Below are 288358 nucleotides of genomic sequence, written 5' to 3'. Positions count from 1 at the left end.
GCATTGTCACATGCTTTCACATCTTGGCATGCCTTAACACTTGGCACATCTTAGCTTGTTTGACATGCCTTTATACTATTTGGCACATGTTAGCATGCCCTAGCATTCCCTAACACACCTTGGCAGTCATGCCCTCACATATAGCATTACATTGTTCCATGACATGGGAACCGTACATTCCCTAGAATGCCTTGGCACTCCCTAGTTGTCATGCCCTCATAGATAGCCTTACCTTTTTTGCGACTTGGGAACCTAGCCAATTCATTAGAAAAACAATATTGTGCCCAACCCAAAGTCTCCCTTTCTCTGAAATTGCTTTGTCCATGCCTTATCACAACCATAGGCTTGCCTCCTGCAAGTCATATTTTGAACTTCTCCTAAAACACTTCATCCTTGGGACACTTGGAATTCACTGACACTCCTTGGAACACACTCTTATTCGTTCATTTCCAAGCATTTTGACCTAGTTCTCCCTTGTGTTCCCCTGACACTCCCTAACACTCCTCAACATCCATTGACATTGTCTACCATGTGTTAGCACACCTTTCCATTCCTTGGCATGCCCTGTCACTCCTTAACTATCATGCCCTCACAACTACCCTTACTTTTTTTAGACTTGGGAACCCAACCAAGTCCTGCCTTGACTACAACAACTTAACCAAGTTATAGTTACTACAACTAGACTATGCCTTGTTCACCTAAGAACTACCTATAACACATCTTAGGCTACTCATTTCCAATCTCAACTCATCCCACTTAACAAGTTACCAAGTCAAGGCTCACATCCAACCATGACCATAAAACAACTAAGCAACATCGTTTACATCTTGACATGCCATAGCACCTGTCACATCTAACAATCTCGTAGCCCTATGTCACACATGTTAACATCCCCTACATTTCTTGGCATGCTTTGCACTCCCTAGCACACCCTAACACTCCCTAGCACACCCTAGCACTCCCTAACATGCCCTGGCACTCTAGCATGCCTTAGCACTGCCTAGCATATAACCTTGTCACTCCCTCCTTAGAACACTTGGAACTCATTGACACTCCCTATCACACACTCTTATCTATTCATTTCCATGCATTTTGAACTAGTTCTCCCTTGTGTTTATGTGGCACTCCCTAAAATTTGTTGGCACGCATTGGCACAGCCTGGCACCTGACACATCTTGGCATGTTGCCTTGGCACTACCTAACATATCTTGTCACTCCCTCCTTACCACACCTAGAACTCACTAACACTCCCTGTCACACACTCTTATTCATTCATTTCCATGTATTTGAAACTAGTGATCCCTTTTGTTTCCTTGGCACTCCATAACACTCCCTGGCATGCATTGGCACACCCTAGCACCTGGCACATCTTGGTATGTTTCCCTAGCCTCTAACATGCCTTAGCACTACCTACCATACCTTGTTACTCCCTCAGCACACTTGTATCTCACTGACACTTCTTGTCACAAACTCTTATTTGTTCATTTGCATGCATTAATTTGACCTAGTGCTCCCTTGTGTTTCCCTGGCACTCCCTAACACTTCCTAGCACATGTTGACACACCCTGGCACCTGGCACATCTTGGTTGCATGTCACCCTAGCAATCTAGCATGACTAACCACAACTTAGAATACCATGTCACTCTCTCCTTAGCACACTTGGAACTCGCTGACACTCCTTGTCACACACTCTTATTCATTCATTTCCATGCATTTTGACCTTAGTCTCCCTTATGTTTCCCTGGCACTCCCTAACACTCCTTAGCATGTATTGGCACACCTTGGTGCTTGCAGGCACATCTTGGTATGCTTCCCTAGCACTCTAGCATGCCTTGGAACTGCATAACATACCTTGCCACTCCCTCCTTAGCACACCTAGAACTCGCTGCCACTTCATTTCCATGCATTTGAAACTAGTGTTCCCTTATGTTTCCTTGGCACTTGGCCCTAACACTCCCTAGCATGCATTCATGCCACACCTTGGCACCTGGCACATCTTGGCATGCCTTAGCAGTTGGCTTGTCTTAGCATGCCTAACATGCCTTGGAATTTTCTAGCATGTGTTAGTACTTCCTAGCATTCCCTGGCACACCTTGATACTCCCTAATTGTCATGCCATCATAGATAACTTTACTATTTTTGTGATTTGGGAACCCAACCAAGTCATTGGAAAAATAGTGTTGTGCCCAACCCAAAGTCTCCCTTTGTCTAAAACTACTTTGACCAACCCCTTATAATTGTAACTGATGAGTCCCGAATCGGGTAACTTATTGGGCTCATTTTGCCTAATTGTCCTTGATCAATCCACCATTTTTCATAGATTATGCATGTTTTTTGAGTATGTTTATGTTATTTGAACGAATAAGGGTGGTCACTTTACCAAGGAGGCTAATACGATGTTATTTCAAGTTTATGGAAAAATTTTGGAGCAAAGCCAAGAAATTATGAGCCAGGTGACAGCCAAGCTTGAGGAAGAAAGGGTGAGGATTTGTAGGGAGGTTGTATCTTGCATTAAATGGCCCTTCCTTGAAATCTCCACCCTCAACTCGGAGCTCAACAGGCCACCAAAACGAATCCTAAAGGCAGTCGAGCAGCTTTGGGAAGAGTGACTGTTTACTGGCAGTTTGAATAGCCGAGTCCCTTGAATTAAAGAGGGTTGCTAGGCCCCTCGTAGTGTATAAATAGGAAGGCCTCAGCCTTCGTATTTTTTTTTGGAACTGTTGAGTTTTACACTATAGTGCTCTCATTGTCTTAGCTCGTTTTTGTAGCTATTGCTGTATAACTTTCTTATGACATGATTATTTGGATAAAGAAAAGTAGCTCTATTTGGCATCAGCTTTGAGTTCTTTATAGGAGCCTGTAGCTCTTGGGGTTGGGCCCAACCCAAGTGCCAAGGCTTCCTTATGTACTGTTATTTGCTTTTTATGTCTTTGCAAAATAATTTCTATTAAGTAGATTAAAATCTTTCTGTTTATCTAGGTTACTGTTGATGATTAGAAATATTTTTGATGTTCAGATTGAGTTGATAGGTTATTAACAGGGACAAGCTTAAGAAAAAGGCCATCAAGCACCTCTGATTTCACCTCTCCCTCAGTGGGATCAGGAGCTGGGATCAAGGTGACCTTGCTGCCACCAAAAACACTATCTTTGCTTCGCCATGCAACCATTAGTGTTCGATTTTTATTTGCAGAAGTTGGTTACATGTTTAGATTCTTGATTGGTTCATTGCATAGTTAGTATATATGGTTTCAGTGCAAATAAACTTAGTTCATTCTCTTTGTCGTTAGCTAGATCAGATTAGGTCAATGTAACTAGGTCTCTGATTTTACAGATCTTCGTTGGTTCAGTTGGAAAAACAACTTGCAGAGCACCCGTACCACTTCTCTATCTGCCCATACTCCATCAATCCCATCTGCTCCATCCCCTAACTCATATTCTTGCCTCACGTTTGACACATTTGCTCACATAAACCTAATTTTTGTGCAACATTGCTTCACCCTCCTTGAACAAATCTAGCCATCTTCATCTTTCCTCAGCTCCATCCACCAAGTCCTGGACCTCCTCACACCCTTATCCTACCTCCATACTCATTTCTCTACCTTTCTCCCTCCATCCACCCTCCAAAATCCCATTTCTGAACATCCTGTAGAAAATACAGAACATCTTGTAGAACCCCTGCAGACTTCTTGTAGAAGCTCACGAACGCGGTTTCTTGATAGCCACACTTTGTGAAACTCTCTAGAATGGTGCTAGGTACCCCTTAGGCCCTCTTTGAACCTTCCCAACTGCCTGCAAGCATTTCCTCTCTCCAATCCACCTCTGCACAGTCAAAGCACATGCATGATAATTCTGACAACTTATTCAAAAATACAAAAAGATGTTTTCTTTTCAGGTGTTACTGTAGAAGTAGCTTAAACACATGCATTTTACCTTCCTAGAAGTCAATGGCATCTCTTTCAGTAGCTTTCATCCTCTTTCTTGCATCAGTAGGGCTAGCTGGTAAAATTAGGGTTTTCTAGTGTTTGCATTTCCTTTCAGCTTTCCAGTTTCTTTCTGCAAGTAGATTAGCCTTTTTTGAGTTAGCTTTCGTCCATCAGTTAAAAAGCTTTTTCTAAGAGCTCATAAAAGTTGGCTTAAGCTCCTAGCGGACTTGTGCCAGCTGACCAAGTGACAGCCGCGGCAAGAGCTAGTACTTGTGCATACAGCACCGTCGCTTCCAAGTTTGTTACAAACTACCGGGTTGAGAAGAGTAAAGAAGGGAGTCCCAGGAGTTGCAGCATTATTGCTGCAATACTGGAGCCCACCATCTTTTTGGCGCCGTTTCCGGGGAAGCGTCATAGTATTTTGGATTGCTGCTTTTCTTCTATTTTCATACTCTAACCTTCTGCTAAGTAGTTTATTTCAGATTCCATTCTGCAATTTCATTTCTGCAAAAGTAAATTAGACATTTCCTGCTTTCATAGATTAGCCTTTCAATTCTGCAATTTCAATTCTGCAAGCTTAGAATAGAATTTCAATTCTACAAGTGTAGTCTAGCATTTCATTCTTGCAATTTGATTTCAGCAAAATAGATTAGTCCTTTCCTGCGTTCATTTCAATTCCGAATTTTCATTTCCACAAGATAGATTTCAGTTGGTTGCAATTCCATCTGTTTCAATTTTGCAGGTACAAGCAGAGAAAAAAAGCAAAAGCAACCAAAAATCTTTTCATGCCTCGTAGGAACAGAGATAATATCGGAAAATTCCTACCCAACACCCCCACCACTTCACTGAGTCACCCTTCTCTCTTATTTGGTGGCAGTGACCCAGAAGAACCTATAGATGAACCTCCTGAGATATACGAAGATCCTATAACAGAAGAAAAGCAAGAAAACATTCCTTTTGAGACCATGGCTGAAAACAGAAACGGTAGAGAGGATGATGAGAGAATTGAAGGTACCTTCCCCATCCGAGAGACCAATGGGGACATGAAGATGAAGAACATAAGTCCCTCAGCCTTACGTCATTTCCATGGATTGACCACTGAAGACCCTGATACCTTCCTGTTTGAGTTTGCTGTCCTTTGTCAAACTCATGACTATGCAGAAGACGAGCAAAAGTTGAAACTCTTTCCCTCTACCCTCAAGGATGCAGCATTACGCTGGTTCATGGGGTTACCTGGAAACAATATCACCACTTGGACTCAGATGCAACAAGCCTTTAACAACAAATACCGGGACTACTGTAGGTCCAAGGAAACAAAGGGAGAGATCTTCCGAATGACCATGGGAAATGACGAATCTTTAGAAGACTACAAGGAAAGGCTCCAACTCAGTTATAAACGGGCCAGGTTCACACTTGACCCTGAATCTCTAAAGTTGGTTCTGCTCCGAGGAGTCCCTGAAGACCATCTAGATACCCTTCACATGCTAGCTGGAGGAGACATCTACCAACTACCTTATGAGGACATAAAGACTGTGTTTAGAAACCACTCTAGGGAAGCCCAGAAAAGAGGTAGGGGGAATCCACTTTCAGCTAGTACCACCTTCTCCAAGCATGAGTTTTCCAATCAGATGGAAGACCTCAAAAGTGAGATGAGACAGACCATTTCCATGCAACTTGATACTTTCCGAATCCAACAAAAGAAAGAGGAAGCTGAGAGGGCTTTGGCCATTTTTTGTCCTAGATGTACGAGGAAGCACCCTAAGAATGAGTGTCCATTGCACTCAGTAGAGGTATGTTTCGTTTGTGAGGAAAACCACCCCACAAACCAATGCCCAACCTTACCCGGATTTAAAGCCATGTAACAAGGGACTAAGGAAACCACTGAACCTCTCTACTTCCTCAACCAAAGGAGGCCGCATGGGCCCAGACCTTACCAGTAGGGGATGCAAGGGACATCCCAAGCTTATTATAGCCCCAACCAATCTGCTCACATACCTTCTTGGGGTCCCCCTACTCATCCTTCCTGGTCCGCACCTCCTCCGTGGTCTTATCCACCTCAATACCATACTCAACCCACTGCTCATTCGTTTCACTCACATGTCCAGCCACAACCTCAGTGGAATGCACCTCAACCGGGGTGGAGGCCCCAATACAACTCTCCTCCCACCATTCTGCCTCCACCACCGGCTCAGCCACAACCATTACCTCCTACTCCCCCAAGACAATCCCAGATGCCTGCCCAACCGAACCTGAACCCCAACAACTGACAGGCCTGCAGGTATATACTAGGGAGCCAACATGCCCTACCTATGCTGTGGAGATCCAGGAGATCAACCTGCGATCTGGGAAGACCCTTCCAGATCGCCAACCTCCTCCCCCAGAGGACGAGGAAGAGAAACAGGAAAGTGAACCTAAAGCCATTCCACCCTTTCCTGAGTGACTAACAGTAACCATGCAACCAAACCCAGAGGAAACTGAACTTCTGGGAGAACTTAAACAGTTGTGTGTGAAAATACCACTTCTCCAGGCCATAAAAGATGTACCAATATACAACAAATTGATTAAGGAGAAGTGTTTCAGACACCCAGGCAGACGAAAGAGAGATGCCCCAACTATCAATGTCATAGGACAACTGTCCGATGTAATGTTGGGGCAAGTAATTTGTCCAAAGTATTTGGACCCTGGGAGTCCTGTAGTCGATGTCCACATCAATGGGACTATAATCCCTCATACCTTGATTGATTTAGGGGCTGCCATTAATGTGATGACCAGAGACACCATGCTTAAACTCAACCTTCAAAGTTCCTTAAGGAAGACCTCGACAGTCCTACAGTTAGCAGATCGCTCCACTGTGACTCCTGAAGGGATTGTGGAAGATGTCTTGGTCTCTGTTGACTCTTGGGAGTACCTTGCAGACTTCTTGGTCCTTCAGCCAAAGGCAAAGCTCACTGGATACCCCCTCATTTTGGGAAGGCCTTGGTTAGCCACTGCGGATGCTTACGTCAGTTGTCAAGCTGGAAGCATGACCATCAAGAATGGGCCTATGTCCAAGCAGCTAGTCCTATACCCTCCTGCCCAACCTCTGCTAGAACATGAATTACCGCTCTGGTTGGAAGAGGGAGATGAGGATGAGGTCTACTCTGCACCATTGTGCATAGTAGAAACCACTAAGGGAGGCTGTTATATATCTAACCCATAAATATATGATAATATAAATAAACCCAAGAATAACAAGATCTGAATATAGATATGCTTCTTTATTAATCTCAAAACCCTTAAGGTAGGGCAACACCATACATTCACTCCTTAAGGAATGAGAACACTCCACAAGCCATATGCCTATTCATACAATAATCCTTCACTATTCCTTCATGTGGAGTCTCTAGCCTCTATATAGGCCTCATACATACAATACCATGGATCATTACCATAGTTTCCTCATACTATTAAACTAATACCATGGGCCTATTACATTATTATTAACTACTTGTGGTCCCTTACATGATATGGGTTAACCACCTTATTTATTACTATGGCCCATCCCATTATTACATTATTACCTTGGGTACCTCCCTTGGTACCCCATAATATCCCCCCTAGGTATATAACATTCCACCCCCCTAAGCATGTTTCGTCCTCAAAACATGGGAAGAACACAAATAATAAGATCTACTCAAAAGAGTAGTCCACTAGTACCATGCACGTGCATCTAGCCATCCAAGAGAAAGGTGAACCCTTGATATTGTTGGTGCCTCGCTCGCTTGAGATGGAAGTTGATCGTGGCAGCTCTTCTGTGTTGATGTGTAGTAGGTGGATCTAGGCTCCTTGCTATCCATCATACGGGGGTTGTTGTCCTTGTGGCTAGTTGGTTGCCATCTTGTTGGTTGTTTTCTTGCGGGGTGATGTGGGTGATGATATGTTGAAGTTTTAACCCACGGTGTCTTTTTCTTTAATTCACCCTGCTGTGGTGCCTGTTGTCGTGTCTTCTTTTCCAATATGACTTCAACCACTGAGCCCTCCTCTGATGTATCAGCACCTGTAACCTTTTCTGCTTCAGCCTCTGTTTGTGTTTGATTATCTATCATTACTAGCTCATCATCTAATATGTCAGACTCTGGAACATCTTCTGCTTCAGCCTCCTTGGACTCTACCTGTTTATTAATGGAAATATCCTGTAATGTAATTTTCTTCTTTTTATACCAGAGCTTCAGGAATTTCTTCTACACATTAATATTTATAGTACCCACTGATTCCATCCAAGGGTATCCCAAAACAACATCCATGCTATCCATATCTAAAGCATAAAAATCACCATGAAACACATACTTCTCCATAGAAAGCTCAAATCCTTATAAATTTGAACATCCTTATCATCAACCTATGTATTTTCAATTTGTTTTGCTGGGACTTGCAATTTTTTTGCCAAGTTGACATTTATGAAATTTTGCTTGCAACTCGGATTTATAGACACAATGATTTTCTCCTTCTGAATCAATCCATGAACCTGTAGTAAGGAGACACCCATAGCAATTAACCCCTTATGTGTCTCATTCTCCTTTTTTCTAGCCCGAGACTATTTGTCCAAAAAGACTTTTTCAAATTCTGCATCTGGAAGATTGGTCAACTGCTTGTAGTCAAGTGATAAATTCCATTTTTGAGCCTCATCTCTCATATTAAGCACCACTGGAATCTTCCAATGTGTCCCATGTGTGGACTTGTATCTTTGTATTAATTCTTCAATAATAGGACCATCATCTTTTCCTGTAAAATATAGAATCGCCATGAAGAGGGTTTGAGAAAAAATTCGCTTACTTGGCGAAAATTTGGAAGGGCCACAATTCCGTCAATATTGCTCAGAATCCCTATTATGACATATTGTTTGAAATGGAACAACCATTCTACAGCTGCCCATGTGATAGAAATCTTGATACAAGCACTAGAATTTCAGATCTGCGCTGCAACTCTCCCGCCGTCACCAAAATTTCTGCAAAAAGAGCTGATTTTAAATCAACGATATCTCCCTCATCCGGACTTCGATTCGACTGATTTTTTTTTTGAAATTAGGTATTTTTTCACAAAGATTCCAGATCTACAATTATATTTTGCAGATCTTGCACTAGGACGTCTAGATTTGCGCCGCAAACTCGCTGCCTTGAAAAATTGTCTGCAACCCCACTAATTTTTAGATCAGCGATATCTCCTTCATCCAAACTCTGATTCAACTGATTTTTTTTTGAAATCGGCTATTTTTTCAAAAAGAATCCAGATTTGCAATTATATTTTTCATATCTTGCACCAAAATGTACAGATCTGATCTGCAACTCGCTGCCCCCGAAATCCTACAAAAATAAAAAAATAAAAATTCTCCACTTTTGTGCCCAAGAAAGTGCTATGATACCACTTGTTATAGCTCTAACCCAAAAATATATGATAATAGAAAATAACCCAAGAATAATAAGATCAAAATATATAGAAATGATTCGCTTTATTGATCAAACCCTTAAGGTAGGGCAACACCATACATTCACTCCTTAAGGAAGGAGAACATTCCACAAGCCATATGCTTGTTCATACAATAATCATTCAGGAAACAGGAAAGTGAACCCAAGGCCATTCCACCATTTCCTGAGTGACTAACAGTAACCACGCAACCAAAACCAGAGGAAATTGAACTTCTGGGAGAACTTAAACAGTTGTGTGTGAAAATACCACTTCTCCAGGCCATAAAAGATGTACCAATATACAACAAATTGATTAAGGAGAAGTGTTTCAGACACCTAGGTAGGCGAAAGAGAGATGCCCCAACTATCAATGTCATAGGACAACTGTCCTATCTAATGTTGGGGCAAGTAATCTGTCCAAAGTATTTGGACCTTGGGAGTCCTGTAGTCGATGTCCACATCAATGGCACTATAATCCCTCATACCTTGATTGATTTAGGGGCTGCCATTAATGTGATGACCAGAGACACCATGCTTAAACTCAACCTTCAGAGTTCCTTAAGGAAGACCTCGACAGTACTGCAGTTAGCAGATCGCTCCACTGTGACTCCCAAAGGGATTATGGAAGATGTCTTGGTCTCTGTTGACTCTTGGGAGTACCTTGCAGACTTCTTGGTCCTTCAGCCAAAGGTAAAGCTCACTGGATACCCCCTCATTTTGGGAAGGCCATGGTTAGCCACTACGGATGCTTATGTCAGTTGTCAAGATGGAAGCATGACTATCAAGAATGGGCCTATGTCCAAGCAACTAGTCTTATACCCTCTTGCCCAACCTCTGCTAGAACATGAATTACCGCTCTGGTTGGAAGAGGGAGATGAGGATGAGGTCTACTCTGCACCATTGTGCACAGTAGAAACCACTAAGGGAGGCCCTCAAACTGAGGATGATTTGATTGAGACTTTGATTCAAAATCCACCTCCCAGTGCACTGTCCTTAGAGGAATTGGTGGGAGATACCCAAGTCAGCACTTTAGTGGACCTCTGTGTGACTGGTCTGACCTCTCCTAGAGTTAAGAATGTGGAGTTTGGCCCCGAAAGGACTTTAAAGATCAGCTCCTCCCTATCTCCCTCCCAGGAGAAGGAGCTGTGTAGCTTACTGAACAATCACCTAGATGCTTTCGCTTGCAGCTATAAGGAGATGAAAGGAGTCCACCCTTCAGTCTGTACCCATCACATTTACATTAAAGAAGATTGTAAACTAGTCAGGCAGCCTCAGAGGAGAATGAATCCAGCCCTTAAAGACATTGTCAAAGAAGAATTGCAAAAATTGTTGGATGCAAGATTCATCTACCCTATCTCCGATAGTGAGTGGGTCTCACCTCTAGTGCTTGTGCCAAAGAAGAAAGGGAAGTGGAGAATCTGTGTAGATTATCAAGAATTTAACAAAGCCACCAAGAAAGACCATTTCCCTTTGCCTTTCATAGATCAAGTGTTGGATGGACTGGTAGGGAAGAAGTTCTTCTCTTTCCTAGATGGGTTCAGCAGGTATAATTAGATCCAAATAATCCTGGAAGACCAAGATAAAACCACCTTCACTTTTCCATGGGGTACCTTTGCCTACCGAGTCCTTCCCTTTGGGCTATGCAATACTCCTGCCACTTTCCAAAGAGCAGTATTGAGCATATTTTCTGAATTGGTCCATGATTCGATAGAAATCTATATGGATGACTTTACTCCTTATGGGTCCAACTTCCAAGAAGCATTGACTAATCTGGGAAAAGTTATAACTAAGTGCATTGAGATGAACCTGTCCCTCAGTCCCGAAAAGTGTGAATTCCTGATGACTGAAGGGACCGTGCTAGGTCATACCATTTCTCGACAAGGATTACAGGTGGACCCTAACAAGATTGCTATCATCCAGAAGGTCCCACCTCCTCAAAAGGTGATAGATGTTCAGAGTTTCCTAGGCTTAGCAGGATATTATAGAAGATTCATTAAATATTTCAGTAAGCTAGCCTCGCCATTGTTTGGCCTCTTAGGGAAAGATGTTGAATTTAAATAGACTGATGACTGTCAAGGGGCTCTGGATGAGTTGAAAGATAAGTTGGTGTCCGCCCCGATCTTAAGAGGTCCAAACTGGGCCCTACCTTTCCACATCCACACTGATGCATCGAACAAAGCCATAGGGGCAGCCTTAGGACAAGTTGAGGAGAAACTACCATATGCCATATACTTCGTCACCAAAAACCTGTCCAAGGTAGAAATGAACTATACTGTAACCGAGAAAGAGTTCCTGGATGTAGTCCATGCCCTAAACAAGTTCAGACACTACATCACTGGTTATCAAACATTTGTACACACTGATCATGCTGCGATTAGATATTTAATGAATAAGCCTGATGTAAATGCGCGTATCATTATATGGTTACTTTTGTTGCAGCAATTTGATTTGACTATTGTCGAAAAACCAGGTAAGGAAAATGTTTTTGCTGACTTCTTGTCTAGATTGGATTTGCCTGCAGGTGAAGAAGGGACAGTGGATGACCAGATGCCAGATGAACACCTGTTTGCTATTTCAGTACTCTCTCCATGGTTTGCTGATATAGAAAAATACTTGGTCTCAGCTGTCTAGTCAATTTAACGTCTCAAATTTCTCTACATAAATTATCAATCCGGGTATCGTAAACTGATGAAGTGTGGTGCACCATATGTGCTTAGTTAACTTTTTTCTTACTTCGTTGTTTTATAGATTTTATTTTGTTTTGGGGTTTTGTTTTTGTTGGTTTCCTAAAGTGTCTAATGCAGATGGAAATCTTATTCTAAGGTCTTAAGAATACTTTTAAAGGACCAGTATGGATAGAGATTTCAAGACAAGGCCTATGTCCCTAATGGTAACTTCCAAAACTTAGCACTTCAAAAGATCTCAAAACATGTTATTGATGGAATTAGTACTTAAACAAAAGTGTAAATATGCAACTACTTCAATCAAAATGGAATGCAAAACCAATGAGCTAGTGACTATGAAACCCAGTATCCTTGGTGCTGTATAAAAAGAAAATTGAACTTAAAGCAATTCAAAAATTGTAAGCAAAGTAAACTAAATCATATTACATCAACTCATATTCTGACTCCTCACCTTTCGACTCGCTCTGGCTATAGGAGACAATCATAAATAAATTGAGTAATCTGATATCTAAATTGCATAAAATGAAACTAAGATCAAACTACGCATTCATACTTCAATCCCTCACCATTCGACTCGCTCTGGCTATAGGAGGTAACCAAAAATGACATGAGTAATCTAATCACTAACTTTCAGAAAAGTAAACTAATCATATTACATCAAATAATATTCTGATTCCTCGCTATTTGAGTCGCTTGGCTATAGGAAGGTAATCATAAACAAATGGAGTAATATGATATCTAAATTGCATGAAATGAAACTAAATCATACTACATCAAATAATATTCTGATTCCTCACTATTTGAGTCACTTGGCTATAGGAAGGTAATCATAAACAAATGGAGTAATATGATATCTAAATTTGCATGAAAGTAAATGAGCAAAACAAAACTGAAAGAAATAACAATGTTGGAATTAGAACTCAGAAAATAAATCAGCAGAAGGACAAGATGATTCCATCATGTCATTAGTCATTAAAAAGCTATGTGCATTACTAATCTACAATCAACTGGTTGAACACACTTACATGAATTAAAATTGCATGAATGAAGAATCTAATTTATCAAACTTGAAAGCAATCAAATGACATAATGAAATCAAAACAAAATTTACAAAATGAAATCTACTCTATCTTATATTCTAATATGCTTCATGACATCTACTTCACATCTCTTTCCATGTTAAGGACATCAAAGCTTTATTCAAATTCTTCAAAATTACAAAGTACAACAAATTTCTCCAAAGCTTTCGAAAGCCATCAAGGAAGAACTACAAACTCCAAGCTAAAGAACTCACAAGCTAAAAGACTAACAAGCTAACAAATGAAGGAGAGAGATATCCTATTTATACAAAAAGATGATAAGCCATCTCATTAATGAGAGTCTATGAATCTCTCCCTCTACCTCTAGAGTCCTAATCAAAATAGGAACTGATAAGACACATGTCTTCTTAGAGTTACAATACAATTAGGAGATGTGACACATATCCTCATGATCCCATGATTCTTTCCACTCAAATTCGAATTTGGCCTTAGAGTGCCACATAAGGGTCTTCTAGAAGCCTCATTTCAACCTACACATGTCAACAATCTCAACCCATTTGTTAGGTATAAGCATATGCACATTATTTTCTAATTTTTAACCACAAATTCACTTAAAAGGCTTAGAATTAATAAATATTGGAAAAACATAAATGTGGCCCAATGATAATGAAAGTGGGATGAATGTGGTGACATAGTAGTGAAATGGAGGTGAAATGAGGTGATATAATGGACATAATAGTGAAAGTGTAATGGAAATGAATGACATTTTCAAGACTCAACATACCCCCCAACTGAAGCTATTTCATGTCCTCATGCAATATATATTACATTAACTCTTTTGATCCTTGAGCTTTGGCTTAACTTTGCATGATATCATTTGATAACTTCATATTTCTGCAAAGTGTTTTACTTGAATTGCAACATGGTTGGTTCTTATGTTACAACCATTTTTTTTGTTGTTGCCTTCTATTTTGATCTTTGAACTTTGCATAATGATATTTTGATTATTTTTGCAAAGTATATCTTTATTGGATTGCATGATGGTTGGTTCTTGTGTGACAACCATGATTTTGTTTGTATCCAATTTATCCTTTAAGCAATTTTTTGAAAAGCCATTGTATGCTCATAATAACAATGTAATAGTTAATATATGTTGGAAGTATGTGGGCTCCTGAATATGATATGGACACGGAAAAATATGAAGATGAATGTATTCCCCCCCCAACTGATGGTATTGGCAATTTTATGAAATGAGGAAGAGAAATGTTTTTCCAACAATTATCATTCTAGCTTTTTATGGAATTCTATGGTCAAAGGTTAGAAAATGACGTACCTTCACTTACCCTTTGGAATGGATGAGTTGTATGTGTAGTGGCTGAAAATTTCTAATCATATTCTTCTTCAAGTGGCTGAACAAGAGGAGTCATGGATAGAGAGATAAGATGACTTTTTATTGCTTCTACTAAAACTTGCTGAATCTGCTCCAAAATGCTGAAAGTAATAGTCTTCATGTCTTCAAAACTCGTTGGCACAATTCCTACTATGTGAAAAGATGTTCTGATGTCGAACATAGTAGGAAATTGTTGGCTTAGTGGCCATTAATGGATGCCACTAGTCAACACGAGAACTCTCACCATTGATGACAATGAGAGCCAAGATGCCCAAACACATCTTGCTAGGTACGAATGAATTTACCGAAGTCGAGTCACCTAGAAGATCTGACGAACAAAGGACATTAATGTATTCCCATTGTTTGTCAATATGAGGACTTGCCATTAAGGCATGCAAGCCTCAAGGTGTTTTTACAAAGAACTTAGACTCAAAGGACTATGGACTCAATAATTTGCATTGAAGCAGGGCTTATTTGCGAAATGAAAATAACAGGAAATGGAAGATGGAAATGGAGAGTAGAAATGGCAATGGGCACTAAGCATATGAATGAGCCTCTTGCTTTTATTTGCGGGTTATGAATGGACAAAAAGAGATGGAAAGTGTATGTGAATGTAAATGGAAAATATGGAGTGAAATGAAGTGAATGGTTTATTATGAAGTATGGATGTGATGGAGACAATAGTATCTGAAAGTTTTTCAAGTGTTTGGATCTGATTTTGCATCAGCATATTTCCTCTTTGTTGTTGATCATCCTTTTATAAAACAAATTGGTCTCTTAGAGAGACACCATTCTCTTGTAGTCATTTGTCCTTCCTCCTGGAACCTGCAAAAAAATTAATACTTTTTTTGCAATGGAATGTAAGATTATCAAAGGAGAGAGGTGATCAATCTCTCTAGTTATGATATTTACACACAAAATAAAGAATTTGTATTAATGAAACAAGTTCTCAAAGGAAAAATCAAAATAATTTATACCTGATTTGGAATTAGTGCCTCAAATTGATGTTGCTTCTTTTCAGCAATTTATTTCATTATTTGCCATTTCAAACTCTAATGATGGATTTCTCATTGTGTAGATATTGTTGAGATCTTTCCAATGGTACTTAAATCATCAAAATCTGATTTTGTATGAAAAACTTAGGCTGATTTGAACAATGAGGTTTTTCTGGCTGCGGAATTAGAGAACAGCTGCAGAATTGGACTTTAGCTGCAGAATGTGCACGGTTCTATAGCTAAAAATCTTGGATACAAAGTTAGCCATTCATTTTTCATCATCAGTCCAAAATTAATCAATACCTTCATAAAAGTGAGCAAATAACTTATTCATTTCATTGATTCAAATTTTTTTTTTTTTTTGTTGACATGCAGCGACTTAGTGTGGCGACTCAGTGATAACACTCAACTTGACTTCCTTTTGACCGGGGCCTTTTTCATCGAATTGGATCAAGTGAATAGGACACCATCCATGTACTAACATTTCCCCAGCTACCCATGTGGCTTGTTTTTCTTGATGACACTTGCAACCTAGAGTTTAACAAAATAGCTGCGGAAAGTTGAACCAGCTGCGGAAAGTGGCTGAAACAGTCAACCATCAGTTTTGAAATTTTTTTTTTTTTTTTGTTACAAAAACTGTGTAATGATATGCTGCCTTGGAATTATTAAGGTCCGTTCTGTCTCTTACAACGTAGATAGCCAGAAATTACTTTCAAGTGTAAAAACATGCTGCCTTGGAATTGTAACGTTTCTTTTCTAGTCACAAACAAGATAACTGGCAATAGCCATTACAGCGTTTTCCAGTAACTTGCCGTCTTTTCCAGATGGTTATATACTAACAAGTTTAAAGCATAGTACAACATGAAGAATACTCGAAATTGTACAAGATAAAATTTTATGAAGCAAAACAATTTGCTCCTTGACTATGAACATGGTTATCAAAATGGTTATAACAATCAAATGCTTCAAGTCTACTTCAAAATTCACGAGTATCCGAACCCCCACAATGTTCAAAGGCAGTCCTTATAATCAGAGGTATAGTTTTGGGACAATTTTTCCTTGGGTAACAGTCAATTTTTTTTATTTTTTTTGGTCTAAGCTTTTAAAAGCAAACCAAAGTGATCACTTGGCAACACAGGAAGAGTCAAAGTTTGAGACCGTCCTCTGGTTTTCTTCTCCTTTTTATGGGAGAGACCAGGAATGGGATTTGTCCCTATCATATCAATACTCTCGACCTCAAAATCTTGAAAAGGGCAAAACATTCTATCCAAGCGCTTTTGCAAGAGACGATTTCCAGTTAGCATTTGATTAGCTTTAGTATCATATGTCCAGCCATCCTGACCAGATCTCAGCTTCACCCAAGCATCGTACCATCCATAAGGAAGAGGAGGAGCATCGTCCAGCTTATCATCCTAATTCATATCTCCTCCAAAACAACATTTGGTAGATTATTCAACAGATTCAAAGATTCCTCTGCCTAAAAGACACGCTCTGCACTGTACATTTGATCCTTGTGCAAAGCTTGGTTCACGTAAGGGAGTTAAAACAGAGCCGTCTTCAATTGGATTGCTGTTAATAGGTGTTATGTTTATCAGCAAAGAGCTGATCCAATTAGAACTGTTATTAATCGAGAAGTGGCAGAGCAAGTGTTAGACGGGTGGCAAAATCAACAAAGGTTTTTAATGACAGAGAGTCGTATTTCAACTACAGCGTGCCGTGTTCAAACTATTTCTTGTTCATTTAATAGAAATCATTTTTCATGCATTCAGAGACACAGTGGATGACCTGGCAGCCAAGAAAATCGGATCTGGGCGGATTTCTCAAAGAAATCAGAATATGGCCGCAACTGTTAAAAAAAACATTGTTTTTTTTCACACGCGACAAGCAAAAAGAGGCTCCAAAGAACCGAGGATTTCTCCCATACTGCCACAAATATCCTAAATGGTTTTTGGGTTATCTAATTGACCCAACTGGCGAAAAAACCCATGTTTTCGTTTCTTCAAATTCACCTCCGTTTGGCCAAATCGTGCTCTCAAAGTTTGACGTTTTTTTGTTATTTACGTTTTTCTGAGTTTTACTGTTCTGCATTCGGCCTGTAAAATTTTCGAATTAGTGGTTGGATGATATGACTTTGTGACTAAGTATCAGGCTTCTCAAATCACTGCCTCATGATCATGAATAAAGAAATGTTTTATATGCTATAGATACCTTTTAAAATCAGAAGCAAGATCCCACTATAGCTGATACTTCTTTTGTAAGCTCGTAAAATAAAATTTTGTCGCAGACTGGACAGTTTTCAAAGAACATGTATTGTTAAATGGATCTAATGTTTTGGAAATGCTTTTGGATGTGTCCTCACATATCACATATTCATTTTCAGTCGTTTGGGAACTACCAAACCATCCTTCATACCTCGATGCAGTCCCATCATGCAAGGATCCCAGAGGATATATTTTTATCTTTTTTTTTAGAACTTTTTTCAACCTTTTATATTTGACATTTGTACATTTGTCCAGGAAATGTTCATCCTCTCCATGTAGATACTCACACATTCTCTGCCTTTACCATACATGTTAAAAAGTCCTTGCTTCAATCCAATTTTCTTTTAATGCAGCCGTGGAGAGTTTTTCCTTCTCTGTCCTCTCTAGAACCAGATCGATTTTTTTTCATTCAACTACCAGTTCAAGTGAAATCAAAGTCATTCAGGTTTGAATTGCATGTGTTAAGCATCAGACTCGCGTGCAGTTCTTTCTAGCTGGCTCGGCTCGAGAGATCAAGGTCTGGAGATTTTGATGCTTTACTTCAAGAAATGCAGAGATTGTTTCAGGCCAAAGCTTGAACAAGGAGGTAGATTTTCTTGTTGAAGCCATAGTGAAAGCTAGGATTCAAGATAGCCATAGATTATTTTTCTTTTTTTTCTCTGTAATTGTAAATTTTTATAATAAGGATTAATGATTTTCAATTTCAGACAGCAAAGACTCCAAGAAAAACATGCTAAAATCAGGACTTTGACTGAGGTCTTAGGCTGGTTTTTCATCGATCTGAGCTGGGTGACTAGGATAGGATCCATGTCGGGACAATTCTGGAGATGCCCATGTGGTCAGTTTTTTCATTGGACATTTGTAACCTGCTAAACCTTGAAACAGCTGCGGAATTCTCAACTAGCTACGGAATCAGGGCACTTTCCGTAGCTAAGTTGCAAAACCTTATTAAAAAAAGATACAGTGTTTTAAGGATCACTATAGACCATAACCAGTCAATCTTGGACAACTGAACCCATCAAAGCAGTTGGGTTTCATTTTTTCATTTTTATTTTTTTTATTGAATCAATTGAAATGATGAAGTTTATTTTGTCTCCTTTTTTTCTTTTTTTTACATAACAATCCTTTTTCTGATCCTCGAGATCACACAAAGTGCAGGAGGAGAGCATACTCAAGAATTATTAAATTTTTTTTTTTACTTAACAATCCTTTTTCTCATCCTCCAGATCACACGAAGTGCAGGAGGAGAGCATACTCAAGAATTATTAAATTTATTTTTTATTTATTTATTTTTTTTTTTTTTTTTTCAGATGTAAGAAATAAGGTCTCCTAATTACACTTCCCCGGCAACGGCGCCAAAATGTCTAGTCAATTTAACGTCTTAAATTGCTCTACATAAATTATCAATCTGGGTATCGTAAACTGATGAAGTATGGTGCACCATATGTGCTTAGTTAACCTTTTTCTTACTTCGTTGTTTTATAGATTTTATTTTGTTTTGGGGTTTTGTTTTTGTTGGTTTCCTAAAGTGTCTAATGCAAATGGAAATCCTATTCTAAGGTCTTAAGAATACTTTTAAAGGACCAGTATGGATAGAGATTTCAATACAAGGCCTATGTCCCTAATGGTAACTTCCAAAACTTAGAACTTCAAAAGATCTCAAAAAATGTTATTGATGGAATTAGTACTTAAACAAAAGTGTAAATATACAGCTACTTCAATCAAAATGGAATGCAACAACCAATCAATGAGCTAGTGACTATGAAACCCAGTATCCTTGCTACTGTATAAAAAGAAAACTGAACTTAAAGCAATTCAAAAACTGTAAGCGAAGTAAACTAAATCATATTACATCAACTCATATTCTGACCCCTCACCTTTCGACTCGCTCTGGCTATAGGAGACAATCATAAACAAATTGAGTAATCTGATATCTAAATTGCATAAAATGAAACTGAGATCAAACTACGCATTCATACTTCAATCCCTCACCATTCGACTCGCTCTGGCTATAGGAGGTAACCGAAAATGACATGGGTAATCTAATCACTAACTTGCAGAAAAGTAAACTAAATCATATTACATCAAATAATATCCTGATTCCTCACTATTTGAGTCGCTTGGCTATAGGAAGGTAATCATAAACAAATGGAGTAATATGATATCTAAATTGCATGAAATGAAATTGCATGAAATGAAACTAAATCATACTACATCAAATAATATTCTGATTCCTCACTATTTGAGTCGCTTGGCTATAGGAAGGTAATCATAAACAAATGGAGTAATATGGTATCTAAATTTGCATGAAAGTAAATGAGCAAAACAAAACTGAAAGAAATAACAATGTTGGAATTAGAACTCAGAAAATAAATCAGCAGAAGGACAAGATGATTCCATCATGTCATAAAAAGCTATGTGCATTACTAATCTACAATCAACCGGTTGAACACACTTGCATAAATTAAAATTGCATGAATGAAAAATCTAATCTATCAAACTTGAAAGCAATCAAATGACATAATGAAATCAAAGCAAAATTTACGAAATGAAATCTACTCTACCTTACATTCTAATATGCTCCATGACATCTATTTCACATCTCCTTCCATGTTGAGAACATCAAAGCTTTATTCAAATTCTTCAAAATTACAAAGTACAACAAAGTTCTCCAAAGCTTTCAAAAGCCATCAAGGAAGAACTACAAACTCCAAGCTAAAGAACTCACAAGCTAAAAGACTAACAAGCTAACGAATGAAGGAGAGAGATCTCCTATTTATACAAAAAGATGAGAAGCCATCTCATTAATGAGAGTCCATGAATCTCTCCCTCTACCTCTAGAGTCCTAATCAAAATAGGAACTGATAAGACACATGTCTTTTTAGAGTTACAATACAATTAGGAGATGTGACACATATCCTCATGATCCCATGATTCTTTCCACTCAAATTCAAATTTGGCCTTAGAGTGCCACATAAGGGTCTTCTACAAACCTCCTTTCAACCTACACATGTCAACAATCTCAACCCATTTGTTAGGTATAAGCATATGCACATTATTTTCTAATTTTTAACCACAAATTCACTTAAAAGGCTTAGAATTAATAAAGATTGGAAAAACATAAATGTGGCCCAATGATAATGAAAGTGGGATGAATGTGGTGACATAGTAGTGAAATGGAGGTGAAATGGAGGTGATATAATGGACATAATAGTGAAAGTGTAATGGAAATGAATGAAATTTTCAAGACTCAACATCAGCACAGTTCCCTCCGCATCTATCCTCAAAGGAGAAGAGCAAAATTGTAAGGAAGAGTGCCCCATTCACTTGGATCGGGGGCAACCTATTCAAACTTGGCCCATATCAGATCTTGAGGCGTTGTGTTAGGGAGGAGGAAGTCTTTGACATCCTCCTGACCTGTCATGACGGACCCTGTGGAGGCCACTTTGCAGCAAAAAGGACTGCCTTCAAAATTATACAAGTAGGCTACTATTGCCCTACTCTTCACCAAGATGTCAAAAGATACATCAGCCAGTGTGACCGATGTCAGAGGATGAGGAAACCAACTCCAAGGGATGAAATGCCTCTCCAACCTCAAGTGACCTTCGAGCCATTTGAGAAGTTGGGCATGGATTTTGTGGGTCCTATCAACCCTCCTTCAAAGCAAAGGTCTTACATCATTGTGTGCACCGACTATCTGACAAAGTGGGCAGAAACAAAGGAAATCAAAGCAGTGACAGAAGAAAAGGTGGCTGAGTTTTTAAGGGAAAATATCTTCTACAAGTTTGGCTACCCAAGAGAGTTAGTCATCGATCAAGGAAGCCAGTTCACCTCCAATCTGATTGAAGACTTGCTCGCTCATCACAAGATCAAGCACAGGACTTCCACCCCATATCATCCTTAAGCAAATGGGTAGGTGGAAGTCACTAATAGAGCATTGGAAGGGATTTTGACTAAGGTGGTGAGCAGCAGTAGAAAAGATTGGGCAGATCGCCTGGTTGAGGCCACTTAGGCCTACAACACCACTTGGAAGACTACAACAGGTTTCACACCTTATGAGCTAGTCTACGGGAAGAAATATTTGTTGTTCATAGAGTTCAAGTACAATACACTGAGGGTGGCAGCTCAACTGGACTTAGATCTCAGCCATGCTCATTGTGAAAGATTACTGCGGCTGAATGGATTAGATGAACAGCGAATGCAGGCCCTCCTCCACTCAGAAGTAGTTCAACTCCAGAGGAAGATATGGCATGACCAGCACCTTAATGAAAAGCAATTCCAGCCGGGAGATTGGGCGCTACTATATGACTCAAGATACAAGGATTTCAAAGGGAAGATGAGGACAAGATGGTTAGGACCATATACAGTGGAGAAATGCAATGACAATGGTTCAGTCCTTATCAGGACCATTGATGAAGAAGCCATCCCCATGCTTGTCAATGGGCATCGATTGAAAATCTATAGGAAACCCCTTTCGAGGCAAGAGTTCATTGAAACTTTGGAAAAATAAGTGCTGGTAGTGGAGCAAAGTTCTGCCTCTATTCCGCCCACACCTTGATCATCATCAAAAAAAAAAAAAGAGGCATAAAAAAGATCCCTGGGTGAAAACCTCTCTGAGGCGCCCAGGGCAGACAGTGAGGGTGAAAACCTCATGGAGGCGCCCAGGGAAGATAGTGGGCGTGAAAACCTCATGGAGGCGCCAATGCTGTCTCTCAAAAAACAAAAAAAATAAAAAACAAAAAAAAAAGAAAAAAGAGAAAAATAAAAAGAAATTGGTCTAATCTCTCGAATTATTGCAGGTTTCAGGGAATACAATGCAGATAAAGAAGGTCGCGCAAAACGAGGACAGGGGTATGTACCAAGCTACAAGACATCCTTACAGACACTCCCTCCATAGCCACTCACTTTTTCCAGGATTTTAACACATTCGGGTCGAGATTCAACCTCCTACATGAAGTTCTGAGTTTTCTACAAGAAGTTTTGGGGCTTTCTACAGGAAATTTTTCATTTCTATAGGAAAAATCCTATAGAGCCTTCGTGCAGGCCAGATTCGATTTTGGAAAGGGATTTATAGCTTGAATTCTGTTGATTAGGCCTGCAGCCACCCCTCTCTTCCATCCATCATCAGTTTCATCTCTTTCCACCGCCATTGCAACAATCTAGTTATGTATTCCTGCACAGTCATACAAAGAGTCCTGTTTTCCTCAGATTGAAATTTTTTTTCCAAGTGAAAAATCAAGAACACAAAGGTTCACACACTCTACCTGTCAAAGCTCCATCAGGACCCTTCATCCGCGAATACAACCTTGCTCGTTTCGGCATGCATCCCAGGAGGAGAAGCAACTACAGGATGTCCTACAGGAATCCTGTAGCAGCTGATCCGTCTGGAGCACATACTCTGGAGTTAGTAGCAGCTGAAATCGACATAGGGGACATGAAAAAACTCCGCTTGGACGTGAACACCTCCTCGACAGCTGAAATCAGATAAAGCCCATGCATGCAGCGTTTACAACCAGAGGATCGGGTCCCAAAGCTGTGCACACAGCATCAACCAATGAAAGAAGGAGTCCAGCACCTGTGCACGAAGCAGCAGTGAGCAAAGCCATCGTTCCAAGTCCCGAAGCCTACAGAACACGTCCACGGCCACACAGGTAAGTGTCTAACCTTATTCGTCAAATTGCATAGACCATATTCTGAAAACTGCATATCTGTGAAATTGTTAGGATTGAACAAATTCGATGGCCAGTCAACTGCCACCCACAGTCAGTCGAATGGCCTCATGGGATCCGAACAAGCTCGGTTATGTTCAAATTCGCCAAAGAAACGTGCAGCCAACACGTGGGAAGTGTCCAGTCGGGGAGAATCGGTGGGATTGGCAGGGTGGCGGCGGTTAATGGCAGAGGAAAGGTAATGGCGGTCAGAGACACGCAAAGGAATGATGGTCGTGACGTTGGCTAACGGATCGGCCTGGACACCTCATCCCCTCACCATGAATTGCACTGTAATTCAAAAATGCTCGGCCGAAGGACTCACGTTAACTGCTGTCATTTACACTTGCAACCTTTCTCAGTGAAGTACGCGTCCTCCTCCTCCGCAGTCTGTTAGCTCGAGCTTCTCGGCCTGTTTCAAAATCCTCCCACGTACCAAGCTCATTCAGAAGTTTAGTGGCATCCTCCAGAAGCCGGCAAAGCTTTCTATAGGAATAGGCTCTACAGGAAACACAACATAGCCTTCCGGAGCAGAGCAACTGGATTTTTCTTTGACAAATTCAGAGTCCCAAAAGAGGTAGGCTCGAAAACCACTCTTCCCTGCACGGTATATATTGAAAGGTGGTGAATTGAACTGTCTGGAATAGGAGAATTAGAGGCAAGTCTGCCTGTGGGTCCAGAATAGTAGTTTGCCTGTGTGTTACACGGAATGTTTCAGTTGGTTCTACGTCAAATTCTCTTCCACAGTTCCTGTTAAGAAATTCCTCCACTAGAAACGATAAACCACTGTGAGGGTTAACCTGTGCATGAAGAATGTGAATTTTATGTGATTGTATGCATGGTGGGGATGAAAATTAAGCTCTGCACTTTGTCTTTGGGAGCCTAGTTCCCTTTTGACAGTCGAGCTTGGGCAGCAAAAGCATTATAACCAGGGAATTGGTGCAAAGTTGAAATACAAACACCTGAGAAATCCTGTCCTGAGGATCAAAAGAGGAAAACATAAAACAACAGTCCCTTTCTGCTCAAAGCATTGAAACAGGGCACTCTCACCATGCCAAGAGGGTTTATCATGAAGGAACCCTCGGATTCCAAAAAGTTGCGTGAAACTCCTGAGGTGGTGGACCTATTCACCCGTGCCAATTGGATGACCTTTTGTGACAGAATTCAAGGTCATGACGATGAGGTAACAGAAGAGTTCTTAATGTCCCTGCAGCCTAAATCAAAGACACTGGCCACTGTGAATTTCAGAGGGTTGACCCTAAAGCTTACCCCACAACTCATTAGTCGGGTTACTGATCTGCCATTAGGGATACCCTGGAGCAAAGAGGAGAGGGCATTGGGCCAAAAAGCCAAGAAAGAATTCTTCCTACCAAAGGAACAATTTTCAAAAGATAAGAATGGGGTCCGGAGAGCTAGCCTACATCCTTTTTGGAGCGAGGTCAGCCTTCAGATCATGAAATACATTACCTGTGAGGGGCGGTTCAGTATTGTCTACGGTTATCGCTTCCAGTTGCTAAGTGAACTCAGACATAGAATGGATTTACCCCCAGAACAAAAGTTAAGCATCCCCTATTTCCTCTTACAATCATTAATTGAGTGTGGCACAAAATTGAAGGAAGGGACATCGGATCAACTAGCCCATCATGGGCTTATCAAGCTTCTTGTGGAAGATTCCCTCCATACCTACACTGTCCCTCTCTCCTGGGAGATTTTCCGCAACATGTCTAAGGATGATGATATTCAAATTCTGGTCGAGGAACTCACTTCATCCAATAGTGAAGAAAGGGAGCACATTGAGGCAGAAGAGAAAGCCAGGGGTAAGGAAACACAGGACAGACCACCACAGAAAGAACAAGAAGAGAAACGAGGGAAAGGCCAAGCTGCTGAGCCCAAAACTGTGGGTGGAACAAAGGCACAAACACCAAGGGAGAAACAATTGCAGAGCAAGGCAGAGAGGACTGAAAAGTCCAAGAAAGTGAGGACACAACCAAGACAACCACAACAAAATTAAAAGGGAAGAAACCCCCAGCTAATCAAACCAAAACAGTGAAAACAGCTTCTACAGGAAGCCAAAAAACAGTCAACACAGGACTTTCTACAGGAAGTCTGGAAACAAGGCAACAGAAGGAAAAATCGCCTGAGATTCTAGCCAGAGAGACAGCAGCTGTGTTGGCTACCCTGAGCACATCTCCAAAGCAAAAAGGGAAGCGAAAGAGGGAGCCTTCCATGTATTTTAAGGCAAGAAGGAGCATGAGGATAAAGACTGGCAGACCCCAACCACCGTCAAAAGGGCCAATCACGATTGTAGACACCCTAGCTACACAAAAGGAGAGGTCTCCCTCCAAGGCATCCATCACTTATGAACGGGGAAGCCCGAAGACATCCACCTGGAGAGAAAGAATGAAAATGTTGGACACAAAGGCCTCTCTACAGGATGTTGAGACTGTTCTACAGGAAACACTGGCTAGGCTAAAGGAGACCAAAGAAATGGAAGGAGAGGCAGCTAAATCACCACAGGAGGAAGAAAAGGTGGAGAAAATTGTGGAACCTAGCCCCCAGCCCAGCTTGGGCTCCTACTATAACTTCTTAGAGGCCGGAAATATCATTCCCCAAAAATTCATGGTTCCACTTTTCCTTGCACTAGAAGAAGAGAGAGTGAGGACCCACACTTGGACGAAGATCGCTAAGTCCAAGGGTGTGGCAGATATAGGTCCTCTAGAGGAACAACTCAAAGAGGCAAGAAGGGAATTGGCTATGGTATGACATGTGGAGAGCAGCCAACGGGCCAAGCTACAGGAAGAAAATGAGCTGCTTAAACAACAGCTATAGTTACAAGGACAGAAGAAGGAAGACAGGCCTCACATCTTGGGAGAACAACAGCAACAGGAGGAGCCCACAACAGACAAAGAAACCCCTGATGAATAGCAGAAGAGAGATGGGTTGCAGGCTGAAATTGAGACATTGAATAGACAGCTACAGGAGAAGGAATTGCAAGCAGGCCAAGAGATACAGTCTCTGAAATAGCAGGTACAAGAAAAGGAGGCCCAACTGGCTTGCATGGCCAGTTGGGCGATAGAATCTCTACAGTGTAGGCAGCTTGCCAAATCATACACCCTATACCTTAAGGATCAGTGGTTACAGTTTCAGATCAACACCTTGGCCCAAAGGGGCATCACTCCATTCCAAAATTATCATCAATTTGCAGCTCTATGTGGCAGTAGTTCATCAAAGGACAGGACCAAATTATCAGAGTTTTACTTGCACAACTTACCCCTTCCAAACATGAATGCATGGGATCCCAACACTGTGATAAGAGATGTCCAACTTATGACCATGGCCTCTTGGATGAATCATGAGGAAAAGAGAGCAGCAGAGGTCCACAGTATCATAGGCAGAGAACTCAGTGAGCCACTAATGATTAGAGTAGAGTCGGATGACCCCTCAGCAATGATAAGCGCCCACCAGCCCTTGGCCAACAGCCCTTAGGATTTACTGGAATACATTGAGCAACAGGCTCAAGCTATTGCCCACTTTGACGACATGGAGAGACTGTTGGGAGAAAACTGCCTGCATGCCTGCACAAGGCGGTGGAACACACTGCCTCACAGCTTGAAGATAAGGGAATACCACTCTCCCACCAAGATGAGGGAGGCCTTGGCAAGGGTACCTCTCTACAAATAGTTGATGCAAAATCTGAAGGCCAATTAGATTGGCCTGAAATTCAGCCCTCCTTTGCTTTTAGGATTGCTAGAAGGAGTTAAGGAAGAGGAGGAAGACAGACAGTGGGAGGAAGTGGAAAGGAAAGCAGGATTCCACAACCGGGAAGAAGATATCACCATGGAGGCCTAGGACATGAGGGAGGCGGTCAAAGCTATAAAGGATGATGAGCTGGACTAGTTGCTCAGAGGATGAGCAACCCATTTAGCAGGGGGGTGATGATGAGCCCGAATTGGGTAACTTATTGGGCTCATTTTTCCTAATTGTCCTTGATCAATCCACCATTTTTCATAGATTATGCATGTTTTGTGAGTATGTTTATGTTATTTGAATGAATAAGGGTGGTCACTTTACCAAGGAGGCTAATACGTGGTTATTTCAGGTTTTTTGGACAAATTTTGGAGCAAATCCAAGCAATTATGAGCCAGGTGACAACCAAGATTGAGGAAGCAAGGGTGAGGATTTGTAGGGAGGTTGTCTCTTTCATTAAATGGCCCTTCCTCGAAATCTCCACCCTCAACTCGGAGCTCAACAGGCCACCAAAACGAATCCTAAAGGAAGCTGAGCAGCTTTGGGAAGAGTGACTGTTTACTGGCAGTTTGAACAGCCGAGTCCCTTGAATTAAGGAGGGATGCTAGGCCCCTCGTAGTGTATAAATAGTGTTAGCGCTTGAAATTTCACCTCAGGCTGAGAAAGGTAAACCTCAAGGCAACATCAAACCACTTAGCCTCGTAGCTAGCCCTACGGGGCAGGAGAGGGCTCTCTCCGGTCTATCTCGATAAAGATCTTCAATGGGCGAGATAACCAATAGGGTAACACTGATTTTAGGCTAGTAAACTGATCAAAAGGGTTGATTTGGGATTTTTAGGGTTTTTGGTGGAAAATTGGGGAAATGGCAATTTTAGGTGCGGGGATTAGACACAGTTTCTGCAGGGGGTTCTTTGGGGCGAGGTAGGATACAGTATTGATGCCTTAGATTGAGGTGAATGGATGAGAAAGACAGGTGAGGAGTTAAGGAGAGAAAACAATAACTTTGAATTCTCCTTAAACAACAGAAAACATTGAAATTAAACAAACTTAAAAGCAGAGCATGACAGTCATGAATTCTACTTTAACACTTCATTTGTTTAATGTGTAGAAGGAAAAGAAAGGAAATGATTCACATAACACACTTACAAGTACATAGATAAACACACCATCAATACATGTAACCACAAGAATCCCAAAAAGGACTGCAAAACCCTGGTCTTCCTTAGCCAAAAATTGCAGAGATACAGTGAATAATACAATGATAGCTTCTCCCTCAAGAGTCCAACCATGAAAATGAGCAAGAAAGTACATAATATAGATCATCTAACCTCTTTCCCTGCCTCCATGGGTCGAGCTCACTATCCTAGGAGCTGTTTCAACCACTTCTAAACTAAGTACTGAAAACTAAGCAGTCAAAACAACTTGCCTCTATAAGCTAGGAAACCAATTCATTCATTTAATTTTCACCTTTTTCATGAATGAATCTTCTAGAAGAGGTACATAAGTGTAAAATTTTCATAAAAGTACATTAATTACATCAAAGAGCATAATAATCCACCCCAAAAAGTCAAACAGCGTCAAACTGCGTTTTTCTGAGCTGTACACTGAAATTTGGAGAAATTTGCGTGACGGGTCGCGCGCCTCTGCCTGACGGGTCGCGCGCCTTTGGGACCACATTTGGGGCACTTCCAGGTGTCCAAATTGAGCAAGAGTAGGCTTGTTGGAAAGCTCTGTGAGTCTACTTTCCAACCCAACTAGAATTTTTGAATTTGGTGGTCATTTGCCCCTCCAAAATTGCAATCTCCCAAGACTGCTTTCTGTGTCTCAAAAATGTGGTAGAAAGTCATTTTTTGCTTGTTTTTTGACTTTCTGTAGGCCCAAAACTTCATAAAATCTCTTGTCCATGGATGAGCATATGTAACTTCTCATGAAAAATCTAGAAATGCTGAGTTTTTGCAAAATGGAGTTGCCAGGATGAAGGGTCGCGCGGGGGGTGAGACCCATTAATGGAGAACCTGTAAATTGCCTGAAAAAACCAAAATTTACCCAAAATGCTCAAAATTTCTTGGGATTTGTGCTGTGGCTAGGCTATTTAGTGCCTTGGTCCTTCAGTGAAGCCTCGGCCAAGATATGGAGGGGATCAGGCCTCTTTCTCCTTTTTTTGTGCCTTGGCCAACCGCCTTTGGAACATCTTCATCTTTGCCTTGCACACGTGCATTCTCGCCCAATAATGGTTCTTCATGTTTCTCAACAATTTTTTATCTTGGTTGGCCTTAGCCAATAGCCTCTCCAAGTGAGCATTGAGCTGGATAAGCATAGACTCTCGCTCAGCGGGCAATAGATCACCGGGTCTTCTTCGATTCAAGTTGCGGTCACTACGAATCCTCCACAACTCATCAAGAGCTTGCTCATCCTCCAACTGTTTGTTGCGCTGCTCCAGATATGAGATTGTCCATTGTGCCCCCTCTAATCTCCTCTGGAATGCATCATTTTCAGCTCTAAGGTGCTGAATGATCTCCTTTGACTCTCGGTTAGGAGAACTGACATCAAGATCAATAAGCTCTATATCTGGAACACCTGATGGTCCCTCATCAATCCTGGGCTGCTTGCCCCTCTCTGATACTTGTGCTGCTGAAGAAAGCGAGGCCCCTTCCACCTGATGTGGAGATAACACTCGCTGAGCTGATGCAAATAAGGCCCTCTGGCCTCTCTGATAAGTAACCAATGGTGAGGAGCTGACATGTCTAGTGACGGGGATGTCATGCTGCTGTGATGGTCCTCCCTCCTTGTGAATAACCTTAGGATGTGGCGGTGGTGGTGCTGTGAAAAGCTCACGAGAGATGAACTCCTCCCATGAGATGCCCTGCTGAGCCAACTGATGTAATACTACAAGCTGAATCAAACCATAATGGTAAAGGCTCCTATACTGCTGTGCTGGGCTCTTCCTCTGCATCATGGACACCATCCTCTCAATGTTCTGATAGAAGAAAACAGGGATGTTCATCATCCGTACCCGTGTGAAGTGCATCAATAGGCGAATATGGTACGAATATACCTGTGAAAATCCGCCCTCACAAGTAAAATAGAGCATGATGAGCCTCATCATGGGAGAATGCTCACTCCTGAGAAATCTGAAGGGAAACACTCCTGTCAAGTGTCTCATGAGTGCTGGTCTAACGAAAGGCTCAAAATGAACACTGTCCAACACCTTGCGCTTATTCCATACCTCTCCGACATTAGGTATCCCTGTGGCCTGTGCAATCATCTCGGGTGTCAATGTAAAGTCCACCCCGGCAAGGTTGACATGTCCATCATGCAAATGTAAAACAAATAGGTGAGCCAACTCTCTGTGGTGCTAAATCCGAGAGATCCTCTCGCAAAACTCATAGCAAGACATGTACTGGAAACATGAGACTGCCATAGGACAAGCTTGTAAATCTGTCAAAGAGGCAGGCTCCTCTCTCTTATGATGACCACCCTTTCCACCCTTATGAGGCCTCCTCTGTACCTCAATCTCTGAAGCTGATGCCTGGTCATCACTCTGCTCATAGGTTTCGGTTTCTGACATTGTTTAAGGAGCAGAGTGACCAAAATGTATTGTTGTTTCTACCTTGTAAAATGCTGATTTATATGCTGTTTCAAGGGGGACAAAGAGCATGAGGGGAATGTTAGGGGAGGGACACTTTAAAAGGAAAATGGGAATAAATATATAAAACAGAGATTTGAGGGAAAAACATTGCAAAAATCATTGCATATGCACCATTATATACATTGTTTACATGGGTATAATGAGAGGTAGGGTTAGGGCTTGATTTTTCATTTTTTAGGGAAAAGGGGTAGGGTTTAGGTTTTCTTTACAAATTTAAAAGGGAAATTTATATAGAAAGACAAGGAAAATGACATGGGAAATGGGAAAAATTATTTACAAGGGAAAAACCTTAAAACAACATAAGACCCTAGGCATATTTTACAATTTTAAACCACAGCCATATAGAGCTTTTTCTCTTGCACAATGAGATCTTTAAAACATGTATTCATGATGTCTTTAACCATAACAAGCAGAAATTTGTAAGTTGGAGGGCCTACCTTAGGCAATTTAGCAATTTTGTTGGCTCCTTGGATGATTTGCAGGTGATTTGGTAAAGAGGGCACTGACGGGTCGCGCGCCTCACCCAACGGGTCACGCGCCACTGACGGGTCGCGCCCGTTATAAAATAACACTGCTGGAATGCGCTCGACAGGTCGCGCGCCTCTGACGGGTCGCGCACCTGGTCTGATGGGTCGCATGCCTGTCAAGCTCACAATTTCGCTCAAAACCTCGCCCAATCTCTCTTGCAAGTGAGTTAGATGCACAATGAGGGTAAATGGAGGGAGATTGGGCTTTTATAACTTTGATTTGAAATAATTTCATGCCCAACCCACTTTATAATGTTTTTCTTTGACACTTTATAAAATTGACCATTTTGCTTTCCTTTGTCCTGAAATTGACTCAGTTAATGCTTTTTCTCGATACTTTTTGCAGGGATATTATCTGAGGGATCTTGGCAAGGGAGCCAGGGTTACATGCTGTCCTTGGAAGCTTTTTTGAAATTTCATCACTTTTTAAAAAAAATTGAAAAATGACCCTGGCTTTAAAAAACAGGGTTTTTAAATCCAAGGTGAAAATTAACTGTACAAGATAGAAATTTGCAAAGAAACACCTTTAAAATCATCCCTCTGGCTTGCTGAGCACTTATTGACCTTCAGAGACATGACCTTGTAAACAAACTTGACCAAAACCCTAGACTTAGGAATTTGACCTCAAGACAAGACAAGACAAGCTTGAAAGAGGTTAAGGACTGAAATGACTTTGATCCAGCAATGCCAAGAGGGGGAGAAAGACACCAGCTCCTCCATCAGGGTTATGGCATGCCTAATGGGATGCAAAAATTGACACTGATGAGACACCTACTTATGCAAATGCAAAGAGCTTTGATCACTGATGGAGGGCTATAAGACCGACTCTAACAAATAGGAAGGCCTCAGCCTTTGTAGTTTTCTTTTGGAACTATTGGGTTTTGCACTATAGTGCTCTCATTGTCTCAACTCGTTTTTGTAGCTACTGCTATATAACTTTCTTGTGGCATGATTATTTTTGGATAAAGAAAAGCAGCTCTATTTGGAATCAGCTCTGAGTTCTTTATAGGAGCTTGTAGCTCTTGGGGTTGGGGCCAACCCAAGTGCCAAGGCTTCCTTATGTACTGTTAATTGCTTTTTATGTCTTTGCAAAATAATTTCTGTTAAGTAGATTAAAATCTTGTTGTTTATCTAGGTCAATGTTGATGATTAGAAATATTTTTGATGTCCAGATTGAGTTGATAGGTTATTAACAGGGACAAGCTTCAGAAAAAGGCCATCAAGCACCTCTAATTTCACCTCTCCCTGAGTGGGATCAGGAGCTGGGATCAAGGTGACCTTGCTGCCACCAAAAACACTATCTTTGCTTCACCATGCAACCATTAGTGTTCGATTTTTATTTGCAAAAGTTGGTTACATGTTTAGATTCTTGATTGCTTCGTTGCATATTTAGTATACATGGTTTCAGTGCAAATAAACTTCTGTTCATTCTATTTACTGTTAGCTAGATCAGATTAGGTCAATGTAACTAGGTCTCTGATTTTACAGATCTTCGTTGGTTTAGTTGGAAAAACAACTTGCAGAGCACCCGTACCACTTCTCTATCTGCCCATACTCCATCAATCCCATCTGCTCCATCCCCTAACTCAGATTCTTGCCTCACGTTTGCCACATTTTCTCACATAACCCTAATTTTTGTGCAACATTGCTTCACTCCTCCTTGAACAAATCCAGCCATCCTCATCTCTCCTCAGCTCCATCCACCAAGTCCTGGACCTCCTCACACCCTTATCCTACCTTCATACTCATTTCTCTACCTTTCACCCTCCATCCACCCTCCAAAATCCCATTTCTGAACATCCTGTAGAAAATACAGAACATCCTGTAGAACCCTTGCAGACTTCCTGTAGAAGCTCACGAACACGGTTTCTTGATAGCCAAACTTTGTGAAACTCTCTAGAAGGGTTTTAGGGACCCCTTAGGCCCTCTTTGAACCTTCCAAACCATCTTCAAACATTTCCTCTCGCCAATCCACCTCTGCACAGTCAAAACAATCAAAGCACATGCATGATAATTCTGACAACTTATTCAAAAATACAAAAAAGATGTTTTCTTTTTAGATGTTACTGTAGAAGTAGCTTAAACACATGCATTTTACCTTCCTAGAAGTCAATGGCATCTCTTTTAGTAGCTTGCATCCTCTTTCTTGCATCAGTAGGGCTAGCTGGTAAAATTAGGGTTTGCTAGTGTTTGTGTTTCCTTTCAGCTTTCCAGTTTCTTTCTGCAAGTAGATTAGCCTTCTTTGAGTTAGCTTTCATCCATCAGTTAAAAAGCTTCTTCTAAGAGCTCATAAAAGTTGGCTTAAGCTCCTAGCAGACTTGTGCCAGCTGACCAAGTGATAGCCGCGACAAGAGCTAGTACTTGTGCATACAGCACCGTCGCTTCCAAGTTTGTTACGAACTACCGGGTTGATAAGAGTAAAGAAGGGAATCCCAGGAGTTGCAGCATTATTGCTGCAATACTGGAGCCCACCAGTAACCATAGGCTTGCCTCGTACAATTCCTATTCTGACCTTCTCCTAACACACTTTGTCCTTGAGACACCTGGAATTCATTAACGCTCCTTAACACACACACTTATTTGTTCATTTCCATGTATTTTGACCTAGTTCTCCCTTGTGATTCCCTAACACTCCCTAACATTCCTCAACATGCATTGGAAATTCTTGACATGTGTTACATGCCTTTTCATTCCTTGGCATTCCCTTGCACTCCTTAGCTATAATGCGTTCACAACTACTCTTACTTTTTTTGGGTCTTGGGAACCCAACCAAGTCTTGCCTCGACTACAACATCATGACCAAGTTATAGTTACTACAACTAGACTATGCCTTGTTCACCTAAGAACTGTTTATAACTCATCTTAGGCTACTCATGTATAATTTCAACTTATCCAACTTAACAAGTTACAATTACCATGTCAAGGCTGATGTCCAACTGTGGCCATAATACAACTGAGCAACATAGTTTACATCCTGACATGCCATAGCACTTGGCACATCTAACAATCCCTTGGCACTATGTGGCATGTGTTAGCACCCCTACATTCCTTAGCATGCCTTGGCACTACCTAGCATATAACCTTGTCAATTCCTCCTTAACACACCTGAAACTCACTAACACTCCTTATCACACCATCTTATTCATTTATTTCCATGCATTTTGAGCTAGTTCCCCCTTGTGTTTCCATGGCACTCCCTAACACTCCCTGACACCTACGACAAATGCCAATTTTATTATTCTTAGGTATGGTGTTCTTCTTTTATACATGTGACCCTTGACTATGACATGAAATCCTCCAAAATATTCTTAAAGGATGGGAGCTCCTCTTCATGCATGAAGCTAGTGGAATGTGACAAGTTATCCAAAATTCATCCAAATATGTAATTTGTGCCTTGGGAAATGTGAAAGGTACCCTTGGTGGAAAAACATGCATCAAGATTTATGACCAAGTGCCCTAAATGTGAGATGTTTTCCACTTGTCAATTGTTCTTCTTGTTGATGATGAAACTGACACCCTAGTTGTGCAAGGCTCACAAAGTGTCACTGTGCGTCAACTCAAGGTTGTTGCCATTGTCACCTCAGCAATGAATCCTCTCATTTTGGATTAAATTGAATCCTAGGGGTGTCCCAAAGCACAAATTTATGGGGTATTTTATGTGACTAGATCACTAGCATTGAAAACCATATTTACATTGGATCATTTAACATCTTGATGATCCCTGTCCTATTGACCACAACTTTTGTATTCATTATTGCTTTCATCACAACACCTCCAGTAGATATTGATGGTGTTCATGAGCCTATTTCTAGTTGCGATAAGGGGATTAGGGGCTCCCTTATCACAACCCATAACCCTTAATGTGTTTAATCCCTTAGCCAAGGGGGGCCAAGGGTGTAGTTGTAGGGCCATTGGGACCAAATTTGGGGGTTCATAACATTAGGAAAAGTGGAATGGCATGACCAAAAAGGTTGTGGGGGGGTATGTTATGGTGTATTGAGTAGAGCAAGGGGACACAAGGGTAGCGTGGATACTAGAAATCAAAGGTAAAAGCATGGTTTACTAAGATCTATAATCCTAACATTAGAGAATGAGAAGGGGGCTTAGGACTTAATTTCATAGGGTCTAGGGGCCTAGAGGGAAGGTAGCAAGATCAATTGATAGGGAAACCCCCAATAGTGGGGATAAGGGGATTAGGAGTCCAATTATCACAAACCACAAGCCCTTAATCCATAACCACCAAATTCCCTATCCCCTTAACCCCTAATCCATAATCCCTTAACCCATACACTCACAACTCATAACCCGTAAACCCCTTGACTCATTAAATCTTAAGACACTATCCCCTAACTTATAATCCATGAACCAACTCCTAAGCCATAATTCCTTATCCTCTTAACCTATGACCCTTTTAACCCCTAACCCTTCACTGCCTAAACACCTTAACTACTAACCCCTTAACCATGAACACCTAAATCCCCTAAATCTTAAGTCCTTAACCTCTAAACTCAATTGTGTCAATATAGAATAATATACACGTAGGGCTTGAAAACCTACCCTCTTATCACTGCAATGACATTTGCATTTGCTGATCTAGAGCATGCCATTAATCAACTTTCTTGACTGCTATTTTGGCTTCTTCAAATATCAATCCTTAGGGCTTCCAAAAACTCCCACTTACAGTCCTCTTTTGACTGATCTAGGGCATCCATGACACTGTTGTTCATTACCCATGAACATACCTCGAAACTTCTCCACTAATCTTCCTTCTCTAGCCTTCCTTCCTCCATGCCAACAATTGCCCTCACTTCTGTCCACTCACTTATACTTCTGTGCACAAGGTAGAGTACTCACAACCCTCTTTAGGTTTTGTTGACACCTAGAAACCCCTGTACAAATACACTCAGGTCTGCGGCCTTCATTACAGGGATAACCCAACTGTGTCATCACCATCTTAGGGTCACGACCCTCCCATCCATTGGCAGATCTTGAACGAGAAATTTAGACTCCCGGATAGATCAAAATAGTGGTAGTGTATACTTAGGAGGAAGCCCTAGCAAGGGCTCAAACTGTTGTCCTAAATACTTTAGGAACAACCCTTACCAATTTCACCAAACCTATACTCTTTCTTCTTGAAAGCATTCTACTAGGCCTCCAAACAACTTTGGATTTGAGCACATTATACTATGAGGATTTCGACCCTCTTCTAGTGCTTCTATTACAACTATAGAGAAGCCCTAAATTTGGCCTCCAACCATACCTCTTCAACCAGGCGTAATCCTCCTTTTCTGCCACCAAAACTCTACGTTGGTCCTCCAATGTACATCGCCTTGTTCCAACTTGGTGACACGCCTTTCAGCCTTCCAAAATAGTTGCCCTTTGGGACTCGACCTACCTCTCAAGAACCAAATCTTCTACGCCCTATGACACTATGGTATTTTGCCCAAACTTGTGCCGAAAACATGCCTTTCAAACTTGGCCAACCCTCTTCCTTGTACTCGAACCAGAACTTGAGACACAAAGAAAAATCACTCACCTTCTTGATACCCCTTATCCATCTTGGCTACTTGAGGAATTCAACCTCCTAAGCTCTGTTTTCACTTGAGAAGAGATGCCATGTTGGTTGACCAAATGAGTCTCACAACTTCCCTTCTTATAGTATTCTCATGAGGGTAGATGTTGCCCCCAAAAGTGTCTTTTCAAGCCTAGGCCAACTTGAAGTTTCTAGACAAACCCCTACTAACTCAAAGAAAATTAATTTCTTCATTTGATTAAGACCTTTCATCATAGCCTTAGGTCACCCTTGCTCCTTTAAGGGTTCTCCACTTGCAACAATGAATAAATAATAATTTTTCCTCTTGATTTTGTGCTCAGTCCCACACCTTGGGTGCAAAACCCCATTGCTTGGGTTCTTTGCCCACAAAACCCTTTTGTGGTCAAACCTCTCACAAACCCAACACCTAGGGTTGTGGAGTGCCTCCCAAGCCACACAAATCAACACTCCCTCTTAGCAAGGGAGGTACTTCCATTGCATGAAAGTAACCATCATTGTCGCCGACGACACTAGCCCATCTGGAATCCATCACTGCAGCATACCCTATAGAATGGACCACGCTATCTCGTTAGTGTATCTGCCTCATCTCATATGAACTTGAAGATCTCAAACTTCCATAGGGTTTCTCCCTCTGAAGCTAGGCTCTCTCTGAGTCTACATGATCTCCACTAGTTGACACTGCTTCCACTGCACACACTATGATCCATTGGCCATTCAAGGTAGCTCTGATACCATGTTGATTTTACACGGCACTAAATAATTTGGTCTATGTCTAAAATCATGATCATAAATACACTCAAACGTCTCAACACTTCTAATTTTCATAATGAAATAACAACCATCGGTGAATCAACTAGTGCACATGACAATTTTAAACTTTTTAAATTCACTACTTGTTTTATTACAGACTATAATACAACAGTCTTAGGGCTTCCATACTAGGGATCATGGCCCATACATACATCCCTGATACAAGTACACAACTAGGGCTTGGTGTCAACTACTATGACCACCAATCTACCCTAAACAAGATACACTTGACCTACTTGTTGATGTGGTGCCCCACAACCCTTTTAGTCTACATACCTTGAACACATATGGTGGGTCCTCTTGCCTCCCAATCTCCTAATCACTGCAACTATATCTTCAGCTATCCAACCTACCACTATGAATGGTCATATCTTCTTTTGTGTTACTAAACTTTGGCTCACTAATTTGCCCACTAGCAGCCCTCTTGCTCCATTAAGATGTATACTCATGACTCTTCTGGAACTGAGCCCTTATCAACCATATGGCTTCTTTCATCAACTGAACTAGGGATCCCATAAATCTGCCTCCCAAAATTCCATTGGTTCCTTTCATGAACACTTTACTTGAGGTCTTCAAGCTACCCACTAGCTGCTCTTTCATCCTTCATAGATACCAACACTTAGCACTTGACAACCTACCCTCTTATCACCGCAATGCCATTTGCATTTTCTGATCTAGGGCACAACATTAATCAACTATGTTGATTGCTATTTTTGCTTCTCCAAATATCAGTCTTTAGGGCTTCCAAAACTACCCACTTACAATCCTTTCTTGTCTGATCTAGGAAATCCATGACTCTGTTGTTCATTACCCATGAACAAACCTCAAAAATTGTACAATAATCTGCCTTCCCTAGCCTTCCTCCTTCCATGCCAAAAACTTCCCTCACTTCTATCCACTCACCCATACTTCTTTTCACAAGGTAGATTGCTCACAACCCTCTTTAGCTTCTGTTGACACCTAGAAGCCCCTATACAACAATAATTTAAGGGAACAATAATAACAACATGGGGGATGCATGGGCACAACAATAACATTAGGGAGGTATACAAACAATAACAATAAGGGGGATACACTAGTATTATAGGGACATAACATGGACATAACAATAACGCTTGAGTAGTTATGGATGCTTCTGTATAAAATTATGTATAAAAAAAATTCAATTATTCATGCCTAACTTGACTTCTAATGTTAGCTACAACATAAGAAAGGCACGATAATTTCTTCACTCACTAATCCTCATTGGAAAAACATTTGGATTTTCATTTGTCTCTAGGTTCGCAGGTCCTTGCTGAAAGGCTTAATTAATGCCCGATGATGCAAAATACTCAACTTGGACAAGCATCACAAGGCAATTCCTCACCCCACAATCCTATGGGGAATTTTTATATTTCTCTAACATTAGATGTTGCACATATTAGAATATCATGTTATAAATGTGAAGCAAATTTAGTATATGTTAGGTTATGTAAATTACATCTTTTCACTAATATTAACACAAAAATGATGTTTTTTTCTTATTGGAAAAAATTATGGAAGAGGTTTTATGACACCTCGCCTTGGCCATCTAGGACACTACGTGTAAGAAGAGGTTTATTTAGCTACCACATTTAGCTTAGTATGTATGATCCATGTGTATATGATATTTCCAATGTGTATTATTTTTATTGTGATCATTTAAGCACTCTATTCTAAGTCTTAATCCTTTGGCTATAAATTCTAATTTGAGTTGTTCCATGGTATTTCATAATTTTACTCAAAGAAGTGATGTCATGTTGATGGCTTAGGTATATACTTGGTGATTTAAGTAGATGCTACACATCGATGTTATTGTGCCCTTATTTCCCACAAAAAAATTTCCACTCTAGTTTGAATTTTTGGGCAGAATGAAGTTTTATTTACTAAGTTCGACAGAGTTAAAAGGTGGTGGGAATAAAGTCTTATTTATTAATTTTCAGAGTTAAAAGATACATGGTAATGAAGTCTAAATTTATTTTTATTTTAAATTTATGATAATTTCTTTTAATTTCTAGCTTACGACTAAAATATCGCTAGGTCAAAAACCTTTAAATAATTAGGGAAATATACTTTGATGCCAACTTTAGATACATAAACATAAGTGTCTAAAAATAGCGATGGTTTTTTGTTTAATTTGACTCTTATCATTAACCAAACCCTTATTTTGAATGTATCTATTGCGGCTGCCTTACCCATAGATTCCATGAATTTTGACTCGCGATGGGTTTTTTTATTATTATTTGGTTCTCATCATTAACCAAACCTCTTTTTTGAATGGATCCATTATGGTTGCCTTATGCACATATTCTATGGATTTTGACTAGTGTTTAATAAATTATAAAACCCAACAGATTACTTTAAAAAGGTCCTAACTAGACAGGACTATGTCTTGGAATAATAAATCTCACAATGCAAGTTCACGCATCTCCTGACATGTCTCCAATCACAATTTCTACCACCAATAATAGATTTTATGAAGGTGAAAGTTGTTGTATGCTATCTATCCTACAAGACCTCTTTTACATCGTGTTGCTTTTGGCATTCTTCTTGCCTTTTTTTAATTCATTTTCACTGCCATGATTACTCTGGATGATTTTGAGGACTACACTTCGCTTGGTAAGAACATAGAACATATGGGTTTCGATTCATTCCCGCGAAAATTGATTTAAGATTCTTTTAATTTTTGGGTTTATTTTGGATGTGCAAATCCTCTTTTAATAGGCTCGATGTGGAATGTTCAGTAAACTTTGAGGAGAAGAATGTTTAGTTAAAATTATTTGGTGTTAGTTGTGTAACAAACAATTATTTGTATTTGGGTTATTTTTATGCAGATTTTTTAGGGAAATTGGGACCAAGGCTTTTGAGGAGGGAAAATACTTCACCTGTAATTCAAGCCTCAAGCCACCTCTTCCATTCATTGATCATTAAGGAAAAACATAGGTCTCCAGTTCATAAATACATGACTATTATGTTTGAAATCTTATGCCTAATATGGTTCTCTTATTTTTATTCCTGTTACTAGCTTTGGCTTGACTTGTATTCTTTTTAGTTGGGGTTTAGATTCTAGAGTGGTTCCTTGTGTTTGTTCATCCTTCAAGCTTAGGGTTTAGTATAGTTAGCTTCACTGGCTTCACTGGCTTTCGGTTTTTTATCTTTCAATATAACCCTAGGAATTTAATGTCATGTCATACATGAAAACATGACATTATAACTATTGAAGTTTCTCTCCTAGCTAACGATATAACAATTCAAATTCCATCAAAACTCCTTCCAAAAATCATATTGGGTTTCGATTAATAAGTTACCTGATTTTTTCTTAATTTAGGTTACCTTCTTTTCTTGAGTGTCTATTTCCTGACCTTTTAATGGGCTGAGTTATTGATGAAGTTTGTGCTCAACCGAGTTGTTAGGTCGAGTCTCGCATTTGAGTTTCCTAATGTACATACAGAGTTGTTGGTGAGTCAAACTCATGTGATATTGTTTTCACATTATAGTTATGGTTATGTAGAAGGGAATAATTGAATATGTTTGCCCATTATGTAATGGCTTTTGCTACTGATTCAAATTCTCAATTCATTGACATTTGAAGATGGCACATGTATGGTGCAGAGAATGGCCAAAGAGATTTTTGGTGTCCTCCTTCAAGAAAACAATAAAACACTACTAGAGGGAATGGTAGTTCTAGAGTCTTTCAATGATCTAGTTTCTAAAATAAGAGCTTATCATTATGATCCCATGACATTTGCATTAGAGTTGAAGGCCATGGCATGTTTTTGTCAAATTCATTCATGGAATTTCCCACTAGTATTTCATATGCTATTTTCTGTTGTTGTTTCTTGTTATGACTCCCGAGAGAAAATCTAATTTGGATGGTTACTACAATGGATGATTTTGGAGTTTCACACATAAAACTTAAGGTGATCCATTTTTTTGGAACATAGTTTTATGGCTTGTTATTTGTATGCTTTAGTTTATTATATATTTGTGTTTGTGTAAACAACCTGCTTTTGAGCCCTTTTGTCTAAAGAGTTTGAACTTTGTTACTGTACTATGAATGTTAGGATGTAATTGATTTTTGTAAGGATGTTGGACTGCAATCTAGTACCGCAGCTACAAAAATTTCAATGATCAAGCTTATTGCAATTTTACATGTGTTTGTTGCTCCAGGTACCGTGTTCATGAGATTTTATTTTGAGAAGGTGTGTCATCATCTTGTGTTAAAAGATAAGTTTAGATATTTCAAAAAAAGTAGATCTTTGCATTGATGAATATTAAGGGATTTCTGGTAGATGTAAACCCAACACTCATAAGTACCCTTGATACAAAGTATGAGAAAAATCTATTTGAGGTGGGTTGATTCTAGCTTATAATATTTACTCTATTTGATTCTAACCTGTTGATTTTTAAAAAGTGGTGTTCATTTTTTCATCTTTTCAATGTTACTTTCAACAGGTTCAGTGGAAACTCCTAAGAAGACCATAAAATGTTTAGATTTTTCTTTAGTTTTAAGTGGATCTGGTTCTAAATTTTTTCCATGCAAAGATATAAGTGGAAATATTACACCAAATTTAATGAAAAATTTAGGTAGTTTTGATTGGAAGGTGTGGAAAACATTTTCTATAATCATGTGGAAAATTTCACAAGTTCCTTCAAATTTAAAAAGAGACAATCCAAAGATATATTTTATTAGTTTATTAGGTACGACTTGAATCAATAGAGTTTGTTAACAAAATTCTTGAATAAGAAAATAAACACATTCAGCCTACAGGAAAAAGTAGGAGATCCACTTTAATTTGTGGGCTTAAAAGTCCTGCAAATTGGTTCAAATTTTGTAATTTTATAGTTAACTTTCAATATTTCTTGCAATATATCATGTCTTTTATCCTGCATGTTAATAGAATGAAAATAATTTTGTTAATGATCAACAAATGACCATTAAATTAGGTGAATTAGTCTAAGATAGACAGTCCAATATTGGTACAGTGGGATTGCAAAAATATATTGTCATAATTTAATGTTATTTGTTGCATCACTATTTATGACAATGGATCTATTTTGATCATTGAGAGCTCACTTATTTGACAAAAACAAAAACTTGGTTACTACAACTCTAACTACTATTGGAAACATTACATTTGCAATGGGCCCAGTTGTGGACAAGAGTGACAAGGTGTGTGCTTGCTTATTTATATGTTGATACTCAATGGTTAATGACATCATGGTGGTAGATTATTCTTCTCTGAATTTGATGGTTAATGTCAGCATGGTGTTAACTTATTCTTCTTCGACTTTTATCGTTTATCATTTTGTAATTTCTAGGGTATTCTCTCAGATATTCTTAAGTCTTGGTAACAACAAGCAACTGATGCGGGAAATCACTATTAAGGCATTGGATTCATAGGTTATAGTTGTTCAACTTGATAAAACAATATGTTTATGTTGATAAGTGTTCTATTAAGAGGTTTTTCCTTAGGACATTGTTGAGATTCATCATCCTCAATAAGTTTCTTGAATCTCAATAGTGTCTTGATATAAGTGGCACACTCAACAAGTGGCTTGATCGTATTCACAAGAATCAATGTGGAGTTTCCCAAGTCTTGTGGAAATAATCAATACAAAGTGGGAAATAGGTACGTGAAGGCTTATGAATTGTACCAAAAATTGTGGCTTCTTCATAATTTTAGCTTACATGAGCCTCTTCTCCAAGTGTCACCGTGAATTTGTGTTGCTCAAATCCCCAAATTGTCCTTCCATAAGCCACAAGAATAATGGATGGCTTCTTCAGGATTTTGGATACCATGATCCTCTTCAATAAGTGCTGCCATGATTTGGTGTTGCTCAACTCCCTAAATTGTCCTTCCACAAGCCACAACAATAATTGATGCAAGGCAAGGTTTCTAGCTTGATACCTGATGTTGGTGCTTTGTGGATTGGATTTGAATATCTGGTCACCGTCCCTTATTGGAGCATGACCATTCACCAACTAGAACCCCAATAAACCCCCTCCCCTTATGTTGTGCCAAATGAACCACCACATTTTCCTACTGAAAATGCATGAGACTCATCGGCTTTTGGTGCCTCCATAGTCATCTCGAAGCCATGCAGATTTTTTGAGAGGCTGACTAGCTGGTTTACTTCTAAAAAATTTAGGGATTCGATGACAAGGTTTCCATGGAGTTTGAAAGGTCCTTTTGGAATTCCTTAGCTTTGGGGGAACACATTCCTGTTTAAGAAACCATTATTGCGAGGGTGAATGGGTTGCCTATATATGGCAAGAGATGGTTTCAAGTGGTGAACCATGGTAAATAATGCACGATTGGATTTTTTGGCAGCTGATGAAACTTTTGTTTACTCAGGGAAAGGAGTTAGGAGGATGTCCCTATCCTATTGACCACAAATTTTGTATTTATTATTGCTTTCATTGCAACATCTCCCGTAGATATTGATGATATTCATGAGCCTATTTTTGGTTCTCTTCTTTATGGAAACAATATTATCTACAACGCCATTATTCCTACATTTGAAACTATTAGTTTTTACTTCTATCCCATGGGGGAAGTAGCTTTCATTGATGAATGGCTACACAAAAGGGACCCTATGAGCCAATCATTCATGTTGTTTATGTAGTGTCCACACACCATGGATATTTTATGGTTTATCATAGCAAGACACTCTATGATGGGTTTCATAGATATCCAGCCTATGCCAGCAAGCTGCATTCTATTTTCAAAGCTTGTAAGTAGTCGAAGAATAATATTCAAGCCTATTGTGACATGTTGCACTCACATGCTTACCTGAGTGTTGAGAAGCATACTTTCTTCACACTTTGTTTGACCCTCTCCTTAAATTATCACCTCAAAGGAAGGCTTCAACCGTGTTTGTGAGGTGTGAGATTGATATCCTTTTACCAAAGATGAAAGGCATCTTTTATATCCTGGTTATATTTATCTTTTCCCTCATTTCGCTCATTTCCTTTTGTTATATGTATGTGTGGAGATGTAAATACCTTTGTTATCCTTTATAGGAGGATTATGACATTGTACGTGAGTAAGGAAGCCTAACCCCTCTTGATTTGTCTACATATTATTTTATCTTTTTTTCACATATTCTAATAACATTACTTATCATATATTTCACATAATCATGGCCTCTTGTGCTCCTAAGAGATCAATCATCTTTCATTCTACTACGTTAACTTGAACACTAAACACAATTGGAAATAACATTTAAATGCTTGACAATTAAACACAATTTGCAATATAAAAATCAAAAATACTTTTACGTTGAAAACATAATCAAGAATGTTTTTTAATTGATTGAATATTTTTATTTTTAAAATAAAAAGGTGGATTAACTATTGAAAATCCAAAAGATATCTAAAAAGGTGAAATGGATTTCTTTATAAATCACAACTAATATTTTTTGGTTTGCTAAGTTGTGTGAGTCTTTATATGACTACACACTTAACTTTTTGCCTGATTAAGTGAGACCTAGGGGCACCTAAACCCTTAAAATCATGAGGGGATCACACTTGAGTTGGGCCACAATAACCCTTAACATGACTAGATTTTTGTGTACATAATTTCTAATTAGTGACCTTAACACCACTAAGTGTTTTAACAATACACAATGTCATAAAATTTATTCTATGCACATGAACATAAATTACCACTAATTATTTTAAATAATTTACTTTTATTTATCTTATTTATAAATTTTAATTAAAAATTATTAGTTCAATACTATAATCTCCACTCCTTACTTTAATCTTATTTTAATCAATATTTTATGAAAAATATTAATTTAAATTAAAAATAACAGTCCAATTTTACCACTTTCCCTAGACCGACCCTCCAACCCATTTGATGTGGAATGGAGAAAATTTTTAGGGCTTACACAATCTACCCACAAAAACCAAAACCAACTCAAAAAACCAAAACCAAACTGAAACCAAGAAAATGAAAACAAATCCAAATCCAACCCAAAACAAAGAAAATGAAAATTAAAGCGGTTGGATTAAAAGGTTAAATAGATTTAAGCGGGAACTTAACATATAGATTTAAGACTGTAGTAGACATTTATAAAAACCCTCTTCTTCTATGTTTAGTGTTGATAATGCACCTCATGAGCCCGGAAAATGAGCAGAGAGGCCAAGCCGAAGTTTTGTTGAACATTTGCAAGGAGAAGTACCTGGATGAAGCTCGTTCATGTCCATCAATCGTGCTTGCTTTTCGAAATCCGGGCTATGGCTGTGATTCTCATGAGGTAGAAAATCACACGGTATGGGACATACATATGGCCACCATTGGCAATGCCCTAGCGACCATGACCAATTTTGAATCGCTACCCTTGCGACCATGCCCAAATTCTTCTAGATGATCAAGACACCGCAAGAAAATGAGAGATTCAACGACGGCCTAATCCCTCCCATGACTCTCAGGAATTCAATAGGGAACAAGGACGCCATGACCCAAGAGGCTTTCCAGATGTTTATCGAGTTGGTGGGCATTGAGCCACTGTTCCTTCACCGACAGATCGTTAAAGTGGGAGGAAGCATGCTACATATTGCTAAGGTGGAGACTCTAGAAGAGGGAACTCAAAATCTTGTCATGGAGTTCATTATTACCCTCGCAGAGGCCTGGGAGCGCACCCCCTAAATAATGCCCAAGTTCCCTCAGTTCATTAGCAAGCCTTTTGCCATTCTTATGAAAATGCTTCTTAATATCCAAGATGATCTTGCCTGGCATGCTGTCAATATTGAAGACGAGGATTCTGGTGAATCAAGTAATTAAAGTGTTGGCTAAGAGTTCTTGGATCGCTTTGGCTATTTCTCTAGGAGGAAATAGCATTTTTCCCATTGCCTCTGAGATGTTTCTTGCGTATTTGGCTAAACTTGATCGATGAAAAAATCATGATTCCTCTCACCTAGATCGCAGAAGGCTATGCCAAGGTATGCCCACACTGAATCTGCATTTTTCATCTTTTCTTATGTAGAAAGTTGACTCTAGAAACACACATCAGGATCAGCAGATGTGTCATATAACGCACAACTCCTTTAGCTCAGGTGGCAGGCCCCGAAATTTATTTATTGCATAAAATGTTGAATATTTGTACCTAGCCTCATCAATCCTAATATGCCAATCCATGCCGAATGCAGGGAGTATGGAAGTGGTAGAGAGTGCGACTGGGAAGTTGAGTCAAGGCTGAGCGACCCAACCAAATACTAAAATATTACCTAGAGTGAAAGAAAAGCACTGATAAAGCGAGAAAGAAGCTCCAATAAATCAAGGTGGAAGTGCCCTGCAACGAGAAAGAGGGGGAGGAATTAGATTCATCAAACCTTGGTACATAAAATGGTAATTAGATGACAGAGACGATTGGCAGTTCACCTAGGTATCTTTCTTGCCCAACCACTTCATCACTATTGAGCTGGATATTCTTCTATCACTAGGCTCACCAACCAACCTGAATGGGTGAAAAATCCCACCCATCTATTGCAATTACAAAATTGTTAGTACCAACAAAGTAGACTAATCCAATCATACTTTCAATTCAAAAGAAAGCCAATTCTAATTTCAGCAAGAACATAAGGAACATATCTCCTATTTCTTGTTTTGTCATTAGACTGCTGATATAAAAATATGAATATTTCGATTCCACAACAACAACAACCCAACAAAGAAATTTATTGCCTGACAATATCCAATAGATGGATTGTGGCGTGCATATGCAAAGAGAAATTTCCGCAAGGCATTTTGGCCATCTTCACCCAGTTTTGGATGACCTGGAAATGTTCGAGGCAAATCCTTCTCTATCTGGTTGGTCCATTTATCGATCATGATTGTTTTAGGAAGACTACAATTCTTGGCATTGTTGGGAATCCCATTGCTCTCCTCCTTTAAATCTCTTCCTTGTTCAAGCAATGCACTGTAATTTCCATCTTCTCTACATCAAGCTTTTGTTCCCACAAAAGCTTGCCAAAGCTCTCCTATCATAGCCACAGGAACACCTTCTTGTACCAGGCATTCCAATTCTTCTCTCCAAGTATATGAGTCTCTTCCAAGTCTGAATGAATTCGTAGCAGAATCACTATTTGAACCATAGTTACCAAATTCGGCCGAATTGGGCTGAAGAATTGGGAAATTCAGTGGTTCGGTTCGATTCAGTCAATAATACGCTAAAATTCAATTCGGTACGGTCATTGAATAAATATGTTATATTTTTTTGCAAGTGGTAATTTTCACGACCATTTATCCTCCATCGCAATCAAATCGAGATCCAGAGCCTGTTCCTGTTCGAGTGCGAGACCTTCTTGGTTGGGATCATAATGCTAGAAGAATGGTCTATGGGAGCCTTCTCATCTCAAAATATTTACAATCCTCCATCACGACCAGTCATAGATTCATCCGAAAATTGAAAATCCGACGATTTGAAAATTGTGAGTCCGAACGGTCGGTAAAATTTCCCTCTCACCCGTGTTTAATTGATTAGAGGAAATGCAATATTTGATAACAACTGTCGTTGTGGCTTTTGATTAGCGTTTAAGGATATCCCATTGTCTAAACATAATTTCGACTGGTAACCAATGTATGGAGCTTGACAATATGGAAGAAGGAAAGAACAAAGGAGTTTAGAAAAGAAGTCACTATCAAAGTGAAAGGATGAGTATTTAAATAAAAAAAATTGGAAAACATAAGGTAAAAAATGAAATAGAGTAGTTTGGTAATTAAAATTTAATGTGAGAGTGAAATATTTAAAAATTTTGTGGAAATTATTTTATAAATTAGAGTATTTTTTTTTAATATATATTGTTTATATAGCATTATTGAGTAGGGAAGTATGATGAATAGTAATCAATTATTTTTTTGTAATAAGATTTGTTGGAATCCAATTTCTTGCCTCTCAGAATTTTTGTAGGGAAATAATTTATATATATTTTAGATTTTTTGGACAGATCACTCTTGATCTATTTGTTATTGTTAGTTATTAGGAAATCCTTCATAACCTATCATTAGGAAACAATCTATTTAACTACTATTTATTGATTGATTAACAAAAAAAACTCTAATGGTTTGAGACATGTTATTTTTTTCTTGTTCATGTAGAAAGAATTCCCAATTCCATCTCATTCAATTTTAATGAGAATGAATTATTTCTACTAATCTCAATATATGATTTTATTTGCAACTTCCATAATATGATTGAAAACAATTTTTGAGGAGTATGAGTTTTTGAATAATAAGATTTTTAATTTTGATTTTTGAAAATTTATTTAAAAGATTTTTTTTAATATTGGTAAGATACATACTCCCGAATTTTTTTTGTATTGAATTTTACATAGTCGATTTTTTTCCATATCGAATCGAATCTGAATTCGAACTTGGTAACTATGATTTGAACTATTAACTAAGAATGCATCAAAGATAGAATCTGACTGCTCCACATCATAAAATCCTTCATCTGAATCATCTTATGAAATACCAGATTTGGGTTTGTTTGGACTGTCAAGTTTAATGGATGAACGATCAATGATCTCATGGTCAACATCCTTATGTGCTATCAAGTTTGTTACTCTACTCTTTTCAAAACTCAAACGTCGTTCTAAAGCTACAAGAGAATGCTTTATTTGGGACTAGTAGCCTTGCCATGTTGTTCATTTGCTACCGTATCTGAGGGAGGTTCTTGGGTGGAATTAATGCAAGTCTCTAAGAAATTCTTCCATCTTTCTGACCTCTCCTCTTCCCCTTCCTCGTAAATTTCCATGTACTCTCTGTATCTATACAAGTGCTAAGGACGAATTGTGAATCCATATATATCCCTGTTGAGCTCTGATTTGGGAAATGTAAGGCCCTCCCTTCCCTTCCCATGCATACTCGCTGTGTTTTCTACTTCATGGACTCAGTTGCATGTTCCTTTTAGTGAAGTTTGAACTTTTGTCGATTTTAAAAATACATACAATGAAGTCGATATATGTAGCCATTGTGGGAGGTTAGTTGGTCATCTAGAAAGGACCACCATGGCAACCAATATCCAATAAATCTCTATCACACTTTAAATCCTGAGTGAGTGAATGTGGGGACCTAGTGGCTGGTCACATGGGAGTGGAGAAATAAGAAAGAAAGAAATGCTTCTTCATTTTAATCAATTTTGTGAAAGCTACTTCATTCTTCTTTTTCTCCCGAAGGTCACAATCATTAATAGATGCCAAAGAGCGCATTTGATTAACTCACGAATATTGATTATGTTCATTCGCCACTTTATTGAATTCTTTAGTTGGTCCAGGGATACCCAATTCAACTTGATATTAAAGTGTTTCCTTCAACTTTGTAACCCAAACCTTGAAACATATGACCCGCTCCTTTTTTACCATGAGCCAAGTGCATCCTGGAGGTTTTCCAGCCCCTCCTTCCAACTTGACACATGCCGCTAGTATGAGCCAAGTGTATCATAGGACCATGTTCCCTTCCTCAAGACAAGTGAACATGAACTTTCAATGTGTCTTATGCAAGTGCACATGCAACATGACCCTGCATGTGAGACATCTGATCAACTCATTTCCCGCATTGAGGCTTATTTTGAAGACCTAAGACATGAATTTTTAGGAACCTTATAACCCTCTTGGGAGATTCTTATAACCTCCCTCAGAATGTTTCATAGCCTCTTACCTCCCAATCCAATAAGAAAGAGCTTGCTCCCGCACCTTACGTGGCTCCTCAAAGAATAAATGTGTGGGTCTTCGCCTTGTCTGAGGCTTGGCTGATCTCAAAGGTTGTCACCTCAACAAGTTATCATGTAACAGTTAACACTAATGATTGATCCACTTCTCCCAAGCGAGAAGAGTGATACGTGTACTATAAACTTGAGACTCACATAACAAGGGTTGGAATTTGATGGGCATTTTTCCCGTCCTATGGCATTTTACGATTAAATTTTTTAATCAACCGTTTTTCGTGATGTCTGCTGAAACCTGCCAAATGTATTTTTGACGCTCTATTTTTTCTTCTAAAAACTTATTATGACTTGTTAAAGGATGCCAATTTTTGGTTACTTTTGTCAAGGCCTGGATTTTTTGCATGTGGAATGTAAGGATTCCAATTTCTGGTTCCTTCGGTCAAGGCTTGAATTTTTTGCATGTGAAGTGTAATTGAGGGTGAGGAAATTTTTTGAAACGTTACTCTTAAACAAAATTTTAAACAAAAAAATGTGATGGGTAAGTATTTAGTTGCCCTAGTGAGATTTAGAGGGGTTAATTTAGACAATTTATTTAATTTCACTAATTTTTTTCACTATAGTTTGGTGGATGTCCAAATATGAGATTTTTATGAGGAAGATTGGAACAGTAGAATTTTGTAATTTAAGACAGTTGGCATAAAAAAATTTGGTGTTATATTTAGAAAATTATTTTTCTAAGTATAACTATTTTCTAAGTCTCTCTTACAAATCAAGAAATTATATAAAATTAAAGGAAAATAAATAACCATCATAAAATTTCCACTAGATAGATCAAATCAATTTAAAATTAAAAATCTATTTCGATCTTTTTCGAAAAAAAGATCACAGGTGGAATCTGCCTCCCTTCCCTTCCAAGATACTAACCCACCACCTCCCAAATTTTTTCAAGCTATCTGTTACCAACCAAAAAAGGCTTTCGAGGCCTCCTCAAGTGTATTCTCATCACGACTATGTTTCCAGCAACATATTATGTGAAAATCTCATTAAATCTAAAGTGAAAATCTCATTAAATCTAAAGTGAATCTCATTTGACAGCTTTGTCCATAATAGATCCCAAGTTTAAAACCCCTAAAGCTCCAAACACATACTAGAGCAACCTCATACACACTGTGAGCAGTCTTTTTTTAAAAGAACATACACAAATGAAGCCTAACAAGTACAAAGTCATTCAAGGAAAAGAGCTATGATCGATAACTCATCAATATCTCGAGATTGTTAATGTTAGGAGTTTTTTTTTTTTCAATTTTTTTTAAAGAATGATTGGTGAAGGGTTAATTTATTACTGAAACATCATTCATGAAGGGTAAAATTTTAGGCATAATTTTCTTCGACTGAAAGTTTAAAGACCCAAAACGTCAAAAAAAATTGTTGACGGGTAAAAAGGAATCCAAATTCCAACCTTGCACATAACTACCAAGTGTCATGCTCTTCGAAAGGAGGATGTCAAGAAATCATCCCAACATGATTCTTCTTCCCCCAGACAAAAATTCTAGGCCCCAACTTATGACATTGATCCCAAGCTGTAGTGTTATTATCGTAAGGTTGACACCCACCATGAAGATGATTGTCGGATCCTAGACAAGAAGGACATTGCTAAGTCCACTCCAAAGGACACACAACACTCTCCCCTAAAACAATTTTATCTTCCTCTCCTGTTGGTCAAGACGACTTAATGCTTCCTTTCCTTTCCTTAAGGCTTGTAAAGTAATACCATCTAACCTAGAAGAAACTCTCACTTATAGAGGCGCTTAATAAGTCTACATAACCCTATGAAGAACTAGGGACTTAAAATGTCCAAGTATAGAGCCTTAATTATAGGTAATTAAGAAGGGGCTACCCTATCCTATGTTAGGGATATATATATATATATATATATATATATATATATATATATATATATATATATATGAGTATGTTAGTGAGTCTGCAAACACTCCTCAGTTCAGTTAGGGCTATCCTTTATACTATGTTAGTAAGTTTGCCCTTTACCCATACCTCCCGGGACCCCTTGAATCACTCATTAATAATACCAATAGGATAGGAGGAATATAAATAGGAGAAGGCGCTCGGTCTGCAAGAAGGGAATCCATGAATAAAGGTCCCTACCTCTAGGAATAACCCTTCGCAATTGGAGACACTACCTAGAGGTATCATCTTGTTATATTATCTAAGAAGTAGAAAATAGAGGAGGTAATGGCTGACCTCCCTTTCCTATATATATATATATATATATATATATATATATATATATATATATATATATATAGAGAGAGAGAGAGAGAGAGAGAGAGAGAGAGAGAGAGAGAGAGAAAGTGTAGTGACCTCGAAGGCCTAGCCTTTCTATTTCAATATGCATCTATATATATTTAGGAAAGAGGGTCACCTCATAACTAATCCCCAGGATTCTCCAACTTAGTTAATAAGGATGGGTTGAGATCTCTAAGGTGTTTTTAGATCTAGAAGTAATTCTTATTATATGTGTATTCTCTACCTTTCAATATTTTATTTAAGTGAGTGCTTTCCTAGGAAAGAATGAAAATAGTAATATCCCAAGTCCATAGTGAATCAAGAAAATCTACCTTCTAATCTATCTAAAGGATTGGAAAGATACGGGTCATTATGCCTTAATGTTTTCTATGTGTTCCTTAATATAGATAGGAGCAAGTATATGGATGATGAATTTACGGAAAAGAACTTCTATCACGACATCTCACCCCATGACACACCCCTGAATACTATAATGTCTTTGATTTTGGCTTGTCCAAGGTGTTATTCTCGCAAGGCTTATATACCTTAGATAGTTAATGAATATAATTTACCTTAGTTCATCTCGTTCTTGTGCACACATATGGTATGTGCTTACCGAGTATAAATTTGCCCCTAATGGAATGTGAAAGCCCCTAATGCTCAAAGAAATAATCGCCTAGGCCCACCTGACCCTACCTTGGCAAACACATTACCTAGAAGCCTTCCCTTAGTATCTTCCTACCCTGTTGCAGGAAGGACCTATGGAGGAAATAAACTGAACACTATCGAGTAAATCTCTGAACTTTACTTGGATTACGTAGAATGATTACCTCTAAACAATCTAATTTCTTCCAAGCCCCTACGTACCTTCCAATAAGTATAAACAGTTGCATTTACGATGATTCACTACATAAAAAAATCCAATATGTAGGTTTCTTGATACATTCCTCATCTATGTTTCTGAGTGGAAAAAATATTGACTAAAACCCCCTTGTGTTGACTACTTGCTTGTATTCCCTTAATACACTTGAGTAAAACTAAGTGCTTCCTTTCCTGTTGTGATTTGGAATAGAGCTAATGAATTATGTAGCAGAGTAATGAAACTGATAGAAAGAGTAAGCCCATATGAGCTAACTCTCTACTAGAATACTATACTATAGTAGAAATAGAAGAGCCAAATACTGCAAGCCTTTAGCTCTACCCTAGCTAAGGAGAGTATCTAATCTGTAGGGTTCCTCCAAGAATGTGTTTTGTTGTCTTAAGGAAAAAGTGCTCATGAGTAAATAGATGGATATCACAATAAGGCTCATCTTAATAGTAGGTGAATAAAAGGATTTAATAGAAATACTAGCCTATAAAAGTAGTGTAGGCATAGAAGATCCCAATAGGGTAACTAGTCTCCTTCCTATAGTAGGCTATAGAATATTCCAATAATCTATACTTGTAAACCAAGCTATACTTAGCAATATAATCTATAAAACCCTTTCGCAATACAACATTTTCACAAATATTCTCACATGCCTAAAAACATAGTGATCCTACAAATGAAATTAATATAATAAAACATATTTTCCAAAACATGGTAATGCTACTAATGAATCCAATAGAATGTTAAAAAAATGGATCCTTTGATTGGTAATTTACATTATTGTAGACACTCTAATATGTTCAACATGGTTTCAATAAATGTGCCCAACAATTTTGTTTCAAAAGAAAGAATTTGTAGGAAAAGGGAGATCCTTCCATTGTTTGTCATAACTTTATTTATTTGTTTATGTATAAATTAGATATTGAAATATTCTGATTTCTAAAAGCACAGTAATCATGTGAATGAAATTAATATAGTAAAATAAATTTCCCAAAACATGGTAATGCTTCAAACGAATTTGATATAATATGAGAAAAAGGGATCCTTGTGTAGTATTCCTTTCTTGGTATTGCACTTGGTATGTAATCCTAAGTTAGGGTTTCAATAAAAGACATGGTAAATTTAATTTCATAACAATGTTGAAATATTCATTGATTTATGAAATAATAATTCCCCTTATTTAAATTCACAAATAGGATAATATGATGATTCAAACGACTATTGATTCTTCAAACAACCACTACAAATTAGGACTACTTTGACGAGTAATTTGCCCGACATGATTTCAATAAATGTGGTCAACAATTCTATTTCTGTTCAATGAAAACATTTGCAGGAAATCCGTAGATATCCTTTCATTGTTTGTCATAATTATATGGATTTCTTTTTGTCTAAATAACATATTCAAATATTTTGATTTCTGAAACAGGACATTTCATATTTTAATATTGGCTTTATTATGTACTTTGTTGTGGCATTTAAAAGTGGAACGATGTGCATAGTATTAAGGTTTATTTGTGTTTTTTCTGATCTGAAAATAGGTGATGCTAAAAAGCATTGAACAAGGACCAGATTTGTAATAGAAATATCATCAACAAGTTTTCCTACACTTGCTAAAGCTATGGATGATTTTCATAATCCTAGAGTGTAGGTCAAAGTTATACCCTATAATTTCCACTCTGCACTACTACATAACAGTCATATTTAATATAGTTAGAGTTACTAAATGTAAATATATTATAAGAACCATAACATAGTATGATAGTCCCAACACCATAACAATCATTGCCTAATGACAGATCAAATATTGGGAAATAAACATTGTTGTCGCTATAATATTACACCCATGAATACATAATTGGATGCTATATTGATTAACTCATTGTGGTTGTCACAATAACTGTTAGGGCTGAAACATCAACCATTCTGAAATAATGGCTACTTGCATAGCCTGCACAACTTGCATGATGACAAACTTATAGCTTTCAAAGCTCTTTTCTAAAAAAAATTCTTGAGCAAATTTGTCTTTTTACTTAGGTACTGTAGGGTGATACTGTGTGACATATGCTATGATATAATTTCCTGGATAAATAGACAGAAGTGTTGTACAACATAGTCTTTCTTAAATCTAAAGAAATAGTGTTTTCAAATACAAAGTTTATTAATTAAGAACATCTTTTAGACTTCTTTGTTAAGTTATGATTATATTTCGGTAAGGGATTTTGTGTACGTTGATATTGTGTTGTCTCTTTGGTTTCTGTCAGGTAATAATGGTTAATAAGAAATGTGTTCTTAAGTAGCAAACACACATCTTATTCTACTATCAACAGGAAACTCCATGGTTTTCAGGCATGGCAACAAAAATGTAGATGTCAGTGGGATAGCCAAAGTTCCTGTTGGATGAATTTAATACTAGTGATGATTTTGATTCATTGTCAGATAGAGAATGTCACCAGTCAAATTCAAATAAACAAAAACGAATCAAGAATGAAGGTGAAGCTATTGCTTTCTATCCAAGTCAATTTATTTTATTTGTTGGTTGTTGTCATGTTTTGAGTGTGGACTTATGAAATTCCAAATTGTATGTTGGTTTATGTAAAGGGGAAATATATATATATATATATATTTATATATATTATCATATGTCGTTCATGGTTTCCGGAGATCCATGTTACTTTCATAGAAGTTTAGATATCATTCAGATATCTAAACACCAAAAAACAACATTGAGATTTTTCTTTCACTCAACCTATAACATATTGCATCTGTCTTCATCAATGTTCTTCTTCCAAATGCTATCCACTTATGACATTTCCTTTGCAATATTTGGTGCATTTGCTAGTTATAGGTAATTTATATATTATAAATGTCTTCAAAGTTTCACTTCTAATTGAGTATTCAACTGAACATATTGATTCTCTTATACATAATTATTTATCTCTCCACCCACTTTTCATAACTTCCATAACCATTAGGCAGGGACCTACAACTTCGATGTTGCTTTGCCTATTTAGTAAAATATTGTCGAGACTTTAATTTATTAAAAGTTGTAGAATTTACAATTTATGATGTTTCAAGGTCTAATTTTTAAAATTCTAATTCTTTGAAGGGTGCTAGTTCAATGGAAAAGCACATACTTTACAAGCAGGAGGTTGGTGGTTCAAATCCATCGTGCCCTGACATCCATATGGAATGACGACGATCAATTTTTGGTGACAGAGGCTTTTTTTACCATCACCAATGAGCTTTGGTGACATTTTTCAACCCTCATCAAAATATGAAATGGTGACGGTCAATGAACACCACCATATATACGCATCAATCGTGACGACCCTCAAAGGTTCGTAAGTGTTAACCTTGTTGGCAAATGGCGCAAAAATGGATCCAAATATGCTCTTTAAAGTCTCCATAAGCGAGCAAAATCATGCCAATGGATCCAAATATGCTCTTAAAGTCTTCAAAATCTTCTTAAGGATCATTCAAAGATCGAAGCAATTGCATGCCAAGAGCCCTTGGAAGGGCGGAAAAGTACTATCAGGAGGAAAAAACTAGATAAAACCAAGAAAAAACCATGTATCGCAGGCATAAATAGTATAAAGGATAGCAGCCATCCGATTTGGCTGATCAAGGGTCCAGATCTGATCGGTGGGTTGTAATCGGCGGGTCTGATCGGCAGTCACAATTGGCACAGACAAGCAGTGGCAATCGACGCAGACTATGGGGTGATGGCGATCAGTGATTCAACGTGGATTGTCGATCAAGCGCTCGGACCTACAGCCCACGTTACAACGAGGTTTCGCTAGTGGTCCTGGGCATGAGCGACATGCGAATGCGATCATATCGCATCGCGATATCGCATCGAAGAAACCTTAAGTGGCGGGGCCTATGCACAGGTATATGGGGTACCTGATAATCAAACCCGACGGTTATATATATGATATTTCATAAGAATTCAGGTCCACGGGAAGGCCATTTTTAATGGATTTTCAATGTTTTTCATATTTTAACGAAATACAAAGGGAGCCTTGGGTAGCGACGACACGATAGGTCCCAGACCCGAGAGGGTTCGGGAATGAAAATTTATAATATTTTCAGGTTTGCCATAAGCCATTTTTGATGTATTTTTAGTGTTTTTCAACACATTTCAGAATACAAGGGGAACATAGGAGCAGGTCGTCTATGACATGCAATAGCGACCCTAAGGGTAGACCCGATAAAGGGATAGGCCATGATTAAGGACTTTTGAAGTCCGAAACAAACTAAGATGGGTGGGATTTTTTTGTGTGCAACGTTTTCTATGTAAAAATAGGAAAACAATATTTATAAACATTTAAAGGGATTACACAGGACCTAAGACCCATTCCACCACATAGCAGAGTCCAGGAGACAGATTTCCGGGAAACAGAGACTGGAAAGGGAAAAAACAAGGGCCATAGCACGATGCAGCCTGAAACAAAAACATCATGGGCATCGACAGTGCAGCTCAGCCAAAAATGATAGAATTGATCATGGAGCAAACAATGCAACCCATCCAAACAAACGGAATGGTCATGGAGCATCTCTGGCACGAGAGATCTCCCTGCCAGTGCAGAAATAGACCCGAATGCGGTTACTCTTTTTTCAGAAGAAGAAACTTCCGAGCCATGCTTTCCTAGTCGAGGCATCAAAGTTGTTGAAGAGACAGAGGGGTAGATTAAGACCTCTCGAGCCTCAGAAGGCTCGAGAGCATTGTAAAGAGCTATAAATATCTGAAAGTAAGATGTAATAAGGGTTCAACTTCTGGAGACTGTTGATACTATGTTCCTTGAAGCTTCACATTTTCATTCCCATACTACAAGCTTCTTTTGTTGTTACATGTTCAATATCCATTTCTATTTTGTTCTAAGCTTTCACTTGGATAGTCTATTCATGATTTCTTCTGTGACCAATGCTAGATAACTGTCATCTTATCTCTGAATTGATAAATTGGATTTGCAAGCTTCTTTTACTGCCTATAGCTAGCCATTCATATGTGTTTTATATATGCATCTTTCGGTACAGTCAGTATTCTTCATTTACTGCCTGTAGCTAGCCATTCATATGTGTTTATATATATGCATCTGCGGGTATGGTCAGTATTCTCGATCTACCCATTGAATCTACAAACTATTGAGCATTAGTGGTCTAAAGCCTTGTCAAGCTGAGGGTGTTCATGCATGTCTGGAGTGAAAACATAGTTGAAACGGTTATCTAGCTTGATCCAAACCATCATCCATTCCAATAGTTCAAAGAAAAATATTGAAGATTATATGTTGCTGGGCATCTCCGAGCTGCAACCTAGGAGAGTTTCCTGGAGTGATAACAGTAACCATAAATCATTGTTGTTGATATGAAATGGTGACGGTCTTTGTCCGTCATTATAGTCATTATTCGTGATGGACCTTGAATGTCACCACAACATCTATACTTCTAGCAATGCAAATTTTTTAGAACGGTCAACGAATGTCACCATATATATGCAACAATAGTGACGGCCATGAAAGATCCATCACAATAAATTTTTGTTCATATGAAATGGTGACGGTCACTATCCGTCATTATAATTAATATTCATGACGAACTTTGAATTTCACCATAACACTTATACTTTTGGCGATTCCACCTTTGGTGACATTCAGATTTTGGTGACAGAGGCTATGGTTCATCACCATTGCTCATAAGAAATGGTGATGGTCATTATCCATCATTATAAATCATTATTGGTGACAGACTTTGAATGTCACTACAACACCTATATTTTTGGCAATGCCACCTTTGGTGACGTTCAGTTTTTGGTGACGGAGGCTATGGTCCATCACCATTGCTCATATAAAATGGTAACGGTCGCTATCTATCATTATAAGTCATTATTGGTGACAGACTTTGAATATCAATACAACACATATACTTGTGGCAATGCCACCTTTGGTGACGTTCAATTTTTGGTGACGAAGGCTCTTTTCACTGTCACCAATGATCTTATGGTGACATTTTTCGCCCCTCACCAATGTCCTTTTTTCTTGTAGTGCGCACACTTAGTTGTGGACTACTAGGCCTTTGTGTACTCAGCTGCAGAGCCTTCTCCTACTTTATGACCCAAAGACACACTTCAACTTGCGACTTAATCACTTAGACTTGTTACTCTTCTTTATCATTATTTATCTTCTTTTACACTTAGAGCCTCGCTCTATTTATACAATCCCATGGTCCACGGACCATGGGTAGGTCTATCCAGCCGACATTACATTACAAAACTAGGGCGGACAACCCTGTGACTCTATTATACTTTTGCGCCTCGTGCCCGCAATTCGTGGATGTTTACAAAAAAAATTTGATCAAAACTTGGGCTTTGAGCCCCAAAACATGCCTTGGGGGATTCCATCCCAACATAAGTCCCATTCTAGCTTTGATCAAGAAAGGGAATCCATCCCAGTGGGCATTATCAATATATAAAGTTGCAGCTATGAAAGTTGGAGTAAGACTGTTCAAGAGGACATCGAATTTTTCCCCATATTTTAAAGCTCTCGCTTTATACTAACCAAGGACAACAGCTTCAAGGTGTATCTTTCTCATTGACCTCAAAACCTTAACTTGTAGAGATTTTCATTTTGAAAATATTCTCCATCAAGACCTATAGCAAATAAGGCAATGGTATGCAAACTATGACTTTGGACGATATCGCGGACGATTCCATATTTCTTAAAATACCGTCCTCTTCCTTCCATTCCCCAATATTCTAATACTATCACCTGTACATTTTGTATGTATTTCTGGCTCCATAAAGGCACAAAGACAAGATTAGAGAAGCATAATATTGTTAGGTTCTCAATGAGATCCCTCCCTAGAAGATGATTTATCTTGTAAATTTGCTACTCTGTGTATAATATTGTGCACCTTTCTGTTTTTCCATGTTGAATTCGACCTTTCGGGCCTGCGTATTGTTATAGTGCACCATTCCTATTCCCATTTCATTTTATCATGAGGAAGATCTCAGTAGAAAACAAATGGTTGTATATGTGTGCTCCTTAGGTTATAGCTCTGTCGAAGCGGTCACGTTGTTGGAGAAAAGGGCAGGTCGCATTTCTGGATGCATGTTAGAGTGCGACTCCATGACCAGGGGTCGCATGGTTGCAAATAATGACTAATCATTCTTATAGCTTCACCCAAGGCTTGAAAATGCGACTTTGCGACCTATGTAAGAGTGCAATTTTACTGATAGTCGCAAAGTCATAGGGCAGGGCTGGTCGCATTCCATGAAATCTCACTGAGGAATTAAGACATGGCCATGCTTGGTCACAATAAGGTTGGTCATATTGTATCATTGAGGCCCTAAGCTATGACTTAGAGGCTCCCAAGATCTTGAAAGGAGCTACGATTGAAGGAGTCTTTGGGCAGAATGCGTCATGCCAAGGTCTTAACGGGGAACCATTATCTTGCAGAAGATCTCAACGCTAATGTGAAACCCAGAGGGCTTGTCTGCTTCGATGACATAATTTTCTGTACATTGTAGCATGAATTCCACCATCGTATCCTTAGCTTGTATGTTATCCTTTCTACTTGTGCTAATATCTTTCGACTGCCAAATCTCTCACTTACTTTGACCTTTGTCAATGAATTATAGGTTCAATCCAGAGGCTTTTAGCGAACACTAGCGAGGTCGCCTGGTCGCATTGCAATGAAGGTCGCATCCTTTGACCTCTTGTGTAGTGTGATGCTGTGACTTTGGTGGAGGTGTGACCTCTGAGAGGTCACATAGCAACATTTCACAGTAGGACGCATTCCTTGTCTTCTCCCAAAGAGTGTGATTCTGCTACTTACGAGTTTTCCAACAAAATTGCGACTAGTGACAATGCAAAAAAATAAGTTGTTTCAGTATTCAGTTTTTGTGACCTAGTAAAACTAGAAGGTTGGCCTAGCTATGTGGTGGCGCAGTGGATCTGACAATGTCCACCAATATGTAAACACCCAAACTCTGGGATTCATCTTTGTATTTTCTGATAGCACTACGCCTTATGTTCTTTTGTACTCATTTGTATATGTGTCCTTCTGGCATGACCATCCTATCCAATACCTGAAGGAGTTTGTTCAAAAGCGACTTCAATGAATAAACATGGCTTGTGGGTTATGACATAGAAGGTGTTACATCATATGATATGGAACCCAGTTGCTTTCCCTTAGTCTTCGTAGGACCATGATACTTGGGCTTTCAATATTGCTTTGGCTATGTGAATTCAAAAAATGTCACAAGTTCAAACAACGCCACTATTTGCACAAGGGATCCATGAGATCGTATTATGTGGGCTTGAGCTGAATGCCACTAAGAGGTCTCCTCGCCTTTCCTTTTTATCGTCAATTATTTTTTTAGGATCCTCTTTCAAAACTATTTCATCGAACAATATAGCCACCGCACATATTAACTACTTTGACCTTTTAGTTGAGCTCAAAGGTGCTACTCCAGCTTGAAATCTAAACATTCGAGTTGGGCTCAAACATTTTCTTTGATCTGTGCCTCCAATGGCACCTCCAACATCATAAGCTTTCCATATCCTCTATTATTTACATCCCCATGTCTTACTTTGGATCGTTTATTGGATTTTTATTTTTTTCTGAGTGAAGAGACCTCCCATACAACTTTTGGGTGCATTGTGATGGCTCAAACTACAAAACATAATCCATTTATAAATTTCAAACATCCACCATGCCACATAATTAAGGAATTCTAGCATCAGAGCGTCTTAGTGATGTCATGCCAAGGGACCACTTATGCAAATGTATCATAGATCGTGGTACATTCAGGGCTTCCTATAAAACAAGATGAGATGAAAAATAAGCTATTATGCAATAGTGACAGTTTTGCATGAAAAATAAATGAATAAATACACTAATTCATTTGAGGAGCCTGAACAATAAATGATCCCAACTAAGATGTTATTTTATATTGGTTTATGAAAACATGCTTAAGTTTGGAGGCCAACTCAACATTCTGGTTCTTTCATGGAGTTATTAATTACAATCGATTTTGATAACACATGATGCTCGAGGGTTGATGCACTCATAGAGTGAGTCTCTTCAAACATTTATGATGGTTGGACTATAGGTTAACACGATCTAGAGTTTTGAATATCCATCGGAACGAAAGCCTTGATAAAAATCCTAATGTGAATGTTGAGATGAGGAATCAATCATGAACCTAGGGTCCTATTACATGCAAAAATTTCTTCCATGAAGACCGACAATGTTGATGGGAACACACTCTCTGTGGGATGTGAAATAGGTCAAAACTGAGGGGGAGCACCTTTTCCCATTTAGGGTTTCGCCCAAACCTCAAAACTGTCCATCGTAAGGAAAGCCAAATTGCATGTACATTTGCTTAGTTGGGATCCAAAATCATGAGACTCTTGATGCATTAATAAAGCCATAAACCTTCAAAACCCTAATGCAGTCCTAAGGCATATGTCTAAGATAAAACATGGTGTGCAGATGCAATGTATGAAATGTGAGTGGCTGCACAAAAAGGGGTTGGATAGGAAAATTTTCGGGAAGAGAAACTAGTTGGGCGCCCTATCAAAACCCTAAAAGCTTGGGGCAAGTGGTGGTACGCAAAATTTTGAATATGCCCAAAAATTTGGGTTGTGTTGTAGCAGTTACAACAATTGGCGAACCACTAGTAGAATCCAGTATCTTTGTCAACACCACTGTAGTAGCCCGAGTGCGAATAATGATGCAAGGGAATATTGAACAGATGCTATGGGAACCTCTTACATTTCCACGACCTTTGCAAATATGCCTTCCCTCGTGCCTCAGCTAGGTCTTGCCAGTTAGTAACACCCCATTGATAGTTAACACATGTCAGTAGTTTATGATGATGCAAAGAACAGGGTAGAGGGCTTATTGTTTTCAGAATTTAAAGGTAAGTTTCTGGTGTTGCTCCACTACCAGTGGGCCTGGATAGTACCTGGTTGGAGTCACTTCAAGAAATCACAAATGTTTCTCTGCTGCCAGCGAGCCTGGTCAATACCCTAGCAGAGTTGTTGCATTACCTCTCTGTGCAAGAAGGCTTTCTCGATCCTTTATCCTTTATTTGGTTTCATTTTATTTTATGTGTGCATTTTCACTTATTTCTGGGCGTTCATTGCGTTAGGGCAGATGGGGGTCTCGAATTATTTTACGAGTAAGAGAGGTTGTTTCTTGTTCGACAGAAACTAAGAGGTATCTTGATTTAGGTTGCCTCATCCCAAGCTTCCACATCTCATTTCCAGTCACCAAGTGAAAAAGAAAACAAGTCGTTGAAACAATCAATACCATGCTGGGCACTAGGTTTAGGTAATGGGTATAGGTGATTCAAACATATTAGGGTTCACCATGAGCAATTTGTTCTTATTTTCCCTATTAATAAATTATACTCGTAGGCGAGATATTCAGGATGAAAATTTGACAACTGGCTCTAAGAGAGGCTACCCTTTGGCGTAACCATCGAAGCTTCACACAATCACAGGGCTAGGGTTTTAGTTCTAGGGCTAGGTGACAAGAAAACTCTCCTAGGGCTTACAAACCAGCGTGAAGAGGTCGAAGCAATGCACTTGGAGTAAGAGCAATAGGTGTGAGAAATCTATTCACGGCACCACAAGCTCGAAATATTTAGGTTCATGAAGTCTCATGTAGCAGCATGCAACATAGGTGAAACTTCCAAGCTAGGTCAAAGGTGAGTGTGTTCCAAGTGAGAAGGAAAGTGTATGATGCAATGCATCAGACACGGTTAATGATCCGATGTAATGCTATGCGTAGAAGAGATCAACTAATTTCAATTAAAGGACCAATGCAATGCATATGTAGAGATTTCATGAAAGCAATTCAACAACAAACAAATGCAAGGACATGAGTGCAAATGAAATAAACAAGCAAGGAACTAACTACCTACAGTAAATAAAATGAAAAATGACAAATTTAACTAATAAAGAAAATTCTAATCAGCCAACTGATAAGTAAAACTAAAACCTAACTAGTCTAAACCCTAAATCCTAATTTAACCAAAGCATAGGTCTGGTTATGTGAAATCAAACTTCCAATGCAGCCACCGCAGGAGTTCCCAACCTGTAAAAACAAAGATGAGATAATTAGAATTTGTGGAAAGAATTGTGCAAAAACTAACATGCTTATCTATAAATCATGTGCAACAAAAAGAATATCTCATCCACCTATAGGGAAACATGTCAGAGAATACCTTTCAAGGAAAACTGCAACCCAATCCTAGTAAATCAAACCACAAACGTGAAATTTATAGTCATCCAGCCATAACATACATCTGTTTATGCTTAACCCTAAATCCAATGCAAGTAAGGCAAGATGTTGTTGGATAGTAAAGGAGTCTTCCAGATTAATCCGATCAAAAACCTTATCATGATGTAGAGGATGTTCAACTTGATAACCCTAAAAAGAGGGGCTTATGTCAGGTGTCACTACGATCCATGAGGATTAAAACACAGAAGCCCTAGTTTGAAATCATTCATAGACTTTTTCAAGGACGTGTGGACCTGACATAACCATTAGCGGAAGCTGAAGTGCCTCATCATCCTGGCCAACCTCTGGATCTTCAAACGACACGCCATCCAATATTGGTAGCTTTGCAAGATTTGTAGATGGGTGTATACAATTATCATTGGTTGTGACTGGACAACTATCAGTGAAAATATTGTGGATTGGATCCATTGTCTGAATGTTGACAAATTGGCAACTCGACAAATGAGACTCTTTAGATTCCCAAGAATGAACTTAATCAACCGCAACAGTGTCAGGCAAAGGGGAGATTAGGCAATTGGTACCTTCCCATATAGGAGATTGAAATGTATCATTTGATTTCATATGTTGACAGACTGTATTGGATGGGAGACAATAAAAAAGATTCGAGACAATGGCCAAAGCACTCCCTTCAGCAAAAAAAATTAGGATATAGAGGTTGATGCGTGTCAGTTGAAAGGTGATGGAAATATTTTCTCAGAGAAACATTGCTCGGATCAGAGGGTTTCCAATATGAGCTCACATTCGGTGGGATGATGCTGAGAGGAGCGTGATGTGCAAAAACCTAACTTCAGAAACCCTAATTTGACTTGGTTTAGGGGTCTCATCAGGAACATGAGAACCTAACATAACCATCAGCGGAAGCTGAAGCACCTCAACTTCCTGATGAGTCCCTAAACGTTTGAAAGGTGGGTTAGCAAATTCTCATGGCTTCATAGGATCAACATATGGACACGTAGAATAATCACCATAGGCAAGAGTGAATACATATCTGGTAAAATGAGAATCGGTGAAAACACCAATTTGATCAAGTTGGGTATCTGATACATAAGGCTCTTGTTGGCTTGGGGGTGAAGCAGGATTAATGAGGGAACTAGCTTGAGCTGGGTGAGATGTATGGCCCTCTTCTTCACTTTTTAAGAACTATGAGTGGCAAAGATCAGGCATAAGGGATTCTGACTCTGCATCCTTTGACTGTGAAACCTCACCCTGATGCACATGATCGAAATCAGTGCGAGCGAGATAAATATATGAATGATCTGAAAGAACCGCCGATGCAGTAGACCCATGGACTAAATTAGGGTAGAATGGATGCATAGGATCAGATGAAGGAGCATAGATCAGACCCCAACTCACATCATTCCCATTTATATTTGCCAAAGAGAAAGACGGATTTAAAGGATTGATGTGTTCCATGGATTTGATAAGGAAATCAAAATTACCTGAGAAAATACCAAAGCCATCATGCATAGGTGAATGAGATCCTGGAATATAGTGTGACATATGTTGAATGGACTCGATCAGAAGAGATGTTATGTGATTTTTAGATTCAAGACCAAAATAATGTATGAGGGATTTAGAGACAAGACCATCAGATTTGTTTCCCAGAAAGTATTGGTCATCGTTTGAACCATTTACGACCACAATCTTATTATGTAACAATTCAAGAGGAGGATGAGAAATCCCACAAATAGTAATCTCTTCCTTGGGGGTTTGAGGTTGTTCCATATTTAAAGAGATAGGCAAAACAAAATTACGAGAAGAATCTGGGCACTTTGCAATCTGCAAATTATGATGACACTCATGCGAAACAGGGCTTGTTTCTAATTGAAAATGTTTTAAAGAAACGAGAACCAGTCGTTGAAAATTTATATTAAATACACCCAATCAACAATCACTTTCAGGAAATTCAAAACGAAGATGCACATATCTGAAAGTCAAACCCTCTAAAGCTTCTTCAAGTTTGATCCTAAGCTCATGTATCCTCTTTAACACATCTTGAAAATCGTACCTGTTAAATGCTTGTTGGAGCTTACCGACGAGTTGCTCGAACGAATGAATGGACATCGCTGGCAACCTGTGGCACCATTGCTTAGCGTGACCTTCAAGGGTGAGGGAGAAAAATTCACAAGCAAACTCTTCATCATCGATCTCAAAAGATTCACAGAACTTAAGGAAGTTAGAAATGTGCTCGATTAAAGGTGTTCCATCCTCAGCATCAAACTTTAAGTGAGACAAGTGATGGAGCTGCTCCTCGGGAATGGAAAATCAAAAAATAGACAAACCAAATAAACACCCCAAGAGCAAGATTTTGTTCGGAGCCATTGACAGATATGAGACTAAACTGCAGGATCCAAGGGCTCAGCTTGTCATCTAGCCCTCCTTCTAGCACCAATTTGTTGATGGGCCAAAAGGTACCGCCAATGTCTAAGGGGTCTCCTCGATGTAAAGTCCCAATTAGACTTCACATTGTTTGGAATAGGAGCCCCATCCGGTATGTGGGCCCAGCTGCCACCATGATTGTTTTCTTCTCTTGGTTATCAAATGAGAAGGTGCCAAAGTGGGGCGAGAATGAAGTGCTCGGGCAGCGAAACAAAATCAGACCAAGACTGACAAATTGCAGAAAGAGGTTTAAACAAGTCACATCAACGATAAGAATAGATAAATGATGAGGATGATTAGTGAGCTAAAACCCCATCGGACATAATAAAAAGGAACATGCCGGAGCTCAATTACGAAGTAGTTCACTATAGGTCACCGACATGGCAAGGAACAACTAAACACAGGTTCTAAAGCGAAACATATATGCAACCGCTACGTATTAGTACATAACATCTCGCGTATATGAAAACACTCATACAAATATGGTGAGGTACCCTACAACTAATACAACCACCATGAGTAAGCATGTGAATCAATACAAAAAGGAAAAGAATTTTTTTTATTAATATTGCTACAACCTCAAATACATATCATGCAACTGGCAAATACCCAGTAGTGGAACATGGACTATTCATACCATCACCCGGTGTCAAAACCCTAACCCTACTACAAAACCACTCTCCTAGCTACTAAGAGCTGAGTGGCCCTAGCTCTCAAGCATCAATCAAATCTCCATATTGGCCTCAACTTGAGTGCTAAAAGTCCATGGTATGAGGCATGAGGGTACATTTATAGGGGTGAGGTGATTATTCACCTACCGTGACTCTTGATGTTCCCCATGCCCTTTCGGCTATCCTCCTGACTCTTGAGCTTCCTCACTTCTTTCTCTAGCGAAGAATGCTTGTTACATGTACACATAAGTCCCAACATACCTTCTGATATAATGGTGGGTGAAATTTACATTATGATAACACAAAGAGAGAGGAAATGGGTGCAAAGGGTTATTGGAAACCATAAAATGCTTGTTGCCCATATTTCACAATGATGCAAATGCTTGGTCCTGAAACCGTCTTGTTTTCCTGCCACTATGCTTCACTGACATTCATTAATCTTCTGGTGATGCACCTTCTAGTTCGATAAAAGGTTCTCGGCACCTGGAAGAGAGCAGTTGGCTTGCTTAGAAGGAACCCTGGTGCTGGATCTCGTTGCCAACATTGTTGAGAAACCATGAAGACATGGATTGTTGGACTACATGTCGTTGCGCCTTGCATTCATCCAATCACCTATGATGTTGTGTTCTTGACATTGCCACTGTATTTCAAGGGATTGAATGGATCCAATTTTGATCTTTTTGAGACCTTAGTTGTAGCTTCTATGGAAACCATGACTCTTTCAATGCAAAATTTCTATCTGCAAACAAATGAAATGGGTAATATTTACTTTTCAACAAAAAAAATATCGGAAATAAAATCAAGTAATTGAAAGAACAACATTAATAAGTAATTAATTTAGACCCTTGTGCTTTATAAGCCCCATTCCATCTTTGATCAAGAAAGGGAATCCATCCCAGTGGGCATTATCAATATATAAAGCTACAACTATGAAAGTTGGAGTAAGTCTGTTCAAGAGGACATCGAATTTGCCCCCATATTTTAAAGCTCTCGCTTTATACTGACCAAGGAAAACATCTTCAAGGTGTAGGTTTCTCATTGACCTCAAAACCTTAACCTATAGAGATTTTTATTTCGGAAATATTGTCCATCAAGACCTATAGAAAATAAGGCTATGGTCCACAAACTATGACTTTGGACGATATCGCAGACGATTCCATATCTCTTAAAATACCGTCCTCTTCCTTCCATTCCCCAATATTCTAATACTATCACTTGTACATTTCGTATGTATGTCTAGCTCCATAAAGGCACAAAGACAAGATTAGAGAAGTGCAATATTGTCAGGTTCTCGATGAGATCCCTCCCTAGAAGATGATTTATCCTGTAAATTTACTGCTCTGTGTATAATATCGTGCACCTATATGTTTGTCCATGTTGAATTTGACCTTTCAGGCCTACATGTTGTTATAGTGCATCCTTCCTATTTCCATTTCCTTTTATCATGAGGAAGATCTCAATGGAAAACAATTGGTTGTATATGTGTGTTCCTTAGGTTGTAACTCTGTCAAAGAGGTCACGTTGTCGGAGCAGAGGGCGGGTTGCATTTATGGATGCATGCTACAGTGTGACTCCACAACCAGGGGTTGTACAGTCACAAATAATGACTATTCATGCTTATGGATTCACCCGAGGCTTGAAAACATGACTTTGTGACCTATGTAAGAGTGCAGTTTTACTGAGAGTCACAAAGTCATAGTGCAGGGCTAGTCACATTTCGTGGAAGCTCACTGAGGCATTAAGACATGATCATGCTTGGTCGCAATAAGGTTGGTCATATTGTATCATTGAGGCCCTAAGCTGCGACTTAGATGCTCCCAAGATCTTGAAAGGAGCTATGACCGAAGGAGTCTTTGGGCAAAACGCATCGTGCCAAGGTCTTAATGGTGAACCATTATCTTGCGGAAGAGCTCAACACTAGTGTGAATCTCAGAGGGCTCGACTGCTTTGACAACATAATTTTTTGGACATTGCACCATGATTTCCTCCATCGCATCCCTCACATGCATGTTATCCTTTCTACTCGTGCTAATATTTTCGACTGCCAAATCTCTCACTCATTCCAACCTTTGTCAATCAATTATAGGTTTGATCTAGAGGCTTTTAGTGACTACTGGCAAGGTCGCTTGGTCACATTATAATGAAGGTCGCACCCTTTGGCCTTTTGTGTAGTGCAATGTCACTAATTTGGTGGAGATGTGACTTTCGAGAGGTCGCATAGGCGCGTTTCACAGTAGGTCACATTCCTTGTCTTCTCCCAGAGAGTGTGATTCTGCGACTTATAGGTTTTCCAACAGAATTGCGACTAGTGACAATGCAAAATAACAAGTTGTTTTAGTATTCAACTTCTATGACCGTGTAAAATTGGAAGGTTGGTCTGGCTATGCTGTGGCGCAGTGGATCTGACAGTTTCAAATGATATATAAAAAACCAAACACTAGGATTCATCTCTGTATTTCCTGATAGCACTACTGCTTATGTTCTTTCATACTCATTTTTATATGCGTCCTTCTAGCATGACCGTCCTGTCCAGTACTTGAAGGATTCTGTTCAAAAGTGACTTCGATGAATAAACATGGCTCGTGGGTTACGACGTAGAAGGCATTGCATCATCTAATATGGAACCCCGCTGCCTTCCCTTAGTCTCCATAGGGCCACGATACTTGGTCTTTCGATATTGCTTTGGCTATGTGAATGCAAAAAATGTCACAGGTTCAAACAACGCCACTATTTGCGCAAGGGATCCATGAGATCATATTATGTGGGCCTAAGATGAATGCCGCTAAGAGGTCCTCCTCACCTTTCCTTTTTAACGTCGATTATCTTTTTAGGATCCTCTTTCAAAAGTGTTTCATCGAAAAATACAGCCACTGCACATATGAACTACTTTGACCTTTTAGTTGTGCTCAAAGGTGCTACTCCAGCTTGACATCTAAACACCCGAGTTGGGCTTAAACATTTTCTTTGATCTGTGCCTCCAATGACACCTTCAACATCATATGCTTTCCATCTCCTCTATTATTTACGTCCCCATGCCTTGCTTTGGATCGTTTGTTGGATTTTTATGGTTTTCTGAGTGAAGAGACCTCCCATACGACTTTTGGGTGCATTGTGATGGCTCAAACTCCAAAACATAATCCATTTATAAATTTCAAACATCCACAATTCCACATAATTAAGGAATTTTGGCATCAGAGCATCTTGGTGATGTTGTGCCAAGGGACCACTTATGCAAATGTAGCATAGTTTGTGGTACCTTCAGGGCATCCTGGAAAAGCAGATGAGATGATAAATAAGTTATTATGTAGTAGTGAAACTTTTGTGTGAAAAATAAATAAATAAATACACTAATTCATTTGAGGATCCTGAACAATAAATTATCCCAACTAAGACGTTATTTTATATTGGTTGATGAAAACATGCTTAATTTTGGAGGCCAACTGAACATTTGGGTGTTTTCATGGATTTATTAATTACAATCGATTTTGATAACACATGATGCCTGAGGGGTGATGCACTCATAGAGCAAGTCTCTTGAAACATTTATGATGGTGGAACTATAGGTTACCACGATCTAGGGTTTTGAATATCCATGGGAACTAAATCCTTGATAAAAATCCTAATGTGCATGTTGAGATGAGGAATCAATCATGAAACTAGGTTCCTATGACATGCAACAATTTCTTCCATGATGACCGACAATGTCAATGGGAACACACTCTCAACGAGATGCGAATTAGGTCAAAACTGAGGGGGATCACCTTTTCCCATTTAGGGTTTCGCCCAAACCTCAAAACTATCCATCGTAAGGAAAGCCAAATTGCATGTATGTTTGCTCACATGGGCTCCAAAATCATGAGACTTTTGATGCATTAATAAAGCCATCAACCTTCAAAACCCTAATTCAGTCCTAAGGCATATGTCTGAGATAAAACATGGTGTGCAGATGCAATGTACGAAATGTGAGTGGGTGCACAAAAATGGGTTGGATAGGCAAATTCGTGGGGAGAGAAATCAGTTGGGGGCCCTATCAAAACCCTAAAATATTGGGGCGAGTGGTGGGGTACCCAAAATTTTGAATATGCCCAAAAATTGGGTGGTGTTGTAGCAGCTACAACACTTTCTTAATCATCTCTTGTAGTGGCTTGACAATATGATCATAACCAAAGATGAACTTCCACAAGAAATTAATCTTCCCCAAGAAAGATTGCATAATTTTCTTGTTTATAAGAAAAGGAATTTGAGTTATAGTTTGTACCCTTTTAGGATCAACCTTGTTTCTTCTTTTAGCAATCATGTGTACAAGAGAGTAAATTTTGATACACTGAAGATTCTCTTTTTGGGAATCAAAGAAATCCCATACTAATGGAGCTACTCAAATATTTGCTTCAGATGACATGCATGGTTTGATCTCTTCTTTTAAAATATAGTTTCATCATCCATATAAAATACAACACTTTTTCCAATTAAGCCACAGAACGTGATGTCCATATCCCTCTAAAACGTAGCATCGACATTAATAAGTTTGATTGGCATGAGATTGAATGCAAAAGTTCCCCACTTTTTCTAAAGGTGGTCTTTAAGCGATCTAGTTCTACTACTAACACTTAATTATATTTGGAGAACCCATCTAGCAGTGAGAACATATTCAACCCAGATATTGTTTGGAGTATATGTTCCACAGATGGCACTAGGTAATTGTCTCTGTCTAATTCCCGGTTGATGTTGCAAAAATCGACACACAGACGTATCTCACCAGACTTTTTCCTCTCAGGGACCAAGTTGGAAACCCAAGTATAATGTCTTACTTTAAATATGATTTGAGCATCTAGCAACTTCCATAACTCCTTTTGGATGAGGGGTTCAAGTGTTGGATGAACCTTTCTAAGCTTTTGTTGATATAACTTCACCCCTTCTTTAATGGGAATGACATTTTGGATAATACATGTATCATTTGTCTTTAACTCATCATATATCGATGCAAACACATCACGGTATTGCTTGAAAAGATGATAAATGTTTTTTTTTTCTTGTGGAGAACAACATGTACTAAGGTTTACATATTTCAGATCATCATGGGTTCCCAAGTTGACTTGTTAATATGATAAATTTTAGCTCTGTGTCTTGGTGTTAACTGGTCATCTGAAGCGGTTTTGTAGGTCATACAATTTTTCCAGAGACACCACACCTTTGGGCATATTATTTCCTTTCGATAGTTCAACTCCTCCCAGCAAAGCCTTATTGTTCTCATCTTTGTCAATGGACGCATCTTTAAACATGTTCACATTAGCCATAAAGGTGTTATCTATTGGTAATCATTAAAAACATGGAAGTTAGTCATGTTATCAAGCACAGATGGTTTATAAATAATAATTATAGAAAAACCATTACTTAAAGGTGACATCCTAGGAGTTGCATTAGCTACTATGTTTGTGGTAGCAGTTATAATTCTAGGAACATAAATAATGTTAAATTATTTAAAATGAGTAATAATTCACTATACCTCTTGCTTGTAGTTTCTCAATTTTGGTGATACACAATGGATAATGTTTTGTATCTAATGGGTGACAATATCTAAATCAACAACTACCTTAAGCACCTCCACCTTGATGTCAATGGATTTCTCTATTCCGAAAATGAGTGCTTCATATTCAACGGTGTTATTCGTGCACTTTAACTCCATACGACATGATAAAATGTACCTCTTGTTATGTGGTCCTATAAGAACACAATCAACTCCAGAGATATCATGAGTCTTAGAACCATCGAAATATAATTTCCACAAATCAATAGCTACTAAGCTAGTTCCTACAGTACTACTACTATTTACAACTATATTACAAGATTCATTTGCACTAGTTGGACTATAGGAAAGGAGCTTCAACTGTGTATCTAATGGGATGGGTGATGGTTGCACTTAATAAATTCCGTGATCAATCTCTAAAAAGAAATTTCCAAAAATACTGTCAGCAAAGTTGATTTACTCATTTTGTCCTTCAAGCAGTGTCACATTGTTATTCGTATAAGGCTCGCTTTCTACTCAAATCTAGCTATTCCTACCACAAAAGCCATAAATCTGTCCAATCTATTGAGAAATATCATTGTATCTTACCAGACCAATCTGTACTCAAAATTAAAACATAGGCTTTAGGAATGTCCACAATGACAATATTGATGCATTGGTATATTCTATGATATGATGACAGGCAAACGATAGCATTGTCTTCACCAATTGTCTAGACCAGTTATATGTCCAGTTGTATGATTCGTGCATCATTTTTATTCCATTTAGCATTAATTGTCTTAGCTACAAATAGAGGCATTACATTTGTGGATGCACTTGAATCGACTAAACAATTCTCAACATTATAATAAATATTTCAAACGTTAAGAGGAAAGGGTGATAAAGAGTGTTAATATTTAAATTTACAACATTAACTATAGCATTTAAGTGCATCATTTTTATTCCATTTAGCATTAATTTTCTTAGCTACAGATAGAGGCATTACATTTGTGGATGCACTTGAATCGACCGAATAATTATGGACATTATAATTAAATATTTCAAACATTAATAGGAAAGGGTGATAAAGGGTGTTGATATTTAAAATGCTTGGACAATCAAATAGCGTCTTAGTGATATCAAAAATCAAAATGTTGGCACGATCTCTCTTCATATCATCACTGATGTTATAATCAATATTTTCATTTCTAGAAGGCAATTTTGAGGTATTTGGAGGTGTAACTTTGTTGGAAAATTCTAGAGTGATGGGCTTGTTTTTATTACTAGTAGAAGTGTTCTTATAACTTGGAGCACTTCTAAACTTTTTTTGTGCATTCTGAGCAGGTTGAGTTGGTGGTAATGACTTTCTTAATAGTTGTTTCAACTCCTACTTGGAAACTAGCCCTTTACTCCACATGTTATATCAACTAGTCGTAGAATGAGGAGGATGCTCACTTACAAGTGGTTCTTCAACACTTTTATTATCAACATTGAATATGATGTGAAATGTGTTAATTGAGAGTCCCACACTTTTACTTTCCTCGCAGTAGGTTCATTTATCTCTTCAGTTTTCTCAGATTTCCCATATGCTAATAAGGTATCAAAAATGTGAGTTTCAATAGCATTAATGTTGTGATTCCCCTGTGAGCATGTATTCTCTGAATGCCTCTCCTAATGGTAGGTGCAATAGTTTTCCATGCCTAAACTTTCAACATTGAACACAACATTTTAGCTCTGAGTGGATTTAGACTCTTGATTGTTGTTATTTCTCTTAAGTAAGAATGGCTTGGAAGTCTTGCTATTGGTAGATTCCTTGCTTGACTTTCTCTTTAATTCATATACCTCATTACTACGTTTCCTTAAATACTTGACCAAGCTTTCCATGTTGAAAGAATACTTTTCCTTAGTTCTATTCAAAGAGGCTTTTTTTTTCAGGAAAGGAAGCTATATAATAGTATTTAGTGATGTCATCATGTGGTTTCACATATGGGGGAAACTTATTCAATATATGGTTGATAAATATTTGATTTAAATTCTTCACTCTCTCTTTTCCTCCCATCTTGAGTTTCGCAAGTTATTTTAACAACATGGTGGGGATTTTATCATCTGTAAACTTCTAAAGTGTACGTAAAAAGTATACAAGAAACATCATCAAAGCGAACCTCAAGCATTTATAAATGCATGTAGAATTCGTCAATATGATCTTCATATTTTGTCTTCTTGTCTAGATAACTTTGATAACAACTTCTCTGGATGTTTAGGCATGCAGTTAAGATTATCTAGAAGAGAGATATTCCCTTGGGCCATCCAATCCAAACCTTGATCAACCATGTCTTCTCCTCCTTCCTCCTCTTCCTTATAATCTGAAAAGTCTTCTCCTTCTCTGTTAAAATGTTCGTTATAATTAGGTTTTTCTTCATGCCTCAACTGTTCTTTTTTAGAAAATTTGAAATCTCCCTCGTCACCTTCTAAAACAATTTCAATAGGTGGAAGATCCCTTGTTGAACTATTTCTTATGAAGGTTCTGATAACTCTTCAAGGGTGATAATAACCAAATCTTCCACTAATGAAACCAATACACTAGTACGGGTTGTCTCTTTCTTTCCTGGATTGCCAAGAAGACTATGAGCAACAAGGACTAATCTAGGTGTTAATAAGTATTCTTCTTGAAGGTGTACGAAAAGAAACCACTTTAGCTTGTGGATGAAAAACAACCCAAACAATAAAAATGTTTGTTAAATAGTGTGGATCTGCAACAGATGATAGAAACAAAACCTGCCAAAGCCCTGATCTATGCAATAGAAATAGTTAAACAAAAAAATGGAATAAGCGAAAGTAACTCCAATAATCCAATGGAAATTAGATATATAAAGAATATATTTTATTAAAAACACCTATGAAGGGAACAAATAATGTTACTAGTGCCCCTCTATGGGATGGGTTCTTGGTTATCCTCGATGTCTTCAGCTTTTGTAGAGTCTTTGTCCTCTATAATGCGTAAAACCCATCAAACAAAATGTTTGAGCTCAATTACAACTCAAATGAAAAATATGATGGTGTGCGACAATGATAATAATCAGAGCTACAACAATGAGTGCAACAATGAAAATGATAAAAAGTGAAGAATGAATGTAAAACCCTTCTATTTATAACAAAATATTAGGTTATTCTTGAATAATGGGAAATAATAAAATATTATTAACCAAATTCTATAATTAACCATTTGGAATATTTTATTATATTTGGTTGGAGGGAAAAAGTATTTAAACTTTTATTTAGAAATAATAAATAAATAAATGATTTATTTATCATCTCAAGAAATATGGTTAAGGAATAATAAACAAATAATGATTTATTTAAGTATTCCTAGGAGATTTAGTCAAACTTGACAAGGAATAATAACTAATTAGTGATTAGTTAATTATTCCTAGAGAAAAATAAGATAATTAATGATTTATCTATTTATTTCTCATAGTCGGGTCAAATATGACAAGGAATATTAGTTAAACAATGGTTTAATTAATTATTCCTAGAAGATAATTAAATAAATAGTGATTTATTTAATTATTTTTCATGGGTTTAACTATAAATGACTTAACAAATGTGGTTTATTAAGTAATTTCTTATAGTGAAAGCAATTTTACTATGGTCAAATTGGCCCTACATAGTGTACTTCGATCCATATAGTAAATTATGGCTAGATGATCAATTTTTGGTGATAATGCCAAGAGCTCTTGCAAACTGATGAGTAATTGGCCAAATTGTCCAAAGTTGATTGTAGGTAACTTCAAAAGTTTGTTCCAGACCAAGATGAGAGGATTCTTCAATTTTAGGAATAGGAGTTGGAATTGAACTTGAACCATTACTACCTTGCACAGATTCTTCATTGTTCGAGTGACGTAAATTGTCAACCATAAAAAGGTGGTTTCCCTCCTTCTAGTGCCATAATGTTGACGATGTTGGATCCCACCAAGAGACATGGGATCTCCCTGATATGAAGTCCCAATTAGACCTCACATTGTTTTTTATAGAAGTCCCATCCAGATTATGGCCTGGCCGCCATTTACTTAAAGATTTTCCTTAGCTTGAGTAGCTGGCATGAGAGAGAAGCATGCACGTGCTTTTGAATGAGAAAGAGAGTATTCCTTGTGAAATGGTCAATTTTAGAATGTATCAAGTTTCTTTCACTGAAAGAAACAAAATTAAACCTCTAGGAGATAAGTATTAGTACAAATCTAGTGAAGACATATGAACATATGCATGAGATAATCGTTATAAATCAAGCAAAATAGTTCACATATATGCAATGATCATTATAACCATAACAACAAATTTTAAATCAGATAAGCACCAATTCCATCAAAATAGTTCAATTTCTTCATTACATAATGATGACAACATAAACCGCAAACATTTGAAGAATAGTCTTAAAAAATCCATGATCTATGCATGAAATGTGTTGGCCCAATGGGCTTCAAGTATTAAGCTAAAGTTCCAAGATGCATGAGTAAAATGGACACCACTTGCTCCAAATCATGGAGTGTTAGAGCCACCACTTTCTCTCTAGAAGAAGCATATTTATCTCTCTAATGCCTTTGTGGGAGAATCCAAGGTGAAAAGTCCACTCCTTGAGTAATGAGGCCTCTTTTATAATTAGAAACGTGACTCTTCATATCCTTGTGACTATTGATTTTCTCATATGGTTTTTGGACTTCTAATGACCTTTGGACTTCTGAATAACCCTTGGTCTTCCAAATGACTTTTAGCTTCAACATTACTTTTAGACTCCTTTGTGTCTTTCGAAATTCTACATGTGACCTTTAGACTTAGACACGTGGCTCTTTTGTCCATACATGACACTTGGAATTCCACCTATTTATATTTACAATAACTACATCATTGCATCATTACTTCCACATGATGATGTGATGACAATAAGACAAGTCATTAGCATTGATGATTTGGACCCATATTGACTTGTGACAAGGACTTTCTTGAGATGAAAATGTTACCACCTATGTCTTTAATTATTGATGCAGATTTTTCACTGTTGTTTCCATTTACCCTCCAAAGGTTCTTGAGATATATGGAGTCTTTATGGATCACTTTTTTCATTAGAGTATGGTATTATTTCACTTTTTTCCATTATGTATTCTTTGTCCTTGAATGCTTCTTTATGTTGCTTCCTTTGACAGATATTCTCATGCCTCCTTGCCATGCCACTTCAGTAACACCTGCAAGTAAGATCACTAGTGGAAAGCAAGAATCAACCCAAAAAAATCCTATTATATCATATTTCATGCAGACTTTCCAACTTTGAACCAATAGTGCACTCGAGAGAGGAAGTGAAACTTCTAGGATAAGGGTCCACTGTTAAGGGTCAAGGGTTGTGTGGTGAGAAATAAGAGTGCACTATGAGATCTACTGAGAAGAGGAGGCTTGATGGAGGGCACATGGCGCAGTCTTAAGGGTCTAGGAGGCTCAATGATGCTTGTTGATGTGTCATTAACTCAACTTGAGGAGGCCTGAGTTACAAGGAAGGTGCAAGGCGCAGTTTCAAGGCTCAAGGGAGGCTTGTCGATAACTGTTGGTGTGCCATGCCCTTAGTTGAGGGAACAGGGCACAATGTCAAGGCTTTAGGAATTCCTAACGACCATTTTCAATGCACTATGCACTTGCCTGGTTGAGAGGCTTAAAGAAGGGCACAGTTCAAAAGAACATGGAGAGCTTGTGGCTTGAGAGTTTTTTGTGTGCCCAAGAGGAAGGGAAGGTTTATCCTGGGCATAAGGTGCATCCTAAAAAAACAAGTGGGGCCAGCTGAGGCTTGGGAGTAAATTGTGCACTCTTCCTTTCCTAATGGGGAAGCTTGTAGAAACCAAAATTTGTCCAAGTCTAGAAGATGAAACATGGGAAATGCAATGAGCTAGGGGCAAAAATAGGTGTGACACATACCAACTCATTATTAAAACTTAGACAAGACCCAATACTGAGAAATAAACATCAAAATGCCAGTTTATATACACTCTCCAAGTATAATGGACAAAGTATGTGCAACTATGACCAAAAGTGTATTTTTTGTGAATAAAGTGTACTTATATTGTGGAGCGAATCATGGATGTTCTTAATAATGCAATGAAACTAAAGAATGAAAATTAACACTTGAAACATATAAAATAAAATGGAACAACACTCAGTGACCAAAAGAAACACTTGATATGGTAGTAGGTAGGTTCCAAAATTCGAATGTAGCAAAATTTTGAGGGTGTTGTAGCAAGGACAACAATTACTTAAATAATAACTTAGGTTGGCACTCCTTGTAACACAATATTTTGTCACACCTCCTGCACTTCCTTGTGTCATACCCCGAAGTGCCCGAAACTTGGAAATCATGCAATGTACCCATCCTGATATGCAGTTCAGATCCTCCCCGAAACACTGATGGAAACATGCCTTGAGCCTTCCCTAAAGAAGTAAGCTCTAAAACCCTAATTTCAAGACCAACGCGACTGTGACATTGGAAACTAGTGTTGATGGCGAGTGTTGGAAATAATACTGACAAGGGGGGTGAATCAGTTTTTACAAATTAATAATTTTTCATTTCATAATCAGATTTATATACGCTACTTTAGTGAAGTGAACTCGCATGTGCACACAACTGTTATTAAGGAAACCAACCTATATCCAATGAACTTATGATTCAATTAATTCATCATGTGTTGATCTTTAATCAGTGCATCAATACTTTATTAAATAGTGACTATGTGCAGTAATAACAGAATAACCATCGCACATAAGAAACATACATGAAAACCAAGATTTAAGGTGGAAACCCAATGCGGGAGAAAAAACACCTGTTGTTGTCATCTCTATCTTCTTTTTAATATAAAGAAAATATGTTTAAAATCTTGTACTGATGCAGACTCATACCAGTACGTAGGCACCCACCTGTAGAAGGCTATAACCTTCTCTCATTCTCCAGCTTCTACTGGAAGGGAGCTGCAACCCCCTAGCTCTTGTACTAGCTGATATGGTTACTAGTACGTAGGTGTCGGCCTACAGAAGGCTACGAACTTCTCTCTCTCTCTAGGGACCACATTTCATAAATTTTTAGACAAGATACTCCTAGTACACAACCACACAATTTCATCAAATTTTCACACTAGACCCATTAGTAACATTGAAGCTTAAACTCAATAATAACTGCATCAACCAACAATCAATCAATCTAAATAGTCAGATCACTCTCACCAGAACACTGTGATGAACCCAAAAACCTGTATCATCATCCAGAACCAATTGCAACCTCAAACATCATAGTTCAATAATTTATACGCTACTTTAGTGAAGCCAAATTGCGTGTATACGCTACTTCCTTTAACCAAACCTGCGTATACCTCCAAAATTATTGAATCATAAAAACCTTTGAATCACAAATGTATCAACCAGTAATATTCTGAAGATCTACTGTCAAATTACAGAGATCTATATAGACAGCAGCAAATATCACCCTTCTCACTTAATTAGTTAATCAATCGGACTCAATCTCCTTATGCATTCAATTCTAATTTCAGATCTAAGAAGACATCATTGATAGACAACAATAAAATAGCAGCACTGATCAGATAGATCAGTCATTTCTAAATATCATACTTTTCATTTTCATATGCTACTTGGAAGAGTCGAGTAGGCGTGTATACGCACCTTCACCAAGGCAAACCAACATATAGATCTACAAATACTAACTTAAAACTTCACAGCTATTCCAGACTTCAGTCATACCCATATCATAACATTTGTAGGATAAGACATGCATCAATATTTAGATCTAGCACAACAATTATCAGACCATACAATGATAAGTCATTTTAGGTCTCATGATCTTGATCCAACAATGTATCTAAAGGTGCACAAGGTATTTCAGATCAAATATAACCATAGCCCTTTAAACATAAGATATACTTCAGATAGAAGTATTCATGAAAAACTCTTTCACTTTCACACTTGGCCCTTTTATCTTCTCCTCCTTATATAATGTTTGGCCTTTCTCAATACCTCAAACCAAAACAACACTTAGAACCTGTGGTATTCTTGGACGGGATCAAATAACCATTACTCCACTCAATATTGTGGGCTAATACAATGGTATTGACCCTTGGTATTATTTAATCTTAAATTTCCTTGATTTTCCAACCCATACGTGATATTCCTCTTGTGAAAGTGTGTGCATACGTATATGCTCATTTTGTATAGTGAACCCGCTTGTATACGCTACTTTGACAAGGTGAACCTACGTATATAGCTTAAACTACCTTAAAACATCATTTTCCTTCAACTTCTTGATTCTGATCAGTAGTCCTTTGTTCCAACTTCTTGTTCTTCTTTACCATTTCCCTGTTACCTTTGAATTGACTTGGTACATTGTGAGTTTCCCTTTATCAAATCTGCACTGACCTGTGAGTGATTTTCCATCAAGGACAACACTTGTACCATAATTCCAATAATCTCCCCCTCTAGATTTGATGGCAACCATATTGGTGTTTATTACGTCAAGATGTAGAACCTGTTAGATATCAAAAAACACCAAGATACTCTCCCCCTTTGACATCAAGGGCAAAGGGCAGACCAAGATATTCTCCCACTTTTAGATACAAAATGCTATCCATGCTCCCCTTGAGTACATGCAGAGTCCGCATAGATATTTTTCAAAAGAATAACATGAATCTTTAACTCAACTATGTGAGTATGACCTTCCTGTCACCAATGACTCATACATACATCAATCACCCAACAAGGTGGGGATATACCAAACGTTCATACATCACTGAAAAAGAGCAATAATTACATCATCTTTCCCATGCATAGTGGGAGTTCAAATTACATCATATGTCCAAAATGACTCATTAATAGAGTATGACAGAAAGAAACATATTATTACATCATAGGCCTTTTCATGACCTTTACAACAAATGATATGAATATCTGAAACCATAGCTGAATGAAGCAATGTTGGCATTATGATACAGGTGTTGTCCTTGATGGAAACTCACATATATGATGAATGATAGCAGTTTGCAGTGCTACAAGTTACTAGCAAAGGATTATAAATCAGACTCTAGAGATTGAAGAAAGAGAATGGTTTAAGAAGTATATGCTCGTTCACTTTATCCAAGCAGCGTACACACACGGGTTAATAGAACAAAAGGAGCATATATGTATGCATGCACTTTCAAAGAAAATCACGTATGGGATGGAAAATCAAGGTTGTGGTTCGGGGTATTGTTCCAAGGTTTTAATACGAGGTATTGGTCTGAGGTTTTGGTCCGAGGTTTTGGTTTGAGGTATTGGTCTGAAGTTTTAGTTCGAGGTATTGATAAAGGATCGAACTATATAAGGAGGAGAATATCAAAGGGCCAAGTGTGCAAGTGTAAGCGTTTCTCAGGAATACTTCTATCTAAAGTATATTTTATGTTGTAGGGGCTATGATTATGATATGATCTGAAATATTTTGTGCAACTTGAATTCAATGTTGGATCAAGATCATGAGACCTGAAATGACTTGTCATTGAATGATCGGATATTGGTTGGGCTAGATATGATTGCTAATGCATTTTTTATTCTATAAATGTTATGATATGGGTATGACTGAAGTCTGGAATAGTTGTGAAGTTTTAAGTTAGTATTTGTAGATCTATATGCTAGTTCGCCTTGGTGAAGGCGCATATACACATTGGTTCGGTACTTTGAAGTAGCGTATACATTATGAAATATAACGTTTGAAGTTGCAGTTGGTTCTGGTTGTTGATGCAAAGTTTTGGGTTCTGCTCTGTGTTCAGGTGACTGAGTTCTAGTGATAGTGTTCTGAATCTTCAGATTTATTGATTGTGATTTCCTTCAATGATGAAGCATTTTCAGTGATTGGTTGTATTATAGTGATGATTGATTTTGAGCTTCAATGTGGTTGATGGGTCTAGTATGAAAATTGGATGAAACGTGGGCTTCATATTGTGTTTTTGTGTACCAGGAGTATCCAGTCTAAAAATGTATGAAACGTGGTCCCTGGAGGAAGAGAGAAGGTCATAGCCTTCCATAGGCCGGCGCCTACGTACTGGTAAACATATTGGCTAGTACAAGATCCAAGGGGTTGGAGATCCCTTCCAGTAGCAGCTGGAAAATGAGTGAAGGTTGGAGCTCCCTTCCAGTAGAAGTTGGAGAATGAGAGAATGTTGTATCCTTCTACAAGTGGGTGCCTGCGTACTGGTATGAGTCTGCACCAATAAAATATTGTAAACAGGTTTTTCTTATATTAAAAGAAGACAGAGATGACAACAATAGGTGGTTTTTCTCCCGCATTGGGTTTCCACCTTAAATCTTAGTGTTCATGTGTGTTTCCTATGTGTGATTGCTTATTATGTTATTACTTCACATGATTACTATTTAAATGGTTAATTAAGTACTGATGCACTGATTAAAGATCAACATATGATGAATTAACTGAATCATAAGTTCACTTGATATACGTTGGTTTCCTTAAGAACAGTTGCGTGCTCACACGAGTTCCATTTACTGAATTAGCGTATATAAATATGGTTATGAAAATAAAAAGTTAGTAAGTTGATAATTCTGATTCACCCCCCCCCCCCTCTCAATATTGTTTCCAACAATTGGTATCAGAGCAGGCCCTTCAAAAAAAGCTTAATCACTTGAATGGAGATCTTTAAAGATGAACAATCATGAAGGCATGGGATTGATCAAACCACCAATCTCTAATGGGAACAACTTGGTATATAGGAAAAAATGAACTAGATCTTATCTTCAATCACTTGGAGATGATGAAAATTGTGGAAAGAGGATACCAATATCTAGCAACAATTCCCACGGATCTAGCAGAAAAGAAATCATATGAAATCAATGTCAAAGCCGTCAACGCTTTATTGGGAAGTCTATCAGAATTAGAATTCGTGAAAGTCATGCAATTCAACACAGCCAAGGAAATATGGGACATAATCATTCAGAGCTACGAAGGAGACTCCCAGGTAAAATGTGCTAAACTCCAAACTCTCAGAATCCAATATGAAACTCTCAAGATGCATAGTGATGAAAGTATTTCTAGTTATTTATTGCGAGTAGATGGGATTGTAAATCATATGAGAAATCTGGGTGAAGAAATAAAGGAGGCTACTATAGTTGAGAAAATTTTGAGATCTTTGTCTTCTAAATTTGAGTCAAAAGTATTTGCCATTGAAGAAAAGAAAGATCTAAAATCTGTTACTATTGTTCAACTTCATGGAATTTTAACTTCCTTTGAAATGAGTAAAGGAGGTATCAGACATCAGAGAAGTTGCTTTCAAAGCTTCTACAAAAGGAAAATGAAAGGGAGATCTCAAAGAATCAGGATATATATCAGAAAAAGAAGAAGTAAACTTTGTGAAGAAACTTCAGCGGGGTTCTGGAAGATTCAGAGGTAAGATTCCCTTCAAATGTTTTTCTTGTGGAAGAGTTGGTCATTACACTGCTAAATGCCCTTATGACAAAGGAAAGATTTCTGCAGAAGGTAATAGAAGTTATCATAATCATGAAGATAGTGATGGCATGTCTAATAGTGATGAATATGATCAAGAAATTAAACTACTCATGGCATATGAAAATGATACCTTAGAAAAGGAAGATTTCCTTAAAGAAATCACTCAACTCAAAATTTGTTTGGAATAAAAGGATACAATCACAGACACAGTGACACATCAACTCAATGAAAAGGACAAGCACAATGAAGTGTTAGAATGTGAAGTAGTAATTCTAAGAAAAGAACTTGAGAAAACAAAAACTCTGAATCTTAGATTTGCTAAAGGATCGGAAACGTTAGATGAAATTATCAAAGCTCAACATTCTCCTCTTAAAGACTAGTCTTGGTTTTCATGAAAGTATTGAAGGTGAATCTAGCTCACAAGACGAGGTAAGGAACTTTAATGCAAAATATGAAATGCTCAACAAGGAGATAAGAGGTCAACCCCATCAACAACCAAGGAAATAAAGGCTTCAAAGAAAATCATTTCCTCCTAAATATGGAAGGGATAATCATTTCTTTCGTCTAAAAAATAATGTTGAATGTTTTATATGTCATAATTTTGGACATGTTGCAGCCAGACGCCGAAGTAGAATGGTTCAAGACCATCATACAGAAAGATCATTAGGTTCTAGGTACTTTAAGCGATATTGTTTTTCTTGCAATATGTTTGGTCACAAAGCTATTGATTGTGATAGAAGGAATATGAAACATGTAAGATGTTATGCATGTAACAAGTTTGGACATATAGCAAAGGAATGCAGGAGCAAATTTCGGCCACCATACCAAAAGGAGCAAACATCATCACAATCCAAGGTATTGAAGAAGAAGGAATTGTTGTCAGAAAGATGTGGCATAGCTCAGTATACAGACATAACAGACCCAGGGGGAGCTGAAAGTGTAAAAATTCAGTATTCCAATTCTCATACGCAGTTATTATGAAGACAAGTTACGTATATACATGAGTTAGAAGCTGCACAGTCACGTATATGGTGTTTTGAGGAAAAAGAAGTGGGACAAACTCAAGAAAAGGGGTATGATATGGTTCAGTCAATTATCAATTATCTGTTCTATTCTGATTGATGATGATTGCAGTCTACTGATGTTATGTGGATGTATTTTTGGCCCTCAAAAGTTTTTAATAATTTGATGAATAACTTGTTGATGATGATGCCTTGATGATTCTTACTAACAAATATCAGCTCTAATATTGAACGGCTGACACAGGTTCATGGGGGAGCATATGCTTCTAGTAATGCATTGTTGGCATTATATTAGAAGACCTTGGTACATGATGATGCTTATATTGCTTAATCCACATAGTTGTTTTGATTCAGATGACTCTTTTGATGATGGACATTTATAGGCTGTTGATCTTGATGTTGCTGACAAATGCTTATGGTGCAGATCATATATGGTGTATGATAGTTGCTAATTACTATCATGGTATTGTTTAGATTGTTATTCCTTGTTATAAATGTCATGTATATCATTTGATGAAAAGGTCATGTAAAGACCTATGATGTAACCCCACTATGCATGGGAATGATGATGTAATAATTGATTTTTTTTTTAATCATGTATGAACATTTGGTATATCCCCACTTGGTTGGGTGATTGATGTATGTATGATTCATTGGTCTTAGGGAGGCCAGACTCACTTAGTTGAGTTATAGAGTCATGTTATTCGTTTGAAACATGTCTCTGCAAACGCTGCATGTACTCAGGGGGAGCATGGACAACATAGTGTATCTCAAAAGGGGATAATATCTTGGTCCTCCCTTTGCCCTTGATGTCAAAGGGGGAGAGTATCTTGATGTTGTTTGATATATCTATCAGGTTCTACAACTTGACGTAATAAACACCAACATGGTTGTCATCAATTCCAAAGGGGGAGATTGTTGGAATTATGATACAAGTGTTTTCCTTTATGGAAACTCACATATATGATGAATGATAGTAGTTCACAGTGCTACAAGTTAACAAAAAGGGATTACAGATCAGACTCCAGAGATTGAAGAAAGAGAATCGTTTAAGAAGTATACGTTGGTTCACTTTGTCTAAGGAGCGTACACACATGGGTTAACAAAACAAAAGGAGCATATACATGTGCACACACTTTCATATAAAGAAAAGCGCATATGGGATGGAAAATCAAGGTTGTGGTCCGAGGTATTGATCCAAGTTTTAGGCCCGAGGTTTTAGTCTGAGGTATTGGTCTAAGGTTTTGGTCCAAGGTTTTGGTCCAAGGTATTGGTCCAAGGTATGGGTCTGGAGTTTTGGTCTGAGGTATTGACAAAGGATCGAACTATATAAGGAGGAGAAGATCAAAGGGACAAGTGTGCAAGTGTAAGGGTTTCTTAGGAATACTTCTATCTGAAGTATATTTTATGTTTCAGGGGCTATGATTATAATATGATCTGAAATATTTTGTGCACCTTGAATTCAATGTTGGATTAGGATCATGAGACCTGAAATGACTTGTCATTGAATGATCTGATATTATTTGGGCTAGATATGACTGTTAGCGCATGTTTTATTCTATAGATGTTATGATCTGGGTATGGCTGTAGTCTGGAATAGCTGTGAAGTTTTAATCTAGTATTTGCAGATCTATACGCTAGTTCGCCTTGGTGAAGGTGCATATACATGCTGGGTCGGTACTTCAAAGTAGCGTATACATTATGAAATATGATGTTTAAAGTTGCAGTTGGTTCTGGTTGTTGATGCAGAGTTTTGCGTTCTGCTCTGTGTTTTAGTGACTGTGTTCTAGTGACAGTCTTAAGAATGTTCAGATTGATTGATTATGATTTATTTAAGTGATGATGAGTTTTAGTGATTGGTTGTATTACAATGATGTTTGATTTTGAGCTTCAATGTTTCTGATGGGTCCAATATGAAAATTGGATGAAACGTGGCCTTCATATTATGTTGTTGTGTACCAGGAGTATCCAGTCTAAAAATTTATGAAACATGGTCCCTGGAGGAAGAGAGAAGGTTATAGGCTTCTGTAGTCTGGTGCCTACGTACTGGTAAACATATCAACCAATACAAGAGCCAGGGGGTTGGAGCTCCCTTCTGGTAGTAGCTAGAAAACGAGTGAAGGTTGGAGCCTTTTGTAGGCTAGCGCCTACATACTAGTAAACATATCGGCTAGTACAAGAGCTAGAGGGTTGTAGCTCCCTTCCAGTAGAAGTTTGAGAACGAGAGAAGGTTGTATCCTTCTGCAGGTGGTTGTCTGCGTACTGGTATGATTCTGCACTAGTACAATATTGTAAACTGGTTTTTCTTATATTAAAAGAAGAGAAAGACAACAACAACAAATGGTTTTTCTCCTGCATTGGGTTTCCACCTTAAATCTTGGTGTTCATGTGTGTTGCCTATGTATGATTTCTTATTCTATTATTATTGCACATGGTTACTGTTTAAATGGTTAATGAAGTATTGATGCACTGACTAAATATCAACATATGATGAATTAACAAAATCATAAGTTCACTGGATCTGGTTTCATTAAGAACAGTTGCGTGCACACGCGATTTCCATTCACTGAAGTAGCATATATAAATTTGATTATGAAAGAAAAATTTAGTAAGTTGATAATACTAATTCACCCCCCCCCCCTCTCAGTATTATTTACAACAAACAATCATGATGCCAACAATGTATAATTATTTTGAAGGCTAATGCTCCCCTTGAACCTGTGCTACCTGTGCATTGTCAACAAGTCATTCATCAAGGCATCTTGATCAGTCAAATAAACAATAATGAACAAAGCATATCAGCAAACTGTAACCATCAATATCAAACTGAACATCCATGTCAGAAACTAATTTTGAGTCTGACCCACTGTTTTTCTATCAGAAAAACATATACGCTCCTATAGCCACAGGAACTCATGTATATACATGATTCTTCTTCATGAAACCTGCGTATAGGAACCATTCCTCTGAAAACTGGATTAAGCAGCAAGATGAAGCAGAAACTACTCCCAACTTTTTTCTGAGATATTCAAATGTTTCTCTGGGAAGTGGTTTGGAAAAAATATCAACAACCTTTTCTTTGGGGGGAACATACTCCAACTTAACTTTTTGTGCAAGCACTTGTTCTCGTAAAAAATGGTACTTAATGGGTATGTTCATGGTCTTGGAGTGCATGACTGGATTTTTCGAGATACTAATGGCACTTGTATTATCACATAGGATGGAGATGGGTGGAGAACATGTGATTTGAATATATTGCAATGTTTGCATCATCCAAAGTAGTTGTGTGCAGCAATATGCATCAGCCACATATTCTTCTTCAGTTGTAGATAAGGCAATCATACTTTGTTTCTTATTGAACCAAGACAAAAACCGTGATCCCATATAGAATGCACATCCACTAGTGCTTTTTCAATCATCAACATTTCATTCCCAATCCACATCTATATATGCATGAAGAGTGAGATCTGTATCTTTAGGATACCATAGACCAAAGCCTTGAGTTCCTTAGAGATATTTGAATATTCTTTTTACAGCCTAAAGATGTGATTCCTTTGGATTTGCTTGGAACCTTCCAACAATTCCTACTGCATGCATGATATTAGGTCCGGTACAAGTTAGATAAAGTAGACTTCCAATCATAGATCTATATGCTGGTTGATTTACTGTAGGTGATTCATCATTAGAACTGAGATTATATCATGTTACCATTGGAGTACATATTGGTTTAGAATCTTCCATTTTGCACTTCTTCAAAAGATTCTTCTTGAGATATTTAGTTTGTGAAAGAAAAATACCATCTTTTGTTTGTTGTATTTGTATACCGAGAAAATAAGTTAGTTCACCAAGTAAGGACATTTCAAATTCTTGCTGCATAACAGAAGCAAAGTTTTGACTCATAGATTATTCATTGCTACCAAATATGATATCATCAACATAAACAACAACAATTAGCAATTTATCATTCTCAATCTTTATGTATAAGTTGTTGTCTGCAAATCCTTTTGTGAAACCTTGTTGTTGTAGATATTTGTCAAGACGATAATACCATGCCCTTGGAGCTTGTTTTAGTCCATATAGAGCCTTTTTGATCTTGCATACAAGTTTTTCATCATTTCCTAGAATGAATCCTTATGGTTGTTCAATATAAACTTCTTCTTCTAAATCTCCATTAAGAAATGCATATTTTACATCCATTTGATACACTTTGATTTTTCAAAAAATTGAAAGAGCAAGAAACATTCTTATGGCTTCAAGTTTGGAAACAGGTGCAAAAGTTTCTTCAAAGTATATACCTTCTTGTTGAGCATACCATTTACCAACAAGTCTTTATGTGTATCTAATAACCTCTCCATTTTCATTCAATTTATTCTTGAATATCCATTTTTTTCCTATAACATTTTTATCCTACGGTCAAGGAACTAATTCCCAAGTATCATTCTTTTCAATTTGGTCAAGTTCTTCATCCATGGCCTTTACCCAACATTCATCTTTGCTATCTTTATTAACATTATGTGGTTCTATGGAGGATAGTAATGCTATATAATTGGAAATTCCTGCAAGAGTTCTTCTTGTTTATACACTAGATCCTTTTTCTCCTATAATTTGAAATTCTGGATGATTATTTTGAACATACATGGATGGAGTCTTTTCCCTATCAATTGTATCTTATTTTGATGCTTCATTGGTTTCTTCCTCTATATTATTTTTATTTGATATGAGAAAGCATTCACCGCCTTCCTCATTTTCATCTTCCTTTGTTGATTTCATATGTTCCGTATTTATGCATGCTTCATCAATTACTATATCAATGCATTCAACAATTTTTCGAAACCTCTTATTATAAAATTTGTATCCTTTACTTCTAGATGAATAACCAAGAATAATTCCTTCGTCTGCTCTGTGTTCAAACTTACCAATTTTTTCATCAGTCTTTTTGATGAAACATTTTCTTCTAAAAACTATGAAGTGTTTTACAGTGGGAGGCTTACCATACCAAAGTTCATATGGATTTTGATCACTATTTACCTGAAAATTATCTTTGTTGAGAATATTTACGGCAATATATGAAGATTCACCCCAGAAGGTGGCAGGAGTTCCAAATTCATCACGCATAGCTCAAGCCATTCGTTGAACTATTATGTTCATTCTTTCCACCACACCATTTTTTTGAGGAGTTCTGGCAATAGAGAACTGTGTTTTTATTCCATGTTCTTCACAAAAATAAAAATAAAAATCATCTGATATGAATTCTCCTCCTCGATCAGATCTGAGACATTTGATTTTTAGATCTGATTCATTTTCAACTAAAGATTTGAAGGCTTTAAACTTTTCAAATGCTTCATCTTGATGCTTTTGTAAACCTATCCAACACATTCTAGAATAATCATCAATGAATAAAATGAAGTATTCTTCTCCATGAGGTGACTTTTTCCTTGTTTGCCAACACAAATCAGTATGAATGAGTTCAAGAGGCTTACTTGTTGATCATTCTTTGTCATTGAAATGAACTGGGTTTTCTTACCTACTTAACATGGTTTGCAGACAGTATTTTTTGGGATGTTGATATCTGGAAGATCACAAACCGCCTTGAGCCTGCGTGCTTTTCTTATTTGAGAAAAGCTTAGATGCCCCAATTTTCTGTGCCATAGCTAGTTCTCTTTTGTTTTTCTTAGATAGCATTTTTTTTACCTCCTTTTAGAATATATATATTTCTTTGAGTTCTTGTACCTTTGATTACGGTATTTCCTGTATCAAGCTCACGAACCACACATCCATTTGATCGAAACACAACTTAATTTCCTTGATCACACATTTGACTTAAACTCAATAAGTTATGTTTTAAACCATCAACATACATAGCATTTCCAGCTTTAACCTTTTCTTTCAAATAAACACAACCTTTACCCTTAATGACAGCTGGTGTGTCATTTCCAAAATAGACATTCTTTTCCTTTTCTAAAGAAATATATGAACTAAGTTTATCTTTATCACCTGTCATGTGTTTAGAACATCCTCTATCAATGTACCACTGATTTTCTTGCCCTTCTACAAATAGAGCTATGCCACATCTTTCTGATTGAAATTCCTTCTTTCTCCATAGCTTGGAATTTGATGATGTTTCTCCTTTTGAATTGTTGGATGAAATTTTCTCCTGTATCCAGATTATTCATGACCAAAGTTATTGAAAAATGAACATTCAATTCCATCTTCAAGAGGTGAAAAGTTGTTATAAGAACTTTTCTTTATTCCTGTCACACTCCTTTGTTTTTGTGCTTCTCTAGTCATGATAGTTTTATAAGAAACACATTAAGAAACCTTATGCCAAAAGTTATGGCATGAAAAACATTGTCCATTAAAGAATTTTTTGTGATCATAAAATCTTTTGGTTGATGCTTCTATCGATGTTCACCCTTGGAGTGAAATGAGCATGATTTACATGAGGAGTACTTTTAGGTGTTTGTTGAAAATTGACGCATTGTTCACTGGTCTTTGCTGCATCAAGATAACTTCTGGTGATGGCTTATGGCTTTTGTGATTGGGATGTTCCTTCAGTATATCCAAGACTGGTCTTTATAAGAGGAGAACGTTGAACCTTGATGATTTCATCTAAAGTTTCCGATCCTTTAGCAAATATAAGATTAAGAGATTTTTTCTTCTCGAGTTCTTTTCTTAGACCCGCTACTTCACATTCTAATTTTTCATTGTGATTTTCTCTTTCAGTGAGTTGATTTGTCAAAGTGTCTATGACCATATTATTTCTTCCAAACATATTTTGAGTTTAGTGATTTCTTCAAGAAAATCTTCCTCTTTTAAGGAATCCATAAAATTGTCATTGTCATAAGCCATGAGTAGTTTAAAATCTTGTTCAGATTCATCTTCATCACTATTAGACAATCCATCACTATCTTCATGAGTATAATAACTTCTTCTATTAACAAATTGTTTTCTATTACCTTTTGCAGACTCCTTTCCTTTTTCATGATTATCTTTATGAGGACATTTAACAGCATAATGGCCAACTTTACCACAAGCAAAACATTTGAATGGAAGCTTACCTTTGAATCTTCCAGAACCCGTTGAAGCTTATTTATAAAGTTAACCTCATCTTCTTCTGAAATATATCCTGATTCATTTAGATATTCCTTTTATTTTCTCTTTGCTGAAGCTTTGAAAGCAACTTCTCTAATATCTTATGGACCTCCTTTCCTCATTTCAAAGGCAGTTAAAATTCCATGAAGTTGAACAACAGTAATAGATTGAAGATCCTTATTTTCTTCTATGGAAGATACATTTGACTCAAATTTAGAAGACAAATATCTAAAAAAATTCTCTACTAAAGTAGCCTCCTTTATTTCTTCACCCAGATCCTTCATACGATTTATAATATCATCTACTCGTAAAAAGTAATTAGAAATACTTTCATCACTATCCATCTTGAGAGTTTCATACTAAATTCTGAGAGTTTGGAGCTTAGCACGTTTTACCTGGGAGTCTCCTTCGTAGCTCTGAATGATTTTGTCCCATACTTCTTTGGTTGTCTTGAGCTGCATGACTCTGACGAATTTTGATTCTGACAAACTTCCCAATAAAGTATTGACAGCTTTAGCATTGGTTTCACATAACTTCTTTCCTACTGTATCTCTGTATATTTATATTGGAAATTGGTATCCTCCTTCCACAATTTCCCAAACATCAACTCCTAGAGACTGAAGATAGGCTCTGGTTCTTATCTTCCAATATACTAAGTTTTTTCCGTTGAAGATTGGTGGTCTGATAGATCCCATGCCTTTGTGATTGTTCATCTTGAGAGATCACCCTTCAAGCGATCAAGCTTCTTCTGAAGGACCTAATCTAATACCAGTTGTTGGAAATAATACTAAGAGGGGGGGTGAATCAGTATTTACAATTCAATAATTTTTCATTTCATAATCAGATTTATATATGCTACTTCAGTGAGGTGAAATCACATGTGCACACAACTATTATTAAGGAAACCAGCTTATATCCAGTGAACTTATGATTCAGTTAATTCATCACATGTTGATCTTTAATCAATGCATCAATACTTTATTAAATAGTGACTATGTGTAGCAATAACAGAATAAACCATCACACATAAGCAACACACATGAACACTAAGATTTAAGGTGGAAACCCAATGCGGGATAAATACCACCTGATGTTGTCATCTTTGTCTTCTCGTTAATATAAAAATAAATATTTTTACAATCTTGTGTTGGTGCAGACTCATACCAGTACATAGGTACCTGTTAGTGTCAGTCTTTCCAGCCTTCCTCCAGTGATCAAATGTGCTCTTAAAAAGTGATTTTGAAGTGTCAAGGTCAAATTTTGTCATTTCAGTGAGTCTTCAAGCAAAATTTGGTCACTAGGCATTAGGTCTAGGGTTTGCTTTTACTCCTTCTAAAGTTGTCCAAATGACGGTCCATGTCATCATTCAACTGAGTCTATCATCATTCATAGGGTTTTCATTATCATGTCAGTGTCTAATGAGTCATTTTACATCTTGTTCATGCTTCAGTTGTGCCTAGGCAAGGTCATTTCCCTCTCCTAGGGTTTTGAAGCCAATTCCTCTTGGACGGTCAAATCATCAGCAAAAATTGTTTCCTGATGTTTATACACCTTCCCCTCTCCTTAAAGTACCTTATAAAACACTTCCCATCCCTTAGATCCGCCAAATTCCTCATTTTTGCACAAACCCTAGTTTCTAGCTACAACCTGGCAATTTTCAAGGTTGGGCCTGTGTTTTGCCCTTTTGGACCCCTTCCCCTCACTCAATCTCTGAGATTCCACTTTCCCATGCTTCCTAACATCCCTCCCCACTCCCAAAAATTTCCCCAAGAATTTAGAAGCCCCCTATCCCCTTCATTTCGCTCCATTTCGACAAAATCCCTTGTTTAACACATCGGGACAAGTTGCACTCAAATGATGTTTCAGAGCAATAAAATATGAATTTTGGAAAATTGAGAGAGGTTTTTGTCCATAACATGCCAAAGAAGAAAAACATCCTTCACTTTTTGCACAGGTGTCATGGTTTTAGAGAAATGCCAAAATTACAATCGCCGGATCCAAGGAGTTTGGCCAAGGCACAAAAAAGGAGAAAGAGGCCCGATCCCCTCCATATCTTAGCTGAGGCTTCACTAAAAGATCATGGCACTCAATATCCTAGCCACAGCTCAAATCCCAAATTTTTTTGAGAATTTTGGGTAATTTTGGCATTTTTTGGAAATTTACAGGTTTTGGCTCCTCAACGGGTCTCACCCCCGGTGAGACCCTTTGTCATGGCAGCTCCTTTTTGCAAAAACTCAGCATTTCTAGATTTTTCATGCAAAGTTACATATGCCTATGGATGGACTTGAGTTTTTATGGAGTTTTGGGCCTCCAAAAGGTCAAAATACATGCACAATTTGACTTTCTGCCCCTTTTTTGAGTTGCAGAAACCAGTCTTGGTAGAATTAAGTTTTGATAGGGAAAATGACCTTCAAATCCAAAAATTCTAGTTGGGTTGGAAAGTAGACTCACAGACCTTTCCAACGAGCTATCCTGCACCCAATTCTGACACATGCAAGTGCCTCAAACCGAGCTCCAAAGGGGCGCGACCCGTTGAGCAGGGGGGCGCGACCAGTTGAGCAGGGGGGCGCGACCCGTTGAGCAGATTTTGCCAGAATTGACTTGTTCAGCCCAGAAAACGCAGATTTGACTCAGTTTGACTTTTTGGGATTGAAGATGATTATCTTTGATGTAATTTTTGTAACTCTAAGACACTTTTACTCTTGTTTAGCACTTCTAGAAGATCCATTCATGTAATGGGTAAATATTAAATGAATGAATTGGTTTCCTAGCTTATAGAGGCAAGTTGTTTGACTGCCTAGATTTTAGTGCTCAGTTTAGAATTAGTTGAAACAGCTCCTAGAAGGATGAGCTTGACCCCTAGAGGCAAGGGAAGAGGTTGGTTTGCATATATTATGTATTTTCTTAATCATTTTCAAGGGTTGGAAGGTTGGACTCTTGAGGGAGAAGCTATCATTGTATATTTTCACTGTATCTCTGCAATTTTTGGCTAAGGAAGACCAGGGTTTTGCAGTCCTCTTTGGGATTCTTGTGGAATCATGTGTTGATGGTGTGTTTCTCAATGTTCATGTAAGCTTTTTTATGTGATTCATTTCCTTTCTTTACTTCTGCACATTAAACAAATGAAGTGTTAAAGTGAGAATTCATGCTGGCCATGCTCTGCTTTTAAATTTGTTTAATTTCTATGTTTTCTACTGTTTAAGGAGAATTCAAAGTATTATTTGCTCTCCTTAGCTCCTCACCGGTCTTTTCCATCCACTCACCTCAATCATAGGCATCAATACGGTCTCCTACCTCGCCCCAAGGAACCCCCTGCAGAAACTGTGTCCAATCCCCGCACCCAAAATTGCAATTCCTAAAATTGCCACCAAAAACCCAAAAAACCCCAAATCAAACACTTTGATCAGTTTACTAGCCTAATATCAGTGTTACCTTATTGGTCATCTCATCTATTGAAGATTTTACGAGATAGACCAGAGAGAGCCTTCTCCTGCCCCGTAGGGTTAGCTACGAGGCTAAATGGTTTGATGTTGCCTTGAGGTTTACCTTTCTCAGCCTGAGGTGAAATTTCAAGCGCTAACATACTGGCGACCATACTGGGGAGAACAAACTTGTTTGTGGATTGATGTGTTTGTTTCATAAGTCTTAGACGGAGCCTGAAGTTATGCCAGGTAGCCTTCGAAACGCTTTTGCTTTGCATAAGCGCAAGTAGATAAACGCTGCTTCAGTCAATCTCCGTAAGCTTGTGAATACATCACTTCATTTGCATTTTACCCCAGTACATGTATCAAGTTCAGATCTGATTGTTGATAGTGGACAACGATCAGATACTTGAAAGGCTGAAATCATTCACTTGGCGACTCTAAATCATTTTCGAGATCAGATCCAAAGACTCCACTGGAGGATGATCCCGACCAGCAGAAACATGAAAGGACAACATGCACAGATCAGGTATTCAAGTTGGAATTTCATCCAAGACATTTTGTTCTTTGTCATAAATTGTTTCTTCTCTTTTCCCAAGAATGTCAAGAAGGCTTTGCAAAGTATACTATGCTTGAGAAAAGATCCTCAGCTTGCAGCTGATTCTTTCCCTTTGAAGATTGTGAAAACCAAAGATTTGCATGCCTTTGAGCTTGATCACGATCCTTTTTCCGAATTTTGTGATGAACCTATACCTGTTGTACATACCCCTACACCTTGTAAAATTCCAGATCGGTATAAACCTCTTGTTTTACCTTCTGTTCTCCATGCTTTCCCAAAAAACTATGATCTATACTTGCCGAGGTTCGATGGTGAATATAAGAATGTCAATGCCGAGCAACATGTGCAGAATTTTGAGAATTTTCTAGATCTTTTTGAAGTTGATGAAGAAGATGTCAGTATTAGGCTTTTTGCTCTTTCTTTGCAAGCCAAAGTGAAGAGTTGGTTCAAAGCCCTGCCTGATGCAAGCATTTTAGATTTCCAGCAGTTTTTCAAAGTTTTTCTCGACAGGTGGATGATCGGACAGAACCTTTTCTTGATTGTAGAAGAGTATAACCGGCTGAAAAGATTGGCAGGGGAGACAGTACAACAGTTTTCAACCAGATTTAACCAAGTTTATTATTTGATGCTAGTTGATATAAGACCTTCTCCTAGATCTGCTCTCTTGCACTATCCGGGTGCCTTTGATCCGGAGATGGAGTTTCAGCTGAGAGAAAGGGATATTGCAACACTTCACGAGATGCAGAACAGTGCAGTAAATGTAGAGGCTCATCTGCTGATCCGAAGGGCAAGGTTGAAAGAAGAAGAGATGAAAAACATAGATCCGGAAAAATCGACATCTCTAGAGGTAAAGCTTGACGTTTTGGTAAGTGCAGTGGAAGAGATGATGCAAAGGATCACCGCAAGGAATGATTATGATGTTCAAGCTCATGGCTCGCTGATTGAAGAAGAACAAGTTGCTGATCCAAAACATTTTGTTTCTTATCCTAGTTGTCATAGATCTGATAATGATTGTTTTGTAGATCACCTTGGAGAAGAGAGATCTGTTGATATGACCTGCATGCTTGATGATATGTTTTATACCGATGATTTTCCTCAGTATGATCAGTATGATGATGATTATGTTCTCCAAACAAAAGCTAATCTTACAGACAAATCAGCAGCTCGTTTGTGGGAGGAAAAAGTTCATTTTCAGCAGCTCGAATACAATGTTCAGCCATCACATATCAGCTATGACAATGATGAGGAAAGTGCAGCAAAGTTTGAAGTAAGTGAAGGATCTTTGCCTTTTTGTTTTGATTCATGTCAGTTCATTAGAGACAACTTCCATGAAATTAGAAATCAGCTGTCAGCAAGTCTTGATCTAGACCATCTTGAAGGCAATAAAAACCTTGTTCCAGACTTCTCATATTCAGATTTGCAGCCCCCAAATGCCATTGGTTGTCAAGTTGCAAATGAAAGCATGGAAGCTGACATATTTGATCAAATGATTCAAGGTGACTCCATACCATTCTGTTTTGAATCATTTCAGTTTTTGAAGGATAGATTGCACGGTAAATCTTCAAATGAACAGCCTATAACAAATCGGCAATTTTTCAGTGTTAATGTTGAGGATGAGACAGATAACCAAATTCTTGAGCAGCCTGTAGCATCAGATTTGCAGCCACCAAATGAAATTGAAGGGCAGATTACAGATGAAGTTGTGGAAGACGAAATACATGATTTGCTGATGCAGGAAGATTCTATACCCTTTTGTTTCGAAGCATTTCAATTTATAAGGCATAATTCTCGTAAAATCTCTCAAGAAAAAGATGAACAGCTAGAAGGATGTCATACATTTTAAATGGATTCATTGCAGCAGTCTTTTCAGGTTTTTCATGATCCAATAGCTGATGTTTTGGATGAGGTTTGCAGTCAAAGTCTTTCTCCATTGACTACATGTGAGCTTGAAACATGTGCTGTTATGAATTTGATCCGACAGCCGGTTTCTTTGTCATTTTCAGCAGAGGTCTCGTCACAAGGCTCAGATCAAAGTGTGCATTCATGGTATGAGAAGAAGAGAAGTAATCCATTGGATGAGCTAAGTTCCAGTGTGCTTGAATTTCAAGATCCTTATGCAGTGTTTTTGGAGGTGGATAGAGAAGCCATATCATTCAATGGATCTGTTTCTAAGTTGTCATGGGAGTTGCCTTTCAGTAGTTCTCTCTTGTTGTTCATAAGCAAGCACTTGTGGAGAATTCGAACAACAGATGGGACACTTACTTGGTTACATTGGTTGTTTCATTTCACTTGACCAGGTGATGAATGAAACTGTTAGAGTAGGTTTTGATGAATAAGCTCCCCTTTGAGCATCATTTTCAGTTTGTCGGTTGTGTTTAAGTGTTGAGTCAGTTTTTAGTTGAGTGAGAGTCAATTTGTGTTATCAAGTCATCATTTTTCAGTCATGCATTTCAGCTTGAGTTTTTTACTCCATTGCCCAATGGATGAAGGCACTGGTCTGCTCTCCCAGAGGTCTAAGGTTCTTGGCACCTCCAAGGAGCTACCATCCCCATTGGAGCCAATGTTAGTGTCAGTCTTTCCAGCCTTCCTCCAGTGATCAAATGTGCTCTTAAAAAGTGATTTTGAAGTGTCAAGGTCAAATTTTGTCATTTCAGTGAGTCTTCAAGCAAAATTTGGTCACTAGGCATTAGGTCTAGGGTTTGCTTTTACTCCTTCTAAAGTTGTCCAAATGGCGGTCCATGTCATCATTCAACTGAGTCTATCATCATTCATAGGGTTTTCATTATCATGTCAGTGTCTAATGAGTCATTTTACATCTTGTTCATGCTTCAGTTGTGCCTAGGCAAGGTCATTTCCCTCTCCTAGGGTTTTGAAGCAAATTCCTCTTGGACGGTCAAATCATCGGCAAAACTTGTTTCCTGATGTTCATACACCTTCCCCTATCCTTAAAGCACCTTATAAAATACTTCCCATCCCTTAGATCCGCCAAATTCCTCATTTTTGCACAAACCCTAGTTTCTAGCTACAACCTGGCAATTTTCAAGGTTGGGGCTGTGTTTTACCCTTTTGGACCCCTTCCCCTCACTCAATCTCTGAGATTCCACTTTCCCCTGCTTCCTAACATCCCTCCCCACTCCCAAAAATTTCCCCAAGAATTTAGAAGCCCCCTATCCCCTTCATTTCGCTCCATTTCGACAAAATCCCTTGTTTCACACATCGGAACAAGTTGCACTCAAATGATGTTTCAGAGCAATAAAAGATGAATTTTGGAAAACTGAGAGAGGTTTTTGTCCATAACATGCCAAAGAAGAAAAACCTCCTTCACTTTTTTCACAGGTGTCATGGTTTTAGATAAATGCCAAAATTACAATCGCCGGATCCAAGGAGTTTGGCCAAGGCACAAAAAAGGAGAAAGAGGCCCGATCCCCTCCATATCTTGGCTGAGGCTTCACTAAAATATCATGGCACTCAATAGCCTAGCCACAGCTCAAATCCCAAAATATTTTGAGAATTTTGGGTAATTTTGGCATTTTTTGGAAATTTACAGGTTTTGGCTCCTCAACGGGTCTCACCCCCGGTGAGACCCTTTGTCATGGCAGCTCCTTTTGGCAAAAACTCAGCATTTCTAGATTTTTCATGCAAATTTACATATGCCTATGGATGGACTTGAGTTTTTATGGAGTTTTGGGCCTCCAAAATGTCAAAATACATGCAAAATTTGACTTTCTGCCCCTTTTTTGAGTTGCAGAAACCAGTCTTGGAAGAATTAAGTTTTGATAGGGCAAATGACCTCCAAATCCAAAAATTCTAGTTGGGTTGGAAAGTAGACTCACAGACCTTTCCAACTAGCTATCCTGTACCCAATTCTAACACCTGCAAGTGCCTCAAACAGAGCTCCAAAGGGGCGCGACCCGTTGAGCACCCGTTGAGCAGATTTTGCCAGAATTGACTTGTTCAGCCCAGAAAACGCAGATTTGACTCAGTTTGACTTTTTGGGGTTGAATATGATTATCTTTGATGTAATTTTTGTAACTCTAAGACACTTTTACTCTTGTTTAGCACTTATAGAAGATCCATTCATGTAATGGGTAAATATTAAATGAATGAATTGGTTTCCTAGCTTATAGAGGCAAGTTGTTTGACTGCCTAGATTTTAGTGCTCAGTTTAGAATTAGTTGAAACAGCTCCTAGAAGGATGAGCTCGACCCCTAGAGGCAAGGGAAGAGTTTGGCTTGCCTATATTATGTATTTTCTTAATCATTTTCAAGGGTTGGAAGGTTGGACTCTTGAGGGAGAAGCTATCATTGTATATTTTCACTGTATCTCTGCAATTTTTGGCTAAGGAAGACCAGGGTTTTGCAGTCCTCTTTGGGATTCTTGTGGACTCATGTGTTGATGGTGTGTTTCTCAATGTTCATGTAAGCTTTGTTATGTGATTCATTTCCTTTCTTTACTTCTGCACATTAAACAAATGAAGTGTTAAAGTGAGAATTCATGCTGGCCATGCTCTGCTTTTAAATTTGTTTAATTTCTATGTTTTCTACTGTTTAAGGAGAATTCAAAGTATTATTTTCTCTCCTTAGCTCCTCACCGGTCTTTTCCATCCACTCACCTCAATCATAGGCATCAATACGGTCTCCTACCTCGCCCCAAGGAACCCCCTGCAGAAACTGTGTCCAATCCCCGCACCCAAAATTGCAATTCCTCAAATTGCCACCAAAAACCCAAAAAACCCCAAATCAAACTCTTTGATCAGTTTACTAGCCTAATATCAGTGTTACCTTATTGGTCATCTCATCTATTGAAGATTTTACGAGATAGACCGGAGAGAGCCTTCTCCTGCCCCGTAGGGCTAGCTACGAGGCTAAATGGTTTGATGTTGCCTTGAGGTTTACCTTTCTCAGCCTGAGGTGAAATTTCAAGTGCTAACAGTACCCACCTGCAAAAGGCTACAACCTTCTCTACTGGAAGGGAGCTACAACCCCCTAGCTCTTGTACTAGCCGATATGTTTACTAATACGTAGGTGCCAACCTACAGAAGGCTGTGACCTTCTCTCCTCCTCCAGGGACCACGTTTCATATATTTTTAGATTAGATACTTGTTGGCTTAAGGGGTCCTGACCCAGGTTTAGATTTAATTGCACCAAACAAATACCTACATTACTGGCCCTTTCGGCATCAACCCGCGTAGCGCAGGCTGAACTCTCACCCGAAGCAGTATGGGGGGATGCTGGAACCAAGTTTCCGCATCCAGAGATTAGTGTGATGTATTTTATTTCCCTAGATACGCCTTCACACATACCTATAAGCCCCTAGGGCTCGGTACTGCAACTTCATTTAAACAGCCTAGAGACCTTCGCGAAGGTCTATGATAGGTCTTTGTGGATCCTTGATAGTTGAATCATCCACTTACACACATCAGGAAATAACCCTATATCTGAGCTCGTGCAGTTCTACTTAAGTATTTAATAAACATAACATAATGTATTACAATCTTTGAAAAAATAATTAACATACATTGCGTATAGTTATTAAGACTTATCCCATAGAGTTGTGCATCAATATATCAATATTTCATAAAAACATTATTAAATCACAACATATACCACAATCATAATAAAATAGAAGTAAATAGATAAACATAGGAATTCTTCAACAATCTACTTTATTGATCTTCAATTTGGGGTTACAGACTCAAAAATTCCCTGCGCACTCAGCTACAAGGGTCCGTGCACTCATCTGCGGACTCTACTTTAGTCCTCCGCGCACTCAGCTGCGGAGCCTTCCTTCTTTTATCTACTTACTTCTTACTTTCCCTCTTTCCTTTCTTAGATATATACATGCCTTAGACTCATTAAGGCACACCTATTTATAGAATTTTATGTATAATCCCATGGTCCACAGACCAAGGGTGGATCTCAAGACCGACTTGACTTTCACATAAACGAGGGGCTAAAACCCCTTTGAATCCTAACCATCTACATGATCTGCATCCACGCATCATGGAGACTTTACATTACTTACAAAATTTACATCAAAACTTGGGTTTTTAACCCCAAAACTGACCCAAGGGACCACATCCCAACAGGTCCCCAACACAAAGGTCGTGACTCACCCTCAAGTCACTCGGTTGGCACTGTGATCTTGTTGCGAAGATTCCCCAGCTCCACCTGCATGACTGCAACCTCGGCAGTGCACTATGTAGCTATCTACTTGACCTCTTCTATTAGCTGCTCGGTAGCTAGTCCTTCTACGGTTAGCTTCATATTTTGTTGTGTCTATTGCAAGCCCGTCAGCTTCTCCTAAATGTTGGTTTCGACTTATTAAGCCTCTTCTAACCAAGGTCCCACCTGGCCTTAAGCATGACCTCCTTCTTCTGAGCCACTTCTTCCTGTGCAAGGAGTTGCTTCCTCTCTTGCAATTTGGTGAGGTGTTGCGCTAGAGAAATTGAGCGCGTCGTCGCCCAGACCTCATTGTACTACTTTTGTAGTTCTCGAACCTCTATATTCAATGTCTATAGGTTTGGGTCTTCCTGCATAGTCATCATCAATTCCATTTCATTCTAAAATAAGGCCAAGCAGTCATCAACTACGGCATCCAAAGTGGCCATGTGGATGCTTGCTTCCATTGAAACCGAGAATATTTTCTTTTCTATAACCCTCGCGGGGTCCCCTCTAGCCCATAGGGAGGAAAACTGCGTGGCCTTTAGCAATCCTTCTTTCAATGGAGGAAACTGGTTGTCCCCAGGCAACTCCCATGCGACCAACACAATGGAGAGTAGCAAGCAAGCATAATGGAATGGCTTGGTCTCATCCTAGACCTCGCAGCAATTCGTGAGGAATTCATTGCACAGGTACCTTGACCAGTTGAACTGTACACCCTTCGCGCATTGTGCAACTAGAGAAACGACGAGCGCCAAAACTTCGTTCGCGCAACACTTCCTCATTACCTTCCCGACTAGGATTTGTGTGGCAATTTTCACTACGGGGTCGTTTATGGAAGTGATTGAGTATCCGCACAGCTTTTTCACGAGGGAAAATTCCTTCTTCATCTTGTCTGCCAAATCCTTTTCTCCTACCTTTCCACCAAACTCCTTAGCCAGATTCAAACCCTCATATGATAGGTGTGTGATCCTATGGATGAGCATGTTAGTGATGGGTATAGGCCCTCCTAGCCATAAGGTTCAACAATCCTAAATTCTCCACTCTGTGGATCCATTCCACCATCTCTAGGTTGGTGACACTTGAGTCCGGGTAGTAGATGTGTTTCATATAGTTGGTTATCGCTAGGTGAGGGAACCTCTCATGATCTTCCATGTCCCAATCTTCCATCTTCAACAGGGGGATCCGTGCAAGGCGCAGACCTTTGAAGGGAACTTGCTCTGACAACAGGGGCATAGAAATGACAAATTTTTTTGAGTTTGGGTCCTTGGTGACCTTCGCCTTCCCCTTGCGCAGAGGGACATAGTCAGGAAAATGCGTAATGGGATCCATTCCCTCAGTGTTTATGTCCTCGGTGCCTGGTCCTTCCTTGACCTCCAAGTCGACAACCTTCTCGGGCTACATGTCTTTCTTCTACTTTTGAGTTGCAGAGTGTTTTCTAGGCAATTCACGTACTTGCACCGACTTCCTCTCTTTTTCCTTCTTCGATTTTTGGATTTCTCTAACATGGGTAGGCTTTGGACTAGGTAACCTTGGCGTCGTAGGCATAGCAGCGAAAGCTTCCATACTCAATACCTTTGGAGCAGCTCCTTCAAACGTGAGTTCTCCCCCAGTACTCACAGTCTCGGTAGGGCTTGGTCCTAACATGGTTTCAAGGATGAATTTCTGGTTCAACTCCGATAACTTGGCAAATGCGAGGCTCGTGACCATATCCTCAAAATACAAGTGGTTCATAGGCAATAGACAGCATAGCTCAAAAATTTGAAGGGCGCAAAGTTTTCTATGTGGGATCGGAATGCATAATTAATAGGGGTTTTTGAATTCAAATCTGATCGTTCCCCCCAAAATTTGACCATTAATGCTATTTTGGTGGCAAATATTCAAAGATTTTGGCCTTAAATTCCACCAGCCCACTCCTCTTAACTATCTTCTAGCTTTCAAATCTTGAACAATGACTCCAACAGTCACTTTCTTCTTTTTTTGTGTGAAACCTCCCTCCATAGCAAAACTTTATGTGCACAACTTCTTATACTGCAACTTCTTCATTTTCCGCGCAGCCCGCCTGCCACATAGTCCTCCAACCCTAGTAGTGTAGTTTACAGTCCTGCGCTCCCTTACAACTACCTGGAGCACTATGACTGTCCTACCATCATATAGTCATTGTGCAAGATCCCCTATATATGGCTTCAATCAGCTACCATTCACCCTCCTTGGAAAAGGTTCTCCATTCAACTTCGCAAGCTGAATTGTGCCTGCATCTGTAATTTATTCGATAATATATGGGCCTAACCAATGCATCTAAAATTTCCCTAGAAACTTAGTGAATTTACTATCGTATAACAATACCAGATCATTTACCTTGAAGGTGCAAAGCTTGATGTGTCGATTGTGCCACACTTTTTCACATTCCCTCTGTACTTGCTGATGGAACCCAACCAAGAATCTGTCTTCTTCAATCTCCATTAGTTGCACGAGCCGTTCTTCCAAGGCTTCATGATCTGCCATACTTGTGAAGGCTTCTATGCATAGACTAGGCACGATATATTCCATAGGCATCACAGCTTCTACGCCATAGACCAGTTTGAAAGCTATCTTCCCTCTAAACTTTTTACAAGTAGTCATGTACGCCCATAGCATTGTAGGTATGCGCATATCCCAGTCATTCCGCTACATGTTTCAAATCTTCATCAGTGCATTCTCCAAAATATTATTAAAGGCCTCAACTATTCCACTATCCTTAGGATGGTATGGTGTGATCTTCTGATGATAGACCTAGAACTCATCAGTCAATGCACTGATTGTCGTGTTTAGGAAGTGCATACCTCGATCACTCATCAACACTTTTGGGAAGCCAAATTTGGTTAACACATACTCAAACCAAAAAAAAAATTGTTGTAGCCCCTGTGCAATCCTTAACTGGCTGTGCCTCTACCATTTTGGTTAGATACTCCATCGCGGTGATGATATAGCGCGAACCTGTCTTCTTCCTTGGGGGCTGAATTGGCCCAACGAAATCAATTTCCCATTTTTCAAATGACTGCAATGATACATGAGATTCAGTGGAAACTCATCCCTCTGCAATGGTCTACCCATTCGTTGACATGCATTGTATGCCCTATAGTACGCTTTAGAGTCTTTATGCAGCGTAGGCCACCATAAACCTGCGTGCAAAATATTCTGTGTTGGCACCTTTCCTACATAATGTCCTCCCGCAACCCCCCCATGAGCTTCAACGAGGATGCTATTCCACTCAAATTATGGCACATATCATCGCAATATCTCATCTGCTCCCATCTTATATAGATGTCCTTCAATCACTGAGAAATTCGCTGTGCGCACTACTAGTTCCTTCTTATGCTGACTTGTATACCCTTCCGGTGTTGTCCCTGTAGTCAAAAAGTGAACAATATCTGCAAAGTAGTTATCTGCTACACGCACTGCGCAGAGCTGCGCATCAAGCAACCCTTCCCCCAAATGAGTAGGCTCCTCCCATGTCTCGATCCATGACACATGGTCAAGTCCTACATTAAACCTTCCTAGCTTCATAATCACCTCAAAGTCATACTCCTAGAATAACAGCAACCATCGGCAGATCTTCCCCCCTAACATAGGCTTATTGACCAGGAATTTCAAGGCAGAATGATATGTGTAAATTTTGAAATGTCTGCCTGTTACAGATCCATTTGGGCACATCACTCCCATCATCCAAATCAATGTTTTAGGGCTCATCAAATCCTAATTTCAGTTGCTACATGCCCTAAACAAGTCAACCTTTTGAATTCCTCCTTTCCAGATAGTTTCATGGCCTGAAGACATCCTGAAATGACCTCTAGAGGGACCAACACAGGTAGGCCCATGTAAAGGTGCACTACAGAGAAGTTAAGTCCATGCTAGGGTGCTCTGTAGAGAAGTTAGGCCCTCTTTGACCTGCAATGGGCGAGTTTGAGCGAAATTCACATAGGGTTTTGGGATATTCTTATCTTCTAGAGCCTTCTAAAATATTCCCACGCCTATCATCTTCTATGAGCTCGAAAATGGATGAGGAATGAGTTAATATACCTCCTATCCTCTCACCCCTTCCTCCATGGAACTAATTATAAGTATGTAAGGCCATTCAGTACCCTCATTGATGACAAAACCTCCTCCATCTTCCTATAAATTGAGCATTCATCTAAGTGATCAAGGGCTGGACTTTGATGAATTGTAATAAGATAACATTAGTTTGATAATTGAGCCTATTGTAAGTGTCGTTATGCTTCCAGAATGTCATGTTTATGACGTGATGTGGATGGAACCAAAGCTAGAGGAGTGACTTTGAATCAGGCTTCATGGTTGTAATTCTTCCTTCTATTCAATAACGTATTTACACCTTTTTCCATATGCTTACCTTGATATGTGATGCTTATATGTGTGAATGTATCTGATTCCATTTACTTTTAATCAATAGATCTTTTTCTTTGACTGGTTCTTTGTCTTATGTTGATATTTGCAGGTACTTCTAAAACGTGTTAAGTATGAGAAGGAGCGACATGACCAATATAAAGGAGGCAAGAGGAAAGCAAAAGTACAAGTAGGTCCTATCATTCTCTTTGTCTTATCTATTGTTTATAGAAAAAGGTTAAAGTACTTTAAACTGTTGTTCTATATATGGCTGCTTATCTAGGGAATTAGTATTTATCCACAGATACCAAATTCTTCATAACAAATTGGTGACTCCACTGGGGACCGATCATTGTTCCAAGTAGCTTATTCACATCCTAGGACACTCTAGCAAACCTTACCTCCTTTCATTCATTGTATTTTAGCCTTGTTGAAGTGAATTTTGGTCAAAACCTATGTTTAGTTTGCCTCTTGAAATGGCTTACTGTCACTAGCGCAGGCTTTTGAGGGACACAGTGGACTGCATAGCACCCTTGGCTTAGGGACAGTGCTTTGAAGCGCACTGTCTCCCATTCAGGGCTGCACTAATCCTCTTTGGGTCATTTTTCCACCTTTGGATAAGGTTTTTTACCAAATTTCTTCTGTTTGATTGCTTGCTGAATGATCATTGAGTGTCATGTCTCTGAAATCAAGCTTGTATCTCCTTTGCTATCCCTACTTTGACTTGATTGATTAATGTTTCTTAAATGATTTCTTTGTCATTATCGATTCATCATCAAAGTTAGATTATAGTTTATTAATCTTTGTTCGAAAGAAAGTATCGTAAAAGTCTTTTTTTTCCTTCAAAACAGAACTGCCGTAAAGCCTTTGTTCTTGTAAGAAGATTGATTGATTGTTTGTGCATTAGTTTCCTTTTTTTTTCATCATAACATTAAGGGAATCAAAAAGAAAAACTTGCATCGTGCATTGAAAAATTTTATGTGTGCTCATAGGAATAGTTTAAGGAAATTGCATTAGATTGTGATCTTTGCTCTTTGATTGAAAGAAATCTAATTGCTCTCTCCCTATTAGCTAATATTTTCAATGTCAAGACTGAATGAAAAGAATTCTTATCATATTAGTTGCATTCTAGAAATTGAAAATACATCACGTGGTGAACCTTGAAAGGTAAAGTCCTAATCAAGATCAACTTAAAATTAACCTCAATTTACCTAATGGAGCATTATCACCTAACAAATAACATTTAGACGTTCTAGGCTAGAGACATGTTTCGGCATCGTAAAACATATCAGCTGTCACTAAATTTTCTATGATACATTGATAGTTTTTCAGTTAAAGCTTGTGTAAAAATGAAACTGAATCCAAGCATAGTTTTTCATTTCAAGCTTGTGTAAACATGAAACTGAACCCAAGCATAGTTCCCTATGGTTCAAGCTTGTGTAAAAATGAACCCATCTCCATTTTAACCCTCGTGATTTCCATTCTATCAGCCTCTTCCGTCAGATGAGCCTTGGTTTTCCTCCTTCCATCATCACTATCTGCTTGGCCAATCATACACTTTCACTTGGTTGTTTTACCTTTTTTTGAGGAACAATTGCAATGAGTGGTCTTATTAGCCAACCTCTTCATAGAAATCAACATGTTTTGAGAAGTTCCAACATCACCGGAACTAGTTGCTATCCTAGACACCACTCGTTCCTCAAAGTGGAGTCCTCTTTAAGCTCTTTTCAGACTCTTGAAATGTGAAAAGATTGTCGAGTTCTTGTCCTTTTAAGCTTGTTAACGGATTGGAAATGACATCTACTTAGTATAATTTTAACCCTTTTTCAAGTTGAGATAGATTATTTACAAAAAGGGAATACGTTGACTGAACATGGTCAATAGGTTCTCTCTCATATTTTTTTACGCTTTTTTGGGCTTGAGAGACAAATCTACGAAAAGGAACTTGTGGATTTTTCTTTTCGTCCCTTTTCAAACTCTCTAAACATGAAAAGGACCGAATTATCTTTTTCATTAAACTTGTTAAAACATCAAATAGCGACAAACTTGTCAATCATGACAAGACCGAGTTTCACCTTCACTAGACTCGTTAAAACATCACATAGTGATGGATTCACCCAAAGGGTGGAATTATACAACAAGCATATGTTATCCTCCTCAAGCTTGATAAAAATAAAGAGGTATTGGTCAGCAATGACTGGGAAAAATGAGAAAAGGGGTAAACCACTTTATGGTAGTAGGTCACTCTTGAACATGACACTTTCACTTCATCATTGTGACTATATGGGTTGGGCTATCTGCTTGATGGTCATCATACATTGGTATATCATAACATCCATTACTTTTGTTTTGGGTCAATGCCTCCAATTCATTTAGTGTTGCCGACATGTTCAAGAGAAGTAAATAAGTTAAAATTACTCCTTTGCAATACTCATAAACCTTCATTTTCATGACTGACATTCTTGAACCTTGTGTCGTCAGTCACATTTTGTGTCCAAAATCATTACACTCGTTTCATGTCATTGATGTGGGAAACATCAAGGCCCTCCTGCGATGAGTCGCTTCTTGTCTACATCAACACATTATCCAAGAAGTTGACTTAGAAACACCCTTCCAGTACCTTCAGGCTTTCATACATCAATGGCAGGTTTCTTGCTTTCAAAGATAGGTTGACATCACTGGCCTTCGACCGAAAGACTATTGTAAAATGATAGAGATCTATAGAGACAACAATAAAGATCACCCTTCTCACTTAATCAATAAATCAATCAGACTCAATCTCCTTATGCATTTAGTTTTACTTTCATATCTAAGAAGACATCATTGACAGAAAATAGTAAAATAACAACACTGATCAGATAAATCAGTATTTCTGAATAACAGGATTTTATTTTGCATACGCTACTTGGAAGATTCAAACTAGCGTGTATACGTGACTTCACCAAGACGAGCGAGCGTATATATCTGCAAATACTAACTTAAAACTTCACATCTATTCCAGACTTCAGTCATACCCAAATCATAACATTTATAGGATAAAACATGCACCAGTATTCAGATCTAGCCCAGCAATTATTAGATCATACAATGATAAGCCATTTCAGGTCTCATGATCTTGATCCAACATTGTATCAAAAGGTGCACAAGAAATTTCAGATCATATCATAACTATAGACCTTACAACATAATATATACTTTAGATAAAAGTATTCATGAAAAACCATTTCACTTGCACACTTGGCCTTTGATTTTCTCCTCCTTATATAGTTTTTGGCCTTTCTCAATACCTCACCACCACAACAACACTTAGAACCAGTGGTATTGTTGGACGGGATCAAATAACCATTACTCTACTCAATATTGTGGGCTAATACCTTGGTATTGACCCTTGGTATTATTTCATCTTAAATTTCCTTGATTTTCAAACCCATGCGTGCTTTTCCTCTTGTGAAAGTGCATGCATATGTATATGCTCGTTTTCTACAGTGAACTTGCTTGTATACGCTACTTTGACAAGGTGAACCTACGTATACAACTTAAACTAACTTAAAACATCCTCTTTCTTCAACTGCTTGATTCTAATATGTAGTCCTTTGTTCCAAGTTCCTGATCTTTTGTACCATTTCCTTGTTACCTCTGAATTGACCTGTTATAATGTGAGTTGCCCTTTATCAAATCTCCACTGACCTATGACTGAGTTGCCATCAAGGACAACACCTGTATCATAATTACAACACAAGGGTCATGATGACAAAATGGAATAGTCATATGAGATGAAAAATGGATCACCCAAACCCAGAAAGACAAGTGACTGAGAAATGAAATCCCAAACCCAACATAAGAAACATATGAGTGTCATGTTCAAGAGTGACATGTTTCCTATACAAGAGGTGTTTCACTTTCATTTTTCCCCACTATTTCTGGAGAGTAACCCAATTATTTGTTATCACAAGCTTGAAGGGGATAGCATATGCTTATCATATAAGTTCATTCTTTGAATGAATCCATCGTAGTAAGTTTTACAAGTCCTAGGAAGGATAAACTTGGTGTTGTCATGGTGACAAGTCTTTCACTGTTTAATTTTTTACGAGTCCCACAGAAGAATAACTCAGTATCTTTTTCATATTTAGAGAGTTTGAAAAAGAGACAAAAAGGAAAACTCCATCATGTCCCTTTTCGTAATTTGTCTCTCGAACCCGAAAAGGTAGAAAACAATATTCGAGAGAACTTCTTGACCATGTCAACCAAGGTGTACTTTTTTCGTAAATAATCAATCTCAGCCCGAAAAAGGGGTAAAAATATACTGAGACAATGTCAATTCATTTAATTTAATGAGTTCGAAAAGACAAGTACTCAATGATCTTTTCATATTTCAAGAGTCAAAAAGAGCTTAAAGATGACTCCAGGGAGGTTCCTTTTTCATTTGTTTTTAACAAGTCCAAAAAAGAGATAAAACAAAAACTTTTTGAATTAGTAAACAATGATCACTGTAACCACTAAAACAAACTTGTAACTACACAAAGACAACCACACATCACTGAAATCGAGGAAAATAATAAAATATTGGAAAAAATGTATTAAAAAACTTATGAATAGACCAAAAGTAAAAACATTTTTACCTTTTCACTTGGAGTAAATTGGAGAGTGCATTTTACCCTATTTTCCTTGATTATTTAGGCAAGTAGTGTGGGAAATCCAGGGCATCATTTCATGAACCGTCAGCTGCAGGTAATAGCTCTTCATTTTCTCTTTCTTTTCATTATAATTTCATGCCATTTCATAGGATTTTTACTGGTTAAAAGGGAGGATTTCAATTTTTTAAATCGAGGGTGACCAGCGCAAGTCTGCTCATTGGATCTGCGTTGATCGCCCTTGAGACCAAAAGGCTCTCGCGTTGCTGGTGTAAAAATAATTAAAACAGACGCATTGGCTACAGGGTGGAAAAAAGAAAGAGAAATCCTCTCCCTTTATCGATTTTTTCAAGTTCTTGATCTGTGGAAAGGTATTTAATCGATGTAAATGGTTTGTTTGCAGGAGATCTCGACAACATGGTCATCGAATGGAAGGAAAGGGGCATGAGGCAGAATATCACCAAGCTGCCCAAAGTGTTTAATGTGTCAATGCTTTGAGGGCTTGCGGGTTATTTAAATTCTTCCAAATCCCATGATTCAGAGCTCAAAATGAGCTGCTACATTATTTGATCAAACTATGGGATGTTGATCGGCAGATCTTCATCATCAGAGACCAAGAACTAGAGATGGAAGTAGCTGATATATACTTCATTACTAGATTGTCCAGAAGAAGGAAAGAGTCCAACTCTTTTGATCCTGTGGTGGAGGTGAGAGCACCAATACCTTAATTCAAAGGAATTTCATGGGTGCAGAGGCAACTATGAACGAGAAGGTGAAGATAAAAACCATCAAAAATCTTCCCTTGAGGATAATTCTACACACCATGGCTCGTATAGCTGGGGCGTTGGATTTGCACGAGATCTCGAAATCATAGTTCTAGTATGCAGTGGATTTCCTTACTCCAATAGTGTTCAGCTAGTGAGAGGGACTACTGGTCAACATGAAGAGGCAACTGACCAAAGGCAAGTTGGGAAACTTGAAGTAGTTCAGCTTTGGTTTGATTTTGGTCACTTTTATTTTGGAGTGTGTGCCCCTATTTCAGTGCCAGTGGGTAGAGGTGGAGGATCCAACTCCACAAGATCCGAGGCTTCTAATATGGAGTGAGATCACGCCTCATGGAGGAGGGTTCCAGTGGATGCATTTCCCTCCATCGTTCATTGGTTGATTGTGCCAACAACTTATCGTTGTGGATGACTATGCCTATGCAGGCATGAACTTTAGAGGAGATCCACATTTTCCTCTACCACCGGGTGAACAGTGGACCAATGTAGGTAAAACTTGTTTTTGGAATTTTTCAAGTTTTATGAATTCTTTTGTTAAAGTGTATCTGAGTTTTTACTTGTGATAAATGTGTAGATGTGGGACCAGAAATGCCTCCTGGAATGTCCCCACTAGCACGATGAGTAGCACGTCAGATACAAGATGCTCCATATGAGGAAGGAGCAAATCCTATGGTAGAGATGGAATAAAATCTAGAAGTGATCACCTGAGGGATTCCAGAATATGAGACTATAGACGACGTGCCATTGCGATACCATAGGCATATAGTAGGAGTGTTTGCAAGACTGCGTCAGCTGTTAGGACGAGTTATCAGAGAGGTCTCATGCTATCATGAGCACCATGTGGGTGAATATCCTTTTCTAGTCGTGTTTTTTGAACTATTGTAGGCTTTGAAAGCCATGTGACCCAGAACACTTATTTTTTGAGATTTTGATGAACAAACTTGGATAGACGTGAAATATAGATATAGATATATATGTGTGTGTGTGTGTGTGTTTCTATCTTCTACTTATGTGTTCATGTATCATGATGATGTGATTAGTTTTATACGCTACACAAATGTCTGTCGAGAACATAATTTGCTAATACATCTGTTAGTGTATTCAAATTTCGTGGAATGTGTTGATATGTGATATAATCAAAATTTATTTCTAGTAATCGAACACATAGATACATACGCAAAATTTGTTGATTTCTTACTGAGTAATGAATATTCAATTGTAACACAACGAGCTGTGAATCTAATCTAACAAATAAATTTCTAATGCCAAGAGCAACTACTTCTAATAACAATTTAGTAACTGCATTGTACTCAGCAATATTATTGGTTGTTCGTCCCAGGAAAATACCTTGTAAATCGATCAACTCACCATCAGAAGCAAAGAGTGCCCAAGCTGCAGAGGATAAATTTTGTGTGCTACAACAAGAACCATCAACAAAACCAACATAATGGTTTGATGACATCTGCAAACCGATTAGAACACAAGGTAAGTAGAGGAAACATGTCTACCAAGCCAACAATCACACCAGAAAATCAAAACTACACACTAATGTATAAAAGTAATTACACGGAATTCACGCATAATACTTTTTCAAATAAAACTCGTTGCAGGGTTGTGATAACACATTACCTTCATAGTCAACCAGCTCATAGGTGCCTTTTTGCAAGACATGTTTAATAATGTATGGCCCATGCCACATAGGTTCAAACTTTCCAGCTCCCAATTTATAGTTGGCTTGGTCATACAACAAGACCAAGTCACCTTCAGTGAAAACTCGTGGAGAAATAGTTTGATAAAAATGGGCTTTAACTCATTTCTTCTATGCTTCGATCACCATCGTAGCAATATGACGGGTTTCACCAAGCCTCTCGAGATAAAGTAATCTCTCCTCTTCAAGTGAGGTATTGAGGAGTAACTCAATAGTTAGCTTTAACGAAGGAATTTCGCACCCGATCGGGAGTGTCACCTCTAAACCATAAACCAGATGGAATGGAGTGAAACCAATGGTTGTGTTAGCCAAAGTTTGGTAAACCCAAAGAGCCAATAATATCATGAGATGACAATCCTTTTTATGCTTCCCAATGGTACGTTAAAGCATAGTAATCAAGACTTTGTTAATTTCTTCAACTTGGCCATTAGCCTAGTAAGGAGTTGAGCTATCATGGTGAAGACCCAACTAAGCAGTCAACTCTGCCATCATATATTAACAAAAATGTGATCTGTGATTAGTGACAATGGCTTGGGGGAAGCCAAAACGGTCTATGACATCGTTAAAGAGGAACTGAGTAGTAGTTATACCGTTAACATTATATGTGGGCATTGCCTCATCCCATTTAGTAAAATAGTTGACGACAATGATGATATAGCCACGTCCCCTGGCCGAGCGAGGGTTACATGTCATGAAATCTATGCTCCAGTTATAAAATGGGCCAATGGTAATGACTGGGTGTAAGGGTGCTGGCGGGGAGCACTATTTGTGGATATAAATCTAAAATTTATGGCACTTTTGAACTGCCAAAATACAATATTTGAAGATAGAAGGCCAGAAATAACTGGCGCGAAGGATCTTCTAAGCAGTGGCATAGCCTGACACGTGACCACCACATGCCCTAGAGTGGCAATCATTCAAGAATCGTTCAACCTCTTCAAGTGTTAGACATTTGTGAAGAACATAATCAACACTAACTCGGTACAATGTATCACCAATAATCCGATAAGGTTGAGACTAATGCCTGATGTAGTGTTGGTCGAATTGAGACAACTCGGGTTGGAAAGTTTGGGTCTAAAGATAAACAATGATATCTCCTTACCATGGGTTGAGAGTGTTGATGAGAAACAAAGTTTCATCAGAATATGCTTAGTAAAATCAATGGAAGTGTTTGCAGAAGGAAGGGCGTAGAACAATTTGGCAAAAATGAGTGACTTCTTATATTTGGTGGCAGTGAAATCCAAATAAAACTCTTGCAAGATAACAATCCATTTAGAGTATTTTCCCCCAAGAAACTAACAAGTTAGAATATAATTCAAGGGGTTACAGTCATAAATCATTCTGGTCTTCTATAGAAGAATGTAATGGTGAAATCATTGAACAACACGGATTGCTACCAAGGAAATTTTCTCATCATGAGCATATTTATTTTCATTGTCAATAAGATTTTGACTCAAATAATAAACCACATGTTCATTTCCATCGTCATCATCTTGGACCAACACCATAGCAATGGTACTGTCATCCACGACCAAGTATAGGAAATAATCACGATGATAGTCAGGGGGATGCAATAAAGGAGCATTGATGAGTGTTTGCTTTAGAGAATCAAAATATTTTTGGGAAATTTCATCCCAAATGAATGGGATCCCCTTTTTGAGCAAGCGAGTAAATCCCTTGGCAAGCTCAGCGTAATTAAGAACAAAGCGATGAAGAAAATTAACCTTTCCTTGCAAACTCTGCAATTGGTGGAGCGATGAAGGAGGGGGTAAATTTATAATAGCATCAACTTTCAGAGGATCTATTCAGATACCTTCTTTGGACATAAAAAAACCCAATAGATGACCAAATTCTACGTAGAAGACACATTTATGTGGATTGAGACGAATATTATAGTGTCGACAACGTAGAAAAATTGCTCGAAGGTGGTCCGGATGGTCACGATGCTTAGCAAAATGAGTTGGTAAGTCGTCTAGATAAGGTTGAACAATGTGTTTAATATCATGAAAGGCATATGACATTTCTCTTTGAAAGGTAGCACCAACATTTTTTAGACCAAAAGGGAGCTTCTTGTAAGTAAAATTCCCCCAGGGACAAACGAAAGCGATCTTGTGTTGATCAACAAGTAATGTGTTAATCTACTTATAACTAAAAAAACCATCCATAAAAGTGAAGATCTCACTCTCAACGCACTCATCAATGATTTGATCAATAAAGGGAGTGTGATAGTTATCTTTAGGGCACGCGTGATTAATATTGTGGTAATAAACACAAACTCGGATTGTTCCCTATTTTTCAGTAACAGGTACAATATTAGAGACCCAATCTTTCAATAGGATAGGGTAAATCAAAGCAACCTTTAGAAGTTTTTCAACTTCTCCCTTAATGGCAGTGGCCTTCCCGGGATGCACAAGATAGAGCCATTGACGAACAGGCTTCGCGTTAGGATACCTGGGTATTTCATGCACCACAATAGCTGGATGAATACCAACCAATTCCTCATACAACCAAGCGAACACAACAAAATTCTTTGAAAAGGTCAGTGTAAACATTGATCTCATTAGGAGAATAGGAAACCCCAATGTGAATGTTCTTGAAAATTCTAGGTTTAATGGAAATGTCAATTAGCATGGTTGCAGTAATATTTCCCATATTGCCTTTGAACAAAACTTCATGTACTAGAAAAAGTGTTTGAAGTGGGTGTTTTGGGTTATGAGAAACAAAATCTTCAAGACACGAAGGAATCTCACTTAGACTTGGATGAAATGAGGAATGATGATGGGCATCATTCCAAGGAATTTCTTCAAGAGAAATAACCTCAACAATACTCTTGTCGGTGGGGAATACCTCATTCAAAGGATCCAAAGAATCCCAAGAACCAAGCCAAGGAGATTGCGAATAGGTATCCAGGTGCATACTGAGAACATCATGACTTTTTGAAACAACCGCTGAAGCCGAGACAATTTCATGATAAGCTTGTTCTAAGGGACTTAGCGACATAGCATCACCAAATTGATCAACATGATCCGGAGAAGGAATGATCCACAGGTCAATGGAGATAGAGATCATGTTTATCGAGGTGACATGCAGAGGTGGGAGAGAAAAAGTTCCCATTAAATCAGAATCTTTGAAAAGACCTGCCCCCAAGCTCTCATATGGAATATCAGTATTTCCCACATATGGGATGTTTCCGTTTGAAGCACTAGAAGAGAAAAATGAAAATTGATCTATGGTGACAGTTTTTCCTTCATGAGGAAAAAGGAGCACCCAGAACAAAGAGGAAACCACACAAAACATGGCATGAGTCCAACTTCGCCCAAGTAGAAGGTTGTAATTCAGATTCAGATCTACAACTTATACTTCTAACTCGATAGTATTCCCTTCCAAAGTGATGGGAAAACTTGTGAGAATACCATAAGGACGAGATCCTCTTGCATCAAAATCCTCCAAGGTGTTTGGGGAATAGTTGAGAGGTGGAGAGCCAATGGCTTTCCAACATGAAACATACATGATGCAGGTGGAGGCACCTTCATCAATGATAGTCCGATGGATCGTATTTCCTTTTATAATGACATGAATCCAAAATGAAATTTGATGAGGAAGATGAGGAACATGGTTTTCAAGATTGAAAGTAATCAAGTTCGAATCAGCATGATCGATGACTCCTATAGCATACAATAATGATTTCCGATGTGTTGGAAAAGTTTGGAGAACTTCCAAAGAAGACATCAACCAAGGGGCTTGAGCTAAATCTTCAACAATACTGTAATGTTGAGCAGCTCTAGTGGTCATATTATAGGATGACTTCCGAAGCATACCTTTTGGAGGCGTTTAGATGATTAATCCATCATTAGGTATCTCGATATGGAGAGCACCAGAACTGGGTGGAGAAAAAGTAGAAGGTATATCAGTGGCTTCCTTTTCCACCATCAATTTTCGAGGGGTTTGATAATATTTCGATCAAGTGGCTACATATATAGGCAATGAACCCATCATCATGTAAACCTGAGAACTAGATGATACTTAGGATTGTGGTTGGTCTACCAATTGAGTCTGTTGAGATGGAAATGGCTCTTTCAATACAATTGGGGTCCCTTTCAATAAATGACTAGCTTCTGAATGTCGAGGAAAATCCTTTGTATAATGATATTCCTCACAAATGAGGCAAGGATACTTCGGCATCCATTTGGAGGCATCACCAGCAAATGACTTAGGGGGATCCTGTTTTGGGGTATTGGATTTTGCTTTACCTTTACCCTTGTTCTTACCTTTCAACGCTTTATTTTCCGTGGTAGACTGGACAACATTGACTTCGGAGGTTTTAATAGGATTCAATGGGTTTTTCAAAGGATGTTTAGAACCATTATTCGAAACATTTTTTTTTTCGAAGAATCTTTAGTGGAAGTGTGAGATATTGATCCAATTATACCATCAACAGGTGGCACATCTGGAGACTTCGAAGATGCTGGATCTGATGATGTCCTTGGAGCATCAGGCAACATTTCATACAGCGTGCCATATTGGGAATAAACCAAATCCAAATATTGGGCACGATAAGTAGCTTGATCCTCGGTAATGTTAGCGCTTGAATTTGGCCTCAGGCTGAAAAAGACAAAATCCAAGGCAACATCAAACCACTTAGCCTTGTAGCTAGCCCTACGGGGCAGGAGAGGGCTCTCTCCGGGTCTATCTCGGCAAAAGGTTTTCAAAGGGCGGAGATGACCAATAAAGAACACTGATTTTAGGCTAGTAAACTGATAGGGAAAATTTGATTTAAGATTTTTAGGGTTTTGTTGGAAAGCTGAGTACGACAATTTTGGGTGCAGGGATGAGACACAGTTTTTGCAGAGGTCTTTTTGGGGCAAGGTAGGAGATTGCCTTGATGCCTTTGAATTAAGTGAATGGATAGAAATGACCGGTGAGGAGCTAAAGAGAGCAAGAAACCTTCGAGAGTTCTCTTTAGACAGATGAAAACATAGATATTAAGCAAACTTAAAGGCAGAGCATAGAAACCATGAATTCTACCTTAACACTTCATTTACTCAATTTGCAGAAGAGAAGAGTAGGAAAATGATACACATAAAAAACTTACAAGTACATGAGAGAAACACACCATCAACACAAATCACCACAGGAATCCCAAATAGTGCTGCAAAACCCTGGTCTTTCCTTTGCCAAAATTGCAGAGATACAAAGAGTAATACAGTCTAAGCTTATCCCTCAAGAGTCCAACCTCTCCAACCTCTGAAAATGATTGAGAAAATACATAATATAGACCATTCCAACCCATTCCCTAGACTCTAGGGGTCGGGCTCATCATCTTAGGAGCTGTTTCAACCAATTCTAAACAAAGCACTATAATCTAGGCAGTCAAAACAACTTGCCTCTATAAGCTAGGAAACCAATTCATTCATTAAATGTTTGCTATTTTATGAATGAATCTTCTAGAATAGGTAAATAAGTGTCATGTCAACATGAAATTACATCAATGAGGGTGAAAAATCCCATCACAAGTCAAAACTGGTCAAAGCTGGGCGAATTCCTGAGCTAAAGGTGCAAAACTGGCAAATTTTCCCAACGTGTAGCGCACCATTTCTCAACGCGTAGCGCGCCTTTCAAGCCACTTTTGAGGCACTTCCCGGCATCCACATGAGGCACAAGTGGGATTTTTGGAAAGGTATAGATGTCTACTTTCCAGCCCAAGTCGAATTTCTTAATTTGGTGGCCATTTTCCCCTCCAAAATTGCAAACTCCCAAGACTGCTTCCTGTGTGTCCAAAAAGTGGCAGAAGGTCATATTTTGCATGTTTTTTTGACCTTTTGGGGGCTCAAATCGTCATGAAATTTCTTGGTAGTGGCTGAGAAAGTTTAATTTGTCATGAAAAATACAAAAATGCTGAGTTTTCCTGAAATGGACCTCCCCAACTTAAGGGTAGCGCGCGGCGCGCTACGCGTCAGGAGCCCTACGCGTAACGCAACTTTCAGATGATTTTTGGAGGCCTTCCCGGTGTCCAAATTGGGTGAAGGATAGCTCGTTGGAAAGGTATTTGAGTATAATTTCCAACACAACTATAATTTTTCAATTTGGAGTTCATTTTCCCTGTCAAAAATCAAATCTCACAAGACTGGTCAAAATGTGCCAAATGAGGCCTCAAGGCAGATTGTTGTTGCAGTCAACTTTTGAATGCCTTCCGAAACTCCAAATTGAGCTAATGATAGCTCATTGGAAATATATTTGTGTATAGTTATCATTTTACTCATCAAGAAAGTAATTTGGCCAACCAAGCTAGGAGAAAACTTGATTTTCCCAAGGTCACTTCAGAGGTGCATTCGATTCTCATGAGGCAACGATATTTTTGACATTTCTATAAAACCATGACACCTGTGTAAAAAGTGAAGGAGGTTTTTCTTCTTTGGAATGTTTTTGACAAAAACCTCTCTCAGTTTTCCAAAATTCATCTTTTATTTCTCTGAAACATCTTTTGAGTGAAACTTATCCCGATGTGTGAAACAAGGAACTTTGTGGAAATGAAGCGCAATGAAGGGGATGAGGGGCTTGTAAATTCTTGCGGAAATTTTTGGAAGTAGGGAGGGATGTTAGGAAGCAGGGGAAAGTGGAATCGTGGAGATTGAGTGAGGGAAAGGGGTCCAAAAGGGCAAAACACAGGCCCAACCTAGAAAATTGCCAAGTTGTGGCAAGAAACTAGGGTTTGTGCGAAAATGAGGAATTTGGGGGATCTCAGTGATGGGAAGCATTTGATAAGGTACATGAAGGATAGGGTAAGGTGTATGAACATCTGGATACAAGTTTTGCTAATGATTTGACCATCCAAGAGAAATTACCTCCAAAACCCTAAGAGAGGGAAATGGACCTTACCAAGGCACAACTGAAGCATGAATAAGCTGTAAAATGACCCAATGGAACTTGTCATGATGAGGAAAACCCTATGAATGATGATAGACTCAGCCGAATAGTGACATAGACTGACATTTGGACAACTTTAGAAGGAGTGAAAGCAAACCCTAGATCTAATGCCAAGTGACCAAATTTTGCTTGAAGACTCTTTGAAAGGACAAAATTTGACCTTGACACTCTGAGACCACTTTGTAAGAGCATATTTGATCACTGGAGGAAGGCTGGAAAGACTGACACTAACAGGTAACACAAACACCCATTGCTACATCTGCAGCAATTTTGTTTACGAATGACTTGGTAAACCATTCGATCAACAACTCATCAGGGATTTCAAATTTGATGAGGCAATTCTGACATCTCCATTCATGGATGTCATCGGAGATATGGGTCATGATATCCTGTTTCAGAGATGTGAGAAAGTGGGTGCCAATTTCATAATGAACTGGTAACTAGAAGTGGGTGAGGAAGGTCATGGCCAAAGAGTTGAAGTCTGCATAGGTACCTCGAGGCAACTCAATGTACCACTTTGTGGAAACACCTGTCAAGTTTCACTGAGAGAGGCGAAGACAAACAAAACTGTTAATGTAGGAATTGGAAGAACACCATAAGTGATATGTCATCACATGGGCCTGAGGGTCCTCTTTATCTTTTCCTTCAAACTTGGGGCAATCAGCTGGAATTTTAGTGGGAATTGGAGGCCAATAAGGCGAATGAAGAATTGGATCATTAGTAAGCCTCGAGACATCGAGCAATTCCAATGTCACTAAAAATGGAAATTGTGGGTTAAAAAGCATATAAGGCCTTTGATAAGGCCCAGTGTATGGATTCCAACCTTGTTGGTAAGGATTTTTCCCTCAAAGTGGAGGATTTTGACCATAATGGGCTTGATTTTTCCCCCACTGAGGGGTGCCTTGACTATAAGGTGGATTTTTTTCCAGGGTAGGGTTGATATTGTCCTGCCATAGGCCGTTGATAACCATAAGGAGGACAAGAATTATGTAAAACATATGGATTGTAAGGTTGTTGCATCTGTTGACCCTGGTAATAAAGTTGATGGCCTTGCTACTGCGGGGGTTGGCCTTGTGTCTACAAGGTTTGACATTGTTGATAGACAGGTTGAGCTTGCTACTGCAATGGTTGACCTTGTAGATACAATGGTTGGTTGGATTGTTGGAAAAACTATGTTTGTTGTTGCAAAGGTTTCCCCTACTACTGCAAAGGTTTCCCTTGTTGTTGTAAAGGTTTCCCTTGTTGTAATAAAGGTTGTTGAACAATTCCTTGAGGGATTCCCTATTGGTACTAATAAGTTTCAATTGGGATTTGACCATATGCACTGGGAATAGGATTTTAACCAGGTTGCACATGAGGACCTTCTTGTGGAATATAAGGTGGATTTGCAGTGCTTGTGAACCATATGGAACATAAGATTATTGGAGAGGTATCTGGGCCATGTAAGGATGTTGATACTAGATATTACCTACCCCATATGGATCAATGGGATTAGGAATACCACTAGGATTAGGTTGACTCACTCCAACCATGTGAGGTTGTGATCCACTCACATGGGTTCCACCTAACACAAGAGGGAAGTTTGGATTCCCCCCCCCAGGCTGTGAATGAGGAGGTGGTACATTTTTTCCACTTGATGGAGGGACTGAGGAACTTATAGATGTATAAACAGAAACTGATGGTTGCACCAAGATGGAAGGTTGAAATGATGGTAATAGTTGTGATGGAATCGTCGGTTGAATCGGAACTAAAGTAACGATAGTTTGCACAGGGATCTGAGAGGTCACGTTAGGAATAAGCGGACTTAAAGTTGGCATAGAATTTTATGACCAAATTGGATTTTTGTACAATGAAGAAGCACTGGGAGTTCCTGAAACTAATTGAGCCAAGGTTGTATAAAAATGTGGAAGCATAGGCCCACTATTTTCAGGAGGCAGTTGAGATGGAACTCTTCCTACATAAGGAAAGCCTTTCGGAGGAAAGTCATATTCGGATTCATTATCAACACTAGGAGTGCGAGTAGTGGAGACTTCTAGAGGACCTCGAGGAATATCACCTTCTAAAGCCATAGTTGGAAATAAATGGTGAGGAGGAATCTGAGACAGGCGAGGAGATAACTCCAAAGGAACGCTCGATTGATCGTATGGACTATAAGGATGTTGAGGAGATATCACAAATGGATCAAATAACGGATTTGAGGGATATAAAACAAATCTCTGTGGACTCTCAAGGGTTTCTAGATCATATTACTGAGATGATGATGAGTCTCGAGGTGGAGGATGCGAATTAAGGGGTTGGATGCTTGGGACAATTCCAAGTTCAAATCCTTGAGCTTTAAGTGACTGTGAAAGTTCAGGATGAACTCCTTAGGAAGACCCTTCAAAATCAGACAACGAAGGGGAACTGTGAGGTGAAATCAATGGTTCAACTATGGTCACTTTCTTTCAAGAGTAGAAGGAGAAGAGATGATTCGTTGAGGGTGATTAAAATTAAAATTTACAAGGAATTATTCAATGTGAGGCCAATAAGCAACTACATGGGTTCGACATGTTATCATTGACAGTTAATTTTATGACACGTAACAACAAATAAATCAAAATGGGTAATGCTAGGCAAGAGGGTTTACCAAGTATCCGTAAACCGTTATATACACCTTAGCGAAAACCAAGGACTTGACATATGAATACCGATCTCCCCGAATTGTTGTGTTCGGTGTATCAAATTTACAAGGCGAATGACTCAGTTACCTGTGGCTAAAAGATAGCAACCTAGTGGGGTTTCCAAATATATACTCGATGGTATGGGGAGCACAAGTCCATGTTAGTGTTGTTTAATGCATAACCGTTTGATGAGAGTGTCCCTATATAATTTCCATACTGAAGTGCCTCCTATATGCCCGAAAGTATTGGATAACCTTCAATATACTTCCGTACTGGGAAGGGATTTCACCCCCTGGGATACAATGTAAGCAGTTAATGATAGTTGCTATGTTTAAAGGTGTCACAACACATCTCTAACCTAGACCTCTAGATATCTGTGTTAGGTTACAAATTCTCCTTAGGTTGATTGAGGTAAATTTTAAGTTCATCTTCAATTAAGTTTTAGTTTGATGGCTCAACGATGTCACCTGAATTCCTATGATGCAACTAAATGATAAAAATGAAAACTTTTCATTCGATGAAGGCTAAAATAATGAAGGAAGAGAGACAACCAATTATTGCATCAATCAAGCAAAATTCATCAAAACACAACTCTTTATCTTTCCAATGCAAAATGTAAAAAATGAAATCTAATCTTTCACTTTCATTAACAAATGAAATGCCAAAATGCAATCCTATGAGAAACAAAAATCACTTTCCTTTCACTAAGATGCACTAATCTTTTTTGCTTTTACTTTCACTTTGATTCAACAATGCAAACTAATGTAATGAGAAAATGGAAAATGCAATATAAAGCAAGTAAAACGAAAATTTCATCCACTTATGGTTTCGAATGCAAATCATTTCAAAATAAGAAATATTTCACTTTTCTTTTCAAAACAAAGCAATCAAAACAAGCATTCACTTTCAATCCTGCCAAAGCAAACAACTGTAATCTATGTTTGACAATAGAACAAAAGCGATTTTCAAAGCACCAATATGAATCAATACTAATGAAAATAATTTTACAATCACAAGCCAAAACCAACTTGAGAACAGTGTCCTGACTGCAACAAGACTCCTAAATGGAAGCAATCAATCTTAGAGAGGCAGACGAAGCAATGAGCGAAGGGTGACCTAAAAAGCCTAGAAATCCTAGAAGGGAATCAAGCTTCAAATGCACATCAACAAAGCCAAGAGACAATTGTGATCACACAAGAATAAAAATCAAGCCAAACACACTGTAGTTACACTGGAAAGTCATTGAAAACAAGAAGAAACCCTAATTTTCTTCTATCCTCTGGGATCAGTGTGCCTGTTAAAGGAAAAAGGGCGATGAAAGGTAGAGCATCGCAACTGTAATTTGAAATTCAACACTATTAGTGCTTCTGTCATAGAAGAAAACATGCTAGGTGAGAAAAATAAGGAAAAAGAACAAAAAAAACTCAATATAAGAGCAGGATTAACATTGTCAGGCAATAATGAGTGACTGCAAATAGCTACAATGGTGTACACAATCCAAGAAATCAAAGGTTGGTCAAACTCATCAAAGAATCTGATCGAAGGAATGGATGGAAAATGTTATAGCTTCCCTAGTGGAGTCACCATTTTGTTGTCTTGGTAAATCCTCTCTGTGGACAAAGACGATCCCTCTAGCCCAATGAGTGGGACTAGAAACCTACGTCAAAATCTACAAGACGCTTTCCTAAATTACAATTGAAATGAGAGAGGAGGAAGATGACCTACCTCGTTCTGACGCTATAACATACTCCTTTGTTGAAGATCTTGAATCGCTCACTCCTCAGGCTCAATTTTACTACTCACATCATTCAAATACCTGCACAAGAGATCAAAGACACAATAAAGCATACAAGTGCAACAAGCATAATCAAAAGTAATCCACTTAACAGATCAAGGAGCATTAAGATAAATGATGCATTAAAACAAACATTTATGGAAATTGAACTAGTAGTTGTATATATTAATGAAATAAAGGAGGAATCATACAACCAAGCCTTGATGTCAATAAGCTCTCCTTGAGTGAATTTCCAAGTCCAAGCTCAAGCTCTCCAAGCACTCCTTCTCCAAGCCAAATAAGTAGCATGTAGGCACTATCTCAGAATAAGGGTGCAAATAATCAGAGACCAACCATTTGGGAAGGGGAGAGGATGAATATATAGGCAGGAAAAGAAGTTAGGATCTCTCCAAATATAGGGGAAGGCCCTCATCTCAAGGAGGTCGCTCATAGGGATAATATCAAAGGGAAATATTGGGAGAATTTGACCACATCCACACCAAACAACCTCCAGCTCGTCGTTCTGGAAGCCTCTATATCATGAAGCTTCTTGTCCTCTTTGGTAAAACTTTCCTTTTAGGGATCAGCGTGAGTATCCAAGTAAAAAGTGCATTGACAGCATAAGGCTAGTATAGTGCAACTCGTTGTTGGCATTATGGTATAGGTGTTGTCCTTGATGGAAACTCACTCACAGGTTAGTACAGATTTAATAAAGGGCAACTCACAATGTAACAGGTCAATAAATAGGTAACAAGGCAATGGTACAAAAGAACAGGAAGTTGGAACAAATGACTACTGATCAATGTCAAGAAATTGAAGGAAAAGGACGTTTTAAGGTAGTTTAAGCTATATATGCAGGTTCACCTTGTCAGAGTAGCATATACAAGCGGGTTCACTGTACAAAAGGAGCATATACGTATGCATGCACTTTCACAAGAGGAAAAGCACGTATGGGTTGGAAAATCAAGGAAATTTAAGATTAAAGAATACCAAGGGTCAATAACATGGTATTAGACCACAATATTAAGTGGAGTAATGGTTATTTGATCTCGTCCAAGAATACCACAAGTTCTAAGTTTTGTTTTTGTCTAAGGTATTGAGAAATGCCAAAAACTATATAAGGAGGAGAAGATCAAAGGGCCAAGTGTGCAAGTGAAAGAGTTTTTCATGAATACTTCTATCTAAAGTATATCTTATGTTGTAAGGGCTATGGTTATAGTAGGATCTAAAATACCTTGTGCACCTTTAGAAACAATATTGGATCAGGATCATGAGACTTGAAATGACTTACCATTATATGATTTGATAATTGTTGGGCTAGATCTGAATACTGACGCATGTTTTATCCTATAAATGTTATGATATGGGTATGACTGAAGTCTGGAATAGCTATGAAGTTTTAAGTTAGTATTTGCAAATCTATACACTACTTTGCCTTGGTGAAGGCTTGTAAACACACTGGTTTGACTCTTCCAAGTAGTGTATGCAAATGAAAAGTTTGTTATTAAGAAATGATTGATCTATATAATTAGTGTTGTTGTCTTACTATTGTCTTTCAATGATGTCTTCTTAGATCTAAAATTAGAATTGAATGCATAAGGAGATTGAGTCTAATTGATTGATTGATTAAGTGAGAAGGGTGATATTTGTTGTTGTCTGTATAGATCTCTATAATTTGATAGTAGATATTCAGAATGTTACTAGTTGACACAGTATTGATAGACCTCTAATAGTGAGAAAACCAATATTAGAGGTCTATCAATACTTCTCTGAAGGGGAAACCTCCTCTTCTCTCAACAAGTCGAGATCCATCATCCGCTCATTGAAACTAATAAGTGTCGAATCACAATCCTATTAAATAAATAAAGGGTGGAAGAAGAGAAAGGATTTTTTCACAGGGAGGTGAAGCAAGTGACTTTGTTGGGGTATTATCTAGGCTCTCTGGAAGTGAATCAATGCTTGTGCTCCTATAGTGACTATGTCAGGGTACTATCCAAGCTTTCTTGTAGTGGAGAAACACCATAGATGAAACTCATACTTTGAATACCTTAAGCTCATCACACATATTACCCTTTCTTAAATAAAATAAAAAAAGTGTTATTTTCAAGCATTGATATGTGTATAGCAAAGCAAGTGAATGGAGCGTACTATATATCTAACCAGGTTAAGTAGGGAAGCTAAGGTAATATGCAAGATGAATCAATACTTCCGGAAAGACTACGACCTTTCACTTAGAGAATTAAAGCTAAACAGGTAAGCTAGAGTTCTACCAGTGTGTCTCCAAGTGTTTTTGTTATGATCAACATCCTCCAAAAATTTTATCACGCTTGAATTTTGGAGCCTTCTGAGGATTTTACAATTTTTCACCCTATGGTTACTCCATGTTCATTGATGTTTTGCAAAGTGTTTAAGTATTCTTCCTAGTTTCAAACTGTCAAGTCACTTGCACTCACATGCACAATTTTTTATGATGTCATGAGAACACTTCTTTTATGCAAGCTGGAATAGGCATAGAAACGTCCATCAATATAGTTCATATCTGATGTTCAACACATGTCGATAGTTAGTGCACACTTTCATTAATAATCCCCCTCAGTTTGTTGTCTTTGTACTTCTATTTTGGTGAGTTTTCTCAACTGTAGTCTTTTATGCATTTTTACTTTCACAACTGTCACTTTCACATTCACAAATATCATTTTGACTTTATTTTACTTTCATAAGTGTCATTTTCATGTTATCTTCACTCTAGCATGTTTCTCTTTTAAGGTTGTTCTCATTTTGCAAGTGTTGTATTATGTTTTCCTCATGTCACATGTGTCACTTTTGTGGTTTTCACTCCTGCATGTTTCAGACCTTAGCACATCACTGAAGTCAATTGCGGTGCACTCTTCTACATTATATGACATTACATATCATTAGAATATGCACTAGACACATTCCTACAACTTAGTGCATTGTTTGGTCACAATTGTCATAGTTATCGTAAATTGTGTTCTAAGTTCCATAATGTGTTGTTTAAATTGTCGCACTTAGACGTAAGTGTCAATTTTCTGTCATTTCAAGGTGTGATTATCATTCATGATTCCTATGTATTCTTTTGGCTTATATTGATGGTTTTATATGTGTGCTCCAATATTGAGTCATGACCGTATGCATGTTCCTCTTTTACTCTATCGATCCCACACTTAGCCTTTTGAGAGCCCTTCTTGCTCCTTTAGCCCAGTCTAAGTTTTAAATCTTTTAGACCCCTTATAGAATGTGAATCTCAAACTATACATAGGCCTTAATGATGCAATACTACTCCCAAAGGTTGGTGCAATAAGTACCTCTCAAGATTACCCCAAATATGTTGCACATCATGATCCTCCCAAGGGCAATCACTTGACCCTTCTAGCTCATGCTGAATCACTTCATTGAGGTTCAGTCACCTCTACCTTACATGACACATAATTCACTCCTAGATAGAATCATGGACCTCTTTTACCCTTTTTTAGAGGAAAAACATGCAAATCAATGATCCTTCTATCCTCCTAGTGCAATGAAAACCCTCTTAGGCAAAGTGGATTCATCCCTATGGCCTTGCTCAATGAAAAGTGTGCTCCAAATGGTCAACCATACACTATTGGGTCAAACTACATTAGCGTAGGATGAAAAGCGTACTAAAAAGAAACAGTAACCCCTTGTTGAAGAAAAATTCACTTTATCTCAAGCATCCTCTTCCTTTGGGTGCATGGCACACTCCCGAAGGCTGAAGCCTCACCCTTCCCCCTTACCCAATGAGATATGTGCCAAATCTTGGCTTAACCTCTTCCTCTAGAGTGCATGGCACAATAGGGAAGGCTGAAGGAAGCCTCGTCTCCACATTTAACCAATCAAACTACACCATATTTGAAGCTTCCTTTCCCTTTTAGCGCCTAGCGTAGTAATGAAGGTTGAGCCTTTCACCTTCCCTCCTTCCCATTGTGCTCATCTGCCAAATATTGCCTAGCCTTTCCCTCTAGAGTGCATGTCTTAGTAGGGAAGGATAAAGGAAGCTTCCTCTTGTCTTTGACTAGTCAAATTGCGCTCTCCAAGAAGTCTACTTTCCTTTTGAGCGCATGGAATAGCCTTGAAGGTTGAACCTTTCACCTTCCCTCCTCTCCAATGCGATCATGTGCCCTAAGCCTTCCTTTGAGAACATGGCATAGTAGGGAAGGATGAAGGATGCCTCCCCTCACCCTTTATTGGTCAAAATTTTCTTTTAGGATTTCCTCTCTTTTATTTAGAGCGCATGGCACAACCTTGAAGCATGAAGCTTTCAACCTTGTCCCTTCAGCTTCCCCCACTGTGCTGGACCAAGGAGAGATCTTCCTAATAGTGCATGGTGTAGTAAAAATGAAAATTTGAGCCCTCCTAAGCCATTGATGAGTTTTATTGTGCCCTCTTAATCAAGCCTTCTTCTTCTAACCCTCTCACAGGCCTATCATAAGAAGATCATTATGTTCAGTCAATTTAATGTCTTAAATTGCTAACATAAATTATCGACCCAGGTTAGTGATGCCAACGTAAGTCGATTTTACCCACAGTAAGCATATAAAATGCATAATCTCATTTTTCCTAGGAATTTCAACTACCCTGCCTACTCAAACCTTCATAAATTAAGGTTTAAGACCCCTTAATTAAATCTCATGCGGAAATGTTTTAATTAGCTATCCATAGTCTTAACCTTAATTAATCCTTTTGAGCAGAACTTTATTCAACCCTTCTTAAGCTTTGGTTAATTCTTAATATCCACTCGTCTTAACCATACCATGGTTAGACTTTGGTAAAACCTGACTTAAACCATAATACCTTTGGCTCCGCTATTTCTATTATAACTCTAGTATAATAGAAATATTACATAAACTGCTTTAAACCTTACCTTTTTGCCATTCCACGACCTTGCACATTTTTTGATGCTCACCTTTATCACATTCAGCCTCCACCATTGATTTCACTCCATCAGATCAACAGTTGTCGCGTCGTATCACCACTTAAACCCATTCATCCACCGGAACTCAAATCACTTAACTCGCGTTGATAAACTTCTCGGGTCCACTCAGTCCCAAGCCTTATCGGCTTTAATCTGCATTATTGATCTCACCCTTCAATCTAATGATTAATGGTTAACCCGATCAAGAAACCTAATCGGTGATCCTCCACCTTTGATCAAAACCCATTTGATCCAACGGTTAATAATGATATCAGGCAAGCCACTTCCACGAGGATTATCTGCCTGATAAAGCAGTTTCCTCTCTCCTCCAACGTGTTATATGTTGACTGCTAAATGGAATCGGATGACTACTCTGAATTACCACTTACCACTTTTTTCTCCACCCAATAAACAACTTTCGCTTGTGAACTCGTCTTTCTTCCTTGACTATTGTACGAGCTGATTGGCACACGATGATCGTTAGATATGAGAGGCCATCAAATATACAGTTTGCGGGACTCCAACTAGCACACGGATTAAAACAGCCTTAACCCCCGTAGTTGACTGTGATCTAAGAATTTGAATATGAGATCGACGGCTAGGAGTGAGTGCGGGACTTCAGCGACGATCAAGAAAATCCATACTCTCCTACCCCCACAGTTGTTGAGCACCGTCGATGTAATAGATCTGTTAATATGACGATCCGGATCTATTCCTTCACCATTCTTCTTCTGCCATTAATATCCATCGATCTAAATGATCTGACGTCTCCTGTGCATGTTTACTTCCTTCCTTCGTGCCTTTACTTTCTTCGCCTTTACGTGGTTTCTCAAAGTTCTCTGTGGTTTTGGGTTCCTCTAGGGTTTGTGGTCTTTGATTGTTCTGCAACACAACTCCCTCTTGATTTAACTCTGCATACTCTAAGACATTGTCACTCTTGAACTTCACATTGATCCTTCAATCAGATTCAACGATCCGACACAATCCTTCATCCTCACTTCTTCTTTGTGTTATGTTTGAACTCCACCTACATACATATACTATGCAGAACCTCTAATTCACACATAATTTATCATTCAATTACTCAAACCACACACTTACACAATTTAGGAATTGAATCTATGTATATATATATAAACAAATGATTACATAATGAGACTCTCTATCTCTCTGGCCCGATTTTCTAATCAGTGGCCTCCATTTTCCTACCTGTCATAGGCTTACAATCAAACCTACCTAACTCTCGACCTAACTCACTAACTAGCTAACCCCTGACTATGCCTTTTAGGATTACATTTATACCAAAGGATTTTACAACCAATTCCTGGCTTAAATCCATAACCTTCTCAACAAAATCCTAAAAATCTCTTCCTTATCTCTAAGGATCCTCTCTAATCCACAAAATCTTGAATTAACTCCTAATCTAAGTTTTACAATTAATTCTCAAATCTCTCAATCTCTCAACTATCCTGATTCTCTCATGTTCTCCTACATTCGAGAACATTTACAAATATGCCTCACTATACTTAATTAAATCCCTATTCTAGATTCTCTCATTAAAATCACCCAAAACCTTAATAATTACATTAATTCAAAACATAGGAAACCAACTTCCTTGGAAACACAAGACCCCCTATGTATACTAAAATACAATGATATTGTTGAGCTAAATGCTCCTGCATCAAACTCTCAAGGTTGAAAATAATCATGTGCTTCTGATCTGTGTCCTCTTGGATCCCATACTTTGTTATGTAGTTTGTCCTTGGTTGCTACTGTTGTTTGTTGTTGTTCTCCAGGTCTCCACACTTTATGTTGCATTGCCCCACTAGCTATGCTCTCACAGTCTGTTGCTGTCTTTTTCTTGTTGCTACTTTGCTTTCTTTCTGTTGTCTTCTCCCTTTGAGACACTTTTCTCATCAAATCCATCATCAATTCAATTTCTATGTCCAACTCATTTCTTTGTTGGACTCTTTCCTCTTCCTCTCTTGCATATCCTTTGCAATCTTCATCAGGTTCTTTCTTCCCTACTGGTGCTTTCAGCCATTTCTCCAGTAGCTCCAATTATTTCTCCCATTCACTGATCCTTTGATGAGAGTTTAGTCCTTCTTCTTTATTGACTGCCTTAACAAATTCCTTGGTTATGTCCACAGTGCCTATCATCATGATGGAATGATGATCCTTTACTATGTTTTCAGCTGACATAGTCTCTTCTTTAAATTTGCCTTTAATCTTATACTGGTTACCTCCACTTTGTAATTGCTAGTTCCTTACTGCCACCCTTACATCCTTACCCTCTTTTTGCTTTTGAACTTCCATTTCATCTCCAAATAACTTATGTTCAATTTCTTCGATCACAGCATCACACTCATTCATTCTATGCATTGTTCCTGCAAACTAACTATTGGTTTGTGAACCAAAATACTCTTCTGTCTCCATGTCTTTTAAATACCCTCTACTACTGTTAAGTACTATTGTAACCATTTCTTTTCTATTGTTATTTCTTCCTAGAAACTTCTCCAGCAATTCAATTTCCTCCTTACATTTAGCACTTGTTTTATCACAATGCTCTTCATTTTCAGTTTCATCCTTTACATGGTCACTATTGCCCAATGATTCAATCAGACTGCCTTCCATAGACAATTTCGTCTCATTCATCTCCATAGAAATAAGTTCATGTTCAACACTTATAATCCTTGTATTCACACAACAATTGTCAATTTGAAAATTTTAAAGCTTAACAGCCTCAACTAATGTTTCACATATCAGCTCTTTAGGCTGATCTTCATCTCCTTCTTCCACAAAGAATTGTCCTTGTTTTGTAACAGTTCCAAATATCAATTCATCAATAACTTCTTTCTGCTGCAACAATTCAATATTTTCCTCATTCAAGAGGAATTCTTCATCATACTCTTCTCTATACTACTTATCCTCTGAAAGGTACTCTTTATCCTCTCTCAGTACATCAGTATGCTGATACAGGTTCTCCTCTGAACTCTGGTAATTTTTATCAAGTTTTATGACAACTTCATAAGGCTGCTAATCCTCTGCAAAACCTACACTCACAAAACAATTATTATAATTAAAAACATAAGGCCTCAGTGTCTCTTCTTCCTTTGGAAACATTTTAGTATGCTTCTCTGAACTATCCCAATAGTTCACTAATCTCCATTCTTCATCTTCACCCAGAACTTCACCCTGTTCTCGTTCACAAATGGAAACTTCCATTTCCAACTCAGCTTCTCTGAGTTTTTCCACCAGCCACTTTACTTTTTTCTATTGTAGCCTTCTCTGTAATGTATACCACTTCACTAGCTTCTTCTTTATTACCCAACCTAGTATTTGGTTTTCCTCAAGTATCCTCCTTAATGCATCGAGTCGTTCTTTTAACTCTACAATTTCCTTGTCAAGGTCCTCTTGACTCATTCTCTTTCCATTTGCATTGGCATCCTCCTTCTTCACTTTTCTTCTACTGTGGTTTTCCTCAGAACCTGTGCTATGACTATTAGTAGTCATCTTCTCCTTCTCTATCTTCATGAGCTCCTTACTCACTTACTATGAGTTGCATTAAAGCCTTTGCAACAGCAAGTCCTCCTTGCTACCACTTACCTCACCAAGTTTTCCTTTGTAATTGGTCTTTTGGCAAGCACTTGGTTCTCTATCTCTGGAACCTCTTTTGAGCACTTCTCTCTGCTCCTTCTAGGCTTCAACGCATCTACATCTTCTAAGAACACAAATGTCCTCTTTTATTTCAATCACAATGAAATACTTGGTTCTAAGCACCTCTTCTTTCTCTTATAAAGTCTTATAAGCTTCCTTCATTACTTAGCAATTCTACCCACATCCTCTATGGAATTGCCTTTGTGAGCTGCAACAATACCTCTGCAGTAACAAGTCTCCTTCTTGCTACATATGCCTCACTGAGCTTCTCTCCTATGAGCTCAGTCTTTTGGCATCTCTCTGGTTCTTTCCTTTGGAACCAATTGAGCACTCCTTGCTCTAGGTTGCTGCAATCTTCTCACCTTCTTATGCTGCTACCTATGCAGCAAAATAAAAATCACAAACTATCTAATCTTCAAATCAAATTAAAATAAAACATATCATCTCACCTTCAAGACCTCTGCATGATCTTGTTCTACCATTCTCCTGCACTTTGAATGGATTGTCCTCTGTTTCCTTGCATCTGCAAGTTTTGCTACACATTATCTTTGTGTGTCTACTACTTGTCAGATTAGAATATGAGCACCTCTTGCCTAGATACACACCTTAAAACATAACTCTGTTCTAAATTTTCTCAAAGATCTTTTACACAAAATTCCCTTATTCTATTTTTGTATCAATTGTTTCAACCACAATTATGCTCTGATACCAAATTGATGCCAGCCTAAGCTGATGTTATCCACAATAAGAATATAAAATGCATAAGCTCATTTGTCCCAGGAATTTCAATTACCCTGCCTAGTCAAACCATCATAAATTAAGGTTTAAGGCCCCTTAATTAAATATCATGCGGAAATGTTTCAATTTACTGTCCATAGTCTTAACCTTAATTAATCCTTTTGAGCAGAACTTTATTCAACCCTTATTAACCTTTGGTTAATTCTTAATATCCACTTGTCTTAACCATACCATGGTTAGACTTTGGCAAAACCCGACTTAAACCATAATACCTTTAGCTCTGCTATTTTTATTATAACTCTAGTATAATAGAAATATTACATAAACTGCTTTAAACCTTACCTTTCCACCATTCCACGGCCTTGCACATTTTCTGGCGCTCACCTTTAACGCATTCATCCTCCACCGTTGATTTCACTCCATCATATCAACGGATGTTATGTCGTATCGCCACTTAAACCCATTCATCCGCCAGAACTCAAATCACTTAACTCGCCTTGATAAACTTCTCGGGTCCACTCAGGCCCAATCTTTATCGGCTTCAATCTCTGCCGTTGATCTCACCCTTCAATTTGATGGTTGATGGTTCACTCGATCAACAAACCTAATCGCTGATCCTCCACCGTTGATCAAAACCCATTTGATCCAACGGTTAACAATAATATCGGGCGAGCCACTTGCAAGAGGATTATCTGCCCGATAAAGCGATTTCCTCTCTCCTTCGACGTGCTACATGTCGACTGCTAAATGGAATTGGGTGACCATCCTAAATTACCACTTACCACTTTTTCTCCACCCGATAAACAGCTTCCGCTTATAAACCCGTCTTTCTTCCTTGACTATTGTACGAGCTGATTGGCACGCGATGACCATTAGATATAAGAGGCCATCAAATCTACGATTTGCGGGACTCCAACTAGCACACAGATTAAAATAGCCTTAACCCCCACAGTTGACTATGATCTAAGAAGTTGAATATGAGATCGACGACTAGGAGCGAGTGCGGGACTTCAGCCATGATCAAGAAAATCCGTACTCTCCTACCCCTGCAGTTGCTGATCACCATCGATCTAACAGATCTGTCGATCTGACGATCTAGATCTATTTCTCCGCTATTCTTCTTCCGCCATTAATATCTGTCGATCTAAACAATCCAACGACTCTTGTGCATGTTTACTTCCTTCCTTCATGCCTTTACTTTCTTCACCTTTACATGGTTTCTCAAAGTTCTCTATGGTTTTGGGTTCCTCTAGGGTTTTTGGTCTTTGATTGTTCTACAACACAACTCCCTCTTGATTTAACTCTGCGTACTCTTAGACATTGTCACTCTTGAACTTCACATTGATCCTTCAATTCGATTCAACGATCTGACACGATCCTTCATCCTCACTTCTTCTTTGTGTTCTGCCCCGAACTCCACCTGCATACATATACTATGCAGAACCTCTTAATCACACACAGTTTATCATTCAATTATTCAAACCACACACTTACACAATTTAGGAATTGCATCTTTGTATATATATATATATATATATATATATATATATATATAAACAAATGATTACATAGTGAGACTCTCTGTCTCTCTGGCCTGATTTTCTAATCAGTGGCCTTTTTTTTCCTTCCTATCGTAGGCTTACAATCAAACCTACCTAACTCTCGACCTAATTGACTAACCAACTAACCCCTGACTATGCCTTTTAGGCTCTTATTTATGCCAAAGGATTCTACAACCAATTCTTGGCTTAAATCCATAACCTTCTCAACAAAATCCTAAAATCTCTTCCTTATCTCTAAGGATCCTCTCTAATCCACAAAATCATGAACTAAATCCTAAACTAAGTTTTACAATTAATTCTCAAATCTCTCAATCTTTTAACTATCCTAATTCTCTCATGTTCTCCTAAATTCAAGAACATTTACAAATATGATTCACTATACTTAATTAAATCCCTATTCTAGCTTCTCTCATTAAAATCACCCAAAACCTTAATAATTACATTAATTCAAACATAGGAAACCAACTTCCTTGGAAACACAAGAGCCCCTATGTCTGCTAAAATGCAATGATATTATTGAGCTGAATGCTCCTGCATCAGTTAGTAAACTGATGAAGTGTGGTGCACAATATGTGCTTAGTTAACCTTGTTTCTTACTTCATTGAGTATGTTTTTGTATTGCTTTGAGGGTTTTGTCTTTTATGCCTAACGATTTTAATGGATGTTAAGTGTCAATGATCAACTAAGTCTAATGGATGTTTAATATAAAAACTAATTTATAAGAAGGAAGAAAAGGAAATGTACTTCAACTAACTTAATTTTCATAAAATCAAATCAAAAACTTGAATGGTTAGTCTAATCTAACCCAACACTGTGTCTATGAAAAGCATGGCATTATTCTAGATACAAGTGTATTCATTGATAAGATGAAAATGAAATCACTTCCTATCCTATCCTTGAAAACTCTTGATCAAAAATAAAACTAATCCTATGAAATGAAATGAAAGCAAGCAATATAAAAACAACTATGATCTACTGCATGCTCAAATACTATTGTGAACATTCAATATAGGAATCTGTCGAAATCATCTTCTTGAAATGATTTAAGCAGTTGAGTATACATTAGATGTGATATAAGAAAGCATCATACAAGCATGGAAATGAAAACTTGTAACTACTATGTGATCTAATGCCTCTTAGGAAACCAAAATTGGAAGAACTACCTTCTTGGACTTGCTGATCATGAGATTACATAATAGTTGAAAGCTTAATCTAAAACTCATGAAAAAAGCATAAGGAAAGAAGCTAAATCATTGTTTATTCTTATTGCCTCAAGCAACCAATATTGGAAAATAGCTTAATGCTACCTTCTTGAGAAGCTCTTTGGAAAACATAGGGTTAAACAGTGAATGTAAAGTTGAATCTAAGAAAGTTGTTAAATTGGAAACTAGGGCCAAACTCCATGTGGGTCAGCTTGTTTATGGCAGCTGATATTTTTATTGGATCCCTCTCGTCGAGAGGTGTAGGATTGATCTAAATATCATCCGATTCTGATAAGTATTTACGGAGATATGAATTTATTTGGATTATGGATTTATTATCTAGCTGACCAACAACTTATGTAGACTCAAGAAGCCCAAACGTCATGTCTATTCAACCTATACGTTTTGGTATAAATATAAGAGGATTTGATGTCATTTAGATACACTTCAAGGTGATCTCCTCTCCACGTCTTGGGTTTTTGGAGAAGGAGAATCACTAAGAATACGCTGGAGCCCTAGCTGCAAATGATGCCCTAATCCTACGCAGGTCAAGAAGACATCTATCTGTTAGAAAATGATTTGTTGTTAATCTATATACACTATTCAGGAAGATATATGGTGAAGCCACAGTTGAAAGAAGCCCTACTAAATTACGTTGTAATGAAGACCTTATCCACGCAGCAGATGAGGGCATATGCACGCAGGCATATGAGGATATCCACGCAGCAGATGAGGGCATATGCACGCAGGCATATGAGGATATCCACGCAGCTGATGAGGGCATATCCACGAAGGCATATGAGGCATATCCATGCAGGCAATGAGGATGATCCACGTAGATGTTCAGAAGTCCTATAAGTAGGCATGCAGGCCCTAATCCACGCTATTAGAAGGGACTCCTTCAACGCAATCATTGGAACGTTGTTTATGGAGAATCCTTCAAGTAATATGAAGGGTAACTGCAGATATGAAGGTAGTCACAGTAATATGGAGGTAGCCGTTGTAATATGAACGCTATGATGTGTTATAGAATGCTAGATTCTATACACTATCCGGAATGCGTATAATATACACATATATGAATACACGTTGTGCAGATACATGTTGGGCATATACACAGATCATTATGGATCATATACGCTGATCATGGAGGTACAAATATGCTATTCATTATGAATCATACGCAGCCCTAATATAATGAATAGTAGTGATGTATATAAACTTTAGTGGCATAGAGATAAGGATGTTGTATTGATGTGTGATCTAGACATATATAATGCAGTCAGGGGCAACAATGTTGATGGGAGCCGCAGTCAAATATAAAGGTGCCAGAACATATACGCTGTCATCTTTGAAGGGTAGCAATGTTGATATAGCAGTCAATAGTATGACTGTAACAATCTTCAGTAGAATTATGTCATCATATTCATGAGCATGTAGAACATGGACATCATCATGAGATACATGGGCAACATGGTGAACATGGAAAACATCATGAGATACATGGGAAACATGGTGAACATGGACAACATCATGAGATACATGGGCGACATCATGAGATACATGGGCAGCATGGTGAACATGGACAACATCATGAGATACATGGGCAACATGGTTAACATGGATAGCATCATGAGATACATGGGCAGCATGATAAACATAGACAACATTATGAGATCATGAGCAGCATGATGATGCATGATGCAGCATGATGGTGCTACCCAGTAAGGTGCAGAAAATAGGTGAAATGCAGAATGATGATAGGTGAAGGAGTCACCTTGGAGAATTAGCTGAAGTAGAATGTCTTCAACTAATCTCATCATTACATGAAATGATCTATGCTAGATCTAGATAAGTCAAAGTGTTGACTTTTGTTGTAAATGTACTATCTCTCTCTCTCTCTCTCTCTCTCTCTCTCTCTCTGCTGAACTTTGAAGAACATAAAAGAAGAATTGATCAAGGGTTTCCCCACACATTGTGGGGTTTGTCCCTAGCTTGCGCCACATCTTGTGTCCTCTTGTCTTGGCTTGTATTCTGTGATTTATATTTATGTTCTATCTGTAGTTTACTTTATGCTGATGTGATTGCTAATGTGGAAAAGAAATTAAATAAATTGCTCTAGCATAGAACATACCTAAAATTAACATGGTATCAAAGCTGAGGCAAAGACAATGCCCAAGCAAGAGTGAAATAACAATCACCAAAGACAGTTGGGACAAGAAAGAAGGATCAATGAGTTCCTCATAATTCACATAGGGTGAAGTCGAAGCAGAGCAATTATCAGAATGGCGTAGCAGAAATTCTGATGGCCTACCTAAAGATCACTTCATTGGGAAGTTCAGATCTAAGGGTGGAAGGAGAGGCAGATGTATTGATTATAAGATCGACCCTTATGCGAAGGAGTGTCTGAATGGCAGAGACGCAGGTCATCAAGGACACAGCCAACTCTTCAAGGAAGCAAGGAACCCCAGGAATAGAAGTTGAAGGTTTTAAGGTGGCATTCGTCGATGGAAAGGTACGTGTTTGAAAATAGAATTTTGAAAGATGCTTTTGAGTTCAGGGTTGTATTAAGTTACAGGAATTCCACTGGGGACCATGTCCATTGACATAGCACCGAAGGTTTGTGTGTCAGATGTTGAAAAGGATGCATGAATTCAAAAATAATATGAAGGTACATGTCTGATATGTATCGAAGGAAAATCTTATAAGGGGACCATTCCCCTCATGCCACAGGTTCACAGCTTTGGAACAACCCGAGGAATTTGAGATTCATGATCTAGAATCTCATGTATGCAGGTGGTAGAAAGCCCTTTATGGCTTGAAGCAAACACCCTGGGCATAGTATGAGAGGATCAACAGTTGTCTGATGAAGCTGAGATTCGCTAGGAGTGAAATCAATCCAAACCATCCGAAGGTTGCGGATGATAGACCTCTCATACCAGCACCTTATGAGGATGACCTATGCAAACCCTCTCACTTACAAAAGTAAGAGGGAGTTGGATTCCAGATGTGAAAATATAAACTGCAAGCCTGTGACTACCTCGATGAAGTTATACGGTAGTGATGTCAGACCAGACTTGGGAAAGTTCTTGGTGAACTTCCGTCCGGACATACGTCTTGCAGTTAGCATGGGGAGCTCATATTTGGTTGAGCCTCACTGGATTTGTGCCAAGAATCTTTTGAGATGTCTTTAGGGCACAATCTCTCATGGATTGAGATACACTGACTGCATGATTGTTCGAATGCTAACTGGGCAAGCAGTGTGGAGGATCACTAGAGCACTTCTTAGTGCTATTTCTCTTTGGATTCTTCTTCGATACCATGGATGAGCAGGAAGCAGAAATCAGTTGTTATAAGTACCGCCGAGATTGGATACATATCTATGAGTATGATCTCGTATGAAGATGCCTGGTTAGGGAAGCTCTTCATTGAGCTGTTTGTACACATGATGAATACCACTGTGATTCTCTGTAACAACCAGAGATGGGATTCAATTATTTTGGAATCCCGTATTCGTCGATTGCTCCAGCAGATAGACATCAAATACTACCTTATCTGGGATATGGTAAGTCAATGAGCAAGGAGGCTCCATCGCATTAAGATGATGTACAGGTTGATACACTTTGTCAAAGCCCCAGGGAAAGATCAAATCTGTGATTTTCCCTAACGACTTGGAGTCGTCAAGAAACCCTTGTACAAGGATTCTGCATGTTGCATACATTGAGCTCTAGGAGCTCTGGGGGCTTGTGGTTCTTACTGAAGCAACATACGACCACAGGGTGACTCACCCTCCCCTGGTGGTATGCACTGGGACAAGATGATTCACTCTCTTGTGGAACAGGATGATTCACTCTCCTGTGTAGCAAGATCATTATTTCTCTTGTGAGGCCTGGATTGATGTATTCTCCATGGCGATTGTAGCAAGATTGATGTGTTCTCGTGTGAGGCCTGGATTGATGTGTTCTCCATGGCGATTGTAGCAGGATTGATGTGTTCTCCTGTGAGGCCTAGATTGATGTGTTCTCCATGGCGACTGTAGCAGGATTGATGTGTTCTCCTGTGAGGCCTGGATTGATGTGTTCTCCATGGTGATTGTAGCAGGATTGATGTGTTCTCCTCTGAGGCCTGGATTGATGTGTTCTCCATGGCGATTGTAGCAAGATTGATGTGTTCTCCTGTGAGGACAGGATTGATTAGTTCTCCTGTTGAGGCATCCTACCCATTCAGTTTGGGACTCATGGGAAGTACCTCTCATCTGATCAATGAGTAGTGAAATGAAGTTAGGGACCATAGTAGTACCGATGGACGCATCGTTGTATCTACCGTACTCCCTATGCTAGGATGACCTCCATTGATCTGGGATCAACGATATTGGTCTGGGACCAGTGGTAGGAGTTGTACCATATTATGGCGGTGACTTCGGGTTGGTTGAGACTGGTCTGGGACCAGTGGTACATACTCTAAGACTGACTTCGTGTCAGTGTAGGACTGGTTTGGGACCAGTGAGAGTGGTACATACTATGATGCTGACTTCGGGTCGGTTGAGACTGGTCTGGGAACAGTGGTACACTCTTTGAGCCTACGATACTGGTCTGGGACCAGTGGTACACTCTCTAAGCCTACGATACTGGTCTGGGACCAGTGGTAGGAGTGGTACCCATTATGATGCTAACATTGGGTCGGTTGAGACTAGTTTGGGACCAGTGGTAGGAGTAGTACCCATTATGACGCTGACTTTGGGTTAGTTGAGACTGGTCTGGGACCAGTGGTACGCACTTTGAGACTGACTTTGGGTCAGTGGAGAATGGTATGAGACATTCTCGATCAATTCTTCTTATTCATAGTTCAGCAGAGCTGAGCAAAGTAGAGCAGAGCCAGTAGAGCTGAGCTGAGAAGAGTAGAGCCAACAGAACTGAGCCAAGCAGAGCAGAGTAGAGCTAGCAAAGATGAGCAGAGAAGAGCAGAGCTAGCAGAGCCAGCGGAGCTGAGCTGAGCATAGCAGAGCCAATAGAGCTAAGTAGAGTTGGGCAAGGCAGTGCAGGGCACTGATGGCAGAGATAGTACAATCAGACTTATGGACCAACGGATGGAGCTTTCCCTAGTTGAGAGGGAGTGTTAAATTGGAAACTAGGGCCAAAATCCATGTGGGTTAGCTTATTTATGGCAACTGATATTTTTATTGGATCCCTCTCGTCGAGAGGTGTAGGATTGATCTAAAGATCATTCGATTCCGATAAGTATTTACGGAGATATGAATTTATTTGGATTATGGATTTATTATCTAGCCGACCAGCGACTTATGTAGACTCAAGAAGCCCAAACGTCATGTCTATTCAACCTATACGTTTTGGTAAAAATATAAGAGGATTTGATGTAATTTAGATACACTTCAAGGTGATCTCCTCTCCACATCCTAGGTTTTTGGAGAAGGAGAATCACTAAGAATACGCTGGAGCCCTAGCTGCAAATGGTGCCCTAATCCTACGCAGGTCAAGAAGACATCTATCTGCTGGCAAATGATTCATTGTTAATCTATATACGCTGTTCAGGAAGATATATGGTGAAGCCGTAGTTGAAAGAATCCCTACTAAATTACGTTGTAATGAAGACCTTATCCACACAGCAGATGAGGGTATATGTATGCAGGCATATGAGGATATCCACGCAGTAGGTGAGGGTATATGCATGCAGGCATATGAGGATATCCACACAGCTAATGAGGGCATATCCACGCAGGCATATGAGGCATATCCACGAAGGCAATGAGGATGATCCACGTAGATGTTCAAAAGTCCTATATGTTGGAAATAATACTGAGAGGGGGGGGTGAATCAGTATTATCAGATCAATAAAACTTTTGAATTTCATACTCAGATTCATATACGCTACTTCAGTTAAGTGAACCCGCGTGTACACGCTACTGTGTTTATTGCAACTAGCGTATATCAAGAGATCTTATGATTCAGTTAGCTTATCTTCAGTAAATGCATCAGAACATTATTAACAATATTAACAGTAAACAGGTGCAGTATAACAGAACAGATCATCACACAAAAGCCACACACATGAACACCATGTTGTAAGGTGGAAACCCAATGTGGGTGAAAACCACCTGCTGCAATTCGTCTCTTTCTTCTTTAATAAGAAACTTCTTTTACAATGTACTGGTGCAGTCCTTTACCAGCACGCAGGCTACAACCTGCAGAGGGCTACAATCCTCTTAGCTCTTGTACTAGCCGATCCATTTACTAGTACGTAGATGCCTACCTACAGAATGCTCCAACCTTTACTCCCCTTACTCTTGTACTGGCTGATATGTTTACCAGTACGTAGGTGCCGGCCTACGATCTACCCGGGACCACGTTTCATACATTTTCATACTGGATCCATAAGACAATCATCATTGTAGAACAACCTGCATCATTGATCACTGAAACACTGAAACACTGTCAACAACACAGTCACCAGAACACAGAGCAGACACAGAACTCTGCAATAACCATCAGACCCATCTGCAACTTTAGATATCAAGCTTTACAATGTACACGCTACTTGGATGAACCCAACCTGCGTGTATACGCCCTTTTTCCAAGGCCAACCCGCGTACAGATCTAAAAAAATTTCCTTATAACTCAATCATACTATAACCCTTATAGAACATTATTTGCGTCAGTATGCAGATCTAGAATAGGCATAATCAACCATATAAAGATAGTTCATTTCAAACCATTTGATCCCGATCTCTCCTTAGATCTTGTTCTCCATCAATCGGTGAGATCTCTCCTTAGCTCAGATCAAGCAATGCATCATCAACCCATAACCTGCATACTGGATCTAATACTTCATCAAATATTCAAGACATTTCAGATACCCTTGCCTAATGATTTCCTTCTCCTTATATAGCCTTAGGCCTTGTTCAATACCAAGGGCCAAAACCATAGAAATCCAATACCATTATCTTCAAAACTAGGGATCAACACGTCCGTCGAGACACCAAGGTCCAAAACCATAGGCACAACTTCCAAGGAATAACCGTCGTGGACCAAAGATAAGTTTTCCACATACACGCGCTTTTACTGAAGCCAACCAGCATGTACACGCGACTTGGTATATAGCGAACCTGCGTATACGCGACTTGGTATATAGTGAACCTGCTTGTATACGCGACTTGGTATATAGTGAACCAACGTGTATATATTTTTCTTCATACTTGTAGACTGATCATCAATTCCTTGCTGCTATCCTTCTGCACTATGATTTGTTATCAGTGTGATTTGCCATCAAGGACAACACTTGTCTCATAATGCCAACAATCTCCCCCTTTGGACTTGATGGCAAAGCTGACTTGTTACACTTAGAACTATCATCTGATTCCTTTGAGCTGTCCTCCATCAGTCACATCTGGCATCTCTTCTGAAGATTCATCCAGTTATACATAAGTGAGATATTCTTCTATGAGAGGGTTGCCATCAAGTACAACACATGCATCATAATGCCAACAATCTCCCCCTTTGGACTTGATGGCAACAACACCAAATCACTCTCCCCCTTTGACATCAAGGGCAAAGGGTGGACCAAGATGTTCTCTTCCTTTGTTGAACATTTCGCTGTCCATACTCCCCCTGAGTATCTGTTAAAATCTCTGAATGATCTCCCCCTTTGTATATGCCAAAGTGTACCAATCTGTCAAAGCTCCCCCTGAGTACATGCCAAGTCTCTATACTGCTGAAGTGTGTTGTTCATGCTCTTCCTGACTGTAGGCAAGATCTGCAAAAGATGTTCTTCAAGAAGAACATGACTCTATACATCATAAAAGACCTTCCTATCACCAAAGACTCATACATACATCCATCTCTCAACTAAGTGAGGATATACAAAAATTGACTCATCCACCCAACCAAGTGGGGATACATCAAAAGTTTACATATTGCATCAATCATCCCAGGCATAGTGGGGAAACCAAAATAGGTCGTTACATGACCTTGACACCATGAAAGAGATACCACAAAAGAGATATATGACATAGAGATGAAAGAACTAGACCAAGACTTATGAAAGTCACCAGCAGCATCTGATAATCACCATTTAGATCAGCAACCAAGAGATCCTTCTGTTCTCCTTTCGCCTTTGTTCCACTTGAAACCAACAACAAATGTGAACTAGAACCAAAAGATTTAAGATAATGCCAACAATGCATCATTGGAAGATTATCTGCTCCCCCTGAACCTGTGCCAGATGATCTCTGTCGGACCCATATCAGACTTTCTGCAACCAACATCTGTCCCTGTTGATTTCCTTCAAAACTCCATATACGTGTCTGCATCCACATAAACAAGCGTATATACGCGGATAGGCCTTATGAAACTCGCGTACAACCATTTTCATATCAACAACCTGTAAATGTCCTACAGCAAGGTATGTCTGAACATAGATGTCAACTCCTCCTTTTAAACATCATCATGAAATCATTCACATTACATGTGAAACCACCATAGCCATTACATCAACGTCAAGATCTACATGATCCAAGTATCATTACTTGGGAACATCTGCATCATTCAACATATGTAAGTATAAACCTATCATCATATAGATAAGAACTCATCACCATGTCTCCAACAAAGCAACTTTGAGTAGTCATCCATGTATCAGCACTATGTATCTTGAGCTCAAGCTCATTTGACAAAACTTCTTGATATCATCAACAACAACAATCCTTATCCACAAGAGTACCTGCATCATAACTGTATGATCTTTATGCATATGACAACAGCAGTATATGAGTGACTCATCATCAAGTGAGGAAGATGTGTATTCAAGCTTTGTACTTCTCCTTATCCTTATGAAGATCACCATGTAAGCATAATCAAAGGATCAACCATAAATCTGATCTGAACATCTACTATGTAGCTTCAAGAATCATATGAGAGTTTATCATAGACAACTCACAACATCATATCATAGCAAGATATATCATTTAGCTATATAAGAATCATCACCAAGGATTATTAACCATAATGCCAACAATGAATTACTAAAGGCATATGCTCCCCCTCAACCAGTGCCATCTGTTAGATCTGATCATGCATATATCAGCAATAAGCATCAAAACATCATCATCCTCAAGTTAGGATCAAAACACTTCTAGAAATCATACAAGTAACAAAACATTTCCACACATCCTCAGCAGACTGTAACCAATAGAGCAAATAATAGACTGAATCATATCAGATCCTTTTTTTGATCATGTCCCCACTGCTTTTCCTCAGACTGACATATACGCGACTTTGCAGTGTCTAACTCGCGTATGTATGCGACTTCCCTTTAAGTAACTTGCGTATGAGATTCAGAACGCTGAAGTTTTACACTTTCAGCTCCCCCTGAGTCTGATATGTCTGTGCTGTGTTGTGTCTCAGTATATTGTGCTGACTGTACTTCCTTCTTCCTCCATATCTTCAAGTGTGATGAGGTTTTCTCCTTTTGGTGTGATGTCCATCCTTTGTTCCTGCATTCCTTTGCTATATGTCCAAGCTTGTTACATGCATAACATCTTACATGTTTCATATTCCTCCTGTAGCAATCAGCAGCTTTGTGACCAAACATATTGCAAGCAAAGCAATATCCATTAAAGTACCTTGAGTGTGATGATCTTTCTGCATGATGGTCTTGAACCCTTCTTCTTCTACATCTAGCTGCAACATGTCCAAGATTATGACATACATAACATTCAACATTATTCATAGGAGGAGTAAAAGATTTTCTTTGAGTAGTCTCTTTCCTTGATTGTTGATGGGGTTGACCTTTCATCTCCTTGTTGATCATTTTAGATTTCTCTTTAGAGTTCCTTGCCTCACCTTGTGAACTAGATTCACCTTCAACATATTCATGAAAACCAAGACCAGTCTTGATAGCAGGATACCTTTGACTACTAAGAATATCATCCAAGACTTTAGAGCTATCTTGAAATCGTAACAGCTTATCCTTTTCTTCTATTTTACCTTTCAAGATATTTACCTCAACCTGAAGCTGTTCTTCTTTTTCAAGAGATTGCTTTTTCCAATTTTCTTCAGCTTTTCTTCCTTCTTCCATTTTCTCCCTTAGTTTGAGAATCTCCTTTTCTTGTTCTTCATTCAGATCCTACTGCATTTGACAAACTCGGAAAGCACATTCCAGCTGGGATTTTAAGCTGATGACTTCATTTTCTTGTTTTTCAATTGCTTGATGTAGATCTTCATTCTGCTTCCTTGATTCTTCAAGATCTCCCTTTAGTGAGAGGATTGTAGCTTCAATATTTTCATAGTAGCTGGATCTATCTTTGAGTTTCTTGATCGTTGTGTTCTTGTCATTGACTTCATCTCTTAATGATGTCACTTCACCCTGCAACTTTTGACATTGATTTTCCTTGTCCTTGAGTAACTTTCTTACCTTGTTTCCTTCCTCTGATTGAGCTTTTAGTTTGGTAACTTCTTCTTTGAAAGCACATTCCCTTTTGTTCAATAGATCTTGTTGATCTTTAACTTTGTCTGTAAGCCTTCTAAATACTGCCTCTACTTGATACTTTTCTTGCTCACCCATAAAAGCATGTTCAGTAGTGTCACTATCACTTCCATCACTTTCACAAGGAAATATAGCAGGAACATCAGAGGATAACACATTCATACCTGATAATGATTCTGAATCTGAAGAACTTCTTATACCTAATCCCCAATCGACTCTCCCACTGTCATAGATCTTTTGAGATGTCTTCTTCTTCTTATGAGCTTTCTTCTTAAGCTTCTTTCCCATTTTTCCACGGATCTCCTTCAAGCGATCAAGCTTCTACCAAAGGACCTGCTCTGATACCAATTGTTGGAAATAATACTGAGAGGGGGGGGGGGGGTGAATCAATATTATCAGATCAATAAAACTTTTGAATTTCATACTCAAATTCATATACGCTACTTCAGTTAAGTGAACCCGCGTGTACACGCTACTGTGTTTATTGCAACTAGCGTATATCAAGAGATCTTATGATTCAGTTAGCTTATCTTCAGTAAATGCATCAGAACATTATTAACCATATTAACAGTAAACAGGTGCAGTATAACAGAACAGATCATCACACAAAAGCCACACACATGAACACCATGATGTAAGGTGGAAACCCAATGTGGGTGAAAAACACCTGCTGCAATTCGTCTTTCTTCTTTAATAAGAAACTTCTTTTACAATGTACTGGTGCAGTCCTTTACCAGCACGCAGGCTACAACCTGCAGAGGGCTACAATCCTCTTAGCTCTTGTACTAGCCGATCCATTTACTAGTACGTAGATGCCTACCTACAGAATGCTCCAACCTTTACTCCCCTTGCTCTTGTACTGGCTGATATGTTTACCAGTACGTAGGTGCCAGCCTACGATCTACCCGGGACCACGTTTCATACATTTTCATACTGGATCCATAAGACAATCATCATTGTAGAACAACCTGCATCATTGATCACTGAAACACTGAAACACTGTCAACAACACAGTCACCAGAACACAGAGCAGACACAGGACTCTGCAATAACCATCAGACCCATATGCAACTTCAGATATCAAGCTTTACAATCTACACGCTACTTGGATGAACCCAACCTGCGTGTATACGCCCTTTTTCCAAGGCCAACCCGCGTACAGATCTAAAAATATTTCCTTATAACTCAATCATACTATAACCCTTATAGAACATTATTTGCGTCAGTATGCAGATCTAGAATAGGCATAATCAACCATATAAAGATAGTTCATTTCAAACCATTTGATCCCGATCTCTCCTTAGATCTTGTTCTCCATCAATCAGTGAGATCTCTCCTTAGCTCAGATCAAGCAATGCATCATCAACCCATAACCTGCATACTGGATCTAATACTTCATCAGATATTCAAGACATTTCAGATACCCTTGCCTAATGATTTCCTTCTCCTTATATAGCCTTAGGCCTTGTTCAATACCAAGGGCCAAAACCATAGAAATCCAATACCATTATCTTCAAAACTAGGGATCAACACGTCCGTCGAGACACCAAGGTCCAAAACCATAGGCACAACTTCCAAGGAATAACCGCCGCGGACCAAAGATAAGTTTTCCACATACACGCGCTTTTACTGAAGCCAACCAGCGTGTACACGCGACTTGGTATATAGCGAACCTGCGTATATGCAACTTGGTATATAGTGAACCTGCTTGTATACGCGACTTGGTATATAGTGAACCAGCGTGTATATATTTTTCTTCATACTTGTAGACTGATCATCAATTCCTTGCTGCTATCCTTCTGCACTATGATTTGTTATCAGTGTGATTTGCCATCAAGGACAACACTTGTCTCATAATGCCAACAATCTCCCCCTTTGGACTTGATGGCAAAGCTGACTTGTTACACTTAGAACTATCATCTGATTCCTTTGAGCTGTCCTCCATCAGTCACATCTGGCATCTCTTCTGAAGATTCATCCAGTTATACATAAGTGAGATATTCTTCTATGAGAGGGTTGCCATCAAGTACAACACATGCATCATAATGCCAACACTATACGCAGGCATGCAGGCCCTAATCCATGCTGTTAGTAGAGACTCTTTCAACGTAGTCAATGGAACGCTATTTATGGAGACTCCTTCAAGTAATATGAAGGGTAACCACAGATATGAAGGTAGTCACAGTAATATGGAGGTAGTCGTTGTAATATGAACACTATGATGTGTTACAGAATGCTAGATTCTATACATTGTCCGGAATGCATATAATATATGCATATATGAATACACGCTGAGCATACACATGCTGGGCATATACGATGATCATTATGGATCATATACGTTGTTCATGGAGCTACATATATGTTGTTCATTATGAATCATATGCAGCCCTAATATAATGAACAGTATTGATGTATATAAACTTTAGTGGCATAGAGATAAGGACGTTGTATTGATGTGTGATCTAGACATATATAACGCAGTTAGGGGCAACAATGTTGACGAGAGCCGTAGTCAAATATAAAGGTGCCAGAACATATACACTGTTATCTTTGAAGGGCAGCAATGTTGATATAGCAGTCAATGGTATGATTGTAACAATCTTCAGTAAAATTATGTCAGCATATTCATGAGCATGTAGAACATGGACAGCATCATGAGATACATGGGCAGCATGGTGAACATGGACAACATCATGAGATACATGGGCAGCATGGTGAACATGGACAGCATCATGAGATACATGGGCAGCATGATAAACATAGACAGCATTATGAGATCATGAGCAGCATGATGATGCATGATGGTGCTACCCGGTAAGGTGCAGAAAATAGACAAAATGCAGAACAATGATAGGTGAAGGAGTCACCTTGGAGAATCAGCTGAAGTAGAATGTCTTCAACTGATCTCATCATTATACGAAATGATCTATGCTAGATCTAGATAAGTCAAAGTGTTGACTTCTGTTGTAAATGTACTCTCTCTCTCTCTCTCTCTCTCTCTCTCTCTCTCTCTCTCCCCTTCTCTACTGAACTTTGAAGAACATAAAAGAATAATTGATCAAGGGTTTCCCCACACATTGTGGGGTTTGTCCCTGGCTTGTGCAACATCTTGTGTCCTCTTGTCTTGGCTTGTCTTCTGCGATTTATATTTATGTTTTATCTGCAGTTTACTTTATGCTGATGTGATTGCTAATGTGGAAAAGGAATTAAATAGATTGCTCTAGCGGAGAAAATACCTAAAATTAACAAAAGCATTGTAAAGACATGTGAAAGGAAACTAAGTCACTGTATACTCTAATGCTTCAAACAATCCAATTTTATAAAATAGATAAAACACTACTTTCTTGAGATGCTCTTAGGAAACATAAAATTACACAGTGAGGTAAATCTACATTTGAAAAATAAAATAACATTTGCAATGGAAAGCTAAACTATTTTCATGAATCAAAGTAAAACAAACTAATTAATCTTACAAATTTACAAAGGGATGCACATGGTTGATGGGGGCCCTTCCATTATCCAATAGCATTCCAACTCGCAAAACTCACATTCTAAAATTCAATAATAGAAAAGGACCTTCTTTATTAATAAACTCACTTTACACAATGAAAATCTACACTCCTAATCTCATTACATCAATAGCTTTTTACTTTACATCCCATTCCATCTCAGGCCTTGTTACAAAACATTCTATAATTATTTCTCTTCTTTTCCTCCTTTTACCCCCCTGATAGGAGAAAACTTCCCCTATTTATACAAAAAGATGAGAAGCTATCTCATTAATGAGAGTCCATGAATCTCTCCCTATATCTCTAGAGTTACAATCAAAATAGGAAATGATAAGACACATGTCTTCTTAGAGTTTCAATACAAATAGGAAATGAGACACATATCCTTATGATCCCATGATCTTCTCCACTCAAATTCGAATTTGGTTTTGGGAGGCCACATAAAGTTCTTTTAGAAGCTTCCTTTTGACCCACACATGTCAACGATCTCATTCCACTTGTTAGGTATAAGCATATGCAAATTATTTTCTAATTTTTAACCATAAATTCATTTAAAAATGCTAAGAATTAATAAAGTTTGGAAAAACATAAATGTGACCCAATAATGATAATGGTAAGGTAAATGTAATGAAATAAAGGTGGAGTGAAAGTGACAATATGAAAATATAAGTGAAAATGTGATGGAAATGAATGACAATTTCAAGGCCCAACATACCCCCCAACTAAAGCTATTGTGTGTCCTCATGCAATCTATTACATTAATTGTTTTTTATCCTTGAGCTCTTGCTTAACTTTGCATGATATCATTTGATAACTTCATACTTCTGTAAAGTCTTTTAGTTGAATTGCAACATGGTTGGTTCTTGTGTTACAACCGTATTTTGTTGTTGCATTCATTTTTTACCTTTGAACTTTGCATAATGATAATTTGATTATTGTTGCAAAGTATATATTTATTGGATTGCTTCATGGTTGGTTCTTGTGTGACAGCCATGATTGTGTTTATATCTAATTATCTTTTCAGTACTTTTAAAAATCCTTTGTATGCTCATAACAATAATGTAATAGTTAATATTTTTTGAAAGTATGTGGGCTTTTGAATGTGGTATGAATATGGAAAAATATGAATATGAATGTATCTGCCCCCCAACTGATGGTATTGGAAATTTTATGAGAAGAGAAATGTTTTTTTTTTTCCAAAAATTATCATTATAGTTTTTGAAGGAATTTTATGGTAAAAAGTTAGAAAATGACATACCTTAACTTACCCTTTGGAAATGGATGAGCTCCATGTGTGGTGGCTGCAAAATTATGATCATAATCTTCTTTAAGTGGTTGGACAAGTCATGGAAAAAAGATTCAAGATAAATTTTTATTGCTTTTATTAAAACTTGTTAAATCTACTATGGAATGGTGCTGATTCTGCTGTTGACATCTAATTTCGCAACTGTTATTTGTTTCTGCAGCTGTTATTGGATTCTGCAACTGCATGTTTGTTAGGTCCCCATAATACTAGTGATGCCCCCATTAATATTGTAGTTGTATCCCTTATTAATATTGTTGTGCCCATATTGTCCCCATATTGTTATTACTATGCCCCATAGAATCCCTTTATTGTTATTTTTGTGCCTTTAGATTATTATTGTTAGGTCGGCTTGGTTATATTGTGACCCCTTAGATTCCTATATATAGAAAGGAGGTTTTGTCATTTGAATCATCCAAGAATTGTTTATTTGTGTAATGTAAATGAGGTTTCCCCCTCGAAGAGGCTTATTTCTAAGGTGTTCATCTATCTTTTCTATCTTTTTGTGAGCTGGTTTCATAACATTTGGTATCAGAGCTTTGGATTCTAGGGTTTCACTACTCCAAATAGGTCATCGTGGCATTTTCACTATAACTTTTTTTCTGCTAGGTTTCAAAAGTGAAAACAAAAACCCATTTGAGAAGAAATCACACTGAACCTTAGATCCAAATTTCAAGGCATTTAGTGGTATATTTGCAGAGATATGATCTGAGGAAGTTGGTCTTTTTGCAGACTCCTGAATTACATTCCAAACGGGTGACATGGGAAAAATCGTCATAAATTTCTCTTTAAGAATCAGATTGAAATTTTGTAAGAAGGTAAAAAAACAAAATGGACTGTAGTTTCTTGTATATATTTTTCAGAGCCAAAGGTCGAAACAGTGACACATGGCACTTCATACAAGTTCGCTCTTCTGGAAAGGTCTATAATCAGGTCATCTGGGGAGATTGTGCATAACTCTTCCTTGGAGAATCCAATTTGGATCAAACTAGTGGCATTGGAAAGAGGATGCAGAGGGATAATATAGGTCACAATTTCATAACTTGATGATCTGAAATTACAGAGATACATCAGATTCAATATCAAGCTCCTACAAAGTGAAAAAAGGTGTGCAGTTTTTTTTAATTTTTGCATAAGCTTGGTTTGAAAGAATTCAAAGGGCATGCATTATTATCGGTAATTGATGCCCCGAGGAAAGAAAATGAAAACACCTAATAAGAACCTGAAATATCTAGCATGACTCATGAAGAAGAGGAAGAAATGCAACATGATATATCAAAATTGCGAGACCAAGTGCAACAAGTGTCACTTGCACAAAAAGTAACCGAATCTAATATGGATGGCTTAAAGAAAGATGTAGAAGCTGAGATGGATGGTTTAAAGAAAGGTGTAGAAGCTAAGATGGATTGTTTAAATAAAGGCATAGAAGCTAAGATGGATGGCATGGAAGCTAAGATGAATGGCATGGACGCTAAAATGGATGGCATGGATGATAAGATGGAAGAATTGAAGATAAATATGAATAAGTTGGTACAAGAAATGGTCACTAATGGTGAAAGGTTAGTAAAGGAAACTCATAATGAGAACAAAAGAAATGTTAGTCATGATTCCATAGATTCTAATGTTGGATTGAAGACCCACCATATTCCAAAAATCGATATGAGGAAGTTTGATGGCAAGGATCCTGCAACATGGATATTACAGATGGAGTAATTTTTAGATCTCAATAATGTGCAAAACACACAAAAGGTACGTATTGCAACTTTATATTTGGAACCAAATCAATTTATATGGTATCAATGGTTTTGCTCTCGTAAACAAATTATCACTTGGGCAATTTTTACGGAAGAATTGACAGCACATTATGAGGATACAAAAAGAAACACTTTTTTTAGCCAATTGATAAGTCTCAAACAAAAGGGTTCAATAATGGAGCACATTGAGGAGTTCCAAAAATTGAACATAAGGGTAAAAATTATTCCAGAGGAGCATAAGATTGATGTGTTCATAGGGACTTTAAAGGATAATATCCAACATGATGTTCACCTTTGGGAACCTGATTCATTAGAGAAGGCATTCAGGTTAGCAAGAAAAATGGAAAGCAAAATTATGACAACCAGGAAGCATACCACTCACAACTATAAATATGGAAGTGTTGTTGTCCCTAGCCTTCCACAACCTATAAGGTTGACACCACAACAATTGGAAGAAAAAAGAGAAAAAGGGCTTTATTACAGTTGTGATAGCAAATACACTAAAGGTCATAAGTGTGCTGAGAATAAATTATTCTACATAGATTGTGAAGAGGAAGAAGAAAAGGAGCAAGAAAGGTCAAAAGAAGAGGATATACTCCAGAAAGCCTAGATAAAGAAGAAATGAATACGACCATATCTTGTAATGCATTGGCTGGAATTACCACTCCTCAAACCATCAAGATAGAAGGACAAATCAAGAAGAAAAAGGTAATAGTATTTATTGATTCAGGGAGTACCCATAATTTTATTTATTGTAAGATAGCAAAAGAATTGAATTGCTTCCTATATCCAGCACCAGAGTGTCAAGTGATGATTGCAAATGGAGGAATGATAAATTGCTCTGGAAAGTGCCATAATATCAAGCTATCCATGGGAGAATATGTATTGAAAAGCCCAATGCTTTCCATTCCAATGGGAGGTGCTGATGTTGTACTAGGAGTCTAATGGCTACAATCCTTGGGTACAATAGCTTTTAACTTTCAAGAACTTTTCATGAAATTTTATGCAGAAGGAAAGGAAGTTGAATTAAGGGGTATTGCAGGGAAATCAGGAAAGATAATAAGCTCTAACGGTATGACAAAGCTTCTAAAAAAGGAACAACAAGGTGTAATTGCACAATTATGTTATCTAGATGTTTCCACATCGAAATCATCTATTGCTCTATATCTCCAAAAAGTCTTGGACAATCATTCCAAGGTATTTGAGACTTCCAAAGGTCTCCCACCTATTCGTGATCATGATCATGCTATTCATTTTATTCCAGGAAGTGTTCCCCCAAACATCAGGCCGTACAGATATCCCTATGCCCAAAAGAGTTAAATTGAACATATGGTTGCAAAAATGCTTGAGGTTGGTATAATTCAACCTAGCCAAAGTTCTTTCTCTACTCTAGTAGTATTGGTGCACAAGAAGGATGGATCATGGCACATGTGTCTGGATTATAGGGAGCTCAACGAGCTCACTATTAAAGATAATTTTCCCATTCCTGTCATTGATGAATTATTGGATGAATTGCATGGATCAATTTACTACACTAAGTTAGATCTTCATTCAGGATATCATCAAATCAGAATGAAGACTCAAAAAATTCCGAAAACAACATTTAGAACTCATGAGAAGTCACTATGAGTTTTTGGTCATGCCTTTTGGCCTTACCAATGCACCTTCTACATTTCAAGGTTTGATGAATTCCATTTTCAAACCCTTCCTTAGAAAATTTGTGTTAGTATTTTTTGATGATATACTAATCTACAGCAAGTCTTGGAAGGATCATGTTGAACACGTTGACAGGGTGCTACAACTATTGGAGGAGAAACAATTATATTCAAAAAGATCCAAATATTTCTTTGGAGTACAAGAGGTGGAATATCTGGGTCATATTGCATCTCATGAAGGAATTAAGGTAGACCCTAGCAAAATTAAAGCCTTTAAGGAATGGGAAATCCCCACATGTATAAAGCATTTGCGAGGATTTCTCGGGTTGACAGGGTATTATCGCAAGTTTGTTAAGAATTATGGGAAAATAGAAGCACCTCTAACAAAATTGTTGAGAAAATATGCATTTTCATGGACTCCAGAAGCAACAAAGGCCTTCGAAGATCTTAAAGAGGCAATGTGCTAAGCATCGGTCTTAGCTACACCAGACTTCACAAAAACCTTTATTGTGGAATGTGATGCTTCCAGAAATGGAATTGGTGCTATTTTAATGCAAGATGAAAGACCCATTGCTTTTGAAAGTTGTCCAATTAAGGGAAAGTATTTACACAAAGCTATTTATGAGAAGGAAATGTTGGTAATACTACATACACTTAAGAAATGGCGACCCTACCTAATGGGAAGGCACTTCAAGATAAAAATGGATCATGATAGCCTTAAATACTTTTTAGAACAAAGATTATCCTCTAAAGAACAACAAAAATGGGTCACAAAGATGTTGGGTTATGACTTTGAAATCATATATAAAAAAGGGAAGAAAAATGTTGTGGCAGATGCACTCTCAAGAAAGGATGAGGATGTGGAAGCAGTGTTATGCGCCATTTCTATTATCCAACCAGATTGGACAAACGAAGCAAGGGAGGAATGGAAGAATGACAAAGAAGTGTGGGAACTTATTCGAAATTTACAACAAGATTCTAGTACATCTGATACATTTAGCTGGAAAAATGATTCGTTATGGTACAAAGATCGCTTATACCTCTGTAAGAATTCCCAACTCAAACAAAAGATTCTTCTGGAATTGCATGCTTCTCCCTTAGGAGGGCACTCAGGATTTTTAAAAACTTACCACAGGGTTAAGAAGGAATTTTTTTGGGATGGCCTTAAATCAGATATTCAAATGTTTGTGGCGGAATGTTTGGTATGCCAACAAAATAAAGTTGAAACAATTAAGACACCAGGTCTATTACAACCTTTATCCATTCCAAGCCAACGTTGGGAGGAGGTTTCAATGGATTTTATCATAGGTTTACCCAAGTCTGAGGGAAAGAGTGTCATCATGGTGGTAGTTGACAGACTTACCAAGTATGCACACTTTTGTGCATTATCACATCCATTTAAAGCCAGTACAGTTTCTACGGCATTTATGGAAACAATTCAAAATCTACATGGAAACCCAAAGATTATTGTAAGTGACAAAGACCCATTTTTACAGGAAATTTTTGGATAGAATTATTTTCTTGTCTTGGTACTCAATTAGCTCATAGATCATCTTATCACCCTCAATCTGATGGGAAAATGGAGACAGTAAACAAATGTTTGGAAGGATATCTTCGTCGCTTTATATCTGATAAACAGACACAATGGGTCAAATGGTTGCCTCTGGCTAAATGGTGGTATAACACTTCCTTCAATACTGCAACAAAAATGACCCCATTTATGGCACTTTATGGATATTAGCCACCATCCATCACATCATATTTAAGAGAAAATTCTAAGGTTCAAGCAGTGGAACATCACATCGAGCATCAACAACAAGTTCTCCAACTTTTAAAGGATAACCTCGTGTTGGCACAGAATAGAATGAAACAACAGGTAGATCAAAATTGCAGTGAAAAAAGTTTTGATGTAGGTGATTGGGTATTCCTATGGCTACAACCATATAAACAAATGTCCCTCAAGTAAGCTAAGAAGGATAACAAATTATCACCAAAGTATTATGGTCCATACAAGGTGTTGCAAAAGATTGGTACTATGGCATACAAATGTGAGCTTCCTACAGCTTCTCGAATGTACTCAGTTTTCCATGTTTCATGTTTAAAGAAGGTTATAGGCGACAAGCTCTCAGTTCAAACAATATTGCCAGAACTTGACGAGGAAGGAAAAATTATATTGGAACTGGAAGCAGTCATAGAAACAAGAACTCAACAACTACGAAATCGATCCATTTCAGAGTATCTCATCAAGTGGAAGAACTTATCTGTTGAAGATTCCACATGGGAGGATGAGAATTTTATACAGAAGCATCCAGAACTACTCAAGCGTTGAGGAAAACACTTTTTTGAAGGAGAGGAGCATGCTAGGTCCATATAATACTAGTGATGACCCCATTAATATTGTAGTTGTATCCCTTATTAATATTTTTGTGCCCCTGTTGTTCCCATATTGTTATTACTGTGCCCCATAGAATCCCTCTATTGTTATTTTTGTGCCTTTATATTATTATTGTTAGGTTGGCTTGGTTATATTATGACCCCTTAGACTCCTATATATAGAAAGGAGGTTTTGTCATTTGAATCATCCAAGAATTGTTCATTTGTGTAATGTAAAGGAGGTTTCCCGCTCGAATAGGCTTATTTCTAAGGCGTTCATCTATCTTTTCTATCTTTTTGTGAGCTAGTTTCATAACAATGTCTTCTACATTTGCTCCAAAATTCTGAAAATGATAGTCTTCATGTCTTCAAAATTCATTGCCACAATTCCTGCTATGTGAATAGATGTTCTGATGTCGAACATAGCAGGAAATTGTTGACTTAGTGGCCATTAATGGATGTCACTAGTCAACACAAGAACTCTCACCATTGATGACAATGAGAGTCAAGATGTCCAAACACATCTGGATAAGTACGAACAATTTTGTTGTTGTCGTGTACCTAAAAGATTCGATGAACAAGGGACATTGATGTATTCCCATTATTCGTCGTCATGCAGACTTGCCATTAAGGTGTGCAAGCCTCAAGGTGTTTTTGTAAGGATTTAAGACTCAAAGGACTATGGACTCAATAATTTTCATTGAAGCAGGGTTTACTTGCGAAATGAAAAGGATAGGAAAAGGAAAATGAAAATGGAAGATGACAATGGAAAATAATAATGACAATGGGCAATAAGCATGAAAGTAAACTTCTTTCTTTTATTTGTGGAGTAGACAGAAAGTGTATGTGAATGAAGGAAAATGAAAAACTGACTCTTGCTGGGAAAATAATTGTGGCTTGATTCGAAGTTCTTGGTTGGATTTATAATTCAAAAGGGAGGAAGAGTAATGGTTTTGATGAATATGGACATGGACTTGTTCTTATGTTTCTCATGAGATTGGTCTTTTGAAGACCAATTGTCATCACAATTTAATCTCCTTGTTGATCATTCAATCATCCTAAACCTGCAAAAAAAACTTGACACAAAGAACATAAGTGTGTTAAAAAAGAAATAGCTAATTTCTTTCTGATTCTTATGCAAAAATTGAATGTCAAATGAAACAAATTAAGGAAAATCAAAAGTGTTATATTCGGTCCAATTCATGATATTGATAACAATCCATTTTTAAGAAATAACCATGAAAAATAAATCAACTCCCTGTTGTCGAATGACTTCATACACTGTGCTCAGTAAAACGATTGGCATCACAAAGATTTATTGTGCCCTGCAAGTTAAAACTTTATAAAAAAACACACAACAACAATATTAATGCCAAATGTTCAGAAATCGTCTAAATAATTTTCCAGTTGTTCCACAAGCCATTATTGAATCGTTATCTGTGGTTCAAAAATAATATGCTATCAAAAATATTTGAAGTGACAAAAATATGAAAAAATATTTGCACAGAAAATTATTTCAATCAAATTTTGCAAGTATTTTTCATTTTTATAAATTGCTTCAAAAAATTGATTACATCATTGCAAAATATTTTAAATTTATTTATTTATTTATTTGAATGATTTTAATTTTAATTTTCTTTATCAAAAATAAATTATTAATAAAGAAAATGATTTTTTTTTTAATCACGAGACACATAGAGAATGAAACACATATGTGTCTAAAATCAAATTTATTAAATCAAATTGGACTCTTAGACCTCATGCCATGTGGAACATAGTTTGTTATTTACTTGGATTCTTCTAAAATCAAATTTATTAAAACAAATTGGACTCTTAAACCACATGCCATGTGGAGCAGAGTCCGTTATTCACTTAGATTTTTCTGCTTTTAACTTGCCATGTTAAAACAGTTCAAAACAAATCGTTTTTTTCACACGCAATCTCCAAAACGAAGCTCTGAAGAAACCCGAATTTCTCCCAAATGGTTGTGAAATTAAGAAAACCATTTCTGGGTTACCTAATTCACCCTGTTCTCGAAAACATCCATGTTTCATTTTTTTTCTAATTCAGCTCGGTTTGTTCAAGAGATGAGTTTTAAAGACGTGTTTTTAATAGTTACACATTTTTGGCAATTTCGTTTTCTAGCAATTACTTCTGCAACAAACTAAAATTGTTGTGGTTTGATTTTTTTATTTGTAGGTTTTGATGTATAGTGGCTTGTCTCTCACATAGAAGTTCAGATTGATCACCCTTATTCCAATTATCTGCAATGGAATCTGCAATCTTCTCTTCATCAGCAGTCTGCAATCTTCTTTTCATCAACAGTTTCTTCATCCAATACACCTTTATCTTATTTTTAGCATAGAAATTATTTTTCTGATCCTCCAGATCACACAAAGTGCAGGAGGAGAGCATACTCGAAAAATTATTAAATTTTTTTTTAGATGTAAGAAATAAGGTCTCCTAATTACACTTCTCCGGCAGCAGCACCAAAATGTTTAGTCAATTTAATGTCTTAAATTGCTAATATAAATTATCGACCAGGGTTAGTAAACTGATGAAGTGTGGTGCACAATATGTGCTTAGTTAATCTTGTTTCTTACTTCGTTGAGTATGTTTTTGTATTGTTTTAAGAGTTTTGCCTTTATGCCTAATGATTTTAATGGATGTTAAGTGTCAATGATCAACTAAGTCTAATGGATGTTTAATATAAAAACTAATTTCTAAGAAGGAAGAAAAGAAAATGTACTTCAACTAACTTAATTTGCATAAAATCAAATCAAAAACTTAAATGGTTAGTCTAATCTAGGCCGGCACTGTGTCTATGAAAAGCAAAGCATTATTCTAGATACAATTGTATTCATTGATAAGATGAAAACAAAATCACTTCCTATCCTATCTTTGAAAACTCTTGATCAAAAACAAAACTAATCCTATTCAATGAAATGAAAGAAAGCAATATAAAAACAACTATGATCTACTGCACGCTCAAATACTATCGCAAACATTCAATATAGGAAGATGTCGGAATCATCTTCTTGAAATGACTTAAGAAATTGAGTATACATTAGATGTGATATAAGAAAGCATCATAAAAGCATGGAAATGAAAACTTGCAGCTACTATGTGATTTAATGCCTCTTAGGCAATCCAAATTGGAAGAACTACCTTCTTGGATTTGCTGATCATGAGATTACACAATAGATGAAAGATTAATCTAAAAAGCATGGCAAAATCATAAGGAAAGAAATGAAATCATTGTTTATTCTTAATTCCTCAAGCAACCAATATTGGAAAATAGCTTAATACTACCTTCTTGAGAAGCTCTTTGGAAAACATAGGGTTAAACAATGAATGTAAAGTTGAATCTAAGAAAGCATTGTAAAGACATGTGAAAGAAAACTAAGTCACTGTATGTTCTAATGCTTCAAGCAATCCAATTTTAGAAAATAGATAAAACACTACTTTCTTGAGATGCTCTTAGGAAACATAAAATTACACAGTGAGCTAAATCTACATTTGAAAATTAAAAATAACATTTACAATGGAAAGATAAAATATTTGCATGACTCAAAGTAAAACAAACTAATTGATCTTACAAATTTACAAAGGGATGCACATGGTTGATGGGGGCCCTTCCATTGTCCAATAGCATTCCAACTCGCAAAACTCACATTTTAAAATTCAATAATAGAAAAGAATCTTCTTTATTAATAAACTCACAACTTTACACAATGGAAATCTACACTCCTAATCTCATTACATCAACAGCTCTTAACTTTACATCACATTCCATCTCAAGCCTTGTTACAAAACATTCTATAATTCTTTCTCTTCTTTTCCTCTGTTTACCACCCTGATAGGAGAAAACTTCCCCTATTTATACAAAAAGATGAGAAGCTATCTCATTAATGAGAGTCCACGAATCTCTCCCTATATCTCTAGAGTTACAATTAAAATAGGGAATGATAAGACATGTGTCTTCTTAGAGTTTCAATACAAATAAGAAATGATAAGACACATGTCTTCTTAGAGTTTCAATACAAATAGAAAATGAGACACATTTCCTTATCATCCCATGATCTTCTCCACTCAAATTCGAATTTGGTTTTGGGAGGCCACATAAAGGTTTTTTAGAAGCTTCCTTTTGACCTACAGATGTTAACAATCTCATCCCACTTGTTAGGTATAAGCATATGCACATTATTTTCTAATTTTTAACCATAAATTCATTTAAAAATCTTAAGAATTAATAAATTTTGGAAAAACATAAATGTGACCAAATAATGATAATGGTAAGGTAAATGTAATGAAATAGAGGTGAAGTGAAGGTGACAATATGGAAATATAAGTGAAATTGTAATGGAAGTGAATGACAATTTCAAGGCCCAACACATTCCATGAGCTAGGTAGTGATAGAATAGATGCTTTTAAGACTATTATTGCCCCATCATGAATGATTTTCATTGGAACGAGTACCGTCCAATCATGACAAAGTGATAATCAAGAGTAGATATCAAGGAAAAAGCATGAATAAACACCTGTACAAAAGAATCACTAAGAGAGCTATCATGAAGACATGAAGCATGATGACATAAAGAAGACATTGCATGATGACTTAGAGGATTCCAATATGATAATAGACCATTTGGAGGGTGAAGATGAGAAATAAAGTGGATCTTTCATGAATATGAAGCATAGATCAAATACATGATCAAGAATGCAAGATGAATTAACAAAGAAGAGAGCTTGGCATTGCCACCTCATCATGAATTCCATGTCATCATTTTTAAGTTGTGACATGTACAAGCGCTATCATAAGGATCAATGTGTGTCCATGTGTTATGCTACATCGTCGTGTGGAATGTAATGATGTATATTCAAGGAAAAGGACAAAAGACAATGAGTGGAAGTCCAAGAGCCATATGTGGGAAATGAAAAGTCACTTAGTCGTATATGGAAAAAATGTCTTTAAGAGAATCCCAAAGTCATTAGGAGTTCAAGAGTTGTTTAGAAGTCAAAAGGACACATTAGAATTCCAAGAGGCATGGGATTAATTCAAAAGTCACAGCGATATGGAAGCTCATCCACCTTGTTATAAAAAGAACCTCATAACTGAAGCAAAGGGATTTTGGAGGCTTAAGCTTTGGAGAGATAGTCTTTGCTTCTCTACTTGTCATAGGAGAGAGAACTATTCTTTGGAGAAGAATGAAGTGACTTGCTGTTCCACTATTGGAACTAGTGTCTCATCATTGTAACTATGTACTTAGATCTTTCACCTTATAATTGAATTTTGACAAGACAAAATATTTTCATGCATGTATTGTGAATGTATTAGGACTACTCTTTGGATGTTTTCTATATATGTTTCATTCACATGTACTAAGGAAATTGAGTTGTTTCGGTGGCCTCAATACTTATCTTGTTGAATGTGTGTTGTATGTGGTTTAATGATCATTGTGTATAGGTGGACTCTTTCATAGATAACTAACAAATCTTTATTTCCTCATGTGTCTCTCTTAGTTTATTACTATTGCTTCCTTATAGAGGCTCACTTTTACTTCCCCCCTCATGAAAGTCTGCTCTTACACGTTACAATCGGTGTTTCAAAATGTCAACTTACTTTCTTGTTTAAGGGTTATGTATATAATCTCTTATGTTATTCATTGAAACTAACGTGATCCTTATGGTTATGGTGGGTGGGCCAATACTCCATATGGGGCTCATACTCCAAATAGTGTGAGGTCTAATTGGGACTTCACATTGTGGGGACCCCATGTATGTTGGTGGTATCCAACGCTGTCAACATAGTTTTTATGAGAAATGATTGTAATTTTTGTTATGAGTTCCTTGAGAGATTTAGTCTAGTCACTATAGATTCCAAATCTATGGTGATGAAGATAAATGTATCAATAAAGAATGCAACTTTTCCTTTATCTTATTATGTTACTTCCCAATGAACTAAGCATACTAGAATTCTTAATATTTAATCCCATAGTGTACATGAGCTATTCAAAGTAGAAATATCAATCACATATTATGAGATGCATACAAAAAAAAAAAAAAAACTCTTTTGGGCATATCATCGAAACTAATAAACAACTATATCTCTAAGTCTCCCAATGCCTTATGGAGTAGAGAAAAATAAATACAGTTCTCTTCCATTTGATCCAAATGTATCCCTCATCCTCACTGTAAAGAAAACAATATAGCACTTTATGTTATATCTAAAATCTATGCACTTCATAATTTGATTGAATTAAACATCATGCACGGATATGCTAAAAAATAAAAAATCGCTAACAACAAATAGTTCTATAATATTAACGTGGCCGGTTTGGCTTGAGAGCTTCAATTTCAAAGTTCAACATAAGCTTAGTTATTTATATTTCTATGTTGATATTGTTGAAGAATGTAGCTAGTGTCTTTCTTCCTAATTATGTTTAAGTCATGATGTAATATATTTGTCAAAAGAAAGAAAAATAAGTTTTATTATTAAAGAAATTGACTTATTAAAGCATGGGTTCCATGTTTGGGTTAGTTGTTTTTAGGTCAAAGACTCCATTGACGGCTTCTATAATTTATGTCAAGTGCCCTTGTCCATGTCATAATGGAAAAGACCCTTCTTCTGCTCTAGTTGTTAAAGAAGAAATTTATTTTATTGTAAAATAAGTCAATTAGGCCTTGAAAATCATAATTAGGATTTTTGTGTGGAACTTGATGGAGTCTAGGGTTTCATTTGTCCGTGGATCTCTTATGCCCGACGCTGTGAATCAAATATCTGTCTCGAACACATTTTCAATACCATGGTGTAGTGAAATATTTCTAGTTTATCCTCAGTGCAAGGATCGATTTCTTTTCCCACATAAGTATTAAGAGGATATATTTATATTTGGTTGTGATTTATGTATGATCATCAAAGGAGTTGGCAGTAAGTTAAAAGGTTGGAAATATTCTCTTGATTCTTATGGTGACAAGTATGGAGTTTGTTGTTGCTTCATGGCTGCCACGACGTTGATACCCTTTATATCGTATGCGGGTCGAATAAGGCCTAAAGTTTTGGTGTCAACCTCGGCTGCGGATTTCTGCTATTCCATTATTGCAGAGGAAGCAAATGAATCCCAAAATTCGAATTAGATGCAGAATCTAACTGGAAAGTAAAGTGGGTTTTCCAAATGCGAGGTTTACCAAATCGTGGGTTTTCTTGTCACGGTTATCCAAACAATAGTCATCCTGTACAGAGGCCATATATCTCCCAAGAACAGATCCAGACATGCGATGGCGGGGATTTTTCAACAGACACTGTTTTTCATGCACAAGATGGTAATCTAATCAATTCACCTTCGATTTCTAGATGATCTAAAGAGATGGAACTCTGACAAAGAGATTAGATCTTGATCCATAAACCTTATTCAAAACATAAGTTCTAAGCCCACGAATGGGTTATACTCAATGTACTTACCAGATCCTTGCATGGGATCTATAAAATAATGCTTCTAGTTCCAATTACTCGACCAGTTTTGAGATATCATGCCCTTTAACGATGCTAGGCTTCTAACTAGAGGTTTTTTCTATGGTTGTTCTGGTGTTGCAGTATACGTATGGTCGTGGGAGGTGAGAGATGGGTATGTTTTCACCAAATTTGCAACATGAATTGAACGCGGGAGGAGAGAGCAGACCAGTTGAGATAAATAAAAGGTTGGATATTGAAGATCAATCATGAGAATCGCTTAAAGGAGCCCAGATCCAAATATTTATCATAACACTGAGTGGGAAAATGGTTTGTATGAGGATTTGAAACTTGGAGCGGGTACAAGCTCTTAAACAAAATATTCAAAGATCATATGGCTATCCCAACAAGACTACAAAATCTAATTTATGCATGGAAAGCAATGCAAGAGGACTTCAAACTGTAGGATTATGGCATTGGTCCTTACTCGACCATCATCCTTAACTTGAGACTTCTTGGAGGATGCCCTGGATCCAACTCAAAAGGCCCAGTTTCATTCAAAGAGGTACTCAAAGGGAAGGCAAAGCCACAAAAACAACCAAAGTAGTATCCCACCCTTCATGGTCCCTATATCATGGAGCAGATGACCTAGGTGATAACATTAACAGTCAACTTGCCCGAGGTAAATGAGATTTATGCTGATTTCCATGCAAGAGTCATTATATGTAGACTTAATGGCTGTTGGCCCAAATCAGAGGTGCTACATCAATGGATTTTTTCTACATGGATAGAAAATGATGATATACATCTATGTTCTAGGGGTTTTTTCATTGTAAAGAGTGATACAACAAGAGATAAGGATTATGTTTTAAACAAGGGACCATGCTTTTGGGGCAATGCGGGCCTATTTATGATTCCTTGGTTTTTGGTATTTGATGCAAATACCATGGTGGTCTCCAAAATTCTAGTATGGGCGAGGTTACATAATCTACCATTGCATTTTTGGCACCACAAAGTATTAGAATGAACTGGGAATTCTTTGGAGAAATTCATAAATGTGGATGCAGAACAAGTTTCAAAAGGAATTTTCACCTTTGCCAGAATTTGCGTGGAGGTAGACCTTAGTAAAGGTTTATGTGATTGTATATTTCTGTTTCACAACAATCTGTAGTGGTCACAACCCCTTGACTATGAGAACACGACTTTTCGATGTCGTACATGTCTTCAAACCGGTCATCTTCAAAGTGCTTGTCCTCAAGTCAAAAAAGACCCCAAAAGAAAAAAGAGACAACCTCAAAAGCCAAAAGGTTGGAAATTTTCAAAAACTTTGAAAGAAAAAATAGAAGGAGTAGAAACCACAAAAAACAACACAAACATAAATGATCACAAAGTTAGGACACTTTGTAGAAGGATGAGGCCAAGAATAAATTTACATTAGTTCCAATACTTTTCGATCAACAAAAACAGATTGAGATGATTTCTTCTAAAAAAATAAGTGGTACCAAATGAAATCATGTATCAGAAATTTTAGATTCAGGTAAAGAAATCCTAGTAAATGTAAAAGGGACTCAAATGACTATTGTATCAGCCACGCCCAACTCTAGTGGTTGGCAGAAAGTGGAAAAAAAGAAAGGTAGAAAAGAGTAGACTAGTAGAACTCTATAATCATTTTTTTTATATTGAACACTAGGATCTGTTGTTTTTATCCATATGCTTTTTAGCATCTACAATATGTATTTTTTCTCAAATGAATAAAATTACGATTTTTACTTGGAAAAAAAAGAGTCAACTAGGCCTCCTCCACCAAGTCAGCCTAAAACGAGGGGCATAAACCACTATAAAAGAGAAGCAACTCAACCTCGTCTGTCACTCTAACTCATCAAGTTAGATTTGCAACTTCTGGGACCAAAAAAAGTGCAATTTCAAGGAAATAAGAGGAAAGGTCTAGCAAATAAAGAGGAAATTATCTACCTAAGGAAGTCAAAATTTTCTCTCTCTAATCTCACATGTGAAAAGGAAATGATGTTGTTGGAGGAACGAAATTGCATTTCTATTGCTGGGCCAAAATTCTGTAGATGGGGTTCGAAGTTCTGTAGCTAGGAAGTCAAACTTCTAGATTGTTTTTGTGTTGAAGTTGTTGGAGACAACAAATTCATCTTGGAAGGATGACTTGGTGGAGGAGGAAGGTTTGTTGGTATAAGGTCTTGGTTTATATCATTCTGAATCTATTAAAGGAAGAGTTTTTACTGGGTTTTCCCCTATAGGGGGTTTTAGCCTTGGTTGAGTGCCTACTTCTGGTGTCCTTGATTTTCATGTTTTTTCTTTGATGATTACTTGATAAGAAGAAGATATAGGAAGAACATAAAGAAGTTAATAAGAAAATAGTCATATCACAAGTAATTATCAGTATAAGAAAATATTTTTTACGTTTTCGGTTTTCTGACATGGTGTCAGAGCTAAGGTAAAAAAGGATGAAAAGGGTAGATATAAGATCAAAGGAAGGTCATTAAAGAGGATCATATAAAGAAACAAGCCTACTATCTACAGGAACTATGTCAAACATAATGAAGGGAGAAAAAAAACTAGAAGGAGCCTCCAACTACAGGGCCTGGAAAAAGAGGATAGATCTCATCCTCGAAAAGAACAAAGTTTTAGATCTTGTTCAAGGAAAAATAAAGAAGCCTACAGATGAAACAAATGAAGCAGAAAAAGAAAATTTTATAGAAATCAAAATCTTGGTTCTGAACCTAATAATGGATGGAGTTAAGGAAAACCTAATTCCATATATATCCAACACAAATGTTTCTCAAGAAATGTAAGAGGCTCTCTCCAAATTATTCACCATCAAGAACATTGGTCAAATATCAAGCCTCAAGAATGAATTAAGGACTATTAAGATGACGAAAGACAATACTATATCATCCTAATTTATAAGGATATCTAGAATCAGATATGAACTCCAAGAAATAGATGAAGTTGTGCCAAAAAAGGAGGTCATAATTACTGCTCTTCTAGGACTACCAAAATCTTGGAGTGCCTTTGCATCAGGACTTAACAATTGGAAGGATACTCCAAAATTTGAACAAATGTGGAATACATGCAGTCAAGAAGAAGCTCGAATATCATTAGTACTTAACAAGAAGGACAATGAAGAATAAAATACCTCTAATGCCTATTTTTCTCATCACAAGAAGAAGGGAACCTTCAAGAAGTTCAAAGGACCACAGAAGAAAGTTGACCTATTTAAGATTGAATGTTACAATTGTCATAAGATAGGTCACTAAAAAAGTCATTGTCCTAAAGATCCAAGGAATAAGAAGAGAGAAAGAGATTTTGTGAATTTTGTTGATGAACCTCCACCTAAGAAGAACAAAACAGAAGAATCTGAAGTCAAATACCTATTTTCTAGAGACTCTCAGGGATATTATCCCTTGCATATCCTTCTACTTTAAGTTTTAGCAATGTTTTCCTTTATGTTTTGATTTCTAGAGTTTGCAGGTCTAACATGTCTTCTTGGAACATTTTTTGAATTATTTTGATGAGTTATAGGTATCCCTCAAGGTTGGATTGAGAGGGAGCCTTCACCATTTTACCAAAAGCTAAGTATCTTGATTTTTGTCTCCCCCTATGTTTGGTTTCCTCTCATATCAAGATTTGTTTGTATTATATGCTAATAAACTTTTCTTTGTATTTTCCTTAGTAAGAAAAAATTGCAGAAGACACAAAGGTTATGGAGGAGAATTCAAAGGATAAAATTAAAACATGGAAGTAGTTATGTTACAAAGAAATCTCTTCAAGAATTGATGTCCTACAAGATTTGTTAAGGGACAACTTAAAGGTATGTCTTAGAATATAAGATTTGTTATAAAGTTCTCTTCATATAAAAGTTATGTTCATTCTCTATTGAAATTTTCTTTACATTACTGACATCATTATGTCTAGGGGTTCGAATCACAAAGATTATTGTTTGGGTGATTAATCATTAAATTGAATCTACCCTCATGATGTTATTTGACCATTCTTGTGTAACCCTAACCTTTAGGGCTCACTATAAAAACCTAGCCTCTTGTTTCTAAGGGTATGTCAATATCGATTATAAAACCCTAATCTACTTAGGTGTTATTGATAAAGTTTAGAAATCATATTTTTTGATGGTTTGGTTTTGATATTGTTATAATAGAAACCTTAGTTCTTTAGGGCCTGTTGTTAATGTCTTGGTTATATAATGAACCCATAGATCTTTATGGTTTGATAATTGAGAGTTTATAAACAAAACCATCAAAATAGCCATAGTAAGATCCTATGAATGAATCCCTAGGTGTATATTTGTTTGATCAAAACCCTTGTTTGGTCAAAATTGTGGTATATCTAAATTTGATGTATTAAAGTTTGTGTATTGGGTTTATCTAGTAGATATTAATGTGAGAGGCTAGTGCATGGTTATGAAATCCTATATATATGCGATTATGCTAACTCAATTGTTGATACTCATGTTTTAGTTTGTAAAATTTGGGGTTTTTATCAAAACCATTGTAGAGAATTTATTTTTTATCATTGATATGATTTAGCTTTGATGATAAAATCTAGGTTTTGCAATAGAATCTAGTAGAGTCTAACATGTAAAAGAATTTTGATGAAATCTTATATGTATATGATTGGATTTTAATTTGATTGAGTTGTGTATATCTAAGGCTTTGAGTATCAAAGAAGGAATCTAGGGTCTATGAAAAATCCCCATCTAGAAGTTGAAGTTTAGTATGTAAAAGATGTGTCGTTTGTTGATTATGAACCTAACTAGGTTTAGGTGTTTGATGTCTAAAAGTTTGAATGTTTGAATGCTTCCATTATAGTAATATGATTTAGTTAACTTCATGCTTCTGTGTATTTGTATTGTGTTGTACTTACAATTTTGTGTGTACATAATCTTCAAGACGATGAAGATATTTGTATGATAATGATAAGCATGATAAAGGAAGTTATATTAATAATGATGATTAATATGACATTGATACTGTAAGAAAGAATGAAGCCATAGAGGAAGGAAGTGGTTGATATCCCTAAGTTGAGAGGGATCCTAGATAGAAGAAAGGGTACTTCTACCAATTTGAGAGGGAGGGCATAATGAATACCTTGGAGAAATAATGTAATCAATGAATAAATATTCTAGAGGTAAATGTTCATGATTCATGAAGTTACAATCAAAAGACTTGCAAAGTACTGAGGTTATATTTGGTGTTGTTGAAGAAATTAAAAAAGAAAAAATTCTGACAAGATCTATATGGATAACTTGATGATGATATGAAGAACATCAAGATGATTAAGGACCTCGAAGGTTTGACGTATTTACTTGTGTATATATATATATAGATAGATAGATAGATATATATATATATATATATATATATATATATATATATATATATATATATATATATATATATATATATATATATATATATTTGAAAGTTTATCACTAATAGGGGTTGTGTTTGTACAGGTAAATCTCTGCATAAGAAGGTTGAACACTTTGGAAGCATGCTTGGACACATGGATATATATGGTTTAGGTTATAGGGAGAGATGAAAAATCTTATGGAAAGATGCTTGGAAGGACATCTAACCAACCTATGTGTTTGATGTCTAGATCTCAAAGAGGGACGATGGCATTGATCATGGAGCTCTAACCTTGGATACACACCTAGATCCTTAAGTTGTTGGTAGAGGTTAAAATCCTAATGGTACCTAGAGTTGGATAAATCTTGACTCGCCTTAGTCCCACCCAGATAGAATACCCTGTTCAGGTTTCTAGTTCAAAGCACTAAGTGTGCTAGAACTCTTCATAGTTCATTTTGAGATCTTCTATGTACCTCTCTATATATGTAATTATGAATACCTCCCTAGTTAAGAGGGAGTGTTGAAGAATGTAACTAGTGTCGATCTTGATAATTGTGTTTAAGTCATGATGTAATATATATTTAAAAATAAAGAAAAATCAATTTTTTTATTAAAGAAATTTGCTTATTAGAGCATGGATTTCATGCTTGGGTCAATATGTTTTAGGTCAAAGCCTCCATTGAAGGCTTCTATGGTTTATGTCAAGTGTCATTTTCTATCTCATAAAGTAAAATACCCTTCTTGGGCTCTATTTGTTAAAGAAGAAGTTTATTTCATTGTACAATAAGTTAACTAGGCCTCCTCCACCAAGTTAGCCTCAACTGGAAAAGTTATCCCAAATTAGGGGCATAAACCATTGAGATAGATCGAATCTAACCAATCTCAACATAGATGAATTGCATGGAATTCTGATAGCATATGAAATAAGGATTTAAGAAGAGGATGGCACATCTCACTTAGAAACAACATTTTCCACATCCAAGAAGAATAGTAAGGACAAGCATACTCCGAAAACAAAAACTTTCAATTGTAAGGATGAGGAAAAGGAAGAAGATGAAGAAGAATTCTTAGATAAAGAGTTTAACTACTTCACGCAGAAAATGAGAACAGGTACGGGAAAATTCAAAGGTAAACTTCCATTAATATGTTTTGATTGTGGTGAGGTTGGGCATTTTGCAACCAAATGTCCTCACAAAAATGAGGTTGTTCCGAAAGGAAAGAAAATTCCTAGTAAGTTCAACAAGTAAGGCAAGAAGAAATGGTTTAAGAAAAGTTTCTTCTCCAAAGAAGATAGCTCCTTATCCGAAGAAGATAGTGATAACGAATTGGAAGAGTATTATTTATGGCCAAGCACAATAAGAAAGAGGCACCTAATGAAGGAGACGAAGAAGAAGAAATCACTGAGGTTGAATTTCAAAACGAAGTAATTAGGGTTATCAAAGAGCTCAAGGCAAAGAAGAAGCACGTCAACATTCTTGAAGATGAATTAGATACAAAAAGGGAACATGTCCTAAATCTTAAAATTGAGGTTGAAGAATCGCAAGAATTAAAGGAAATCAACAAGGAAAGAGAAGCATTGGAAGTTGAAATAGTTTCTTTATGAAAGGAATTAAAAGTGGAAAAACTCTTCAAAAATATGCCAACAGCTCAAAGACTTTGGATGAACTCATCAGCAACTAGCGATCATGTGATGACAAGGCTGGTCTTTGTTACAAAGAAAAATTCGAAAAGGAGTCAAGTCCTTCTATGAAAACTAAAGAATATGGATATGAAAAATCTACCAAACAGGTAGATCTCCCAGCTAGATCAAGAGATCAAGATTTGTAGGAAGAACCTTGGAAGACAATTCCTCAAAGAAAATTTCCTCCCAAGTATCAACCTATCTTTTATGGTCATTGTTATTCATGTGGAAATTTTGGAAATAGCGCTGCAGGATGTCTCATGTATGTTTGGAATGAATATAATTCCAGGAGATCTCTTAGAAATGGATATTCTAGAACTCATTAGAATATCAACAGATATGATCATTTGAGATATGATGTCAAATGTTACAAATGTAACAATTTTGGACACCTGGCCAAAGAGTGCAGACTTGGAAGCTCTTCAAAGGAATTCTCAAAAAATCAGAATGAACAAGTATGGAAAAGGAAGACTAAAAGGTGTGCTCTCACTCTCAAGGCTCAAAGTAACAAAAAAGTATGGTATGTTGACAGTGGTTTCTCAATGCATATGACTGGAGATAGAAATAATTTCATATCCTTGAAAGAAAAGAAGGATTGAATAGTGTCATTTGGAAATGACGGGTCTTCAAACGTCATAGGAGCAAGTACGGTCACTCTTGGAAGCAAGGATGCATTAGCAAAGGATGTGTTGTTGGTTGAAAATATGAGTCACAATTTACTTAGTGTTGGACGGATGTGTGATCAAGGACACACAATGTTATTCAACTCATAGAAATGTGAAATCATGAAAAGCAAGTTTGGTGAAATTGTGGCTATAGCAAGCAGAGCTCCAGATGACATATATATTTTGGATGAGAGAATTAAAGGGTGTTTCTTGGAAAAATAAGACGAGAGTAGGTTATGGCACAAACAAATGGGACATATAAATTTTGACAATTTGGTCAAGATCAGCAAAAAGGAATAAGTTAGATAAATGCAAAAAATCTCAAAACCTACCAATATGATATGTGAATCTTGCCGGCACAGAAAATAGGCAAAAGTCGAGTTCAATACAAAGGAACATTTTGCGTCACCTTCATTGGAATTAATACATGCTGATCTATGTGTTCCTATGAGAACAAAAGGTTTAGACAATGAATTATACTTTATGTTAATGATAGATGATTACACTAGAATGACAACTGTCAGTTTCCTGAAGAAAAAGTCTCAGGCATTAGAATGTTTCAAAATCTACAAGGAATTGGTTGAAAATGAAACCAATTTGAAGATCAAATGTCTAAGATCAGATAATGGTGCAAATTCACATCCAAAGCATTTCAACAATACTGTGAAGAACATGGAATAAAAAGGCAATTCTCAACAGCTAGAACACAACAACAGAATGGAGTAGCTAAAAAAAAAATAGAACCATACAAGAAATGGCTAGAACCATGTTTTTTTTTTTAACACAGTCGGTTACTTTTTATATATTTCCAAAAAAAGAAAAAAATGGGAAAGGAAGCTAGTTCCTTGTACATTCAGAGGAGGGCTGGTTCAAAAGTAGTGCGCAAAATGGGAGTGCAATTCCCACAACTACTTTTACAACCCTGTTTCTATAAACTTCAAAAACTATAGTGAAAGCCATTTGAAGCCAGAGGATTGCAAGCCATTTATTTACTCTACTTTTCGATGATGACTGTAATTTCCATGATTCTAGTGTGGGCCCTGAGATTTAGATGTTCTCTTCTTTCCCCTCTGCTGCTAGTGTCGTGGTTCTAAGCTGTGGGATAACTTTCCAAATATTGACTTGATCTCCTTATGCCTCACATGAAAACCATACCCACACTTAACTTTGTTTAATGCGGACTTAATCCATAAACCTTTATCCTCATATAGTGGGAATATACACAAACACACGTCACTCCTCCACTGTCGACTGACTCGCGATAGATCCAAAGGCTATCATAGATTTCGAGTGGGCAAATCGCACAGAGAATACCCACCCAATAAAGTGGTATTCTCACTCCACCCTCTTGTTACGTGTCCATTGGCGAGTGGAATCGGGTGACTCCCTCCTATTACCGCTTACTACTTATTCTCATCCCGAAATACCATTCTTTCTTAGAAACCCGCCTTTCCCTTTGACTAACGCTCGAGCTTGTTAGTGCCCAATGACCATAGATCTTCTACCATCGACGGCTGCGACAGCTTCTCCGGGTTCCTCTTCCGCTACTACTTAAGTCAATCACTGTCGTTCATTTCTTGACACCATTCTACGCGATTTAATCTTGACCACTCATTTCCTTCAACATCTTCCGTTGATCTCCGAGATCCAACGATTCCTGTGTGTTGAGTCTTCATCTATCTCCTCACTCTGACTTTTCGTCATTTCTTCAGCGTTTTGTGGTTCTCTTGAGGAGTGCGAGATGTTCCTAATTTATTGGTCTCAAGGAGGAGGAGAGACCTGCTACTGTAGGTTGCCATATTGTCTCAGGTTTCCTGGGATCCTGCGTAGGTGTTCGTGGAGACCTCACTGTTACTTGCATTACCATTACAGTCCAGGCGTTCATGATTGACATGACTAATGCCATCTTCACCCAGGAGAGGAGGACAGTTGAAATCTTGATTCATCATATAGTGTATCTTTTTTGGGATTGTGAGAATCATGTGCTCTGAGCAAGGCTGTTTACAATTGAGAACCTCTGCTAACATATAATCTATGTTTTCCTCATGCAATTTCCTTCTCGAATTGATGTTTTGATTCTTCTTTTTTATTTTTTCCCCCTATAATATTTCTTGTGATATTCTTCGAATCTATATCTTTCTCGATCCTCCTATTGGGTGAGGGGGTCATGGTATACTTTCTTCATAAACTTCATTATTCTCTTTGACAATCCAAACTGGTTAGTCAATTGCTTTGTTGGCATGGCTATCAAAGTCCTTATTTTGGTTTCTCAAGGTATGCTTAATGGTTATTTTTCCTAGACTTTCAAAACTTGTTCTGATCCTTTGATAGATTTTGTTGATGGCTATGCTTTTGAAGTCCCTTTTGGCATCCAATGTGGCTATTATGATAGCCGAGTCCCCTATTATTATAGGGTCCTTGATTGTATTTTTGTTTAAAAACCTTGTGCCTAGTAGAAGGTTGTATGCTCAGCCCTGTTGTTTGTCATTTCTCCAAGGCTCTATTCATAGGTTATTATTCTCTTTCCATTTGGATCTAGTATAACTCCGCCTGCCCCTGCTTTACCTGGGTTATTTTTTGCAACTGCGTAAAAAAAAAAATCTCTCTTCCGTTCTTTCATCCACTCTGCAAGTTCTTTATCCTCCAATCTTAATTTCCATTTCTTTTTTGTTTGAAATTCTTTATTTTTTGCCGTAGCTTCTGCTTTTGCTTTGTTTTCTAACATTGCTTTGTTGTAATAGTATTTCTCTTCTTGTTGTAAATTGTTCTGGTCCATTTTTGAGATTTAATTTGTACTTATTATCTCTGCAACTTGGCTCCAAGTTTTTTCTATGATCTTGCCTAAATTTGGCTTTTGTTCTTTGAAAATTCATTTGTTTCGGGCTAACCAAATTTTCCAGCACAGGATTGAAGGGAGACATTTCCATATCCTATTTATTGTTGCCTTTTTTTCTTTGTATATGGGTAGCTTTTATCCCAGTTTTATGAAGAGTTGTCAACTGAATTGTCGGATTTATGTTTATTTCCAAAGGACTTGTTGCCTGTTTCCAACACTCTCTCACCACCATAGAATTTATGAAGAGGTGTTGGATTGTTTCTTCCTCCTTTTGACACATGACACATTTTGAGGGCCCTTGTATTAATTTTTTATTTTTATTTTTTTTCAGAGGTAAGAATTTTACCTTTGAGAAGGGTCTAGGTGAAGACTTTAATTTTGGGCAGACTCTCTGATTTCCAAGCTGTCTTCCAAAGACTCCAATCATTTTGATTGTGAAGTTTTTGGAGGAGGTTGTACCCCAATTTCACTGTGTAATCCCCTCTGTTTAGGTCCCAAACAAAGTCATCCTGCTCTTCTTTGTTGATGGGCACGGCCCTTGCCAGATGAACTTTTAAAATTTCCCACTTACTTTTTAGTCTTGGTGGTGTAGCCAGCTTTTTCCATCTTACCCAATTATTCTGATCCCAATCCGAAATAGAATAAAGAGTGTTAAGACTTTGCTCTTCCATCCATCTCTGAAGTCTTAAATTTTGCTGCTGATTTAATGGATTTTCCCCATTATTCTATCCTCCCAGATAGAAATTGTTTTTCCATTCCCTGGATTTTTGGATATTTGATCTCTAATAAGAGGAATTATCCTTTTAACCAATTTCTAGATTTGGGTGCATGGCCTGTCTAGAATAATATCAGTGAGAAGCTTTGTTCTATGACAATTTAAGTATTTCATTGTTAGAACTTTTTCCCACCAATGATCGTTCCCATTTATCATTCTCCAGATAATTTTTGTCCCTAGATCAATGTTCATTAGTCTTGGCAGGCGTATTTCTATACCTTCTTTTTCATAGGGAAGAGTAACTTGCTCCCATCTAACAAGGCTGAATTTTTTATTATCCTGTTTTCCTCCTTGCCAGAGGAAGCTTCTAATTATAAGTTTCATTTGCTTATGGGCACTTACCGGAGCCAAAATGATTGAATACTGATATATAGGCAAGGCCGAGAGAAGTGCTTTAATCAGTATCACTCTTCCTGCCAGATTGAGCCACATCACTCCCCAATTCTGAATTTTTTCCCTCATTCTCTCCACTTGCTTGTTCCAGACTTCTAATTTTACCACTTCCTTTGCTAAGGGCAACCCAAGATAAGTGAAGTGGCTCCAATTTATTTGTAAAGGTATTTCCAGTATTTGTGAGATATGCAACATTGTTTTTATTGGGGTATTCCAGCAATAAATTTTGCATTTGGTGTTGTTTAAAATTCCTCCTGAAGCTAGGAGAAATTCATCCAGGACTTTTTTGAATCGTATTGCTATAATGCAGGATGCCCCACCTATGAGAAGGGTATCAACTACAAAGAGAGAGTGGTTTATATCTTTGACTCTTCTCGATATTTGGATCCCTGTTATTTTTTTTCTCTTTTCTTTGATTTTCCAGCAAAGCACTTAGCGATTCAGCCATGATGATGTACAAGAATGGAGAAAGTGGACAACCTTGCCTCAACCCTCATGTGCTTTGGAAAAATTTACTGGGCCACCCATTGATTAATGGGGCTATCCATGGATTTGATATACATGCCTAGATAATCTCTATGAAATTTATTGAAAAGCCAAACTTTTTAAGAGCTGCTGCAAGAAAGTTATGGTTAACTCTATCAAAAGCATTAGCCATATCTAACTTAAAAACCATTCCTCTCTCCTTTCTTTGGATACTGCTATGAATAGCCTCCTGAACAATTATCACATTGTCTGTGACTTTTCCTCTTGGGGACAAATCCTCGGTTTTCTGAAATTATTTCCAGAAGTAATTTTTTCATTCTATTTGCTAGAATTTTGGTGAGTATCTTATAAGACGAGTTGCAAAAGGAGATTGGCCTATATCTGTTAAAGGTTGTAGGATTGGGTTCTTTGGGAATGAGGGCTAGGAAGGATGATTTTGTATTTCCTCCAATCTTTTGTTTTTGGAAATCATTTTTGAGCATTCTCATTAGATCTTTTTTCATAATTTCCCAATGTTGTCTGTAAAAGGCCATTGTAAACCCATCTGGACCTGGTGCCTTATCAGGGTGGAGATTCCACACAGCTTCTCTAACTTCTTCCTTAGTGATTTCTTTGTCTAATTCGTTGTTTTGCTAGTCGCTTTTTTTTATATGCTGCAGAATTTCTTCATTAGCTGCCTGTTGGTCACTTGTTGAGAGGAGTTATTTAAAGTGTTTATGGGCTGCATTGTTTTATTTCTTCAACTCCTTTTATTTCTTGACCATTTACTTGAATCTGTTCAATATGATTTTTTGACCTCCTTATTTTCATTGTATTATGAAAGAAGATTGTATTTTTATCTCCGGATTTTAGCCAGAGGCATCTTGATTTCAGTCTGCTTTCCTCTTCTTCTTGCCTATTTTGCTTATATATTTCCAGATATATTTCCTTTTCTTGTATATGATCTTGCTTACTTTCTTCCTTGTTCTCCTTTTCCTTGCAAAGATTATCCATTTTTTTTGCAATTCCATTTTCCTAGCTTTGTCCTAAAGATCATTTTCTCTTGCCCAATTTTTTAAGTGCATCTTTAGGTTCTTTAGCTTAGTTTCCCAAACATATTGCGGAGATCCTGAGACACTTTTTTTCTAGCTATCTTTTATTTGTTTGCCAAAATCTTCCTTGCTATCCCAAATTGAATTATATCTGAAGGGAAGGGGTCCTTGATTTTCCATATTTCCCAGGGTTAGCACCACCAGCTTGTGATCTGAAGCTGAGTTGTAAACAATTTTACTTTTCACAAGAGTATAAGAAGTTCTTATGCTTTCATGAATAAGAATTTTGTCCAACCTTTCTTTTATGTTGTTTTTTCCTATTCTTTTGTTGTTCCAAGTTTATTTTCCATTGCTTGATGGAATGTCTATTAATTTTTGTTCTTCTATTATTCTTTCAAGAGCTTCTCTTGATGGATCGTTGTGGAAGATTCCGCCAAATTTTTCTTCTATATTCCTTATCAGATTTAAGTCTCTTCCCAAGATTAAGTTCCCACTTTGTCTATTTGCTATTTCTTCTTTAACTGATTTCCAACATTGTTCTTTCTCTCTATAGTGATTTGGGGAGTACACATTTATAATTCTATATTGTTCTTCTGTATTGAGATTTCTCAAATCTGTTCGAATCCAGTGTCTGCTGATTTTTTGGGTCATTAATTCCCATTTTCTTTTATCCCAAATGGTGTTGATTTTTCCTAATGCTCCTGTAGCTGCTAACGCTACTCCTTCATAATTTTTTAGTTTTTGAATCATTTTTTGATTTTCTTGCTTATTTAGTTTGGTCTCTTGGATCATATATATGTCTGGTTATTCCTTGGTTAAAATGTCTCGATCTGCATTGACTTTAAAGGAGGTGCCAAGGTCGTGACAATTCCAAGAGACCACTATCATTATTTACTATTGTGTTGGTGTGGTCCTCCCTTTCCTCTTTGCTGAGTTTTTTCATGACTTCCTATTTGTTTCCCAAGGAATGAATCCATTGGCTGTTGCGTTCTAGTGCCATTTCTTTAGCTGCTGCCTCATCTTTGATTTCTTTATTAGATTTCCTTCCCACTTTTTTTTGGTGATCCCAGGCTTGGGGGATTTCTTTAGCTTTATTTCTAGTTAGAATGCGATCCACTAAGGGAGGAGGTGGAGAGGATATAGGATTGGCGGAGGATATGAGAGCTAAAGAGATGGGGTTTGAAGGTAGGGATCTAGGAGAGGGTGGATCAAAAGAGTCTTCTAATGGCTCAAAAGGATTCGAAGTTGTGTGATCAGGAGTAACCTTCGCTGGAGGCTAAGAGGTTGTTTCATTTTCTTCTTGGGACTGATAGATATTTGATGCAGTCTGCTTATTGGTAGGTTTTTTCCTTTTCACTTGTTCCCATGTAGGTTCTTGTTCTTCTACATTTTCATGCTCTATTTTCTTAAGACACCTATTTGCAAAATAAACATACTCATGACATACCTTGCATTTAAATGGTATTTTCTCATAGTCCAGCTGTTGAATGTGTGTCCACTGATCAACCTTGATCTTTATTGCCTCTGGGAGGCCTTTTCCGAGATCTACTTCCACACATATTCTTGCGCACACATGCATGTTGTCTTTTGGCTCACATCTATCAATATATTTGCCCACTTTGTTTCCTATAGCCTTTAAAAATTTGTCTCCCCAGTAGTGAAGAGGAAGATGCGGGAGCCTGACCCACACAGGCACTACATTTGGGACATCCATCTCTAGATCAAAGTCTGGCGTCCACTTGTTCATGTATAAACCTCTAGAGTCCATGAAGTAAGGTCCATTTCTAAATACCAGATCTCTATCCTCCTTTGTTTCAAAGAGAAAGGTGTAGTATCCCCTTCCACAGAATTGTATTGCTATCTTCCCCTGTGTGGTTGCATTCTAGTTTCTTTCCACCCATTTTTGCACTGATTCGAGTGAAGGCCATAGCCCTATGAACTGTCCAACAAGTCTGCGTTCTTCCAGAGAGATGGCTGCTCTTCTTGGAAGTGATGGAGGGAGAGAAATCTCTGGGATACTTTCAAGTTTCTTTACAAATTTATTGACTGATGGCATGTTCCTTGGAGCTCCATTCTCTATGATCAAAGATGCGAAAGCTTCTGTGTTTTCTTCATTCCTTGGTTGTGTGGAGGAGTGAGGATCTCCCTCCTCATAGGGCTGCATGGTCTAGTTGGCCTCAGCAGTAGGAGGCTACCGAGAGAGGGATCTGCAGGGGCAGTGGCGGCTAGGTCAGCACAGGCTTGAGCTGGGCTGTTGCACACGCGATTTTTTAGAAACCGCACCATTGGCTACAACCATGTTAAAAGAATCAAACTTAGATGATAAATTATGGGTTCAAGCAATTGATACTATCATATTCATTATAAATAGAGGCCTTCTCAAGAACAATTGTAACATGACTTTGTACGAATTATGGAAAGGAAGACCAGCTAACGTCAAATACTTCAAAATATTTGGAAGTAAATGCTATATCAAAAGAGAAGACAAAAAATTGGGCAATTTCGATTCCCGTGTTGATGAAGGTATTTTTGTTGGTTATTCACGCAAAAGAAAGGCTTATAGATGCTACAATCTGAGGCAAAAACAAATAGTTGAAAGTATAAATGTTACTTTTGACGAAGACTGTGAAATCGTCTCTTCAAGCAAATCTGAGGGGCTTGAGGTAGAATTTGTGAAGGATGAAGAAGAAGCTCCAGAAAAAGACCAATCAAATAAAGAAACACCATTCACCCAAGAAGAAATAAGAAATGATCAGGAGGATGCACAAGAAGCTTCTCCAAAAGTTTCAAAAGAATGGTATCAAAAGAATCATCAATCAAATCTAATCATTGACAACATAAATGAAGGAATTGGAACCAAAAGAAGTCAACAACTTCGTTCATCATAGCAAGCCCATCTTTCCCTTTTAGTGACTTTTGAGCATATAAATTTTGAGGAAGCTAGTCAAAATGAACACTGGGTAGCAGCTATGAATGAAGAAATGGATCAAATTAAGAAGAACAACACTTGGGAATTGGTTCCACGACCAAAGGATAAAAATGTTATTGGAACTAAATGGGTCTGCAAAAACAAATTGAATGAGGATGACTAGCTTACCAGGAATAAAGCAAGATTATTCTACAAAGGATATGCACAAGTTGAAGGAATCTATTTTGAAGAAACATTTACTCCTATTGTCAGAATGAAAGCTATTAGGATGTTTCTCGCATATGCATGCTCAAGAAAAATCAAGTTCTATGAAATGGAGGTTAAGTCAACCTTTCTAAATGCTGAATTGGAAGAAGAAGTTTACATTGAACAACTCGAAGGTTTTCTGCTCACTGACAAAGAAAACTGTGTTTGCAAATTAAAGAAGGCACTATATGGTCTCAAGCAAGCTCCTAGGGCTTGGCATGCCCGTCTTGATAGGTATCTACACCAACAAGGATTCAAGAAAGGAAGCGCTAACATCAATCTCTATGTGAAAGTGCATCAAGATAACCTAACGATTATCGAGGTATATGTGGATGATATAATCTTTGGAGGCAATGATGATAGATTAAGTAAAGACTTTGTGACAAAAATGCAAAGTGAGTTTGAAATGTCTATGCTTGGTGAGTTGACATACTTTTGGGGGGGCTTCAAATTTCTCAACAAGATAAAGGAATATTCATATATCAAACCAAGTACATCAAGGAAATGCTCAAAAATTTCCAGATGGAAGATTGCAAGCGACTCCTTACCCCCATGATAACAGGTTGCAAGTTAATCTTATAAGATTCGTCAAAGGATGTGGACCAAAGGTTGTATAGATCCATGATTGGTAGTCTCCTATATGTGACAATCTCCCAATCTGATGTGACGCAAGTAGTTGGACAAGTAGCAAGATTCCAAGCATCACCAAAAGAATCTCGTATTATTTCCGTCAAAATAATTCTTCAATATCTTAAGGGAACAATAGAATATGGTCTATGGTATCCCAAAGGAAATGATTTGGTTATCCAAGATTATACAGATGCAAATTGGGTAGGAAGTGTTGATCGTAAGAGTACCAGTGGAACAACATTCTATCTAGGTGGTTCTCTTGTTTCATGGTTAAGTAAAAAGTAGTATTCAATCTCGTTATCCACAATAGAAGCAGAATATATCACGTCAGTAGCTTGTTGTGCACAATTTCTCTACATGAAGCAAACTTTGCAATATCTTCAATTCAAGTTTGATGAGCATATTCCCATATTTTGTGATAAAACCAGCACCATCAGTATCTCCAAGAATCCCATGATGCATTCCAAAATGAAGCACATTCATATTAAATATCATTTCGTTAGAGAGCAGGTCACTGAAAGGAATATCAAGATTGAATATGTTAGCACAAAGGAACAAATTGCTGAAATGTTTACCAAACCATTACCTCATGAAGCATTTGAGTATCTTCGCCAAAAGCTTCAGATTCTCCCAAGTTCTCATTAGAATATTTCTCTTATCTAACTAAGTAGAAAGGGAGAGTAGAGGTGTGTATAGGTATGTAGGATGACAGTTTGTTGGGGGGAGTTACCCTTTGCCATTGATGAAAAAGGGGGAGAGAAGGTAGTAGGAAGAGGTGTCATGATCACAGGGGGAGTACTTGTGTTTCCATCAATGCCAAAGGGGGGGATTGTTGACCAGTGGATGTCATTAATGTCAACCCAAGCAGCATTAGGGGCTACCCAGATATTGCATGGGCATTTTGACTTGAAAAATTATTGTATTCTGATTCAAGGATCTTCTAGATGGATTCTACTCGTTGATATGTTTCCTCTGATATATGGCACGCCACATAATTCTTCATGGTTTGAGAGATATTCATGTTTGAAGTTAGTAACCCTAGTTAGCGAGCTAAACCCTATGGGGTTGTGGGATGGCACTCATAATTGGTTGTGGTCATTGAATAGTAAATAATTAATAATATTTTTTTTTCTCCTAAAATCCCTCCAACATTCACTTGTTGAGGACCCTCTCAACTCAAGACATTCATATAAATAATGACCCTCATATCCTCCTCTTGTAGGGATTTTGTGGCTTCAAATAGGCCATCGTGGAATTTTCGCTATAACATTGTTTTTGCGAAGCGTCAGAAGTTGAAATTAAAACCCATTTGAGAGGAAATCGTGATGACCCTCGTGACTGAATTTATGATCTTGGTTTGCTATATTTTTTGAGATATGATCTACGGATGTTAGTGTTTTTGCAGGCTCCCAAATTCCATGTCAAATAGGTGATGTTGGGAAAATTGTCATAACTTTCTCTCTGAGCATTGGATTCAAATTTCGTAAATAGTCACAGAAATAGGACAGGCTTTAGTTTGTTGAGTAGCAATTTTAGGGCTGAAGGTCATAACAGTGACAGATGGAACTTCATACAAGTTCACTCTAATGAGATAGTCTATAATCAGGTCATCGTGGGAGATTAGTCATAACTCTTTCTTGAAGAATCCAATCTTGATCAGAACTATGGGTTTGGAAAGAGGACTCAGAGGCCTAGCACAAGAATAAATTTCCGACCCTAGAGATCCAAAATTACATAGATACAGCAGGTTCAATATCGAGCTCCTAGAATGAAAGAAAAAGCATGCATTCAAGGATCATTACAGTAAGGACCACACATCAACAGTCAAGGGTAACCCTCCTATAACAAGGTATGTATGATTAGTGTTTACATTTGAATTTAGAGTATCATCTCAGACATATTTTTTTGCAGGGAAATGTAAGTATATATAGGGTTTCAGTTATATCTCTATGTCTCTATATGTCATAGTTAGTTTTGATACCGCATTTCAAATGTCCTATTCTTGATACTACACATCTGATGCTACACAAAGTCTGTTAAATTTATATGATGTTGTAAGTTCATGTTACTTGTCTTGTCATAGTTGATAGAATGGTCTCTATTGTTGTAGTTAGAACATGGTTCATCACAAGTCTAGGGTATGTCATCAACTTCTATTGTATATATCTTTAGGTTAGTTTTGGATATAGCCTGGCATAGAGTCTAGGCCTATATCAAGAGTGGGAGTCTTTGTCTACTGCTACAGCAAGTCAAAAACAAAATTGACAAGCACACTTCAAGTACGCATTCTAATTTTTAATTTGAATTTATTCATTATTATGCACTTGCATGTGTTTTCCAGATGGAGGTAAGTTGAAGGGTATTTTTTTTTGTTTTGGGATTGGTTTCGCCAGGAAAATTTTGCATGCAGGTAGAAGAAGTTCAAGTACAACATCAAGAAAGAATTCAAGAGAAGAAGTATCAAATCAAAGGAAGCATTGTAGCGAGACATCCTTGAAGACATGACAACCATTCAGGTATCATGAAGTATTGTTAAGGCCAAGAGTCATTATTTTAAAGTTGTAAAAGAGTCATTTATAAAAGAGTCATCATTGTAAAATAGTAAAAGATTCATCATTGTAAATATTGTAAAAGAGTGATTTTTGAAAGAGTCATTCTGCCTAGAGTCGAAGACGCAGTGTTGGGAGGTATATGAGTCATTTTTGGGATGATGTCATGGTTGGGCTATAGGTCATAGAGTGACTAGGTATTTGGTCAAGTATAAGAAAATCATTGTACATCTTATTGTATCGTGGATTGTTGTCCCTAGTTTTGGAATCCACAATCTTGTTTTATTTCAGTCATTATAGGGTGGTAGGGAGGTGCTAGGTAGGTGTATGAAGTTGCCTACAAGTTGAGGCATATGAACATTTCAGGGTGGTAGGGTGGTGCTAGGGCGAGTTGTGGCTCGTTAGGGTGTTGGGGCATCTATTTAGTTGATTACTGAAGAAACCATGGCATTGGGGCGTCCTTCCACTGGGAGATGGAGAAGAATGCTTTTCTAGAATTCTAGGAAGTTGTTGCTTTCATTTTAGTTGGGCTGAAGATTAAATAATTTATTAGAAAAATGTTCGGTGGTTTTTGACCTGGAGGGGGTTTTCCACCTAAAATTGTTGTGCCTACTATGTTCTTTTATTTACTGTTATTACTGCATAAACATTAATAATAATTTAAGATTAACTAATTCTTTGAAAAGATTTAAAAGTGGTAATTTCTGAGGAATACTGATTCAATCCCCCCAAGTATTTCCAACAATTATAACTATTTTTTTGTGATCTCCCCAAAGAGGATTATAGTTACCTATTGAATATTGTCTGGAATAGAAAAAGTTATAATATCAAAAAAAAATGTGTCAAGTCCTGGAGTTGTGGGAGATTTGAATCTAGAAAGGGTTTTGGATTCAGAGGGAGATTTGGACCCAGAAATAACCTTGAAATTAAAAGAAGCTTTGAACTCAAAGGGAGCAGTTTGATTCTCAAGTTTTCAGGTATGTTTTTAAGTATTATTCTTAAGTTTTATAGCCAAAGATATGATAGGCCTTTGATAAGCCTTTATCCTAGATGAAGTACTTGCACTTCAGGCACAAACTTGGACTTGTTAAGAGGATATACATATTATGTGTATCGTGTTTGACCAGATTAGGGAATATAGCTCAATAGCATCATGGAAAAACATTATACCTTAGGGAGAGTCGTCCAATATAGGACAATTATTCTACCCAAGGAGAATGGTCCAGTAAAGGACAATCATTCTTTCTGTATCAAGGAAGAATGGTCCTTTAGTTCGAGTTACTCAAAAGAGTAGGTGCATTTCTGAATTGTCCTAGTTACTCTATAAGAGTGGGTTCTTTTGTTAGGCTCGATACTTTTTGAGTGAGCCTTTTGGCATAGAGTGAGGCCTGTGATGCTAAGGTTTGTCCAAAGATAACGAAAACCCTGTGATGTAAGGATCCTTGAGGTTTTTGACACTGTGGTCTGAGGAGTTGAATGTCCTCTAGGGTTTGGCCAACCTTGTATAGTTGGAACATGGATGTATCTGGAGGTTTGACCTTGATGATGTAAAACTTGTACTAGTATGTATACCATGATGTTGTGGTGCCAACTGGATCATGGTGACTTGTTGTACCTTAGGTTGAATGGCATGTATGATTCTACTCAGGATTGGTATTTTGGCAATAGCCTAGATGGTACCTAGATCCCTAAAGTTGTTTTGTTGGTACCTTGGCAACAGCCTAGATGGTACCTAGATCCCTAAAAGTTGTTGGTTTGGTACCTTGGCAGTAGCTAGATGGTACTTAGATCCCTGAAAGTTGGTGGGTTGATACCATGGAAGTGTTGATTTCTGGTAGAATTGGATGTGCTCTATGTCTAAACATTTGCAGGGAGGCTTAGACACATGCATTCTCCAATACCCAGAAATAGTTTTGGGAAATTCCACCCGAGACAGTTTTATTAAAATAATTAATTATTTTTAATGGCACCCTAAGTCTAAACTTAGGAAATTAAAATAATAAATGGGTATTAATCTAAACTGTGGGTGTAAATTCTAGAAGAAGACGAGGATCAAGCCAAAATGATCTAAGCCATTGATTACAAATTAATATGGGTCGCTGGTTGTCAAAAATAAAGATATAAGAAGAGGCATGAGGGGCACTTGGAAAACACACAAAGGGTAGATTGGAAGTTCAATTTTCTGAAGTAGAGCATCTGTTGGAGAGATTTTCGATAGTGATATTTTGCAGTGAGGGGTAGGGATAATATCCGAAGGGAAAACTTTCCCGATCAGAGAATACTCAACAAAGGAGGTAGAGAGATATTTGGGAGAGGCAGCGTAGAGCCAGAAGGGTCTAACGTAGGGCCATGCAAAGGCAACGTAGAGCCTTGAGGAAGTTCTAAAATTTGTTTGGGAGATTGATTTCTATAGTTGGAAGTTGGGGTGTGAAACTAGGAGAGTCGAAGTCAGAATCTCAGAGGCAAATCGATCAGCCGGGAGGAGTGACACAAACCCTAAAAAATGTGACATTGGGTTGTCGTAGTGAATGCGCAGTGATTTCTAGTGATAGTGTGAGGTTACCTCACTTATCTCTGTCAGTGATATTATCTATAACTAGATTTTCAGGAAGGCATCCAGAGATTGTATTCAGAAATTACTATTGCATAATAATAAAACCCTCAGAGGTGTTGCACCAGTTTTCTCGCATTCGGTTTTTCCGGGAACATTTGTCCAAAAATAATTGTTTAGATGTGTTGTGTACTTATTTCTTGTTAAGTTTCTTTTTTAATTATTTTATTTAAATGGTGAAGGATGCAATGTATTCGTTTCAGTGTTTACTGTAGGAAACAATAAATAATTTGGTTCAGTAATTAACAAATAGGAGAGACTTAATCAGTTTCTGCAGTAGAAATTTGGGCCTTCCAAATTTTCACATGGTATCGGAGTTGTAGGTGGAACAAGAGAGCAATCCTAGAAGAACCCAGCATTGAAGTAAGAAGGGAGTTTGAAATTCTTGCATAGGCAACAACTTTAATCCCTAGATGGTTTGCACAGTTCAGGTGAGGGGGGCAAGATTTTCGTGGTAAATCTCTCTCTAAGTGAGTCAACGGAGAGGTAGGATTTCCATATCGAAATCTGTCAGCAATAGAGGGAGCAGCACAACAGAATCTTCAATGAAGAGGGGTTTATGGTGTGATGCAGTTTCTAGGCAGAAAGACGTCGAAGCGAAGAAGAGAGACACTTGAGGGAATTTCTTCCTTAGATAATTCCTATCCAGGGAATTTGAATTCTCATCTGTTGAGAAACAACAACGAGCAGCAGATCTATTGACTCCAGCTGGGAGTGTGTAGGCTAGCCCACCAACAACGCAAAGGAGAGAGGAGGGAGTTCGACATTTCAATTGACAAAGATGGCAGCCAATGGATTGAGAGATCAGAATAGGTTGGATGGGGCATCAAACTATGTGATCTAGAAGGAAATGATTTCATGCCTTCTAGAATGACATATAACCAAATTCCAAGTAGAAAAGTTGCATAAACAAAGATATATTACTTCTATATTAAAACCCTAGAAATTGAGAACAAATTATAAATTCAGGTAATAAATACTAAAGAAGTTTGAGATCGGCTATCAAGACCTTGGGTTCGATCACCATTGAAAGAGAATGAGTGTAAAAATGTGGCAAATAGAACTGGTCTTCAAGCTTGCAAATCTCTATCTGAAGAAATCTAAAATGAATGAATGTTTTTTGTGAATGACAGCCAAGGGTATTCATTGAATCTCAAACAAACCCTAAACACTTCATCATAGGTCTTGCAAGAATAAACATTAGTTGTAGATCTTAGGGTTGAGTTTAATTGTCATGAAAACACAATCAACCAACACATGGAGGCAAATGCATTTGTTCAGGGTTCATAAATAGTCTAGATTGTTCCAAATTAAATATACCACATGATGAAAGAGATTAAATGTCATAACATATATTATCAACCCTTATTTAACAAAATGATAAAACATATCTTCGATACATATAACTTAATTGTTAATATGTTTATACATGTGTTAGAAATAACATCTTTGAGAACAAGTATTAAGACTATAATGGTGGTGACTGTGTTATAATATATAGAAGGAAATCTATATACACAAAGATATAATAGATGATGATGAAGAAATCTAAAAATTAGAGTTAATCCAGGATATGTTATGCATATTATAATCAATAAGCATTGAATACAAATCTTAGAGTGGCTTGAAACCTTAAGATTGGAATTTATAAATAAGTTAGTGTATATAATCTGAAATGTTCTATTATGTGAGAGATAACATAACATAGGAATTCATAATTATTCTCAACATGATATCATAAAGATGTATAGAGATAGTTTATAAGTACAATAATATTTTTTTTCAGATCAAAGGCTATAATATTTCACTACCATAATGAAAGAGAAGAATTCATTAGGGAATTGATTTGTGTAGATATAATGACTACACACATACAACCTTATAACTTGAACATGCAAATGAAGAATAAGATTTTTTATATTATTTTAAGAGGCAAGAAAAGTATTAAAAGGAAAAGTCTTCAAAAATTTATAATTGCCAATTAAGTGGTGTGAGCCTTTTCCATATATAATAATAATAGATAAATAAAAAATTAAGTGTATTATGTGGGGTTCATTACTATACCTCCATTTTCTGGTGTTATAAAATTATATACTACACAGAAATGGAACACATTAAATATTGCGGAAACACAAACACAGAAACACATAAAATAAGAGAGACAAAGATATACGTAGTTCACCCAATTTGGGCTACGTCCACAGAGAAACAGCCAGTCCTTCCTTTTATATTATCTATAAAAATGAAGAGATACAACCTACATCATATCTGATGTAATTTCCTCTTCAATCTCACACAACCTCCTCTCTCTTTCTCATAATAATATTACACAACCACAATACAATTCCATCATATAAAATGAGGGTTGCCTTCTGGGGAAAAAAACATAAATTAACATAACTTCTACTTTCAAATCATTCGCCTAATGAACAACCCAGATTGACTACGAAATTACAATATTTTACAAGGCAATTTTTCATCTATTTTTAGCTTCGGGGTAGGGGGGGCCTCTTTAAAAGTAGTCATCGCCTCCCTAGTAGTGTTTCCGCCCCATTTAGGAACTGGGGTCCAACATGGATGAGACCTACGAATCAAGAATATAATTAGGCTCCACACTGAACAATATACCACTTGGAGACTGATTATAGCAACTCCAACGCTGCTTCATTTGTTGGACAATGCTTCCACTTTGGACTTGGTTGTTTCTCATATTCAACAACATACTTGAAGGCTAATTAAAACATAGCAAGATCTCAATTTCTCCATGGTTACAACTTTTTTAACATGTTTGCAGGGTTATGGCTAATGTGTATATTTTCTAGCTTCAATTGTCCATCTTCCAACATTAACCGTATGAAACGGTACTTGAGTTGTATATGTTTAATATTGGAGTGAAATGTTGAGTTCTTTATAAAATGAATGACATTCTTCCTGTCACTGTATAATCTTCCCATATCCTATTTCTTTTCTAAATCATCCATAAACCTTTGTAACCAAATCATTTCCTTACTAGCCTTTGTAGCAGCAACATACTCTTCTTTCATTGTTGAAAGTGAAATAATGTTTTGTAATTTTGAAACCCGACTCACAGTTGTTCCACCTATATTAAAAACATACCTATGGTGCTCCTCCTATTATCTCTATCACCTACCATATCTGCATCAACATATCCCTGTAGAGAAATGTTTGAACCACAAAAGCATAATGCTTGATTTGTTGTACCTCTCAAATATTTGAGAATCCACTTCACTGCCATCCAATGCTCTTTTCCTAGATTGTTCATATACCTACTTACAACTCCCATTTCATGTGCAATGGAAGGCCTTGTGCAGACCGCTGAATACATTTAGCTTCCAACTATTGATGCATATGGAACTTTACACATATAATCCATCTCTTCCTGGATCTTGGGACACATCTCCTTCGTTTGAAATGGTTAGCCAAAGGTGTACTTACTAGTTTTGCATTTTTCATATTAAATATTTCTAATACCTTTTGTATGTACTCACTCTGAGACAATGTTAATTTGCGGTTTTTTCGGTCTCTACTTATTCTCATACCAAGGATTTGTTTCGCAACACCCAAATCCTTCATTGCAAATCAATTTGTCAATTTTCCTTTGAGCACATTTATTTTCTACATGTAAGACCCTACAACAAGCATGCCATCTACATACAATAGCAATATAATATAGTTGCCAAAATTTTATTTCTTAAGATAAACACAGTGATCATAATGACATCTAGTATAACCTTGTTCAAACATAAAGTTGTCAAATTTTAGATATCATTTCCTTGGAGCCCATTTTAGGCCATACAGTCTCTTCTTCAACTTGCACACTAATGTCTCCTTCCCTTTGACTTCATACCCTTGTGGTTGTTGCATATATATTTCTTCCTCTAAATCCCAATGGAGAAAGGTTGACTTTACATCTAACTGCTCAAGATGCAAATCTTCTATTGTCGCTAGACTTAAAATAGTTCTGCTTGAAGTCATTTTAACAATAGGAGAAAAAATTTCATCAAAGTCTATACCTTTCTTTTGTGCAAATCCCTTCACCACAAGTCTAGCCTTATACCTCTTTTTTCCTCCACCTTCTTCCTTCAACTTGTAAATGCATTTATTATGCAATGTTTTTTTACTTGCAGGAAACATGACTAAGTCCCAAGTTTGGTTATGCTTCAAGGAGTCCATCTCTTCTTCCATGGCTTGCTCCCACTTCTTCATAGTTTCTATTTGCATTGCTACTCCATATATTTCTGGTTCACCAGAATCATTCAAAAATACATAATATAATGAAGGAGAGTATCATTCAGTGAGTCTACTTATCATGGTAGATATTCTAACACCACTTTCAGGTGTTTGAGGTGCATGTTGTTGTTTTTATTGTGGTTGTTGATCATTATGATTTTCAGGCACCTTTACTTTTTTTTTGATCTTATCAAGCACTGCATATTCTTTTTTTTCCTTTTCCTGTTTCTTTTCCTGCATCTGATCCTTATACAAGACCTTTTCATTGAATATGACATTTCTACTCCTAATGATTTTTTATTTTCATAATAATATAAGCAATAACCACAATCATTAACACCATATCCAATAAAGGTACATTTATTTGATTTTTCCTCAAGATTTGTTCCATTTTCTTTATTAATGTGCACAAAGGCTTCACAATTGAAAGTCTTTAAAAATGAGTGGTTTACCTTTTTACCTATCCATGCCTCCTCTATAATACCACCATCCAAATAAATTGAAGACCCTTTTTTTATTATATAAACAACAATATCTGCAACATCTGCTCAAAATTGTAAGGGAAATCATGCATGTAATCTCATGCACCTTGCGCGCTCCTTAATTGTCCTATTCATCCTATCTAACACACCATTTCTTGTGTTTTTCCTGGAACTGTATTCTCTCTACGAAGTCCATGTTCTGAATAGTAGTTATCAAACTCTTTGTTGTAGTATTCACCACCATTATCTGATCTGAGACACTTCAACTTTTTTCTTGTGTCATTCTCAACCAAAGCTTTCCATTTCTTGAAAGTATCAAATACAACATATTTATTCTGAATACAATAAATCCAGGTTTTTCTAGTTGCATCATCAATAAAAGTACCATAATAGTGAGAGCCACTAAGAGATGATATTTGAGTTAGTCCCCATACATCTGCATTCACAAGCTCTAATTTTCTCTCTTCTTTTCCTCCCCAACTCTGATAAATATGAATCTCTTCTATTTTTGATAAACACAATTCTCACATAAATCTAAATCAACAGGCTTCAAACATGGAAACAAACTTATTGAGTGAAGAATCTGCATCCCTTTCTCACTCATGTGCCCAAGCCTATGATGCCACAATGTCGTATCTTCCCCTATGGAGGTTAAAGCATTAAGAAAATGAGAAATACCATTACATAAGTACAACGTACCAACCTTTTCTCATTTTTCTGTTACCTGGGCTCCTTTAGTAACCTTTTAGTTTTTTCTGTGACTGTAGTTATACAACCTTCACCACCTAACTTCCTTGTTGAAGTTATATTTTTCTTCAGATATAGAACATGTCGTACCTCCTTCAATAGCCATTCGTTTCCATTTTGTTGCTTTATAAATACCTTACCCATTTCAATTATTTTACAGTGTTTATCATCACCCAAATGAACATGTCCAAAATCTCCTTGAACATAGTCATGAAAATTTTTCCTATTAGGTGTAGCATGGCACTATCCCTTATATGGATTTGGATCTACCTTTTCTTGACTTACTACGATTTCCTGGGCTCCATCCTCTTTCCATTTTTCTTCCCCTAGTCTTTGTAGTCAAAGCATTACCTGATGTATCACTAGAGCTTTTATGTCACATTTCCTTGCTAAGGATGGCACCAACAACATCATCAAACTTTGAAGTACTAGATCTAGAGAGAGAGTTACTAATAGCCATTCCAACTTTCTGGCGATGAACACAAAAATACCAGGTCCCTAACTTCATCATCAAAATTTACCCCTACAGAACTTAACTGGCTTGTAACTGTGTTAAAGTAATTTAAATGATCAACAACAAATCTGCCTTCTGACATCTTCATATTAATAGACGCTGCATAAGAAATACCTTATTTGAGGCCAATGGTATTTCATATAGTTTGACCAATTCCATCATTAAACCTTTTGTTGTCATTTCCTTTGAAATGTTGAATGCCACTGTCACTGCCAGCCACAGTCGTATTGTTCTTAGTGCCTTTCTGTTGAGAATCTCTCATTCTGCATCCGTCATACTCATCGACTTCTTTGATTTTCCACTTAATGGTAGGTAAAAATATTTATGATAGTGATAATATTCCATCTTCATCTTCCATGGCTGGTAGTTTTGGTCGTTGAATTTCTTGACCCTATACCTACCATCTTCCACCATTTCTCCCACTTGAACCAGGAACCCTTCTCTCCTACGAGTTTATCATCCAAATAGACCTTCGACTCTAATACCAGTTGTTAGAAAATTGTATATTATAGATCAATGCAACACATAAAATATTGTGGAAACAAAAATACAGAAACACATAAAACAAGAGAGATAGATATACGTGGTTCATCCAATTTAGGCTACGTCCACAGAGAAATAGTCAGTCCTTCCTTTTATATTATCCAACAAAATGAAGAGATACAACCTATAATAGATCCTCTATAATTTCCTCTTCACTCTCACAAAAACTCCTTTCTTTCTGAGAATAATCTTACACAACTGTAATACAATTCCCTCATATAAACCAAGGGTTGCCTTCTATGGAAAAAAACCCTAAATGAACATAACTTCTACCATCAGATCATTTTCCTAATGAACGACCTAGATTGAATATGAAATTAAAATATTTTAGAAGGAAATTTTTCATCAGTTTTTAGCTTCCGGTGCGTTGCCCCCTAACACCCGCCTGGGGGGGGGTGGGGGGGGACTTTAAAACTAGTCGTCGCCCCCCCTAGCAGCTATCATACGTGCGACGTTGCTGCCTCGTTTAGGAACTGGGGTCTAATGGGGCTGAGGCCTCTGAATCATGAAGATAATCAAGCTCCACACCCAACCTCTAGGAGGATTTTGGTCCCTAAATTTTTTTTATTGAATGAAGGTGAGGAAATGTTTTCTCTACCTTCTCCCCAAAGTACCATTTTTACTTTAAATGGAAATAATCCTTTCTGTTGAATGGTGTTGTCATTGGTGGTAATGTCCATTAATGAATGCCCTTAATATTTTTCTGAATTGCATTAATTGGAAGTTATGTTTGAAACCATAGCTCTAAGGTTTGGATTCCCTGGGTGATGGACATACACCACACTTGTTGGAGGTTTCTGAAGAAGCAAATCATTGATTTTTCCTTGGAGATCCTCGTTATTGGATTATCCTCGTTGAACCAATTATGGTGGTATATGGCACACCATTGGAGCCTTCACGGTTTGGGAGTTATACTTGGTTCAAGTTGAAGGACCCAACTTGTAGGCATAAACCCTAAAGGAAGATGATGTGGAAACTCCTCTTTGGTCAAATTAAAAAGTTAAATAATAATTCTCTTCTCCAAATATTAAAATAATCTTATTCATGGAAAAAATTCTATTTTGGAGAGCTTTAAATTTATTTTAAAAAGCAAAATTCAAACTTTTTTCTTCTAGGTACCAAATTCTTTGGCTCCAAGAAAAATTTAAATTGATTTTAATTGTGAAACCTTCCAACAGATCATTAATTGGAAGCACCTTCTCAAGTCTAGAGATATCTATTTAAAGGCTTCGATTAGACCTCCTCCAAGATGAATGGAACACATCATATCGAGCAAAGTTAGCTTTGAAATCATATTTGCGGTCTTGTGAAAGGGAATTTGATGAGTTAATAGGAGAATATTTCTGGTCCGTGTGGAACAATGTAAGATCAAACAAAGAAGGTATTTTGGAAGTTCTCTTTCATAGTTGTTTTGGTATGTATTTCAGTTCAAAATTATTTTACTAATGAAGCATTTTTTTAACGCATTATTTCTCTACCCTTGTGGAGTGTTTTTTAATCAACAAGAGGGTTTGTGAGGTCTTGCATGAGTTCTATGATTATGGCTTAGCATTTTAGGATCAAGAAAAAATGCATTCCTAAGCAGAACTGTAACCCTTTCCTCTATGTCTCTCTGTCTTCTTTAAGGTTTCATTACTATGCAAAAAAAAAAAAAAAATCACTGCTCAAGATATCTCTGCAGTATATATTTTTGAACAACTTCGGTTCTTGGAAGCATAAGAAATCATTCATCATCCGGTTTGTATATTTCCCAGGACAAGAAAAGGAGATATTCTTTATTTTTTTTTGTACAAGATCATCTATACTAAAGAGACCGAGAGTAGTGCAAATTTATAAGAAATTTTTTGTTTAAACATCATACTAAAGGCAATGTAACATATTTTGACCTAGTCTTCCGAAGCATTCATAATCAAGAACAAACCTAGATGTGGTTACAAGTCTGGGCACAAGAGATGGTTTTTTGCCTCAACGAAGAGTGATAATCTCGGTCTATCTTCAGGAGCCAATAACACTGTGCATAAAGACTTCGAAGTACCTGCAATTTGGAGGACAACACATAATGTATCATCATTGAGAATTCAGTCCTAAGTTGTTGTTGAAGTCTGAAATTATTTCTGTTTGACTATCCTTTTACCATCTCATTTCACCTTTTTGTCACCATTTTATAGCAATCTCAACATGCTCATGGTCAAGTTCAACTCTTAAAAAAGTGAATTATCATCCATAATTAGAATCTTTGTTTCTTAATGAATTATAACGAAAACATTCTTACAAGTGACAAAATCATAAACATTCTAATTATAATGTTTAGAGAGCAGGTCACCGAAAGGAATATCAAGATTGAATATGTTAGCACAAAGGAACAAATTGCTGAAATGTTTACCAAACCATTACCTCATGAAGCATTTGAGTAGCTTCGCCAAAAGCTTTAGATTCTCCCAAGTTCTCATTAGAATATTTCTCTTATCTAAGTAGAAAGGGAGAGTAGAGGTGTGTATAGGTCTGTAGGATGACAGTTTGTTGGGGGGAGTTACCCTTTGCCATTGATGAAAAAGGGGGAGAGAAGGTAGTAGGAAGAGGTGTCATGATCACAGGGGGAGTACTTGTGTTTCCATCAATGCCAAAGGGGGGGATTGTTGACCAGTGGATGTCATTAATGTCAACCCAAGCAGCATTATGGGCTACCCAGATATTGCATGGGCATTTTGACCTGAAAAATTATTGTATTCTGATTCAAGGATCTTCTAGATGGATTCTACTCGTTGATATGTTTCTTCTGATATATGGCACGCCACATAATTCTTCATGGTTTGAGAGATATTCATGTTTGAAGTTAGTAACCCTAGTTAGCGAGCTAAACCCTATGGGGTTGTGGGATGGCACTCATAATTGGTTGTGGTCATTGAATAGTAAATAATTAATAATATTTTTTTTTCTCCTAAAATCCCTCCAACATTCACTTGTTGAGGACCCTCTCAACTCAAGACATTCATATAAATAATGACCCTCATATCCTCCTCTTGTAGGGATTTTGTGGCTTCAGACAGGCCATCGTGGAATTTTCGCTATAACATTGTTTTTGCGAAGCGTCAGAAGCTGAAATTAAAACCCATTTGAGAGGAAATCGTGATGACCCTCGTGACTGAATTTATGATCTTGGTTTGCTATATTTTTGGAGATATGATCTACGGATGTTAGTGTTTTTGCAGGCTCCCAAATTCCATGTCAAATAGGTGATGTTGGGAAAATTGTCATAACTTTCTCTCTGAGCATTGGATTCAAATTTCGTAAATAGTCACAGAAATAGGACAGGCTTTAGTTTGTTGAGTAGCAATTTTAGGGCTGAAGGTCATAACAGTGACAGATGGAACTTCATACAAGTTCACTCTAATGAGCCAGTATATAATCAGGTCATCGTGGGAGATTAGTCATAACTCTTTCTTCAAGAATTCAATCTTGATCAGAACTATGGGTTTGGAAAGAGGACTCAGAGGCCTAGCACAAGAATAAATTTCTGACCCTAGAGGTCCAAAATTACATAGATACAGCAGGTTCAATATCGAGCTCCTAGAATGAAAGAAAAAGCATGCATTCAAGGATCATTACAGTAAGGACCACACATCAATAGTCAAGGGTAAGCCTCCTATAACAAGGTATGTATGATTAGTGTTTACATTTGAATTTAGAGTATCATCTCAGACATATTTTTTTGCAAGGAAATGTAAGTATATATAGGTTTTCGGTTATATCTCTATGTCTCTATATGTCATAGTTAGTTTTGATACCGCATTTCAAATGTCCTATTCTTGATACTACACATCTGATGCTACACAAAGTCTACTAAATTTATATGATGTTGTAAGTTCATGTTACTTGTCTTGTCATAGTTGATAGAATGGTCTCTATTGTTGTAGTTAGAACTTGGTTCATCACAAGTCTAGGGTATGTCATCAATTTCTATTGTATATATCTTTAGGTTAGTTTTGGATATAGCCTGGCATAGAGTCTAGGCCTATATCAAGAGTGGGAGTCTTTGTCTACTGCTACAGCAAGTCAAAAACAAAATTGACAAGCACACTTCAAGTACGCATTCTAATTTTTAATTTGAATTTGTTCATTATTATGCACTTGCATGTGTTTTCCAGATGGAGGTAAGTTGAAGGGTTTTTTTTGTTTGTTTTGGGATTGGTTTCACCAGGAAAATTTTGCATGCAGGTAGAAGAAGATTCAAGTACAACATCAAGAAAGAATTCAAGAGAAGAAGTATCAAATCAAAGGAAGCATTGCAGCGAGACATCCTTGAAGACATGACAACCATTCAGGTATCATGAAGTATTGTTAAGGCCAAGAGTCATTATTTTAAAGTTGTAAAAGAGTCATTTATAAAAGAGTCATCATTGTAAAAGAGTCATCATTGTAAAATAGTAAAAGATTCATCATTGTAAATATTGTTAAAGAGTGATTTTTGAAAGAGTCATTCTGCCTAGAGTCGAAGATGCAGTGTTGGGAGGTATATGAGTCATTTTTGGGATGATGTCATGGTTGGGCTATAGGTCATAGAGTGACTAGGTATTTGGTCAAGTATAAGAAAATCATTGTACATCTTATTGTATCGTGGATTGTTGTCCCTAGTTTGGGAATCCACAATCTTGTTTTATTTCAGTCATTATAGGGTGGTAGGGAGGTGCTAGGTAGGTGTATGAAGTTGCCTACAAGTTGAGGCATGTGAACATTTCAGCGTGGTAGGGTGGTGCTAGGGCGAGTTGTGGCTCGTTAGGGTGTTGGGGCATCTATTTAGTTGATTACTGAAGAAACCATGGCATTGGGGCGTCCTTCCAGTGGGAGATGGAGAAGAATGCTTTTCTAGAATTCTAGGAAGTTGTTGCTTTCATTTTAGTTGGGCTGAAGATTAAAGAATTTATTAGAAAAATGTTCGGTGGTTTTTGACCTGGAGGGGGTTTTCCACCTAAAATTGTTGTGCCTACTATGTTATTTTATTTACTGTTATTACTGCATAAACATTAATAATAATTTAAGATTAACTAATTCTTTGAAAAGATTTAAAAGTGGTAATTTCTGAGGAATACTGATTCACCCCCCCCCAACCCCCCCAAGTATTTCCAACAATTATAACTATTTTTTTGTGATCTCCCCAAAGAGGATTATAGTTACCTATTGAATATTGTCTGGAATAGAAAAAGTTATAATAATAAAAAAATGTGTCAAGTCCTGGAGTTGTGCGAGATTTGAATCTAGAAAGGGTTTTGGATTCAGAGGGAGATTTGGACCCAGAAATAACCTTGAAATTAAAAGAAGCTTTGAACTCAAATGGAGCAGTTTGATTCTCAAGTTTTCAGGTATGTTTTTAAGTATTATTCTTAAGTTTTATAGCCAAAGATATGATAGGCCTTTGATAAGCCTTTATCCTAGATGAAGTACTTGCACTTCAGGCACAAACTTGGACTTGTTAAGAGGATATACATATTATATGTATCATGTTTGACCAGATTAGGGAATATAGCTCAATAGCATCATGGAAAAACATTATACCTTAGGGAGAGTCGTCCAATATAGGACAATTATTCTACCCAAGGAGAATGGTCCAGTAAAGGACAATCATTCTTTCTGTATCAAGGAAGAATGGTCCTTTAGTCCGAGTTACTCAAAAGAGTAGGTGCATTTCTGAATTGTCCCAGTTACTCTATAAGAGTGGGTTCTTTTGTTAGGCTCGATACTTTTTGAGTGAGCCTTTTGGCCTAGAGTGAGGCCTGTGATGCTAAGGTTTGTCCAAAGATAATGAAAACCATGTGATGTAAGGATCCTTGAGGTTTTTGACACTGTGGTCTGAGGAGTTGAATGTCCTCTAGGGTTTGGCCAACCTTGTATAGTTGGAACATGGATGTATCTGGAGGTTTGACCTTGATGATGTAAAACTTGTACTAGTATGTATACCATGATGTTGTGGTGCCAACTGGATCATGGTGACTTGTTGTACCTTAGGTTGAATGGCATGTATGATTCTACTCAGGATTGGTACCTTGGCAATAGCCTAGATGGTACCTAGATCCCTAAAAGTTGTTGTGTTGGTACCTTGGCAACAACCTAGATGGTACCTAGATCCCTAAAAGTTGTTGGTTTGGTACCTTGGCAGTAGCTAGATGGTACTTAGATCCCTGAAAGTTGGTGGGTTGATACCATGGCAGTGTTGATTTCTGGTAGAATTGGATGTGCTCTATGTCTAAACATTTGCAGGGAGGCTTAGACACATGCATTCTCCAATACTCAGAAATAGTTTTTGGAAATTCCACCCGGAGACAGTTTTATTAAAATAATTAATTATTTTTAATGGCACCCTAAGTCTAAACTTAGGAAATTAAAATAATAAATGGGTATTAATCTAAACTGTGGGTGTAAATTCTAGAAGAAGACGAGGATCAAGCCAAAATGATCTAAGCCATTGATTACAAATTAATATGGGTCGCTGGTTGTCCAAAATAAAGGTATAAGAAGAGGCATGAGGGGCACTTGGAAAACACACAAAGGTTAGATTGGAAGTTCAATTTTCTGAAGTAGAGCATCTGTTGGAGAGATTTTCGATAGTGATATTTTGCAGTGAGGGGCAGGGATAATATCCGAAGGGAAAACTTTCCCGATCAGAGAATACTCAACAAAGGAGGTAGAGAGATATTTGGGAGAGGCAGCGTAGAGCCAGAAGGGTCTAACGTAGGGCCATGCAAAGGCAATGTAGAGCCTTGAGGAAGTTCTAAAATTTGTTTGGGAGATTGATTTCTATAGTTGGAAGTTGGGGTGTGAAACTAGGAGAGTCGAATTCAGAATCTCAAAGGCAAATCGATCAGCCGGGAGGAGTGACACAAACCCTAAAAAATGTGACATTGGGTTGTCGTAGTGAATGCGCAGTGATTTCTAGTGATAGTGTGAGGTTACCTCACTTATCTCTGTCAGTGATATTATCTGTAACTAGATTTTTAGGAAGGCATCCAGAGATTGTATTCAGAAATTACTATTGCATAATAATAAAACCCTCAGAGGTGTTGCACCAGTTTTCTCGCATTCGGTTTTTCCGGGAACATTTGTCCAAAAATAATTGTTTAGATGTGTTGTGTACTTATTTCTTGTTAAGTTTCTTTTTTAATTATTTTATTTAAATGGTGAAGGATGCAATGTATTCGTTTCAGTGTTTACTGTAGGAAACAATAAATAATTTGGTTCAGTAATTAACAAATAGGAGAGACTTAATCAGTTTCTACAGTAGAAATTTGGGCCTTCCAAATTTTCACATGGTATCGGAGTTGTAGGTGGAACAAGAGAGCAATCCTAGAAGAACCCAGCATTGAAGTAAGAAGGGAGTTTGAAATTCTTGCATAGGCAACAACTTTAATCCCTAGATGGTTTGCACAGTTCAGGTGAGGGGGGCAAGATTTTCGTGGTAAATCTCTCTCTAAGTGAGTCAACAGAGAGGTAGGATTTCCATATCGAAATCTGTCAGCAATAGAGGGTGCAGCACAACAGAATCTTCAATGAAGAGGGGTTTATGGTGTGATGCAGTTTCTAGGCAGAAAGACGTCGAAACGAAGAAGAGAGACACTTGAGGGAGTTTCTTCCTTAGATAATTCCTATCCAGGGAATTTGAATTCTCATCTGTTGAGAAACAACAACGAGCAGCAGATCTATTGACTCCAGCAGGGAGTGTGTAGGCTAGCCCACCAACAACGCAAAGGAGAGAAGAGGGCGTTCGACATTTCAATTGACAAAGATGGCAGCCAATGGATTGAGAGATCAGAATAGGTTGGATGGGGCATCAAACTATGTGATCTAGAAGGAAATGATGTCATGCCTTCTAGAATGACATATAACCAAATTCCAAGTAGAAAAGTTGCATAAACAAAGATATATTACTTCTATATTAAAACCCTAGAAATTGAGAACAAATTATAAATTCAGGTAATAAATACTAAAGAAGTTTGAGATCGGCTATCAAGACCTTGGGTTCGATCACCATTGAAAGAGAATGAGTGTAAAAATGTGGCAAATAGAACTGGTCTTCAAGCTTGCAAATCTCTATCTGAAGAAATCTAAAATGAATGAATGTTTTTTGTGAATGACAGCCAAGGGTATTCATTGAATCTCAAACAAACCCTAAACACTTCATCATAGGTCTTGCAAGAATAAACATTAGTTGTAGATCTTAGGGTTGAGTTTAATCGTCACGAAAACACAATCAACCAACACATGGAGGCAAATGCATTTGTTCAGGGTTCATAAATAGTCTAGATTGTTCCAAATTAAATATACCACATGATGAAAGAGATTAAATGTCATAACATATATTATCAACCCTCATTTAACAAAATGATATAACATATCTTCGACACATATAACTTAATTGTTAATATGTGTATACATGTGTTAGAAATAACATCTTTGAGCAAGAACAAGTATTAAGACTATAATGGTGGTGACTGTGTTATAATATATAGAAGGAAATCTATATACACAAAGATATAATAGATGATGATGAAGAAATCTAAAAATTAGAGTTAATCCAAGATATGTTATGCATATTATAATCAATAAGCATTGAATACAAATCTTAGAGTGGCTTGAAACCTCAAGATTGGATTTTATAAATAAGTTAGTGTATATAATCTGAAATGTTATATTATGTGAGAGATAACATAACATAGGAATTCATAATTATTCTCAACATGATATCATAAAGATGTATATAGATAGTTTACAAGTACAATAATATTTTTTTTCAGATCAAAGGCTATAATATTTCACTACCATAATGAAAGAGAAGAATTCATTAGGGAATTGATTTGTGTAGATATAATGACTACACACATACAACCTTATAACTTGAACATGCAAATGAAGAATAAGATTTTTTATATTATTTTAAGAGGCAAGAAAAGTATTAAAAGGAAAAGTCTTCAAAAATTTATAATTGCCAATTAAGTGGTGTGAGCCTTTTCCATATATAATAATAATAGATAAATAAAAAATTAAGTGTATTATGTGGGGTTCATTACTATACCTCCCTTTTCTGGTGTTATAAAATTATATACTACACAGAAATGGGACACATTAAATATTGCGGAAACACAAACACAGAAACACATAAAATAAGAGAGACAAAGATATACGCAGTTCACCCAATTTGGGCTACGTCCACAGAGAAACAGCCAGTCCTTCCTTTTATATTATCTATAAAAATGAAGAGATACAACCTACAGCATATCTGATGTAATTTCCTCTTCACTCTCACACAACCTCCTCTCTCTTTCTCATAATAATATTACACAACCACAATACAATTCCATCATATAAAATGAGGGTTGCCTTCTGGGGAAAAAAAACATAAATTAACATAACTTCTACTTTCAAATCATTCGCCTAATGAACAACCCAGATTGACTACGAAATTACAATATTTTACAAGGCAATTTTTCATCTATTTTTAGCTTCTTCGGGGTGGGGGGGGGGGGGGGGGGGGGGCGAGGCCTCTTTAAAAGTAGTCATCGCCTCCCTAGTAGTGTTTCCACCCCATTTAGGAACTGGGGTCCAACATGGATGAGACCTACGAATCAAGAATATAATTAGGCTCCACACTGAACAATATACCACTTGGAGACTGATTATAGCAACTCCAACGCTGCTTCATTTGTTGGACAATGCTTCCACTTTGGACTTGGTTGTTTCTCATATTCAACAACATACTTGAAGACCAATTAAAAAATAGCGAGATCTCAATTTCTCAATGGTTACAACTTTTTTAACATGTTTGCAGGGTTATGGCTAATGTGTATATTTTCTAGCTTCAATTGTCCATCTTCCAACATTGACCGTATGAAACGGTACTTGAGTTGTATATGTTTAATATTGGAGTGAAATGTTGAGTTCTTTATAAAATGAATGACATTATTCCTGTCACTGTATAATCTTCCCATATCCTATTTCTTTTCTAAATCATCCATAAACCTTTGTAACCAAATCATTTCCTTACTAGCCTTTGTAGCAGCAACATACTCTTCTTTCATTGTTGAAAGTGCAATAATGTTTTGTAATTTTGAAACCCGACTCACAGTTGTTCCACCTATATTAAAAACATACCTATGGTGCTCCTCCTATTATCTCTATCACCTACCATATCTGCATCAACATATCCCTTCAGAGAAATGTTTGAACCACAAAAGCATAATGCTTGATTTGTTGTACCTCTCAAATATTTGAGAATCCACTTCACTGCCATCCAATGCTATTTTCCTAGATTATTCATATACCTACTTACAACTCCCATTTCATGTGCAATGGAAGGCCTTGTGCAGACCGTTGAATACATTTAGCTTCCAACTATTGATGCATATGGAACTTTACACATATAATCCATCTCTTCCTGGATCTTGGGACACATCTCCTTCGTTTGAAATGGTTAGCCAAAGGTGTACTTACTAGTTTTGCATTTTTCATATTAAATATTTCTAATACCTTTTGTATGTACTCACTCTGAGACAATGTTAATTTGCGGTTTTTCCGGTCTCTAGTTATTCTCATATCAAGGATTTGTTTTGCAACACCCAAATCCTTCATTGCATATCAATTTGTCAATTTTCCTTTGAGCACATTTATTTTCTACATGTAAGACCCTACAACAAGCATGCCATCTACATACAATAGCAATATAATATAGTTGCCAAAATTTTATTTCTTAAGATAAACACAGTGATCATAATGACATCTAGTATAACCTTGTTCAAACATAAAGTTGTCAAATTTTAGATATCATTTCCTTGGAGCCCATTTTAGGCCATACAGTCTCTTCTTCAACTTGCACACTAATGTCTCCTTCCCTTTGACTTCATACCCTTGTGGTTGTTGCATATATATTTCTTCCTCTAAATCCCAATGGAGAAAGGTTGACTTTACATCTAACTGCTCAAGATGCAAATCTTCTATTGTCGCTAGACTTAAAATAGTTCTGCTTGAAGTCATTTTAACAATAGGAGAAAAAATTTCATCAAATTCTATACCTTTCTTTTGTGCAAATCCCTTCACCACAAGTCTAGCCTTATACCTCTTTTTCCCTCCACCTTCTTCCTTCAACTTGTAAACGCATTTATTATGCAATGTTTTTTTACTTGCAGGAAACATGACTAAGTCCCAAGTTTGGTTATGCTTCGAGGAGTCCATCTCTTCTTCCATGGCTTGCTCCCACTTCTTCATAGTTTCTATTTGCATTGCTACTCCATATATTTCTGGTTCACCAGAATCATTCAACAATACATAATATAATGAAGGAGAGTATCATTCAGTGAGTCTACTTATCATGGTAGATATTCTAACACCACTTTCAGGTGTTTGAGGTGCATGTTGTTGTTTTTGTTGTGGTTGTTGATCATTATGATTTTCAGGCACCTTTACTTTTCTTTTTTATCTTATCAAGCACTGCATATTCTTTTTTTTCCTTTTCCTGTTTCTTTTCCTGCATCTGATCCTTATACAAGACCTTTTCATTGAATATGACATTTCTACTCCTAATGATTTTTTATTTTCATAATAATATAAGCAATAACCACAATCATTAACACCATATCCAATAAAGGTACATTTATTTGATTTTTCCTCAAGATTTGTTCTATTTTCTTTATTAATGTGCACAAAGGCTTCACAATTGAAAGTCTTTAAAAATGAGTGGTTTACCTTTTTACCTATCCATGCCTCCTCTATAATACCACCATCCAAATAAATTGAAGACCCTTTTTTTATTAGATAAACAACAATATCTGCAACATCTGCCCAAAATTGTAAGGGAAATCATGCATGTAATCTCATGCACCTTGCGCACTCCTTAATTGTCCTATTCATCCTATCTAACACACCATTTCTTGTGTTTTTCCTGGAACTGTATTCTCTCTACGAAGTCCATGTTCTGAATAGTAGTTATCAAACTCTTTGCTGTAGTATTCACCTCCATTATCTGATCTGAGACACTTCAACTTTTTTCCTGTGTCATTCTCAACCAAAGCTTTCCATTTCTTGAAAGTATCAAATACAACATATTTATTCTGAATACAATAAATCCAGGTTTTTCTAGTTGCATCATCAATAAAAGTACCATAATAGCGAGAGCCACTAAGAGATGATATTTGAGTTCGTCCCCATACATCTGCATTCACAAGCTCTAATTTTCTCTCTTCTTTTCCTCCCCAACTCTGATAAATATGAATCTCTTCTATTTTTGATAAACACAATTCTCACATAAATCTAAATCAACAGGCTTCAAACATGGAAACAAACTTATTGAGTGAAGAATCTGCATCCCTTTCTCACTCACGTGCCCAAGCCTATGATGCCACAATGTCGTATCTTCCCCTGTGGAGGTTAAAGCACTAAGAAAATGAGAAATACCATTACATAAGTACAACGTACCAACCTTTTCTCATTTTTCTGTTACCTGGGCTCCTTTAGTGACCTTCTAGTTTTTTCTGTGACTGTAGTTATACAACCTTCACCACCTAACTTCCTTGTTGAAATTATATTTTTCTTCAGATATAGAACATGTCGTACCTCCTTCAATAGCCATTTGTTTCCATTTTGTTTCTTTATAAATACCTTACCCATTTCAATGATTTTACAGTGTTTATCATCACCCAAATGAACATGTCCAAAATCTCCTTGAACATAGTCATGAAAATGTTTCCTATTAGGTGTAGCATGGCACTATCCCTTACATGGATTTGGATCTACCTTTTCTTGACTTACTACGATTTCCTAGGCTCCATCCTCTTTCCATTTTTCTTCCCCTAGTCTTTGTAGTCAAAGCATTACCTGATGTATCACTAGAGCTTTTATGTCACATTTCCTTGCTAAGGATGGCACCAACAACATCATCAAACTTTGAAGTACTAGATCTAGAGAGAGAGTTACTAATAGCCATTCCAACTTTCTGGCGATGAACACAAAAATACCAGGTCCCTAACTTCATCATCAAAATTTACCCCTACAGAACTTAACTGGCTTGTAACTGTGTTAAAGTAATTTAAATGATCAACAACAAATCTGCCTTCTGACATCTTCATATTAATAGACGCTGCATAAGAAATACCTTATTTGAGGCCAATGGTATTTCATATAGTTTGACCAATTCCATCATTAAACCTTTTGTTGTCATTTCCTTTGAAATGTTGAATGCCACTGTCACTGCCAGCCACAGTCGTATTGTTCTTAGTGCCTTTCTGTTGAGAATCTCTCATTCTGCATCCGTCATACTCATCGACTTCTTTGATTTTCCACTTAATGGTAGGTAAAAATATTTATGATAGTGATAATATTCCATCTTCATCTTCCATGGATGGTAGTTTTGGTCGTTGAATTTCTTGACCCTATACCTACCATCTTCCACCATTTCTCCCACTTGAACCAGGAACCCTTCTCTCCTACGAGTTTATCATCCAAATAGACCTTCGACTCTAATACCAGTTGTTAGAAAATTATATATTATAGAGCAATGCAAGACATAAAATATTGTGGAAACAAAAATACAGAAACACATAAAACAAGAGAGATAGATATACGCGGTTCATCCAATTTAGGCTACGTCCACAGAGAAATAGTCAGTCCTTCCTTTTATATTATCCAACAAAATGAAGAGATACAACCTATAATAGATCCTCTATAATTTCCTCTTCACTCTCACAAAAACTCCTTTCTTTCTGAGAATAATCTTACACAACTGTAATACAATTCCCTCATATAAACCAAGGGTTGCCTTCTATGGAAAAAAACCCTAAATGAACATAACTTCTACCATCAGATCATTTTCCTAATGAACGACCTAGATTGAATATGAAATTAAAATATTTTAGAAGGAAATTTTTCATCAGTTTTTAGCTTCCGGTGCGTTGCCCCCTAACACCCGCCTGGGGGGCGGGTGGGGTCTTTAAAACTAGTCGTCGCCCCCCCTAGCAGCTATCATACGTGCGACGTTGCTGCCTCGTTTAGGAACTGGGGTCTAATGGGGCTGAGGCCTCTGAATCATGAAGATAATCAAGCTCCACACCCAACCTCTAGGAGGATTTTGGTCCCTAAATTTTTTTATTGAATGAAGGTGAGGAAATGTTTTCTCTACCTTCTCCCCAAAGTACCATTTTTACTTTAAATGGAAATAATCCTTTCTGTTGAATGGTGTTGTCATTGGTGGTAATGTCCATTAATGAATGCCCTTAATATTTTTCTGAATTGCATTAATTGGAAGTTATGTTGGAAACCATAGCTCTAAGGTTTGGATTCCCTGGGTGATGGACATACACCACACTTGTTGGAGGTTTCTGAAGAAGCAAATCATTGATTTTTCCTTGGAGATCCTCGTTATTGGATTATCCTCGTTGAACCAATTATGGTGGTATATGGCACACCATTGGAGCCTTCACGGTTTGGGAGTTATACTTGGTTCAAGTTGAAGGACCCAACTTGTAGGCATAAACCCCAAAGGAAGATGATGTGGAAACTCCTCTTTGGTCAAATTAAAAAGTTAAATAATAATTCTCTTCTCCAAATATTAAAATAATCTTATTCATGGAAAAAATTCTATTTTGGAGAGCTTTAAATTTATTTTAAAAAGCAAAATTCAAACTTTTTTCTTCTAGGTACCAAATTCTTTGGCTCCAAGAAAAATTTAAATTGATTTTAATTGTGAAACCTTCCAATAGATCATTAATTGGAAGCACCTTCTCAAGTCTAGAGATCTCTATTTAAAGGCTTCGATTAGACCTCCTCCAAGATGAATGGAACACATATCATATCAAGCAAAGTTAGCTTTGAAATCATATTTGCGGTCTTGTGAAAGGGAATTTGATGAGTTAATAGGAGAATATTTCTGGTCCGTGTGGAACAATGTAAGATCAAACAAAGAAGGTATTTTGGAAGTTCTATTTCATAGTTGTTTTGGTATGTATTTCAGTTTGAAATTATTTTACTAATGAAGCATTTTTTTAACGCATTATTGTATCTTTGAATTATTTCTCTACCCTTGTGGAGTGTTTTTTAATCAACCAGAGGGTTTGTGAGGTCTTGCATGAGTGCTATGATTATGGCTTAGCATTTTAGGATCAAGAAAAAATGCATTCCTAAGCAGAACTGTAACCCTTTCCTCTATGTCTCTCTGTCTTCTTTAAGGTTTCATTACTATGCAAAAAAAAAAAAAATCATTGCTCAAGATATCTCTGCAGTATATATTTTTGAACAACTTCAGTTCTTGGAAGCATAAGAAATCATTCATCATCCGGTTTGTATATTTCCCAGGACAAGAAAAGGAGATATTCTTTATTTTTTTTTGTACAAGATCATCTATACTAAAGAGACCGAGAGTAGTGCAAATTTATAAGAAATTTTTTGTTTAAACATCATACTAAAGGCAATGTAACATATTTTGACCTAGTCTTCTGAAGCATTCATAATCAAGAACAAACCTAGATGTGGTTACAAGTCTGGGCACAAGAGATGGTTTTTTGCCTCAACGAAGAGTGATAATCTCGGTCTATCTTCAGGAGCCAATAACACTGTGCATAAAGACTTCGAAGTACCTGCAATTTGGAGGACAACACATAATGTATCATCATTGAGAATTCAGTCCTAAGTTGTTGTTGAAGTCTGAAATTATTTCTGTTTGACTATCCTTTTACCATCTCATTTCACCTTTTTGTCACCATTTTATAGCAATCTCAACATGCTCATGGTCAAGTTCAACTCTTAAAAAAGTGAATTATCATCCATAATTAGAATCTTTGTTTCTTGATGAATTATAACGAAAACATTCTTACAAGTGACAAAATCATAAACATTCTAATTATAATGTTTAGAGAGCAGGTCACCGAAAGGAATATCAAGATTGAATATGTTAGCACAAAGGAACAAATTGCTGAAATGTTTACCAAACCATTACCTCATGAAGCATTTGAGTATCTTCGCCAAAAGCTTCAGATTCTCCCAAGTTCTCATTAGAATATTTCTCTTATCTAACTAAGTAGAAAGGGAGAGTAGAGGTGTGTATAGGTCTGTAGGATGACAGTTTGTTGGGGGGAGTTACCCTTTGCCATTGATGAAAAAGGGGGAGAGAAGGTAGTAGGAAGAGGTGTCATGATCACAGGGGGAGTACTTGTGTTTCCATCAATGCCAAAGGGGGGGATTGTTGACCAGTGGATGTCATTAACGTCAACCCAAGCAGCATTAGGGGCTACCCAGATATTGCATGGGCATTTTGACTTGAAAAATTATTGTATTCAGATTCAAGGATCTTCTAGATGGATTCTACTCGTTGATATGTTTCCTCTGATATATGGCACGCCACATAATTCTTCATGGTTTGAGAGATATTCATGTTTGAAGTTAGTAACCCTAGTTAGCGAGCTAAACCCTATGGGGTTGTGGGATGGCACTCATAATTGGTTGTGGTCATTGAATAGTAAATAATTAATAATATTTTTTTTTCTCCTAAAATCCCTCCAACATTCACTTGTTGAGGACCCTCTCAACTCAAGACATTCATATAAATAATGACCCTCATATCCTCCTCTTGTAGGGATTTTGTGGCTTCAAACAGGCCATCGTGGAATTTTCGCTATAACATTGTTTTTGCGAAGCGTCAGAAGCTGAAATTAAAACCCATTTGAGAGGAAATCGTGATGACCCTCGTGACTGAATTTATGATCTTGGTTCGCTATATTTTTGGAGATATGATCTACGGATGTTAGTGTTTTTGCAGGCTCCCAAATTCCATGTCAAATAGGTGATGTTGGGAAAATTGTCATAACTTTCTCTCTGAGCATTGGATTCAAATTTCGTAAATAGTCACAGAAATAGGACAGGCTTTAGTTTGTTGAGTAGCAATTTTAGGGCTGAAGGTCATAACAGTGATAGATGGAACTTCATACAAGTTCACTCTAATGAGCCAGTCTATAATCAGGTCATCGTGGGAGATTAGTCATAACTCTTTCTTGAAGAATCCAATCTTGATCAGAACTATGGGTTCGGAAAGAGGACTCAGAGGCCTAGCACAAGAATAAATTTCCGACCCTAGAGATCCAAAATTACATAGATACAGCAGGTTCAATATCGAGCTCCTAGAATGAAAGAAAAAGCATGCATTCAAGGATCATTACAGTAAGGACCACACATCAACAGTCAAGGGTAAGCCTCCTATAACAAGGTATGTATGATTAGTGTTTACATTTGAATTTAGAGTATCATCTCAGACATATTTTTTTGCAGGGAAATGTAAGTATATATAGGGTTTCGGTTATATCTTTATGTCTCTATATGTCATAGTTAGTTTTGATACCGCATTTCAAATGTCCTATTCTTGATACTACACATCTGATGCTACACAAAGTCTGCTAAATTTATATGATGTTGTAAGTTCATGTTACTTGTCTTGTCATAGTTGATAGAATGGTCTCTATTGTTGTAGTTAGAACTTGGTTCATCACAAGTCTAGGGTATGTCATCAATTTCTATTGTATATATCTTTAGGTTAGTTTTGGATATAGCCTGGCATAGAGTCTAGGCCTATATCAAGAGTGGGAGTCTTTGTCTACTGCTACAGCAAGTCAAAAACAAAATTGACAAGCACACTTCAAGTACGCATTCTAATTTTTAATTTGAATTTATTCATTACTATGCACTTGCATGTGTTTTCCAGATGGAGGTAAGTTGAAGGGTATTTTTTTTTTGTTTTGGGATTGGTTTCACCAGGAAAATTTTGCATGCAGGTAGAAGAAGATTCAAGTACAACATCAAGAAAGAATTCAAGAGAAGAAGTATCAAATCAAAGGAAGCATTGCAGTGAGACATCCTTCAAGACATGACAACCATTCAGGTATCATGAAGTATTGTTAAGGCCAAGAGTCATTATTTTAAAGTTGTAAAAGAGTCATTTATAAAAGAGTCATCATTGTAAAAGAGTCATCATTGTAAAATAGTAAAAGATTCATCATTGTAAATATTGTAAAAGAGTGATTTTTGAAAGAGTCATTCTGCCTAGAGTCGAAGATGCAGCGTTGGGAGGTATATGAGTCATTTTTGGGATGATGTCATGGTTGGGCTATAGGTCATAGAGTGACTAGGTATTTGGTCAAGTATAAGAAAATCATTGTACATCTTATTGTATCGTGGATTGTTGTCCCTAGTTTGGGAATCCACAATCTTGTTTTATTTCAGTCATTATAGGGTGGTAGGGAGGTGCTAGGTAGGTGTATGAAGTCGCCTACAAGTTGAGGCATGTGAACATTTCAGCGTGGTAGGGTGGTGCTAGGGCGAGTTGTGGCTCGTTAGGGTGTTGGGGCATCTATTTAGTTGATTACTGAAGAAACCATGGCATTGGGGCATCCTTCCAGTGGGAGATGGAGAAGAATGCTTTTCTAGAATTCTAGGAAGTTGTTGCTTTCATTTTAGTTGGGCTGAAGATTAAAGAATTTATTAGAAAAATGTTCAGTGGTTTTTGACCTGGAGGGGGTTTTCCACCTAAAATTGTTGTGCCTACTATGTTCTTTTATTTACTGTTATTACTGCATAAACATTAATAATAATTTAAGATTAACTAATTCTTTGAAAAGATTTAAAAGTGGTAATTTCTGAGGAATACTGATTCACCCCCCCCCCCCCCCCCCCAAGTATTTCCAACAATTATAACTATTTTTTTGTGATCTCCCCAAAGAGGATTATAGTTACCTATTGAATATTGTCTGGAATAGAAAAAGTTATAATAATAATAAAAATGTGTCAAGTCCTGGAGTTGTGGGAGATTTGAATCTAGAAAGGGTTTTGGATTCAGAGGGAGATTTGGACCCAGAAATAACCTTGAAATTAAAAGAAGCTTTGAACTCAAAGGGAGCAGTTTGATTCTCAAGTTTTCAGGTATGTTTTTAAGTATTATTCTTAAGTTTTATAGCCAAAGATATGATAGGCCTTTGATAAGCCTTTATCCTAGATGAAGTACTTGCACTTCAGGCACAAACTTGGACTTGTTAAGAGGATATACATATTATATGTATCGTGTTTGACCAGATTAGGGAATATAGCTCAATAGAATCATGGAAAAACATTATGCCTTAGGGAGAGTCGTCCAATATAGGACAATTATTCTACCCAAGGAGAATGGTCCAGTAAAGGACAATCATTCTTTCTGTATCAAGGAAGAATGGTCCTTTAGTCCTAGTTACTCAAAAGAGTAGGTGCATTTCTGAATTGTCCCAGTTACTCTATAAGAGTGGGTTCTTTTGTTTGCCTCGATACTTTTTGAGTGAGCCTTTTGGCCTAGAGTGAGGCCTGTGATGCTAAGGTTTGTCCAAAGATAACGAAAACCCTATGATGTAAGGATCCTTGAGGTTTTTGACACTGTGGTCTGAGGAGTTGAATGTCCTCTAGGGTTTGGCCAACCTTGTTTAGTTGGAACATGGATGTATCTGGAGTTTTGACCTTGATGATGTAAAACTTGTACTAGTATGTATACCATGATGTTGTGGTGCCAACTGGATCATGGTGACTTGTTGTACCTTAGGTTGAATGGCATGTATGATTCTACTCAAGATTGGTACCTTGGCAATAGCCTAGATGGTACCTAGATCCCTAAAAGTTGTTGTGTTGGTACCTTGGAAACAGCCTAGATGGTACCTAGATCCCTAAAAGTTGTTGGTTTGGTACCTTGGCAGTAGCTAGATGGTACTTAGATCCCTGAAAGTTGGTGGGTTGATACCATGGCAGTGTTGATTTCTGGTAGAATTGGATGTGCTCTATGTCTAAACATTTGCAGGGAGGCTTAGACACATGCATTCTCCAATACCCAGAAATAGTTTTGGGAAATTCCACCCGGAGACAGTTTTATTAAAATAATTAATTATTTTTAATGGCACCCTAAGTCTAAACTTAGGAAATTAAAATACTAAATGAGTATTAATCTAAACTGTGGGTGTAAATTCTAGAAGAAGACGAGGATCAAGCCAAAATGATCTAAGCCATTGATTACAAATTAATATGGGTCGCTGGTTGTCCAAAATAAAGGTATAAGAAGAGGCATGAGGGGCACTTGTAAAACACACAAAGGGTAGATTGGAAGTTCAATTTTCTGAAGTAGAGCATCTGTTGGAGAGATTTTCGATAGTGATATTTTGCAGTGAGGGGCAGGGATAATATCCGAAGGGAAAACTTTCCCGATCAGAGAATACTCAACAAAGGAGGTAGAGAGATATTTGGGAGAGGCAGCGTAGAGCCAGAAGGGTCTAACGTAGGGCCATGCAAAGGCAACGTAGAGCCTTGAGGAAGTTCTAAAATTTGTTTGGGAGATTGATTTCTATAGTTGGAAGTTGGGGTGTGAAACTAGGAGAGTCGAAGTCAGAATCTCAGAGGCAAATCGATCAGCCGGGAGGAGTGACACAAACCCTAAAAAATGTGACATTGGGTTGTCGTAGTGAATGCGCAGTGATTTCTAGTGATAGTGTGAGGTTACCTCACTTATCTCTGTCAGTGATATTATCTGTAACTAGATTTTCAAGAAGGCATCCAGAGATTGTATTCAGAAATTACTATTGCATAATAATAAAACCCTCAGAGGTGTTGCACCAGTTTTCTCGCATTCGGTTTTTCCGGGAACATTTGTCCAAAAATAATTGTTTAGATGTGTTGTGTACTTATTTCTTGTTAAGTTTCTTTTTTAATTATTTTATTTAAATGGTGAAGGATGCAATGTATTCATTTCAGTGTTTACTGTAGGAAACAATAAATAATTTGGTTTAGTAATTAACAAATAGGAGAGACTTAATCAGTTTCTGCAGTAGAAATTTGGGCCTTCCAAATTTTCACATGGTATTGGAGTTGTAGGTGGAACAAGAGAGCAATCCTAGAAGAACCCAGCATTGAAGTAAGAAGGGAGTTTGAAATTCTTGCATAGGCAACAACTTTAATCCCTAGATGGTTTGCACAGTTCAGGTGAGGGGGGCAAGATTTTCATGGTAAATCTCTCTCTAAGTGAGTCAACAGAGAGGTAGGATTTCCATATCGAAATCTGTCAGCAATAGAGGGAGCAGCACAACAGAATCTTCAATGAAGAGGGGTTTATGGTGTGATGCAGTTTCTAAGCAGAAAGACGTCGAAACGAAGAAGATAGACACTTGAGGGAGTTTCTTCCTTAGATAATTCCTATCCAGGGAATTTGAATTCTCATCTGTTGAGAAACAACAACGAGCAGCAGATCTATTGACTCCAGCAGGGAGTGTGTAGGCTAGCCCACCAACAACGCAAAGGAGAGAGGAGGGTGTTCGACATTTCAATTGAAAAAGATGGCAGCCAATGGATTGAGAGATCAGAATAGGTTGGATGGGGCATCAAACTATGTGATCTAGAAGGAAATGATGTCATGCCTTCTAGAATGACATATAACCAAATTCCAAGTAGAAAAGTTGCATAAACAAAGATATATTACTTCTATATTAAAACCCTAGAAATTGAGAACAAATTATAAATTCAGGTAATAAATACTAAAGAAGTTTGAGATCGGCTATCAAGACCTTGGGTTCGATCACCATTGAAAGAGAATGAGTGTAAAAATGTGGCAAATAGAACTGGTCTTCAAACTTGCAAATCTCTATGTGAAGAAATCTAAAATGAATGAATGTTTTTTGTGAATGACAGCCAAGGGTATTCATTGAATCTCAAACAAACCCTAAACACTTCATCATAGGTCTTGCAAGAATAAACATTAGTTGTAGATCTTAGGGTTGAGTTTAATCGTCATGAAAACACAATCAACCAACACATGGAGGCAAATGCATTTGTTCAAGGTTCATAAATAGTCTAGATTGTTCCAAATTAAATATACCACATGATGAAAGAGATTAAATGTCATAACATATATTATCAACCCTCATTTAACAAAATGATAAAACATATCTTCGACACATATAACTTAATTGTTAATATGTGTATACATGTGTTAGAAATAACATCTTTGAGCAAGAACAAGTATTAAGACTATAATGGTGGTGACTGTGTTATAATATATAGCAGCAACATACTCTTCTTTCATTGTTGAAAGTGCAATAATGTTTTGTAATTTTGTAACCCGACTCACAGTTGTTCCACCTACATTAAAAACATACCTATGGTGCTCATAGTATTATCTCTATCACCTTCCATATCTACATCAACATATCCCTGTAGAACAATGTTTAAACCTCTAAAACATAATGCTTGATTAGTGGTGCCTCTCAAATATTTGAGAATCCACTTCACTGTCATCTAATTCTCTTTTCCTAGATTGTCCATATACCTTCTCACAACTCCCATTACATGTGAAATATAAGGCCTTGTGCAGACCGCTGAATACATTTAGCTTCCAACTATTGATGCATATGGAACTTTACACATATAATCCATCTCTTCCTGGATCTTGGGACACATCTCCTTCGTTTGAAATGGTTAGCCAAAGGTGTACTTACTAGTTTTGCATTTTTCATATTAAATATTTCTAATACCTTTTGTATGTACTCACTCTGAGACAATGTTAATTTGCGGTTTTTCCGGTCTCTAGTTATTCTCATATCAAGGATTTGTTTCGCAACACCCAAATCCTTCATTGCAAATCAATTTGTCAATTTTCCTTTGAGCACATTTATTTTCTACATGTAAGACCCTACAACAAGCATGCCATCTACATACAATAGCAATATAATATAGTTGACAAAATTTTATTTCTTAAGATAAACACAGTGATCATAATGACATCTAGTATAACCTTGTTCAAACATAAAGTTGTCAAGTTTTAGATATCATTTCCTTGGAGCCCATTTTAGGCCATACAGTCTCTTCTTCAACTTGCACACTAATGTCTCCTTCCCTTTGACTTCATACCCTTGTGGTTGTTGCATATATATTTCTTCCTCTAAATCCCAATGGAGAAAGGTTGACTTTACATCTAACTGCTCAAGATGCAAATCTTCTATTGTCGCTAGACTTAAAATAGTTCTGCTTGAAGTCATTTTAACAATAGGAGAAAAAATTTCATCAAAGTCTATACCTTTCTTTTGTGCAAATCCCTTCACCACAAGTCTAGCCTTATACCTCTTTTTTCCTCCACCTTCTTCCTTCAACTTGTAAACGCATTTATTATGCAATGTTTTTTTACTTGCAGGAAACATGACTAAGTCCCAAGTTTGGTTATGCTTCGAGGAGTCCATCTCTTCTTCCATGGCTTGCTCCCACTTCTTCATAGTTTCTATTTGCATTGCTACTCCATATATTTCTGGTTCACCAGAATCATTCAACAATACATAATATAATGAAGGAGAGTATCATTCAGTGAGTCTACTTATCATGGTAGATATTCTAACACCACTTTCAGGTGTTTGAGGTGCATGTTGTTGTTTTTATTGTGGTTGTTGATCATTATGATTTTCAGGCACCTTTACTTTTTTTTTTTATCTTATCAAGCACTGCATATTCTTTTTTTTCCTTTTCCTGTTTCTTTTCCTGCATCTGATCCTTATACAAGACCTTTTCATTGAATATGACACTTCTACTCCTAATGATTTTTTATTTTCATAATAATATAAGCAATAACCACAATCATTAACACCATATCCAATAAAGGTACATTTATTTGATTTTTCCTCAAGATTTGTTCTATTTTCTTTATTAATGTGCACAAAGGCTTCACAATTGAAAGTCTTTAAAAATGAGTGGTTTACCTTTTTACCTATCCATGCCTCCTCTATAATACCACCATCCAAATAAATTGAAGACCCTTTTTTTATTAGATAAACAACAATATCTGCAACATCTGCCCAAAATTGTAAGGGAAATCATGCATGTAATCTCATGCACCTTGCGCACTCCTTAATTGTCCTATTCATCCTATCTAACACACCATTTCTTGTGTTTTTCCTGGAACTGTATTCTCTCTACGAAGTCCATGTTCTGAATAGTAGTTATCAAACTCTTTGTTGTAGTATTCACCTCCATTATCTGATCTGAGACACTTTAACTTTTTTCCTGTGTCATTCTCAACCAAAGCTTTCCATTTCTTGAAAGTATCAAATACAACATATTTATTCTGAATACAATAAATCCAGGTTTTTCTAGTTGCATCATCAATAAAAGTACCATAATAGCGAGAGCCACTAAGAGATGATATTTGAGTTCGTCCCCATACATCTGCATTCACAAGCTCTAATTTTCTCTCTTCTTTTCCTCCCCAACTCTGATAAATATGAATCTCTTCTATTTTTGTTAAACACAATTCTCACATAAATCTAAATCAACAAGCTTCAAACATGGAAACAAACTTATTGAGTGAAGAATCTGCATCCCTTTCTCACTCACGTGCCCAAGCCTATGATGCCACAATGTCGTATCTTCCCCTGTGGAGGTTAAAGCATTAAGAAAATGAGAAATACCATTACATAAGTACAACGTACCAACCTTTTCTCATTTTGCTGTTACCTGGGCTCCTTTAGTGACCTTCTAGTTTTTTCTGTGACTGTAGTTATACAACCTTCACCACCTAACTTCCTTGTTGAAATTATATTTTTCTTCAGATATAGAACATGTCGTACCTCCTTCAATAGCCATTCGTTTCCATTTTGTTGCTTTATAAATACCTTACCCATTTCAATGATTTTACAGTGTTTATCATCACCCAAATGAACATGTCCAAAATCTCCTTGAACATAGTCATGAAAATTTTTCCTATTAGGTGTAGCATGGCACTATCCCTTATATGGATTTGGATCTACCTTTTCTTGACTTACTACGATTTCCTGGGCTCCATCCTCTTTCCATTTTTCTTCCCCTAGTCTTTGTAGTCAAAGCATTACCTGATGTATCACTAGAGCTTTTATGTCACATTTCCTTGCTAAGGATGGCACCAACAACATCATCAAACTTTGAAGTACTAGATCTAGAGAGAGAGTTACTAATAGCCATTCCAACTTTCTGGCGATGAACACAAAAATACCAGGTCCCTAACTTCATCATCAAAATTTACCCCTACAGAACTTAACTGGCTTGTAACTGTGTTAAAGTAATTTAAATGATCAACAACAAATCTGCCTTCTGACATCTTCATATTAATAGACGCTGCATAAGAAATACCTTATTTGAGGCCAATGGTATTTCATATAGTTTGACCAATTCCATCATTAAACCTTTTGTTGTCATTTCCTTTGAAATGTTGAATGCCACTGTCACTGCCAGCCACAGTCGTATTGTTCTTAGTGCCTTTCTGTTGAGAATCTCTCATTCTGCATCCGTCATACTCATCGACTTCTTTGATTTTCCACTTAATGGTAGGTAAAAATATTTATGATAGTGATAATATTCCATCTTCATCTTCCATGGCTGGTAGTTTTGGTCGTTGAATTTCTTGACCCTATACCTACCATCTTCCACTGTTTCTCCCACTTGAACCAGGAACCCTTCTCTCCTATGAGTTTATCATCCAAATAGACCTTCGACTCTAATACCAGTTGTTAGAAAATTATATATTATAGAGCAATGGAACACATAAAATATTGTGGAAACAAAAATACAGAAACACATAAAACAAGAGAGATAGATATACGTGGTTCATCCAATTTAGGCTACGTCCACAGAGAAATAGTCAGTCCTTCCTTTTATATTATCCAACAAAATGAAGAGATACAACCTATAATAGATCCTCTATAATTTCCTCTTCACTCTCACAAAAACTCCTTTCTTTCTGAGAATAATCTTACACAACTGTAATACAATTCCCTCATATAAACCAAGGGTTGCCTTCTATGGAAAAAAACCCTAAATGAACATAACTTCTACCATCAGATCATTTTCCTAATGAACGACCTAGATTGAATATGAAATTAAAATATTTTAGAAGGAAATTTTTCATCAGTTTTTAGCTTCCGGTGCGTTGCCCCCTAACACCCGCCTGGGGGGGGGGTCTTTAAAACTAGTCGTCGCCCCCCCTAGCAGCTATCATACGTGTGACGTTGCTGCCTCGTTTAGGAACTGGGGTCTAATGGGGCTAAGGCCTCTGAATCATGAAGATAATCAAGCTCCACACCCAACCTCTAGGAGGATTTTGGTCCCTAAATTTTTTTATTGAATGAAGGTGAGGAAATGTTTTCTCTACCTTCTCCCCAAAGTACCATTTTTACTTTAAATGGAAATAATCCTTTCTGTTGAATGGTGTTGTCATTGGTGGTAATGTCCATTAATGAATGCCCTTAATATTTTTCTGAATTGCATTAATTGGAAGTTATGTTGAAAACCATAGCTCTAAGGTTTGGATTCCCTGGGTGATGGACATACACCACACTTGTTGGAGGTTTCTGAAGAAGCAAATCATTGAATTTTCCTTGAGATCCTCGTTATTGGATTCTCCTCGTTGAACCAATTATGGTGGTATATGGCACACCATTGGAGCCTTCACGGTTTGGGAGTTATACTTGGTTCAAGTTGAAGGACCCAACTTGTAGGCATAAACCCCAAAGGAAGATGATGTGGAAACTCCTCTTTGGTCAAATTAAAAGGTTAAATAATAATTCTCTTCTCCAAATATTAAAATAATCTTATTCATGGAAAAAAATCTATTTTGGAGAGCTTTAAATTTATTTTAAAAAGCAAAATTCAAACTTTTTTCTTCTAGGTACCAAATTCTTTGGCTCCAAGAAAAATTTAAATTGATTTTAATTGTGAAACCTTCCAACAGATCATTAATTGGAAGCACCTTCTCAAGTCTAGAGATATCTATTTAAAGGCTTCGATTAGACCTCCTCCAAGATGAATGGAACACATATCATATCAAGCAAAGTTAGCTTTGAAATCATATTTGCGATCTTGTGAAAGGGAATTTGATGAGTTAATAGGAGAATATTTCTGGTCCGTGTGGAACAATGTAAGATCAAACAAAGAAGGTATTTTGGAAGTTCTCTTTCATAGTTGTTTTGGTATGTATTTCAGTTTGAAATTATTTTACTAATGAAGCATTTTTTTAACGCATAATTGTATCTTTGAATTATTTCTCTACCCTTGTGGAGTGTTTTTTAATCAACAAGAGGGTTTATGAGGTCTTGCATGAGTGCTATGATTATGGCTTAGCATTTTAGGATCAAGAAAAAATGCATTCCTAAGCAGAACTGTAACCCTTTCCTCTATGTCTCTCTGTCTTCTTTAAGGTTTCATTACTATGCAAAAAAAAAAAAAAAATCACTGCTCAAGATATCTCTGCAGTATATATTTTTGAACAACTTCGGTTCTTGGAAGCATAAGAAATCATTCATCATCCGGTTTGTATATTTCCCAGGACAAGAAAAGGAGATATTATTTATTTTTTTTGTACAAGATCATCTATACTAAAGAGACCGAGAGTAGTGCAAATTTATAAGAAATTTTTTGTTTAAACATCATACTAAAGGCAATGTAACATATTTTGACCTAGTCTTTTGAAGCATTCATAATCAAGAACAAACCTAGATGTGGTTACAAGTCTGGGCACAAGAGATGGTTTTTTGCCTAAACGAAGAGTGATAATCTCGATCTATCTTCAGGAGCCAATAACACTGTGCATAAAGACTTCGAAGTACCTGCAATTTGAAGGACAACACATAATGTATCATCATTGAGAATTCAGTCGTAAGTTGTTGTTGAAGTCTGAAATTATTTCTGTTTGACTATCCTTTTACCATCTCATTTCACCTTTTTGTCACCATTTTATAGCAATCTCAACATGCTCATGGTCAAGTTCAACTCAAAAAAGTGAATTATCATCCATAATTAGAATCTTTGTTTCTTAATGAATTATAACGAAAACATTCTTACAAGTGACAAATCATAAACATTCTACAGCTAATGTTGGCTTCCACAACAATATTCATGGTTAGATAGGTTACAACCCATCAATAAGAGGATGAAGACTACCTAGAGATGACAAATTTCCACCATATGGATAACCACCTATTAGCATGACTTCCAAAGCTATGAGGATTGACAAATCTAAAAGTTAAATTCATAGTCAAACTCTGAGAATAATGTGTAGCGGTCAAGTAAAGGCAACAAAGGAATAGGATGACATGAAGTGAGCATGTTGAAGATTTATTCATCTGTTATGATATGGATCGACATGAATCTCTTATGACTTTCTCTTTCAGTAGAAATTCATAAAGAGATTGAGTTTCAAAGAGAATCTATCTAGTAGATGTTAAATTAGCTCATTTTGTATCGGCTTAAAACTCTTAAAATCATTTTATGAATTTTGTATAAAGGTTTTAGGTTGATACCTAAAAAACAAGTTTGAATATTAAGTTTGTAATTTTTTTATTGTGAAGATCGATGATACTATGTTCCAAATTAATATAATTACTTTGTTCTCAATGTGTGTGTGATAGATCTTGTGATTGATAGCTAACTTGCACTCACAGGAGGGCCCCTTGTCGAGCTCTGAGGTTTTGTTTATAGTTTTGTTTTGTATTTATGTCTTGTTCATATCACAATAATTTCTTTTAGAATTTGTTTTCATCATAGTTACATTTTTTATAATTTCCATTTTGATTGCAAAGTACTCATAAACATGAAAACACTAAAAAAGTTCTAATTCTTGAATGCATCTTCTTTCCAACACTTAAATTTTGGATAGCTTAATTCGATTTCTTAAATGATGATGAAATACTCTTTAGGGTTTAAATATGCACACAAGTAATCTTTCTAAATTTATAAGTTTTCCATTTCCGCAAGTAGGAATTATATCCTTTTTATTGCAATTTCTCTTTCATGAAATTAGCATAGAATTTCCTTATTGCAATTAAGTGTAGAATTTTCTTTCTGCAAGATAGTGTAGAATGTTTTCAATTCTAAAAAATAGAACTAGATTGTTTTTATTGGTTTCTAGAATTACCTTTCATGCGATTAGAAGTAAGTTTGAATTTTGCAATTTAGATAAATTTTCAATTTCTACAAAAATAGTGAATTTCAAATAGCTTGATTAGGATTTGATATAACTTTAAATTGAAAGAACGTGTGCGTAATTATTCTCTAAATTGCATAAAAAAATTGTCTTTTCTTAGGTTAATTTCATCCTTAGAAATAATAAATTCATTGAAAGAGACCTAGCATATATAGTGCAAATTCATCTCACAAGTATACGAACCTTGGTTGACAACTAATGAAGTAATTTAAGAACAATTAAATTACCCAACAGTTGTCTAGCCTGTGGACTTAGAGCTACAACTTCTCGGCCTGCTTCTATGGTTATATTGACAATGTATCCTCTACCCAGACCTATGATCTCTTTGCATATTCATTGAATGCAAATATCATACATCTCAACATCAAGAAGTTTGGTATTGTTTGTTGATCATAACAGACCTATAACTGTGTTTAGATACACATTCTTGTGCATGTGCACAAAAGAATTACACCGACCTAATTAAAGGTATGTTTGAACTATTTTATAATATATGGTGTTTTGAATAACAATAGCCTCAAATGTTGTAACCTTAATTATTGAAGACGAGCAGAAATTGTAATACATGACAGCTAGAACATGAAGTACTCAGTGACCGAGTGAAACATTAACCTAGTTTATAGTAACCCCATGATGTGTACAGTGATGAAATCATGTGATGTCAATGTATGACATGGACAATTCCTTCATGACAATTGTAATGGTGTGATGCATGCCAGCGAAATATATGATAGTGATCTATGTGACCTAGTTGACAGTGAACTTCATGACATGACAATCATCTTGTTGTATAACAGTTGTGAAACCCTGATGGCATAACAATGACCTTTGTTGTTATTTATAGCTACACTCTGGATATAACAATGACCTCGTTTATATGGTAGTGCTATAGATATGAAAATGATATAGAAATCAAGGTGTTCTTGATTACAATAAGAACCTTGATATATATGGAAGCCTGACCAAATTGTGATAAGACAATGACATCATTCAATAATATAAAGATTGATTAGAATCTCCTGAAGGAATTGATTAAAACCTTCAAAAATATCAGGATTGCATTGATGCTTCATAGTGGATGATGTAATTGTGTCTTGTTTATATATTATGATAGTGACCCTTATTGTGACTGTGATAAGACAATATGACAAAAAACCCTATTCTACAGCAATGTGATAGATCACAATATTTAATACAACATTCACAGGGGGACATTTATATGACAGTGATAATTGGAATCATTAGATATAAGTAACAAAAATGACCTTGATGATGACATAATTTCTTGGTGTAGAAGTGACATAGTAACAAAATTGTGTGAATAACTTGGAGATGTGACATTGTCAGTGACATGTTAGTCAGAATTGTTATTTTTGTGATAGTAATTGAAACCCTAGACAATAATGCTTGATATGGAAAGACACTATACAATAATACATTTTATATACAATGACCTTTGGCTCGACAATTGTGACAATGTTAATGACGATTGTGACTTTAGTGGCTTACCTTTATGACAGTTAGGGTTTTGTAGTATAGTCTGAGCAGAAGTAGAGTCATGTCTTGACAGTTGTAGAGCAGTCTGATTGGTTTGAGAAGAACTAGGCTTTAATAATGGCACATTGAGCAGGTTCATTTAATGCGTGGATGTGGATGAATGTGAGAGTTTACAGTGCAAGGTTGATGTGAAAAATTATTTGATTGGCAAAGATTGTATTGCAGTTCTATTGTATTTATTTGAGCACATGTCGATCCATTCTGAAAATTGTGAAACGTGGCCTGTTGGTTGATCGAGTGGCATGGTAGTGTGAGGCAGGAGAGTGGAGTCTCCTTCAGGTTGGAGCATGAGAACACTTCAAGGCAGTATGGTGGTGCTAAGGTAGGTTTTAGACTGCATAGGGCATTGAAGCGTTCATCCAATAATAGTTGGTAAACAGGGTGTTGGAGCATCTGTCAGTTTGGAGCCTGAAAACTAGGGCATTGGAGCGTCCTTTTGGTTGCAACTGGTATATAAGGCATAAGAGCGCCCTACAAGTTGGAGCCTATAAATCAAGGGGTTGGAGCCACCTTCAGTTATAGTTGAAAACATTGATGTATATTTTATTTAAAGACAAATATTAATAAAGCGTTTGATGGTTTTTGTCCCTGGAGGAGTTTCCACCAAAAATATTTGTGTCTATTGTCTTTATTATTGTCCATTGTTGAATTGTGTTTATGAATGTTTATACTTATATGATGCTAATAACAATCAATTCTCTATGAATTTAAAAAATATACTAATTTATAATAAATATTGATTCATCCCCCTCTCAACATTTCCAACACTTTCAACCCAATCTACCCAAGGTCATCCTATCCCCATCTTGTAGTTCTAGACCTTTTTTTCAAACTTGAATTCTCTATCAACTCTACATAAGTATCTAGAGCTAAGTCTTCTATGAAATGTCAGACTTTCTCCTTTTGTTGATCCAAGTTGGAGGGTTCATATAGTTTTAGATGTTTTTCATTCACCACTAACTAAATGCACATGTATGGGGGTAGACTAAGTCTATAGACATTATCTCCCACCTTTTCTATTATCTTTAAGTGACCATATTGTAGATCCCTGGTCTTCTTACCAAGATCATGTAGTATTTCCTTGTTTGAATGTAGTCATACCTTGTCTACCACTCTAAATGACTTCTTTGTTTTGTGTTGATCATACTTGGCCTTGTACTTTTCCTTCAGCTTCTTTAGTGTCTCTTATAATTGAAAACGTTTTTTTTTATCTTCTCAGCAAATTTTTCTACTCTTAATGCATCTCTTGTGAGATACTCCCTCAATCCTCCTAAATTTCCATATACAACATCCAAGGGCAGAGGTGGAAAATATCCAAAACAAGTTTGAAATAGGGACTCACCAGTAGAAGAGTGGACTACAATGTTGTATATATGCTTCTAACTGTGACACCTCAAAAGTTGCACCAAAGTTATTTTGACTAATTTTGTTTTCCCATATGTCTATGGATGGATGTTGTAGATATCTAACTTGGTGTTCATATTACAATGTAGTACAAAATGCACTGAGAAATTGAAATTGTTCTCCTTGGCATTCTAAAGTGCACCAAATTTGTTCAAAGGATAAGTTTTTTGCTTCTTTCCCCTTCATGGTATTTTTACAGGGCATGAGAATGCACATCTTGTTGAACATGTCAACTACCGTGACTAGGTAGCCACGTCCCTTCCTGGTTGTTTGTAAACCTCCCGTAAAATCCATGGAAATGCTTTCCCAAGGATGAGTGGATACAAGTAAGGGATGGTATAGACTATGTTTCCTATTACTAGGCTTGTTGCTACAACAAAGTATAAATCTTGTAATGAACATTTCTACATCTTCTTGCATTCTTGGCCAATACACATACCTCTATAAGTTGAAAATTATCTTCCCAACCCCAAAAATCCCTACAACCTTGGAGGTGTGAGCCTCTCTGATTAGTTGCAGTCACCCTCCTTTAGGAACATAAAGCTTTTCCATCTTGTAGAGTAACCCATTTTGGAGATGGTAGTCAATTGTCTCATCACCAGCATTTGCATGAATCTGGCTCTACAGTTGTTGAAACACCTCCTTGAACTCCTCATCCTTTGTATCTACCTCTTTGTATGAATTTTGTGTAAAAAACTCCATGTGCGTCATAGTTCCCAAAACTGTTGTTTTTTATGTGGGTGGCCTTGAAATCATGCTAGCCCACTTATGTTGCCCTTGCTGTACTTAATGAATAAATGTAACCATTGTAAGAACCCCATCAAATTGTAGTATCCAGTCTGTTGTAATTTTCTCTACCCTTGTAGGTGTTGTAGGTGTTGTAGCAGTTGATGATCTATGTGGATGAAAGACTCTTTTCCCATGAGATAGTGTTTCCACTTTTTGACAGCTTGTACCAGAGCATAAAGCTCCTTGTCATAGGTAGGGTATTTGAGGATTTTTCCATGAAATTCTTTGGAATAGTAGCATACATACCTTCTTCATTGCCTCAATATTTCTCCAATGGCATACCCACTCATAATCCATCTCCAATTGAAAGGGATTCTGCAAGTTTGGTAACTTAAACACTAGTGCTTGGATGATTGTTTTTAAACACTTCAAAGGTATTATGCTGAACATTCCCCCACTGGAAAATCTTTTCACTTGTCGTCATACCACAAAGTGGTACAACTACTGTTGAAAATGAAGTTATGAATTTCCTAAGGTATTGTGCTACTCCAATGAAACTTCTAACTTTAGAGACATTTGTAAGAATTGGTCAGTTGATAACAGCCTCCATCTTTGGAGAATCTATCTTAATATCCCCTCCACCAATCACACATCCTAAGTACACCAATGACTACTGTGCAAACTCAAATTTCTTGATATTTTCCAGTAGCTAGTGCTTATTCAACGTCTTCAACATTTTCATCAAGTGTTAAATGTGTTCCTCCTAAGAAGCATCATAAATCAGTATATGATCCAAATAAATGATAACAAATGAATCTAAATAAGGGTGTTGTTCATCATTCATTAGTCTCGTGAACGCAGTTGTTCCATTGCATAAACCAAATGGCATGACTAATCACACATACAAACCTTGGCTAGTTTTGAAGGTCATCTTCTAGGTGTTTTTTTTAATACAAACTTGGTAATAATATGATTCTAAATATAGCTTCGTAAAATATTTTTCTTGTTTCATATGATCTAATAAAGTATCAATCCTTGGTAAGGGTTAATTTTTCTTGAACGTAATCTTGTTTAAAGCTTTTTAATTAATGCACATTCACCAATTCACATCCTTCTTTGGCACAATATTGATGGGTAAACTACAAGGTGAGGTACTTGGTTAAATCACACTTTGCTCCAACAATTGTTACAACTACTTTTTCACTTCACCTACTTCCAAAACAAACTATTTTTACAACCCAATATTTGGCATTGGAGAGGATAATAGTAATTGGATTTTGTGTTGCACTTCTCTCCCTCCTAGGTGGTAGAATTTTAGGCTCCTGGAACACTCCCCTATATGCATGTAGTAACCCTTCGAGTTGATTTTCTTGTTATTTATTACAACCCCTCTATGGATTCCTTTTCCCTTGATGACTCCTCACAATAAAACATATTTCTTACTAGAACTAATCAAATTCTTAGCTTGGTTGGCTCTTGTTAGTGAAATCTTGGACTTACCATTTTGTACATTAGTGATTACAAAATTTCTTGTCCTTGATGAAGCAGTATTGGTTGGCTCTCTGCATGAAAGTTGCATCCTTCATATACAAATAGGTACTCTCAAACACCACTCCATATATATTAAGTGGAACTACATACAACTATACTTCATTAATAAAATTAGCACAGATAGCCAATTTTATTTTACATTGTTGTGTTATCTTAATTTTTTCATCTTTATTTACCCATCTCAATGGATATGGGCTAGGATGATTGCGAATCTCCAATCAAATTTTTTGAACCAAATTTTCTACAATGATATAAGCTTATGAACCTAAGTTGAATAGGGTATTTATCTTTGTCTTCTTGATCTAGATATTAATATGGAAGAGTTAGGTCATCTCCTTCCCTTTCGAATGATGAAGGCTACTCACATCCACCTCCTTATTCACTAATGTGAAAACAATATTATTTTCCACATCGAAGTTGATTTCCACCTTATTACTAATCTATGGAAATAATATTATTTTTCTTCCCATCTTTCATCTGGTTCTTTGAGATCGACTTTAGATGTAGTTTCCAACACTTCTCCTTAATGTGAGAATAAATGTTTCATTTATTACAATGATTGAGAGGATCTTTGCGTTGATGTGTAGTACTTGTTGTCTTCCTACCCTTTCCACTTATTCTTCCCTTCCTTGGAAGCTTACTAGTGCTCTTTGTATTTCTAACCACTTGATTGCCCTTTCTTTTGGCCTCTTTTGTCCAATTACTATGCATGTACACAAGATTTTTCAATGCTTCTTGCCTTAAAAAAACATCACCTTATTTCATAGATGGTTGTGGATACCTCACAAACAATTTAGCACATCTAGGCTCTTGGGATAGATCCGCATCATGATGGACATCTTCTAAATTTAGTTATGTACTCATGTATAATTTTCCCCCACCTCTTCTTGAAGTAGTTTCATCATATCCGTTGGTCCTGTACATACCTGATAAAGTAGACTTGGGACTTTATGAGGGTTGTAAATTCTTCCCATTTAGTTACTAAGGGATCACCCTCTAGCCTAAGTGTCTATGTATGGATTTCCCGTCAAGTTAGGGGATGACCCTTTAAATTCAATCTGCCAAATGATAATTTATGCTCTTCATCTATGTGGTGAATGTGAAAGTATAATTCTAATTGCTACAACTAGTGATTCAATTTTACGACATAGATCTCACCATGGTATGCTTTTATGTCAACCTTATCTTCCATCTTGAATAAGGACTATGAATGGTTAAGACACTTGAACTCGACTGCTCTTTTCTAGGTTCTCTATTTGACTCCTTTTCTAGGTTTTCATGTTCCCTTGATTTCCCCTCTGATCTGACCAATGAGTTGGAACCTCCATCCTTTATGATCCCAATCTTGTTTGCTAAAGCCTATATAAGGAGGTCCATATTGCAACTTATATCCACAAGCTATGCTTCTAGCCTCAAGAATCTCTATTATGCTAGATCAAGGCTATTGTGAACAAATTTGTCGACCATTCCTAGGCTTTTGCTTATGCATGAAATACTAAGATAAAATGAAAAAAATAGAGAACAAGAAATACAATCGCACACCATCCATAACAAACACAAATATTTTCACTTGGAAACTTTTACGGGAGAAAACCCAACTAAAAGGTGTAGTTTCTCTTATCTCTTTTCTTTTGTATGGAAACACTAAATGTATAAAGGAGAAGACACTCTCTATGTAGTTACCTAAGCCCTGCAACTTATTAGGCCACTACATGACAGCAAACCCCTTTGTTATGTTATATGACTAGTGTAAATTTTAAGGAAATTTTTAGTTTATATATCAACTCGAGTCTTCAAAAGTTTTTGAGCATCACCCATCTTACATTATTATGAAGAGAACATTATGTTAAATAGTTATAAAACTATGTTAAATAGTTACAAAATTATGTTGAATGTTATATATACTTGAGCACATATAGCCTTGGGGGAGATATCCCCATCATGATGGACATCTTCTATATTCAATGATGTACTCATGTACAATTTTCCATCGCCTCTTCCTGAAGTAGTGCCATCATATCCATTGGTCCTCTACATACCTAATAGGATAGAATTGGGACTTTCTAAGGGTTCTAAAGTCTTCCCATTTAGTTTATAAGGGATCACCCTACATCCTAAGTGTCTATGTATGGATTTCCCATCAGGTTAGGGGATGACCCTTTAAATTCAATATCACAAATGATATTTTATGCTCTTCATCTATGTGGTGAATGTGAAAGTATAATTCTAATTGATACAACTAGTGATTCAATTTTATGGCATCAATGTCACCATGGTATTATTTTATATCAACCTTCGCTTCCATCTTGAATAAGGACTATGAATGGGTAAGACACTCGAACTTGACTACTCTGTTTTAGGTTCTTCCTTTGACTCCATTTCTAGGTTTTCATGTTCCCTTGATTTCCCCTTCGATCTCTAAGTTGGAACCTCCATCCTTTCTGATTCCAAGCTTGTTCGCTAAAACCTACATAAGGAGGTTCATATTGCAACTTATGTCCACAACCTATGCTTCTAGCCTCGAGAATATATATCACGCTAGATCAAGGTTATTGTGAACAAATTTATCGACCATTCCTAGGGTTTTGCTTATGCATGAAATAGATAAAATGCAAAAAATAGAGAACAAGAAATACAATTACACACCATCCATAATGAGCACAAATATTTTCTCTTGGAAACTCTTATGAAATAAAACCCAAATAGCATGTGTTGTTTCTCTTATCTCTTTTGATTTGTATGGAAATAATGCATGTACAAAGGAGAAGGCTCTCTCTATTCAACTACCTAAGACTTGTGGCCTATTAGGCCAAAACATAACACTAAACCCCTTTATTATGCTCTCTAACTTGATGCATATTTATTTCGGAGGATTATTTTATTGTTCACGACCCTATATGGAAGGGAGGAAACAACTATCATTGGCACCACATCTCATGGTCATAATTTTCATGGACTATTTGTATTACACAATTAGTTCAATGTGGCCCAAAAGCCTTCTTCCTACACATTTTTCAATGGTACACCTCTTTCTAAGGAGTATTTTAAGTTGTATGTTGGTCCAAGGTTTTTCTTGGACAAAGCCTTAATAATAAAAATGACACTTGGCATTATTTTTACATCTCAAAGAGAATAACTCCTCTTTAAGAGTGCCACACTTTCTGTCTTAACAAATGTTGATAATTTATTAGAGGTTGTTATTAAGGATTATAATTGGAGGGCATTGAAAAGGATAATAGGACAAGTGGCACCTTGCATGGAGTATTTTGCATGAAGAAGACATGTAGCACCTAATTTATGTGACTTCACTATTTCACTTATGGAGAGCCCTCTTATGTAATAATTTAGTCCTTTTCCATGTATTTTCATTGGAGTAATTAGTTTATTAAGAAACCACAAATTATATCATATTGTAAGGGAGTTGAGCCAAAATATACATAAGGATTTTCTCTCCCATTTTTTTATCAAGGTTGGATTAATAGAGATTACTCCAAAAGCCTAGTTGAGTATCTTCTAAAAGCAATGTATCAAGTTAAGGATTTTTTTATAGTAAATGTGTTGCTTATGTTTTCATCTCAATTATTACATATTGTTGTTGGAAATACTTACAAAACCTGCTTGCATGGCTAATCACAATAGGTGATACTATATTCGAAATGCTTGAGTGTAGGCCTTCCCCTCTTAAATATATTTTTTGTTTTATTTCTGAATATATTGATGTTGTAGCCTTCATCTTAACTAGAGTTGTTGCAAAGCTCCATTTTTATAGTAAGGCACATTGTGACCTTCATTATTTTTTTAGGAGCATCACATAACTTAGGGTCTCAATTTTTTTTTTTGCAATTATAAATATAAAATTAAGACTAATTGTAGAATGTTGTAGCAACTCTATTATGGTTTCAATCATTTATAAAAAACAGCCTTTCAAGACAATATCTTGACTCCATTTTCCCTATTTTGGATAGGCACTAGTCTTGGTCCACTCATCCATCTATTTTTAAATATTATCATACATTTTCCTAGGGACACCCATCTTATGCTAGAGGAGACCCTACCTAAAGAGAGTAATGGTGTTGTTGTGATGACAATGGACAAACCCTCTTGGTTCCTTTAAAGTTGCATTTAAACCATATAGGTCTTTACCACTTAAAGTGCAGGTTGTAGAGGTAACATGCATTCACTTTTAGATGATATTACAACAAATTTATATGAGAAACCTTGTTACATCATATTTAAATGCACATGTGATGTTCAATTGTCATAGAATCACATTAGTAGAGTAAGAAGCCACACATATAATGTTTTCAAAAGTAAGCTTAGCTTTAAATGTCACTCTTCTTTTACGAACTTGGTAGGATAGAATTAATCATCTAATCAAAAGGTTTCCAAGGTGTTTGACTCAATGTATTTCTCTTTTATCATTATAATTGTTGCACCTAATGTTGTTGATTAGGTAAAATCTAATATGAATTATCGTATTATGCATTTCTTAATTGTCCAATTGAAAGTTTTTTCATGAAGTTGTGTGTACTCGACACCATAGTTTGGGTGTTACTTGTAAATGAACATGTTTATGCCTAAAGAGAAGTATTTACTTATTTAAGGAATGTATTATAAGATAAAAGATCCCATAACATGGTGTTAATACTTGCATATGAAACGATTGTCTCCATAAATATTATTCAATGTGGTTAAGTTTCCTAGATGAAAAGAAATTTTCCCTATTACCCCTCACAATGTATGAGGACCTCTTTCAATTTGAAAAAAAAACCATGTAGATTATGTGAATGTATTATTCATTCCAAATCTATTTTTGTAATTTTCATCACATATTAGAGACTTGCATATAGATGATGACGGATAATTTCATCGACTAGGGGTATATTATTGGTGCATACTTTCATAGAATTGCTTCTTTGGTAACAATTTATCTATTGACCACCTCAATGGGTGTTGAGGCACTTTGGTGGAAGTTGTCTAATTGCACATTTGTCTTATTTTTTTATTTCACCTAGTTCCTACCTTGGAGATGGTGTTATCATTTGATTGTTGTTTGAGCACCTTAGATTGAGGATATGCATTCCTCTTGTCTAATGGTTGACTATCATGATTATTGGCTCTCATGTTTGTGTGTGCATCCTCTTTGTACACATTCCATTGATGGACCAATCTTTTAGTGACTATTTTGATGATTTTCACAAGGGCTCCACCTTGGTTGTTGAGCACCCTAGATCATATGGCCAATTCTAGATCTTGATGACATATTTGGTGTGTCAATTCATCGCTAGGAGAAAACAATCCACATTTGGCACTAGTTTCAATATTGATATAGCCCTCTCAATAACTATATGTTGGGTGATTAATTATGTGAATAGTGATTGGAGCCTTCTAGGATGAATTCCCTTGCTCTCATGGCCACCTTTTTTCACATGGATTAAGTCATGATGTGGTTGACTATTATTTCTTGTTGAGCGCTCCCTTATTTTTGGTCTATGGCACATATCTTGAAGTTTAACCACCTAACCTTACAAATTTGATGGGGTCATCCCCTCTTATGCTTGGATCTAAAACTTATTTTTATGATGTTTCATTCCTCTCATCCAATGATTGACTATCATGACTATTTTGATGATGTTGACCTATTCATTATTGGTTGTTACACCTTAGAGAATGACCTTGTGAACCTTATTAAGGAGACATTCTAGATATTGGGACTATTTGTGGCATGTGCTTATTATTTATGAATATTTTTTCCTTAAAACTAGTTGAACACTCCCTAGTTAGAGTCATTTTGGCCACATTTTCATGATTTTTGATGGATCATTCATCTTCGAGAGTTTGTAGGTGGACCATTGCATCATCTTGTCACATTAAAGCTATATTATGTGGAGGCATCCTTGCTAGAAGACATGTTCTTCTTGAGGATGAGACATGGCATGCTCTTTCATCATCTAGCATTTTATTATTATTTATTATGGACTTGTCCATTAGGAGTTGGTTAACTAATAGTATTTGTTTACGTTTTCCTAGAAGAGATCAATGATCTCATGCATAGATATTATTCTTTTATTTTAAGGAGGTTTTGAGTTTGGACTCTATATAAGAAAATATCCTCTTGTATTATTAGTTTAATGTTTATAGAAACAATCGAGATAATTGCTTGAGTTTATTGAAAATTACTAGAGTTTGCAGGTATGTTATGAGGGTCAAATCCAGGTAACAATTTTCCTTGTTCAAAAGAGTTTATTTTTATCTTATTTCTTTTCTGTTTTTTTCTTTGCAGTTGGAAATGTCAATGAATGTATCATTTTGTTATTAGAATTGGTTGAAATTGACGTCATCTAGTTGTAAGCACACGTTCATGCCTATTTCATACGTTTTTCTTCAATAGAGTTCTAAACATTAAAATAATGCACTTGTGGGAGAAAAATAAGGGTGTTGTAGCTTGTTTATTCCAGCCTCAATATCTCTTTATCACATGATAATAAAACTTATTATTGTTGCCTTAAAGATTCCATGTTCCCAAATTTAACCCAAGCACTAATCTCACCCTCAACTATTGATTTTCTAGTAGCAGACAAGACTAGAACAATTTTCTTTCTGATAACTACTTCCAATGACACAATTTTGATTTCTTTATAGCATTCCAATCATCAAACAATTACACTTAGAAAATTTCAAACATTAACTTCAATAGAGAAATAGATATAACTATAAGAACAATGAAACAAGACACCAAAAATTCTTGGGGCAAAACCCCACAAGGGGGAAAACCCAGTAATCTTTCCTTATGAGAGAGAGAGAGTTCAATTCATCAAATTTCACATAAAAATATTCCAGTCAATGGTCAACCAATGACCACATTAAATGCCAATTCAAAATCAATCAAAAGAGATAGAAGAGTCAACAATCTGCTCATTGGTCAAATTCTGATCAAGAGGTCGACTTTCAGCCTGTAGCTACTAGTCAAAGGACCAAAATTTGGTCATGCAATTTTATAGAGAAGTTTAATCAAATCACATAGTTTGACTTGCGATCAAACCTCAGTCAATGCCCAGAACATAAGCAAAAAATTGGTCAATGAATCAGTCAAATATGCTTGGAATATTATGCCTCCAATCCACTGTCAACAACTCAATCAAACAATATAGAATAGATTCAAGTCAATGTTGGTCAACAAATGTCAAACTTGTTGGTCAACACAGAGAGAAAAATCCTCCCTCGCACATGTAAACAAATCTCCTTGTTATAACAGATTGAATGAGGTATTGTGATGATGTCCAAATGAGGTCCAACGAATGTTAACAATATATGGAGTCACAACAAGTGGGTTTTGAACTTGGGTAAAACACCTTCAAATGGTAGAGTGTCCTATCAAATTGAGGCTGACTTGGACAAATAGAAAACAATATATTTTTCCTTTGACTTTGACAATGAAAATACAAACCACAACTACAATTTTCAACGCTCCCTCTTAGCTAATGAAGTACTTTTAATTCTCTCTCTCAACAAATGCACAAATTTCATCATAAGGAAAGATACATAGCATCAAAATCATCCCATGAGCCAAAACCAATGGCATCAAGGTCAAACCCAACCGACTATGGGATAAATCAATATATTTCATGAGGCCAAACTCTCCAACCATATAAAATGGTTTCTCAGTCAAGCATAGTGACCCAAGAGAGTACTCAAAATGAAACTTCTCAACCAAGTCCACTTGGTCTCTTAGTCAAACATAACGACTCAAGGAAGAAAACTCAAAATCAGTGTCCCCAACCAAACCCATTGATCTCTGAGTCAAACACAATGACTTAAGGGATCACTCCAAGCCTCAGAGCCAAACTCCCCAACCATATTGGTTTCTTAGTCAATCTCAATGACCCAAGGGAGTAACCAGGACAATCTTCTCGACCATAAACCATGGTCTCTCAGCTAAGTTGATCTAAAATGGATACTAAATCAAGAATAAAAGGTATTACAGATGCCTGTGCAGGAATGCCTATATTATTTAGTGCAATGGATTGAAACGATTGCGAATAATACAGACATTTAGCAATTGGAAAACATAACAATTCAACACATCAATGCAGTAAATAATCAAGGAGTTCACTAGACTTCCTTGTTACGTCTCATGGTCCAGCTTTCATTGTCGACCTCTATATTATGTCTTCAAGAACAGAGTTTACAGGTGTGAGATCAATCAGAGCCATAACACAAGAAATAGTGATATTACACGAGGATTTCACTCAAAAACCTCGAGTCTAAAGAGTGCACAGACTCTCCCTCTTAGTGCCTCTGATTAATTGTTCGTAACTATGTGTTTTCTCTAACTCTCTGTCTCCCCTCTGTCTCCTTTGTCTCTGACATATTCTCTGTGCTACCATTGAATGGCTTTTAAGCCTATCAGCACTGTCAGTTCAATCCCCTTCTTGGGCTCTCTGGCTCCCGGAGTTGTCCCTCCATCTACCTGTTGAGCATTTAAACAATCATTGCAAAAACGCTTAAGGCATTGAGGCCACCTGTTTACAAATGGAAGGACCAGGCGCGGGTGAAAATCCCTGAGAACACACTTTTCCGTTTACATAGAGAATACATGGAAATACACTAAAACAGTGGAAAATCTGACCGAAACTCTAAAGCCATATTTCAAACGATATAAAGTCCGCCCTATAATCCTCTCGGGCCCACCTTGATCACAATCGCAAGTCGCATTGGCTACAGATCATAATCCCTTTGTATTCCACACCATTGATCTTCCTTCAATTCAACGGTTTGCATCCAGCCCGATCATCCACCCAGCTCGTGCCTTCTTCACCATTTGATCCGTAATCGTTAATCCAACAACTGACAGCCATTTCGGGTGGCCCACTTGCACGGGGAAAACCCACCAGAAATGAGTGGTTTTCTCTCTCTTGCGCTATGCTATGTGTCGGCCAGTGTATGGAATCGGGTGAAGCCCTTCCAATGCCACTTACCGCCTGTAGCCTGCTCTAATTACCATTTACCACGGAACTCAAATCCTTCACTGTTTAATTCATAACTCCTTCAGGTCCGCTGAAAGCCTTCCGCCTATGTTAATTCCTCCCTTTAGGAATCTGTGATGCGATATCTATAATCTCCGTCGTTGATCTGTGCTCTCGATCAACAGTCCACGTTAATTCACCGATCGTAGTCACATTTCCCTTAGGGCTGCCTCTGATATACTCTGCTGGCCTCTCCCGATGCGATATCCTGATTTAATATGGGTCGTTGATCTGTCCGATCTGACGGCTCCTATGCAACGAGACTTTACGCTCTGCTTCACTCTATTTTCCACCATTCCTTAGTGTTTTCCTCTGCGATCTCTATTTTCTGATAGTTTAATATGAAGACTTACATTTTTAGAGGGTTGAAGATCCATTTTGGATCACGCCTTCCCACTAAAAAGCTTTTGGACCACCAAAAGTTGGTTTTAGCATTCGATCAAGTGAGGATACTGCTCCTTCACCTGTCTAACTTCTATCCATCATGCTTTGCTTGGATTTGACCCTTTGAGTCCCACTCTTAGGTACTCAACATCCCCTTGACGCGTAGTTCTTACCTTCCTATCCAGAACTGTGTCCTCCTGTAACTCATTGGGATACTCAGGCAACAAATCCCCAATAGAAGGCAACTAACTTTGCTCTTCAAGATCTTCAATCAATGAAGGTTCATACAATCTCAAGTTTTCTGCATTAATGACTGAATAGATTTGCATATAAGCTGACAAATCAAGGCAAAAAGCATTTTCACAAATTTTATCAAGTATCTTGAAAGGTCCATACCTTATTGGTTTTAGCTTCTTACCTTCACCTTGCATTATGTCTTTGCTAATGTACAGCCAGACTTGATCACCAACTTGAAACCATGTTCAGCTCGATGCTTGTCATTTCTTGCCTTGTACTTGGCTTGACTTCTTTCTAGTTGTTCCTGTACTTCCTGGTGAATTTCCTGGATTTGTTCAATGAACTTGGTTGCTTTGTCCACATCACTGTGTCCATCAACTGCTATGTCTTTACCAAAGACAAAATCCAAGGGAGACTTTGGTATAAAACGAAAACAAGTCTCCAAAGGAGATCTCTGAGTAGAAGAGTGCTTGGCACGGTTGTAAGCATGTTGCACATAACACAAATGCTCATCCCAAAACTTGGGATGCTTGCTCCAATAGCCTCTGAGCAACTGGATCACTGTCTTGTTGACCACTTTTGTCTGACCATCTGTTTGTGGATGAAATGTTGTGCTCTTCTTCAACCTGGTGTCCATCAACTCCCATAAACTTGACCAAAACTTCCCAACAAATCGAGAATCTTGATCAGATACAATAGAAGTGGGTAACCCAAAATGAACCCATACATTCTGAAAGAACAACTTTGTTGTTTGTTTAGCTGTAACCTGCTTGTTACATGGTATCAAAATACACATTTTATTGAACCTATCCACAACAACATACAAATAATCATGACCTTTCCTAGATTTTGGCAATCCCCCAACAAAATCCATGGAAACACTTTCCCAAGGACGAGAAGGAATTGGAAGTGGAGTGTACAAGCCTAATTTCCAATTATTGGGCTTGCTTGTACCACACATAGTACACCCTTTGATATATCTAGAAACTGTCTCATGCATTCTTGGCCAATAATAGAACCTTTGCAATTGTGAAATTGTTTTACTTACACCAAAATGACCTGATATGAGAGATGTATGTGCTTCTTGGATTATGTTAACTCTTTCAGTTTGTGGAATGCAAAACTTTCCCAAATGATATAAGAGTTGGTCCTTTACATAATAATCCAATTCTTCTACTTGCTTTCCATGACTTAAAGTTGCATATACATCTTTAAAATCTACATCTTGAGCATATTTTTCAATGTAACTTTCATGCATTACTGAGTTATGCTTAAGTATAATAGATGCATTTATGATTGGTCTTGATAACATGTCTGCAACATTATTGTGTATGCCCTTCTTATATCTGATGACAAGATGAAATTGTTGTAGAAAACCCATCCACCTATAATGACTTGATTGCTGCAATTTAGTTTGTGAGTGCAAATATTGAAGTGGTTGATGATCTATATGTATGATTGTTTCTTTACCCATTAGGTAATGTTTCCACTTTTTCACACTTTGTAGTAATGCATACAATTCTTTATCATATGTGGGATAATTAACTACTGCATAAGTAAATGTCTTAGAATGATAGCATATGGGTTTTTCGTGTTGCATCAACACTGCTCCCATGGCATAGTCACTGGCATCTATCTCAATCTCAAATGGATGTTGAAGATCTGGCAGTGCTAGTACTAGTGTTGTACTGATTTTCTCTTTTAAGGTGTCAAAGGCTTTATGTTGTTTGCCTCCCCACTTAAACACCTATTTCAATCCTGTTAAAGCATGTAATGGAGCTGCAACCAAAGAAAAGTTAGCAATAAACTTTCTCCAGTATTGTGCTGCCTCTAGGAAACTCATAACCTCTTTAGCAGATTTGGTTTTAGGTGAGTTCACAATGACTTCAACCTTAGAGGGATCTATCTTCAATTCACCACCCCCTACAATATAACCCAAATAATTTAAATATGTTTTTCCAAATTCACATTTTGACAGTTTTACATATATTTTCTCTTTTTAAAACATCTAAAACTTGCTTTACATGCTTTACATGGTCTTCCCATGTCTTACTAAAAACAAGAATGTCATCTAAATAAACATTTACAAAGTCATCAATAAATGGTCTGAGTACATCATTCATAACTCTCATAAATGTAGCAGGAGCATTAGTTAAGCCAAAAGGCATAACCAACCATTCATAAAGTCCTTGCTTTGTCATGAAAGCAGTGTTCCATGCACCCTGTTCTGCAACTCTGACCTGATGATAACCACTTCGCAAGCCTAACTTAGAAAATTAAACTGCTTCTTTTAATTGATCTAATAAATCATCAATACGAGGAAGAGGATAATGATTCTTGATCGTTATTTTATTTAGTGCTCTATAATCAATGCACATTCTCCACAGACCATCTTTCTTTCTCACCATCATGATTGGAGATCCACATGGTGATGCACTTGGTCGTATAAACCCTTTATCAAGCAACTCCTGTACCTGCTTCTTTATCTCTACATTCTCTAAAGCTGACAACCTGTACATTCCAATGTTAGGTAATGGAGCATCTTGCTGCAAATAAATATCATGTACTATTTCTCACTTGGGTGGCAGACCTTTTGGTTCTTGAAATAGAACATCATACTCTGAAACAACTTTAACTAAATCAGCTTTCTGTTTAGAATCACAGCCTTCAAATGCATTGGATTTTTTAGGATCCTTTGCCTTTACAACCATTAGTAAAAATTGCTTACTTGAATTCACAATTCTTTTCATCTACCCTGAGTTTATGAGAGAATAGTTATCTTTGAGTTTATGAGCTCTTACAATGTATTCTATTCCATTTTTAGTGAGTTGATACTTATTCTCAGCTGTATAGAAAATAACTTTCCTATCATACAAGTATGGACTTCCTAAAACAATACCACATATATCCAATGGAACTATATCTAATTCAACCTCATCTACAAATGTTGATCCAATAGCAAATCTAATTTTACATTGTCTCGTTACTTGTAGCTTTGTTTTATCACACACCCAACCTAATGGATATGGCTTCTCATGAGGTTTTTTTTGTAATCCCAACTTCTTTACAATTGTTTCAGAAATCAAATTTACTTGCGATCCACTATCAAACAAAGTATCAATCTTATTGTGCTTGGAAATTACTCTAATATGAAAAAGATCATTTATTTCCCTCTCATTATTTTCATTATCAACAGATTGTGCACAATTACTTGTGGATGCTTCGGAATCTTTACCTTTAATACATGTGGCTGTAACTGTTGTTTCATCGCTTGAATCTGATCCCAAGTCCTATTGAATAGCAGCAACATTCTTTTTCTTCTTACCACCAAACTTCTTAGGTTTCCATTCTGGATGCAAAGACTAGCAGTGTGCCTCATCATGTCCTTCTTTCTTGCAATGAGTGCATGAAGGTTTATCCTTCTTTACAGTGTTTGCTTTCCTCTCCTTCCATTTCAGTTTCTTCTTTTCCTTGCTCTTGTTTACAGAATATTTGATCCCCTAACCTCTAGGTTTACATTCTTACCTCTAGCTTCTAGATGTTTGGCTTGAACTGATACATCATCTAAGCTAGCGGAATTAAACATGAGAATAGTATGCTTTAAATAGCTATGAAGACCACCTATATACTTCAATAAAGTCTCAGGTGAGTCTAATGATATACCTAGAGTTAAAGCTCTCTTTTTGAATTCCTGAGCATAACTTTGTACACTTTGACCCTTCAATTGACGAAGAGTTTGCCAACTCATCATTGCCTACTAAAGGATAGAATTTCTTTTTGATAGCATAAACAAATTCATTCCAGGTAGAAATGATTTTACCATGCTTTTGCAAATCGGCTTGTGTCTTGCCTTCCCACCATACTAGTGCAGTTCCTCCAAGTCGAAGGCTAGCCAGCTAAATCTTCTTCCTTTCTAAATCAACGTTCTGTACCTTGCAATATACATCAATTTGTCTTATCCAATTATCTAGCTTTTTTGCATTGATTTCTCCATCATAAATTAGCAAATAAAACTTCACATCTAATTTGATTAAGGAAGTTTTCTTCTTCTTCTTAGAAGATCTAGAAGATGATGATGATGGAGGAGATGGTGGAGGAGTCATTCCTCCTTTTCCTTTGCCTTCTGGAGAGGAAACTAGAAAAGGTTCCTCTACTCCTTTGTTTCGTTTGGGTGTTGCAGTGCTTTCACCTCGACCCTTCTTAAGCTCCAGATACATCTCTTCCACCATGGCTTGGAGTGTCTTAAAAATTTCTATAAATTGAGATTTTGATCACAATGGAACTTCTTCTGCCATTCTCCTCTGAGAATAGACTCTTCCAATATCTAGATTAGCCTCAACAAGTTCTCCTTCTCCTAGTCTGAGCTTTAATCTAGTTAGCATTCAAAATCCATCACAAGCTTGTCTAAACTTAATAAAACCAAAACCAAATGCTCTAATACCACTTGATCCGAAATGGATACTAAATCAAGAAGAAAAGTTATTACAGACTCTTGTGTAGGAAAGTCTATATTATTTAGTGCAATGGATCGAAAAGATTGCGAATAATACATACATTTAACAATTGGAAAACATAACAATTCAACACATCAACACAGTAAATAATCAAGGAGTTCACCAGACTTCCTGGCTATGTCTCCTGGTCCAGCTTTCAGTGTCGACCTCTATATTATGTCTTCAAGAACAAAGTTTACAGGTGTGAGATCAATCAGAGCCATAACACAACAAACAATGATATTACATAGGGATTTCACTCAAAAACCTCGAGTCTAAAGAATGCACAGACTCTCCCTCTTAGTGCCTCTGATCAATTGTTCGTAGCTATGTGTTTTCTCTGACTCTTTGTCTCCCCTCTGTCTCCTTTGTCTCTGACATATTCTCTGTGCTACCATTGAATGGCTTTGAAGCCTATCAGTGTTGTCGATTCAATCCCCTTCTTGAGCTCTCTAGCTCACGGCGCTGTCCCTTCATCTCCCTGCTAAGCGTTTAAACAATCATTGCAAAAACACTTAAGGCATTGAGGCCACCTGTTTACAAACGGAAGGACTGGGCACAGGTGAAAATCCCTGAGAACACACTTTTCCATTTACACAGGAAATACATGGAAATACACTGAAACAGTGGAAAATCCGACTGAAACGCCAATGCTAGACTTCAAACGATATAAAGTCTGCCCTATAATCCTCTCGGGTCCGCCTTGATCGCAATCGCAAGTCACATTGGCTATGGGTCATAATCCCTTTGTATTCCACAATGTTGGTCTGACTTTAATCTGATGGTTCGCATCCAACCTGATCATCCAATCAGCTCGTGCCTTCTTCACCGTCTGATCCATGATCGTTAATCCAATGACTGACGGCCATTTTGGGTGGCCCACTTGCATGGGGAAAACCCACTCGAAATGAGTGGTTTTCTCTCTTCTGCGCTATGCTACGTGTCGACTAGTGTATGGAATTGGGTGAAACCCTTCCAATACCACTTACCGCCTGTAGCTTGCCTGAATTACCATTACCATGGAACTTAAATCCTTCGCTATTTATTTCATAACTCCTTTGGGTCCGCTGAAAGCCTTCCACCTGTGTTAAGTCCCCCCTTTAGGAATCTGCGATGTGATATCTTTAATCTACGTCGTTGATCTGCGCGCTCGATCAATGGTCCACGTTAAGTCGCTGATTGCAGTTGCATTTACCTTAGGGCCGCCTCCGATATACTCCGCTAGCCTCTCCCGATGCGATATCCTGATTTAATCTTGGTCGTTGATCTGTATGATCCGACGGCTCCTGTGCAATGAGACTTTACGCTCCGCTTCACTCTGTTTTCTGCAATTACTTAGTGTTTTCCTCTGCGATCTCTGTTTTCTGATAGTTTAATATGAAGACTTACATTTTTAGAGGGTTTAAGATCCATTTTGGATCATAATCACAAGGAAAATTGTTAGTTTCATGATGTTATACAATCAATGCTCCCTCTCTCCAAAAGAGGGATTCTCGACCACTACAAGTTTTTCTCTGAAATAAGCAAACTTCATATGAGACAGTGGCTTTCTCAAAACATCAACAACCTCCTCATCAGTAGGGATGTATTCGAGCCTCACTGCTCCTCTCTGGAAAATATTCCATATGTAATGATAGTTGATCTGAATGTGCTTCGACCTTGGCACAAAAAACTAGATTCTCATAAAGCTTTACACAGATTTGATTGTCACAACATACCACAGTCGATTCCAACACTTGATTAAACAAACTAGCAAACAACTTTCGAAGCCAAACTACTTCACAACAAGTTGAACAGGAAGTTATATACTCAACTTTAGTCATACTTAGAGCAAAAAAAGTTTGCTTCTTACTTAATCATGATATCATAGTAGAACCAAGACTAAAATAGAAAATAGGATGCTCTTTCTATCTTCAGTGCATCCAACCTAATCAAAATTTGTAAAATCATGCAGCTGCAATTCTCCATTAGAAACATATCACAAACCATAATCAATTTGTGCCACGTAGATATCTCAATATATGTTTCACTGCAACCCAATGCACATGTTGGGGCTCAACCAATAATTGGATCAATGTATTCACAACATATCAGATATAATGTCTAGAGTTAACTAGATAGTTCAATGAGCCAACGAATTTACGATACATAGATGGATCAATGAAATCAAAATCAGATTCTCATAGCTTCTTCAAATTTGTCACCATTGGAGTATCCATGGATTTACAATCCATCATGCCAATTTTTTTAAGGATCTTGATGATGTACTTTTCTTGTCCAACAAAGATTTCACCAGGATTTCGTCATATTTCTAATCCCAAATAGTAATGCATAAGACCAAAAACCTTCATCTCAAATTCAAAATTCAGCTCCCTCTTACACTAGACATTGATATCCTCAACCCTTGCCATAAATAAATCATCAACATACAATAGAAAAATCAAGGGCTCACCTTCAAAACTTTGAAGTATTGATTTGGATCACCATCTCTCTTTGTGAAACCAAGACTCAACAAATTGCCATCAATTTGAGAGCACCATGCATGAAGAGCTTACTTAAGCCCATACAAGGCTTTCTTCAATTTACAAACATGTGTTTCTCTATTATGTATATCAAATCCTTGAGGTTGTTCAATATATACTTCCTCTTCAATGACTCCATTAATAAAATAAGTTTCAACATCCATTTGATGTAGTTTCCAACCTGTAATAGAAGCAAAAGAAATAATAGATCTAATAGAAGAGTGCCTAACAACATAAGCAATTGTGTCTTCATAATCTTCTCCCTCTCTATGGGAGAATCCACAGGCCACAAATCTTTCTTTGTACTTCTCAATGCTTCCATCAGTTGCATGCTTGATTTTGTAGATCCATTTGGAAGACACAACAGTTTTTCCTTTAGGATGCATGATTTCCTATACATTATTTTTTAATATCGACTAGTACTCTTCAAATGTAGCATGTACCCAAACTTGATGTCCAACTGCCTCTTCATAGGTGGATGACTCAAAATCAATGAGCTTACACATAAATGTTGCATAACCTAGATACTTCATTGGCCTATTTCTTTCTATGAAGGTGCCACGAGGTGATGCATGTCCTTCTGCTTCATTTAAAGTTTGTTCAAGCCAATTTGGTATTTTCCTAGTCTTAGGTACAATGACTATGGGTGATTCAATAGATTCATGTGGTTCATCTGACTCTTCTAGAGAATCTTGTTCCATATTTTCAGGTTCTTTAGATTTAGATTCCACATTCTTAGGATACACTTGCATCTCATCATTAAATTCCAAGTGTCATCCTTCAGACTTCCAGAAAGAAAAATCCTCATAAAAATGACATCCCTGCTAGTTTCAATTGATCGTTGTCCTGGTATATAGATTCTAAAATATCTTGAATTTTCATTGTAGCCAGCTAAAGTTCCCTTCTTCCCAGAAGGTTCCAACTTTGTCATTCTCTCCTTGGGCACATGGGTATAAACAGGATAACTAAAAATTCTTAAATGTTCGACATTAGTCTTCTCACCTGTGAAAAATTCTTCAACTGTCTTATATTCCAAGATTTAGTGTGAACATCTATTTTGAACAGAAACAATTTTCTTGGAAGCTTCTCCCCATAAAAATATATACAACTCATGATCATGAAGCATGGAAGCTTCCATAATAGTTCTATTTTTCCTTTCGGCAATTCCATTATGTTAAGGATTGTAGGGAACTATCATCTCCTCTTAATTCTAGCATCTTTGCAGAAAGTAATGAGCTCCTTGGATATGTATTCTCCTACATTGTCAGATCTTAAAGTCTTGATCATTGTTCCTATAGAATTTTCAACATAGTAATCAATCAAATAGGAACTAAACCGAGTTCTCACTATTTTAGAGGTAGCAAAAAATCCTCTAATTTTCAAAAATGTTGATTCAGAATACACTTTTTTTTGGGTCATATATTTTATACTTAAATTTTCTTTGCACAATTTTTGTTATGTTAGTGACTTTCATGCCAAGTTTGAAAAGCGCTGATGCAACATCAACCATTTTTTTCTAGCTTATTTTTGACACTTTAAATTTTCTGATAGATTAAGTATGGATAATATTTTTTTAAATGTTGTTGATTCTCATGCATAATTTTAAAAGCATCAACCTTTTTTTCTGTGCATATTTTTAACACTGAATTTTTGTCTTATAGTATGCATTTTTTTTAAATATTTGTTACTAAATTGTAGTGCCCCGCTCTAGTTGACTGATAGTGATATGACATTAACATTTATTTAGCCCTAAGTTCCGCACTTTATTCTTTGAGGACCTCAAGTTGAGGATCCGGACACATGACTCTATTATTAGTGGTTGTGATGTTTATGCATGTTCTCCATTGATATTATGATGATGATAGCATTAATGGTTATGTATGTTCCCTATTGGTATTATGATGATTGCAGCATTAATGTTTATGCATGTTATATATTGATATTATGATGATTGTAGATGTTTGTTCTCTATTGATATTATGATGATGATAGCAGTAAAGGATATGTATGCTCTCTATTGATATCATGATGATGATAGCTTTGATGGATATGTATGTTTCCATTGATGTTATGATGATGATAGCCATGATGGATGTGTCCCCTATGTTAGCTACTTACATTAGTTCTGGTTCAAAATGAACAATGATGCAAATGACTAGGTGATGTTGATGATGCTATTATGACAATGACTAACACTGAGAAACTTTTTACTGATGATTATTGAGTATGATAGGAAACCACTAGAGGCACTCACATATGATGAGTTGATGAAACCTAGTTTGATGGAAATTAATATTTTGTCTTTGAAATTCTAAGTTAAATTTGAAACTTGTTTTATATATATATATATATTGATGATATGTTAGTGGTTGCAAGCACAAATTAGTTGCTTGGTCGAATGACTCACATATGGGTGATGGGGTTGTACAGTTGGATGGAACTACGAGGGAGGGGTGGGACAGTGTCCCTGATCTCACCCGCTAGCACTCCCACTATGACTTGGGTTGGAAAGGTTGAAACACCTTCGCCTCGAAGATCACGATGTCCTGGGGGCAAGTCCCAAATTTGGGTCGCTCACGAGGATTTTACTAGGGGTCGCGCATCAAGGCGAATTTCTTGATCCCCAACACCATTAGTCTCACTATAGCAGGAAACATAAGAGATGCTATCAGTGTTTGTCTTTGCACCTATACTTTCCCCTCGTAGCCACTAGATGCTTGAAGGGAAAGTGGCGTGGCACCCTTAGAACTTCAAGGGAAGTTCTTGAATGGCGTGACCAACTTGGCACCCTTGGCATCACAAATCAACTGTTAGGCATAGCACCCTTGGAACTTCAAGGGAAGTTATTGAAGGGCATGACCAACTTGGCACCCTTGGCATCACCAATAAACTATTAGGCGTGACACCCTTGGAACTTCAAGGAAGTTCTTGAAGGGCATGACCAACTTGGCGTCCTTGGAATATTAAAAATAAATAAAAAATTATTAAATATAATCAAGATATGAAAACCCTATAAATTCACATCAAGTGGTAAATGGCATTAGAACCGAGGTAATTAAATCAAGAATAAAACATGGTGTAAGAGGAGAGTAGGAAGAAATAAAATGTTTTACCTTGAGAACTCTACCCTTCCCATGTTGGAAAATATTAGGTAGATAATGTACATAAGTAACTTAATTAGGTAAAAGGGGGAAAGAGTGACATAGATGTAAGTATAAAGATTAATCCTAAAATAGTTAAACTTAATTAAGAGAAGAGGATGGTGAATTAAAATAAGATTAATGAATTAAATTTTAGAGAAATTTAGAGAACCTCCATGTGGCAACAACCAACATAAAAATATCCATCTAAGAGGAAAATTGAGTTAAATTAGGAAGTACTTAGGGGACCAAATCTAATACTTATCAATCGAATTTAGTAATGAACACAAATTAAGGAGTAGAAAAGGGGGATCGAGAGACAACTAGGAGAAGAAATAGGAAGTCTTGTTGGGGTGAGGAAAAAGATGATTTTTAAATTAAAATTTAAGTAAATAATTTTGGAGATCCTTGGTGAGAGAGTGACACATGGGTGGGTGAATAATCAAACTATTGGATTAATAGAAACAATTAATTATACATGAAATGTCAAGTGTCACCTATGAAGCCTCCTATATGTAACCGTGTTACAGTCATTTAAATGATCAGCAACAAATCCGCTTTTTGGCATCTTCATATTAATAGACGATTCATAATAAATGCCTTATTTGAGGCCAAGGGTTTTTCATATAATTTGGGCAATGCCATCATTAAACCTTCTGTTGTCGTTTCCTTTGAAATTTTGAATGCCACCGTCATTGCCAACCACATTCGTATGGTTCCTAGTGCTTTTATGTCGAGAATATCTCATTCTGCACCCATTATACGCGTCAGATTCTTTGATTTTCCACTTAATGGTAGGTACAAATATTTCTGATAGAGACAACTTTCCATTTGCATCTTCCAAAGCTGGTATTTTTGGTCATTGAATTTCTTGACCCTAAACCTACCATCTTCCGCCATTGCTCCCACTTGAATCAGGAATCCTTCTCTCCTACAATTTTATCATCCAAATGGACCTTCGGCTCAGATACCAGTTGTTAGAAAATTATATATTATAGAGCAATGGAACACATAAAATATTGTGGAAAAAAAAATACAAAAACACATAAAATAAGAGAGACAAATATATGTGGTTCACCCAATTTGGGCTATGTCCACAGAGAAACAGCCAATCCTTCATTTTATATTATCCAACAAAATTAAGAGATACAACCTACAATAGATCTACTATAATTTCATCTTAACTCTCACGCAACCTCCTCTCTCCCTTAGAATAATCTTACACAACCGCAATACAATTCCCTCATATAAACTGAGGGTTTCCTTCTATGGAAAAAAATCCTAAATTAACATAACTTCTACCATCAGATCGTTCACCTAATGAATGACACAAATTGAATACCAAATTAAAATATTTTACAAGGTAATTTTTCATCCGGTTTTAGTTTCGGGGGCGCTGCCCCCAAACACCTGCCAAGGAGGTCTCTTTTAAAAGTAGTCATCCCCCCCCACCCCGCAAGTGGCTGTCATACGGGCTGTGTTGCCACCCCATTTAGGAACTGGGGTCCAACATGGCTGAGACCTCTAAATCAAGAAGATAATCAAGCTATACACCTAACCTCTGGGAGGCTTTTGGTCCCTAAAAAATTTTATTGAATGAAGCTGAGGAAATTTTTTCTCTACGTTCTCCCCGAAGTACCATTTTTACTTTAAATGGAAATAGTCCTTTCTATTGAATGGTGTTGTCATTGGTGCTAACATCCATTAATGAATGCTCTTAATATTTTTTTGAATTGCATTAATTGGAATCTCCATTGGAAACCATAGCTCTAAGGTTTGGATTCCCTCAGTGATGGACATACCCCACACTTATTGGAGGTTTTTTAGCAATAAAATCATTGAATTTTCCTTGGATATCCTTGTCATTGGATTCTCCTCATCGAACCAATTCTGGTGGTATATGGCACTCCATGAGAGCCTTCACAGTTTGGGAGTTATACGTGGTTGAAGTTGAAGGACCCACTTGTAGGCATAAACCCCAAAGGACAATGATGTGGCAGCTCCTCTTTGGTCAAACTAAAAGGTTAAATAATGAGGCTCTTCTCCAAATATTAAAATAATCTTGTTTATGGAAAAAATCCATTTTGGAGAGTTTTAAATTTATTTTAAAAAACAAAATTCAAAAGTTTTCCTTATGGGTTCCAAATTCTTTGGCTCCAAGCAAAATTTAAATTGATTTTAATTGTAAATCCCTCCAACAACTCAATAATTGGAAGAACCTTCTCAAGTCTAGATAAATCTATTTAAAGGCTTCGATTAGCCCTCCTCCAAGATGAATGGAACACATATCATATCAAGAAAAGTTAGATCTGAAATCATATTTGCAGTCTTGTGAAAGGGAATTGGTTGAGTTAATAGGAGAATATTTTTGGTCCTTGTGGAACAATGCAAGATCAAACATAGAGGGTATTTTGGAAGGTCGCTTTCATAGTTGTTTTGGTGTGTATTTCAGTTGGAAATTCTTTTACAGGTGAAGCATTTTTTTAACACATTATTCTATCTTTGAATTATTTCTCCACCCTTGTGGAGATTTTTTAATCAACAAGATGGTTTGTGAGGTCTTGCACGAGTGCTAGGATTATGGCTTAGCATTTTGGGATCAAGAAAAACACATTCCTAAGAAGAACTGTAATGCTTTCCTCTGTGGCTCGCGACCTTCTTTAAGGCTTCATTACTGTGCAAAAAAACAAAAAGTTTCTTAAGAAATCTCTGCAGTATATATTGTTGAACAACTTCGATTCTTGGAAGCATAAGAAATCGTTCATCATGTGGCTTGTATATTTCCTATGACTAGAAAAGGAGATATTCTTTATTTTTTTGGTACAGGATCATCTATCCTAAAGAGACCGAGAGTATTGCGAATTTCTAAGACATTTTTTGTTTAAGCACCATACTAAAGGCAATGTATGACATATTTTGACCTAGTCTTCTGAAGCATTCAAAATCAAGAACAAACCTAGATGTGGTTACAAGTCTAGGCACAAGAGATGGTTTTTTGGCTCAATGAAGAGTGATAATCTTTGTCTATCTTCAGGAGCCAATATCACTGTGCATAAATACTTCAAAGTACCCGCAGTTTGGAGGACAACACATAATGTATCATCATTGAGAATTCAGTCCAAAGTTTTTGTTGAAGTCCGAAATTATTTCTTTTTTACTATCCTTTTACCATCTCATTTCACCTTTTTGTCACCATTTTATAGCAATATCAACATGCTCATGGTCAAGTTCAACTCTTAAAAAGGTAATTATCATCCATAATTAGAATCTTTGTTTCTTAATGAATTATAACGAAAGCATTCTTACAGTGACAAAATCATAAACATTCTAGAGCTAATAATGTTGGCTTCCACAATAATATTCATGGTTAGACAGGTTACAACACTGCAATAAGAGGATGAATACTACCCATAGACAAAAAAAATCCACCATATGGATAAACACCTATCAGCATGACTTCGAAAGCTACGAGGATTGACAAATCTAAAAGTTAAATTCATAGTCAAACTCTCAGAATAACGTGTAGCGGTCATGTAAAGGCAACAGAGGAATAGGATGACATCAAGCGAACATGTTGAAGATTTGTTCAGTTGTTATGATATGGATCAAGATGAATCTATTATGACTTTCTCTTTCAGTAGAAATTCATAAAGAGATTGATTTTCAAAGAGAATCTATCTAGTAGATGTCAAATTAGCTCATTTCGTGTCAACTTAAAACTCTTAAAAATCATTTTATGAAGCTTCTATAAAGGTTGTAGGTCGATACCTGGAAAACAAGTTCAAATATTTAGTTTGTAATTGTTTTATTGTGAATATTACTGATACTCTCTTCCAACTTAATATAATTACTCTGTTCTCAATGCGTGCTTGAGAGATCTTATGATTGATAGCTAACTTGCACTCATAGGAGGGCCCCCTGTTGAGCTGTGAGGATTTTTTTTATAGTTTTGTTTTGCATTTCTATATTGTTCATAGCACTGTAGTTTCTTTTAAGAATTTTTTTTCATCAAAGTAACATTTTTATAATTGTCATTTTGATTGCAAAGTACTCATAAACAGGAAAACACTAAAAAATTTCTAATTCTTGAATGCATCTTCTTTCCAATGTTTAAATGTTTCATAGCTTAATTCAATTTCTTAAATGATGATGACATACTCTTTAGGGGTTAAATATGCACAAAAGAAAGAATTCTAAAGTTATAAGTTTTCCATTTCCACAAGTAGGAATTAGATCCTTTTTATTGCAATTTCTCTTTCATGTAATTAGCATAGAATTTCCTTACTGCAATTAAGTGTAGATTTTTCTTTCTACAAGATAGTGTAGAATGTTTTCAATTCTACAAAATAAAACTAGATTGTTTTTCTTGAAATTGGGTTTCTAGATTTACCTTTCATGCCACTAAAAGTAAGTTTGAATTCTACAATTTAGATAAATTTTCAATTTCTACAAAAATAGTGAATTTCAATTTTCTTGATTAGGATTTGATATAACTTTAAATTGAAAGAACATGTGCGTAATTATTCTCTAAATTGCATAAAAAAAATTGTATTTTCTTAGGTTAATTTCATCCTTAGAAATAATCCTAGCATATAGAGTGCACATCCATCTCACAAGTACATGAACCTTGCTTGACTATTAGTGAAGTAATTTAAGAGCAATTAAATTACCCAACAGTTGTCTAGCCTGTGGACTTAGAGCTACAAATTCCCGACTTACTTCTATAGTTCTATTGATAATGTATCCTCAACCTAGACCTATGATCTCTTTGCATATTCATTGAATGCAAATATCATACATCTCAGAATCAAGAATTTTGGTATTGTTTGTTGATCATAATAGGCCAATAACAGTGTTTAGATACACATTCTTGTGCATGTGACAAAAGAATTACACTGACCTAATTAAAGGTATGTTTGAACTATTTGAGAATATATGATTTTTTTATTAACAATAGCCTCAGATGTTGTAACCTTAATTATTAAAGACAAGAATAAATTGTAATACATGACAGCTAGAACATGAAGTACTCAGTGACCCAATGAAACAGTGACCTAGTTTATAGAAACCCCATGATGTGTACAATGATGAGATCATGTGATGTCAATGTATGACATGGAAAATTCCTTCATGACAATTGTAATGGTGTGATGCATGGTAGTGAAATATATGATAGTGATATATGTGATCTAGTTGACAGTGAACTTCATGACATGACAATCATCTTCTTATATAACAGTTGTGAAACCCTAATGGCATAACAATGACCTTGGTTTTTATGTATAGTTGTACTCTGGATATAACAATGACCTCGTTGATATGGTAGTGCCCTAGATATGAAAATGATATAGAATATGAAGGTGGCCTTGATTACAATAAGAAACTTGATATATATGGAAACCTAACCAAATTGTGATAAGACAATGACATCATTCAAGAATATAAAGATTGATTAAAATCTCCTGAAGGAATTGATTAAAAGCTTAAAAAATGTCAGGATTTCATTGATGCTTCGTAGCGGATGATTTAATTGTGTTTTGTTTATATATTATGATAGTGACCCTTATTGTGATTGTGATAAGACAATATGACAAGAAACCCTATTCTACAACAATGTGACAGATCACAATATTTAATACAATAGTTACATGGGAACATTTATATGATGGTGATAATTGGAAACATTGGATATCAGTAACAACAATTACCTTGATGATGACATAATTTCTTGGTGTAGAAGTAACATAGTAACAATATTGTGTGAATAAATTGGAGATGTGACATTGTCAGTGATATGTTGGTTAGAATTGTTGAGTTTGTGATAGTAATTGAAACCCTAGACAGTAATCCTTGATATGGCAAGACACTATATAATAATAAATTTTATATACAATGACCTTTGTCTTGACAATTGTGACAATGTTAATGATGATTGTGACTTCAGTGGCTTGCCTTTATGACGGTTAGGGTTTTGTAGTATAATCTGAACAGAAGTAGAGTCATGTGTTGATAATTGTGGAGCGGTCCGATTGGTTTGAGCAGAACTAGGGTTTGACAATGCCACATTGAGAAGGTTCATTGTATGTGTGGATAGTGGATGAATGCAAGAGTTTACAATGAAAAGGTTAATGTGAAAATTTATTTGATTGTAAAATATTATATTGCAGTTCTATTGTATTTATTTTGAGCACACATGGATACATTCTAAAAATTGTGAAACGTGGCTTGTTGATTGATCGGGTGGCAGGGTAGTGCAAGGAAGGAGAGTGGAGTCTCCTTCGGCTGGGAGCCTGAGAACAATTCAGGGTGGTAGGTTGGTGCTAAGGTAGTTTGTAGCTTGGACATGGCATTGAAGCGTTCATCCAATAATAGTTGGTAAATAGGGTGTTGGAGAATCCATCAGGTTGGAGCCTGAAAACTAGGGCATTGGAGCGTCCTTTCGGTTGCAACTAGTAAATAGCGAATAGGAGCGTCCTGTGGGTTGGAGCCTGTAAATCAAGGGTTTGGAGCCTTCTTCAGTTGTAATTGAAAACATTGATGTGTATTTTATTGAAAGACAAATATTAATAAGTGTTCAATGGTTTTTGTCCCTAGAGGGGTTTCCACCTAAAATTATTTGTGTCTATTGTCATTATTATTGTGCATTATTGAATTGTGTTGACGAATGTTTATACTTATATGATGCTAATAACAATCAATTCTATATGAACTTAAAAAAGATACTAATTTATAATAAATATTGATTCACCCCCTTCTCAGTATTTCCAACACTTTCAACCCAATCTGCCAAAGGTCATGTTATCCCCATCATGTACTTCTGGACCTTTTTTGCAAACTTGAATTCTCTATCAACTCTACCTAAGCATCTAGAGCTAAGTCTTCTATGGAATGTCAGACTTGCTCCTTTTGTTGATCCAGCATGGAGGGTTCATATTCGAGATTTTTTTCATTAACCACTGACTAAATGCACATGTATGGGGGTAGACTAAGTTTATAGACATTATCTCCCACCTTTTATATTATCATGAAGTGACCGTATTGTAGATCCTTGCTCTTCTTACAAAGATCATGTAGTATTTCCTTGTTTAAATGTAGCCATACCTTGTCTACCACTCTAAATGACTTCTTTGTTTTGTGTTGATCATACCTAGCCTTGTACTTTTCCTTCAACTTCTTTAGTGTCTCTTATAATTGAAAATGTTTTTTTTAATCTTCTCAACAATTTTTTCTACTCTTAATGCATCTCCTATGAGATACTCCCTCACTCCTCCTAGTTTTCCATATACAACATCTAAGGGCAGAGGTGAAAAATATCCAAAACAAGTTTGAAATGGGGACTCACCAGTAGAAGAGTGGACTACAGTGTTGTATATATGCTTCTAACTGTAACACCTCAAAATTTGCACCAAAGTTATATTGACCACTTTTGTTTTCCCATATGTCTATGGATGGATGTTGTAGACCTCTAACTTGGTGTTCATATTACAATGTAGTAAAAAATGCACTGAGAAATTGAAATTATTCTCCTTGGCATTCTAAAGTGCACCAAATTTGTTCAAAGGATAAATTTGTTTCTTCTTTCCCTTTTGTCGTCTTTTTACAGGGCATGATAATGCACTTCTTCTTGAACCCGTCAACTACCATGACTAGGTAGTCACTTCCCTTCCTGTTTGTTTGTAAGCCTCCCATTAAATCCATGGAAATTCTTTCCCAAGGATTAATGGGTACCGGTAAGGGATGGTATAGACTATGTTTCCTATTACTAAGCTTGTTGGTACAACAAAGTATAAATATTGCAATGAACCTTGCTACATCTTCTTGTATTATTGGCCAATACACATACCTCTATAAGTTGAAAATTATCTTCCCAACACCAAAATTCCCTACAACCTTGGAGGTGTGAGCCTCTCTAATTAGTTGCAGTCACCCCCCTTTAGGAACATAAACCTTTTCCATCTTGTAGAGTAACCCATTTTGGAGATGGTATTCAATTGTCTAATCGCCATCATTTGCATGAATCTGGCTCTACAGTTGTTGAAACACCTCCTTGAACTCGTCATCCTTTGTATATACCTCCCTGTATGCATTTTGTGTAAAAGACTCCATGTTATTTTTAGGTATGTTCTATGCTAGAGAAATTTATTTAAATTTTCACAGTTAGCAATCACATCAGCATTAAGATAAACTGTAGATAGTGTTAGCTACCTATACCAATAGGTTTCATTTTTCATGATTAGCAGGGGAAGTGCCAATATGATCTACTTTGGTGATGCAAAGATCTCATATTTTTGTGAAAGACACATATCTACAGTTGCTTGATGTTTTCCTACTTCTGAATGGGTGATCCAACAGTCTAAGTTGGGTCATGCCATGTTTCAATTGTTTGTGGTAGATTAGAGAAAGAAATATGTCCAAACTGTTCAATCTTGGCAGATAAAGTAGTTAGGTAGAGAATGAAGGTTCTCAACTGTTTAATCTGGGGCCTTGGAAGTAATAAGGGTAGCCTTAGATAGAAAATCAAAATAAAAAAACCAAAGGAAAAGAAAAGGCATATGAGGGTTTGCAAGTCTAAGTGCACCCTCCTTGAAGTAACAAAAAATGCTAGGCAATAGAATGGGTAGGTAGATGGGGTTGCAGAAGCATGATTTATGACATTTCACTGGCCTAAGCAAAGGAAAAACATGGTGGCAGTGCAGATCTTCCTATTCAGCAGTGTTGTAGCAACAAAATGATGCATGTCTAACTTCCCAATCATCCCCAATCATATTCCTTGCTAACATCCCAATACTACCTTTGTTCATGAGAGCAGTCAAACTCTTTTGCTGATTCTTGTTTTATAAAGAGCCACATTTCTTGTGTAAAATTCTTTTCATTTTGATCTACTCCTTAACTAAGTTTATTTCCTAAAAAACTTAGTATCTATCAATTCCCATTCATATTCCCCTCCAAAACTAACTACTGAATCTATCTATACTTAACTCCCTGTGCTTCCCCCCCTCCCTATTACTATAACACTATTGTGTATAAAACCCCAGAAATATGTATATTCCCCCCCCCTTTGGCACTATAGCCATATGTCCAAATATTGGACAACCATGCAGAATCTAAGTCTGGTTCCAGATGTTTTGTTCAAAATCAGGGATTAAACTAACCCCATGTTGGTTTAATAACCTAGGTCCTACCCGTTTTCCCTTTACAACCCCTTTGAAGGGTTTTACCCGCATCATTTGTAAAAAACCTTGTAAAAACCCACTATTATCTCTAACCCGCGCTATTTGAAATATGCACCAATAAACCCACTTTTACCCCTTATCCAAAGTTTTGTGGTAATGCGCATTTGAATGCAAAAAACACTGAAAAAACCATATTTTCTTTGATTTCCAAAGTCCCGCTCGGGCGCGCATTTCAAGAAATACAAATTGTTTATTCCCCGCCCCGCCGCCGTATCGTCCTTTCATTTTATTGACCCGTCGACCGTCGAATCTGGGCTTTCCCATCCGACGGCCCATATCCATATCGGTCTGCCCCGATGACCGGACATTACCTCCCGAAAATTGTCAGAGGGTGACGTCAGGCCAGTGCCACGCGTCTCTCCCAAATCGTATCTGGAGGCTGCCTGCCAATACCGCCACCGTACCATAAGCGGTCTGATAGAACCGCTTACCGCCCTCCGTATACCGTCTGCCCGCGTCAGCGCCTGACCCGCCATCATTCCGACCTGTCCGCCACCTCACCACTCCCCGTGGACCACTCACAGGCCGCCACGTCACCCGTTCGTACTCGACCCCACCTGGTGATGTCATGCTGACGTCATCCAAAAAGGCGCCAATAACCCAAAAACTCCATATTTTCACCAAAATTCGCGTTTTTGTCACTTTTGCCAAAAAGAACTATTTCTGCTCTCTGCATGCAAATTACGACCATTCCGCCACCAACCTGCAGAAATCGACTTGAAGACCGTGGGCACCCTCAATCTACCTGCATTTGTCACCGTTGCCAGAATCCACCAGGTATTTCTCCAATTTCCCCTCCGCACCTGGTTTTGTGCACAATTCACCAAAGCAAGCGTAAAAAGAGTGAAAAAACACTGTAATCTCCAATATATCCCCGGTGACCATCATTTATCTTCAGTTTTAAAGTCGAAATTCACCTGTAGAAGTTCACATTGAGTCGAGTCTCCATAAATTTACAGTCAGTTCGCGCATTCGTGAACTTAAAACCTTTGCTGCACTAATTCACCGGGAAAGCCACCTGTGATATCTCAAATGTCTGCTCAATGAACCTCTTTCAGGGGAATTGTGACCTGTTTTCGCTATAATTCCCTTGTTTTCCTCTGCAAATCGCCCTATTCTTGCAAATTCATCGCCCTGTGTTGCTGTGCCTACAAAATCAAGCTCAAATCCATTTCCAAGTGCTAGTGAAACATGGAGACCCCAGTTGCACTGAATGTTGCACCTCTTAATGCCCCACATAGAGAGCTGGAATGGCAGGCCCTGGGTGATGTAGATTACCAGATGACGGAAACACTCTCAATGCGCACCAAATATAATATTCATATGCTCAATGAGCTTAAGGCCCAGCACCTCAGTGGGACTGATATTCTAGGGATTTGAGACTCCAATTTTCCCACTTACAACCTCCCTCAAGTCAATGTCCTCCCAGATTTAATTCACAGATGCAGTGCCAACTATGACCCATGTCAAAGAGTTGTCCTCAATACCTCAGGTGCAGTCTTGTTCCATGTCACCCCTGAGGCTATAAATCAGATGCTAAACTTTCATTCTACAAGGCCATTGACTCCCCTTTCCATGAAGGACTTGCTAAAGAAAGGAGGCAAGCTGTCTAGTGCCCAAATTTTAAAGATTAATCAGCTATTCATTGAATCAGGCTCTGAAACTGTGAGAACCCCTCCTATAGGAAATGTATATTTCAATGAGTTGGGCAAGTTGCTTGTAGATTTGATCAGCTATATCCTGGGTTATAGATCAGCTGAGGATGCTGATGAAACCATTCTGGCAATGATGTCTATCTTCTCCCCTGGAATGCCTCCTGTTGTGCACTATGACTATGCTGCATACATTGCTGATAAAATTCATGAACAATTAATGAATCTAGAGAGGGAAAAGGTGTTTAGATACACTTCATACATCTATCACTTGTTCCTGTTTTATCAACCTGATGGCTTCCCTATTCCTCTCAAGAAGTTTGATGCTCAAGGGAACCCAAGGTCTGTGGTATTTTGGACTTCAGTTTTTCACCACACATCTTATTCACCATACAGCTACTGTGAGTTCATAGACCTCTTTATCCATCCAGCTATGTCCTTGTTGTTGGGTACCCCTCCTCCAAGATTGACAGATGAGATGCAAAGGATTCTCCAGCTCTCAAAGGCCTACAGCATTCGGGATTGGTACTTTTACCAAAACCATACAGTAATCAGAATATATGGCTGTGAATTGGCCCCGTATAGACTGCCAAGATATGTCCCTATGAGACTCTTTGCCTTAGAATACTTCAGGCAGTTTGGAAATGCAGACATGGTCCATTTCCACAGCAAAAACAAGAAAGTACAGCTCAAAATCAGAAACTAGCTAGGCCCATTCCTTTATAATAAAAGAGAAGAAGGATGGAAGGAAGCAGATAGGATCCTAGAGGGCCTCCATTTGAAAACCAGTTTCCTCTGGTCACCCTATGACCCCAATCATTTCATTAGTCTTAGAAGGGTCAAGCATAAATTGGCTAGTTATGATCATATAAGGCTGCCTCACATTGAAAAATATGCTAATCTGTTAGGATGGAAAGAGGGCACTTTAGAGGAAGCAAGTCCTCGAGAAGAAATACTACAAAGAGAAGCTAAGAATCTTGAGAAAGAAGCTGACTTGGAAACTTGTGGGCAGGTTTCCTCTTCTTGTCAAAGGCAACTTGGAGCAGCTGCTTCATCCTTTAAAGCACACCAGCAAGCAGCTAAAACTACTCATCAGGCAGCCAGCAAGGGTAAAGAAAAGGAGATGGAACAGGAACAGCCACCCCCTACAGCAGAACAGCAAAAAGAGCAGCCAAAACAGCAAGAACAAGTGGCTGAAGCTCCCATTTCTACAGAGCAACAGGCTCAACAAAGTGTGCCTCCCAGGCAGGAAACAATAGTGGAGACCTCAGTGCTCCAAACACCAGCAAATGAAGAAAGAGGCAAGAAGAGGAACAGAGAGCAAGAGACTCCCCTCACCGCATCCACAACTCAAGGGGAGAAAAGGCAGAGATTAAATCCCCTCTCTGAAGAAGAAATGCCTATTGGGCAATCCTTGGGCATGGGCCCTCCTAGCATGGAGGCATCTGCCAGTTCCTTTCAGCAGGAACAAGAACGAACCCTTGGAGGAGAGGTCAGCTCCTCAAGTCAGCAAAGGAGAGCTGAATCAGGCATAAAGCAGCAGTTTATTGACATCAAAAAGAGAAATGAGCTAGTCAGGCTCCAACTCTATAATCACCTGCTTAAAATGGCCCCTACAAACCAGCAGAGGCTTATGTCAGCATATGACATAACGGAAGGGAAAATGACCATGAGTCATTTCATGCCTACCATGCTGCAGCCACAGTCAGCTGCAGATTATATAAGGACCAACCTTGAGGTTTTGGCCAAAGACATCCACCCTATGGACCAGATAGAGCTTCACAAGCAAACGGGTGAGATGGTCTATTCAATGCTTGCAGACAAGACCTTCCTGGCACATAAGTTGCAAAACAGTCTGCACAATACAACTGCTCAACTTGAGTTGGAGAAAGCATCCTCTCAGGCCAAAGACAACAGGATCAGGTCTTTGGAAGACATCATTATAGAGCTTTGGCATGACCCAAAGGATCCCAAAGCTATAAAAGAGCTGCTAAAGATAAGAGATTCATACATTGCAGCTTTAAGAAAGATGGTGAAGATCCCAGCAACCCTTCACCCTCAAACGGAAGAGGTTGCTCAACAGAGAAAAGACCATGATGTAGCAGCCATGCTGCTAACACTACATAAGCAACTGGTGCAAACAGAAGGAAAGCTGGTAGAGACAGAGGCTGCACTTCAGGAAGCATTAAAGCAGAAAGGGGAAATTCAAAAATCTCAGCCCCCTCAACCAGTAATAAACCTTGAGGAGCCCCCTCAAACTATCACTGCTCCCATAGGGCAGGCAGTTGAAACAGGCCCATCAACAACAGCACCAGCAACGACATCAGAACAGGCTCAAAGCCTTGACATGCAGAAGATGATGAAAGAAATTCAGGTTCTAGAGGCACAGATGGCAGAGCTGAATGAAGCCAAGGAGGAATTGGCCACACTCAATGAGAAATATGACAAATCAAAGCAAAGTGTAGCTGAAAAGGCAAGAGAGGTGAAAGCTCTTAAGGAGAAAATAAAAGAGATAGAGAAAGAACTCACCCTTGCGAAAATAGTGGCCGAGATCAAGAAAGTCCTATGGACCAATATTGGCCAATCAATAACAGATCAATGGCAGTACATAGAGACCATTCATGAGCACATGGAGCTCATAAACAGAGCACACAAGGAAAGCCAAAGAGCAAGGGCATCTCTAGGCAATATGCCTGAGATAGCCAACAGAATGATAAATGTCCTTAATAATCGCACAGGCCCTCAGCTGGCAGCAATAGGGATCACTAATAGAACTGACACCATCCTGATGATAAAGAGGGTCCTAACTTTGAGAAATCTGGTGCAGACATTGGATAGAAGGTGCCAGGAGATGCAAACAGAAGTAAATAAGTTCACAGTTAAATTCACAACATTGCATAGCAGAGGCCTTCCCAGCTTACTGAACAGCGCAGGAAGGCTCCTATCACATGAAAATTATGCTAAAAGGGTAAACACATTTGCCGCCAATCAAATAACTGTAGGATCAAGTATCCCAGAGGAAGCAAGGCCTGCGTTTGGGCAGAGCCTCTATGAGAAAGTGGAAAACTTGTTTTTTATTATGAATGAAATCAGGCATTTGTTTGAAGTACCTCCAAATTACTTCAAATATACATAGGCGGATGAAACATTAGGCTCAATTTTGAGGCATCAATTGCCTACAGAGGAATGGTGGACCAGAACGATACAGCTATTGTTGTGAACCAACAGGTATCCATCAAGTTTTTACATAAAAATATATAATCAACAGGTTCAGAAAGTTAATGCATTCAGTATGACTGAAAAGAATGGACTGAGCCAACTCAGCAAACCAATTCGGCCACTAAAGCAACACTGACAGCTACATATGACAGGGCCGAGAAAGCTACAGCACGACAAAGCCATAAAGACATATCATTCAGCATTAATGTAGAAACGCTCAACCGACTCAGTGGCCTCCAAAGGTAAAAAAGACTTCTGACAGAACTAAAGAGTATTTATTTTGTATTTAGAGGATCAATAACTTTCATATCTGCTATTTTGAAAGTTGGTGAACGCATTTATTTATCAGATGACTCAGCAATTCAGATATTTTTGTAAAACTGATTGTATATATTCACCCTCGCATAAGCTTGCAGGGGTTGTTGATTTTCTCTTCAAAAGAGCCTATGTTGTAAATTTCAGAGTATAATACAAGGAGCCAATGGAATTTCCAAAGTTCTGTGTTGTTTGATGCGTTGTGGTGTGTTTGCTAACTGCTGCAGGATTCTTGCATATTTTGTGGCACAATAAGTTTCTTTAACCTTCCTGTTATGTATGTCATTCTTTCATAATCCGTTCATGCTCTATGTTTCACAGTTTAATAGCACAGAAAAAGAATAGTTTTAGGATTTATTCACTGAGTACCCTGAACTCAATCTATGCTGTTATGAATGTTTTTCTCCAGGTTATAGTTGTAAAAGTGCAATTCTTAATTGCTGCACCTTCAGACTACAACTTTTCACAGAGACTATTATTCAGGAATTCAAATCCGCTCCTGGGTGATATGTATCTTTCTCAGGTCATCAGCTTAGTGAAAAAATCTTAATTTCCTTTCACTGGCTATTCATACTTCATCACCACAACCTTAAGTTTGTTTCATGACCTATCTAAAGGCCCTGTAGTTCCAAGCAATCATTCCACACCTAAAACAACCCATAATCACAGACTCCATTGCCCAATGGACTGAAACTGTCTGAAAACCTCATCTTAAGCCACTGAAAGACATCATTCAACCAAAATTTAAATCAAAACCCATACCTCATAACTATCCTAAGATCCTCAAGAAGTAAAAACTAAAAGAGAGAGCCCTCTCTGTTTGCAGGTTGGCTAGAACCTGTAATCCAAAGCTTGGTTAGTGGTTACCCCGGCCGTATTCCCTCAGGAGTCAAAAGGAACAACCTGGGTGTTAACATAAATGGCAACTCCACTGGGGACTGAATGAACTTTATAAAACCCTGTCTGATTCTTAGTACTGTAGATAAAGCATGAGTGACAGCCAGACAGCCTTAGAAACTGCCTCTGCTTTGCATTTGCAGGAGTACATAAAAGCTGCCTCAGTCAATCTTTATTCAATCTTAAGCTCCATACAGATGTGCTATGCCTGATCAGTCCTTGTCAAATATCACTATCTTTTAGAAAAATCCTCCAAGAGAAACTCATAGAAACTGGCTCCTAAGAAGAAAACCTGATACACTAGGTCAAACCCAGACCCTGATCCATCACCTGAATTTCAAAATCCAAACTTGATTTCAAGAATCCTCAAGAGACACAAATCAGAAGGGACTCTTTCATATTCAAGTTCCGAAGCAGGTCTTCAAACTGATATTCCGACCCCTGTTAAGGTTTCCCTACATCCTCATACAACTTTCCAACCACCTCCTAGTTCTTCATCCACTTCACAAGGTATCCTTTCAGCTACTCCATCAACCACTCATACCCCTCTCATCCCCTTTCCTCCACTTGTCCCATTCATTCCGGTTATCCCTATTGTCCCACCAAACATGGCTAATAGATATGCTCCACTGCAGTTACCTGCCAATCCAGGGCCTATGCCTCAAGATTACCAAAGCAAGATTTCATATTTTGATGGTACTGGCTCTTATCCAGCCCTTCAACATACCAAGAAAATGCAGGACTACTTTGAAAATTATGAGATAGATGATGATGGGGTTAGAATGAAATTTTTTGTGCAAAGCCTAACAGGAGATGTAAGAACATGGTTTAGAGGACTCCCAGTAAATTCCATAGGTGACCCTGAAGCCATGTATCAAACCTTTATTAACAGATGGGAGAAGAAAAAGGATCCACTTCATATTTTATCTGAATACAATACCATCAAAAGAGGTCCCCAAGAAACTGTCTTGGATTATTGTGCTCAGTTCAACAATGTTTACAATGCCATTCCCCAAAATCTCAGACCCCCACCTGACCTAGCTTTATACACTTTTCCTGATGGGTTTGATTCAGATATGGCATACCAATTAAGAGAAAGAGCTCCTCGAACTCTAGCTGAAATGCAAGACATTGCAGTAAGTGTAGAAGCCAACTTGATAGCTAGGAGAAATAGGACCAGAAATGAAAGAAAGACTACCTTCAAAGAAGAGCCTTCAGGCTTGGATCAGAAATTGGATGCAATAATCACGGGCATGCATAGGTTAGGTGACAGAGTAGAATCAGTTGAGAGGAAGTCATCATGGGAAGTACCACAGAATAATCCTATTAGGAATCCCAATTTTAGAAGAAACCAAAACCCTAATGTTGGCAAGGCCAGCCCTGAACCAGAAATTAGACCCCCATTCCAAGAAAACTATGCCGAAACATCCGCTGCTAATGAGCAGGTAGATGATACCCACATCAATTTGATGGGCCTCAACAATGATCAGCAAGTCTTTCTGAGTCAAGAGGATCATGAAGATGAAGACATCAAGCAATTTCATACCAAGTCAGGAGAGTCATTTGACTTTAAACAAGGCTATGACATAGTCGTTTATGAAGTTCATAAGCAATACAAGCTAAGGAGTAGAACTGTAAATGTGTCATAGCCTGAGAAAACAAAGGATACCCTACAGCCTAGGCAAGCTATTGTCGCTGAGCCTATTAACAAAACTGATTCAAACACAAATGAAATAACAGTTGAAGAGGTAACCGAACCATTCCCCTCACATCAAGAAACAAGGGTTATACCTCCTTTGCAGCACAATCCAATCAGCACTTCCCACAAGATGAGCACAAAGGATAAACCTCAAGATCAAAATGAAAATCAAGAAGAAAACTCTAAGAATTTAATTAACAAAGAAAAGGTGGTTAAACAGGATACTAAGATCCAGTCTGAAAAACCTTTTGACTTAGAGGCTGAAATTGGAAAATTGAAAATAGCCATTCCCCTTGCAGAGCTAGCCAAGCATGACATTTACAAACAACAAATCAAGAAGTCCCTTCAACTTACTCATAATAAAGATGATGTCAATGTGTTGGATGATACTCCAGAACTACTTTTCGGTCCAGAGGTTGATGGAAAGACAACAGTTACTGGAATCCTACCTTTTTATGTCAGCTTGCATGTTCATGATAAGATATTACACAATGCAATGTTTGATTCAGGTGCCTCTCATAACCTGATGCCTAAATCAGTCATGGAGAGGTTGAATCTAGATATTACAAGACCATATAAGGACCTATTTTCATTTGACTCCAGTCAAGTTAAGTGTTTAGGCTTGATAAAAGACTTATGTGTGTCCCTTGTTCAGTACCCAAATAAAACAATTCTAATGGATGTTGTAGTTGCTGATATCCCACCCAAGTATGGGATGCTGTAATCACGATCATGGGGGGCTAAACTCCAAGGTTCCCTGCAATTAGGCATGTCATATGCCACCATCTCTGTCTTTGGGCAACCCAAGATGCTATACAGAGAGTCACTCATGAAATACATGGTGAGTAGTGAAGAAAAACCTCAAAATTTCCCTATTGATGCAGTCCATTCAGATATGGACTCCTTTATTCTGTTCAATAATGATGTAAGTCCAATGGGTGATAACAAATCTATCATGCTTGAACAAGATCTACACATCAGTGAGCAATCAAGTTCCCAAGAAATCAAGATTGAGAAGCCAATTGATGAGGCAATTCCAAAGGACAAACCAGATAATAAACAAGAACTCCAACTTATAATTCCAAGTCATGATCAAGATGTGGAAAACCCCCTAAATCAAGAGATCCTATGGTTCCTTGAGTTTGATGGATCAGTCAACAAATTAGGGGCAGGAGTCGGAGTGTGGATTCATAATAAACAAAGCAATCATGCACAAGGTCGAGCCTATAGATTGAATTTCAGATGCACTAACAATATGGCAGAATATGAGGCTCTTTTGTTGGGCCTCAAACTGGTAAAATCCTTACAAGCCACAAAAGTTTCAATCATGGGAGATTCAGACCTTATTATCCAACAAGTGAAAGGCAATTTTGTCACCAATGACAAAAGACTAAGGTCATACAGGTCTGCTGCTATTGAAATGCTTAATACCTTTAGTGAATTTCAAATAACCAAAATAGCTAGAACCCACAACCTTCATGCACACAGTTTAGCTACATTTGCTAGTACATGCAAATTGCCTTTTGAACCCAATCACTCCTTTACAGCTGAGATAAAACACAGACCTTCTGTCCCAGACAATGTCAAAGACTGGCAAGTCTTTGAGAATGACACACAGATAAATAATTTCTTAACCTTGCAGCATGAATTTTTAGGCTTGAACATTGATGTTGATTCTGTGAAAGACACACAACCATTGAGTGAACAGGACCAAAAAGTAATATCACTCAAAACAGCAAATCAAATACTCTGTCCAACAAACTTTGACAAGGAAAAAATACAAGAACTTGAACAACTGCATTTGGATGAAGTAGCTGGTACAGAGGCTGAAATAATAGAGCTAAAGGATAACTTTCTACCAACATGCCTGACTCCATTGGAGGACATTTTTGATTCGAATGATGTTCCTAGAAAACCAAAAATGCAGCCCCTTAATGCTGCCATTGAAGAATGCAACATTGGAACTACTGAAAAACCCAAAATAATAAAATTGTCTGCCTCTTTACCTCCTGACCAAAAGCCCAAATACATTGATCTCTTTAAAGAGTTCCAAGATGTGTTTTCATGGAGTTACGAGGATTTAAAATCCTATGACACCTCTGTTATTCAACACACTATCCCTCTCAAGCCTAATCAAAAGCCATTCAAGCAGAAATTGAGAAGGATCAATCCTATGCTTCTCCCTTCAATTGAGAAAGAGGTACAAAAAATGTTTAAAGCTGGTATCATAGCACCAATCAGGTTTTCAGACTGGATTTCAAACTTGGTGCCCACAAGAAAGAAAACTGGTGATATTAGGCTTTGTGTTGATCTAAGGAATTTGAACCAAGTGTCCCTCAAAGACAATTATCCCTTACCTAAAATGGATCATATTCTCCAAAGAGTGGTAGGGGCTTCAAGGATCTCATTACTTGATGGGTTCTCAGGCTTTAATCAGATCCTAGTCCACCCTGATGATCAAGATAAAACAACATTCACAACCCCATGGGGAACTTTCAAATATGTCAAAATGCCTTTTGGGTTGAAAAATGCAGGAGCTACATTTTAGAGAGCAATGGATATTGCTTTTGCTAAAGAAATTCATGAGTTCCTTGTTATTTATTTAGATGACCTCACACCTTTCTCAAAATCTGACCAAGAACATCTAAAACACTTGAGACAAATATTCATAACATGCAGGAAATATGGAATTTCCTTAAATCCCAAGAAGTCTCTGTTTGGCTTGGAAGAAGGTAAGCTATTAGGTCATATCATTTCAAAAGATGGCATTAGAATTGATCCAAACAGAATACAAGCCATCTTGCAAATGCCCCATCCAAGAAACATCAAATAATTACAAGCTTTCTTGGGAAAGATTAACTTTTTAAGGAGATTTATCCCAAACTTAGCAAAACTGATCAGATTATTAAACAACATGCTAAAGAAGGATTCAAAAGTGAAATGGACAGTAGAATCAAATCAAGCTTTTGAAGGTATTAAATTGGCCCTTACCCAAACCCCAGTATTAACAAATCCTCAATTTGACAAAGAATTTATTATTTTCTCTTTTGCCTCCCAGCATACTATCGCTGTTGTGTTATTACAGAAAGATGATCAAGGGAATGAAAAACCCATTGCTTTCTTTAGCAGGGCCCTTAGAGATGCACCTTTAAAATATCAGATCATGGAAAAGCAAGCTTATGCTTTGGTCAAAGCCATCAAAGACTTTAGGATTTACATCCTATATTCCCATGTTATAGCTTATGTACCAAATCCCATTGTGAAATATATACTAACTCAAGAAAACTTAGAGGGCAGAAGAGGAAAATGGATTGCTAGTATTTTAGAATTTGACATTGAAATAAAACCTGCAAAACTGATAAAAGGGAAAGGTTTGGCCAAATTAATGTCTGAAACAAACTTTCAAGCCTTGGACATTAACCAACTGGACAATGAATCGGAGCTGGCGACTCCAAAGATCAATGTAGCCTTTGAACAATCCCTGTGGTATTCTGATATCTGTTACATATTGCAAAACCTGTGTGCTCCCCCAGGATTGTCCAGAACCAAATCTAGATTTTTAAAAGTGAAGGCTTCAAGATTTTGTGTTATAAATGGTAACGTACTATGGAAAAATCATGAAGGTATACTGCTGAGCTGCTTGAATATGGATGAAACTAACGATGTTATGAGAGAATTCCATGCAAGAGATTGTGGTGGACATTTGTACTAGAAGTCCACTGTGGACAAGATATTAAGGGCAGGTTACTATTGGCCCACTCTGTTTTCTGATGTCAAAAAATTTACCACTTCATGTCACAAATGTCAGGTGTTTGAGGGAAAATGAAAGTTTCTACCACTTCCCCTAAAGCCTGTCGCAACAGAAAGGCCCTTTCAGTAATGGGTCTTGGACTTCATTGGGGAAATACATCCTTCATCCTCAGGCCAACATAGATGGATTCTAACAGCCACAGATTACTTTACTAAATGGATTGAGGTTGTTCCATGTAGACAAGCAAATGATTCCACTATCATTCAGTTCCTTGAGACTAATATCCTTTCTAGACTTGGTTGTCCCGACAAGATCATAACAGATAATGCTGCTACTTTCAGATCCAAGAAAATGGTGAACTTTTGCCACAAATTCCACATGACTTTGGGACATTCCACTGCATACTATCCTCAAGGGAATGGGTTAGCTGAATCATCTAACAAAAGTCTTATCAACATCATTAAGAAGATACCAGAAGAGAATAAGAAGAATTGGCACAAGAAGCTTGTAAATGCTTTGTGGGCAGACATGCTAACAACCAAAATATCTATAGGGGTCAGCCCATTTGAGTTGGTTTATGGAATGGAAGCCAAATTCCCCTCATCATTGGGGGTCCCTGTCATGAAGCTGCTTCAAGAAAGTCAAGCGGAACCAAATAACATGCAAAGAAGAATAAACCAGGTTATATGCTTACAGCAAACCAGAGATCAAGTGTATGACAGAGTTCAAGTCCTACAAGAGAAGCTGAAGAAGGCCTTTGATAGAAGAACCAAAGCTGAAGATTTTTTTGTGGGTGATAAAGTGCTTAAATGGGATTCAAGAAGAGAAGATAAGGGTAAGCATGGCAAATTTGACTCCCTTTGGAGGGGGCCTTTTGTTATTCAAGCAGTACAAGGAAATAACACTTATTTCTTGGAAAATGTGGAAGGCACTGAAGCTGAAGAGGGCCCTGTGAATGGCCAGATGCTAAAGCACTACTTTGATTACTTTCCATGTATATAGCATGGCTTTGCCCTGTACATAATCAGTTGTATATATTACTCTCTTTCAGCCTTTAAATAGTTCAAATCAAGAAGTCTTATAAATAAGCAGGAAAAGGCTTTCATTTCTGCAAGTTCCACAATGGTCACAGATCCCAGTTTTGAGGTCCCAGTTTTGAGGTCCAGAGAGAAAGTTTGCAAGTTTTGAGAAGAAGTCAAAAGGGAAGGCATTCTGACCTACTGTTATTGGTCTTTCAAACAGAAAAACCATCCCCAAGTGGAGCCACTGTTAGCTACCTATACCAATAGGTTTCATTTTTCATGATTAGCAGGGGAAGTGCCAATATGATCTACTTTGGTGATGCAAAGATCTCATATTTTTGTGAAAGACACATATCTACAGTTGCTTGATGTTGTCCTACTTCTGAATGGGTGATCCAACAGTCTAAGCTGGGTCATGCCATGTTTCAATTGTTTGTGGTAGATTAGAGAAAGAAATCTGTCCAAATTGTTCAATCTTGGTAGATAAAGTAGTTAGGTAGAGAATGAAGGTTCTCAACTGTTTAATCTAGGGCCTTGGAAGTAATAAGGGTAGCCTTAGATAGAAAATCAAAAGAAAAAAACCAAAGGAAAAGAAAAGGCATATGAGGGTTTGCAAGTCTAAGTGCACCCTCCTTGAAGTAACAAAAAATGCTAGGCAATAGAATAGGTAGGTAGATGGGGTTGCAGAAGCATGATTTATGAGATTTCACTGGCCTAAGTAAAGGAAAAACATGGTGGCAGTGCAGATCTTCCTATTCAGCAGTGTTGTAGCAACAAAATGATGCATGTCTAACTTCCCAATCATCCCCAATCATATTCCTTGCTAACATCCCAATACTACCTCTGTTCATGAGAGCAGTCAAACTCTTTTGTTGATTCTTGTTTTATAAAGAGCCACATTTCTTGTGTAAAATTCTTTTCATTTTGATCTACTCCTTAACTAAGTTTATTTCCTAAAAAACTTAGTATCTATCACTTCCCATTCATATTCCCCTCCAAAACTAACTACTGACTCTATCTATACTTAACTCCCTGTGCTTCCCCCCTCCCTATTACTATAACACTATTGTGTATAAAACCCCAGAAATATGTATATTCCCCCCCCCCCTTTGGCACTATAGCCATATGTCCAAATATTGGACAACCATGCAGAATCTAAGTCTGGTTCCAGATGTTTTGTTCAAAATCAGGGATTAAACTAACCCCATGTTGGTTTAATAACCTAGGTCCTACCCGTTTTCCCTTTACAACCCCTTTGAAGGGTTTTACCCGCATCATTTGTAAAAAACCTTGTAAAAACCCACTATTATCTCTAACCCGCGCTATTTGAAATATGCACCAATAAACCCACTTTTACCCCTTATCCAAAGTTTTGTGGTAATGCGCATTTGAATGCAAAAAACACTGAAAAAACCATATTTTCTTTGATTTCCAAAGTCCCGCCCGGGCGCGCATTTCAAGAAATACAAATTGTTTATTCCCCGCCCCGCTGCCGTATCGTCCTTTCATTTTATTGACCCGTCGACCGTCGGATCTGGGCTTTCCCATCCGACGGCCCATATCCATATCGGTCCGCCCCGATGACCGGACATTACCTCCCGAAAATTGTCAGAGGGTGACGTCAGGCCAGTGCCACGCGTCTCTCCCAAATCGTATCGGGAGGCCTCCTACCAATACCGCCATCGTACCATAAGCGGTCCGATAGAACCGCTTACCGCCCTCCGTATACCGTCTGCCCGCGTCAGCGCCCGACCCGCCATCATTCCGACCTGTCCGCCACCTCACCACTCCCCGTGGACCACTCACAGGCTGCCACGTCACCCGTTCGTACTCGACCCCACCTGGTGACGTCATGCTGACGTCATCCAAAAAGGCGCCAATAACCCAAAAACTCCATATTTTCACCAAAATTCGCGTTGTTTGTCACTTTTGCCAAAAAGAACTATTTCTGCTCTCTGCATGCAAATTACGACCATTCCACCACCAACCTGCAGAAATCGACTTGAAGACCGTGGGCGCCCTCAATCTACCTGCATTTGTCACCGTTGCCAGAATCCACCAGGTATTTCTCCAATTTCCCCTCCGCACCTGGTTTTGTGCACAATTCACCAAAGCAAGCGTAAAAAGAGTGAAAAAACACTGTAATCTCCAATATTTCCCCGGTGACCAGCATTTATCTTCAGTTTTAAAGTCGAAATTCACCTGCAGAAGTTCACATTGAGTCGAGTCTCCATAAATTTACAGTCAGTTCGCGCATTCGTGAACTTAAAACCTTTGCTGCACTAATTCACCGGGAAAGCCACCTGTGATATCTCAAATGTCTGCTCAGTGAACCTCTTTCAGGGGCATTGTGACCTGTTTTCGCTATAATTCCCCTGTTTTCCTCTGCAAATCGCCCTGTTCTTGGAAATTCACTGCCCTGTGTTGTTGTGCCTACAAAATCAAGCTCAAATCCATTTCCAAGTGCTAGTGAAACATGGAGACCCCAGTTGCACTGAATGTTGCACCTCTTAATGCCCCACATAGAGAGCTGGAATGGCAGGCCCTGGGTGATGTAGATTACCAGATGACAGAAACACTCTCAATGCACACGAAATATAATATTCATATGCTCAATGAGCTGAAGGCCTAGCACCTCAGTGGGACTGATATTCTAGGGATTTGGGACTCCAATTTTCCCACTTACAACCTCCCTCAAGTCAATGTCCTCCCAGATTTAATTCACAGATGCAGTGCCAACTATGACCCATGTCAAAGAGCTGTCCTCAATACCTCAGGTGCAGTCTTGTTCCATGTCACCCCTGAGGCTATAAATCAGATGCTGAACTTTCATTCTACAAGGCCATTGACTCCCCTTTCCATGAAGGACTTGCTAAAGAAAGGAGGCAAGCTGTCTAGTGCCCAAATTTTAAAGATTAATCAGCTATTCATTCAATCACGCTCTGAAACTGTGAGAACCCCTCCTATAGGAAATGTATATTTCAATGAGTTGTGCAAGTTGCTTGTAGATTTGATCAGCTATATCCTGGGTTATAGATCAGCTGAGGATGCTGATGAAACCATTCTGGCAATGATGTCTATCTTCTCCCCTGGAATGCCTCCTGCTGTGCACTATGACTATGATGCATACATTGCTGATAAAATTCATGAACAATTAATGAATCTAGAGAGGGAAAAGGTGTTTAGATACACTTCATACATCTATCACTTGTTCCTGTTTTATCAACCTGATGGCTTCCCTATTCCTCTCAAGAAGTTTGATGCTCAAGGGAACCCAAGGTTTGTGGTACTTTGGACTTCAGTTTTTCACCACACATCTTATTCACCATACAGCTACTGTGAGTTCATAGACCTCTTTATCCATCCAACTATGTCCTTGTTGTTGGGTACCCCTCCTCCAAGATTGACAGATGAGATGCAAAGGATTCTTCAGCTCTCAAAGGCCTACAGCATTGGGGATTGGTACTTTTACCAAAACCATACAGTAATCAGAATATATGGCTGTGAATTGGCCCCGTATAGACTGCCAAGATATGTCCCTATGAGACTCTTTGCCTTAGAATACTTCAGGCAGTTTGGAAATGCAGACATGGTCCATTTCCACAGCAAAAACAAGAAAGTACAGCTCAAAATCAGAAACCAGCTAGGCCCATTCCTTTATAATAAAAGAGAAGAAGGATGGAAGGAAGCAGATAGGATCCTAGAGGGCCTCCAATTGAAAACCAGTTTCCTCTGGTCACCCTATGACCCCAATCATTTCATTAGTCTTAGAAGGGTCAAGCATAAATTGGCTAGTTATGATCATATAAGGCTGCCTCACATTGAAAAATATGCTAATATGTTAGGATGGAAAGAGGGCACTTTAGAGGAAGCAAGTCCTGGAGAAGAAATACTACAAAGAGAAGCTAAGAATCTTGAGAAAGAAGCTGACTTGGAAACTTGTGGGCAGGTTTCCTCTTCTTGTCAAAGGAAACTTGGAGCAGCTGCTTCATCCTCTACAGCCCAGCAGCAAGCAGCTAAAACTACTCCTCAGGCAACCAGCAAGGGTAAAGAAAAGGAGATGGAACAGGAACAGCCACCACCTACAGCAGAATAGCAAAAAGAGCAGGCAAAACAGCAAGAACAAGTGGCTGAAGCTCCCATTTCTACAGAGCAACAGGCTCAACAAAGTGTTCCTCCCAGGCAGGAAACAATAGTGGAGACCTCAGTGCTCCAAACACCAGCAAATGAAGAAAGAGGCAAGAAGAGGAACAGAGAGCAAGAAACTCCCCTCACCGCATCCACAACTCAAGGGAAGAAAAGGCAGAGATTAAATCCCCTCTCTGAAGAAGAAATGCCTATTGGGCAATCCTTGGGCATGGGCCCTCCTAGCATGGAGGCATCTGCCAGTTCCTTTCAGCAGGAACAAGAACGAACCCTTGGAGGAGAGGTCAGCTCCTCAAGTCAGCAAAGGAGAGCTGAATCGGGCATAAAGCAGCAGTTTATTGACATCAAAAAGAGAAATGAGCCAGTCAGGCTCCAACTCTATAATCCCCTGCTTAAAATGGCCCCTACAAACCAGCAGAGGCTTATGTCAGCATATGACATAACGGAAGGGAAAATGACCATGAGTCATTTCATGCCTACCATGCTGCAGCCACAGTCAGCTGCAGATTATATAAGGACCAACCTTGAGGTTTTGGCCAAAGACATCCACCCTATGGACCAGATAGAGCTTCACAAGCAAACGGGTGAGATGGTCTATTCAACGCTTGTAGACAAGACCTTCCTGGCACATAAGTTGCAAAACAGTCTGCACAATACAATTGCTCAACTTGAGTTGGAGAAAGCATCCTCTCAGGCCAAAGACAACAGGATCAGGTCTTTGGAAGACATCATTATAGAGCTTGGGCATGACCCAAAGGATCCCAAAGCTATAAAGGAGCTGCTAAAGATAAGAGATTCAGACATTGCAGCTTTAAGAAAGATGGTGAAGATCCCAGAAACCCTTCACCCTCAAACGGAAGAGGTTGCTCAACAGAGAAAAGACCATGATGTAGCAGTCATGCTGCTAACACTACATAAGCAACTGGTGCAAATAGAAGGAAAGTTGGTAGAGACAGAGGCTGCACTTCAGGAAGCATTAAAGCAGAAAGGGGAAATTCAAAAATCTCAGCCCCCTCAACCAGTAATAAACCTTGAGGAGCCCCCTCAAACTATCACTCCTCGCATAGGGCAGGTAGTTGAAACAGGCCCATCAACAACAGCACCAGCAACGACATCAGAATAGGCTCAAAGCCTTGACATGCAGAAGATGATGAAAGAAATTCAGGTTCTAGAGGCACATATGGCAGAGCTGAATGAATCCAAGGAGAAATTGGCCACACTCAATGAGAAATATGACAAATCAAAGCAAAGTGTAGCTGAAAAGGCAAGAGAGGTGAAAGCTCTTAAGGAGAAAATAAAAGAGCTAGAGAAAGAACTCACCCTTGATAAAATAGTGGCCGAGATCAAGAAAGTCCTATGGGCCAATCTTGGCCAATCAATAACAGATCAATGGCAGTACATAGAGACCATTCATGAGCACATGGAGCTCATAAACAGAGCACACAAGGAAAGCCAAAGAGCAAGGGCATCTCTAGGCAATATGCCTGAGATAGCCAACAGAATGATAAATGTCCTTAATAATCGCACAGGCCCTCAGCTGGCAGCAATAGGGATCACTAATAGAACTGACACCATCCTGATGATAAAGAGGGTCCTAACTTTGAGAAATCTGGTGCAGACATTGGATAGAAGGTGCCAGGAGATGCAAACAGAAGTAAATAAGTCCAGAGTTAAATTCACAACATTGCATAGCAGAGGCCTTCCCAGCTTACTGAACAGTGCAGGAAGGCTCCTATCACATGAAAATTATGCTAAAAGGGTAAACACATTTGCCGCCAATCAAATAACTGTAGGATCAAGTATCCCAGAGGAAGCAGGGCCTTCGTCTGGGCAGAGCCTCTATGAGAAAGTGGAAAACTTGTTTTTTATTATGAATGAAATCAGACATTTGTTTGAAGTACCTCCAAATTACTTCAAATATACAGAGGCGGATGAAACATTAGGCTCAATTTTGAGGCATCAATTGCCTACACAGGAATGGTGGACCAGCACGACACAGCTATTGCTATGAACCAACAGGTATCCATCAAGTTTTTGCATAAACATATATAATCAGCAGGTTCAGAAAGTTAATGCATTCCGTATGACTGAAAAGAATGGACTGAGCCAACTCAGCAAACCAATTCGGCCACTAAAGCAACACTGACAGCTAAATATGACAGGGCCGAGAAAGTTACAGCACGACAAATCCATAAATACATATCATTCAGCATTAATGCAGAAACGCTCAACCGACTCAGTGGCCTCCAAAGGTCAAAAAGACTTCTGACAGAACTAAAGAGTATTTATTTTGTATTTAGAGGATCAATAACTTTCATATCTGCTATTTTGAAAGTTGGTGAACGCATTTATTTATCAGATGACTCAGCAATTCAGATATTTTTGTAAAACTGATTGTATATATTCCCCCTCGCATAAGCTTGCAGGGGTTGTTGATTTTCTCTTCAAAAGAGCCTATGTTGTAAATTTCAGAGTCTAATACAAGGAGCCAATGGAATTTCCAAAGTTCTGTGTTGTTTGATGCGTTGTGGTGTGTTTGCTAACTGCTACAGGATTCCTGCATATTTCGTGGCACAATAAGTTTCTTTAACCTTCCTGTTATGTATGTCATTCTTTCATAATCCGTTCATGCTCTATGTTTCACAGTTTAATAGCACAGAAAAAGAATAATTTCAGGATTTATTCACTGAGTACCCTGAACTCAATCTATGCTGTTATGAATGTTTTTCTCCAGGTTATAGTTGTAAAAGTTCAATTCTTAATTGATGCACCTTCAGACTACAACTTTTCACAGAGACTATTATTCAGGAATTCAAATCCGCTCCTGGGTGATATGTCTCTTTCTTAGGTCATCAGCTTAGTGAAAAACTCTTAATTGCCTTTCATTGGCTATTCATACTTCATCACCACAACCTTAAGTTTGTTTCATGACCTATCTAAAGGCCCTGTAGTTCCAAGCAATCTTTCCAACACCTCAAACAACCCATAATCACAGACTCCATTGCCCAATGGACTGAAACTGTCTGAAAACCTCATCTTAAGCCACTGAAAGACATCATTCAACCAAAATTTAAATCAAAACCCATACCTCATAACTAGCCTAAGATCCTCAAGAAGTAAAAACTAAAAGAGAGAGCCCTCTCTATTTGCAGGTTGGCTAGAACCTGTAATCCAAAGCTTGGTTAGTGGTTACCCCGGCCGTATTCCCTCAGGAGTCAAAGGGAACAACCTGGGTGTTAACAGATAGAACATAAATATAAATCGTAGAAGACAAGCCAAGACAAGAGGACACAAGATGTGGTGCTAGCTAGGGACAAACCCCACAATGTGTGGGGAAACCCTTGATCAATTCTTCTTTTATGTTCTTCAAAGTTCAACAGAGAAAGAGAGAGAGAGAGAGAGAGATAGTATATTTACAACAGAAGTCAACACTTTGACTTATCTAGATCTAGCATAGATCATTTCATATAACGATGAGATCAGTTGAAGACATTCTGCTTCAACTAATTCTCCAAGGTGATGGCTTCACCTATCGTAGTCCTGCATATAGTCCACTTGCTGCACCAGTGCACCATGTTGTACTGTCATAGTGTTGGACCTTGATGACTGAGCTGCTCTCATCTGCTCTTGTCATCATGCTGCTCATTATGTTGCATCTTCCATCATCATGATCTGATATTGTTTATCATTCTCATTGTGTTGAGACTGTGTCTTTTTACTGGTATACCAACGATCTCAGACTATCATCGATCTGAATTATGCTAGGACAGTAACTTCTAATATAATATTCATTATAGTTCTATCACTGTTGTTCACTGCGATAGGGCTGCTACGGGTATGCCACCAAGGATTTCCATCATCATGTAGACTTACTGAATTAGCATAAATCCACATTACTGTTATGATGCTATCAACGTGATCTTTGTTGAGTTTTGACAAACCAAGGATGATTCATACAGTGTCCTTAACCGAAGTTATTTATGCCTCATCTATCTGAGATAGATGTGCCCAGATCACATACATCCTGCTTTCTTCATTCGAGGATACACACATGTATGCTAAGTCTATGGCTTCTTCACGTATGATCTGCGGCTATCTCACTTTGATAGTGATTAGGGTATCACGTTGACGGCGTGTCTCTGCCCTGTGTATATTAACTGTGTGAAAGGATTCTCTAGTGATTGGGGCATCATGATGACTGCGTGTCTCATATCATATATGACTGTGTGAACATATCTTATATGACAGCGTATAACATCCACTTAGAATAGCGCATCACATTCACTTAAAACAGTGAATCACATCCATTATGAAGAGCATATCACATCCATTTAGAACAGCGTATCACTTCCATTATGAAGAGCGTATCACATCCATTTAGCATAACGTATTACATTCACTTATGAAGAGCGTATCGCATCCATTTAGAACAGCGTATTACATCCATGAAATGCGTATTATAGTCTCCATGATTTGCGGCTAGATGTACCCATTTCAGCGTATGAATTGTCTCCCATAACATCGGCTAGATGAATTCATTACAACGTATGAATTTTCTCCCATTACAACGTAATGTCTTCCATAATCTAACTGCGTGTAAGGATCTTTCCCCTGTGTATAATTAGGGCAAGTTCTGTTTCCATTGTTGCATATTTACAAGTGTTTTCATTTGTGACTGCAGCTAGGGCTTATTAAGCTAGCGTATATTCTTCTTGTGTCTCTCCATTTCCAAAAACCCAAAGACATGGAGAGGAAATCACATATGAAGTGTTTGTAGCTAATGACTCCAAATCCTATCTTATTTATACTAAAAGCATGGATGATTGAATAGGCATGACGGTTGGGCTTCTTGAGCCTACATAAGTTGCTGGTCGGCTAGATAATAAATCCATAATCAAAATAAATTCATATCTCCATAAATACTTATTGGAATCGGATGATCTTTAGATCAATCCTACACCTCTCGACGAGAGGAATCCAATAAAAATATCAGCTGCCATAAATAAGCTGACTCACATGGAGTTTGGCCCTAGTTTCCAAGTTAACAATCCCTCTCAACTAGGGAGAACTCCATCTGCTGATCCATAATTCCGACTGTACTATCTTTGCCATCAATGCCCTGCACTGCTCAACCCAGCTCTGCTCAGCTCTACTAGCTCTGCTCTGCTCTGCTGGCTCTATTCTGCTTTGCTCAGCTCTGTTGTCTCTGTTGGCTCTGCTCTGCTCTCCTCAACTTAGCTCTACTGAACTATGAAGAAGAAGAATTGATCAAGAATGTCTCATGCCATTCTCCACTGACCCGAAGTCAGTCTCAGAGTGCGTACCACTGGTCCCAAACTAGTCTCAACCGACCCAAAGTCAGCTTCATAGTATGTACCACTCTCACTGGTCCCAGACTAGTACTGCACTGACACGAAGTCAGTCTCAGAGTATGTACCACTGGTCCCAGACCAGTCTCAACTGACCCGAAGTCAACGTCATAGTATGGTACAACTCCTACCACTGGTCCCAGACCAGTATCATTGATCCTAGATCAATGGAGGTCATCCTAGTGTAGGGAGTACAGTAGATACAATGATGCGTCCATCGATACTACTATGGTCCCTAACTTCATTTCCCTGCTCATTGATCAGATGAGAGGTACTTCCCATGAGTCCCAGACTGCATGGGTAGGATGTCTCGACAGGAGAACTTAATCAATCCCGTCCTCATAGGAGAACACATCAACCCTGCTACAATCGCCATGGAGAACACATCAATCCAGGCCTCACAGGAGAACACATCAATCCTACTACAATCACCATGGAGAACACATCAATCCAGGCCTCACAGGAGAACACATCAATCCTGCTACAATCGCCATGGAGAACACATCAATCCAGGCCTCATAGGAGAACACATCAATCCTGCTACAATCGCCATGGAGAACACATCAATCCAGGCCTCACAAGAGAACACCTCAATCCTACTACAATCGCCATGGAGAACACATCAATCCAGGCCTCACAAGAGAACACATAAATCCTGCTACACAGGAGAGCGAATCATCCTGTTCCACAAGAGAGCGAATCATCTTGTCCCACAAGAGAGTGAATCATCTTGTTCCAGTGCGCACCACCAGGGGAGGGTGAGTCACCCTGTGGTTGTATGTTGCTCCAGTAAGAACTGCAAGCCCCCCCAGAGCTCCCAGAGCTCAATGTATGCAACATGCAGGACCCTTTTACAAAGGTCTCTCGACGACTCCAAGTCGTTTGGGAAAATCACAAATTTGATCTTTCCCCAGGGCTCTAACCTGTACATCATCTCAGTGCAATGGAGCCTCCTTGCTCATCAACTTACCATATCCCAGATAAGGCAGTATTTGATGTCTATCTACTAGAGCAATAATTGAATATGGGATTCCTCAATAATCTAATCCCACTGCTGGTTGTCACAAAGAATCACAGTGGTATTCATCATGTGTACTCACTGAAGAGTTTCCACGGCCAGGCAACTTCATACGAGGTCATACTCGTAGTTATGTATCTGGTCTCAATGGTACTTATAACAACCGATTTCTGCTTCCTGCTCATTCATGATATCGAAGCAGAATCCAAAGAAAACTAGCACTGAGAAGTGCTCTAGTGATCCTCCACAATTCTCGCCCAGTCAACATTCGAATAATCATGCAGTTTTTATATTTTCGGCAGTGTATCTCAATCCATGAGAGATTGTGCCCCAAAGATATCTCAAAGGATTCTTGGCACCAATCCAATGAGGCTCAACCAAATATGAGCTCACCATGCTAACTGCAAAACATATGTCTGGATGGAAGTTCACCAAGAACATCAACGTGATTGAGTCTATGAAACTCAGAGGCATTTCCCAAATCTGTTCTGACATCACTATCATATAGCTTCTGAAAGTTAATATCCTTGAGGTAGTCACAAGCTTGCAGTTTATCATTTCACATACGGAATCCAACTCCCTCTGTCTCCTACAAATGAGAGGGTCTGCACTATTATAGACACGTTTGGGCACTGCAACCCCAATCACATATGTCCATAAACCAAGGGCTTATAAGTCCCTAAAAGTGTTGTTTCATACCCTAAATGAGCAAGGTCAGCTGATTACATCATCTCCCAGAAGTTCTCCATGAAAAACTATTTAGAACTGGTCAAAGTAGGACCATACAGACTGCCCAGTGCTAAGGGTGCGACGCATCTCACCTGCCACATGCAAAAAGTGCGATGCATACTGGAAAGCCCTTCTGTAGGATGCAATGAGCGAGAGCGAACAAATGGAACAATTAGTTTGCTAGGTGGAGACTCTGAGAATCTTCTAGAAGCTGCTCGTTTGACACTTGCCTCTCTAAATTCGCCCAAGGATGAGTAAGAGATCATGAAATCTCCAAGGGGAACCAAGAAATATCAGAGAGATGACACTAATCAAAATCCTAGAAGCTGACTCACCCCCCTGCAAACATCTATATATGGATCCCTCATCCTAGAGATCCAAAGGCTAGAATTTTGTAATTTGCAAGGAAGTGCTGTTGGTTTCTCTTTGAAGACATTGTTGGGTGATCTTGCTTTGTATGAGGTGAAGAGGACTTTCAAGCTGGGAGGATGGCACTGGGTCAGACCAAGTGGTTGTAATCCTCTCTTCTACTACTTCTATCAATAAAGCTATTTGAGTTTTCCTCCATATTCTTGTGTATCTCTGAATATTGTGTTGATATATGCATTTGTATGGTCAATATATATTTGATCCTATATTCTTTACAGTGATAGATCTCTATGCTTTGATGGTATTATGTTGTTGTGACTCTACAGGTGCTCTTTGAAGCGGGACAAGTAAGGAAGGAGTGGCGAGATTCTATCAAAGGGGAAAGGAAACAAGCAAGGAGCCAAGCGAAAGACTGAGGTTGGTACTCTCTGCTTCTTTCTCATCTATCTCTCGTAAAGGAAAACACAAGTGACATTAGTTTGTTTGTTTCTAAGATAGCTACCCGTCTTAGTGGGACTAGCAGTTGTGAATAGACACTAGTTTTCCCGATAACAAAATGGCGACTCCACTGGGGAGCAAATAGTTTGATTTCTTTTCTCTATTTGTTTGATTCATAAACCACAAACAGAGCCTGAAGTTAAGCCAGCTAACCTTCGAACTGCATTTGCTATACAAGTGCAAAGTAGATCAACGTTGCTTCAGTCAATCTTCGAGTTTGTTTATGAAATGAACAATTGACTTGCAAACATCCTAAGTGCCCTAGAGGTAGCTCAAGTAACCTCATTAGATCAGCCCCTTTACTTTGTAGTTACTAACTATCATTAGCTCAGCCTAAATCCCTGAACTAAGCTGCAAATTGTGACCAAAAACCAAGTTAAAGTCTCGTTCCTAGACCATTGCACTGTCTCCTTTTGGCAGACTGGATGCATCGCACCTCCCATGTGCAGTAGGTGGGATGCATCCCTGTTTCCCTATGTTACAGGTGTGATGATCAAGTAAGATTGTTTCTGCCTCCAGATTTTGGTTTTTTCTTCACTGTCTTCAGCTTTATTCAGGAGTTTTGTTGTCTGTGATCAGTAGACCACTATTGAAACCCTCTTCCTTTGCATCATTCAGCCTCCATTGTACAAAGAATTGTGAATGTTTTTATGTATTTTTCACCATTTACAGTTATCCTTTACAAAATAGTAGCTTAATCGAACTGTCGTCTTTTGATTTGAAAGTGTTGCAAGTGTCATTTTCAGTCAAAGAAAAGAATCCTCCTATTTTTGATAGTCAATTACACTATTACTCTTGTATTTTATCTGACTTAAAAGTATTTCAAGTGTCGAAAGCAGTTTTCAATTCAAAATCGCAAAGTGTCGTCTTGTCTTCCTTTCGTTTTTTGAAAAGAAAATCGTTAGTACTGTCGCTTTGAAAGAAGAGATAATTCAGATTTGTATTTAGCATTATTTTTGTCATTCACACATTAAGAAAGCGGAAATCAAATACATGCATGTGCATTTGCATTTAGACTGCTTGTTGATTTTGATTTAGGACAGTGCATCTAGTGTGTGCTCTCTAATCTATGTTGAAAGGATTTCGCTTCTCTTTCCTTAGTAGCTAGGATTTTCATTGCAAAAAGAAGAGTAAACGACTGTTTATCATCTTAGATTGCATATTTAGGAGTTGTATATCTACATCACGCAATGAACCTTAAAGGCAATCTTCTTAAGAAATATCAACTGTAAAATAAATTCAATGAACATAAAAACGCTTTGGAACCTAACGCACAACATCTAGAAGTCTAGGCTAGAGACATATTTCGACGTCGTAAAGCCTGGTAACTGTCGCTTTCATCGTTGGTTGGGTGATTCCTCCTCTTTGAGACGACAAGTACCAGTACAGACTTGTGCTCCCACATACCGTCGATTATATATTGGGAGACCACAATAGGCTATATCCTTAATCCTTAGGAAGTCGTGTCTGCTGCCCTATCGATCGCAATGCACTGAACACAGTATTCGGGAAGATTGACTGTCGTACCGTAAAAAGTATTCTGCAGTTTTGTGATTGGTTTGGTAATCCCTCTGTCTAGATTTCCAGAGTAGTCTCTTTCGTTCCTTTTCAGACTTCTTAAAGGAAAAGGTCCATCTGATCACTTGTCACTTCAGGCTCATTAAAAATTGAAGGTGATTAGAGTCATCTTTAGCTTTTTCTCGACTCTTAAAAATTGAAAAATCAAGTTGTGTCAAAGCGTCTAAAATTTATTTAAATCGGAATAACGTCATTATTCCCTTGTTGATCTTAGGTTGAGAAAATGGAGTCCACCAATCAAGGATTTCCCCTTGGAGGAAATCCTAGTCCTTTCTCTTCTTGGGGAGATGTTGGTGCACCTCATATGGCCACATTGTCCCTTCCAGGACTGACAATTGGCCTGCCAGTATGGCTTTTCTCGACCTCTGTCGTTCAAAGCACCATGATTCCTGAGCAATCAAATCAGCAACTAGATGATACTAGAGTTACCCCCCAACCTTCTACTTCATTTGTTTCTCCCTCTCCTTCTTCCTCTTCGCTTGGTGAAGATAGTAAAACTAAAAACCAAGTAACTAAGAAGAAGAAGAAAGGGAAGGAGAAGAAGAAGAAGGAGCCAACGACAAAAAGGGGCAACCGTACATCGTCTAGCGAAAATCCACACACTGCACCATCCAAACCTAAATCTCCATGTGTCATCTGCAAAGGGGACCACTATCATCGAGATTGTCCTTGCATCCCACGGATCTTAAGGAACTGGTCTCCCTGCTTGCACAAGCCGGTGTCGTCAACCTCTGATGATCATGTTGAGAGTACACCGTCAACTAGTGAAAACAAAGTCACTGGACAAAAAGGAAGATCTAAAATTCCTTGTAGACTATGTGAAGGCGATCATGCCATCCATCGTTGTCCCTTCTTGGACGAAGCTAAAAGAATCTTGGATAACCGTCCTGCTTCACCCCTACGGCTTCCTCCTGGATACAAGAAACTCTTACCGAGTCCATCGCTAGTTGAAAATCCGGTTGACACACCTTTGTTGTCAGTCAAAGCACCTATCATTGAAGATAAAACCTCTGAGTCCACATCGGACCAAAGTCAACAGGTCGAGACGACAGTCGACCCCATCTTGTCTTCATAGGATCTACCTTCAGATGATACAGTCACCAAAGAAAATGAGAACGACGCCGTTCAAATTCTTTTCATAAACACAGACTCCGATGAACATGAGGGCAATCTACCCATTCCTTTATCGTAGGAAGGAATTTCATCAGAGATGTATCCATTCGTTTATTCGATCCCACCTCCAAGCAGCCTGGTCATCTCCTTCGATTGGAATCTACTAAGCAAACCCCGTCTACCATCTAATGTACCATTCTGAATCATAGTGCAAACTTATAGAATGGTCATGGTTGGTACCATCATAGATGAAGGGGCTTCTGTGAGTATCCTTTCCTCAACTGCTTGGAAAGCACTTGGTTCGCCATCGCTTTTTCCTGAGATGTGAAATTTGACAAGCTTCGACAAAGGAACCAATCGACCATTAGGGATCCTTCCAAATTTGCCTATAACTTTGAGAAGGAAAATTGTTTATCTGAACGTAATGGTAGTCCAAGGACCTTTAGATTAGAATCTACTCCTTGGGCGCGACTACATTTATAGCATGGGAGCTATTGTTTCCTCACTCTTTCGAGTGATGTGTTTTCCGCATGAAAGAAGAGTGGTCCAGCTCGTAGACCAGCTTTCATTCCCTGGTTCACACATAGCTAATAGTCAAATGCCATCCCTAACTGGTCTTTTTATGCAATGAATGTCTCATCAATATCAAGTCCGTCCACCTGATGAGCGCGAGTGATTTGGTGGTTGTGACTGAAACCCAGGGGGCATGCACCCTGGTCTGCTTCGGCAGAAAAACTTCAGGTATAGGGTGGGTTTCCTCGAAGGATATATGACTAGTCTGACACACCCGTCCATTTAGGAAAATGGGATTAGACTGGAATAAGATACCTCCATCAGAAGGTATGCCTTTCCCAATAGAGCAAGTGCTTTTTCTGCAAATTGAAGGGTAACCTGGGGATGCATTTCCCAAAAAAGCAAGTGTTTTGTCTACAAATTGAAGGGTAACCTGGAAAATCTACTTCGCTATACCTGGGGGCATGCAAACCTTTTTGCATGAATGTGAAAATCGGCCATTTATTTTCTTAGTTTTTAGGTTCTTAACCCTTTAAACTTCGTAGGATTGGTCATTCCTAGCTTACATAATAAAAGGAGTCGGAGAAAAATTTCAAATGGTGCAAGCTCCCTAAAAAATGAACCTATCGATGAGACATCGTTATTATATGACTGGCACGAGCAGTTTTGTGCGAAGTTCAAGCTCATTAAAAATAAACCTGGCAATGAGCATATGTTCCACCAGAGTTTAAGCTTGTTAAAAAATGAACCCACCTCCGTAAATAACCATTACGATCGCAGTATTATCAGCTTTTGAGCCTTGGTCGTGTTCTTACCATCACCTCCACTCTTTTTTGCCGATCATACGCCTCCATTTGAATGTTTACCTCTTTTGAGGAACAACTGCGACGAGTGATCCTATTAGCCACCTTCTTTACACTGTCGTGATTGAAAAGTTCCAAACATTACCTGGAACCAGCTGCTATCCGAAAACATCACTCGTTCCTCGAAAAATGAGTCTCCTTTAAGCTCTTTTCATCTGACTCGTAAAATATGAAAAAATTGCCGAGAAATTGGCCTCCTACTCGTTAAAGTGATTGGAAGTGCCATCCCTCCTCTAGATTTTAATCTTTTTGGACCTGAGGGATTATTACACAAAAAGATCGAGCGTTTGTCTTGTTTGGCTCGTTAAAACTATCGAAAAGTCATCCCTTTCGCATTTTTTATACTTTTTTGGACTTAAGGGATTATATTACAAAAAAGGAATATTGGAGTTTCCTTTTCATCTCTTTTTAGACTCTCTAAAATTGAAAAGGACCGAGCTATCCTTGTCATTAAACTCGTTAAAACAATAGCGACAAACTTGTCCATTCAGACAAGAGCGAGTTTCACTGTCGCTAGGCTCGTTAAAACATAGCAACGGGTTTTCCCAAAGGGAAAATTATAGAATAAGCATATGTTATCCTCCTCAAGCTTGAAAAAAATAAAGAGGTACTAGTCAAAAATGACTAGGGAAAATTGGGAAGAAAACTTGAAGAAATTTTATTGGTAGCAGGTTGCTCTTGAACATGACACTTTCACTCCATCACCATGATTGAGTCGGGTTGGGTTATTCCGTTCACTGGTCATATCACCATTGGTCCACCGTACCATCCACTTCTAGGGTTAACACTACCAATCCATTTCAGG

The sequence above is a fragment of the Pinus tabuliformis genome, chromosome Q (assembly GCF_031772625.1).
Source record: "Pinus tabuliformis cultivar Carrire ecotype Pingquan chromosome Q, CPIR1, whole genome shotgun sequence".
In the NCBI taxonomy this organism is placed as follows: domain Eukaryota; kingdom Viridiplantae; phylum Streptophyta; class Pinopsida; order Pinales; family Pinaceae; genus Pinus; species Pinus tabuliformis.
This window is presented reverse-complemented; position numbering follows the sequence as displayed.